General features: G+C 46.4%; 2 protein-coding genes, 1 long non-coding RNA gene and 1 pseudogene across 6 annotated transcripts; 1 reads left to right on the forward strand and 3 right to left on the reverse strand.

The window, feature by feature from the left end:
• Positions 1–1,757: 1,757 nt before the first annotated feature.
• On the reverse strand, positions 1,758–47,379 carry LOC142566725 (uncharacterized). The gene is made up of 3 exons (XR_012825117.1): positions 47,255–47,379; positions 9,872–9,936; positions 1,758–1,865 (listed from the first exon to the last, which is right to left on the reverse strand). It is a non-coding gene; the product is annotated as an uncharacterized LOC142566725 (long non-coding RNA).
• LOC142566724 (serine/threonine-protein phosphatase 2A activator-like) lies at positions 46,836–196,321 on the forward strand. Of its 4 annotated transcripts, XM_075677581.1 has the most exons (12): positions 47,319–47,380; positions 59,332–59,399; positions 60,272–60,350; positions 87,926–87,992; positions 89,063–89,149; positions 93,972–94,097; positions 121,731–121,848; positions 124,400–124,499; positions 143,715–143,839; positions 156,280–156,380; positions 190,876–190,983; positions 195,848–196,321. In XM_075677581.1, exons 1-12 carry the CDS (start codon positions 47,319–47,321, stop codon positions 195,935–195,937), a joined length of 1,131 nt encoding a protein of 376 aa, XP_075533696.1. In that variant the 3' UTR covers positions 195,938–196,321. The 4 variants fall into 4 exon arrangements, with proteins under 4 accessions (XP_075533698.1, XP_075533699.1, XP_075533696.1 ...); XM_075677584.1 differs by lacking the exon at positions 59,332–59,399 and having other exon boundaries at positions 47,304–47,380; XM_075677582.1 differs by lacking the exon at positions 190,876–190,983.
• On the reverse strand, positions 130,195–132,116 carry LOC142566769 (uncharacterized; annotated as a pseudogene).
• A 31,673-nt stretch (positions 196,322–227,994) lies between the features above and the next one.
• LOC142566673 (uncharacterized) lies at positions 227,995–229,148 on the reverse strand. The gene has a single exon (XM_075677504.1). It carries the CDS (start codon positions 229,103–229,105, stop codon positions 228,026–228,028), a length of 1,080 nt encoding a protein of 359 aa, XP_075533619.1. The 5' UTR covers positions 229,106–229,148; the 3' UTR covers positions 227,995–228,025.
• Between the last annotated feature and the right edge of the window lie 59,210 nt (positions 229,149–288,358).

A 288,358-nucleotide genomic window follows, 5' to 3' on the forward strand; every position in this document is an offset into this window, starting at 1 on the left:
CGAGCCCTGTTTAGTTTAGGATGCGGCAAACCGTAAACCCTACGATGAAGAAGGTAATACTCCGTGATCTCATTGTATCTGGAAGGAGAGTCTCTGTTCTCAGGCAGTACAGCCACGCCGTGGCGCGGGGCAGAGCGGAGGGTGAGATCTCGCGCTGCCTCATGAGCGGACTCATTGAGATTCGGAGGGGCTCCCTCGATCACCCCGAGGTGAGCAGGGAACCAACATAAGTAGTGTTGGGAGATCTCACGGGTCTGCATAATTTTAGAAGCAACCTTAGCCACCGAGCCCTTCTCAAAGGCCCTAACGGCCGACTTTGAATCGCTATATACAAAAGGCCTGCGCCTGTCAACCAGGGCGAGCGCAATAGCCGCTTTCTCCGCGACCTCTGGCCTATCAGTCCGAACGGTAGCAGCGTTAACGACACTGCCCTCATTGTCCACCACAACTACGATAAACACCTTCCTCTCCTCGTTAAAGAAAGCATCGACGAAGCCAACCTTCTGATTCCCATCACGAATGAATCTCAGCAGGCAAGCCCCCCTGGCCTTTCTTCTACCCACATTTCGCTCCGGATGCATGTTCCTGGGAACAGGCTTGACGTGATACCGCTTACGGACCTTCAAGGGAATACCGACGTGAAGCTGCGAAATATTATCCTGAGGAACACCTAACTCTCTCAGAATCTGCCGTCCCGTGCTAGTCGTAGAGAGACGCACCATCTGCGTCCTCTCCTGAGCCTCAGCTATCTCATCCAAGGTGTTATGAATTCCCAGCTGGAGAAGTCGGTCGTTGCTGGTGCACATTGGCACTCCCAACACTTTCTTGGTGATCTTCCTAATCTGCGTGTCAATCTTCTCCTTCTCTGATAGTTTCCACTTGTGCATGGCCGCCACATAACTAAAGTGACAAAATACAAATGCGTGCATAAGCCTAATCAGACTATCCTCTTTCAACCCCGTCTGCCTGTTGGCCACCCCCTTCACTAGGCGTACCGCACTTTCTGTCTTGGCAATGATCTTCTGGATCGTCAGCGTGTTGGCGCCGTTCGATTCAATCATCATCCCCAAAACCCTGACCTTATCTACCAAAGGTATGAGATCGCCATTTCTTGTGCGAAGCGGAATGCTCAGCTTGTCCACGGGGATCCATCCCCTTGGCTTGGGTCCCCTTCTAGTGGGACTGTACAGCAACAGCTCCGATTTGGAGGGGGAGCACCTTAGCCCCGTCGGGTCCAAATAAGTCTCGATTACATCTACTGCCTCCTGCAAAACACTCTCGATATAGCCCTCAATACCCCCTGGGACACCATATGGTCCCTTCATCTGCATACATGGTGTGCTTAATCCCCTCATTCTCCAAGAGCTTCTGGCCAATCCGACCATGTCCAGATTGAACAATGTGGGCGAGATGCCGGGAAGTCTTTACCAAAGTAATCTCCGGGGTTTGTCTGGCGATCTCCTTCAACGTGCCAGCAGGCGAAATGAAGTAGAAACATATAGTCTAACCGAATGGTATTCGCCATTCAGATTGTACTCGACTTCAGAATTCACCATTAAAAATTATTCAATAGCCATTTGCGTTCGAATGTAAGGAATAACAGCACTTTTGATGCCTCGAAGGTGAGGGGCCGATGTAAGTCAGGACTCATCCCTAATGATTGTGCTGCTGGATAGACAGATAGAATAAAATTTATTGTCCAACGGATAAGGTGATCTATACCCACCCCCCGACACGCAGTTCAGGGGGCGGGTGCCGCCGCATCAGATGCAGGGTCTGGGTCCCAGCAGCCTCTTCAGCCAGTTGGACGAGCTGGACTCCAGAGTCCGAGCTCTGCAGCAGGGTCTCCCAGGTGTCTCAGCTGCCTATATTCAATTCAATTCAATTCATTTCCAGAATTACAAGTGTTCTGGTGGATACCAAAGGCTAAAAGCTGTTGGAAAACAGCTTGACTAGGCCGATGGTCCATTACAAGGCATACATGGTGGTTGCATCAAAATTGTAACATTGTTAGACACTCAGAATAAATTAATTACATAAATGCACAATAACAAGACCGAAAATAATATAAAGACTAAGAGAAAGGACATAATTGATACATCAGAAAAATGGAAGTATGTGTGTAAGGGTTACTAACAAAAATAATACAAGTCGCTCTGATATAGAAAGTAGATAATACAGACTAAAAAATGAAAAAAAACATTCTATACACCAGAAGATAGAAATACATGTGTATGGGTTACAAAATTAGTAATACGTACAGTTGTCTCTGAAAGAACGATAAACAATCACTGATCACATGTTTACAAAATGCATTCGCAGTTCCTTCGATGAAGAGGTATATGTACCTTTATATTTATTTAAAATATGTGGTAGATTATGTTGTAATGACTGTAGGCTATATTTATTACGAAACCATGGGACATACCATGTATCACTATTTCTTGCATTGGAAGAATTGAATGTTGGTGCCAAAGATGCAGTAGACACTAGGAAATTTTTGAAGGCAGTATTTGAGAAATAAAATGAATTTAGAAGGTGAAACGTGTAGAAATATTCTATTTTTATAATTTTATGCTTTAAGAACGCTGGCCGCGTTGTCCTTCTCGTCCTTCCGTCCCATTGTCCGTTGTCCTTCCCATTGTGGTAAAGTCCCTCGATAATTTGAAAGTACCGCCACTTTTTGAACTCTGCCGCCGCCGCGCGACCTCCTCGCCCTTTGTGCTCACATAGACAAGCTCAATCGTCGCAATTAATAGCAATTGTACGCGTTCCCGGCGTCTTCTGCACTTCGAAGAATATAGATTGCGCTGAAATATACGACAATAAGATTTATATAGCGTAATATACAAAGCCACAAGAACGTCTGAATCCACAAGCACGAAGATCAGACAAATCCATGTACTTCCCATCATTCATAGAGTTTCTCACTACATTACCTAGAGGGAAATCTGGCGCTGCTGCGCTGTGGTATGCATGGGAATGCCGGTATATTGTGACTTCGGATTGGCATCGTTCTCGTAGAGACAGGACACCTTGAAGACGAGCTTGGCAAGTACCGTTCCGTCTGTCACAATGATTCACTTTCTACTAAAACAGCACGTGAAAAGCTGTTTTAGCTTTATTATTACTCGAAAACATGTTTTGTTTAACTATGAGAACTTGTTATTGTGTGTACGACTACATGTTACGTAAAAAGTATCAGCGGGCCGCTAAAGTTGGAGGACAGACGACAACGTTCGCGCTCGCTTTGAAACAGTTCGTCGTCTGTTCTTGCAGTTTCTTCGCTTGGTCATGCATCGTGGGTGAGTAAAGATGTAATATGCGTGAATGGAAACATTTTATGAAGATTTTACTTTGAGAACGCGTTATTTGCGTAGCCATATCCACGTTTTAGACGAAGCCTCTTACAACACCAGCCAACACGAGCCTCGCAGACACATATACCGTCATTCCCATGGCGGCACGGTGCCCCCTTAAGAAACTCCCATAGACGGTGGCGCCAGATTACCCTCTAGGTGTTATAGTGAGAAACTCTATGCCATCATTCCCATGGTAGGACAGTAGGACAACGACTGCAGCGCCAGAGTTCCCTCTGGTAATTCTTGTAGGAAACTCTATGCTTTTGCCCCTGTTTTCCTGCATGACGATTGGTCTCCCTGGCGTTGCCCTTGGAAACACGCGGAGCTTGCGTTTTGCTTGTGTTTTTCTTTTTCGTTCGCGTCATTTTTCTCCTCAGCTCGGCGTAGCGAACGTTGTACGCTGTTTCCTGCTCTATGTGCTAGCGCTATGCCGTGCTGTTGCGCGTATAACTGCAGCAAGAAGCCTGAAGATGGTTATGCCGTTTTTATGATACCACAAGGAAAGCCTGACGGCTTGCGCAGGAAGCAGTGGTTGCATAACATTGGCCGAAAGAACTTTGTTCCGACAAAGAACAGCGTTGTTAGCGAGGTGAGGCGTCTTTCTTAATGCTCGAAGCAAAGCATCGCGTCATGCTGCATTTTTTTTTCATTCTTCCGGCCTGCTCACCAGCGCTTCTGCTGCGGCAATTTGTACGTTGCATAAAAATGCGGTTGCGTAAAAATGCTCCATCACCTCGCACGTCGCCAACTGATGTTATTCAGTCGGAAACGCAACACTATAGATTCTGTTTTCCGCTGTGAACAATTATGTGCGAAGATACGGCCTCTCGATCGCACTTTTCTCGATTGTTAGGATCCGTTGCTTGTTTTACTGAAAATTGAAATAGCGGCTTGTAGAGGAGCTATTATTTCTAGCTTACGTCTATCTGTGCGTCAGTCAGATACAATCATAGAGTTTCCCACTACATTACCTAGAGGGAAATCTGGCGCTGCTGCGCTGTGGTATGCATGAGAATGCCGGTATGTTGTGACTTCGGATTGGCATCGTTCTCGTAGAGGCAGGACACCTTGAAGACGCGCTTGGCAAGTACCGTTCCGTCTGTCACAATGACTCATTTTCTACTAAAACAGCACGTAAAAAGCTGTTATAGCTTTATTATTACGCGAAAACATGTTTTGTTTAACTATGAGAACTTGTTATTGTGTGTACGACTACATGTTACGTAAAAAGTATCAGCGGGCCGCTAAAGTTGGAGGACAGACGACAAGGTTTGCGCTCGCTTTGAAACAGTTGGTCGTCTGTTCTTGCTTTTCTTCGCTTGGTCATGCATTGTGGGTGAGTAAAGATGTAATATGGGTGAATGGAAACATTTTATGAAGATTTTACTTTGAGAACGCGTTATTTGCGTAGCCATATCCACGTTTCAGACGAAGCCTCTTACAACACCAGCCAACACGAGCCTCGCAGACACATATACCGTCATTCCCATGACGGCACGGTGCCCCCTTAAGAAACTCCCATAGACGGTGGCGCCAGATTACCCTCTAGGTGTTATAGTGAGAAACTCTATGGATACAATGAATGCTAGCCCTGAAAAAAAAATAGTGGCAAGTATACCCGTGGTATTGCAGGTGACGAGCGCTAGCTATTCCTCATTGCATTTTTTTTTAGTTTTAAGGCGAAAGCCAAGGTCGCGTTGTGAAAATAATATATCACGTGACCCAAGCAAGGCCAGTGGCGACCCAAAGCATGTCCACACCTGTATAAGAGAATGATTAGCCAATTAATGAGTACCGGCGAAATGCGAAAACACCCGTGTACTTAGATTTAGGTGCGCGTTAAAGAACCCCAGGTGGTCGAAATTTCCGAACTCGCCCACTACCGCGTGCCTCATAATGAGAAAGTGGTTTTGGCACGTAAAACCCCATAATTTAAATTAATGAGTACCGCCACTCTTCTTCTACTTTAGCCAAGTAATGATTCATTAGTGATTGAATTAAGGTGGATTAGGGAGGATTAAGGCGGATTAGTGTGTATTGAGGAGGATTAAGGTGTATGGATGATTAAGGCGGATTGAGGGGATTAGAGTTGACGAAGGAGTGTTAAGACAGATCAGGTTGGAGTAAGGTGGATTAGAGTACATGAACACGGATTAGGGAGGATTAAGGTGGATGAAGCAGGATTGAGGTGAATAAGGTTGATAAAAGAGGATTAAGACGGATTAGGATAGATTAAGATAGATTACGGTTGATGAAGGTGGATTTGGATTATTAAGCAGGAGTAAGGCGGATTAAGGTGCGCGAATAAGGATTAAGGTTATGAAAAGGATTAATGTGGATTATGGTATATTAAGGTGAATTAGGATTGATGAAGGAGTATTAGGACCAATTAGGTTGGATTAAGATGCATGAACAAGAAATAAGGAGGAATATGGTGGGTTAAGGTGGATGAAGGAGGATTAAGGTTGTAAAGCCTTAGTAAGGAACCTTATTCCACACTAATCCTTCATCCACCTTAATTGGCCTTAATCATCCTTAATGTACATTAATCCATCTTAATTCACCATAATCTACCTTCATCGACCTTAATCCACCCTAATCCTTCATTCACTTTAATCCACCATAATCTTCCCTAATTCCCCTTAATCCACCACCATTCACCCTAATCCACATTCATTGACTTTAATCTACCTTAGTTCTCCTCAATACACCTTAATTCATCTTAATCAACCATTAACTTTGCTAATCAGCAATCTTCTCTTATATACGGCTGCACATGCTTTGGTTCGCTTCCAGCCTTCCTTCGGTCACCTGATATTTTCTGTAGCTCACAACGCGACCTTGAAACAGAGATCTAAGGCTTTCGCTTAATAAGCCACACAAAAAGGGATGTGCCACAAGCAATACTAGATCAGACGCACAAAGTAAATAATCTCGTCATGTGGCAGAAAAATTGTCTGAAGTATAGAACTCGCATCGACCCTCCTTTTACATTAGTATACCCCGTTCATACGGCTCTAAGGAAAAACTAACCTCCTCATAAGCGTTGCCTTCAGCATTATCGATGCTGTTATCAGCATTTCTCAAAATTTTCAACACCACTGGTGCGCGCAACTAGCCCAAAATAACACGCCGCCATAGAATGCTGCGGCCCGTCCGCGGCAGCCAAGGAGAAAAAGCATGCCGTGCGCAGCCTGCGGACGAGGAGAATCGAGCAGGGAAGCGCCGCGAGGAGGAGAGCGTCGCTACTTTCAAATTATCAAGGGGCTTTATATTGTGCGTCCCTCCGGGAGAGTAGGGGCATTCCCATATTATGCGGTCGAGGGTCCCTCTCGCCCCACAAAAATTACACCTATCGTTCCTGGTCTTGCAGAACATGTGGTTCGCCATAACAGGCTGCGGATACGTATTAGTTTGCAGTCGTCTCCACGCGAATGCTTGTCTGTTGTTTAATTTCGGGTCTGGCGGGAGCACCAGTTTACGATGCAGTGTATGATGCTGCGTGATCTCCCCACATTTTAACATGCGCTCTCCGCTCCGTCGGTCATCGAGGGATCCCGTAGTGGCTCGGCGGTATACATCTCGAGCCAGCTTGTCAATAACAATATTTGGGGTTTTACGTGCCAAAACCACTTTCTGATTATGAGGCACGCCGTAGTGGAGGACTCCGGAAATTTTGACCACCTTGGGGTTCTTTAACGTGCGCCTAAATCTAAGCACACGGGTGTTTTCGCATTTGCCCCCATCGAAATGCGGCCGCCGTGGCCGGGATTCGATCCCGCGACCTCGTGCTCAGCAGCCCAACACCATAGCCACTGAGCAACCACGGCGGGTGAGCCAGCTCGTGGGGCGTTTCGTTGCCGGGGATGGCTTCGTGCGCCGGAGTCCAAATTATTTGAATTTTTCTATTTAACGCCATTGGAATCTGAACCTGGCAACGTTTAACGCCAGAACGTTATCTAGTGAGGCGAGTCTAGCAGTGCTATTGAAGGAATTAGAGGGCAGTAAATGGGATATAATAGGGCTCAGTGAAGTTAGGAGGACAAAAGAAGCATATACAGTGCTAAAAAGCGGGCACGTCCTGTGCTAACGCGGCTTAGCGGAGAGACGAGAACTAGGAGTCGGATTCCTGATTAATAAGGATATAGCTGGTAACATAAAGGAATTCTATAGCATTAACGAGAGGGTGGCAGGTCTTGTGAAACTTATGAAAAGGTACAAATTGAAGGTCGTACAGATCTACGCCCATACATCCAGTCATGATGACCAGGAAGTCGAAAGCTTCAATGAAGACGTGGAATCGGCGATGGGTAAAGTCAAAACAAAATACACAATACTGATGAGCGACATCTATGCCAAGGTAGGCAAGAAGCAGGCTTGAGACAAGTCAGTGGGGGAATATGGCATATGCACTAGGAATAGCAGGGGAGATCTATTAGTAGACTTCGCAAAACAGAATAATATGCGGATAATGAATACCTTCTTCCGCAAGCGGGATAGCCGAAAGTGAACGTCGAGGAGCCCGAATGGCGAGACTAGAAATAGACTTTATACTCTGCGCTAACCCTGGCATTATACAAGATGTGGACGTGCTCGGCAAGGTGCGCCGCAGTGACCATAGGATGGTAAGAACTCGAATTAGCCTAGACCTGAGGGAACGGAAGGAACTGGTACATAACAATCCGATCAATGAGTTAGCGGTAAGAGGGAAAATAAAAGAATTCCGGATCAAGCTACAGAACAGGTATTCGGCTTTAACTCGGGAAGAGGACCTTAGTGTTGATGCAATGAACGACAATCTTATGGGAATCATAAAGGAGCAGTGGCGTAGCTAGGTCGTCTGGCACCCGGGGCCCATAGGTCTTCTGTGACCCCCCTCCCCGGGTGTAGCCCGCGGAAAGAGGGGTGTTTTCAGAAGTATATAACACCCCCCCCCCTCACTGGCCCCTTGCACCCGGGGCCGTCGGCCCCCCCCTGTTGCTACGCCACTGTTAAGGAGTGTGCAATAGAAGTCGGTGGTAACTCCGTTAGACAGGATACCATGGCTATCGCAGGAGACGAAAGATCTGATGAAGAAACGCCAATGTATGACAGCCTCTAACCCTACAGCTAGAATAGAACTAGCAGAACGTTCGAAGTTAATCAACAAGCACAAGACAGCTGACATAAGGAGGTATAATATGGATAGAATTGAACATGCTCTCAGGAACAGAGGAAGCCTAAAAGCAGCGAAAAAGAAACTAGGAATTGGTAAGAATCAGATGTATACGCTAAGAGACAAAGCCGGCAATATCATTACTAATATGGATGAGATAGTTCAAGTGGCTGAGGAGTTCTATAGAGATTTATACAGTACCAGTGGAACCCCCGACGATAATGGAAGAGAGAATAGTCTAGAGGAATTTGAAATCCCACAAGTAACGCCGGAAGAAGTAAAGAAAGCCTTGGGAGCTATGCAAAGGGGGGAGGCAGCTGGGGAGGATCAGGTAACAGCAGATTTGTTGAAGGATGGTGGGCAGATTGTTCTAGAAAAACTGGCCACCCTGTATACGCAATGCCTCCTGACTTCGAGCGTACCGGAATCTTGGAAGAACGCTAACATAATCCTAATCCATAAGAAAGGGGACGCCAGACTTGAAAAATTATAGGCCAATCAGCTTACTGTCCGTTGCCTACAAAGTATTTATTAAGGTAATTGCAAATAGAATCAGGAACACCTTAGACTTCTGTCAACCAAAGGACCAGGCAGGATTCCGTCAAGGCTACTCAACAATAGACCATATTCACACTATCAATGAGCTGATGGAGAAATGTGCGGAATATAACTAACCCTTATATATAGCTTTCAGTGATTACGAGAAAGCGTTTGATTCAGTCGAAACCTCAGCAGTCACGGAGGCATTACGAAATCAGGGTGTAGACGAGCCGTATGTAAAAATACTGAAAGATATCTATACCGGCTCCACAGCCACCGTAGTCCTCCATAATGAAAGCATCAAAATCCCAATAAAGAAAGGCGTCAGGCAGGGAGATACGATCTCTCCAATGCTATTCACAGCGTGTTTACAGGAGGTATTCAGAGATCTGGATTGGGAAGAATTGGGGATAAGAGTTAATGGATAATACCTTAGTAAATTGCGATTCGCTGATGATATTGCCTTGCTTAATAACTCAGGGGACCAATTGCAATGCATGCTCATTGACTTGGAGAGGCAAAGCAGAAGAGTGGGTCTAAAAATTAATCTGCAGAAAACTAAAGTAATGCTTAACAGTCTCGGAAGAGAACAGCAATTTACAATAGGCAGCGAGGCACTGGAAGTCGTAAGGGAATACATCTACTTAGGGCAGGTAGTGACGGCGGATCCGGATCATGAGACGGAAATAATCAGAAGAATAAGAATGGGCTGGGGTGCGTTTGGCAGGCATTATCAGATCATGAACAGCAGGTTGTCATTATCCCTCAAGAGAAAAGTGTATAATATATATAGCTGTGTCTTACCAGTACTCACCTTCGGGGCAGAAACCTGGAGGCTTACGAAAAGGGTTCTACTTAAACTGAGAACGACGCAACGAGCTGTGGAAAGAAAAATGATGGGTGTAACGTTAAGGGATAAGAAAAGAGCAGATTGGGTGAGGGAACAAACGCGAGTTAATGACATCTTAGTTGAAATCAAGAAAAAGAAATGGGGGGGGGGGGCAGGACATGTAATGAGGATGAAAGATAACCGATGGTCATTATAGGGCCCCTGAAACGGTTCGGACAAATTTTGTAGACGCGTAGGGTACAGCTTAAGTAGAACATTCGCACCACTATTTAAGTGAAGCGTTACGTATTAATGGAGCAACAAGCGATTAGAAGTTACCCTCCTGCCTAGCCACAGTGGCTAGAATAGGGAAGTGTGATGAACGCGCCGGCTCGCGCTTGGCGCTTTGGAAGGAAACTTCCAGGGGGTGCTGCAACACGCATACACGTTTTTAACCTAGGTAGGATATTAGGCAGTATAGTATAGCAAAAGCTTGGTGGCGCAACCCACCGCCCCGTTCCAAAGGGGACGCTCATAATATCCATCCATCCATCCACGTCGACAGCGACGGCGGCTAGCAGCCGCAGTGCAGGGGCCCTGCGCGGAATGCGATCATCCGCGCGGGAGTTCCAATCGGTCGGCCGAAGTGAACGGACGTGTTGTCGGCGCGCTCCGCAACCACCGAGACGACGCGACCTTCACCGACCGCCCTTGCCCGGGCCGCTTTCGCCGGGAGTCATATGGGAAGCGGCCTTCTCGCCGATCCCACCGTCCGCCTATAAAAACAAGTTTTAAGCTAAAATTATTGTGTTTTCTTGCAATATGTAACACATTGCTTAACATGGCCGTTAAGCGAAGGCTAGACTGCCTTGAACATGGCAAGCTAGCAACACTGCGCCACCGCGACGAGACGCGCGGCTACGCGCGGCAACTCATGCATCGTTTGGGTGCGCGCCCTCTTCCTCCGTCGGGCGCGACGCGACGTCGAGTCAGCGCGGCGTGTGCGGACGCATTGGAACGCGTGCGTCTGGTTGAGCCTTTTACTCCCGTGACTGGCCGCTGAGTCCTCTTCGCTTCGGGGAGACGCTTCACGAAACGGCCAGCGGCTCCGTACAACCAGCGCTTAGTGAATCTTCACCTAGTTTCATCAATCTTGCTGTACAGCTACCGAAAGGTGCGTGGAGGGCACTCTGCAAGTTTGGTGACCCTATCGCCGAGCAAACCCGACTTATCAGCCAGAGAAGACCGACACACCGTACAGGCCGCGTCAAGCCAGGCGCCGAGAGCCCAGAATGACGGAAGTACACGTCGAAGGAACTACCCTCCCGGAGGAGGACTACATCCCAGAAGACTGGACCACTATCATCGGAACCTATGAAGGCAAGTCCCAATCAAAATCCCCAAGGGAGGATATGAACGTGGTACGCGGAAAACAGAACGCATGTGAGGAACGCACCGAAACGCTCCCCGCGTCGACGTGGCGTCCGAGGTACCGCCCGGACCCGGCGCAGATGCGTGCAACGCAACAAGTCACGCGCAGAAGTCGCCAAATGGCTCCATTGCCGCAACATGCGATAAAGGTAGTTTTCCGCTCGCAGGGAGGCCTCTTCTTACCCAAGATTCAGCCGCAGCTGCTGCTCCGCTGCCTCTGCGAAGCGGCTAAGATACCTATAGGAGCAGAAGTGCAACTACGCGTGCATCCAACGAACAACACGTGCATAGTGGCCACCACTAACCAGAATATAGCCCTTAACCTGGTTCAAGTCAGAAACATTACCCTAAACGCAAAAGCGTATGGGGTTGCAGCGTACATAGTCCCTGCGGCGGACACAGTACGAGGCGTGATTGCTAATGCTTTTTGGGATGAAACGGAAGAAGAGCTTCTACAGAATCTACAAGCGAGAAATCCAGAAGCAAACATCCTACTAGCAAGACGCATGGGCAAGTCTAAGTCCATCCTTACAACCTTTGCCCAGGGACCGATCCCCCGTAGAATGACTTACTTTGGGGGAGTGCACCTGTGCACGCCATGCATATAGGGCGCGACCAGAGGCCTGCACGAACTGTCGCGCCCCAGGGCACAGACATGATGTGTGCCCACAAGAGAAAATACCGAGATGTCCAAGTTGTGGCGAAGATCGCGGCGAAGACAGAAGGCGTCAGTGCGTGCCCCGATGTATCCTGTGCGGCGGCGAGCACCTTACAGGAACAGGATGGTGCAAAGCAACACAGCGACAACAAACAACGAAGCCTTCAGTTAACAAGAGCACAACCGGAAGATGGCAGCTACATCCCGAAGATTTCCCAGAGTGGAATCCATCAGCCCCCCCCCCCCCCGCTCCCCCGAAGGCCCCCGAGGAGCTCACATGGGCAGAACGAATCGCCCGCAAATCAGCCCCCCCCCCCCGGTACGAGGAGTTGGCCCGCCTTCGAGAGGAGGTAAGAGGCTTACGACAGGCCATCACCCCCAACCTAACTCCTCACCCATTACCCAAACTATCACCCAGCCCTTGCGCCCACTTCCTGGTCACCCTTTATCCCTAGACACTCAGAGTTCATGTCCCGCAGAAACCTCAACCTCCACACCACCTACAAAAAAAGAAAAGCTCTTCCGTTGTCAGACGAAGCAGCTGAGATTGAACCATCAGACAAAACAGGTGAGATGGAGGCTCAGTTTGAAGCCAAACTTGAGGCAAAATTAACAGCGAAACTAGGAGACTTCAAACAGCAGATGCGCGATCAATTTCAGCAATTCCTAGAAAATCGTCTACAAACACTCGAGGCTCGATTTCCAACACTCGAAACTCGTATGGACTGCCTCATTGACGAACGCTTCAAAATTTTAGAGAGCAAACTAGATACCTTCTGTACCCAGCTCAGCACACAAATGAGCTTAATGGTGGTGGAGGCAACCAACCAAATGCAAGCGTCGTCCCTACCCCAAATCACCCACCCCCCTTCCACTTCCAAAACTTCTGGCCAGCAAAATGGCAGGTGATTCACCTAAATAGAAGACTACTCCTCCTTTTTTAAAACTCTGGCATTGGAATTGTCGTAGCATACGTCGTAAACGAGAAGCGCTAATCCAACTCATACTAAATGAGGAACACCCACCAGACCTAATTCTGCTACAGGACCCTAAAATTAGTGTTCCGCTCCCGAGATATACTGCTTATCACTCACCAAATGATACTGCTCCAGTTGTGTCCACCATTATCAAGCGATTCATAAGGCACACACAACTTACATTCCCACACGAAGTCCAAAACGTAGTCCTTGAAGTAATCCCAGTCGACATTCAACAGGATTCCTTGCTCATCGCCAATATCTATAATCCACCGAGCATGCCAGCAACGCGCTGCGCTAACCTAATGGCGCAAATAACCGCAGCGACAAATAAAAGACAAATCATAGTGGCCGGAGACTTTAACTGCGCACACATCGACTGGGGATACCAGAAAACTTCCGGCAGAGGGGAGGTTCTTATGACTCAAACTCAACAGTCTCAGCTCACGGTGTACAATGATTTCGATTGCCCCACCAGACAAGGTACAACAGGAATGATGGACACAAGTCCGGACCTCACGATGGGCAGACGCATCAAGAATTTGGGATGGAATAGAACAACGCATACTTTAGGCAGTGACCACTATATATTATCGAAGTTCAAGTCTCAGGTCCCCAAGCGTCTCGTACAAGAATAAAGCATAAGCTAATCAACTGGGATAAATTCAGAAAACAAAGGGAAACAAACCAAGAAACTGGGCCGGTGGACGCGCGAACCTGGACAGCACAGGTACTCGAGGACCAAAAAAAAAATTAAATTATGGGGTTTTACGTGCCAAAACCACTTTCTGATTATGAGGCACGCCGTAGTGGAGGACTCCGGGAATTTCGACCACCTGGGGTCCTTTAACGTGCACCTAAATCTAAGTACACGGGTGTTTTCGCATTTCGCCCCCATCGAAATGCAGCCGCCGTGGCCGGGATTCGATCCCGCGACCACGCGTGCTCAGCAGCCCAACACCATAGCCACTGAGCAACCACGGCGGGTGCTCGAGGACCAAACGGCGTGTACCAAAGAATATAGCCCAGAACAACAAGTCCCCGCTATGGACTCAAAATTGGCCCATATGATAGAAGCACCTGAAAGTCTCATGAAACGATACGTTCAGCAAAAATGCAATAAGAAGCTCCAAAACAAGATATCTGAACTTGCAAAACAAATTCAGGATTATAGCCAACAACTTTGTAGGCAGAATTGGCAGCAGGTATGCGAAGGCCTCAGAGGAAATCTCAATACCGCTCCAGCATGGCATCTTTTAAAACATCTAATTGACCCCATGAAAGGTCAACAACATACTAGAAATATCGTCGCCCGACTAACACACAACCATAAATACGACACGCAGGCGCTACTAGAGACAATCAGGAGCCTACACACTTCGCCGGGCCCTTCAAATCCCTTACCGGAGTTCGCCGGCCCACCAAATACTGAACTGGACAGGAACATAACTATACAAGAAGTCCGAGCAGCACTTCATAGACTCCGTAACACCACGCCAGGCGAAGATCGCATAACAAACGCCACTCTTAGGAACCTCGATGACAACTCCCTGCGAGAACTTACCAGTATCTTCAACAAGCATTGGCAGAGTGGCACACTGCCAGAGGAGTGGACGCATGGAAGGGTTATTCTAATACCCAAACCCCACAAACCTGTTACACCAGAAAATATGCGCCCATCTCGCTTACCTCTAGCTTAGGCAAACTCTTTGAGCAAGTCATCCTAGCTAGACTGCACAGCCACATGGAAGACACCGGTCAATACCCACACTCAATGATTGGATTCCGATCTGGCCTATCCACACAAGATGCCCTGCTTCAACTCACGACAGCTATACTGGACCCCCTCATACCTACGCACACCAAAGCGGTACTGGCGATTGACCTCAAGAAGGCCTTCGACAACGTCACCCACGAGGCTATCCTAAAAGCAATGTTATACCTAGGCGTTGGCCAACGAGCATACAACTACATAAGGGCTTTCCTGCAGAACCGAACGGCCAGCATGTGCGTAGATAACCTTCGTACACGCCGCTACACTCTAACGAATGTGGGCACACCACAAGGCTCCGTGCCGTCCCCTTTCCTCTTCAATGCAGTACTTATTCCGCTCGCACGGAAGCTGCAGCAAATTCCCCATCTTGACCATACTCTGTACGCGGATGATATCACCCTGTGGACTACATATGGATCAGACGCCCAAATCGAAGAAACACTGCAAACAGCCGCAATGCTAATACAGGACGAATTCACCAAGGTAGGCCTCACCTGCTCACCGGAAAAATCTGAGCTTTTCTTGATTCCGCCAAAGGGTAAAACGTATCATACTCCTACCAGAATCTACGTGCACAATAGAAAGGTCCCACAGGTCCACACTATTCGAATCCTGGGCCCCTATACCTCCAACAAGATGGCAGAAATACCGAAAAAATCAAACGTTTAAAGAGCACTCTAGTAGCCACCACGCAGCTAATACGCAGAGTAACAAATAAAGCTCACGGTCTGCGTGAATCAGATACTCTGCAAGTGGTACAAGCTTTTACCATGAGTAAAGTATTGTATTCTGCCCCCTATCTTAGCCTCAATGCAACCGAAACCCAAACGATAAATTCTATAATCAGGCAAGCTACCAAGGCAGCGCTCAGTCTGCCCAAAAACACCAGCAACGAACGCCTGGCGGAGTTAGTGTGCATAACACCATACAAGAACTAACCGAAGCACACCTACAGGCACAATATCTCCGATTAGCCAGCACCCCTACCGGAAGACATATACTTTCTAAACTTCCAATTAACATTCCTACTAATCATAACTCCCTAAAAGCCCTTCCCATGGCAATTCGCCAAACGCTACGCATTCGACCGCTCCCCCGTAACATGCGCCCCGACCAAAACCGCGAGCGACGAAAAGCCAGAGCAGCAGCCCTTCATAAACGGTACGGCGATGAACAGAATGCAATATGGGTAGATGCTGCATGTGATCAGCACGGAGCCGCAGCGGTTGCTTACACACCGAACACCCCTCCCTTAATACAGGAACTACCCCCGGGAACAGACTCGGAGGAAGCGGAAGAGATCGCTATAGCGCTAGCGCTCGGCAGCTCCAATGCTACCTACATCCTGAGTGATTCTAATACTGCACTGGTAAATTATGCTAGGGGCAGAGTTCACCCTGCCACCTTCCACATACTGACCCAGAACCCTCCCTTCTCCCGCAGCGCTGAGCTCATCAGGGTGCCCGCGCACTCGGGAAACCCTGGCAATGAGGCCGCCGATTCTTTAACCCGAGGGTCGAGAAACCGGGCACAGGTGGACTTCATGGGGGGTTTCTCGAGGGAGCGTGCGTGTACCTTCGCTGACTTCATCGCGAATGCTCGTGCCGAGAGGCAAACATACCCACTCCCCCACTCTTCACTCACTACCAGGGAGCAACACTTATGGCGCCGCCTGCAAACGCGCACGCTACCTACTCCATCCCTCCTATCCCACTACCGACCCATCCGCCCTTCTTGCCCTCTGTGCAATGCGCCGAAAGCAAACCTCACCCATATACTCCTGGCCTGCCCGGCTTCTCCTCCCCCCGGCGGGCCGGTACCATTCCAAACCTGGGAGGACTGGGAGACCTCACTACGCTCCACGGACCCGGCAAGGCAGAAGATCGCCGCCAACCGGGCTGCCAGCGTCATGGACATCTTAAACATGAACGTTTGAGTGCATTGGGGTCGTGCGGGGACCCAGGGGGCCTGGGAGGTCCCAAATTCCTTTGCAAAATAAAGTTTTTTCCTCCTCCTCCTCCTCCTCCATCCGCGCGCGGTCAGGAATGCAATAACAAATAAGAGAGCATCACACTACATATATGCTCGCTCGTTCATGGCTGCAAATTGCTATATAGTAGCATAGCTCCTTACGAATCACAGGGCGCCAAGGTAACAATCCGATTGAGCGCACATCGATGATAGAATGCAGCTTGTTTTATCTGGTTATCGAACGCAAAGTAAGAAAATTCGCAGTGGTAACTCGGAAGCAAACATTTTATTTTCAACACATTGCTTGCGCAAACAACTCATATTTTGAAGAATTGCTTAGAATCTGTTGAAAGCAAACCATTCTCAGTCATCGACGATACTTTGATACGTGACACGCCTGAGCTGGTGCTCTTTTTTTTTTCACGAGAACAAAAAAAATCATTTTGTTTAAATAGTTTACAAGCAGTTCAAACAGAACGTTGTCAGCCTCTGCTAAGTGACGCGCCTGAGCTTCAGGTGCTCCTTTTCACAGGAAAACGCGCTCTCTTTGTTGAGTGCCTTCGTGTAGAAATGCAAACGGGTGACCAAAATAAATTTTGCAACCTGGTTGGTGAATTTGGGGCCATGCTGTGCACAGCCTAGCATGGCGTCTTTTTTTTTGCAGGCAGAAGACAAGCTTTTCCAAGATGTCACTGTGCAGCTCGTTGTAACTGAACCACACCGAAAAAAGTTGTTTCAAGGGCGTCTACATATGAGAAGAGCTTCTCAGAAGGGTATATGAGGCCCCGCAGAACTTGATGAACATCGCCAGCTATTCTTATATTGGCTTTGTCGGCGAAAACAAGGAGCTCGTCAAAGCATTCCTTGCATGCAGTCTTCAGGATTGTTTTGTGTACAACATAACCTGTCATGTAGAAGACTAGCCGCGGATCGCTCATCTTTTCAGGGTACTCATGGTATGGGAGCATTGCGGACTTCTTTATCAGGTGAGAAGCTTCTTCTACCTTCCCGCTATGGCTTGCATCCTAACCACTGAGGAGAAAGGTCAGATCGCCCCCTTCACAGTTGCCACTCCTGGGCGCTTTGACCAATTCGTAAAAACTCAAACAGTTCACAACGAGCAAGAATTGGGCAGTAGAGGGATGGTCGTTGCCACCAGAAAATCGTCTAACCAAACAATTTCTCTAGGCAGTCTTGCCTCAGCCGGTACGTCAACTTAAAGCCAAGTTTCTCACGAAGGTACTTCATTAGATCAAGCGTGGCCTGAAGGGTGACCCTTAGTCCCTTGGCAGTGCTTGCTGAAAGAAATCCTGTTGGTGACGTTCCCGCGTGAGCCTCCCATTGGTTTAAGCAGTCTAATATATCCTTGACGTGCCTTTCATATTCAGAGTCGGGTTTCAAACCCTCAGGTGGAATCCGTGCGGTCATTGCTTTTACTAGCTTCCACATTAGCAGAACAAAGGCTTGACTTGGTGCGGGGTCACCCCAGTGCTCCTTTAATTGCTTCTTGTAGAAAAACAGGCCCCGAAGCACCTGGGGAATGAAAAGGTGCAATGCCAGGTTTACCTTCATCTTTTCACAGTTGTTAGGTCTCACGTGAGCAAGAGTGATCTTCGGCATCACTTTAAGGGTAAGTGGACACTTCTCCTCTATGTGTGCTGCTCTGATGTGCTCAGTATAAACAGACCCTTCAGGCCTTTTGCACCTTGCTTTAAGAAGGCCATTTCGAACACATTTTATCAGGTTCGGAAAATCCGAAATTAAGAGGCGTCTTCCAGTGTCAACAGGATATGGTGCAGATGGTTTTATGGACGTCGAGGAGCCAGAAATCACAAAAACCCGCCACATTGAACGGTTCCATGAAGCTCCGTCCGGCGTGATATAATCTACCTTCAGCCCAGCCTTTTCTGCGAGCTACACGGCTTCTGTTAAGATCTTGCACAAAAGCAGCCTTCACATCTCCCCTGGAAGCGAAAACGCCGAATATCTGGTGCCAGCTAGGAACCAGTGAAAGGTTGAAACATGATCACAAGACCATGATTGGAGAGAAGATGTTTGTCATTTTCCAATGTGAATTTTCCCCAAGTCCACCACTCCGTCTACTTTCCCTCTTGCGTCAACATTCAAGAACTCTGACACCTTCATTTCGTCCACAATCAGGCCACCGTGGCACTTGAATTCCTCCATAGATTTGGTTTTTCTTTCAATGCCTGTGATAATAGCAGGATTGAGGCCAAACCCATGCTTGTATTTCGGCATGTGCACCTTCAAACAGCTTTCGCTTGGGAGGATGAGTATGCCTTCCCACCCGACATGCTTGTCGAGCCTCGAGTTTTTCATTAGCATCATCACGCAATCCAGCAACCAGTCCGGATTGTACTACATACCTTTCGTTGATTTTTGGCGAGCAGCTTGAAAGCATTGCATAACAGCAAGTCTTTGCATCGGTGGAAGGGCGTGTAAACGGTCTGCGAGGACGCCATTTTCAAGTTCTGCATTTTTGTCTCTTCAGTGTCTCAATAGTTTGAGTGTAAAGTGACAGCTAGGCTTCGAGCCAGCAAGTGGCTTGTGCGTGCGCTTTGAAATTTGCTTGAAATACGTTTTGAAATTGCTGCAGCAGAAAAAGAAACGTGCACTACTTCCCAGAGGTCAGGGCGCGTGGCGTTGCTGAAGCAGCAGAGCCGGCGCAACTCGCACCAGGCGACGTGTAAACGTCAGCGCGCGCCCCCTCGCGGCTCCCCTGTGGGCGGCTTCACTGCGTCTCGTAGGCGCTCCGTGCTGGTCGCCACACTTTTCTATTCTAGCCACTGTACCCTAGCCATGCCTTTTCTCCTCAACTCGTTCGCCGAGCGAGCGAGGCTAAGCTCCGCCTTCACTGGTTTGCGTCACGATGCGACGTCACATCGTCCGCTTCTGGTTGGTTTGGAGCCCGCCTCCGCCCGCGCGAGACCTCTCCGCTAGTCGCTTGGCCGTCGACCTCAAGCGAGAGCTATCGATGCAGCGTGCGTTGCGAGCATTCTGTCGTAGCGCCGAACGTGTCTCGTATTCCGGTAACCACAGGCAAGCTGGTCATTTCGGCAAATGACTGGAGGCATAAACTCAAGCTGATGAAGGAACCTTAGCATAGACCACAGAGGAAGGAAACTCAGGAGAATCCCCGACGTCACTCTTTGTGAAGCTAAAGTGAAGCCGGAAGTTGGCGTTGCTCATGGCGTTGCTCCGCCTATCGGGCCAGCTCTCCTCTCTTGTTTACATTTTTCGCGAAACCACGCCGCGCTGCGTGCAACCGTGCTGCTCGGACCCACTCACTCCGCAGCAATACTAAACAATTCCTAGCACGTTAGCATGATTCCGCCAAATAGGGCATTTCCCGCGGATATTCATTTGTCCGTTGCCATTGCCATGGCGCGGTACATTGCGTACAGCGTTGCATGCGCGTTCATTTCACGAACTTTAGTTCCTCGTGTCCCACCTGGCCACAGCAACATCCGGGAGAGCACGGTCCACATAACGCAGCGCAACAAAACACGGAGACCAACGGAAACCTGCCCGCTCGGCGCATTTGCCACGGTACGAAAACTACAGAGCAACACGTGTGAGCGCACAGAACCAAAACAGAGCCGCCATTGTGACCCGAAAGGCGTGGCCACTACGGCAAAGAAATAAAAAATCAGCTAAAAAAAGGAGATTCTACTACGTCACTTCCTCCACACTTTTCTTCTAGCGCGCGGAGGGCGTAGGGATCAACGTTCTTAGACATGTCTAAGAACGTTGGTAGGGATGGCGTAGGGCCTCTCCTCAGTTTCCTTCCTCCATGGCATAGACGTACGTGAGCGACTTGATCGGTCTGCACGGTCCAGACACTTGTTGGCGCAGCGCTTAACCAACCAAACAAAGCCCTAATATTGCTCTAACCAAGTGAAAAAACATTTTAAACATTTATAAGTACAACGTGTTGATGATTACACTCCTGCGAAAAAAAATTGGAAGGCGCTTAAGATTCGCCTTCAAGAGTGGAACGCGACAGCGTTCCCGTCGACCCGCCGAGGGGTGTAAGACAATGGGCTACGGCGCAGCGACTACGCGCCCCGCATCGGACGCGGTGAGCGTCGAGCAACGCAGCGTTCGGCGCGACAACAAAATGTGCGCCTGAGCAAGCGACGCATGCCTGAGCCTTAGAAACAGCTCGTTTCTAAGGCAACACCGCGTTCACTAGAGGCGCTTTTGTACCGCTTTGAAGCATCGAACTCGTGGCTCAGTGGTAACGTCTCCGTCTCACACTCCCGAGAACCTGGTTCGATTCCCACCCAGCCCATCTTGGAAGTTGCTTTTTATTTATGAAGTGCCTGCCGTGATTTATCGCTCACGGCCAACGCCGCGGACGCCGACACCGGCTTTTCTGCGACACGAGCTCCTTAACGCTATCGCGTTAATACACACCAGCAGCAAAAAAGAATACACTTCGTTGCTGCTACTGTGTATGGTTGAGCTCTGTGCCATCAGGTCGCTGCACCGTGCAGACCATTCACATTTGCCCTTCTGCTCATCTCATGGCTCATCCTGCTACGGCACAGTCAAGCGGCCAGACCCTGTCCTCTTGCGCTTGCGTTTGCCCTAATACCGGACTCGCGAAACGCTATTGCGTTAGTAATCTTCCGGTGTAAAGTGACGGCTAGAAACGCGCAAATCCTGGCGCCGATCGGATAGCGGCAGTCCGATGCGCAGCAACCAGTTCGCTCGTATGCTGCCTTGCAGAGGGACACGATGTTGGAGCTTGAGATATTGCCAGTCGCTACGTTTGCAGTCCACAAGGCAACAAAGTCGAATCATAGTGCTCGCGAAAAGACTGAGACCGAATCTGACCGCGGAGCTCTCGTCAAAATGGAGTATACGTTGTAACACAAGCAGACGACACTTGCAGTGTGCCGGAAGTGCTTAAGTGTACTGAAAAATTGTTCTTGTGCATTCTCTTTATGTTACTTTCTTTTTAGAAAAACAAATAAACTAACATTCCAACTATTACGAAGATCATTTGTTTACCATAAAGTTGGAAAAATTATCGATCACGCGCCCTGGTCAGCCAATCCGATAGCTCGCCCCACTGACGTTATATGGGTGATTTTTGTCATATGAGACAATTTCCCTGTACGTGATCATGCCTCATATTACAAAAATCAAAATGCCTCATATTACAAAAATTCTTATCGTCCCCAAGTTTTCCGCCTATGGATCCTATCTCGCTTGACTGGATTGGCATCGGCAAACTTATCAGAAACCAAAAAATTTCTTCATCCTGTGGTCCCGACTTCATTAATTCAAAAATGCTAAAGTGTACTGAAGTTTTTTCAAGTGTTATTTTATCAAAGATTTTTGACCAGTCCCTACAGCTTTCTACCCTACCCAAAGACTGGAAGGTGGGAAATGTGGTTCCGGTCCATAAATCAGGTGACACTCATTCCTCCAATAATTATCGACCAATTTCATTGACATGCATTCCAGGTAAAATATTAGAGCACATAATTTATTCACACCTCATTAATTTCCTTGAGATGAATTCTTTCTTTAACAATGCACAACATGGATTTAGAAAATTCTTTTCCTGCGAAACCCAACTCTTGTCTTTTACCAATGACTTGTTTTTTAATGTAGATCAGCAACTTGATACTGACTGTGTATTTTTGGACTTCTCGCGAGCTTTTGATTCTGTTTCTCATGATTTACTTATTTTCAAACTTTCTCTTCTTAATATTGACCCAAACGTATTTGCATGGATTAAGGATTTTCTCTCTAACAGGACCCAGTATGTAACCGCTAATGATTGTACTTCTAGACCTTGTTCAGTTACCTCCGGTGTACCGCAAGGATCCGTACTGGGGCCCCTGCTTTTTCTCATCTATATTAATGACCTTCCTGACTGTATCTCTAACTCAATCATTAGGCTATTCGCGGACGACTGCGTCATCTACCACAAAATAACTAACCTTAATGATTCCAGTAAGCTTCAAGATGATCTGGTTAGTGTATCAAATTGGTGTAACAAATGGCAAATGCAGCTTAACACAAATAAATGCAAACATATGCGTGTCTCCTGCCGCTCTACCCCTTCTGATCCGCCCCCCTATTCTATTAATGGTACTGTCCTGTCGGTTGTTAACTCTTATAAGTATCTTGGCCTGCATATTACTAGCAATCTTTCCTGGAACATGCATGTTGAATATATCACTAACAATGCTAACCGAACATTAGGTTATCTAAGACGTAACTTTGCATCCGCTCCGACCTCACTAAAGCTTACCATGTTCAAAACGCTCGTCCGTCCAAAATTAGAATATGCGTGTGCCATATGGGACCCTGCTCATTCCAATCTCATTAATTCACTTGAAAGCATTCAGAACCGTGCAGTGCGCTTTATCCTCTCTAATTATTCACGTCATTCTAGCGTAACATCCATGAAAAAAACATTAGATCTACCTGACCTTTCACTACGTCGCAAGCATTCTCGCCTTTGTCTTTTTCATAAAATATACTACCTCAATCCTTTCCTGAAAGAAAATCTCTTCACCAGACCCAGTTACATTTCCTCTCGCATCGATCATCAACACAAAGTTGAAGTGCCAACTTGCCGCACTAATTTATACCATTCATCATTTTTACCAAGAACCGCCACTGCATGGAACCGCCTTCCCGCCTCCTTAGTCACCATTTGTGACAGTACCAATTTCAAGCTTGCTGTTCAAAGTGTCTTATAGTTCCTTCACGATTTTTTGTTAATTTTCTTTCGTTCTGCAAATAATAATGTACCCTACCACTCCTTTCTGTTGTGCCTGCCGGCCTTGAAAGTATGTACAATAAATAAATAAATAAATAAATCACCCATATGTGTAGGTTAAGAGGCGGGCACCCCAGCTCGGTGGAACAATGAAGTTTTCAATCAATCAATCAATCAAATTTTGTCATATGGGTAGGGGCGGCTTAAAATTCCGCCGAGCAGTGTGCTGCAATCGGCGGCGATGTGCATTTTTAAAACCTTATAATAAATTACACGCTTCACGCATAGCACTTAGATGTGTCAATTAATGATCACAAGGACCTACTCTAACGACTCAGCACGTTTGTAGAAAATCGTCAAAAGCGTTTCAGGGTCCCTTTAAGGGTTACAGACTGGATTCCAAGGGAAGGGAAGCGTAGCAGGGGGCGGCAGAAAGTTAGGTGGGCGGGTGAGATTAAGAAGTTTGCAGGGACCACATGGCCACAATTAGTACATGTCCGGGGTAGTTGGAGAAGTATTGGAGAGGCCTTTGCCCTGCAGTGGGCGTAACCAGGCTGCTGCTGCTGATGATGATGGTAATGATGATGATGATTTAACTTTCTCTGGCGTATGATTCTGGCCACTAAGGGCGAGATCCTTCCATTGCTAAAATTTTGTATGGCAGTTTTGCTGTCACTGATCATACATTTCGCGTCCGTTCCAACGCTGCTGCTGAAGAATCGTGGCTGTTGTGCAGAGGCGCGCCAGTTTCTGAGATAATTAACGCACAGGTGCTAATCGGTTCTGCTGAACAAGTTTTTAGCTGTCATTCAATATAAACGTCCCGTTTTGGGAAAGCCTGTAAATCTGCAAACTTGATTCAGGCAAGGAAAACATATTTTTTACGGTCTCGCCATGTTCCAAGACTGCAACCCATTAAAACTGGGTGTCCAATGTTGTACCACACTTATCTTCTTGAACGAACCCAGCAGATCTACAAATATCTCTACGTGTATGTCAGGCATGCAATTCCTTTAAATGCTTCATTATTGTCCTTATAACAGTGCACCGGATAACTGAAAGCAGCCGTCTATATAATACAGAAGCTGCTTGGGCGAACGTACAATCTCGAACGGGATTACATTAAGGTATGAAATGTAGGATAAGCGTAACATGTTTTTCTCAGAAATCAGACTCGAGAGCAATTTATTTCGCTTACACCCTTAGAAAAAATCCAGAGGACGCCGCTACCTTCTTGTTTTTTTTTTATTGAACATTTTCTAGCATTTTAGGTCTGGCGATATGCTTATGAGGCACCCTGTTCAGTTCTCACCAGCTGCGGTTCTTTATCGTGCACCTAACCAGAAATACACGAGTGTTTTTCCATTTCGTTCCCATCGAATTCCGCGACCTGGTTTGAACCCGTGAGCTAACTCGAGTTTAGCATGTGCAACGCCATATCCACTATGCAGCCACTAATTAAACTAACGCGCCGTGTGTTTTTTTTTTTTTTACAGCGAAGCTTGTAAGGGCTACTTTCCCCACTTATCGTGTCCGCGTGTAGAAAAAATCTCGAAGATAGTGCAATGCCGGGCCGATCCCGCGGTGGAGGTGCAGTTCGCCATTTAGGGGCCCGTGCACATACACAACTTCGCTGGTCATCCTTCTTCACAGTGTGCAAGGGAACTGAGTTTTCTTTTGTTGTTGTTGTGAAGCATGGACTGGACAAAAAATTTCACACGGTTTACGGGCCAAAGATTAGCATATATAATGGCTACCCAAAACTGATTTCGGCGCCCGAGTGCTGGCCGGAATAAAAGAACCCGTGCCAATTACTCCGCGTACTGTTACGCGAGGAGGACGGAAACATGAATTGAACGTTGCACTGCAGTTTTTGCTCTTTTTCTATAAAAATACTTCCTGTAAATCTGAGTACAGGACGCCGGAAGGGGTCGATATGTTTTATTTGTTTGAAGCGGCAAGCAGGAAGCTTGCATATATTTTTTCCCGTCTGCGTTACGCAACACCTACTGATGAAAAACTCTATGCGCAAAAATGCACACAAGTGATATGTACTGCTTGAAGAACAAGAAAAATATTTGTTCTCCATAGGGAACCGTACAATAACAGAATGAAGGCCGACCCCAGATAGCCACAAACATCCAATAGATGTACCGAATTGATCCAAACATCCAGCAAAAAAGAGGATGTTCTATGGACATCCATTGCATGCACATACATCTAAGGGACGTACAATGGCATCAAAGTATTGGATGTCCAATGAACATCCATTTAGTTTGTTCATCAGACGTACAACAGACAAAATTTTGGATGTCCATGGAACGTCCATAAAGTTTGTACTTTAGACGTGCATTGTAGGCCACCCATAGCTTTCGCATTGTCTACGCCCCAGGTAGCCACAAACATCCAATAGATGTGCTGGATTTATCCAAACATACAGCAAAAAATGGGGTGTCCTATGGACATCCTTTAAATGCACATAAATCTAAGGGACGTACAATGGCATCAAAGTTTTGGATGTCCATTGGAAATCCATTTAGTTCATCAGACATGCACTCTTAAAGGATCACTAAAGAGAAAAATGATTTCTTCTGCATCAGTAAATTACCTCTCTAGGACACCCAAAACACCACTCTTACCACGATAAGACGCTTCGTAAGCCAGAAAAAGCGCAAGAACGAAACACGGATGGCAACACCTCCATGGACTTCCCGCACCTGGTCGCTGTGACGTCATGGATTCTGATAGCATCTTCTAGGGCCTACATAATTATATAGGAGTACAGATTGACTACATTGTGTTCTAAAGGAACCAAATATAAAACATGGCAAGTTTGGGAAACCTTTACTGAGCCAACGCGGCCCAAATGCAAAAACATACTTTGGAATCCATGACGTCACACTGACGTACCGGCGTCGGGGTTTAGGCGCGAAGTTCAAATACTGATACTTCGGCCTTCATTTTCTCATCTAATAATCAAACTGTTATTTTGAAATGCCTGCCTGCAGTGTTCTCAATTAACAATGCTTTATTAGTCTACCCTGATTTGTTGTTTCGCTTTAGTGTCCCTTTAAGCAAAATTCTTTAAGCAAAATTACACCCTTTTGCCGCAACGATAATCGTCATCTTGTCCGCATTTCCTTTCTTTAACGCAATGAGCCTGGTACTTTCCAGTAACGAACGGCATGCGCGTTATCAGCATGACATAGCATAACCGACAGGAAAGTAGCGGGCGCGGCGTTTTCAAGAAAGGAAACACAAGCAAGGCAGATGACGATTATCGTTGTGTGGCAGATATACACCCGAAAGGGTGCAAAATTTTTTTAGAGTGTGGACGATGCTACACACTCTTAAAACGGTTGCACCCTTGGGGTGCATATTTGTCCCACAACAATAATCATCTGCCCAGCTTGCGTCTCCTTTCTTGAAAACTCGGCGCTCGCTACTTTCCTGTCGAAAATGCTGCGTCACACTGATAACGCGCATGCCGTTCGTGACTAGGAAGTACCGGGCTTGCAGCGTGAAGAAAGGAAACGCGGGCAAGACAGATGACGATTATCGTTGTGGGACAAGATAAGCCCCAAAGGGTGTAAATTTTTCGAAGAGTGTACTCTAAAAACAGTTGCACTCTTTCGGGTGTATATCTCCCACACAACGATAATCGTCATCTGTCTTGCTTGTGTTTCCTTTCTTGAAAACGCTGCGCTCGATACTTTCCTGTCGAGAATGCTCTGCCATGCTTATAACGCTCATGCCGTTCGTGACTTGGAAGTACCGGGCTCGCAGCGTTAAAGAAAGGAAATGCGGGCAAGACAGATGACGATTATCGTTGCGTGGCAAATATACACCCCAAAGGTTTTAACCTTCTTAGAGTGTACACTCTTACACTCTAAAAAAAGTTTGCACCCTTTGGGGTGTATATCTGCCACACAACGATAATCGTCATCTGCCGTTATGCGTTTCCTTTCTTTAACGCTGCGAGCCCGGTACTTTCCAGTAACGAACGGCATGCGTGTTATAAGCATGACATAGCATTGCAGACAGGGAAGTAGCGGGCACGGCGTTTTCAAGAAAGGAAACGCAAGCAAGGCAGATTACGATTATTCTTGTGTGGCAGATATACACACCCAAAGGTTGTAAACTTTTTTAGAGAGTATGTCAGTCGGTTCTTTATTCTATGGTAGATTTTCGGCAGGTTGCGGTGCTGGTGCTGAGCCGTGTTCTGGTGCTCCCTGAAGGGCTGCAGTAGATAGCAAGATAGACGATAGCGCCAGCCTTTCTGTTCTCACAACGAACCACTCTTAGGTTGAAGTGCCTGATGCTGTAACACTTCATTTATTCTCGCCATGTCTGCAGTGGTGTCTGGTCGTCAGTAGGCACATGTTTTTCAAGGTATGTCGGCAGTTTGGTTTTGCTTTCTTCTCTTTTATGCCGGTAATGAGTGCTTATGGGCCGAAGAGCTGATGCACAACGCAAATGCACAACAGTTTCGGCGGTACCCTTCAAAGGATGTCGGCGGTGTTTCTTGTCGCAATAGTATTAACCTGAACCAATTGGTGCATGGCTAGACGAGTTTGCAACAGCTTAACTGCAACCCGAAACAAACAACGATAGACAAGCGATGTTCTTGTGTGTCTCCCTTTGTCCCGTGTTTCAGTGCAACTTCTCATACTCGTCTTGGTCTTTCTTGTACTGTGCTTCTTGCGGTCTGCAGGTTTTGTACACAACGGCATAATGTTTCTGTGGTTCTGGCACATGTTTTCGATAGTGCATGGTGCTTGATGTTGTGAGGTAGTCACTGTTCATGCATTGCTTTTGTTCTGTTTGCCAGTGGAGGTGTTTTGTAACAAGGGCTGTCTGTAGAGCTAAGTGATCTTTTGCGCGCTTTGTTGCACCTCTGTATGTTTACATGCTTGTATTGCATGCTTGTATCATTTATAGGCACAAGGAATGAACTTTCACGTGTTCTTGAACAGTCAGTCTTTTCGCACATTATATAAACCTTCGCTGTGCTCTACCGCTTGTAAGGACAAATTTCATTCAATGGTACTATTTAACCAGATGCCTCAGATCTGCTTCCATGATAAAGGAGATGCTAGCCGTAGATTTCTACTCTGGGATTTTAACCTAATCACTGAATTTAGAGAAGCTGAAAACTGGTTACTTTAGGCGTCTTAAGCTACTTTGAATGTCTTACCCCCCCCCCCCCCCCAATTAAGAAATGTGCCTTAACTGGAGGCCCATGTTTGATATAGTCAAGACAAGATAAAGCCTGATGCGATTGTAAAGGATGTTGACAAACGGCATGGAGGCTGGGAGGTAATTTCGCCCGAGAATTGTGAGAGGTCGCCGTTATCGGGCTTCGCCGAGAGTAAAACCAGCCGGGCGCTTCGGTATAATGAGTCGGAAGGCGCTCTTTGGCGGCAGATAGCCCGCGCCGACACCTCGGGACACCTTAACCTGTCGCGCGTGCGGTCTTGAAACGTAGGAAAGGGTGCGACGTTGGGGGCCCTTTGGCACGGAAGCGCGGACGGAGGCGCCCTGCCTGGGACGGACCACGGGCAAAGCGTCGTTAGGGCGTCAATGGGCATGTCGGGGGTACAAAGGGGCAGCTTAAAGCCAGAGGGATCGGTGACCCGATGCGCGGTCTCTTGAAAGGCAGGCTGGCACCCGAGATAAATCCATCTGTGCACTTAGCTTTATGGGCCCGCCGGAGGAGACGAACCATGCACAAGACAGCATGGTGAATCGGTGGGTGCACTTCAGCAGGTGTGCCCTTTGCGGCATGCAGTGCGCGATGGTTTTAATTAAGGTGCGAGGACGGGACGACGCAGATGGTCGTTCCCCGTAAGTGTTCTTCAAAGTGTCGGGAGACTTTTCCATACATGTCGCGGGGACAAAACGGTCGGGATGTTGTTTGTTTGGGGGGTTCCTTTCTCTCCCTCTATCTCTCTGAATGTTCCGAGGAACGCAGGGAGAGGGTGAGAGACAGTGTGTCCAATGAGTGACAGCCCAGTTGACCCAATCAGGTCACTGGGGTGTAGTGATTTGCCGTGAGAGGATTCAGGAGGAGCAACTGAAGGGTTAAAACCTGGCTCCCGACCTCTCACGGTGGTTCCGGGCGCAGGAAAGGTGCTCTGCACTTTCGGCTCTGCCGAGTAAAGGCGCCGGTCCCAGTGTAACCCAAGGGGTCTTGACGTGCGAACGGTGTTATGCACTATCGGCTATGTCGAGTCGATACGTCAGACCCACTGTAAATAGCTGTCGATGTAAATATTGTGCACATAAAGTCTATTCTCCAAGTGCAACGTCTATGGCGTCCCATCTCTGATGGAAGAGGAGAAACGACGACAGCTGAAGAAACGTTTTCTACCAAGTAAGCTGGTTACGCCAGCTTGGAGGCACTCTGTGCCCACGTGTGTAGGAAGGAAGGTAGAAAATTTACTGCGATCAAACGCACCCAAGGAAAGGCAATGAGTGTCTTGGACACTTTCACGCATGTCGTTCTAGTGACAAAGTCAAGCATGGGCTTCAAGTAAGGGTGAATATCTGATTTCAGGGTAAGTAATAAGTGATGTGTTTGCATAGTTGTATAGATTGTGTCCTTTTTCATGTTCAGGATGCTCAAGCCAGCCGGCAATCTTCCAAGTACGATTCGCCCTCCAGCCCCACATAGTATCATACCGTGTGCCTTTCGGGGTGCTGACAAATTTTCTTCCTCTTTTGAAACTGATAGTGGTCTAACTTGTAGTCACGGTAATGACTACAAGGCTAAACCTCACTATCTTCAATGCCCGAAAATATTGTTCCCTTTGAAGTGGCAACAGTAAGATGAGCCCTCACTGCAACATGTTTCCTTGGTAGTACTGCTGCGAGGGTCGATGCAATTAACCACTGCTGCTATGTTCAGCCCAGTGTATGAACATCAGCCAGATAACGCTACAGAGATGTAGATGTAGCAGCTGGTCTCCACCATCAGCTGAATGAATGCTTTGGCCTTTCGTGGCACCTGATTGCATTTTAAGTAGTAATGTATGTTTTCAAAACTGTGACAAATATAGAATCCTGTTACGTGATGTCGAGCTGAGAGTATGGAAAGCAGTGAGACTATTTAAAAGGAATGGGCTGATTTGATACTGCTACTAGCGGCTCAGCACTCTCAGCAGCATGGTGTGGCCTGGTGCCACTGCATTTGGTTGACTAGTGCATGCCAAGTGTGCTGTGGTACCAGATAACAACTGCAACTACATTGACATTCCTTATGATCTATGAATCTACACACGAATTGGAAATATGGTATAGTTATTATACTCAGATAATTTATAGAGCATACCATTTTTGTACTTATACTGCATGCTTACTTATTCGAGGAAAATGGCTTCCTCGTCATAAGTCTTCATTTCTAAGAGTGAGAACAATATGTTAAAACTATTTTTTTTATGCAGCAGCTGTGTTCGGAATTCTTCTCCTTCATGGAGAAGCTAATTTGGCATGCTTTTGTTGCAAGGGGTTACCTGCTTCTCTTACAGAATTTATCACTGTGCTAACATACTGGTGGTTTTCAGATTGTTTTTCCTATAGGATATATTGCTCTTTTGGGCCTTCAGCTGTTGCTCTCCTTTATGTTTCACTACGTTGTTTCTATTCTTTTCTCTTTTGCTGAATACAAGGCTAGTCAAATAGTGCTTTGATGTTTCCATATGTGAATATTGTTTTTGTTCATGAGAATGAAGTCTCATAATGTGCCATTAGTGTTTTATTTTACTGGAGAGAATGCAACTAACAATGCGCTGTGAGAAGTGTTCCTTTGCAAGCGTTGCTTTTAATGTCTCATTTTATTTATCCTTTATATGTTTATGCTTAGCTGTTATGCATATGTGATATTCTTGTATTGGTTCAAGCGTTAAGTGCTCATTGTTCCTTTCAGACACCAAGAGATGGCATTACGTTGTATTTTTACTGTTCACTTTATTTTCATAAGACAGCCATATAGACTGCCATTAATTGTGTTTCACTGCTAATATTGTGTACATCATTACGTACTTGTCAAACGGTTGATACCAATAAGAAGTTTCACAATAAAAATGCTGGTGGTGACAACGGCGTTGTTCTTCGCTTAGTAACAGTGCACTTTGATTTGCTGTCCCAAACAGTCCAGGACTGTCCGAGAAGCTGCTTACGCCAATATTCACTGGCTGTAATAGCGTCTCAAGCAGTCTGAGACAACAAATTGAAGAGGCTGAGTGCATGCATGCATGACGAATAAAAGAAACAGCCAAAAATAGTACAAGGCACATCCAGTGGATATAATTATAAGTGTTGCAGAAACAGCCACACCTAGTACAATGGATGTCCTGTGGATGTAAGTGTGGTTAATGTAGATATCCATTAGATATTGTAAATATCCATTGCATATTGTGGATATCTGTTAGATGTGATAAATATATCTTCAGCATGCTGTGGACGTCTATTAGATGTTGCACATATCCAGCCCTGACACCCCACAACGCACCACTTACATGTTCTGGAAGGCATTTGCGGTGATTCATAGTACATCCATACAATGTTTTCTGGATAAAGCTGGATATCCATAGAGTTTCTCATTGTAACACCTAGAGGGTAATCTGGCGCCACCGTCTATGGGAGTTTCTTAAGGGGGCACCGTGCCGTCATGGGAATGACGGTATATGTGTCTGCGAGGCTCGTGTTGGCTGGTGGTGTAAGAGGCTTCGTCTAAAATGTGCATATGGCTACACAAATAATGCGCTCTCAAAGTAAAATCTTCATAAAATGTTTCCATTCACGCATATTACATCTTTACTCACCCACAATGCATGACCAAGCAAAGAAAAGCAAGAACAGACGACCAACTGTTTCAAAGCGAGCGCGAACCTTGTCGTCTGTCCTCCAATTTTAGCGACCCGCTGATACTTTTTACGTAAAATAAAGTCGTACACGCAATAACAAGTTCTGATATAGTTAAACAAAACATGTGTTCGCGTAATAATAAAGCTAAAGCAGTTTTTCACGTGCTGTTTTAGTAGAAAATAAATCATTGTGACAGACGGAACGGTACTTCCCAAGCGCGTCTTCAGGTGTCCTGTCTCTCCGAGAACGATGCCAATCCGAAGTCACACTATACCGGCATTCCCATGCATACCACAGCTAGGGTGGCTAGCCACCCTACCACAGCCTTCTAGCCACCCTACCACAGCCACGACCAACCGCGTGCGTCTATTTCTCGTACAAAAATCCCTCGTGTGACCTGATCCTAGGTGCCTAAGGACAGCATCGTTTAGGGATTTTTGAGAAGGCGCGATGCTGGCGCCGAGCGACGCCGTGGCGTGTTCGTCCTCGGCGTGATCGCTCGCTGCACCGCGCGTTGCTTGTGTGTTGGTTGTAGGTTCTGTGCTACTTGGCGGAAAGCCGTGAGTAGTGGCGGTGCGGCAGCGCGGCTTTGGCCTCGGTGAGCTCTGGCAGTACAGAATCTGCGTTGTGTGACCCGTGCTTTCTTGAGAACCCGGCGGTAGTGACAATTGAAATATCGAAGTGGCCTAGCGCCTCGGCAGTGAAGTTCTGTCCGACTTTGCTTAACGGACATCGAGGGATTTGCTGCTCGCTGCAAGTCATGTAAATGCGACTGCATCGACCGCCCACTGTTCAGCGCTGAATGTGCGTTTGGTGTGCTGTGCTTGAAACGAGTGGTGCAGCCGTGCAGCTGGGGTGACGGAGGAGCAAAGTGGCTTAAGGGCTCCGTTTGCGCGTTCACAGACATGTGCTCCTGTCTTGGTCTCATTAGAGGCTGTCGCGGGATTGTGGTGTGCTAGCTCCTTGCCTAGTATGAAGTTTACGACGCTAACACACAGCATGTTTACGTTTTTTCCGCGCTATATGTCATTTGCATGACGGCCGAGTTGAAAACGAGACATGTGTCTGTGTTCTTTGCGTTTGTGTGCTGTAAATTACTTTCTGTTGTGCAAGTTCAGGGAATCTTACTACGCAAGGAGTGCGAACGTAAACATAAACACGTGTGTCTGAAATTTTGAATTACCCATAATACCCTTTACGACTGATAAGTGGGCTACACGTCCTGCGTGAATCAGCTACCGTATGTTGCGACGCTCTTCCGTGTGGTGACTGATGCATGGTGCGCGTTTATTTCTGTACGGTTGTAAAAACCATTTGTTTATTCACTCAATACAAACGTACTACTTCTTCGCCGCAGTACATTTTAGTTACGCGGTGAAGCATACTAAAAGTGCGAGGGGGCCGCTATCAGCCAGCATAGTATGTCCACTTCGGCGACCTGAGAGGCGGCGGGTGCGCGAGTGTATAATTAAAGAACTCTTATTATGTCCACTGACAGTGGCCCCTTTTCACTTTTAGCATGCTTCACCGCAGTACATTGCTTAGGCTTCACCGCGAAATATTAGTGTATTGCGAGAAAGATAATCTTAAAAATCCCAATTATGCAGCGTTTCTTTTGTAGCTTGCTACAGCGCAATACAGGAATGTAAATAAGCATCGTGCAGTAAAGCGTACTAAGAGTGGAAAGGGCACATAGGTTTACACTATGCTCATTATTTTCAATTGTGACATAATTTGCAAGTGCATCTGTGCTCGTGGTAAGCTTCATTGACAATTCTTTGTAAACTATAAATTCATATTGCAGGGAAGCTTACTAAAGCACATTCGCTATTATGGTACGTGTTATTCACCTTCAATGCAGGAGCACAATGCGGATTCTTGCCCCTGCTTTTGGCTGGACTGCACACATTCTTTGAGAATTGATTCATTTCATTGATTTATTCTTTGATTAAGTGCGAGACCTAGCAATGGGTAGCCCAAATGTGGATTTGAGAAAACCAAAACGAATTCAGCAGTAATAAGCTAAAGGCTTGTTTTGGTGTAGACCAGTGGCCAAGTCCGGATATGAGAGAGGAGGAAGAAAAGCCGAGCCTTTCCACTTCAACACTGGGAGGCACAACTCCCACAAATAAATACGACTCTTACTTATTTGACTTTTTTAAGGAGATTACCGACTTGCATCGGCAAGTGTTCACTTCAACAAACACTGCATGAAGTAAGCTTCCTGCGCATATTTCACCAGCTACTGCATCATTGTTTCACATTATGAGTGAAACTGCAATTTCTTTCCTGCCACAACTTGCCCAATATTGTGTTTAGTATGTTAGCAGTGCTATTAAGGTACTTAAATACTCATGAATAGTAGAGAGAAATAAATAAAAGAAAGCAGTGGCTTTTTGTGCGTAGACTATGCATACACCTGGTGTTCTTGTGGTTATTTTTCCCTATCCGCTAAACCATTTTAAACAAGAAAAGTTCATACACACGCAAGTTTACCACGGGTATCGTTGGTAAGCAAAGTATACTTATTCGGTGACATTTTCTGCAGCCTTGCTATTGGGCTTTCCTTCCTTCCTTTTCAGCTGTGCAGGAGAAGTGATGAGACAGTTTGACAATTTTAATCGTTGAAAGACTTAGCGAAACCTTTTTCGGGTTGTTTTTTCTTTATGGGTAGGGCATGCCAACATTTTTTACACCATGTCAAGTATGTGGTGCCACAGACTGTTCTTAGATGGAGTCTTGCCCTTTCATTCTGTACAATATGATGTCGGTTGTTTGTGTCCATGGCCGTTATATAGCGTGATTGTAGCATTTTGCCAAGTTTTGCCTCTGCCACCCAAGCTTGAAAGATTGCTACCCACTACTGGTGGCATGACACATGTGACATTTCTTTTTCAATAAAAGGAAGTTTGTCACTTATCCTGTACACTGGTTGTCTTTTGTCTCTCTGAATTGCAATTTGTTGCCTATATTTGCTCTTTTGTTGCATTTCAGATTAGGAATGGCTATCACAATTGACATTTAACCATATTGCACACAATGTGGATGATATGCAATTACAATATATGGCCACTATAGATATAATAGAAGTTAATAATTCAAGAATAGTGCATTTGCATGGTGGTACAGCCATGAATTGTGGCTATAAGGTACCAGCGCTGCAGGTAGCACTGCTTGTGCGGAATATAGTTCAACTCTACTATATTCAAGCATCATTGTTTTTATATGCGTTTGTACAGCTCCAGTTTCTGTGAACAACACACATCTGGTGGAAGAGTGGCTTGCACCTGCAGAAAGGTCCAATGAATAGCCAAATTTCTGCCTGTTTTCATGTTATTAGCATATTAGTAAAGGCAGGCGTTTTTACAGTAGCCTGTTTGCCCAGTGTAGAAGCCGCTGCAGGGTGTCAGGATCTCATACACATCTTCAGCTTTGCAGGGGACACAGCATCTGGCACATAATTTGTCACAGGCCATGTATTTGGGGCAAGTTGAGTTTACTCACTAGCAAAGGGAGAAGCTTGTTGGATATGAAGTAAACCGCCTGTATACCCAGTGGCCTTCTTCATTTCGTGTGACATATGTGGTTACAGCGACCCTTGTTTTAAGCACTTCTTGTCCAGCAGCGGTCGTTTGCTTTTGAAACACTCAGGATAGCTTTCAGCAAGCTGGACAGGAATAACACTGAAAAACCAGCAGATGTTAATTGTCGCACTTATCATGCGAAGCTTCATACAGTATGATGAGGGCGTAAATAAACGAGGGTGTTCCTCAAGGCCTTGTAGCACATGTCACGAGTTTGCAGCAACATGTATAGTACTTTTTTGATCGCATGCTATAGGTTTAGCAGGTGACGTAGTTGTTCTGCAGAATCCCGCAAGGTGGAGAGAAGTAATGAATAAAGAGAAAATAAGACATCCACCTGTTCGTAGCAATTGCTACAAAGGAAACCCATATGGGTTCCTCGAAAGAAAGGCCTCATAGTTGAATAAAAATTTGTCCTGGTCCGGGACTCGAACCCGGGACCACCGCCTTTCCGGGGCAGCCGCTCTACCATCTGAGCTAACCAGGTGGCTAGCAGATGGCAGGGCGAAGTCGAATTTGTCGACAACACGAAGCAAAGTCAAGTCTTTGACGTAGTAGTTCTACGGAATCCCGCAAGGTGGAGGAACCCGTATGGGTCTCCTTTGTAACAATTGCTACGAACAGGTGGATGTCTGATTTTCTCTTTATTCAGGTTTAGCAGGTGTGGCCATGGTTGAAGTGCAATGCAAGGTCAAGAAAACATCTATGAGCAGAACCCTGGTAAAGGAGACCCTGGGAAAACTAGTGGGAAGCCTGTTGAACATCTGGTTGACCCACTTGCCGGCTCCATCTGGCGAAGTATGATAAAGAGAAGGAAGTCAACATATCATCTTGAAGGGGCAGCGCGAAAAAACGACGACATAAGGAAGGAACACACAGGACAGCGCTGAACTCACAACTAACTTTATTCGAAGGCATACATACACTTAAGTACACAACCCATAGCCACGTGCTCTCCCATCCATGGCGTCATATCAGTGCGCAGGCAAAAAAACAAAAAAAAACACGCGAAACCATTTAATCTAATACTACGTTATGGAGCTGCTTAAAAATTCAAATTCACTATCATGCAAATTTATCGATGGCATGCTTACACAGCGCGACCCTTTTTTTCTGATATAGAAGGCCTCAATAATCTCCCTCGTAGTCTGATTTTTGTGCGTGAAAAGTATTGTGGTGTTTTTATATATTGGAGTGCACCCATGCTCAGAGCAATGCCGCGCGACATGCGAGTAGGCATTACCCGTTAGTGAGCGCCTATGTTCAGACAATCTAATATTGAGGCAACGACCTGTTTGACCGATATATGCGTGACCGCAGGAAAATGGAAGTTCGTACACAACTCCCATTCTACAGCGCACAAACGGGGACAAATTTGTCCCCGTTTGTGAAACAATCCCTCTTAAGGAGGAAATCATCTTTGTGAATCCACAAAGAGGGCAGATGGGCAAAGCCCCTTCAGTAATCCCACCAGCTTCAAAAGCCCACTTTGCACATCCTGAATGCTTCCTTCTTACGACTTTGCTGGGTGCAAGCATTGTACTGTCCAAAAGCTGTCATTGAGAGCACTGTTGGTTTGGTGGCAATACAGTTCAGAAGTGATTGCAACAAACCTCCCTTCCTAGTTGGCCTGGATGCTCACGGTGCTTATGAAGCAGCACCATGAGGCAAGCAAGGTGAACGGATGCCTCCAAGCCCTTGTTCGTTTATCACACTGTTCTGTTAGTAACAACCATGAGACTTGAAACCAACAAGCTCAAGTTCAGCACTCGCGTGGTTACTGCGGAGGATCCATAAAAAGCACAAAAACAGAAAACTCAAGGGAAAGGCTAAAGCACCATTTAACACTTAGTATTGCTGCAGCCCACCCCCTTCTTTTATTTTGTCTGGTCGTGCTACATCTTTTTACTATAGATAGGCATCAACTTAGGCGATGTTCCCAATCAGAGCCCAATTTTTACATACACTATGTGCTGGTTCAAAGAGGCTCGAAAAACTGCAATGGAAGCTTCAAGTAGAAAAGGTGCCTGGAAAAAAAAAGTCTGACAACTTCCAAATCTGAAATATCCAGCCCTTTCAGCATGGCTGAACTAATAGCGGCGATTGAAACTTCGAAGCAACGAAAAACACCTGGTCCCGATGGTATTCCTTATGAGGTTTTCAAGAACATGGAAGGAGCAGCTCTCAACGCACTTCTTCAGGCTATTAATAAAGTATGGGAGATTGGAAACATTCCACCTGATTGGAAGCATTCAATTGTTGTTGTGATTCCGTTTTGGTATCGACCTCCATCGCCTTCTCTGAGGCGCTGGATGATCGAGAGCCAGGGGCCGAGACACGCACCTCGGGCCTTGGCGTTCTGTTTAGTCTTGGGACCTGCGGAACACCTGTCTGCAGGGCCGTCTTGGATGATGGTGGAGCAGCACTAGCTGCTGCCACCGAGGGGGCGGATGGAGTTGCTAGGGTGGCTAGAGTTGCTACAGGACCACTGACTGTGACCTCTGTAGACCCTGAGACCGATGTGGTGCTGCCCCCTGCCGCGCCACATTGGCATAACTTATTTGAGGTAAGAGCGAGAGTCTCTTCCTTGCTTCGAAAAATGAAATTTTCTCTTTTACTGTGAGAGCAATCACTTCTTTCTCCTTCTTCCAACAGGGACATGATCGTGAATACGCTGGATGATCCCCTTTGCAGTTCACACAGCGTGGGGGAGCGTTACAGTTTTCAGATGGGCGATCGTTGGTGCTGCATTTCGCGCATGCTTCTTTGCCTCTACATGATTGGGATGCGTGGCCGAACCTCTGGCACTTAAAACATCGCCTCGGGTTCGGTATGTATGGCCTGACATTTATCTTTAGGTATCCTGCGTCGAGAGAAGTGGGGAGAATGCTAGTGCCAAATGTGAGGATCACATGTTTGGTGGGCAGTTGTTCATTGTTCCTTCGGATTGTAATTCTTTGACCTTTAATGACATTTTGTTCTTGGAACCTTTCGAGGAGTTCCTCGTCACTCAAGCTGAGAAAGTCTTCCTCAGAGATAACGCCCCTGCAAGTGTTTAATGAACGATGGGGAGAAATTGACTACACACGGTTAACCCTTGCCGCCAGGAAATTCGGAAGTGAGAAGAAGTGATGAGAAGACAGGAAAGATGAAAAAAGCGAGAGAGAAAGACGAAGGTTGGAGAGGAGGACAGGAAAAGGCGACTGCCGATTTCCCCCGGGTGGGTCGTCCGGGGGTGCCGTCTATGTGAAGCAGAGGCCAAAGAGGTGTGTTGCCTCCGCCGGGGGACCTTAAAGGTCCAAACAGTCAGCATCAGCTCAACCTCCAGGATCCCCCTTTCCCCAGACACGGCTAAGCCGCGCACGGCTACACGCGGGAGGGTCCAACCCTCGTGTGCTCGGGTACGTGGTGTCGCAACACACCAAACGCCTGCTAACGCAGACGCCCCTGCGGGTGAAGCTGTTGAGTTTGTCTAGATATATCTTCATGCACGGACCACAAAGTGAGGGCATCCGCATAGATTAAGAACCTCACGTTTGGAATCCGATGTAGTTGCCAGGCTAGAGGTATTATAGCAACGTTGAAGAGAAGAGGAGCCAAAACGGAACCTTGTGGGACTCCTCTAGCTGTTCGATGTGAAGTATCTTTCTTGCCTTCCATCTACTCTAATCGCAAATGTGTGATTCTGAAGGAATGAGTAGATTAATCTTATCACCCGCAGTAGAAGTCCCAGGTCGATGAGGTTGGCTATAATGATTGCATGGTTTATATTGTCATAAGCTTTCGTTATGTCTGTTGCTACTACCGTACTGCGCACAGCGTGACTGTGTGGTGAAACCTGTAAAACATCGTCTGATAAGATAGAAAGTCCGTCTTCAGTTCCGAGTAAGAACGGAATCCAATTTGAGCAGGATGATATTTATCGTGGCGTTCAAGCCACCAGGAAGCACGTGTGGCCAGCATCTTTTCAGCGAGCTTGCAGACAGTTGAAGTTAGTGAAAAAAAAGCACGGGTCACACAACACAGATGCTGTACTGCCAGAGCTCACCGAGGCCAAAGCCGCGCTGCCGCACCGCCACTACTCACGGCTTTCCGCCAAGTAACACAGAACCTACAACCAACACACAAGCAACGCACGCACAATCACATGAGCAACGTTGAACAACGCGCGGTGCAGAGAGCGATCACGCCACGGCGTCGCTCGGCGCCAGCATCGCGCCTTCTCAAAAATCCCTAAACGATGCTGTCCCTAGTGGTCCCTAGGCACCTAGGATCAGGTCACGTGAGGGATTTTTGTACGACAAATAGACGCACGCCGACCTACTGAACTCCAGACCTGCACAGATCTCCCTCCTCCAGCACGCCTGGACTAGTTCGCCCCTTTATCCGCTAGGGAAAGAACGTACGAGCAAAGTGGCGCTAGTTATAACCTGTTCGCTGTCGTCTGCTTCTGCGTTCTGTTCAGCGCTTGTCTTGCCATTTCAGCAGGCACAAAGCGCTTCTATTGGCGGTAAATGAATAAATTCACAAATATACAAAAGAAGACATATTTACGAACGCTTTGCGTTTTCATAGTAAAACTAGAAGAGGAGGAGCGGTGCAAGAAATGTAAACAACGAGCATAGGTGGCCGCTGCAATCGACAGCATAAATTTCCCTTTCCTAGCCTCCTTAAGAGACTGGAAAAATTGTTTTAAAAAATTCATAGGATAATCTAGCCTTTTTTAGTTGATTACAGACAGCCTAATGTCGTAGATGACATTAGGATTTGCTGCTGTGTGCCGTAGTGAAAGGCAGATGATCTGGTAAAAGTATAGTAAAAGTATTCACGAGTAAGTCCTCCGCCCGATATGTGCAATAGGCTGATCGATTCTGTTTCAAGGGAAGGTAAGCACATCTTGTTTTTAATGTCGTTAGATGTCTAGCTCAGTAGAAAGCTTGCAAAAAATTAAGCGATCCCAGTGCTTTAATACGTGCTGCACTGCAGGCCTTAAAAATCGTGTCACGGAACTCTTTTCAAACTGTAAAGCTAGCTTTTCTGCGTGGTACGGCGGCAGCATAACGGTGGTGCTTAAGATACGTACGCAGTGAAGCTGTGTGCATAATTCACATTTTGAACTCGCGACGCATTCACGGACAACTTTTAAGAGTTAAAATGAGTGGTAATCGTTCTGTCGTCGAACATTACGGTGGCTTCAAGTTTCTAAAGAGCGCAGAAGCGAATTTTACAACGTGTACAATGAAACTGTTGTGTACGTTGCGAACTCTATACACAATGTGACTTATAATAATCTGCTTGAAAAAGGCAATAGGAGCGGCTATTTAACGATATTTTAGAGAGCAGCGGACTACACGCTCCGACATTCTTTAGGTTCGGGCAGTCAACTTTTGGAGCCAAGTAACCGATCAAAGCCTTGTGACATCACTGTCACTGTGTTAGCAAAAATCATCAACTAGAGAAGCAGGTCGTCACAACTCAACAGCTGCCGTACTAATTACAACGCCGCACAGCCGCCCACCGCGTAGCAGACGAACAGGTTATAAAAGCGCCACCTACGGCCGTCGGTTGAACGAAAGTGGGCGCAAGCTGCTCCCATAGAAGCCGGATATCTGTGCAGGTCTGGAGTTCCAGTAGGTCGTGCCACAGCGCAGCAGCGCCAGATTTCCCTCTAGGTAATCCATAGAGTTAGTAGAACAACTCTAGAGGAAAAGCTGGGCCGGAAAAGTGGGAACCTCTAGGGCGCCGCCCTGTTGCTACTGGTCAATGTGGCCAGCGCAATTACTATTGAAAGAGCTGAAAGCAAGTACAGGTCACCTTATGCTTTCTCATCTAAAAGCGCATACCTGATGTCTTTATGAAGGTGGTACGTTAATATTAAGTTTACAGAAAGAGCTCGCTAAGTCCGCGACTTATGTAAATCACGATGTACGCATTCTTGCAATAAAGGATGACACGAATTTCGGTTTCGAATCTGTTTTTTGGATGCGTAGTAGTTTCGTACAGTTTGGGTTTGACATGCGATCGCGCGTCGACATCGGACGCTATGGCACACACACTCGTGCCTTGTGTGCCACCGAAGTGCTCTGGCATAGGACCGTTGGCCCGAACCAAGTTCCCCCACCCAGTCAGCCCGGGTTGTGGGGGAGTACCGGGGTCAATGTATCGAATGATGCTGGGTTGATGAGTACATGAAAGCTCTGGGACGCGGCGCCTCTGGTTGCCAAGTCCTCTTCCCATCTGACAACGGTACCTTGACATGTAAGTAAACGAATGTATCTCCTTGTTGAGAATATCACGCGAGTAGGCAGCTCTTGTGGTGCATCGCAATCGTTTGAGAAGCGTCACAGTAGAGCATTTTTCTGCATGCGGAGCGGTGTTTTTGTTTGCAAGTTTCCCTTCAGTAGGAAATTGCTGGACAGGCGGACCAGCGCACCGGAATTGTACTGGCGAAGCCGCAAGCAACTCAAAGAATCTGTTTAATTGTTGCACTTTGTACAATCATGCTTCTACAAAGGCCACAGCAGACAAACAGTCTGATGCCGAGTATATCTCTGCCACGAAGTAATCAAGAGGCGAGTGCCTAATGCGGACGAAATCGAGTGCATCGAGACTTAGAACGGCAGAAAGCTCAGCTACTTGGTAAGGATTCATTATGCAAAACAGAGGTGAGGCGTGCAGACAGGACACAAGAGTAGAAAAGTGGGCGGCGCTCGTGTTGTTTGCTTGTAAATACTCTACTCTTTGTGTCCTGTCTGCACGCCTCACCTCCGTTTTGCATAACGAGTGCATCAACCCACATATTAATAGCGTAGGCGTTTTATTAACTGTGCAATATTTTCAACACTTCCTTGCATGCCATTTCATGTGGAATATCTTTTCTGGTCACAAATTTGTGCAGCGAATCTATTTGCATGATTGACTCCGGGCCTGCGGGAACGTTCACTTGCACTTGATGCTGAGTCTTTTAATTGCATCCATAAACTGCAGATATGCACATCAGATCCCTGCGAGCATTTTCAAAATTTAATTATTTTAGACAACAGGCACATATGCAATACTGACATAATCCCGAGCACCACTAAGCAGCTGGGACACATTTTTGTTGGCCATACTCGCAGGTAAAATAAGTAGATCATGTGGACAGCTCCAGCTCATTCTCCTTAAAACAGTGTGTACAAGGGGTATGCAAAGATAATTTTTTTCTCGCGCACCGATTATTTTGCTGTATAAGCAAGAGAACCCACCACGTTAGTGTAACGTATCTTGCACATCACACTAATATGTGCTTTAATTTACCAAGTGAGATGAGTTACTTTTATGGCTCATTCAGTCATATCACACTGCAAGCTGCATTCATCAATCTTCAATTGGATTTTGGAAATGTTTAATGAAACATGTTTCCCTTTTATGCAGATATGCAATGGCAAGCCCTTCCGTGTGTTCCAAAGGTAAAATTTAAGCTCTAAATTAAAAAAGACATTTTTAGTCAGAAACAAGCAAAAATGGTGAATTCAGAGTATCGAAGCCCAAGGTACAGAAATTATGAGAAGTGTCGAATGGTTTTAAGGAAAGAGTCGTATTTGCAAATGCAACTCTTTAGTGGAGGTCAAGCAAGTCAGTATAGGTAGAATACTCTGCAAGATTATGCGAGTGAGGGGATGTCAAACAATGGGTCAGGAAATGCGTTGTTTTTCTGCAAAACAAAAGCTATGATTGTCATTACATAAGTCATTTTAGCATCATGAGACTGGTGCTTGATAAATTCAGAAATAAACCAAAAAACAAGACAAGCAAAAATTAAAAAACAATTTAATGATGCTCTCTCCACACTGGGATAAATAAAAATAAACACATCACATCTAATGTGGACATATCAGACGCCTTGTGAAACACGAAAGGAAAAATTCAGTTTCGAGCTATGGAACTTGCCGCATAGATGTGGGGGGCCTTGCACTAATAGTGATAGTTACCACTGCATTTATAAATTGAAAGCATTTGTGCAGAGAAGGATGATTCTTTATATTTTTGGCTACCACTTCAAATGCCTCCACCAAGTGTTGCAATGCTGCACGCAGCCATACTAAGGATCTCGCAGCAACACCTGCAGGTAAAAAGCAGAAGCAGTCAAAGTCCTGGTGTGTACTGGACACCATATTTGAAAATTTTTGGGCAAGAAGAATGCAAGAAGCAGACATAACTGCATTGATTTCAATAATTTCCCATTTGAATGGCCTTTTCTTTTTGTTTAGACAATGCCTACGCCTAGCCACAGCAGCTCCCTCATACAGACTACGCAAGCCAAGAGGCCGTGGAGGCAAATGCAGGTAAGAGGCAAGAAGCAGTAGCACTGGTGTCGACATTCATCTAATTTCTTTCTTTTTCTTTCGTTTAGGCAGCCAGCACACCTCGAACAGCCAACTAGACTGTGGGTGTGTCATCCTAGTCGTAAAGGAAACATTTGAGGGAAAGCGGCAGGCAATGTGAACAGCCACTTCTCCATGTAAACGATACTCTTTCTCTCGGATGACTCCTACGCCTCGCCACGCCAGCACACTTGTGCACAAAGATGCCGCGGAGGCACGTGCAGGTCAGAGGCAAGAAGCAGTGGCACTGGTGTCGACATTCACCCAATTTCTTTTTCTTACACTGAGACAGCCAGCACACCTCAAACAGCCACCTTGACTGTGGGTGTGTCAGTAGATTCCTGTTGTACATATGCTCATAATAAACTTCAGTAAACTTGAACTTGATAATAAACTTGAAGGCAAATGGGACATGGATGCATTGTATTTTTGAACATTTATTGTACACATACAATATATGTTACACTTTGCAGTGCTACAGAGCGTATTTTGAAGCTTCCCCCTATATTTTGCACCTTTAATTACGTATGTGTTGTGTGGCCCTCAATGCAGTTCATGTTGTAGCAGCTGCTTTGTGTGTGTATCGCACATTGGCTTAAGCTCGTGATATCCACATACTTCTCTCACATATACAAAATAAAGTTCTATGTAGTCCTCAGTGTTACAACAAAAAATGAAAGTAAACAATCCGATCGTGGAATTGTGTTTAATACAGTGATTCCTATGACAGTTACTGAGAAGTTGACAACTTGAACTGGTCAATTGGTCCATAGCCTCCTCTATTTTTCAAAAATAAAGGAGGCAATGGATCCGTCATGGCAAGGAATTGTATGTATACATAAAAAGAGGGGGGTATGTGTGTGTGTGTTTGTAGTAGGGGGTATAGGATTAGGGCGGTACGAAAAAATGTACCAACACCGTCCTCTAGACCCATTGCGTTAAGGTACCGTAACAAAGCGTATTATGCATTTATGCATAAAGTTCACACAACCAACTCTGATATTACTGCACACGCCAGGCGACACGAGCTACATTTGTCATGACGCATTCGCGACTGCACCGGATGCCCTCCATATTATTCTCTTTAATCGTGCACACTGCACCGAGGCAAAAGAAAGATCATGGGCGCAGGTGCCTTTAAAGTATCTCGACCTTGCGAGGCTCTGCTGCGCGTGCCAGGGTAGCTGTCTGTGCGAACACTCCCTGGCACACACACCTTCCTCGGCGGCCCCAACCTACGTACCGTTCTGCTTCGAGCTTTGATCCGCCCACTGTCACTTCGATGCCCTGGAGTTCTTGCGCCGCCTGCTTTATTATAATCTCAGGTGCTCTCCTGATACTTCCGTTTGTCGGTTACATGTGCCCTACAGCTGGATCAGTACTCATAATAATAAAAAAAAAACGATCGCGAAAGCGGCTTTTGCAACGTACCGCGCCCGTGCGAAGAGAATTACGGAACGCCAACGAGGAATCTGACCACAGCTTCGAGCTCGTAATCTCGTCGAGTAACACTCCTGCAACAGGCGTGACCGCTGAAAACCGCATACCGCCGGAAACTTCAACAGGATCATCCCTCGGTTGCATAACTGCCACCTGTACGGCCAACATGGACCACACCCGCACCGTCCCGCAAGATAGAATAAAGAACCAACTTGTAAAGCCCAAACACACGGCTGCACGCACACATCACGAAAGTACAAGCGAGACGCCATGCTGCTACGCTGCTACTGTTGCCGGATTAAAACTGACTACTGTCACCAAGTCTAGCAAGCGTCTCAGGAGCTGGCAACCTCGGCGCGTAGCAACATGGCGGCGCTCTTGCGGTTCCCGATTTCAATGCATGGGCCCTATGGGTAGCTTGTCCTCTAGAGTCAGTATAGTAACTCTATGAGGTAATCTAGTGAGAAACTCTGTGTGGATATCTAATGGACGTTCTGAATGTGCAAGGTGTACCATATTATGCACATCTAATGGATGTATCTGGCGATCGGGACACTGCGGCCGCAATGCACGCGCAGTCACCGAGCGGAATTAAACATGGATTTAAAGAAGAGAAACAGAGTCATCTGTTCCTAAGACATAAATGCATGCCATATCCAATTATAAGCACCATTTGAGCTGTCTGATCGTAAACAGCAGCGCGCGAAGCAGTACGAACGATCCCGCCGAGCAGAATCGCCAGCAGTTTCCAACGGCGCGACCTTGACGCGGCCCAATCCACTTCGATGGCAGCGCCGTCACAGTATTTTTCGTCGTCGCGCGCCTCACTGTGAAGCATGCGCCGCGCCAGCCAACTCCTTCCACTCAACTGTATTCTAGTACCCTCTAGCTGTGCGTTTTGTTTCGCGTACATGATGCAAACAACCCTTGCCACAAAGTTTTGCTTGTTTTGTTCGAAAACTGCACCTGTAATACTCTATAGCCACCGTAGAGGTTTAGCGACCGTGTGTATTTATTATTTGTCTCACTAAATGTACGCCACCGTCGTAGCGTAAGCAGCCGGCAGTGGAGGAACTACATGTGAGTGCATAGATCTAAAAACGTTGATGTGAGTGGTTCTCTTTTGCGGACGGCAGCTGTCTCGGATGTCCCGACTTCACCGTTGAATGGTTGAACCGTAGTGTCGTTGACGTAGTACTTTGTTAGCCGATTTCCTGCCAGTCGGTAGTGAAATCGACAGATGAGGCTTTTTTAAAACCACGACCTACTACTCCTGCTTTGATTCATACCCAGAAACATCGCATCACTGTAGTCTATCGCTGGTTCTTTATTCTATGGTCTGCCACCAGGCCTTTAACAGCGTGGTAACAGCCACTGCCCGTTTCTGTGGTTGCGGTTGAAGACGGACGCCACCGGCAGCATGAGTGCCGTCCAGCAGCAGCGGTGGCAGTGACCGAGGTTGCGACGCGTCAACAGGCTGGAGGTCGTCATGTCAGGTAAAAGAAAATGCTCGGCTGTTTGCAGGCCACTCACATGGTGTGTTGCAGCCGCTTTTACCGCGACGCCTTCGGCGCAGGTAGCGGCGAAGTGTCCGAATATGTGGAGCCGAGGCGGCAGGTTCAGATGCCCGACGATATGGCACGCTGGACCAAGAGCGAGGTACGAGGCTTTCTCTTGTTGTCGTTGTTCCTCTGCACAGGTGGCTCGTTCCTTCGTCGTCGTTTATTAGTTAACATCTCGTATGGCAAAGGCCGTTGCGAGCGTTTGCGAGTACTTTGTCAGCCGTGTCTCTGATGGAACACTCCTCGTGGCAAATGCTTGTGCCTGTCGAAACAGTATTTAAAGCCTCCTGATGCGGCGTAATTATTGAAGGCGTTTGTGTGTGTATGTATGTTTATGCCCTCTGCGATCATGCTGTTTCTCATTTCTCGCGAGCTTTGTCAGATTTCGCAGCCCTTAACACTCTGCAATTGTGGTAGTATTGATCCTCCTTGTGGGGCAAAGAATTCGTGAGATGGCGTGTGTTAGCGCATGGCCTTCATGCGGCGTTTAGCAGCTTCCGTTTCACGCTTAAGTGCTTGAGTAGCATGAGGGCACTGTGCACACGCTTGTGTTGAAAAAACGAAATTGGCACAAAGTAGGATAAGAAAATGCCATATGCTACACCAACTGTTTGTCGGGTGCATACAGAAAAACCAGGCGTGTTAAACTATTCCAGGTTGTCATAATTAATTTACTACGGTGTCTCTCATAGCTCCTCATACTCTTGCTTTGTAACGCGAAACCCCATCAATCAGTCGTAGAGAAGTCATTGCTTTTTTGCAACAGGCCCAGCAGATTGGCTGCTTGTGTGGGGTAGTTGTACTCGAAACATTATAGAGCAGGCTAGAGATCAGTGTAGTTGCTTTATTGTATACTTATTAGGGGGTGTGGGGGCAGTTGCTTTATGTACAAGAAGAGGGAACAATTTCTCTGCCTATTTTTTATTTTTTTTTGCATGTTGGTAAGCATGAGCACCGGGGTCTGGTCAGATGGCATTGCGGCAGGTTCAGCTTCCTACAAGGTTTGCTGACACCAGCCGCTTGGGCTACAGTGAAAACGCGATGATTTTCTGAACAACTGCGCACACCTGTTTAATGCCTTGCTTCAACTCTGTGCTTGCTCGAACCTGATAAGCAAAGCATTGCCTGATCCACGGCAATCTTCAAATACATATGACCGTCGTTGGGTCTGGAGCATGTGTCTGCCCAGATGCCAGACGTGCACTCCAGACTGACATGCGCAGTTTACTATCTGGACGTGCTTGCATTCAAATAAATGCTGGCTAGAGGATATCAGGAATGTACGTTTCCTGAAAGATGCGATTCCCCTGCTCGCTAGGCTGTGTGATCTGGTGCTACTGTCGGTACGTGGAAAGCTTGTGTGTCTGGTGCCCATAGCACATGTGCCGTCGGTACGTGCTGGACTTCACCAGAAATGGACTTCGCACCTAACCATACATACACATTCGCTAAATTCCTGCACATGCAGGTGCTCTGCAATACAGTGTTCATTTTAAGATTTCAAATGGCACAAACAAAGGAGGACAAAGGACAGAACGCACTAGCACTGACTCTTCTATAGAAAAAGGACAGGCATAAAAAGGAAAAGTGAAACAAGATGAAGCGTCTGGTCTCGCTTACGAAAATCTGCACTAGTGTCTTCTGTCCTTACCTGCTCTAGCAGCTATGGCATTGCACTGCTAAGCACAAGGTTGTGGGTTCACTTATCTGTCACGGCGGCCAAATCTCGATGAGAGAAGAATGCAGAAACACCGCTGTACTTGAATTTAGGTGCACATTTAAGAAACCCCAGCTGGTCAAAATTAATCCAGAATCCCTCGCTACAGCATGCCTCATAATCATGTTGTAGTTCTGGCACGTGAAATCCCAGAATTTAATTAATTTTGATTTTTAATTGTATTCCATCCTTGAACCTCATTTCGAGTGTGCTGTTTTGAGTCCTTTAAAATGGACCTTAAACACTAAGGAGAAAAATAGTGAGCTATGTTAGTGAATTACCATGCTGTGATGCCCAAAAAGATGCAAAATATAAAACTGCTGGCAACGCTGCATTGAAGTTCCCAAACCAGATGATGCTTTCCGCTCGAATCTGTGCCACTCTTATAACACCACTCTGACCACTGGCGAAGCACGAGAAGGAATAGCATTGGAGAAGGCATTGTTACAAAATCGCGGCCTGGCTCACAATCTTGTAGATTTCGATGGGGTCTGCTTTGGCTGCGTAAATGGAGTAAATGTTGAATTCTAAAAGGCTGAACATAGTACATTTCTACTACTTTTGCTGAGCTACAACGGCCCAAATATACTAAATACTAAATCTGTGATGTCACAGTGACGTACCGGTGCTGAGGTTTCGGTCACAAGTTCACGAAATGGGACTTTGACCTTTATTTGCTCTTGTAATGATCAACTGAATATCTCAAAATTGACAAAAATAGTTTTGGAAGAATATGTTATCAATCTAAACTGATTTAACATTTCTCTTTAGTGTCCATTTAACCAACTCCACCACCTGGCCATCTCGCTGCAGTGCATTGCCTACTGAGTACTGTGAGGCTCGGAAGGGAGAGCTTTCCTACATATAAGCTCACCTGCAGTATGGCCAGGTAAACTCAATGACAAAAGACGTGCATTGTGAAACAGGCTTGTCGGTAGCACTGGAAAAGCTGTGTGGTCAGCGCTGTAGTTTAATTGGTGAGTCGCAAACACATCCGGGGTTTCACTTCTTTAGCAGTGACCTCAGTGGAGCAAATCAAGCTCAACAATGTTCAGAAAGTGTGCATTTACTCCTGCAGTGTTGTGGAAATTCAATGCTCTAAATTTCAGTTAGAACCAGTTTCATTTTTTGTCAAAGGCACCAGTTTGTGGCCCATTGCTAAACTGTCTCGAGTTGGGCATCACCCGCCGTGGTTGCTCAGTGGCTTTGGTGTTGGGCTGCTGAGCACGAGGTCGCGGGATCGAAGCCCGGCCATGGCTGCCGCATTTCAATGGGGGCGAAATGCGAAAACACCCGTGTGCTTAGATTTAGGTGCACGTTAAAGAACCCCAGGTGGTCAAAATTTCCGGAGTCCTCCATAACGACGTGCCTCATAATCAGAAAGGAGTTTTGGCATATAAACCCCATAATTTTTTTCTTTAGTTGAGCATCACCAGTGGCCCTCGTGGTTCGCCTCCATTGATTGAAGGTCAGGGCACAGCATTGTACCTGTGTTGGAGGGGATACCAAAACGAAACCACCTCTGCTTTTTGCACGAAGCAGTGTTTTGAAGAAGCCCCTGTGCGCATGGCGAATTCATGGCACTTTCGACTGGTTGCTCCAGTTTTGATTGTGATGAAGATTGGAACCAAGGAAAGTGTGCCCGATCTCACTGTTGAGCAGCTCTCCAGAAGCCGGAAGTGAAAACACGTCAGCTGTTGTGAACAAAGGTGGCAGGCACGTGTAACTACTGGTGCACAAGCTGTCATGCACCTGCCATGGTTGCTCAGTGGCTGTGGTGTTGAGCTGCTAAGCATGAGGTTGTGGGATCAAATCTCAGCCACGGTGGTCACATTTCAATGGGGACGAAATGCGAATACATCTGTGTTCCACCACAGGAACAATATGCCTCTACTCCAGCAATGCCCAATACACAGGTGCCGAGTTTGTGCCACGACTCATAGATACCCTTAATCAAGGGCGGTGAACAGAAGCGGTTGTTTTCCACTTGCTCAATATTTACAGAAATTTTTTCATCCCTATTCTGAATACAGCAAAACGTGTAGTTTGGTATTTTTGCGCAATTTCAACTGCATTTGTCTCAGTTGCAGTGGCTGCCGCTATTGCTGCTTTGCCCTGCATGCATTGCTATTTGCAGCAAACTGCTCATATGCACGTGGTGTTCCTGTCCATGCAGTTTCTGTGAACGTCATTTAAGGTGTATTATTCATAATGAAAATTTAGCAATAATTTCAAGTGCTATTGCAGCTGTCACTGCCATCGATTCCCAATTACAGTTCCATGTAACATGTATCTACCAAAGGGGCACTCTGTCAAGTGCACTTGCTCATTGTGACCAGTCTGGTATAAATTGGGTTAGTTTATGCCAGTCTCGGCAGTTCTCTAATGCAAAGGGATCAGTGTGGAAAGTTGTCTTCAGAGGCAAAACTTCCTTAATTTCACAGCACAGTACCAAAGGTGGCCTATGATCTGTGATTAGGTTCAAGTGTGATACAACATGTTGTCAGCTGCTGGCGGGCTGAAAAGAGCCCTAGTGTGAGCCACTGTGATGGGACCTCGTGTTGTATTACCTTGAATTGGGGAACAATCGAAAGACAAGGACACAGAAGAGGCACAAAACAACCACATGTAGCGCTGCCTCTTCGTTTTGCGCCTATTCTGTGTTCTTGGCTTTCACACTGCGCCCTAATTCAAAATGTTTAACCAACTAGCTGACATGTTCACTTTACATTACCTATGAACCCTTTCAGTACATTTCCGTGTTTTTGTCCCCCCATGTCACTGATGTACCCGTACGTTATTCACACTCTCCCCTTGGATCCCAAGAGTGCAAAAGCAAACCGCTGTGTTTATTTTATAATATCGGAGGAAAATAACCTGGCACTGGGGGTGCATCACCTCCGAAAGAACCTGGCACTGAGAGGTTTAAAACATAATTACAAAGAAATATCAACAAAGTGGCTGCATGCTGAATTATACAAGATTGTTATAACATTGACTAGTGTACAAAAGTTTAAGTATGGATTATAAGGCGTGCTAAGCATGCAGCAGCCTTGTACTCCATCGCCTTATAATCCATCGCACCAGTTCTTTGCAGCACTGCTGAAGGTACAAGGTATACACGGGTAATATCATTGCCAAGCAGAATGTAGTTCCTGCTGTAATTTTCTGATCATTGGCCGGATTAGAGAGTCCTACTTGGTACATGATATGTTAGTGATGTGTGACATGTTAGGACCTTTGCACATGCATATATTATACTGTGAATTACTGTGGTGGTTACCGGCAATTGCAGCAGCATTCACCCTAACTGGATTACGGGGTAGCGTCAATACACTGCAGAGCGCCCTCTTCGATTCGAATATACATCTCTTGCTGGCTGTTCACCCTGACAGCAAGAAATAAGTAGTAAAAGCCATCATCGCTTAGCCTCATCTCATGCTGAGGGCAAAGCGTTAGAGTTGTTCTTTTGCAATTATTGCGGTTGGCTGTTTATTATTGCGCTGCTAAGACTGCAAAGGCTTCGATTTGCCGTAAAAGTGGTTTGATTTCCAATTAGCCGATGGTGCCAGATCCTTAGCACTGGCGTTATGTTGACAATGCAGAGTGCTATGAAGGCCTAATTGTTCCCTGAGTCATTGATTTACTGCTATGCTCTGTTGTGGTAACTGATGATGGTGGTGAGTGAATACCAAATAGACGCCTAGCAGATGATCTGGCACAGGTGAACATTTATAAGGGTGTTTGTACTACTGGCTAAAGAGGTGGCAAGGAAGTGCTGAGAATGCGTATGGATGAGGGAAAGCCCCACTGGCGCATTCATGTAAACACAGTTTATGGTCGCAACGCTGGAACATTTGTTACGCCAATCCACCAACCAGGGAGCATGTCTTGGCAGGATGGCAAGCAGACAATATGGTGCGGATGAACACATCTTGAAGGCATTCGGCCTTTCTATTGGATAACAGGCCTACAGCTTCCACAGTGTTGCGAAGAACTTGTGAGTTTAAGTATAGTATGAAATGGTAAGTCACCAGCAATCACTTGTGCATTGGTTCAACAAAATGAAAACATTGTCCAGTGTACGAAATGCTCCGCTCCTGTGTCTGCAATGGTTGCCTGCCGTCTACTTTGTGCGTACCCTGAGACAAAGACAAGTGTACACCCGTGAGCAAAAGTATACAGACCACAGGGTCGCCGAAACAAACAATTTCTTTGTAATTAGCATGCATAAACTGAAATTGACGAGCACACTGGAAAGTACACAATGCCAAGTTTGGACTGCAGTCCTCAATTCGAAGTTGCATTCGCAGACAGGGAAAAAATCGGCTTTATCGCGCAATCTCTGGTCCAAATACTTTTGCTCACGGGTGTACTTAAAGGTGTGAAATTGAGCAGTGATCAAGCTGAAGACTATGAAAGATGGATTGTGGACAACACATTTTATAAGTCCCCATTGCAGTGTCTCTATGAAATGGGCCTGCATGCTTATATTTAGTTTCATACTGACATTATGCTGCGTGGCAACTCAAGCGAAAAAAGGTAATTCCACAATTTTCGCAAATTGACCTGGGGCAGTATTCTGTAAGTGTCCACCTAGTGGGCATGTCCATTTTGTCTGCTGGTGAAATTCTGATTGGCTGGGCTGGGGTTTGCCATCAGGAAGGAGACAGGTGCCCCGAGCCATCAGCACTTCAGCAGCAGACAAAATGGACATGTTCACTAGGTAGACACTTGCAGGATACACCCCCCTGTTACTGCTACAATAGTTTCTGCTACAGCTGTATCACTTATCAGTCTTCCTCTTAGCTACGTTGTTTAGTTGTTCCCCTTGCAACACCTGTGTTCTCCTGGAACAATTTAATTTCTTCTTGTTAGAAGTGCTAATTTTTTCCTTTTGTTTTGTATGCCACTTTTCTTCATACATTTTCCTTCTCAAGCCTTTGCATGCCCTATACTAGTCTGCAATGCAAAACGCACACAGCACTTAAAGTGTTCGTTCTTCCGTCTGTATTGTGCTGCAACCCAAGAATGTGCTGCCAATGCTTACACATGTGAATTGTCGCCCTCATCTGCAACATCCTTAGTTTGTATGGCCTGACACTTGCATTCTAATCTTCTAGTCACATTTTAGTCGCTGTTTCGGCCGAAAGGCAAAGCATCAATTGTTACAGCAAATTAGTAGAAAGCTATATGAAGTAAGGATACTAGTTTTATCGGCCATGTAAAGGTGCCGCACACTCACAAGCAAACATGAACACATCTCACTCGATGACCGCCGAATGCTCGCTGTCAAAATGCCGGAGTGAGGAAGCGCAGCAGCAGCAGCGAGTGAATTGACCTTCGTGCTTCCATCAGTGAAGGTACCACTGCCCCGAACTGCACTGACAGGCGAACCCTGCTACATCCTGTTACATTTCAGCAAAATATGAGTGCCGCACTGTTTGACACATTCTGTGAGGGATCTCTGGTGCTCATTTTCCTTACAATTCAAATAAGGTTCCGTGTAAACTTGACATTTTGCTGTGGGTGCAAAACAACTTTGGACAACAACAAAGCAATTACGGCCATCTTCTCTGAATATGGCTTCAAGCAGGAGGCTGTGTTAGCATAACAGCTTGCTCTGCGACATCATTTCAGCTCGAGTCCAGCAATTTATTTTGATATTTTAGAACAGCTTTGAAATAAATTGGAAATTGGAAGTCTGTTTGCATAACACAGACAAATATTATTAGAGAAGTCATATTGGCAAACTGAACAACCACATTTTTAAGAGATCCAGGGATATCCAGGGAAATATTTTAACAGAGTTAATGAAAACTGGCTTTGAAGGTTAAAGGCACTGTTTCTCCATTTTGTTCAGTTTGACCCGCCTGATAATTCAATTTTTTTTGGTCCCGTTGGGGTCGAGTTAACAGAAGTCGATTTTAGTGTGACCAGTCCCACTTCATATGACATGACTTAAGCTCGGTGTTTTTGCTGAGTTATTCTTAAATTTATTCAGTCACTTGTTGCAGGATTTGGAACTACATAAAGAAATTGTAGTTTTATTAAAGGTTCCTGCTTCACACGGCAAGTATAAGTTGGTTAAACTGAACCCATTTGTGATCTGTTGTTGGGGTTTTTATTGCGACAGAAATTATATGGATACTCCAGGCGCATTTCTGCCATCGTCGTCGTCGTGAAGTTCCATATAAAGTTCAAGGGCGATAACATTGTCGCTGCGCGCCATATGCTGTATGTGCGAAGGAAGGCATGCGAGGGTGAGCGAACGATGGCAGCTCGATTTCGCAAGCGCAAGGGATGAAAGTAAGGAGGCAGTGCACCGTCTTCTGTCACGTGCAAGGCACCATGGCGGGGGGGGGGGGGGGTCTACTCAGGCAGTTGCTGTGTATGGCACGGCTGCGTGGGTCCCATCCCCATCTGGAAAGTGATTTGCGGTGGGGACACAGTGTGCCGGCTGCTGATACCTTCATGTGCGCTGTGTTTTTGCCGTTTAGTTCGCGTTGAAGCGTGAGGTAGCCAGTGATGCCATTTTGGAGCAGCCAAAAATGCATTTCGGAGCAGTAAATAGGAATTTTTGGGCAGGAATTACGAAATTGATTGCACACTTTATATATCCTGGAGTCCTCTAAAGCTCAAATACCAGTATTATTGATAAGTCCAAGGGCGATAACGTTTTAGCCGCACACCAGATGCTGTATCTGCAAAGGAAGGCATAGTCAGTGGGCATGGTCGAGTAGCAGCAATGCAGTAAACCAGTTGCTTCTAGTCCACTTGCTGACAGTAATGGCTTCGCACACTTACCGCCAAGAAACTTGAGCTTTCCTACCTTCAATAGCTGTTCCCACCAGGAATGGTGCAACGACATCCTCCCCTTGGTTGCCCAGTCCACGGGAGCATGTTGTTCAAGGCCGACCGCCAACGTTTCTGCAGTCTTCTTCGGCTTCGGATACAGATCAAGCTTGGAAGTCTCTGTTGGGTAGCGAACCCAGCCTGCCTGCAGTAGCACCTCCAATCTTCGGATTCTCATCGACAACGTCATCATTTAGCCGCAACTTTATAAGCAGCTGTCGTCGCCCGGGCAATTTCAGTGGGCATGGTCGAGCAGCAGCAATGCAGTAAACTAAACACACATTTTTTTCTTCTAATCCAGCTTGGTAAATGTCATTCCTTTTACTCTAAAAAATCTAATAACCTGTGTCTGCTGCTTGTACCATGCCCACGTGTTCTTATGTATTTGTGAGTGTTTTCACATTGTCAAACTGTTGCTCATGAGTGGAGACATTGAATCTAATCCGGGTCCCAATGTTCTTCCTGAAGAGCTGGCTAAAGTTGTCAAAGCAATTGATGCGCATGTTGATGCACCCCATAACTAATTAAAACAAGTCCTTGATGAGGTGAAGTCAAGTCAAGCGAGGTTGGAAAAAACTGTCTCGGATATCAACCGAAGATTGGTTGCTGTAGAAGCTCGCGTTAATTCTTTAGATAAAACACCGCCCAGTGACCTGCAACAAACTATATGTGATGCTGTTCGAGGGGTGAATGCTGGACTGTCTTCACGCCTCAATGATTTTGAAGATAGATCACGACGAGAGAACCTTATATTTTTCTGAATAACTGACGCTGCAGCCGAAACTTGGTCACAGTCTGAACATAAGATCCGCTCAATTATCTCAACTCTAGGTGTCCAGCTACCGCCTGATGGCACTCCATGTGCACGCAGACTTGGTTCATACGTTCTGATGTTTGGAGTCTGGCATGAAATAGATGGTAGCTGGCCCATGTCATCGTCCAACTTATCCACGCTGAGGACGTTGTTGAAGGGAGAGGCTTGTTCTCATCGAGAACGAGGAATATGGGTTTATTTACAGTATTTACATGAGGACGTTACAGTTCATCAGTCTAACGTGACTGAAAGAGGAATGCACCCTGAGGAGCCGCCAACGGCTCCTTAAAGGGACACTAAAGGTTACCAGAAACTCAAGTTAAAGTGGTAGAGCAATGTTCTAGAACGTCTAAGGCGTCGATATAATCGCCAACAGAGCTTTAGTAACCGAGAAATTGAGGTAAATGCATGACACGATTTGAGACCCCCCAGCGACATTCTGGTACTAGCCCGATGACGAAAGCATAATTTGTGTTACTAATACTGAACTACTCGTATTAAAAATATCATTTCATTCGATTATAAGACGGAAAAAAATGCTACTTGTCTACGTCTATTCGATTCTAAGAAAAAATTACATTTTGACATTACCCTTCAGTAATATGGGTGGTCGAAAGGTTTCGTTTTCGCTCGACTCTGCGCCGCGCACACTTTGGAGTTTCAGTAGTTTCGTTATCGCGTCGTGCTGTGAGGGTTCTGCTGGTTCGCGAAACTTTCATTTGGAACAAGCAGCGAGAATGCCACGTCCATGTGATGTCGTGGGAAGCCCTCGTTGCTTTCCTGCTCCGGAGAGCCGGTGTCGAGGCCGCCGTCGTAGTACGCAACGACGCCAGCAGTGCGAGCCCTCAGCAGCAGGTCGCGCTCGTCAGTGCTCAAATCGCTGAAGTTGAGCCCACCATCGTGAGCCAATCTGTCGGTGTCACGGTCCATTGCAACGACCGTCGAAGTTTGCGTCATAGAATGAAGTGCCAGCTTATGGTCGCGCGTTTCTGCTTCCGCTAGCCACCATACTCCCGCTTTCGCTCTGCTGTCGGCTCTGTCTTGGCTCTGTTTCTGGCCGCACATTTGCGTTTTGCGCAGAAAAGCCGTAGCGCCGTCTGCGGACGCCGTTCTACTCACCGATGGCGCAACGTCACTATGAGACCATGATGTCAGTACTCCTCGATCGGAGGGCGGGCGATTTGAACTGCGCTAGAGGTACGCGGACACTTCAGAACACATTTTCTCTTCAAATAAGTCTCTCCTTGGCACGAAACAAGCGTTTCGAGGTTTCTGGGAAGGTATTTCAACAGTCCACTTTGACTTAATAGTAACCTTTAGTGTCCCTTTAAATACACTCTGTCCTCCCTAGATCCCTAGGTGAGGGAAAATGGCCGTTCGACCAAACGGAGCGTCCAAAGCCATCGTAGCCTACCCGTCTTTGAGGGGGAGGGTTTACGCACTCACTTCCGCTCAGGTTTCACTGACCACACCGAGGTGAGAGGGTTCTCGTAGACACGGGTCCTGCCCCGAGCAGGCACCTCTTCATCCCAGTGTTGACCCTGCAGACACTGGCCGCCGCGCCTGTCCATGACTTCTAAGCCCCACGAGACAACCGCAAGACATCTCCCAGGATTTCCACCGCTTCTAACAAGCCGTGACGGCGACGGCGAATCCACTAACAATACTTCGTCTGCCGACCGCGTTTAGTCATAGCAGCGCCGAGCGGGTGTTGACGCGGCACATCGTCGTCCCTACGAGTCGCTGCAGCAGATTGGGAAGGGTTCCACGGTCGCTTCTCGGAAGCTCGCCACCTGTGCAGCTGCAGCTGGCTGGGAAAATTTTGTAGGTTGGTACCCTTGCAGGCCGTTCGTAACAATGTGCATAGCAAGTGCCATCCCATAATTATAAAGCTTTCTACCTTTAAGATTAAGGAAAGAATAATGGTAGAGAAAGCCAAATTAAAAGGTACTGGGGTCAGTTTAAGTGAAGATTTTTGCAAAGAAACGAGGAACACACGCAAGAAACTGCACGAGTACGGAAAGTCGACTGGCCAACAATATGCAGTCTGTTACAACAAACTATTTGTTAACAAAAAATGCTTCGTCTACTGCAGTGAGACTGACGGAATATATGAACTTAACCATGATTTTGTGTCTTCACCCTCTCCCTCAGTTTCCGATAATTTGAACAGTGTTCCACCCACTTCCTAGCAATCCCAGCCTACTAAATGTGTCGCAAAATGAAACCCAGTTTCTGTATTTTTTACAAATATTAGAAGCATATCAAACGTGATGAGTTATCCTCCTTGATTGACGACTGTTCCGCCGACATCATAGTTACTAACTGAAACCGTGTTGTTGAGTAAAGTTCGCGATAGTGAAATTTTACACTGAGAACAACTACAAATTTTACTGGTCTGATCGAATAACAAGGACAGGTGGGAGTGTTCTCATAGCAATATCAGATAAATTTCACTCTAACATAATTCATACACCTTCGCCACTTGAACTGGTATGCGCATGCGTTCGCTTTGGATATCAAAGTGTTACTTTGTGTGATTGCTACCGTCCGCCTCACTGCTCCCCGAACTTCTGCGAGAACTTGCATGACTGTTCATATGCAGTATCTATCTGATACCCAAACTCGCAGATATTTTTAATGGGCGATTTTAACTCTCCAGACATTACTTGGAGCAAATCGGATGGATCAGTTGCCTGTCATACAGCGGAAAGCAAACTTTTTATAAATGTATGTAATGATTTTAATTTAAGCCAAGCAGTCTTTGAATCCATGCGCATCGCAACATCATCTTGTAATACACTGGACTTGGTTTTCACAAAAAATCCTGTCATTTCATCGATTTATTGCTTACCTGGCCTTAGTGACCATCGCATTGTACACTTGTGCTTTTCAGGCACAGCGTCCTCTGCATGCATCTGAAGTTATAAAAGATTATGCCAATGCTGATTTTGTTTCTATATGTTCGGAATTAGAAGTTTTTACTGAACAATACGTGGAATGTGCTTCAGGTGTGCAAGAGAATTGGGTATGGCTCAAAAATAAGATTAACTCACTAATAGATTGCTATGTTCTGCTGCGAACTGTTGGAGTGGCGTTCCGTTCTCCGTGGTTTACATCATCACTTCTTCACTTACGTAATAAAAAGAAGCGATTGTACCACAGCGCCATATCTTCTGATACCACAGAGAGATTGGTGGCTTATCACAGCGCAATGTTACATTACAAACAAGCATATGAAATTGCTAAACATGCTTTTTGGTGATACACTTCCTTCTCTTTTACAGTCTAACCCTCGTAAGTTCTGGAGCATTGTTAATGGTCCGAAAAATAAAAACATTTAACTTTGTAATGAACTTGATTCAGTGATTGCAAGTGACAGGTGCTGTGAAGCCTTGCAGGACATTTTTATAAACACATTTTCTACTGCCAACTCCTATGATTTACCAGTTCTAGCTGATCATGAACTTTCTTGTATGAAACCTATCATTATTGATCAATTAGGGCTTTTTAATCTCATACCTAAAGCACCTGGCATGGATGGAATCACTCCTCAATTCCTGAAGCAGACTGCCATTTATTGCTTCGTCATTTTTTCACAGCTTTTCTCACAGTCATTGCGACATGCTTCAACGCCCAGCGATTGGAAGGCGGGAAAGGTGATTCCTGTGCACAAACCAGGTGACACACCTAGTCCTTCTAATTACAGACCCATCACTTTGACTAGTATCCCATGTAAGCTTCTCGAACACGTTATCTATTCTAATCTTATTGCATTTATTGAACAAAATAACTTCTTTCACAACCGTCAGCATGGTTTTAGGAAACACTACTCATGCGAAACTCAACTACTTCTCTTTACTAACGATCTATTTTCGGCATCTGACAATGGTTCTATTATCGACTGTATTTTCCTTGATTTCCAAAAAGCCTTCGACACCGTTTCTCACCGTTTGCTTTTACTAAAACTAAGTATGCGAAATGTTGACTTGAATTTATTGCAGTGGATTAAATGCTTCTTACCTAACAGAACCCAGCACGTAACTGCTGACGGCCATAACTCTCGCTCTTGTTGTCACATCCAGTGTACCCCAGGGCTCCGTCCTCGGGCCCCTATTGTATTTAATTTACATTAACGACCTCCCCCACCTGCATTAAACCAACAATCAGGCTATTTGCCAATGATTGTGTCCTCTACCACGTAATATCTAACCCTTATGGTTCTTCTCGACTTCAATCTGATCTTGACAGCATTACTTCTTGGTGTTCACTCTGCTTCATAAAATTGAATGTCAACAAATGCAGAATAATGAGGATTTCCCAAAGAACTGCTGACTGTAATATCCCTTTTTATTTTATTACTAATTTTCAGTTGCAATCTGCTAATACTTATAAATACCTAGGTGTCCACATAGATAACAATTTATCAGGGAATACTCGTATTAACTGCGTCACTAACAATGCAAATCGCACTCTTTCTTTTTTTGTGATGTAACTTTGCTTTGGCTCCTGTTTCCTTAAAACTTCTTTATAAAACATTAATCAGATCGAAACTAGAGTTCACTTCTTCAATCTGAGACCCTCACTCCTCTACGCTTGTAAACACGCCAGAAGCCATCCAAAATTGTTCAGCTCGGTTCATTGTTGCTAATTATTCTCACACCACCAGTATTATTTCAATAAAGACTTCTCTGGACCTTCCTAACCTTAATATCAGAAGGAAGCAGGCCCGCCTATGTCTCTTTCTAAAAACTTCTTTACTTATCTGGAACTGAAGCGCACATTGTTCTCGCCACCTTGTTACCTTTCATCCCGTGTCGACCATAACTTCAAATTTCAAGTGCCGTTCTGCCAGACCAACATGTACTTACATTCCTATGTGCCAAAGAGATCATCCGAATGGAATCGCCTATGTCTCTTTCTAAAAACTTCTTTACTTATCCGGAACTGAAGCGCACATTGTTCTCGCCACCTTGTTACCTTTCATCCCGTGTCGACCATAACTTCAAATTTCAAGTGCCGTTCTGCCAGACCAACATGTACTTACATTCCTATGTGCCAAAAAGATCATCCGAATGGAATCGCCTATGTCTCTTTCTAAAAACTTCTTTACTTATCCGGAACTGAAGCGCACATTGTTCTCGCCACCTTGTTACCTTTCATCCCGTGTCGACCATAACTTCAAATTTCAAGTGCCGTTCTGCCAGACCAACATGTACTTACATTCCTATGTGCCAAAGAGATCATCCGAATGGAATCGCCTATGTCTCTTTCTAAAAACTTCTTTACTTATCTGGAACTGAAGCGCACATTGTTCTCGCCACCTTGTTACCTTTCATCCCGTGTCGACCATAACTTCAAATTTCAAGTGCCGTTCTGCCAGACCAACATGTACTTACATTCCTATGTGCCAAAGAGATCATCCGAATGGAATCGCCTATGTCTCTTTCTAAAAACTTCTTTACTTATCCGGAACTGAAGTGCACATTGTTCTCGCCACCTTGTTACCTTTCATCCCGTGTCGACCATAACTTCAAATTTCAAGTGCCGTTCTGCCAGACCAACATGTACTTACATTCCTATGTGCCAAAGAGATCATCCGAATGGAATCGCCTATGTCTCATTCTAAAAACTTCTTTACTTATCCGGAACTGAAGCGCACATTGTTCTCGCCACCTTGTTACCTTTCATCCCGTGTCGACCATAACTTCAAATTTCAAGTGCCGTTCTGCCAGACCAACATGTACTTACATTCCTATGTGCCAAAGAGATCATCCGAATGGAATCGCCTATGTCTCTTTCTAAAAACTTCTTTACTTATCTGGAACTGAAGCGCACATTGTTCTCGCCACCTTGTTACCTTTCATCCCGTGTCGACCATAACTTCAAATTTCAAGTGCCGTTCTGCCAGACCAACATGTACTTACATTCCTATGTGCCAAAGAGATCATCCGAATGGAATCGCCTATGTCTCTTTCTAAAAACTTCTTTACTTATCTGGAACTGAAGCGCACATTGTTCTCGCCACCTTGTTACCTTTCATCCCGTGTCGACCATAACTTCAAATTTCAAGTGCCGTTCTGCCAGACCAACATGTACTTACATTCCTATGTGCCAAAGAGATCATCCGAATGGAATCGCCTATGTCTCTTTCTAAAAACTTCTTTACTTATCCGGAACTGAAGCGCACATTGTTCTCGCCACCTTGTTACCTTTCATCCCGTGTCGACCATAACTTCAAATTTCAAGTGCCGTTCTGCCAGACCAACATGTACTTACATTCCTATGTGCCAAAGAGATCATCCGAATGGAATCGCCTATGTCTCTTTCTAAAAACTTCTTTACTTATCCGGAACTGAAGCGCACATTGTTCTCGCCACCTTGTTACCTTTCATCCCGTGTCGACCATAACTTCAAATTTCAAGTGCCGTTCTGCCAGACCAACATGTACTTACATTCCTATGTGCCAAAGAGATCATCCGAATGGAATCGCCTATGTCTCTTTCTAAAAACTTCTTTACTTATCCGGAACTGAAGCGCACATTGTTCTCGCCACCTTGTTACCTTTCATCCCGTGTCGACCATAACTTCAAATTTCAAGTGCCGTTCTGCCAGACCAACATGTACTTACATTCCTATGTGCCAAAGAGATCATCCGAATGGAATCGCCTATGTCTCTTTCTAAAAACTTCTTTACTTATCCGGAACTGAAGCGCACATTGTTCTCGCCACCTTGTTACCTTTCATCCCGTGTCGACCATAACTTCAAATTTCAAGTGCCGTTCTGCCAGACCAACATGTACTTACATTCCTATGTGCCAAAGAGATCATCCGAATGGAATCGCCTCCCTGCCTCCATCGCCAGCAACCCTGAGCATGCAACATTCAAGACTACCATTTTGAACATGTATAACCACTCCTCTCTAACGCTGCAATGGCATTGAGAGTGTTTAAATAAATAAATAAATAAATAAATAAATAAATAAACTCTAATGTCAGCTATGCAAATATTTGCTTGCATAGGTCGCTTATGTCCTTTGGCAGGCACAGTTTTTTTGTGAACAAATAGAGCTGGCAAACAATGTTCTTTTTCTTTGACGAATTAAAGTATGTGTTTTAATTCAAAGCTTGAGTCATTGATTCCAAGGCAACTTCAGTTCGTTTGATTCTTCAAGAATGCTTCCATTACGAAATATTAATCAAATTTGACACTCAGTAAGATAATTTCACATTCATAGGTTGGAGTCTATACACAGGCCCCCTTCCCGAAACCTATGTCACCCAGAGAGGGCCGTATAGTGCAGTTGCTACAGTTTTGCCAGGCTTCTAGGGTAGCGTGCTACATAATCGCCTACTTCACGTAGTGGCTTCATCTTTGTGCCAAGACTTTCATCTCTGAATGGGAAAATTAGTGTACTGAGTGTAAAACTTCATGGTAAAGACAATCGCGGATCAAATAAAAAAAATTTTTCGCAATAGAAATGTTCGAATAATTGGGCAGTCCAACCACATGAACTTTAGTAGCAAACTAATTTTGTTGCTTTTTCCAATGCCAGCAGTATGAAAGATTTGCTGAATGCCCTAGTGGCGTGCTTCACTGATATACCATCTATTTAAAATATCGTAATGGTTGTGCACGACCTTTTACTGTACAATGCTGTCAGATTAAGCTCTAACGCACGAGTTGAATTTGTAGCTTTCTGCCTGCATGCGAGATTTCGCCGTTCCGTCCATTAAGCATAGAGAACAAACAAAGCCTTTGCAGTAGTTTCCGGCTTGTCGGCCAGACCCAACCTCGGGTCCCAGCCGCCAGTCTAGCCTGTGATCTCGTGCCCTATCACCATGGTAGCTTACTGGTCTGAATGTATGGACAACCACCTTGCTGCAACAGCCTGCTGGCAGCGAATTTTTCTCACAGCCGTACAATGCAGCTAGGCCTAACCAGCACCGCTTCTTCAGTATCCCATGGTGCAAGTTGCTGTTTGGTGTCGAGCCGACCAAAATCTTAGTAGAGGCTGTATGGCATTCCTAAAGCCGTAAAGTCACCTTGTCAAGGAAAATGCAGGATAGGGGTCCAATTGAATGGCAGAACTTTGTTCATGGATGCCATTTCTGTGACATTGTGCACAATATGTTTAAACAAACGAGCAAAACACCATACAGTGTCTGAAGCTTCGGTCATCCAATTTACAGTGGCCATACAGGATAGAAGCACAGGTTCAGGCTCAGCACTATCGCACTCACTCGCTACCATATGAAAATCGATGCTGTACTGTTGCTTAAAGGGCCCCTCACCAGGTCTGGCCATTTTGAGCTGACAAGTGCAGAGCATACAATGCTCGTAAACGATTGTGTTTGCAAAGAATTACATCGCTACATGCCGTGGAAAGGTCTGAAATTTCAATCCGAACGTCATTTTCCCTTTCTCTCGCGGCGACCACACTCCAAGCCAGACGGTGACTTAGGCACGTCCCTACGCCTATGTAGTCGGGTCCGCAGTGTGACGTTGCTCGTGGTGACATGTGACTTCGTGTATTATTCAAGACAACATCTGTTATTTGTGTGATCTGTTGCTTGAATTGACGATTATAAGTTTAGAGCAATAATAAAACACATGAACGGAATGTCTGCATATTTTTTTGTTTTATTTGCACCGAAGCAAGAGAGACGTACTTCAGCTTTGTCTGCTTGTTCCCATGGTCATGCAGTCACGTGCGTAGGTACCAAAACTATACCATTTTCTACTGCGTTACAGCGCGTGATCATGCTCTGCGATCCGCTTGTTCCGCTTCGGTATTCGTGTAGCACCGAATTATACAGCTAGTCACGTGTCCTTGTGCGCTGCATAAAATTAGACATCACTACAGTGCACGCGCAGTGCCATCTGCGGAAATGCACAGCAAGGGGGGGGGGGGTAGAAAAAAAATGAAGGCGGGGCCCGTAATGTAGACGTCACGCGATCCTCAAGGTCCGGTATGGGAGAATGCAGGGAAGGAATTCAGCTTGCAAAGGCTAGAGGGGGCGAGTGGAGAGAGGGCCTTGCTATGTAGTGCAGCTCGCCTTGTGGAATCATGGGTTTGCGGCACTGAAATGTTTGTCTCGGCTATTAATGGAGCCGATTTGAAAAATTTTTGCGGCAGAACACTCCCTAGAGATCATGTAACAACTTCCAGCGTATAACCAAAATGTGCTATGGGGCCTGGTGACGGGCCCTTTAAGTAGCCCGCATGCAGTGGGGCAAAAAAATATTGAAAATAGACAACAGACCACTGAAAAAACAGAGGTGCTATCCAAGTTTAACTAGAGAGGCTTGGTTCGGTTTGCCTTGAAGTTAAACCCTTGAGGGTCGATTTCTTTCGCCCTATGCGACCACCCAGGGTCGATTTTTTATTGCAGATTCCAATTCTTCTCTGGGACTTATTTCGAAAAAAATTTACCGCAATTTTTCTAGAGTGACCGTAAAGTGAGAAAAAAATATTTTGCGTTGGTGTATATGTACTCTTCATTCATGAATAACAACAATAAAAAAGGATATAAACTTGCAAGAACTAAAAATTTGATACATATTTATACACATAGTTCAAGGCCTTGAAAATGCGCACGTGAGAATATTTCGCAAGACTCAAATGTTCCTGCTCTTACACTAATATCTAATATGTACATTCATAGCGTAATCGAACTGCGTAGGTGCGCACACTCAAGAAACTGTGGTGTGGTTGTGTGACCGTCAAAAAAGCACAACGTATGACAAACTTCCGCTAATCTTCATCTTATTGCCAACCAGAGGCAATTAGTTTTCGCGAGTGTCAAAAAAAAAAAAAAGCAACGGAAACGCATGTATGGCGGCATCCTTCCTATGCGCACCTCTGTGAGCACTAAACGAGCGAGAAAGAGGCGGTCGCCCTTTGAGTGATTAGTAACGAGATAGCCATCAGTTTTGCAAGCGCAAGAAGCCGGAACCGCCCGCGGAACAAAAGCCGAACCGCCACCCGGGCGCGCGCCAATGCACAAGCGGTAGTACATATACGTGCGGTAGCAAACTGGCTCTAAAACAAACCATGTAACGAAAACCGAGAGAGGGAGGTGCGCGAGAAAAATTTCCTGTATTCCCATATAGTGGCAGCACATGGCAGAAAAGAAAAAGTTAGGAAATTGGCGCGCTTTTTAAACGTACAGACGGTGCCATAAATATACGGCATCGTCCATGTCGGACTTGTTCGCGGTGCCATATATTTACGTCATTGACCCTCAAAGGGTTGATGCAGCTGCGGGTTCACGCCATGCCTCTTTCGATGGTGTGGAGAAACGGCTCTCAAGGACTTAGTTTTGTTGTTGAAAGCCCAAGCCAACCCTTAGGTGCAGGGCGGGTGCAGACATATTTTCCTGAAAATGTAGCAGGATGTAGCATGGTTCGCCTGTTAGCACAGTTTGACACAGTAGGCGCAGTGGTACTTTCAGTGATGGAAGCACGAAGGTCAATTCGCTCGCTGCTGCTGCCGCGCTTCCTCACTCCAGCATTTTGACAGCGAGTTTCCGCGGTCATCGAGTGAGATGTGTTTATATTTGCTTGTGAGTGTGTGCACGTTCACATGGCTGATAAAACTAGTATCCTTACTTCATATAGCTGTCTGCTAGTTTGCTGTCACAGTCGATGCTTCGCCTTTCGGCCGGAATAAAGCCCCTGCATCCACGCGCCACCACCGCTTTCTTAAGTAGCGGCAACCTTTGTTGTGCGCTGCCTTTTCTCCTCACACCAAATCCGGTTCCAGTATTTCCAGTTTAAAAATTTCCGGTTCCGGCATTTCCGCTTCCTGGAGTTGCGCTGCGGGAATTTCCGCTTTGACTGCTGTTAGACGATGGTGAGACGCCCGCGCGTGCTTAGTAGAGCTGTGGCAGTCACCATAAGAAGAACGCAAAGGGGACAAGCTGTTGTATTCCGCTGAAGTAGTAGTTCGCGGTCACTGTTTTCCAAATGCACGAAAAACGGCAGTGGTCTCCAAGCGCCCAGGCACTACATTCCACTGTATGTTGTCGCTCTTGCCACAACCGGTCGCAGGTTGATGCGAAGCAGCGAACACGAGCAGATCGCTGGTTTCAATAGGCGGTGGTTCTTGAATGGAATCGCATTCACAGTTTCAACCGCAGCTGGTGCAATTAAAGCCTCTCCAGCGGCGCGAAAGTAAGCAACGCTAAAAAACATAGTGTCACTTCCACTCGGGACAGGAAGCTGCAGCTACGTAAGTTCTGCTTGGCGCCGGAAGCTAAGGGGGTGAGTGGGAGAGGGCGTGGACGAGGAGGGCAAGTTGGCAGTACTTAACCTGGTCAGCGGAAACGTGTATGGAGGGGCTTTAGGCCGGAACAGCGACTAGAATGTGACTAGAAGATTAGAATGCAAGTGTCAGGCCATAAAAACTAAGGATGTTGCTGATGAGGGTGATAATTCACATGTGTATGCATTGGCAGCACATTCTTGGGTTACAGCACAATACAGACGGAAGAACGAACACTTTAAGTGCTGTGTGCATTTTGCATTGCAGACTAGTATAGGGCATGCGAAAGCTTGAGTAGGAAAACGTATGAAGAAAAGTGGCATACAAGACAAAAGGTAAAAATTAGCGCAGAAATTAAATTGTTCCTGGAGAACACATGTGTTGCAAGGGGAACAATAAACAACGTAGCTAAGAGGAAAACTGATAAGTGATACAACTGTAGCAGAAACTATTGTAGCAGCAACAGGGGGATGTATCCTGCGTCTACCTAGTGGACATGTCCATTTCGTCTGCTGCTGAAGTGCTGATTGGCTCGGGGCACCTGTCTCTTCCTGATGCATACTCCAGCCCAGTGAGAGGGAGAAAAAAAAAAAGCAATGTGACGCCCGCCCTTCCCACAATCTCTCCCTCAGCGAGCGTAAAAATGCAATAGCGCCTCTTCCTCTTGATAATCACTCTTTCGCTTGGAAGTGCGCTGAGGAAGCAGCCTTGAAGCAGTGGACACTCCAGTTAGTGGAAGATAGCGCTGACAAAGCGCAGAGCTGTGTCGCTTGAGACGAAGCTGCAAATTTTGCAAGACTCAAAGTAGTATGAGCTCATGCTGTTGATGATATGGGCTATTCTGAAAACCGGGAGTGCTGTGATCATGAAGGTTGGAACAGGTGCCTAGGCCGATAAATGAAAAAGGCAGGCTTCGCACGCCAGGGCGAAACCCCTCATGGGTGAAACCAACATGGTGGAAGCCGCTGACATTACTAAGCTCTGGGAGCACGTCACTACTGATGATGAAACAGGTGGTGCTTTGATAAAGGAGTTTGACTGCAGATAGTGCTGCCTCATTTTGTGAAGAGATCTATGACGGGCACAATCGTTGTGACAGGTGGCGGCGTTGTGCAGCGGAGGTGACGGGAGCAGCAGCAGTGATGACGAGATTGACAATGGCCTATCTGACACAGATATTCACGCAAAGTGCACTATCGTCGATTGAGTTGCTCATTAATTTCATGCGCACTAACTTATTGCCACCAGTGTTCGCGCTGCAGTTGGACATGATGCGCACCTGCCGGAAGGCACCACCCGAGATTGAAACACGCAGAGGATCTTGTATTAATAAAGTGTCCACATGCATACACACCGTTGTAGTGAACCTGAAACTCCCACGAAAGCAAGTGCAGATTTCTGACTATTACAGCACGCCTAAAGCCTGTTTGACATGATGCAATCGTACACTGCGTTTTTCGCAGCTATGATTTTCACAAATGTGAACTTTGCATTGCCATTTCTCATACACTGAGCACGGCAGCTGCAATTTTCACATTTGAGAGCACCTAGAGGAGAACTGAATGGTTCATGGTGTCGGTATGCTTCTGTGAAAGCAAAGTAAAACAGCTTAAGAAACTGTTTTCATGAAAGTTTCTTGTGTTTGAGTGCATCATTTTATCAAAAAGAAAATCAAGTAAGCAGGGCACAGTGACATGTCTACGATCCATGTTCCGATTGCTTCCCCATCCTTACCACATCGCACGCACGAGTCCAACGGCTCATTTGCTGCAACTGCAAATTTGCAAGTGCGAAAATGCAGTGAAATCTGTGCCATGTGAAATGGGCTTCACGCTTGAAAGATTGTTAGAGGTATAAACATTTTATTTCTCACAGCCTAATTTCTACGGCTCTTTTTAGCACAAGTGGCAAATTTGGTATGGGAGCTACAAAGGTAGGTGTAGCTGCATTTTTTTTTTTTTGGTGGCAATCCAGATATAGCGATGGTTGGTTATAATGATCTGATTTTTCGTTCTTGATATCGTGTGGGGATCGAGATGCCTTCCCTCGCCTTGTCTCCCAGCTTGCGCTTAGTGCTTCGCTGAATCACTGGGAACTGCCGCCATAACGGCAACATGGTGGACACAGCTAGTGCGCTGCAGCTAATTTCTAGTGCGAGCAATTGTCACCAGGATGCACCCTGATTGGCCTCCCGAGTGGCGGCCCCTAGGCACCCTCTCCACCCAAGCTTCCTTCTCCTGAGCAAGGTAAATTTACATGGTCGCGAAGGCGAGGCTGAAGTGCGCTTCCAAGCCAGTGAGCAGCGACATCAATTATGGTAGTGCATTTGATACGCGACTACATCTCGCGGAGCAAAACACTAGTTGTTGAAAACTATGCATCCAATACATCACCAATGGAAACATTTGAAAGGGTACAGACAATGTAATTCAAATAAAAAAGTGTGAAGTCACAGGCTGTTTTCTTCCATCCAGGAATAATTATGAGTATTAAACCGTGCAGGCTTGCTTAAGTTCGCTTGTGGCGATGCGTGCCGAGATATGCCGAGATTCTATTACTGTATTTAGCACTGGAACGAGAAGAAAGAGGGTTAAACTGAGGGGCCCGATTTTTTTAATCGTATCATAAGGTGCCAACAAACAGACACCAAGGACGACACAGGGGAAATTACTTGTACTTACTAAATGAAATAAAGAAATGATAAATGAATGGAATTGAAAGTGTATGAAAAAACAACTTGCCACAGGTGGGGAAGATCGCACGTCTTCACATTACGCGTGTGATGCAAAGGGTAAACCTCCCTTGTGCGACATTGGATCGACACAGGCAGTGCGCTGCCATGCAAGTGCAATCCTCGGTCTGTTAGTGGCCAAGAGGAAGACAATCGACCAGGCATTGGATGACCTTATGGAGACTGGTATTGTCCAGTGCTCAAACAGTCGCTGGGGTTCGCCGGTGGTAATGGTCCCCAAAAGAGACTGCTCTTTTCGACTCTGTGTGGACTACCGCCGGCTGAACGAGGTCACGAGGAAGGATGCTTATTCTATGCCTAATGTGGCTATGCATGCTACTTCACTACCCTGGATGCTAGCCATGGCTACCTGCAGGTTCAGATGTAGCCGGCTGATGCGGAGAAAACTGCGTTCACCTCTCACCGAGGCCTTTACCAGTTTAGCCGTATGTCATTTGGCTGCTCTGGAGCAACAGCTACGTTCCAGAGATTGACTGCATTCTCAGGGATGCCGAGTGGCGATATGCACTGGCTTATGCCAAAGACATTGTTATTTTCTCTCGAATGTTTGAGGAGCAACTCCATCACCTGGAGGACATCCTCGAAAGGTTGCATGCCATCAGGTTGACTCTATACCCGAAGAAAGCTCAAATAGCTGATTTCCCTAATGGGCTGCTACTTCGTAGTTTGACTGCTACGTCGGCGGAGTGCGGTTTGTAGGGGAGACAGACCACATGACACTCGCCCGGCTTAAGCGCTTACGCGAGCCCTCGTGCCGCCTTGCGTGCTGGTCGTTGACACTGCAGTGGTACAACATTGTTGTGCGCTACCGGAAAGGGGGCTTGAACGTGGTGGCTGACGCCCTGTTGCGTGCCCCCATTTCGACGTCTGATCCTTTGGCCCGTCACTCTCATGAGCATTCGTACCAAGTAGAGACCGGAGCCTCAGTCTCCAGTGACCCGAGAGGCGCCAATTCGCACTCTGTAGAGACTAGCTTGTCTCCAATGGCTCAAACGGCGTGATCCCCGACAACACAGCCATCCCAGGATTGCCAGCCTGTGGAGAGGACGTTTACCTCCACAGGTATCGTCTTCAGCAGGCAAGAACTACTAAAGGCACAGCAGAGCCATCCATTTTGTCGACAAATCATTGACGGGGCTCAAAGAGCCGAGCTTCCAAGAGGAGCGGGGCCAGCTGGTATTGCTGTTGGTGTCGAGTGCGATGCAGCTGGTACTGTTGCGGGCACATTGGATATGTATCTGCTTGACGCCAATGAAGTTCTGCACTATGAGGAGGCTCCCCAGGAGTCTTTCAAGGTGGTGATGCCCCACAGTCTAAGGAAAGCTACCTTGAGCTATTTTCACAACTCGCAGTTGGCTGGACATGTCACTTGCTACAACTTTCCAAAAGTTGTTCCGCTACGCTACATGGCCAGACATGAAGTGTGATGCTTTTCACTACTCCCGCTAGTGACGCATGTGCCAATGTGTGAAGCCTCACACTGGCAAACCCCCCTGGGCTCATGCAGCCAATTGACAGCCAGTTCCCCTGGCAAGTTACGGTCTGTGACATTATGGGACCCTTTCCCAGAAGCTGGCAAGGCTACATTTTTCTCCTGGCTATCGCAGTTCACTTCACGAAATGGGTTGAACTTTTTCCTTTAGGAAGTTAATGGCACACGCAATCTGGGACAAGTTGACCGAGCTCTTTAACTGCTTCAGCTTTCCAGCAGAGCTGATATCAGACAATATGTCCTGCTTCACGGCCAAGGTGTTTGTGAATGTGTGTGCCACCTTTGGCATTAAGCACTGCAAGACAACCACGTATCGCCCACAGGCCAATCCGACAGAGCGGATTTACCAGAACCTCAAGCCCTTGCTCGTGGCCCTTGCCCGGCAACACAAGGATAGAGATGTCTGTCTTAACGAGATGGGCTTCTCCTTGCAGTCCATGATGACCCGTTCGACTGAGTACACGGCCACTTTCCTCAACTTCGGGAGAGAGCTGCCAAATCCCATGGACCGCGTTCTGCAGACCGGCAGCAGGGCATGTGCCACGAAAGCTGGCCTTTTCGGCTACACGGTGGAACTGTGCTCACAGATGGGCACGGCCCTTGACCTGGCCAGTTCCAACCTTGCAAAAGCGCGAGCTGGACAGAAGGCCCAATATGGACTGGTCACATAGGGACGTGCACTATGGTGTTGCCAATCTCGACCTCAGACGCGGCCATGTCTTGAGTGACGCTGCCAAAGGCGTCTCTGCCTCCATGTTGGCCAAATGGTTGGGCCCGTACCGAATGGAGACCGAAATGTCCTCTGTGGTATCCAAGCATCCAACGTGGGGCCCAGGCCCTTCGGACACTAGTTTTGTGGAGTTGGGCTTGCACAAAGCTCACCCTACAAGCGGCGGCCATGAAAGGGCACGATGCTCTTCCACTCCGCAACGCATAAAGGTGCTACAGCAGTGTTCATCGACTCTCCGACACGACGCTGAGACGGCTCTAGAGTCAGATCGCCAACAAACACAGGTTTATTCACCCAAGATACAGCACAGTGCGACAGTCGCAGCGCTTATAGGCAAAGGCTCACCGCAAGAACAATAGAGCATGTGCGCCCATTGCGCTACTGCTAACCGAGTAGCTGTCCACCAAGCACGAGGACGAGAAGTCGCAGGAGCAAAGGTCCCATGTAACCAACTTGTTGTGGGCCAGTGAGCACCTGCTGCGGCTATTAAGGACTCAGTGGAAGAGAGCTCGAGTGTAGAGAGCGTGTCCTGGTGACACTAGCTCGCGCGGTGATTCGACCTCAGAAGAGAGAAGTGCAGTTTGTACTGAAAATTAGCTCTGGCATGCTAGTCATGTCCGCCATGTTGCCGTTACGGCGGCGATTCCCGGAGATCAAGCTAAGCACGACGTGCGACCTGGGGGACGAGGTGTGACAAAGCACCTCCATCCCCACAAGTACAGGCATTGCATGGATGAAAATCTCCAGAAAGGGTGGCCAACCTGCACCAAAAACCATAATTTTTTTCTTTAGGTTTCTCTCCGTAATGAAAAAGTATCGTTCCAGTTCAGTTTTGGTGTGAGCAAAAATAATGTTATTTTGCAGTATTATTGGTTCAGTTCGTTTGATGCCCGGATTAGTAACTTGATAACTAGTACTAGGGCTAATTTCAATGAAAAAGTTGTTAAAAAGGTTAGCTAGTTCAGCCTCACTAAGTTTTTGTCATATGTTACGAGCTTGTCAGTCATGGTGTCCTTAAAGCTCTTGTTTAGTTAATTTTACTGCACATGGTGCCACTATTATGTAAGCAAGTGTTGTCAAATACAAGCTTGTAATGATTTTTAAAAATCTTTTTATTTCTTCACCCTATTTTGAAACATATTGAATTATTTTTCTTTCCGAGCTGTGTAACTTAGGAAAGTTGTCAAAAAGCTTCTTCTTATGCTTAATAAGCTTAATATGTCCACGTGTGGTCCATGGCGGGCGCAGATTTTGTTTACGATAGGTATGCAATGGGTAGGACTCAAAATAATGTTTCTTAAAGATATTCAGAAATGAGTTGTAGCATTTGTTGCTTTATTCAAGAGTACGCATTTCCTTCTAGTCTGTTTGAGTGACCTTATCCCTAAATGTTTCTAATGTGTAAGATATTTCACCGATATGTGAGTTCAGGCCACTTGTTTTGTTTCAAAGCACTGCTACGCTTAATAGGTAAGTGATGACGGATGTCACTATTTATAATGCCACAGAAGATGTTATTAGCATTTGAGTTAGTGATGAATAAGTCTGGCACAGAGGTAGTTGAAAGAGTAAGGTGTGTTGATGCTGCCATAACGTTCTGACTCTGTAGCTCAACCATAAGTAATTTGCTGGGCTCGAGCCCTTGTGAACATCAATATTCATATCGCCACCTATTGCCAGAGCCATCTATTTTCATTGGCACAAGAAAGTGAAGAATCAAGAAACTTCAAAAATGTCAAGATATTGCCGCTCGGTGGTGTGTACCAGACAGTGAATACCTTCTTGTTTTTTCAATATCACTGGTAATGGCGCTGAATTTGCGCAATGTTTCAAAACCTGGTACAGCAACCTGTATAGGAACTCTCTCACCCCTAGAGCTTTTCAGATTTAAACAGAAATGATTGTAATGTTGTAAAATCAAATTATCTGAATTTTCAGTATTCCAAGTCTCGGTGAACATGAGTGTATCAAATGTAATATTGCACGATTCTAAAAGGGTGATTATTTCATCAAATTTTCACAGAATGGATGTGACGTCGAGACGAAAAAAAAAAAAAAAAAAAAACTTGTCCGAGTTCTTTGATACAGATGTCACTCATACGATGCTATCACGTACGTCCTCAGATAGCAAGCAATTGGTAGCCATCTTTTTGCATGCTGGCAAATTGTAGGGATCGCTCCAAACATGCACACCCTTATCCTGTTGCGTTGGTCTTGTCCAAATCACTCCTGCTTTATTGCTGCAACAGCTGATGCTTCATTGTGATGGTCTAAAATGCCACCTTTTTTACCCAGACAAATTTGCTGCTATGTTTGCATGCTGCCATATTAAGCAATGGCTTCAAGAACTTGCACATGTGCTCATTTACATGGACAGGAATATCTGCCTCTGTTTTGGGCACTTCTAGTGACTAACCTAAAACTTTGTGTCGCTTTTCGCGTTTCATCAACTGTACAACAACATCCTTCATTTTGTCTTGTGTTGTCCCCCTGTGAATTACGTCTATATTGCTGGCGGAGATGGGTTAACTGATGGCCACAACAACTTTAGCAAAGATATCTGTGAAACACTTATTTGGATATTCCAAAACACTCTTGATCTCGAGGCTTCTGTTATACGAGTGCTACTCTGATTAAACAACTGGTTTGATATTCAGTCACAGTGTTTGCGACTGAATATCAGTGAAAACGCAGTGAAATGCAGTGTTTGCGCTCTACACAGTGAATGCTCGCCACGCCCGCCTTCTCCTGTGGTCAACTGTTGTGAACGAGGAATGGGCTGAACATGCATGTCTGTCCTCTGTTGAGCAGATCCCCTGGGCTGTGCAAAACAGTGTGAAGTAGCGAGGAGAGGGCTTCAATGCAAGTTTGATGTAATAGATGAATCTAAATCAAAGCATTGTGCCAGTTCTTGCTATCAATGTAGTATTGCACCATGAAAAAAGATGACGATCAAGGATGGAGAAGTACAGCTGGAGCCTTCACATTGCTGCACTTTCCAGCAATTGATTTCATGGTCATTTGAAGCTAGAGCAGTCCAGTGCCCTAATCTGCACTCGCAGACAAGGGCGCTGCAGCAAGAATTATGCATTTCCTTTTTAGTTTTTACTTTACAGACTGCTCTACTCTGAAAACTCTGCCTTGAGTAAAATGGATGAAAAACAATCCTTCTAACGCGGGTATTCTCTCGTGTTTGGTTTCTTCAGCACTCTGTGGCTGGTTCTTCAGTACAGCATTCATGGGTGCTCTCGATGGCAAGCATGCGCTGCTGTTGCGAGAAGAGAATCCGTGTTTTTCTTTAGTACAGTGCAGATTGCAAGCAAACTTGGGGATGAGCTTCTTTACATGTATAGGAATCCAAAATGAACAAAATTGGAAAATGAGATTTTCTGGCAAAAATTGTGATTTTAGTCCTGCATCCCCCCTTAATGTTGGGGGGGGGGGTCTGGTATCTCACACGTGTACCGCACACCACGGGTTCGGGTTTATCAAGCCAAAGGGCCAACATCACCCACTGGTCTCGTAACCTAGCTTGTGTGTTCAGGCCGCAAAAGGGGGCACAGGGCGCTGCGCACGCATGAGAACACAGTAGGGCCCTAAGTTAGCAAAAGCAACTTGTCTCCCGCGACACTCGGCACTGCACAAACGCTTGGTCCCAAGTCGGTACAGGAATCAGGGGGGCTGCTGCACAAAAAGCGAGAAATACAGAAAGGGGCGTCGCTGTGGGGGATGGCTTCCCGAGGCACAATGCTAGGAAAAGGTGTCATGCTGCTTGCTCTTGGGATAATCAATGGACCCACTCACAAGAGCTCAGGCACTCTTCATCAGCATGGACCTTCGATAAGTGCGGCTCAGCGTAGTGTGATGCATGAGCACTAGGCACCGCTCTTTGCCTTAGTGTTCGAAAAAGGAACATCGCAAGGTATGTGCTCGCCGTAGGTGTAAGGCACCACAGACGAGATCAAGTGCAATGCCCAAACAAAGGGGCTGACAGACGAGATGGAAAACATGTAAATACCGAGTGCTGTCCGGCTGAGGTCTTCCTCGCGCTCGCTTTGTCAATAGCGCCAGTCGTGCCATTGCTAGCACCATGGTAGGCACTGCAAAGCGCCACTGCCACAAACCAGTCCGTGAAAAAGGCCACCCCTGACAGCCATCGCAGGTGGAAAGGGAGACGCTTAGGGATGAGAGAACAGGTGAATGACTGCACAAAGGCGCTAGGGCGCGCCTCCCTACCCGCGCCATCTTTCACACCAATGTTATAGCGAGCTGCTCCATGAATCCACTGGATATGTGCAGCTCTTCATTGAACCTCTTCCCAACGTGGGTCATTGTGTATATGCCACTGGGTGTGTGGCAAGTGAGGGAACAATTCTTGTCGTTTGCACACACTGGCGCACCACGCTTCTCATCTCAGATTCCATACGTGGACTTCTTAGCAGCGGTGCTAGATGGCAGAGCATGCTTAAAAAGAAGCATGAGAGAGGGGCCCCAGCTGCCCAGGACGAAAAACCACAGCGTTCGCAGGCACCAGTGTGCCATGCATTTTGGAGGCCATGCACAGGCTTCATGGCGGCACTTCTAGATGGCACCGATTGTTCTTAGGGAAGGGTGAAAGAGGAGTCCTGCTGCAGTACACACCTCACACATAACTCATTTTGATGGTCGCAATACATTGTGTCACTATATTGATTGAATGCTAAACGCATCACTGTCGACAGTCATTGTGAGATGGGTTCTGCCAAATTTCTTTTTTTCACACAGGCTGCATTACACAATACGTTGCAAGAGCGTGTGGCATGAAATGGTAACAACAGGATGACGACTGGTACTGTCGTCCTTTTGCTGCCACTTAGCGTTATACAACCTTGCAACCTGATCAAATACCAGCCAGCCCAATCTGCCACCCTTTCAACATATACACGTGGGCCACCAGACAGATGTACAACCTAACCTAATTAATAAACTGGCATTGCTATATCACGTTCATAGGTTAAACAGGTGGTGCAATCGCCAGCAGCATTTGTAAGGCTAGGTCCACATGTTGCTAGCAACACTCCTCCCCCTTATAGGAAAGCAAAAGAAATTCATTGTGATTGACCTACATTAGTAAAAAAAAATTGTCACGGGCTTCCATATCATAGCTGAGCTGTAATCATTACTGATGGCTAATTTGGTATTTCTCTTAAAGGAGTACTGGCGCAAAGTTTTTGCTTTGCTTTCTTTTTTAGAATAGTCAATGCCTGAGGCCATTACAGGGATGAATGTTCTAAAGAAATAGAACTTATGCACAATAAGCATGGTATATGACAGTTTAAAGTTAAAATCTGGTATGGTGAATGATAAAGTTGGGGAAGCGATTGCAGTCAACGCATGCCCTGGGAAAATCTGGTATGTGAATGATGAAGTTGGGGAAAGCGATTCCAGTCAACGCATGCCCTGGGAATACAAGAGCGGTTGAACAGGTTTGTGGCAGTAGGCCTGCACTTTTACTTTGAATATACGACTTGACCTAGGTGAAATATATTGTGTGAAAACAAAGTGTTCTCTTAATATAGCCAATTCAAAATGTGCACTATATTTAGTGCAGCTTTCTAGTGTTGGATGCGTTTACAAGGGTGCTTCTACACATAAAACTAAAGGAGGAAGAAGGGTCAGTGATGTGTTGGTTGGTCCAGTGGCCAATGCTGCATATTGATAATCTTGCCAAAGCAACAGGATGATAGGGGAGGAAGGGCACTCTCGTAGAAGGCACTCTGTGGAAGGGCAACTGATGCAATGCACATTTGGAAAGGGGCAGAAGGAGCAGTGTACACTTTGTCTAGGAACAGCTGACTGGAGTGTATTTTAAGAGGATGAACTTATCAAGTTTCGACAACTTTGAGCCACAACAGTGAAAATATGAAAAAATACTTTGAAATCTGCACTGGTCAGTACTGGCACTGGGGGTTCTGGCATAGGATTTTAAAGATTTACCTTTGCCTTCAATTTTTTCTTCCAATACTCAACCAATTGCTGCAAAAGTAAATAAAATTGAGTTTTCAGAGACTACTTATCAGTCTGAACTTGTTTTGTGTTTCTCTTTAGTGCCTCTTTAAGCACTATCTAACTTCAGTTCTGAGTGCTCTGCATGGCATCTGGGATTGTGCTGTTTGCAACAGTGCAGCCCTTGTAATTTCAAAGGCTGGGCTTGCGGTGCAGTGCAGTGTCATAGCTTATCTTCTGACTAATGGAATGTGCGGGCATGAGTAGACATTCATGGTAAAAGCTGAGCTCATTCTACCAAATTTAGAGCATCAAAAAGGCATGGGTAGTCGAGAGCCAATTACAAACCGTCCTTTGATATCGGCTCACCAGGGCATGGATGCTGGGCAGCAGGCGGCAGAAGAAATGGGTGACAAAATGTCACATCTGTGTTGTGGATAGCAATGTCGAGCCCAGAAGCCTACATATGTTCTATGCTTGACACACAGGTCCCAAAGTGTGGTAGCTGTGCATCTTCGAGCAGAGGTCGGGACAAGCAGAAGGCATTGGTGCATGTGCGTTGCATTGAGACCGAATGAAATTGCACCAGACGCAAACCAAATTGAATATCAAATAGTTTGCAAATACTGTACAACCTTCTCACCATTAATATATATAAATAAATAAATCCTAGCATTCACTTTACAAGTTTTCTGTCATTACACTGCAAATTATAAAACATGCTTTATTAAAACCGCAAACGGAGCATTCGTAACAACTAAGCAGTTTGTTTGCAAACTGTAGGCTCTTCGAAGCATACATGGTCAAGCATTCTCGTATAAAGTTGAGAAAGGCAGCCATGGTGGCCAATTAACATCTGTGTATACATTCACAACGAAATTGAAAATGTATGCCGTCTGCAATGATAGTAGAGTGGAAAAAAGCACTTTTTCTCTAGTTTGAATAGTCGTGTCAGATGGTGCCACAGTTGAGTAAAATATGTTGCAATGAAAAGCTTTCAGATTTAATCTGATGTTAGGGCATGTGTCATCATCATCAACCTATTTTTATATGTACTGCAGGACAAAGACCTCTCCCAGTGATCTCTAATTACATACCCCTGTCTTGCGCTAGTTTATTCCAAGTCGCACCTGCAGATTTCCTCCATTTCATAAATCCACATAATTTTCTGCCATCCTCGACTGCACTTCCCTTCCCTTGGCACCTATTCTGTAACTCTAATAGGCCACCGGTTATCTGCCCTATGCATTGCATGGTCTTGCCAGCTCCATTTTTTTCTCTTAATGTCAATTATAATTTCAGCTACCCTTGTTTGCTTTCTGATCCACAATGCTCTCTTCTTGTCTCTCAATGTTATGCCGAACACTTCTTGTTCCATGGCTCTTTGCATAGTCCTTAAAGGGCCCCTCACCAGGCCCCATAGGAAATTTTGGATATACGCTGGAAGTTGTTACGTGTCCTCTAGGGAGCATTCTGCTGCAAAAATTTTTCAAATCGGCTCATCAGTAGCCGAGATAGAAATATTTCAGTGCCGCAAACCCATTATTTCAGCAGGCGGGCTCCACTGCCTAGCAAGACGCCCTCTCCACTCGCCCCTTCTAGCCTTCGCAAGCGAAATTCCTTCCCTGCGTTCTCCCATACCAGACCTCGAGGATCGCTTGACGCATAGGTCACAGGCCCCACTATCATTTTTTTTCTCCTCCGATATGTTATGGACCCAGGTAAGTGTAAATCTGAGCAGAGGAAAGACCTCAATGAGATCACTCACCAATATCAGGGCACGAACGACGAGCTCCTGACAGAACTCGGAACCCGGTACATAGGCACAAATGCACAAATCCCCCAGAAGCCATACGCTGGTCCGGAGAATCTTAACCTAGATGCACCTATTCTAGAGGCTGAAGTACGAGCCGTCTTGCTGAAACTCCGAACTAAATCTGCATCAGGCCCCAATGGCATAACAAATAAGGCCCTCCGAAATCTAGACGACGCATCTATCACTGCCCTAACAGAGTACTTCAACTGCTGTTGGGAAACAGGATCTGTCCCCTCGCAGTGGAAGCATGCACAAATAATATTATTACGATACCATCGAGCGATGCTCAAGAGACGAGCCGCCGCGAGAACGACGAAGTTGGTCGGTGCCCTTGGCACGAGCAAGTGTCAGCCTGGCTGCCTGGCTCCAGTGTAAATAGCATCTTTCGTCTGTGTCTTTCCACACGTAACATTTCTGGTGGAGGTCAGTGATCCCCGTCCTTGCCACGGAACTCCGAAGTGGTCGGCACACCGAGCTTGTCACCATGCCTCCCGGTGACGAGCCCACCTCTGCAACGGCTTCGGCTTGTCCGACTGCTCCAATCGTCACGGTTGCCCCACACCGTGACCCAAGTGTGTTCTCTGGCCTGGAGGGACAGGATGTTGACGACTGGATCAAGCTGTATGAACACGCCAGTGCTAATAACAGGTGGGACCCAATGATTATGCTCGCCAATAACAATATTCATACCTAAACATGGTAAGCGACTACAGCTCAAGGACTTACGCCCAATATCTCTGACCTCGTGCGTAGGAAAACTCATGGAGCACGTCATAATTAACCGCCTCCACAATTTTGCGGAGGACAATAATCTATTCCTGAACTCCATAATTGGCTTTAGTCCTAAACTTTCCACGCAAGACATCATGCTTCAGCTTAAACATCAAGTTCTGGATCACATATCCAAGAACGGTACCCGGGTTGTCCTGGGCCTTGATCTTACAAAGGCCTTTGACAATGTAGCGCATAATGCTATACTGGAGAATCTGCAGTACATAGGTGTACGCCAGAGGACCTACAACTACATCAAAGATTTCCTCAACCACCGCACAGCGGAACTAAGAATAAGGGAACTACACTCGGACAAGATCCCTCTCGGAAGTTGTGGCACACTGCAGAGATCAGTCTTGTCCCCCTTCCTCTTTAATTTAGCAATGATCAGATTACTGGAACAGCTTAATCAGATTCCAGATCTACACCACAGTCTGTATGCCGTCGACATCACCCTGTGGGTGGTTAAAGGTAGCGATGGAGATATAGAAACCATGCTACAACAAGCTGTTGACATGGTTGAAAAGTATGTGACCGACAAAGGCCTCGCCCGCTCCCCACAAAAATCAGAACTCTTCCTACTCAGAGCCCCTACAAACTGCAAATCTGACAATGCACCACCCCCAGAAATCACTGTGCGAGCCAGAGGAGGCGTGATCCCGGTGGTGACCACCATCCGTGCACTCGGCCTCTTCATGCAAGCTCACGGGCGCAACAGCAACACAATTCATAAACTAGAAGCATGCGTTCAACAGACGATGCGACTCATCTCAAGAATTGCCAACTGACACTCTGGCATGAAAGAAGCCAACCTGACAAGATTGGTACAAGCCTTCGTACTCAGCTGCATCACCTACATCACCCCATACCTCTGCCTCAAAACGGCTGAGAGAGAGAAAATAGAGGGAATTATCCGGAGGGCCTAAAAACAGGCTCTTGGGCTACCTATAAGAACGGCCAATGCTAAATTGCTAGCCCTAGGTGTCCACAACACTCGAGGAACTTGTGGAAGCACACCTTAAATCTCAATACAAAAGGCTAGCTCAGAGCGCCGCTGGGCAAAACATCCTCCAGAATCTCGGCGTCAACTACGAGTCGATGCAAAGCACTAAAATAGACATTCCTCACGATCAGAGGCGCTATCTCAAAATTAATTCACTCCCTAAAAACATGCACCCCAAATTCCACAAGGAAAGGAGGGTCGAGCAGTCCAAAGCCCTAAATCAGAAATTCCATGCCTTCAAAGACGTAGTCTATGTCGACGCAGCAGAATACATAGAACACAACTCTTTGTCCCTCGCAGTGGTGGACTCCTCAGGTCAATTACGCGCTGGTGGTTCAATCCGCACCAGAAGCTCTGAAACAGCAGAAGAGTTGGCTATCGCTCTGGCAATAGCCTCCACACATTGTCATTACATTATTAGCGATGCCAGAGCAGCAGTACGTAATTTTGCGAAAAGTCGGGTCTCGGCTCCCGTAAAACACATACTAGACACTAACCAACACCCACGACCAATCCAGATCATTTAGGCACCAGCACACTCCTCCCTACCCGGCAATGATGCCGCCCACACTGCTGCTTGAGGACTCGCCAACCGAGCACCCGGACGGCTCAAGCTAGGATCAGAGAAGGATCGCATGGTTAGTTACCAGGAAATAGCTCAGCTCTACAGGTTAGCCAGGGCAGTGTACCTACCAGCACACAAATTGCTTAGCAAGCGACAAGAAGTAGCTTGGAGACGACTTGAGACGAACACCTATCCCAACCCCGTAGCCTATCACTATTATACTACCCGGACCAATACCCGAATACATGTAATCATTGTAAGAAAAAAAGCAGATCTGTTCCATATTATGTGGTCGGGCCCAGCGGAAAATCACACAAATCACGACGTGAGTAATACTGAGCAGTGGGAGGCCGTGTTGCTCAGCTCCGACCCTGACCTGCAGGCCAAGGTCATCAAGAGAGCTGAAGAAGCTGCCCGGGCCCAGCGGCTCGTGGCTGCCTAACAACAAGGTCATCCGTCAATACCTTGTTTTCAAATAAAGTCTTTACGCATTCACTCCTCGCTTTTTTTATTTCCTGCGCTACTTATTTCCGCTGACCGCGCCGTGCGCGAGTTGTCTCATTCGCGCAGCACAGGATTTTGCGCGCTGTGCACAAGGAAACATGACCAGCAGTATAATTCACTGCTACATGAATACTGAGGCAGAACAAGCGTATCGCAGAGCTTGATCATGCGCTGGAACACAGTAGAAAATAGCAGTTTCAGTACCTGCGCACGCGACCGCATGACCGTGGGAACAAGCAGACGAAGCGGAAGTACATCTCTTGCTTCTGTGCGAAGTAAAACAACAAAGACGCAGACATTCCGTTTGTATGTTTTATTATTTCTCTAAACTTCTATTCGTCATTTCAAGCAACAGATCGCACAGATAACAGATGTCTTGAATAATTCTCGAAGTCGCGTGTCACCACGAGCGACGTCGCACTGCGGACATGATTACATAGGCGCAGGGGCACGATTACATTGCCGTCTGGCTTGGAGCACGGCGGCCGTGAGTGAAGAGGGCAACGGCATTCGGATTAAAATTTCAGATCTTACCGCGGCGCATAGCGACGTAATTTTTTGCAGGCATGATTGTTATCGTGCAATGTATACTCTGCGCTTGTCAGCTCAAAATGGCCAGACCTGGAGAGGGGCCCTTTAAAGGGACACTGAACAAAAATGTAAAAAAATGGAAGCATCGAAATTCAACTAGAAAAATGCGACTGGTCCTATACACAGTGTTTATTTCGCATATTTTTAAATGGATGGCTGTATTTTGGGAGGATTGTGAACATACACTGGCTGCACGCCGGCACGTGTGGGGCTGTGCGCTGACTGCCATGATGTCATGTGTGCCAGCTTGCAGCAGCAACCATAGAGTTGCCTAAAATAATTACTAGAGGGAACTGTGGCACTGCAGTCATTGACCCACCATGGGAATTAGGGGAAGCACACAGATTTGTCTGATGTTCATGCTTATGGATTCAGACATTCTTGTGGCCTTGTTTATTATGCTTTATATGCCTTCATTGTCGTAATTTTCAGAGCAGTCAATACTTTTCGAAGTGCAGAAGATGCTGTGAACACGCACAATTGCTGCTAATTGCAACAGTGGCCAAATCTAAACGCGCCAAGCATCTTGAGGCATTGGCTTGCTCGTGATAAAGTCATAAGGACGTTTTATGTGCTTATCAATCCATGCATCTGTGACATAATTGTTTCAATATGGGGCCTCTGTGCTACAGGTCCCCTGTTTAAATCCTGCCATTGGACAGTTTTAATAATGTTTATTTGATTAATTATTACTCGGTTCTTTGTTGAAAAATTGCAAGTTTATGAGGTCATGAAGCTGTTAGAAGTCGGAAGGACAAAGTGAGGCAAATCCATGTACTTCCCACAATTCCCATGCTGTCTCAACCGCTCCCATTGCAGCACCCATAGACACTAGTGCCAGAGTTCCCTCTAGTAATTACTGTACTAAACGCTATAGCAGCAGCAGAGGGGGGCAGCCAGTGCTTGCCTGACTTCATTGTGCTTTGCTCTTTGCACCTGTGTTGGCTGCGATGGGAGCACAGCGCGAATTCATATCCTTCGAAGCTTCAGTTCTACCAGGAAGGTACGATATGGCCTGTCTCGCCCGACAGTAGTTTTCTCACACCCTTGCACGCAGCAGCGTAGAGGCATTCTCCTGCATTGTGCTAGGTTTTTGTGCTGATCCCATTATGAAGCAACACAAACGCAAGTGATGATTTTGAAGACTTGTGCAGAAGCTTTGCTTGCGGAAACGAGTATGCGGCCCCGAGCAACTGCGCAGTTCAGATGTTGTTTGCTGCCGTCCGGCACCGTCCATGCGGGGGTGGACAGATGCAGGCGATGGCTAGCCTTCAGGCATCCGGCACAGACGTCACAGACACATCACTTCCTCTAATTCACGGCACGGCAGATAGATGCGGTATTTTGCGAAAAAATGCAATAACTTCATTATTTTCTGCTAGTTCCTGCCTGGAAAGAAGGTTGTGTCAACCAATTTCCTCACCCAAGCTTTCGTTTGGGCTAAAAATCTCGGTGACAAAAGTTTTGTTTAGTATCCCTTTAACTTGTTCTCAAGCTTCTTTGTTAGCTTCCAAGTTTCTGCCCCATAGAGTAGTACCGGTAGAATGCAATGATTTCATACTTTGCTTTTCAGCAACAGTTGGTACGCTCCCTGTCATGATTTGGTAATGTCTGCCGTATGTGCTCCAACTCTTCTTTATTCTTCTGAAAGTTTTCTTCTCATGATTGGGATCTCCTGTGAGTAGTTGACCTAGATTGACCTGGTGCATAGGTTCTGCATCTATAAAATGTACCAAACAATACCCACTGCCGACGACACTGCCAACCCATCCAAGAACATTTTATTGTGAGTGATTATGATTAGCTCAAAAAGTCTTGTGGTCTTCGTGATGCAGAGCGCTCTATTATGTATACTGTAAACGGGCTGAAAGTTATTCCATATTTTTTCTTCAATTTCGTGTTTGATCCAGTACAGTCAACAACGTGAAGTATTTGAAAGAATTTTGAAAAATATTCGGATTTTCAAATCATCATCATCATCATCAGCCTAGTTACGCCCACTGCAGGGCAAAGGCCTCTCCCATACTTCTCCAACTACCCCGGTCATGTACTAATTGTGGCCATGTTGTCCCTGCAAACATCTTAATTTCATCCGCCCACCTAACTTTCTGCCGCCCCCTGCTACGCTTCCCTTCCCTTGGAATCCAGTCCGTAACCCTTAATGACCATCGGTTATCTTCCCTCCTCATTACATGTCCTGCCCATGCCCATTTCTTTTTCTTGATTTCAACTAAGATGTCGTTTACCCGCGTTTGTTGCCTCACCCAATCTGCTCTTTTCTTATCCCTTAACGTTACACCCATCATTCTTCTTTCCATAGCTCGTTGCGTCGTCCTCAATTTCAGCAGAACCCTGTTCGTAAGCCTCCAGGTTTCTGCCCCATATGTGAGTACTGGTAACACACAGCTGTTATACACTTTCCTTTTGAGGGATAGTGGCAACCTGCTGTTCATGATTTGAGAATGCCTGCCAAACGCACCCCAGCCCATTCTTATTCTTCTGGTTATTTCAGTCTCATGATCCGGATCCGTGGTCACTACCTGCCCTAAGTAGATGTATTCCCTTACCACTTCCAGTGCTTCGCTACCTATCGTAAACTGCTGTTCTCTTCCGAGACTGTTAAACAATACTTTAGTTTTCTGCAAATTAATTTTCAGACCCACCCTTCTGCTTTGCCTCTCCAGGTCAGTGAGCATGCATTGCAATTGGTCTCCTGAGTTACTAAGCAAGGCAATATCATCAGCGAATCGCAAGTTGCTAAGGTATTCTCCATCAACTTTTATGCCCAATTCTTCCCACTCCAGGCCTCTGAATACCTCCTGTAAACATGCTGTGAATAGCATTGGAGATATCGTATCTCCCTGTCTGACGCCTTTCTTTATAGGGATTTTGTTACTTTCTTTGTGGAGGACTATGGTGGCTGTGGAGCCGCTATAGATATCTTCCAGTATGTTTACATATGGCTCATCTACACCCTGATTCCGTAATGCCTCCATGACTGCTGAGGTTTCGACTGAATCAAACGCTTTCTCGTAATCAATGAAAGCTATATATAAGGGTTGGTTATATTCTGCACATTTCTCTATCACTTGATTGACAGTGTGAATATGGTCTATTGTTGAGTAGCCTTTACGGAATCCTGCCTGGTCCTTTGGTTGACAGAAGTCTAAGGTGTTCCTGATTCTATTTGCGATTACCTTAGTAAATACTTTGTAGGCAACGGACAGTAAGCTGATCGGTCTATAATTTTTCAAGTCTTTGGCGTCCGCTTTCTTATGGATTAGGATTATGTTAGCGTTTTCGGATTTTCAAATAGTAGGTCTTTAATTCGAGGACTGAATCAAATAGCATATTTCTCCTGCTACATGCTCAAGGGCATTTTTTTTTTTTTTTGAACTGGCTGCATCAAACTTCGTCTACCAGCTGGAAAATAAACTGCCAGATAAAGCTTTACTTTTGCCTCTACTACAACTACTGGGCACTGATGTCCTTATTTGTGGACATGCTTCCAGACCTTACACGAAACGAAGCACTAACAATTTTTTCATGTATTTGGGCTTGTTATGCGATAAAGAAGCTAAAAGTTATGTCTAAAAATATATAGGTACGAATGAAATATTCCTGGCCCGAACGGGTTAATCTAATAGTGACTATTCAATTCGAGAACTGAATCAAATAGGACACTATGCGATTAATTATTTGAAAGTTTCGAATATTTTCGCATCCCTACTCATATGTATTGATACACAGTTACTCTCTGTATGTTGGCCATGGAAGTTTGTCCTGCTGCATGTCTCCCTCTGCTCCTCCAGGGCAGGCAATGCCAGCAACAAGTGGTACTCTGGTAAACTTGATTCAGTGCTTGAGTCATTGACTGTTTAGTGTTTTAACTGTGCAAAGTATTAACACTTGTTGCTGTGAGAGATGCTGTCATGGAGGGTTTTGGAATAATTCTGACCTCATTGGGCTCTTTTGTGTGCACCAAAAGTGTGGTGCACAAGTGTCTTTGCATACTGTCGATGTGACCACGAGTCGAAGCCGCAAGACTTTGTGCTTAGCAGAATACCATAGCTACTGAGCCACTCTTGCATCTACAGCCTTGGTTCACGCCTTCAGTGCCTTTTCATTTCTGCTGCTAGTGGTGCTTGAAATTTCTGGTGCAGGAACTTTAAGAGGTGATACCTTAATACGTCTTCCATCCAAAGCCTTCAGTGTTTGCTCCTTACGGCCTGTGCATGCTAAAATTCAGTTGTAGAGGCGTCTTAATTGTTTGGGTTATGTCTGATGGTGGCTATACTTTCACTTAGAGGTGGGTGCCAAGGTACATTGCTATGTGTGAACATTTTATGAAATTGGGACGTCAGTGCAAGATTCATGCACTGGATCAAAACAAAGTAGTGCGTGGTTCCTCCACTGTAGCATTCTTACGGAAATTAAGAATTTCATTTATGTAATTTAGCTGAATTGAGGTTTGTTAAATTTAGGCCTTGCAGTAAAAGAATTCAAATTGTGGTCTCATTTTGGCACTTGGCAGAGGTAAGATGTGCGAAATGCACTACCTCGTGAGTGACCTTTTTTTTTTCTTTTTTGGTAGCAAAATATAGTTACTGAATTATATGCTGCTTTAGCCTGTTACTTCCATTAAAGTTGGCTCTTTTTTTCTATATTTATTATTCCCGAGACAGTTTGACAGCTGGAAGCTATAGCATACTTTTGCTGTATTATGTTCAAGTGCTGTGTGTGCATGAAGTGTTTTAAATAAATATCTAACGTGAGAAGCTCCATTGTTATTAATAGCGTTTAGGCTGCATGTATTTTGATAAATTGTGACTTGCAGATATGTTGACATGACAGCTTTGTGTTGAAATGATTCTGTATGGAAAACATGCCATTCTTTTTTCTTTACTGCCCCAGGCATATAGCGAGTATGTCGGCTTCATTTTGGCCCTCAATGAGAAGATCAAAGGGAAGAAGATAACTGATGACCTTCTCCTGTCCGAGGTGAGTTGTTAGGGGGTGGTTGCTTGACTGGGAGGCCAACCTCATTGGCATGGGTCCAGCAATTTCACATGTGGTGAAACAACCTTGTAGCCCTTGTAGACATTTTTGATCTGTTATTTCAGAGTTCCATGAATTGATGGCAGCATATCCTTCTGTATCTTGGTATATCTTGGATGAGAGTAGCTCAAGCTGACACTTCCTACAAAAAAAAAAATGTTAACCCTTTGCAGATTAAAGAAGTAAATATAAGGCGCCGCGAACAAGTCCCAAATGGTCGATGGCGTATATTTACAATACTATTTGTATGTTTGAAAAACATGCCAATTTTTCAACCAATTGTTGGCCAGAAGTGCTGCCACCCTGTGTGGATACAAGAAATTTTGATCACTCTGTAGTTTCTTGGTTTTCATTCCAGGGCTTCCTTGCACTGGCGTTTCATTGACCGCTTGCGTGTGTGAGGGCATGCGATGGTTAGTTTTGGTTTCATCTCATGGGCCCTTTCCATTTTTTGCACTCGTATAAACTGATGTCTATCTGGTTTCTAATCTCTCAAAGCGTCATTACCAGATGCTCGCTCGTTTATTGCTCACAAGGTTGCAATTACATCTGTTCACAGGTGGGTGCTGTTATGTACAAATGATGATGCCAAATACAAACAATGCTGCCAGGCCTGCATTTCTTTTCTTGAGACTCGAAAAATTATTGCCCCTTGTTGGCAGTGGGATGAAGGATCACTGCAAGTTTCTGACTCGTTTTTCTGGCGAGCACACAACCATCGAGCTTTCTTGCACGTGCTCACATACACGGTTCGATTACGCTATGTAGAGGCGTGGCCACTGCTAGTGGGCACATGAGAGCCCGTGGCAGCGCCAGCATTGGCGCCTCGTGAAGTTTTGGCAGGCGACTTACCATAGCAGGCGACTCCCCAGGCTTTTCGCCAATCACTTTGATTGTGCCTTTGTCGCAATACTTCATGAGGCATCGGGGTGGGCCACTCTGTAAAGCGATGTTTCTGTGTTCTCCACTAGCAGTGGCCACACCACTACGTACGTGCCAGTTACTCTTTTGCAAGCGAGTCGAGCATGATTCCTCTGATCCAGACTACTGCCCAAGTGCTGAAACGGAATATGTATATTTCATTGTATCTATCGTATCTTGTAGTGTATAAGTGTTTTTTTTTTTTCCTAATTCAGCGGTGCGCCTCGTAGAACGGTGATGTATATACTGTAACAATTGGATTGGATGCTATTGCCACACCCTTCGTATCAAGCGAGCATCAAATGATGCTCCATCGCACGTCACTCTCTGCCATGCACAGCAACTGCACTTCATTGCACTTATTGCCGTTGTTGCTGTGCACTTTGCATGTCGTTGCAGCCTTGCTAACCATGATGCCGCATGCAAAGCAAAGTCGGCGAAGCTACAACTTTGGAGAAGTGGCCAAATGGGTTAGTGAGGCATGAAACTCAATTTCTGAGGAAACTATTGTGGCACGGTTTCACAGGGCTGGATTAATCCCGTTCGCGACTAATGGTGATGTTGGTGAGTTGCATACCAGCAAGTTGGAAGACGACAGTGATGTCCCAGTGGAAGTCCAACCTGAAATAGCAGCATTATTTGTAAGCGACTCGGAGAAGGACGACAACTTCAATGGTTTTGACTAAACGCTGTCGTGTAATCTATCAATAGCATTGTTCATGTAATCGGAATAAAATACTTCTGAGAAGTATTGTCTAGACGTTGGAAGGCGCTTGCACGTGTGTCAGCGCTACCTACCGCGGGATGCATGCAAAGGCGACGGCAGCTGCAAGCATGTGTTTTTGTCACACTTCCTCTCAACCTGCTCCTTGGCAAGTTATTAAATCACTTACCGAATGAACAGGTGCGTCTTATACACCGGTGCAACATACATATGTCTTTTTTTAGAAAAACTGCCATTTTGAGGAGGGGGTGCGACTTGTACAAATGTGCAACTTATAGACCGGAAAATACAGTATATTTTTATTCTTAATAAGTATTTATGCAAGCTCATCTGTATTATGAATAAACAATACATGTGTAGTGTGTTCAATGGGGCTGGTTGGTTCATCTTTAGAATAAAAGCAGGAACAACGCAACACAGGACGAGCAAGTAAAGAGCACAGGACAGAGCACTGACTAGCAACCGAATGCTTTATTTGCAGAAGCAGCATATAAAGACATCATTGAATGTGACTTGAACAGAAAAAGAAGGATGAGCGTCTTCTTTATATTTTTTTATTATATTTATTATTTTATAGACAATGCAGGTTGTCTATAAAATCCCGCTTGATTGTAAACGCTGCTGTATCGGGCGAAGAAGGTGCATTAATGATCGCCTGCGCGAACATGTTGCTTCACCAAAAAGGAAACCTGTACAGTCATCTGGCTGCCCACTGTAACACGTCTGGTTGTGCCCCGATCTTTAAGAAGTACGAAATAATCGGCAGATATAGTGAAAAGCGTGCACGGGAAACCTTTGAGGCATTTTGCATATTCAAAAGTGGTTATGTGCATGTCAGTTCTGCGTCGCTCAAGCTCTCAACAAAAGAACTGGATTATCTCCATAGCTGACGCTTATCCTTCTGACCCTTCTTTTTCTGTTCTTTAGGTCACATTCAATGATGTCTTTATATGCTGCTTCTGCAAATAAAGCATTTGGTTGCTGGTCAGCGCTCTGTCCTGTGCTCTTTACTCGCTCGTCCTGTGTTGCACTGTTCCTGTTTTTATCCTAAATGCATGTGTATCTACAAAACACATTTCTTTGTCTCTTTATGCTCACCAAATTTTGATCGCACTTCCCGATTGCGATCATAGATGTCAATCGTCTGCACTGTCAATGCTCAGTCAGCTCAACTAAATGGCCGTGCATGTCCCTTCATATGGCAAGGCCATACGCCTTAAGTGAGCAGTATGATTTCATAGCTTCCGTAGTTTATGGTCTAGGTGTGTTCATGAGCTGGACATATATGTAGCTGAATTCCATGTTCAGACAGCACTTAAGATTGTTTTTGCAGCTGTCTATGATTAGAGGATCAGGGTACTCCTTGCCATAGGCAAAGATCTTCGCGATGCATCGTTGACTGGCAACTGCTGGTAGTGAACTCACACACTTGGACAAATCCCTTGCAGCATATTGCCATGACAGCCATGGTGCGAGGGAAAAGTTTTGCTCCCCAGCTCTTTGTACACAACTCGCTTTTCGCTTTGCGCATGTCCTGTGACGTCACGCTGTTTTCAAAAGGGAGAAGTCCCAACTATCTATGCACGTTTGTATCTAACCATTTTCCCGCCTACCTGGGTCAGTAGGTAGTCTGGTCGAATGTTTAGCTCATCATGCTGCTGTGCTGACGTAACAGAGTTAGAAATCATTCGTCAGAACAACTTGGGTCACTGAGTATGTGGCAATGTGTACATACGTGCCGCTCTTAAACGAACCTCTTTCACGCCAACATGGGTACCACTGTTCGAAGGATCGTTTTGATGCCGACTTGGAGCACTGGGTATGTGCCTGTAGGTGTTTGTCTCTATTCAATGAACATCTTTGATGTCAACTTGAGTAAATAGTTATGATCCACTGGGAATGTGCTGCTCTGTGATGATGAAAAAGATCCCTTAAAGTTTTCCGATGCTGAGCGGAATCAAATCCACATCACGACGGTTCCTTAAAGGGACATTAAAGCGAAACAATAAATCAGTTGAGACTAATAAAGCATTGTTTGAGAACCCTGCAGGCAGTTATTTCAAAATAATAGTTCGATAATTAGATGAGAAAATGAAGGTCAAAGCATCAGTATTTGAATTTCGCACCAAAACCCCGACGCCGGTACGTCAGTGTTACGTCAGGGATTCGAAAGTATGTTTTCGCATGTGGGTCGCCTTGGCTGAGTAAAGGTTCTCGAAACTTGCCATGTTTATTATTTGGTTCCTTCAGAACACAATGTAGTCAATCTGTACTGCTATATATTTAAGTTGGCCCTAGAAGATGCCATGAAAATCCATGACGTCACAGCGACCAGGTGCGGGAACTTCAAGGAGGCGTCACAACCCGTCTTTCATTCTTGCACTTTTTTCTGGTTTACCAAGCGTCTTATCGTGGTAAGAGTAGTGTTTTTGGGTGTCCTAGAGAGGTAATTCACTGATGCAGAAGCAATTGCCTTTCTCCTCAGTATCCCCTTAAGGACAGCAACCAGATGCATTAGCAGGCTGTGCCACACACGCACTGGGTGTGTACCATGCAGACTTCTCGGCAGTGGCACCAGATGGTGCAGCATGTCCAGAAAGAAGCATGAGAGAGGAGCCTGGTTGCCGCAAGATGCACTTCTAAGCGTTTGCACGCACGTACATGCATTTTGGAGGCCATGCGCAGGCTTCACAGAGGTGGTGCCAAGTGTTAGGGAAGTGCAAAAGAGGAATCCCGCTGCTGTAAATGCCTCATACATAACTCATTTCGGCTCTGGCAATATGTTGTGTTGCTATATTGATTCTATGCTATATGCATTACCATCCACAGTCATCACAAGATAGGTTCTGCCGAATTTTGAAGCCTACGTTTCAGTAACGCACAAAGTTTTATACTCTAATGGAATACGAAAGAGCTTCTATACCACTTACCACATTGCCTTGAGGCATGCCTAGAACCAACAAACTTGAATCTGCATCTAAGCCATTGGTTCAGTCAAGGTCACAGGGCATCACCTGTGTTGATGGGGTTGTAACATTGATCGGCCTGTTTCCTTGGATTAAATTTTAAGAGGAAGCTGTGGTGAAGTGACAACTCCCATTTTCTCTGGTTTGAGTGCAGGTGACGACAAAACTACTGTCGGTGTTGGAGGCTTTGGACACCTGGGTTCATGAGACGCCACCCATTGATCAACCCCAACGGTTTGGCAACACTGCTTTCCGCACTTGGCTCAAAAAAGTACAAAATGTGAGTGATACACCCAGATACTTTCTCCAAAGCAAAAGTAGGTTTTGCCTCTCACTTGATTTAATGTTAGTCTGACTGGGTTGCTGAAAAATGGGGGAGGAGAGGGTCACCCGCTGTGGTTAAAGCCCCTGAAGCTTCATAAAGTAGCGACACTCTCCTCCTCCACCTTCACTCCTCGTTTATCCTCTCTTTCGCACTCTCTCCTCGACCATGGCACCGCCTACCGTGCTTGAGCATAGCAGACAACCTTTCGCAGAGTGAATGTACGCATAGTAAGGTGGTGTGCTTTAAGCATTCGCATTGGCTTTCTAGCTCCGAGTAACTTCGTGTACAGCATAGAATTTCCATGCGGAGGGTTATACAAATTCAGTGATGGCAGCATTGTTCCCCTGTTTTGATGACTGTTCTTTAAAAACATACCTAAACGAGCATTAACGCCATACCATGACAACTCCGAATGTATTGCGTGTGCTACAATTAAGTATGCAACATTTGTCAAGCGCACGTTGCAAGATCTTGTTGCGAATGGTTGTAAATAACATGTTTACGATTGAGTGCCAACCTCCTAGCTTCTAGCGCGCTCTCGGTAACCTAAATAATCAGCGCCGTCCTCAACATGTGAATTTGCGGTGCATATTAGCTATGACGCACAAAGGCTGACAGAAGGCATGAACGATTGCTGTCCTGAAGGTTCGATTAGAGCCTAACACACTATAGTGCCGCCAACGTGCGTGCTTGGCAATTTTCTAAGCATGCGCAAAGGCCCAGATGTGGGCGCTGGTGCTATTATGTTTCTCATGCCTCAAAGTCGATCAGAAATACGCATAGCCGATCATCGAGTCAGGACTCTGCGTACATAGAAAATGAAATTGGTTTTTTAGCATTCGTTTGTGAAGTGGGAACGCGCTATCAGCGCTTCACTAAGTTTCAAACTGAAGCATAGTGAGCTTACGCTGAGTAAAATATTTTTTCATGTTAGTGATTTATCATGAACAACATTTAATTGTGCGTTAGCTCGTCTGTTCACGAAGTGACGTACTTGTCGCGAACCGAGTTGCACTAAAGTGCACATATTAAGGACAGTTGTGCTCGCTCCAAAATAACATTTGCAAGATATGACTATAGTTGGATACAACTTTAGAAAAAAGGGGGTGTTTACTCGTGTGAGGCGGATGCACACGAGCATCCACCAATGGGCGCGCACTCTGGACGGATGTCATGAGCCAGACGGCTGGTGACCCCGCTGTTGGAGAAGATGGCCGCCCGGGCTTCGAACTGGGCCAAGTCGCGTCAGGTGTGCGCGTCAACCTCTCATCACAGTGAATTCCCAAACTGCTTGTGATTGTCTATCATGCCGGAAATATTACTGCGAGCTTATAATGCGGCATTTGTGCCACATGCGTTTATTCCAAGCCGTGATCTGGCGAAAAAACACTGCAGCGAGCATCGCTGACGCTGCGCTATGCTTTGCCTGAAAACAGGATCCCACAGTGACCGCTGCAAACACACATCCTGCGTGTTTGTTCCATGTTTTTTTTTTTTTTAATTTCACTTTGAGTGAAGTTATGATGAGAAAAGTTTGCCAAAGTCTGGTGCCTACTGTCAGCGGTGGGTGTGCACATCAACTCCTCGTCACAGTGAATTCTCAAACTATTTGTGATGGTCTGCCATGCTGGAAATATTACTGCGAGCTTACGATGCAGCATTTGTGCCGTGTGCGTTAATTCTAAGCTGTGATCAGGCAAAGAAGCATTGCAGCGAGCATCGCTGACCCTGCTCTACGCTTTGCCTGAAAACAGGATCCCACGGCGAGTGCTGCAAACACACATCCTGCAAGTCTGTTCCATGTTTTTTTTTTGTTTCACTCCCGACTGAAGTTATGACGAGAAAAGTTTGCCGAAGTCTGGTGCCTACTGTCAGCAATGGGTGTGTCGTGTAGTACTGTGTCGCTGCGTTTCTTGTCGGACGAGGTGAAATGATGGAGCAAAACCATTCTCAGGAGAAATGAGTAAAGCGTGTGCACATGAAACAAACTTACGAGCTTCTCAACAGAAAATATTTGCTAAAGAAGCCTCCAACGCAAAGATTTGTCGCGGTCAACTTAGCGTGAACGATCGTTGTCGGCAGTGAGATAGCAGAGTGGCGGTGTTCGTGCGTTGTGTAGCACCGTCAATTGATTGCTTTCCACCAGTGCTCACCGCGCGCGCAAGCTGTAGAATGCGTGCTGTGGCACAGTCACGCATAAGTTGTGTTGCCAGCGCTCGATATGGTTTCCCGCAACATAGCTTCACTCTGCTTTTGGATTCTCATGATATGTTGCAATTAAAAATTCCCAAGACAGTGTTAAGGAAACGGTTAAGAAAAAAAAAAAAAACATACGAGAAGGTAGGCACAGCAGCTTGTGAACCCACTCCTATAATACCTCTACCCACGTCTGTTTGTAAATGTGTGTATGTTTTCTTGCGCTCGCAAATTTTTCTTCATTTCTTTATATTTGAGATTTTCTTAGTTTTCACATTTGTGTGTGAATATGTGCCTGCTTCCATGCGTGTTTGTGCTTACTCTTATTTCTGTCCTTATATTTTATATTAGCATTTGTTTTTGCTAGTTTTCTTTCAGCAAAGTCTTTTTACACATTTTCATTAACCAATCTCATTCAAAGCACTAACTCCTGTACACTGCAGGGCTGGCCTCTTCCATCTCCTTAAAACCTGTCTCACTGGTCTACCTCGTCTTCTCAATCTGCCTACTCGCTGTCTTTTCTGTCCTTGCTTGTGTAGTTGCTGCAATGTGATTAACCAACTTGCTCAAAACAAATTTTGATCGCCTATGAAAACAAAGGTTTAGAGACACATTTTCTTAAAAGCGTCATGTGGGTTGCACAGTAACTTTGCCTCATACCTCTTTTCATGTTTATGCATCAGTGCATGCGGCAGCTTGCCAGAAGTGCACATGAAAAGGTGCCATATTGTGAAACAGCACCTTGCTGTGCTGTTGCATTTTTCATGCTTGCAGTTTTTGTAAACAGACTGTTTCACTGTCCATCACATATGCTGGTACAAATTTTCAGCCCAAATAACATTGCGCAGTGGGGTGTCATTTCCTGCCTGGCAATTCGATCGTTAAACATTTTTCAGTGAATGGAGCCCAGCAAAGCAGTCCACTGAGAGCTTTTGCAACTTTCACCATTTATTACCAATGTCATCGTCTGAACCTGGCCGTCGATCGCTATTCCGATGGCTTGTGAATTAAATAATTGCCTCAGTAAAACACTCTCAACTTTACTCAGCATTTTTTAGTGCAAACAATGCTAATTCAGGGTGAATAATTGTGCTTACATTGGTGCTACAGTTGAACCTTGCAATAACGAAATCGGCGGGAAGCGCGAAAAAATTCGCTGTCGCGATAATTTCGTTGTTGCGAAAAGAGAAGCACAGATAGGTAATGCATCGCAGAACAAAACTTTACTGTCCAAATTCCGTTAGCCTACTTTGCAAGCTTTGCTCGAGGATATAGAACTGCACTGTTGACAGTACAAAGTGTGCCGCATGTGTCGCCCAGCAGTGGCAGTACTGCCGTAGCGCAGAATTCTCAATCAACTGCTTTCGGAGATGCGATCACTTACCGAGATTTTGTGTAACTCGGCACCGGACGCAGAGCAACAGCGCATGCAGCAGCATTTCTCCAGCGCATGCTGTTGCCTGTAGGCGCCGACGCGGCCGGTGCCGATGGCAAAAGTTATCGTATCTCGTGTACGCGAAGGCAAACGATCGAGATAACGTCCCTTTCGCACAAATCTATGTCCGGCGTAGAATCCGCACACGATGCCTGTCGGGTGACACCAAAACCAGCGTTCTTGAAGCAAGGGATGCGTATTCCTGGACGATTGGTCAATCGTGGCCCCATGCGTGACGCTCCATATGCCGCGACCGCCATCTCAAGCGCCATAAGCAATTCCATGTAGATGGGACGTGGATTTCTTTGTTTTTGCTGCATTTTTCTCACCGAGGCGCACATTACGCAGTGCACTGTCGCGATCGGGGATTCTTGTTCGAAACGCGCGTCCAGTTTGCGTTCAGTCTCGCCTCACGCGATTGGCCTAGGACTCGCCGAGTCGTCAGTCGCGAGGAACGCAAAATGAACACGTGTTTCGAACAACGATCTCGCCTGGTAGGCGTGCAAACACCATCGTCACATGTCGGTAGCAACGTGCATGCCGCTCACGGTGCCGCTTCAAACGAGCGGGTGATCAACAAACAAGGTGGCGGCCATGACGTGTTTCCAGCGCACTGATCGCTTCTGGCACTTGGTTGTTCTTGTGAACAAAAATGGCGACGCCCACACAAGGGTAATGTGGTGGTATTTTACGCAATTTTAATGCAAAACAATCGCATTTGATCACATTTTGGAGCCTGTGCTAGCCTTACGCAATATGCGGAGTTTCGTTCCGGCAAACCTCATTGATGCGGGATTGCAGTACAGCTGCATTTCGTTGCCGAGAGGTATGAAAGGCATTGAAACCTATGGGCGTTCGCCGGGGACACGAAAATGTTCCGTTGTCGCGAGGATTTCGTGGTTGCGGTATTTCGTTATCGTGGGTTCCGACTGTACTTGTCCGGTCAGATAAACAAATACAACGATGGCTGAAGCATGACTGTGATTTGATGTGCAGACTGCAAACGGTGCCTTTCAAGCGTGGCCTCAACTACTGCTATTAATAGCTATCCTAATGAGTTTTCTGGGCCTCATTAAGCTAATGATGTTTGATAATTGTTCTCTTATTCGCATTATTTGCCTGGGCCAGATAACCAAAATAAGCAATGCCACCACATGAATGTGTTTTTGCGTGCAAGCTGCCAACAGTGGCTGTCATTTTCGCGTTGATTGCTGCCGTTTCACCAGTGGACGGCTTGACTGCGCTTTGACGTGCAGACTGCTAATGGTGCCTTTCAAGCTTGCCCTTGACTACTGCTATTAATAGCTGCCCGAATGAGTATTGTGGGCCTAACTAAGCTAATGGTGTTTGATAATTGTTCTCTTATCCGCATTACTTGCCTGAGCCATATAACCAAAATAAAGAATGCGACCACATGAATGTGCTTTTGCATGCAAACTGCTAAAAGTGGCGGTCAATTTCGCGTTGACTACTGCTGTTTCACCTACAATGGCTACGACATGGCTGTGCTTTGAAGTGCAGATGCTAAAGGTGCCTTTCAAGCGTGCCCCAACGACTTGTTATTTCATCACAGGGCCCGTCATGCTCGTAGGTGGCTGCCCAATAGAGTATTTTGGGCCTTCTGACATTGGAATTTATTCATCTCAACAGGCTGGAAAAAAACAGTAGGGGCGGCACAACTGCACGCAAAGCACAATGTGCTTTGGTGTGCAGGCTGCTAAGAGTGGCTGTTAATTTCACGTTGACTACTGCTTTTTCGTGTGAAGCTGGACAGTGGCTGCCCGAATGAGCATTTTGGGCCCCCCATCGTTATTCAGAGTTAATAACTGTATTTGCATTCAGATTTTCCAGCATTTCAGCACGTTTTTATGCCAATACTTACATTGAGCACGATCTGTGCAGGACGTTGCTTTTTCAGAATTGAGCTTCCATTAAAAGGAATATGTCACCAAATGAACTGCTTATTTATTTGAGAGGTCATGGGACAATGCTTGGCTGCTGCGAACCCTCCGGCAAAATTTTGGTAGACTTAATAAGGGCTGTTCTTTCGTTAATAAGAAGCTGTTATGCTTCATTGAGTGGCTCAATGCCGGACACCTCGCAGTTGGAGTTGCTTTCTTCACTGTCATCTTCACCCAGTTGGATGATGATGGGCTGGATGTGGTCACTTCCAGACGTACCAAGCCTGAACTTTGTCTCCATGTCCATCACGGGGTGAATGCTCTTCCTCCAGGCTTCCGCTGTTACGTGCTTGATTTTTTCCCTCAAGACGTCTTCGACTGTGAACAGCTTGAAGTCTCTGTTGTCCGCAGTGATACCATTTTTCACCTTTGCCCACACAAGCTCGATAGGATTAAATTCACAGTGGTACGGTGGGAGCCTGAGTACAATGCAACTGGCCCTTTCAGCTGCATTGTCTACGATGTAGCTCAGAAAGTGTGGCTTTACAGACGCTACCAACTCAAGCGGCTGCTTTTTAACCATCATTTCGCTGTTAGTGATGTTTTTGCTTTTGAGACACTCCTAAATTTTGTCCTTCTGCCAAGCTGTCGTCGGCAATTTCTCTTCTCACCGAGAATGGTAAGGTGCATTGTCCAAAACAATGACGCTGCCATCAGGCAACTTCTGCAGAACGTCATTAAACCATCCCTCGAAGCAATTGCCGTCCATTTCTTCGTGGTAGTCACCTGTTTTTTGGCCTCAGAATATATCTAAGCAGCCATCCTCGAAGCCTTCCTCGCTGCCGATGTGCGTCACAATCAGGCGCTGGCCTTTTCCAGAAGGTTTTTTCAGACCCGTCGACAGGCCATTTGCTCGAGCGTATAGGTGTCCGCGCTTCTGCACCACGGTATCTGTCCACACGATTGACCGAGTGTGTCCCGCTGTCACCCATGTCTCGTCCAAGAAAAAGATATTTCGGCCTCCCGCCCGGTAGCGCTCCACGTCACGAAGGTAGCGATTCCGCCATTCAGCGATGTCATCCCGGTCGATAAGCAGCGAATTGCGGCTCCTCTTCTCGTGCTTGAATCCGATCTCGACAAGCAGGCGATGCACAGTACACCGCTTCAGTGATGGGAGATCCATATGCTTTGAGAACTCGTTAGTTATGTTCTTGACCGTCGGTATCTCGTTGCAGCGAAAGAAATCGTGCACACATCACCTCAGCGCGCACAACGTGAAGCTGTCATGCTTCGTGCTGCGTCTTCTTTTTTCCGCATTTTGTGGGTGCTTTTGTGAGAGCGTCGACAGTTTGCCACCTGAAATATGCGATGCTTTGACCTCCCTCCTCACCTTGAACACTGTGCTTTCACTGACACCGAGCATCACGGTGGCAAACTTGGTTGTGGCCTCCACGCTGTGTTCAGGCTCCCTGTTACGCCAATACGTGTAGCAGTGAAGGATCATGTTGTGGGAATCGCTGTTTAGGATGTTGCCACTCTTGTTCTTGTTGAGGTTCCTTGGTGGTGTGAATATCAAGGCAGCACAAGGCTCGTTCGGCAACAAAGGATCGCATTCCAATGTCACCTCGCTGGGCTCCATGTCGGAAAACTCGCACGGAATGCCTTGCGCGAACTGGCAATATTGTAGGCTTGCAAAAAAAAAAAAAGTGAGAAGGAAAACATTTGTGAGAACACAAAAAAAAATATATATATAAATTTTATGCTATTTAACAAGAGTATTTATTTAAAACAATGAATTAAGCATTTTTATACCTTTCCTGCCTCGAGTATTTATGCCCCAGGTTTGTAATGGTTGCGATAAATGCATTGTTTTATATAAATACTTGTTCAATAGCAACAGATCCATTTTAAGCTCGGAAAAGGAGTAGTAAATGTGCCGTGTACATGTGAACAAGCGCAGAAGTCATGCAGAGCTCCTCTTTCTACTTTTGTCAGTTGCGTAATGAAGCTAAAGAGCAGACGACGAGCAGCGTTGTGGAAGGCACAGGGTTATATTTCTGCCGGGATCCGGCATGTGCTGTGGCACATGAGAGCTCTACTAAACCAGTCATCAAAATACAAAAGTCTTCATTTATACCAAGAAGTGCACGTTTCAGAAGCACGATTTTGTGAGTGGGATTATTTTAGTCGCATAGGCAATCGGCTGTCATGCTTCGGCCATTTGGGCGGGGCCTCCCCTTTTTTCTAAAGTTGTATCCGACTATAGTGAAGTGATGACCCTGCAATGAATCGCCGCACTATGACTCAGCTGAAACTGTGGTAAGTGAAATGATGCAGTCGATTATATTTAGGCACCATTTGTTGTCTCATTACATAATGCAAATGCATTACATTACATTACAGCAAATGCATCTCCGAGACATAGTGGCTGTACGAACTAATAGTTGAATGAATGAGCGGACGACTAAACGAACGAGCAAACCACTAAACCAGCCAGTAAATGAGAGGCCAACCACACATTTTCTTTGCGACTGCTTCATCGCTGCATCTTAGCCTTCACACATTTAAAGCTCATGCGAATTAGCATGTATGTCTCAAAGACCTATGATGCTGTCATTTGGCTGTTTTGGGAGAGCACGCACTCCTTTCATCGGTGCCTTGTATCGCAAATCCACCGGGTGACTGCCAACGACAAACACGAACAAATGAGGCAAACAAAGCTATTTGCTCTAAAGAAGGCTAGTAAGTAACCATAGATTATTGATGATGTGATGTGACGTGGGATCATTAAAATTTTTACGCAACATAATTGACGTGTCCTATCATACTTTGAACACAGCTGGTATATCTTTCACCAAGCCTTCTTGGATGCGTAACTTCCACAAGCTTAATCTTAACCCTTTCTATGCCTGTACAAATACTTTCAAGTGCAGCTTCTTTCCCCGCACGACAGAAGTATGGAATTGCTTACCCGGGTGCCTTCGTTTACTCCCGATAAGTGAATTAGAAAGTGCTCTCTATGAAAACCAGTATGGGTAACTGCTTAAATTAGCTTTAGTTTATGCTTTATGTGTATGCGTTTCACTGTTTCGCTGCTTTTAGAATAGAAGAAAACGATTTTCCAGTTTTTTGGCTATCGTACAAATACAGTTGCAAGTGCTGTAAGATTCAATGTTGATTTCACTTTATTTTTTGTTCACCACTGTATTAACCCATTCCTGCAATAGCCCTCCTATGGGACTGCAGTATGTACAAATAAAATAATAAAAGGCAGTGAGTTGCTTTGCTCAGATGAGTTTTCACGCTCGAGCCTCAAATTTTCTCAAAAGGACTGTGCTGAATCTTAAAAGTTTCGTAATCACATTGTCTTGCATAGCCTCGCATGCCTGTGAATTCAAGCCTGTTGGCGTACAAAATGATTAAGTGCACCAAATAAGACCACATAGTGCTCTTATAAACTGAGTACATGTTGCGTACGAATCGTGTGAAAGCGTGCAGACAAATGGCAACATGCTCAGTGAACTGTGCAATATCTACTACATTATGGCATGCAATAAGTTACGCAAGCCTGACTTATACCATACTTTGAGAGACTTGCAACTTAATTGCCTCGCATAGTTGCGTTGAATGTTGGTCTGAACTTCTCCCTCCCAATTCGATGAAACCATGTTTTTCTTCTTAACCTGTTGCACTTACCGGATGGTACCGAGAAGAGCTTCTTGCCTTAGCTGAAACTATTTTAGCATCCAAAAGCACAGCAGGTCATGGTGATGGAAAATGCCATGAAGCAACATCGCACTTGCCACAAGAGTTAGTTCAAGGCGTTCGCAACCCAAAACAGCACGGAAGAACAACTGCACCAACATGTGCTCCTTGCCAGTCAGTTGATGCTTCTCAAGTGAAAATGAGGTGGAGCATGACTGTAAACTAATGAAGCCGGTGCGAGGGTTCACGTGATGCTATTAGGCCAATAGCGATGCAGCCTTGGCACGGAGGCAGCATTCTTCAAAGTGTGTCACTACTTTGCAAAGTTTGAGGGGCTTTAGCCGTGGTTGCTTAGTGGCTATGGTGTTGGGCTGCTGCGCACGAGCTGGTGGGATCAAATCCCGGCCACGGCGGCTGCATTTTGATAGGGCAAAATGCGAAAACACCAGTGTACTTGGACTTAAGTGCATGTTAAAGAGCCTCAGGTGGTCAAAATTAATTTGGAGTCTCCCATACAGCAAGCCTCATAATCAGGTCGTGGTTTTAGCACATAAAAACCCATCATTTTTTTTAACATGGGGCTTTGCCTTGCTTTTAAACTGTTTGTACTGTGCTTGATGCCATATTAGGCCATGATGTGGGCAGAATTGTAAGACTGGAACAGTGGCCCATTGTTGTAATGCAGTGTTGTTGTGAGTCTGTGCCATTCTTGAGGCCTTGGAATGATGCTCTGTGCAGCTGTAGAATTGCTGACCACATAGGGATAACCTTCCCGAAAATGTACTTGCCCATTCAGATAAACAAGTGAGCACTCGGGGCTTCCCAAGGCGGGCTCTTGGCCATGAAGAGGGTGGGCAGCAGAGTTTTCCCAGTACTATGATGTGCACTGTTCACACTGTGCTGCAAGTGATGCTATGTTTTCTCTGCTTCCTGGCCACCATATCGATCAGTGGCACATTGTGTGGCTGAGACAGTCATCTGAGTGCCTTTCAGAAGGAGACCGTGGCAAACTCGGAGCTCATCCAAGGCTCTGTTATGATTGGCATTTAGCATTGTTATACTTGGCATCCCTTCTCGATGATTACAGCATCATCTGCATCGTCACACTGCATCGTCATTTTCTCAGGACCAGGGAGCTGGCGACTAAATCAGTGTCATCAGAGCTGATGGGTGAGACAGGCCTAGACTAGACTGGACCTGACATAGACTGTGACACGCAAACAAAAGAACTCACTTCGAGGCGACGACAGCAGCCACCCTTCGTGGAAGCAATTACTACCGTGAAGAGTACTCTTCCTGAACCTGACCTTGACAAGCAGACCATCACGAATGGCCCACTAATTAACAGAAGGGGTCAACGTCGAGGACCTCCATGGGAATGGTGTGACATGTTCCCAGTTTGCCACGTCGTTGCCTCGTATGCGGGGGCGATCGCATAACATTGGAGATGGAGTCCTGTGGAATGGTGCGACCACATGGGCGGGATTTTTAAAACAGTTTAACAATTGTGGTTGGCCGAGAAGAACAGTGAATTTCCCCAGCAAGATAAATGGGAAAAAGTGCTTAAAAAGTGGATCTTTAGTTTTGTGGAGGTGTGCTCATGCTCGTACTGGTGTTCATACTGGTGCTCATACATGTCATCATGTAAATTTGTAGATAAACCCTTTTTCTCGTTTCTTGCACATCGCTCCAGACCTCTCGATCGCCCGCCACCTGGCACATCAGCCACGGAACTGTAATAGCCACTCGGACACCGAGTTGCAACAGCTTGTAGATGCTCACTTAGGTGCAGTTCTTTGGAAATGTGTTGTGGGGAACATACTGTATTTACTCACATAATGATCACACTTTTCTGGTAAAAAAAAATTGGCAGCATTTGTCTTCGCTACAATCCTAATATGGCACGTTTCCACTGAGGGTGGGCAAACATCTTAGCTATGTTACAACCGTCAGCGTATGAATAGGGTACACTTGTAACGTATCAATGTAAATGTGGCTACTATCGTTGCCGCTTGTGATTTGTTGGTTGCCCACGAGTGCAAACGAGAGGAATCGAACGGCGCCTTTTTTGTGGTTCTTTGCCACAACCATTATAAAGCCTACAAATAATAAAGGCCAAGGCAAGTTTGGTTGTAGATTTTTTTTTTCGTGGAAGTGCGGAAAGTAATGAAAGGAATGAAATGGGGAATCTGCTTGAGAATCTGTTTGGTGCGTGCAGACTGTTTGGTATGTCTTGAAGAGTCGCTCACGTAGCATTCAACAGAATTCGACGGATGGTAAGCGTGATCATCATTAGCTAGACTTTGCACACGACATATCTCTGCGACAAGTTCGTGGTGCGATCATTACATGGGAAAAAAAAACTAATTTTGACGATGAAATTCAGGGGTGCGATCATTACGCGAGTGCGATCATTATGCAAATAAATATGGTAGCTACTGGTGCACGGCACTCTCCGTCTTCTTGTGACGTTCCAACTGAAGAGCTGCTGCTTCTGAGAAGCTCTGCCATGTTTAGGCTGCAACTTTGTTTCTGTGCAGTGTGATGCACTAGCAGGTTCTGCGGGGAGACAAGGTAGTGTGACAAAGTTTTCCAGGAACATGTGTCATCTGCAAGTGGTACCACACTAGCTTTAGTTTCTGCAATCAATATGGGGAGGCAATAAATGCAGGTCTATTTTACTGAACAGTGATAAACTGGCAGGGTGGTCTGTATCCACAACCAGCCTTCGCAGGCATTCGCTGAATCTTTGAATGGCAGGGCTCCTTATTACTTCTGTCTGCAGCGTGCTTCGGTAGCTGTTTAAGATGGAGGAGCAAAGGCAACAGGTGTTTTTTCAAAGTGTGAGGGCAAAGTTTGGAGAAAAAACACTTCCGAGCCAAAGGACCTTACACCTGCTGACACACTTGTAGGTTATTGCAGATGACATTTGGCTGGTCTAAGGCGAGCATCTTTTTTAAGTTCATAATAGCAGTGTCTTGCTTGTGGAACCGTGAAGCATGCTTGCTGAGGAATGCTTTCATGGCACCCATTAGTTCTGATGAGTGCTGGAGAAAAAGCATCCAAGGTGGTCAATTATCGCCAAAAGGTGCTCAACCCCAGCTTAGCAGGTTCATTTGCTTGATGGCTTAGAGTTAGCTTAGATAAGGATGGATGCCTCTTGGAGACACCATCACATGCAAAGAGAAAACTTCATTTTGATAAAACTGGTACTTTTTGTTGAGGGTGAAAGTTGGGCTCTTCCAAAGTGTGGTCAGATGTCTTCCATCTTGCATGCAGCATCTTCCAAACCCTCCAAAATCTATGCCATCTGCTTCTGGAAGAATTCATGTGCCAAGATGATGCCATAGCACATCTGATGGGAACAGTAGTGCTCAAATGGAGTGATGAATGTTGTAGGTTCTTGCCATTCTTTTGAGAGCCTGGTTAGGAAGAAACCATGTGTAGTGTTAGCTTGGAGAATACTGTGACATCTCCAGAAGGCCAGTGACTTCGTTGACTGTGGGAATGGTTGAGCGCTCTCTCCTGATTGCGAGGTTTAGCTTTATGAGATCCATGCACAATATATGATCATCAGAGGCTTTTGGGACCACCACTAGACTAGCGCATCGTGAAGTTGATGCGTTACCTCGGCAAATCATTCGGCGAATCACATTTCCTTGCTCCAGCTTCTGCAGCTTCTGGTTCCATCTGGCTTCCGCTGTATTCTTTCAGAAGAGAGCCATCAAATAGGCTGTCGGCTTCAGAAAAAGTCCGTCCTCAAAGAGCAACCTCATTGTTGAAGGGAGCTTTTCCCTCAAGAGAGCCCTTTGTTTCTTATTCTTTTTTCCAGAGGATGCCTTTTCTTGAGGCATCTTTGTGTTAAGGCACATTGTCAACAAACCTGACCACTTTGAATGCCTGGATCACTAGAAAACCTAGAAATGGCACAGACAGGGACTTTACCATGTATGCACGTTTCTGCATTGACTTCTTTTCCATAGTGGCGTTGCTATGAAAAAGCTGGAAATGCCTAGTGCCTGCTGTCCTAGTGCTGAAAAGACAATGATGTTATTGGTAGATGGCAGCAAGATAGCAAAGTACCCACGATAGCTGGAACTTCAACTTGAGAATTGACTTTAACACTTCTGTGTTGTCATTGACTATTGCATTTACGCATTTCCTGTGCTCTACGCTATGGACAGCATGTAGCTCAAGCATTGTCACCTTCGATGTCTGGCCCTTCCGGATACAACAGATGCCTTTGAATGGTTTCTTTTTCTTACAATTGCACACCGCGTTGTGTGACACCATGTGGAATGAATATGATGTGCATGGCTGCAGGAAGCTTGGCCGTGTTTGTCTTCTTGTCATGAGTTGACATGACAAGAATTGCAATTGTTGCAATTACGTTGGTGGCATCGAAGCTGACCACATGCGACACCATTTTGATACAAGAGATCCCACTGTTTCTTGGCAATTTCAACTTGTCTTCCTTGTATACGCACCTCCTTGAAAATTGGCTTCAGGTTGTGGCATGGCTGATCGACAAGCTGAGGGTCCCACATGCCCACGAGGAAGTGTATGCAAATTCTTCTGCTGCTGCTGATCAGTAGCTGCATGTTTTGCATAGTAACTGCCCACTGTCTTGCCCAGTTGCTGGATGCGTCTGTGAAACTTCACTGTTTCATAGCCTTTGAGACCCCTCGTACATTAAGTTGCATATTGTCTTCCATACGTTTAAAAATTTGCTAGAGAATGATTATGTATCACATTCACCTCATATAGGAAGTCTGATGCCTGCAGAACTGTATGGAAGTAGTTTAGTCACTCTTGTCATCAGCGTTTTAGAAATTGGACAGTAATTTGACCTAGACGTTTCTTCTGTCATAGATGATGAACAGCACCCATGAAGTGCATTGAGAATACCGCAACATGACATCCATGATGCAACATCAACACGGAAACCCACCACACGATGCTACATCTTCGTCTTGGGTGTTTAAACAAAAACGAAATGTTTTTTACCCAAACATGAAGAGACAGTTACTTTGTCCATGTACATTGAGGTGCTGTTTTCAGCATCCAGCCATGCTATCGTTTTTTGGATTATTCACAATCCTAACGGGCCAGTCGGTAATAGTAGCAGTGTTACAATGTGATAATAGCTGAAGTGCAGCACCCCCACGCAAGTACTAATAGTTTTTGTGTTTTGCTGCGCCACGCCTGGCAGTAGCGGCAAGAGGCTGGTGAGAAAATAGTTGGTTTGTTCTGGGTTGGCGGCTCAGTGTGTTCCTTTGTGATTCGTGGGCCTGGTGGCATACTTCTTTTCCCAGTAGTCACCAACTACCCCCAGCCATCCGTACTTGTATCGAACAGACTTAAAAAGTAATTATGTCCCTGAGCTCCCATCATGACTTGGGATGATAAACAGTAGACTTCCATTCATTCAACTCCAGTTAATTTGATTTCTGGGTTAATTGGATTGCGACCAAAAGTCCTTACCTATGTTCATACATTTCTGTGGAGCGAAACCTTTTTTTTTTAAATACGGCAATTGGCCCTCATTAAATGATTTGAACTTAACTGGTCAGCACACATATGCCTGACCCCAGTTGTGACCCCAATGGCTGCTGTGTAAGTTTTGGTGAGGCCTGGTGGCAGTGAATCTGTTGAAGGTGCACAATCTACAACTGAAAATGCCAATTTTCGGCCGGCCTTCAGCATGTTTCAAAGCTAGAACTACAGCTCGCAACGAATTGTTGGTATTCACATGCTTTTATCTCAAAGAAAAATTAATGTGAAAATTGCAGACGTATTGCAGTCACGTACAAAACTGAAACTGTGTTCATGGCATTAGCAACTGCCTACTATGAGAGCCATTTGCCAGTGTCGTCACAAGTGTGGGGTTCTCACACCCATGCTCTTGGGACAAAGGAACAACAACACAGTAGTGCAAACCATCGCAAGGGCATTTATTGCACCTTTCATAGATCAATGCCTGCTAGCTGAGTTGCTATCCACAAAACATGCCGATGGACGCGCGACAAATCTAGGAAGTCCGACTCACCGTGACCGGATAGCGAGCGAATATGTTTGCCCCATGCTGGATCCCAACGCCTGGTCGTTCGCGTGTACGGTCACGCGAACGGTGGCGCGTTCGAAGGCGGCCACGCGAGACGGTCTCGCAGAAGCATGGATCGGCGCACGCGCGGCACGGCACGTCCTCACTGCTTGCTGTCCCGAACCAAAGAGGAAGCGCCTTGCCTTTCGACGCCCAAGTAACCCCACCTGTCGGCGGCGTTAGCAGCGCAACACTCGCGCCCTCTCTCGTACTGCGCCTCAACCACTACGACCGCCGCGTGGCCTGGCGCCCGCGGCGAAGCCGGATTACAGGAGACGCATGAGAGTCACGCATCCCCACACAAGATAGTGGCAAAACAAGTTATAGAGTAGGATGGTGATGATATCCGGGTTCAGTGTTTGAATAGAAAGCTCATACGAAAGCTCAGTTTCTTTACGTGCTAAGCTAGCAGCAACGAAGTTGGGTCATGTGTTTCCAGCACTTTATGCATCGCAGTAGGAACTGGGGAAGTGTTTAGTCTAGGCAAGGATCTCATTTGTCAGTATAGTGTTGTTCAAGAAATGCAGGATATAAGATGTGCTGGACCGCTGTGAGGGTGACATGTTCTTGTCCATAGACAGCAATGAAAAGCTGTCTGAGATAATGCTGGACATTATCTGTAAATAAATTTACATTCTCTAAAGGTAAGCTGCAGGTTTCATCTTATTTATGACTGCCACAATCAGTATAGTGCTGGTTGTTGGGCTAGCTGGTTCATACTCAACAATTGCAGACCATAAAACCTATGGCCACTTAGTGCAAAAAAAAGGAAATAAAAAAGAATGGGGACAAGGGGAGTGCTTCTCTTGTCCTCTCCCCTTTTTATGTCCTCCTCACATTCTCACTCCAACTTTTTATTCTAACTCCTCACATCGTCAAGGCCATGATGTGTGTAAGAGACAATGAACCAACCTTTATTTTAAACGAAGCACTTACATACACAGGGCTGGCACAGAGTTGCCAGCTGCCTGCAACACTGTAGGTGGCTGCACCCTCGGCACCAGGCAGACAAACAACAAACTTGCAAGAGATGAGTGAACTTCCCGCAAAACAACTCGGTAGTAGTAGCTGCAGTGCTGGTCGTGCAGTCGGCTATTCTTGGATCTGATGACCAGATGCCAGTCTGTCGACTAGAGTCTACTCTCGTTACAACGGACCCTGATAATCCAACAAAAAACATCCGCTTTATCTGAAGTCCGTATTATCCGAAACGCCTCACTTCCAAAACTTTCATTGTGATGTCTAACAACATTATTGCAAAGAGTGAGTGACGAACGTACAAAGTAAAAAAAAAAAACAAAAGTTGCAATTTCACCTGAAAGGTGAAACATCAATTGCTATAGCAAATTAAGCAAGATAAGTGTGGCAGCAGCAGCCAACAAATTGACCTTCGTGCTGTCTCTCACTTCAGCACAAACTAAATGTTGAAAGCACTGCACGTACGAAGCTACCGGCACTGGGTGCACTTTGTCCACATCGCAGATCGCTTTAAAGATACAGCACCCACGGTGGGTGAGAACTTTGTCGACATCGCCGATCAGTTTGAAGATATGGCAGCCACGCCGTAAGCAGCCGCTGCCGGAGTAGACTCCCCTCACCCTTCCTGTGCTGCACGTTTTTGCCATGCCTTCCTCCCTTCCTCGCGCACACGATATTGAGCTGCGATCATTGGCTGACCCTCGCAAGTCAGTTGTCAGTCCGTGTCGACACTGTAAATGTATGTTTTATACGGCCATTTTTGAAAAATATTGCCGCTCATTTCATCCGCTGTAGCCGATAGTCTGTTGTAGCGTGGCCTGTTAAAAGTGAACTTCATTGCATTAATGAAATAGGTAGAATAAACTAAGGCTGAAATATGGTTCCTTATATCCGAAAGTCTGTTGTACGTGGGTCTGTTGTAACGAGCATAGACTGTATTTGTACGAGCATGATCATAAGTTCCTGAGCCATTGATGGCGCCCATATCAATTTGAGCATGTACACTGTAGCATTTGCAGCGCGCATACAGTATGGGTAGACGAACCCTTGGCGCATGTATAGTCCGACATGGCATGAGTGCACGCACGTCACATTGGTGAGAACAGCGTCTATAGTTCGATGCACTACGTAACTGGCAGCTGCCAATGTGTGCCAACTGCACCAACTGCACCGACCCACAATGCACTGCACACAGGAAAATGGTGGGTGCCTGTGTGAGCGGTGCGAGTAGCATGGACAGAGCAAATATGAGTGGTGTGTTGGATAATGTTGTTCAGCGGCTGCTTGAAGCGATTAGACAGCATGCCTGTGTTTATGACACAAAGCGTCTTGATTTCTGAGACCAGCAGCGAAAGGCGAATGCATGGGAGCACATCAGCAGTGGCTTAGCCAGAAATTTTGTTCGCGGGAGGCTCACATTGTAGCTCGGCCTCCTCCTTAAGGGGAAGCTTTAGCTTGGGTGCTCCTATCTAAATACTTGTAGAAGGAGAATTCGTTTTTCTCGGCAACCACTGCTTCAAATATGATGAAGTTGGTTGCATTAAAAGAAAAAAGAACTTAAATTCTAGTGACTGTTTGTTTTGAATTTTCCTTTAGGTTGTCAATTCTTTATTAAAAATTGGCAAAAATCTCCAATTTTCAGTAAACGAAACTATCAAGTTTTAAACTCTAACTCAACAATGAAAAATGGTATCACAATTCTGTGAATTGCATATAATAGTACATCTGCAACGGAAAAAATTTATATGTTGCACATGAATCTAAAAAAATTTAGTATTACGGAAATACGGCTTTTGCAGAACCCTTGCACACAACGTAACCGATTCACGTAAGGTACAAATTCACACACCAAATTTGTCCTATTTGACTGTTATAGTAGATGGCGTTTACAGAAGCGCAATATGTATTCTTCATGCAGAGCTATTAGTTTGTAAATGTCATGTTTCCATTATTTTCGAACTTTCGAAATTTTCAAAACATTTTAAACAAAATTCAGGCCCTAAATCGAAATTCCGCTTTCAACACACACTAGAATTCAACTTTCTCTCTCAAATGCAACAAATTTTATTAGAAGCAATCCAGAGGTTATCTCAGAAAAGCGTTTCTGTGTTTTACATGCATTTGAAAGGCCGTGTCGGAGCTGGGCCCGAGCTAAAGCTTCCTCTTAAACAATTTGTCGAGGGATCAAATACATAAATAATAACTGCATTGCAATTGCCAAAGATGCTGCAAACAAACTGTTGAACGCTACGCACTGTCAAAACAAGTAAAATATGTATTTTTTTTCATAAAGGAATATACCCATATGTGCAAAAAATTGTGCCCAAGATAACTGATATGAATGCTTCCATGTTTTTGTCTATTTAATAAGTAAAGAAAATATCACACGAACTTTAGAACTATATCAGTTCGAAACCAGCTAAACAGTGCATGCCGTTGATAGGAAAAATGTAAAGGCCATGAAATGAACAAGTTGAGAACAAATATGGTAATGAAACTTTGTCATTGAAGAACCTTGTTTACATTCCTGTACACATGCAATGGCCAGTGAAAAAGCTCAGTGACGCTGTCATTTGTTCCAATGTATTATGCAAGAGCAGCTGTCACCAGTCGTGTATCGTGAGTAATTGCATCGAAATTATAGCCGCAACAGAGAGCATGTATAGAAAGCAGAAGTTCTGCATAATATATGAGGGCGAGTCAAACGAAAGTGAGGCAATGCGAATGTATGACAAACAGGGTATTTTATTTAAAAGTAGTCTCCATGAGCATTTGGATATTTGTCCCGTTGACTAACAAGTCATGTGATTCCCCTCTCATAAAGCTCCTTGGGTTGCTGCTTCAAAAAGTCTGCAACATGAAGTCATCGTCTGACATGAATCTGATTCCCTTGAGCTGTTTCTTCAGGTGCCCCAAAATGTAGAAGTCGCAAGGCGACAGCTCTGAGGTGTATGGTGGATGTTGCAACGTTTCCAACTTAAGCTTTGCCAGTTTTGTATTAACCACATCAGCGACACGGGGACGGGCATTGTCGTGGAACAAGATGACCCTGTTCGTCAATTTTCCACGTCGTTTGTTATGATTGCGACACGCAGCCGATCCGACGTTCCACAATATTGGAAACCGTTGATAGTGTCTCAAGATTTAGCAAATTCTGTCAGTAATGGTCCCTGATGATCGAAAAAAAAGTCAGCGACACCTTTCCGGCGGAAATGACGGCCATTGCTTTATTGGGGGGGGAGGGGGGGGTTGAATACGAATGTTTCCACTGTAAGCTTTGCCGTCCTGTTTCAGGCTCGCAGAAGTGGCACCATGGTTCGCCTCCCATCACAATTGCAGACAAGAAATCGTCATCCTCATTCTCATACCGGATCAGATGAGTCAAGGCATACAAACTGGGATACATAGCGCAAGAATGACACAGGGATGTGTCTTGCGCTATGTATCCAGTTTGTATGTATCCCACCAACACTCCCAAACTTCTTCCCTGCTAGAGTCAAGGTAGCGCCGAACTTCTCCGTCTTCTAAGGCGGTGATTCAAAATCTTGGACATCCATTGCGCACACGAGAGTCAATAACCGAGATGTTCATAAATTATGGCGTGAACCGAACCACGGCTGATGTTCACACGCTCTGCCAGTTCATCGATGCTTATCCTCTGTTCTTGTCTCATCAGCTCATCAGCCTTTGCAATTTTGTTAGGGGTGATTGCACGGTGGCTTTGGCCCGGTCTTGGATTGTCTTTGCAACTTTCACGTCCTTCTCTGAACCATTTGCTCCAACGCTTCACAGTGGCCAATGAAATTAAATGTTCAATTTACGGTGACTTATTATGTTCAAATACGGTGACTAATTTCTTTTCTGGCAGACACCTTCAGCTGTCAAAAACCTCACGACACCACGCTGCTCAACTTCTGGAGCGTGCATTACGTCACGCAATAATGTTCAACCCAGTGTATGAGTGCATTAAAGAACATTTATCCTTACACCTGCGTGTTACTTTTGTAAATGAGCGATGCCTGTGTGCTACCCTCATGCCTCGCAGATAGTGAACCAAACCTGTATTGCGCGGGGTGGGTAGGCTCACCTTCATTTGACTCGCCCTCGTACATTAGAAATGCAAAGATACAGCTTGATAAAGGGCAAAAATGCGTCACTGGAAACAAAGTTCACTGCATGTATACACAAAAACTCGCAACAAGATATTTAAATATACGTATAAGTCTCCAATAAATCTACGTAACTAAGAAAAAGTCACTGTATATAATGCGTCGAACAAGGCAAATAAACATGTTGCGCAATCACAGATTCGCGGAATCCTGGATCCCGCCCCCATTCCATCCGTTCCCCCTGTTGAATCGCGTGTGACGGAAGGCGGCGGGCTGCTTCCCCGCTTTTCTCCTTTGTGCACGCAAGACTGAGCCACCATCGTCGACTCAACCGTGCCCCCCCCCCCCCCCCGCACACACACACGCTTTCACTCGCATATACAGCGTACGGCGCGCGGACACGATGTTATCGCCCTTGGACTTTATACAGAAGATGAGGGCGACAACAGGAATGTGCCTGGAGTGTCCATCTAATTTCTATCACACTAATATAATAAGAGTGTCCAGTAACTGAAGTGTCCCATGGCCCATTACTTTCCGCAAAAGAAGTAACAAAATCGAACTTTCACCATGTGACAATTCGCTGCGCCGCAACAATGTCTTTTTTTTTTTTTCCTTTTGTGGGGTGGGGGCACCGAAATAAATAAAACGCAAGGGAAAGTATCTTGGCCACAATCGAGTGTCTACTTTGGGCACGTAATGTGACTAGCGAAGGAGGAATGAGGAGGAATGAACGTTTATTGTGAGAAACAGCGAGAAAGTGTTCTTTCTTCACCCTAAGTGGGCGGCTCTCTTACTCCAGGAAACCACTGGCTAATGCCGCAACCTAGGCTCGGTCCACCAGACTTCACTGATCTTCCAGGTTCTGTGCCTTTAGCATTGCCGCCCACGTTCCTTCGGTCGCTTGTAGCGGTTCTGAGGCATCATCTTGACTGTGGGCACACGAACACCATGTGTTGGAGGGTGTCTGATACATCACAATATCGGCATAGGCATGAGAATTTGGTTGGGTGCATCCAGTGCATGATAATTCCATGGACATATCGAAGAAAACATGAGACGCTTGGTCCACCGAAAACCTTACGCATACTGCTCGATATCCTGCACCGGCGATACAAGACTTTCCGGAGAGGTTGCGCTCCAGCGAACGCGGCGCAATTCGTTGAGTCCCCACAGTGATGGCGGCGAGCAGCCATTGTTTCTTTTTCTCATCTGCTAGCCACAAAGCGTCCAAAACTGCCAGACGAAAATCCTCTCGGCCAGAGAAAACCAAACGCGTAGCGGTTGGGGCAACACGAGAAAAACGCATGCGCTCTGGTTGGTTCTGGCAGCCCGCGGGTAGAGTAGCGAGAACAATAAAATTGAAGAGGCTCAATGTGCCCTCGCGAATAAAAGTCAAAGTAGAAAAAATAAATAAGAATGTAGTTACCTTTGCTGGCTTTAGTCTCTTGACATGGATGCTTTGGCGTAGGTAAAAAAAAATGTTGATATTTTTTTCTGTGACATGACTGCAGAAATGAACCACAAAAGCACTTCGTTTCATCGGACCTCGCTGCGTGCTTTGGCAGCTTGTCTGATAGTGTTTTGATTTGGCTTGTCTTGTGTATGTTCCGATGTACGACTTTAGAAAAATCAATGCATCTTTGCCGTCAAATGTTTATAGCAACATTAAACCCCCAAAGTTCCACAATTGAAAATCTAAAGCACAACTTTGGAAATGTCAATGCACCTTTCACATCAAAAGTTTAGGACAACTTTATACCTATAAAGTTTCGGAATTGACATCCGTGCGCTCCGTAGGTTCCGCGGACTCTCCGAGTTGCCGCGGCGACCCCGTTCGCCATCAAAACGTCCTTGAAACTTTGTGCTTGGATGGGGCTGCTTGTGTTATGTGACTCCCGGTGCATGGGTGTTGCTGCAAAATCCAGCCTAAGTTCGCAATGTTCACGGTGAAATGTTTTTTCGAGTGCGAAAAAGACATATTAGACAAAATCCAGAATTATTTCTGGCGCTGGGGGTTGCTTTGGTCAGCGGTGCATGGACAGCACGAAAAAATTTCGGGCGGGGGGAGCGAAGCCCATAAGCACCCCCCCCTTCCTGGCTACGCCCCTGCACATCAGGCAGCACAGCAGTCTCACCACAGGTGAGCTACGGCTGTGGCTGTGTTCACCTTCTTTGCACATTTGGTGCACAGTGAGAGTTTCTCTCTTGCAGCATACACCGTCATGTTTTTTTCCCCCTTCATTTCTTTTTGTAACTGAAGAATGCCCAAAGCTCTGGAAGAGGCTCAGAGACTGTTTCACCCGTGAGCTCAGTGATCAAGCTAAATGCATCATACCACGAAAATTTCCTGAATATACATCGAGCGCTTGTGCTTGCACTGCAGACAGTGCACTAATAAAACGAGAGCAAATGCCTGTTGTGCAGAATACTGCCAAGCCACGTTGATTCAAAATGCACGAATCTGATGGGACTGCAACGAAAAAAGGCACTCGCACCACTTTGCAGATGGTCGTAGACGGCCGTTCAAAGTGGTGTGCTGGTTGGGAATTGTTCTGCGAATGCTCCGAAGAGAGCAGACGATGGCACACACATCGTAGTATACATGTACACCGTTTTTTCATGGGTGCCACCATATTGCTACGCAGTAGCGCCATCTATGGGCAGTCGGCATGCTGGCTTGGGTGAGTGATCCGTCTTGCATGGCAGGTTTATGCTCGTCGGTAGTTTCTGGCATTTCTTCTTGCGCTTGTGTGGTCCATTTAGTATGGCATGCGTCTTCTACATGGTAAACGGTTCTGTGAGACGTGCTCAAGTGGTTTAAGTTGGTATGGCCGAAGTTTCTGCTGGCGTTGAGGCGGACGGAGCACGCAGTGCGATGTGTGTGTGAATGTTTGAGCCTACAATCAGCCTCGGAGATCAATTCTGCATTCCTGAATTTTCCGTTCACTAATGTGACCTTATTGCAGTGTTATCCTTTAGTTCTAAGCTGCGGTTTAGGAGCAATGAAACATACACGACAATCGTAAAAGCGTGGGTACCGTTCTGCTACGATAGGCGCTGTGCTGTTATACTTTGACAAGCGTTCAAACTGTTAGCTGCAGATTACATTGCGTTACTACTTGATTCGGTGGATGAGGTTTCCCTCCATGAATAAAATAGTTTTGGCTAGTAAAAACGGCATACCCTACAGTGTGAACTATACTTGTCTTGTCCAGCAAAGCGACTGTTTACGAACTGCGCGAGCGTCCTTAGCAGTGGTAGGGTCTGGATTACAGATATCTTTGTTCTATATAGCGCATGGTTCAAGCATGTGGCATCAATGTTTATAGATCTATAAACGTTGTGCGGCGTGACTATGCGAGCTCGTATTGCGGTGTTAGCCCGTTTTCTCCTTCTTTTTCGAGAAAGAGGATGACATCCGAATTTTTTTTTCAGTTGTGTTTGTTCCATTCTCTACTAAGCACTCACACGTATTATGGAAATTTTGTACTCAAAAATAGCCAGCGCATTCTTTTTATGCGATCCCTCTTATATATTATGGCTTTACAGGACAAAGAGGCAATGCCGAATCACATAGTTCATATATGTATCATGCTGGTTCACCAACCGCAGTGATCGCTGTGTTGAGCAGCGCCATCGGCCTCATGCAGGTAGGCTAGCGTAGACATATAGTGATTTCAGGCCTACTAGATTAGAAATGCGTGAGAACGATGCCGGTGTATAACAAATATTTGATAGCGCCTGCCACTTAGATGTTTTGTAGTTGCCTTAGGTTGGCTGTACACGAGCATGCGCTCTTATGTTTCATGTTTTTAGTCCCTACGCCAAGTGATCAGATAGTGAGCAAATTTATCATTTCATACTGGTAATACAGAGACACCGGTTTCCTTTGTTCAATTAAAATCGATATAGACAAAAAGGTTCACAACACATACACACACCCCGGCTGATGATGCGCGTCACATGTTTGTGCCCTCAAGAGATATTTCCGCGTACTATGCATCAGTAAAATGCATAGAAAGGCTCCTCTGACGATCTTATATGAACGAACATTGTGTAAATTTCACAGAGTACGATCTGAAACATCTAGAAATCGTTCCGCAGCAAGCGACAGCAATACTTTCAAGCAGTGCCGCGCCGGATCGCCCAAGCCAGAAAGGAGGAAAGGCTCGCTGCCCGCCCTTTCCTCCTCGCCCGATGAAGAGGTCTATAGAGGGGACGGCTTTTCGGTGGATGCAGCAGAAGCAGCATAGTGTTACTGGCTGCAAGCAATGCTCACCCGTGCACCGAGAACGTCGCACTATGTTGTAACATAGGCACCATGATCTTATACGGTTTTGTGGATGTCAGGCTGGAGTGCAGTGATAATAGTAGTAACTTGATGAAAGCATCACCGGAAAAAGGTGAAACAGCAGTTTTGGTTTAACATACACTGAATGGGTTACAGATAATCTACAAACAAGGGTGCCAAAGTCAGTCTATAGCCCTTGGTATTGATAAAATGTAGAGACATGTGAGAACAGCAGTGAGCTAGGAAAAACATAAGTAAAAATAAATTTAAAAAAAGAAAGCAGACACAGTGGCGTGATATACATCATGAGGAAAACTCAAATTAAATACGATGACAACATACAATGCTAGAGTTACGTAATAAAATACTAACAATACGTTTAAATGACACAACATAGTATGGCACAGTTATATATAAATGTCAGTTGCCTATCTTATCCATGCTAACCTCTTCCTATCTGCTACACCTACAATTACCATTCTATAGCTTGTTGCACAGTTGTAGTTTCTTCTCAAGTTTCTTTGTTATCCTCCAAGTATTGGTCCCCTATTACTATGTGTTTCATGAATAGCAGACAACTCTCGCATTAGGGTTATAAAACAGTCTTCTCTCACTTCCTTGCATTCACGACCCATCATATATGAAAAAAAGATAGAGGTTTACATGGTGTACCATAAGTCATAATTATTACCTGGAAGGCACCATAATTTTAACTTATTTACTGCCAAACAAGCGGAGTGACACGTTTGTGCAACCAGCAGCCACAGCCAATTACTTGCACTCAAAACAGGAACATAGTATCTGCATGTCACACACTGGCAACACAGATGTGCGCAGATCATATGTGATCTGGCATAACCTTGTATGCAAGAGTTGTAATGCATGAAGTAGCTATTCCGTACAAGCAACTGCACTGCAAAATGCTTGGAGTGAGACCACCGCACTACTTGTGTAGCTTATTAAGCAAGAAGGCTCCTCTGATTCCTTTTCAAGAGACAGATCCATGCATGCTATCCATCCCAGTTTTATTTTTCTCTGAAGATTTCTTTGTTGAGGGACCAGCTTCCCTGTTTTGCCTGGACACATGTATTGTCCCACTGTTGTGCTGGTGAGAAAAGTGTGAACAGAGTATCACTCTTGTTTTTTTTTGGGGGGGGGGGGGAAAGGGGGTACGCACAGGAAAGTCATACGCGCCCGATTGCTCAATGCGTACTTGTATCTGGTCTCAGCCGGACAGCTCATTTTGTACTATCATCTGCTCGCGTCAGCTCTCGCTCGCACTTGTTTGGTTTGCTTGGTTTGGTCTCGTTCGCACTTGTTTCAATGTCATGGTTTGTGATTGCTTTGTAATTCAATTGCATGCGCGACGCGAATTGTGTAGTTGTGTAGTACTTTCTGAAAGCCAAGCGGCACCAGTGATTACACTGGAACTTTCGCCGAGTCGTGTATAAAAGCCGAGTTGCTTGACCCGCATGTCAGATTTTCGATTAATTGACAACTCTGCTACATGTCTCTCTCAAATTCTTTGCCTCAATATATCGTGAAATGAAGATACGTACAAAGCTGCACTGAAATTTTGCATTAAGCAGTATCTTAATCGTCGGTTAATTGTTTTACTCTTAGTACTCACAATAGTAAATTATTACTTCCATTCGTGTACCTTGAAGTTTCACATAAGAGTGTCTGGTGGAGTGCGAAGCGGGATATTGGACAGAAAAACAAGGACAAGTGCTTTTTCTGTGTCACCTGTCCCGCTTCGCACTCCACCATGCAGCCTAATGGAAAATCAACTAGCCCTAACCATCACCCTTTTAATTCAGATAAGAATTCTAAAAAACTGTATGAACAATTATTACTTGCTTTACAACCATTCAAAACACAAGTGATCATGGATAATTTTATGTATCGAAGTATACATTGTGGCTATTATGTCTTGAAATAACATGTTAGAACATAAAATCACCGAAAATGAGCACATTTCTAGCGGTAACGAAAGAGTTAATTTAGTGGTGTTCAAGTTCATTTCGAAATATCTGAATTTAACTGAATACAAACATTCGAGTAAAATGACCTGTGAACATCAAGCCCAATATTTCATGATTGCTCAACTAAGTGAAATGTAAAGTTTGTGGGGAGTCAGTTTATTAAAATGAAAAGATAATTTACATTATTTGAAACATGCATGTAACAATGTTCACAACTTGACATTCGGACAACTGCGGAGTTATTAAAGGAGAAGTAACTGGTTTCAGTTACGTGGTCCACCATGACAATGGCAGTAATAAAACATAGAAATGGCACATCACCAGGTGCACCTGAAGTGTTGTGCTTATTGAAGGAAATACTCGTGGTGCTACAACATCACACATTGTTTTAACCCTTTATGGGCTCTTGGTGACCTCAGCTGATAAGGAGCGACTACCACTTTTTGGCTCATGATGAGCTGATCTTATCATGAGTACTTTGCCACTTTCTGAGTAGTTGGTAATGAAAAGAAACTGTGAAAGGGTGTTTTTTCTATCAGAACATAGATGGCAGTAGCTGTTCTATTGTCTGTGCTTTTATATCAAGATATTTCACACTAGATGGCAGCTAGGGATCCCGACACGAGTGCAGATAGCCATCACTTACATTGGTTTTTCTTCCTCAAGACTGCATTATTCCTTGTAGTATTTGAACAGCAAAGAAGGCTTTACATTTCAAAAATAGTGAATTCAGGTTTTATTTATACTTGTCACCATACAATGAAGAACAGTTGCTACTGCTCTAACAGATTCCACCTCCATGAAAACGGGCTGTTGCTGGGCTCTGGCAAACATTGTGTGTTCTGTCACTGGGTGGGTGATTCCGAACCTTGTGGTGTGCAGGAGAGTGTGCGGCTTCTGGGCGAGGCGCTTCCAAGCAAGTTCCACCTCTCCCTCATCGAGCTGGTGCCCTACTTCAATGACAGCTTTGGCAACATAACTCGAATCGACTATGGCACAGGTAGGAGTGGCTTCACTGTGGCATGAAGAAATTCAAACAAGTGGCGCATAAGTCACAAATGGCATCACTTTGAACTGACACTGTATATCAGTGGCTGTGGCGTTGAGCATGAGGTTGCAGGTTTGACTCCCGGCCACGGCAGCCACAATTCGCTGTAGCAAAATGCAAAGACACTTCTGTACCGTGCTTCGTGGGCACATGTTAAAAAGCCCCAGTTGGTCAAAATTAACCCACAGGGTGGTGTGCCTCATAACCCTGTGTGAAATTTCAGGATGTTAAACCCCCTCAATTTAATTCTGTTTGCTGTATCTCTTTGGCTGCTGTATGTCTTTAATGATACTAAGGATGCAGTAAATGTGTTAAAACTCCTATCTTCAAAGGATTTCTTGCTTGGCTTGTTGGCGCGTGATATTTAGCCAGAAAAGTGGTGTGAAGACTGGCAATGTGGAAGAGACCCAAGACTTTGTTGATTTCTTTCTTTAAACCACGTCATATTTAAAACGTTTTTCTATTCTATAATGCTTGACTTTCGACAGAATTAACTGGTGTCTGAAGGGGATTTACAGTTCAGTTGATGCTCATTACAACAGGCTAATTATCCAATGAGAAATGTTAATTATATCTCAGGTCTATTCTATCCAGAATTAGAGCTGCAGTAAGTTGTGAAATAGTGAAGCTTCATATATACCACAGTCTAGTGTTTGATTATAAAAACCTGGAGGCAATCATAAAAGCAAATAAAAATTGAGAATAAAAAATAGAGAAAGGGAAAAAAATTCATATACAGTACAATTCTGTTAATTCAACTTTAGTTAATTCGATTCCGACTGAAGGTCCCGGCCAGTGCCCATACATTGATATGGGCCCAAGCTTTTGTTTTTTTTTTCTATAGTAATATTGACCTTCGTTGGATAATTCATACATGACCAGTCAGCATGCATGTGCCTGACTCCTGTGATGACCTTAATAGCGACCCCTTTAGTGGCAACATCCGTCTCGGCGGGGCTGTGTTGAACATGTACCGCTTTTGGCCTGCCCAAGGAAGGTCTTCATGTCGCTCACAATGTCCGATTATGGTATTTACCCGATGCACACCTTTTCTCTTTTCTTCAGGAAAATTAGGCCGAAAATGGCCTCCGAGGTGCAATTGGACACAAAACCAAAATCATCTTTGCGGTGTTTGTATGCGCCTGACACGAATGTATTGCGGCGAAGCTGATGTTAAATACCATTCTGTGAAGCTGACTTTTGGAAACGGGCTGCCATTGTGCAACACATATTGGGCCCTTGCCGATTTTCCTTGTTAAAAAATCGGGTCTGCATTAGATTTTTGTTTTGTTTGGGAGCTTTAATGTCATTTCTACATTAGTTTTCTGCTTTGGACGCGACATGTTCTGATCGGGCCAATACTGTCAAATGAATAAGCATTGTTTTGGCTCTTCTGCTGCATCTTATTTAATTTGACCTGCTGGATAATTAAGTCAATTTTGTCAGTCCCATCGGGGTCGAATTAACACAAGTCTACTGTAGAGTAATGGTGCAAGCACACTAGCAGCATAGCACATTGCTGTCTATATTGATTTTCATATGCTGGCTGCTGACAAATGGCAGTTTTGCATGATTTCCCTGTAGACGGGCAAGATTTTCCTGTTCGCAAAGAAATGGGCTTAAGTGATAATTCTGCCCTTGCAGCCAGCTCCCTGCCATGCCAGCTGGCCAAAGCATGACACCACTACCGCCGACACTGACATATTGGCTACAATTCTTTTTTTCATGGAAAACAATGGCCGATAGAATAAATTGATGTTAGTTAAGTTACTGTCTGAGCCCGCATGTGAGATGGCTGGACCTCATCACGTGCTTTGCAGCCTGGACGCTGCAAATAGAAGCCAGTCTTTTTTGCGTGAATTGTTGTGATTTGAGGATAGAGATCTCAAACTAATACATTTTGTGATCATCAGCCATTGTTTCTGAAGCGCTATCGGCTATGGCTTGGAAGGAAAGTAGGCTACACCTAGTCACACACTTGGCACCGAGCCTACTATGGCGAGCGATGATAATTCATGTACATGGTTGCCCAGAAAAGTTGCCGTTAGTTGGCAAGGTGCAGTGCAGCAAGTCGTTGTGGGAAGCTTGCCATTGGTGCATTTATTTCTTAAGAGAAAGTGCATTTTCATACTTTCTACTAGTGTTGGAAAAAGTTGCATACAACAAACCGCAGCACACACGCATAACCACAGCACAGTATGTTTTATGTGCATTGTCTAGACAAAAATTGCCTAAAATTTCGTATGTTCTAGCTCATAGTTTGTTGTAGCAGTTGTTTTAGTAGTATTTATTGCAAAAATAACATAGCCAGCCAAAACTAAGAAAGGCCTGTTATATCTGAAAATATGTTGTATGCAGATCCTTTGTAATGGGCATAGGCTGTATCCCTCTTTGCTAGAACCCTGAGTTGCCTGCACTCCTTTTGCTTCTTGCTGCAAGATGAATGCATCTCAAACCCCATTTAGATCACAGTTGTGTGCAGCACTGTAATGCTTGCATGCAGGTCATGAGATGAGCTTTGCCATGTTCCTGTGCTGCCTGTTCAAAGTGGGAGCCTTGACTGAGGCCGACTCTCCCGCAGTTGTTTTGCGTGTCTTTCAGAGGTAAGTGTGTGGCTGGTGTCTATCTGCCTACACTCCCGTGACCCCAAAAAATCCCATTGGTGCACCTTTTATGGTTGGTTCTTATTGCCATGTGGCCCGCATTTACCATGCTCGGCATTTCACGGCAAGCACTTTATGAGACAAAGGAGTGCTGGTCACGTGGTACCACTCTGGAAAAACAATCGTGGTGTGTTCGACTCGGCTCACACAACAAGGAGGACCGCTAGCAATGGCAAACCCTCTTGCTAGCATGGTTCATTGCTGTGTAAACCTTGCTATGGTGCTGGAGTCAAGTGGCTCTTCTGAAGACATCCCAGTGTGTTTATCAGCGCTGGTCTTGGACCCCTAGAGGGTGGGAACAAACCCCATATGGTCAGGCTGTACATGTACACCGGCCACCACGTGTTTGGAAAGACGCGCCTCTTTAAAATGAAGATACCTCCGGAGGGACGCTGCCTAATGCCCCTCTTTTAGATGCTCTTACCTTCCCTGACTTGAAGCAAAAATTCTGTTTGTGCTTCCATCCCTTGGCTTCTGCCAAAACTTGATTTTTCATTTCGCTCTGTGGTGGTGGCAGTAATTCTGCTTCACCAAGTTTACTGCTGCCTGCTCACACCTGCGCAATTGGCATTCGTGTATGTTTGCTTCGGATTGTCGGAAAAATTTATTTGTATCTCGTTTCTTATCACTCTAAGCATTTCTGCAAGATGCTCACCTGCGCAGATGGTGTGTGTGTGCAATGACCTTTTACAGCGAAGCTGTTTACCTGATGGACCTGTATGAATGAGCCGTATGCGTGGTCTTGTAGGAGGGGTGTCTGGGCTGGCTAACATCCGTAAAATGAACAAAAAAGATGGCGGTGCTGCATGCTCTCGTAGGGGGGTTATCTGGGCTGGCTAATGTCCATAAAGTGAACAAAAAAGATGGCGGCGCTGCATGCTCTCCTAGGGGGGTTATCTGGGCTGGTTAATGTCCATAAAGTGAACAAGAAAGATGGCGGCGCTGCGTGCTCTCGTAAGGGGGTTATCTGGGCTGGCTAATGTCTGTAAAGTGAACAAAAAGGATCCTTTCCCTTAACCAAGGGGTCGTCGTCGACGCTGCTGGGCCGAAACTGGATTCATGCACTATGCGTTCGTCTGCCAGAGTACCAGGAAGCCAGCCTGCTTGCGGTGAAAGACGTCTCCAGCCTCCTAACCAAGTTCAAGTCCCTGTTCCAGCCAGGGGTGGGCACATTCGTCGGCACGACGGCTGGCATTTATGTGCCTAAGGAAGCCCGGCCTCATTTTTTCAAGCCTTGCCCACTGCCGTTTGCCCTGAAGGACAGGGTCACCCAGGAGCTACAACGGTTGCAGCGAGAGCACATCCTGGTGCCCGTCAAGACGTCTGAATGGGCTGTTCCCATCGTACCAGTCCTCAAGCGAGATGGCTGTGTCAGGATCTGCGGTGATGCCAAAATTACCATCAACCCCGTCACTACCGTCGAGAAGTACTCGCTGCCCCGAAATGAAGATATCTGGTCAGCATTGTCCGGGGGACAGAAGTTCATGCAGCTCGACCTCCAAGACTCTTACCAGCAGCTGGCTCTTCAGGATGCCTCCCAGAAGTACTGTAGTTACTCGCACAATGATCGCACTTTTTCGTAAAAAAAAAAAATTGACGCAAATTCAGGAGTGCGATCATTACGCGGGTTAAATTTCCCGAAAAAAATAATAGTTTTTTTTCATTCCGTATTTGATGCGGGATGACAGCAGGTCAACAAATAGGCGGCTGCCACTGTATGTAGTGCGGGACACCAAAACAAAAATGGCGGTCGGCAGAGCAAGCCGAACGTGCTGAACGTGATTTTTCTTCTTCTCGTGAGTACATGACGTGTATTGAAACAGTTTCTTCCGTATCAGTAATGAATAATATAGTTAATATTGGCAAGTTTGCGGCAATAACGTAGCCATGTCCACTTTGAGGGGACAGAAACAGATGGGCGCGCTTAGCTGCCAGTGACATAGGAACACATGGCGGGCATGCTGCGGAAACTGTGGCATTTGTCTTCACTACTATCCTAATACGGCACGTTTCCACTAAGGTTGGGCAAATATCTTAGCTGTGTTACAAGCGTCGGCGTATGAATAGGGTACACTTCTAATGCATCAGTGTAAACGTGGCTGCTATCATTGCCGCTCACGATTTGTTGCGTGCCCACGAGTGCAGCCGAGAAGAGTTGAAAGGCGCCTTGTTTGTTGTTGTTGTTGACCACAACCATTATAAAGGCAAGCTTGGTTGTAGCATTTTTTTTTTGTCATGGAAGTGCGGAAAGTGATGAAAGGAATGCTTAAGAATGTTCGGTGCGTGCAGACCGCTTGGTTTGTCTTGAAGAGTCGTTCGCGTAGCATTCGACAGGTAGCGGGATCATTATTAGCTAGACTTGGCACATGACATATCGCTGCGGCAAGTTCGGGGTGCGATCATTACACGGGAAATTAAAAAAATGCGAATTTTGACGACAAAATTCGGGGTGTTATCATTACGCGAGTGCAATCATTATGCGAGTAAATACTGTATGTCACAATATTGTCACTTGTATAAAACTATTTACACGGTGTATTTACAAACTGTATATAAACAGCTGCCGAGAATCCCGAGAGGCTCTTGCCACTTCGTCCTCTTCACCATCGATGACCTTGTTCTCTTTTCCCACTGTAACACGACCCCCGGCAGAAAAAGCACCATCCTGGTGCTTCAGACGGGGCCGTCGATAAGGGCATAGTAAGGCTTAAGCCGAGAGACGTGTAGAACGTCAGGTGACGTGGAACCGGGTGGCATGGCGGAGGTCTCGGGGATTATCTCGTAATTGACATTGGTGACTTGAGGAAAAACACACTAAGGGCCTTTTTAGCACGGAAGAAGTTTCTCAGAGAGCCCCACTCGGCGGCAAGGGGACCAAAGTAGCACGAGAGAGCCTGGTGAAAAATATGTGTCACAATGGCGGCGATTGTAAGCGTGCCAGTGAGATTTCTGCGATGCCAACAGGCGAGTACGGGCAAGCTGGCGTGCGTGGTCAGCATGGGCGATGGCGTCGCGGGCATACTCGGTCCTCGAATCCTGTATCAAGGGGAGTGATGTGTCCCAAGGGTAATACGGGGTCATGACCGAAGAGCAAGTAAAAGGGGAAATACCCAGCAGTATCGTGGCGGGATGAATTTACTATATGACTGTAAGCAATAAACTTTTAGTCGCGAGTCAGTGCTCCTGTTACGTCTCTCTTCTTTGTCCATGTTTGATGTGTGTGCTGTAAGTAGTCATGTAGATGTATTGACTCGCCCAGCTAGCTACTATATTTCATTGGTAAGCCTTAAGAGTTTTGCATCAATTCAGACCAGTAGGTTCAAGATTTTGAACTAAGTACCACATGCATGTGTCCTTAGGACCAACACACATCTGTTATATTGTTGTCGAGATAAAATCAAAGGTACATTGAAATAATTCACAAAAGCTGCGCTTTCATCTTCACTAACACAGCACGCATGCCAGTGCAGTTTTTCTCTGGTACTGGATACATAACCAAAACATAATATTTAGTGAAAAGGCAGTTGAAATATAAAGTTGCTGATCAAATTTTATTAGGTTGTAGTGACAAATATGGGCGCCAGCAGAAGACGAATGCTGTGGTTGTTGGGGTGTTTTTTGGTCGGCCGTTGCCTGTTTCTGTGCATTCATATTGTTAATAATATAAAATGCCGAGCACATCTAACCCTAAACCAGTACTATCAATTGGTGGAGCATGCTGGTTCCATTTTTCATCCTGGAACTAAGTACCCGGACTCTATACCCAGCCTTGGCAATCCCTGCCGACGTGCCGCAGCAGGGTGCTAGCGCACCACCGGTGGTGGCCTGCTCCAGAGTACTAAGACAGCAAGACCTTGTCTTTTTCAACACCAACGACGACCACGATGTTGAGGACTGGCTCACTTCGTATGAGCGCATAACCGCCCACAATAAGTGGGGTGGTGGCGACAAACTCAGCAATGTCAACTTTTGCCTGGCAGGTGTTTCTCAGCTGTTTCTCAGCTGTGGTTCCACAACCACGAAAGTGATATTGCCAACTGGTCATCCTTTAAGGGCCCCTCACCAGGATCCATAGCAAATTTTGTTTATACGCTAGAAGTTGTTACGTGTCCTCTAGGGAGCGTTCTGCCGCAAATTTTTTTCAAATCGGCTCATTAATAGCCAAGATAGAAATATTTCAGTGCCGCGAACCCATGATTCCACAAGGTAAGCTCCACTACATAGCGAGACCCTCTCTCCACTTGCCCCGTCTAGCCTCCGCAAGCAAAATTCCTTCCCTACGTTCTCCCATACCAGACCTCGAGGATCTCGTGACGTCTACGTCACGAACCCCTCCTCCATTTTCTCTCTCTTTTTTTCGGAGGGCGCTGCACACTTCTGTGACGGTGTCGCGCGTGAGCTGTTGTCTCGTTCATGCAGCGCACGAATTTTACATGCTGTGCACAAGGAAACATGACTAGCCATATAATTCAGTGCTACACAAATACTGAGGCAGAACAAGGCGATCACAGAGCATGATTTTCGGTACCTGCACATGTGACCGCACGACCGTGAGAACAAGCAGACGAAGCGGAAGTACATCTCTTTTGCTTTGGTGCAAAGTAAAATAAATACATGCAGACCTTCTGTTTGTGTGTTTTATTATTTCTGTAAACTTCAATTGGTCAATTCAAGCAACAGACAGCACAGATAACAGATGTTGCCTTGAATAATTCTCGAAGTCTCATATCACTATGAGCGTTGTCATACTGCGGACACCAGTACGTCGGCACAGGCACACAAGTACATCATCCTCCTGCGTGGAGCGAGGCGGCCATGAGGAGAAGGAAAAACGGCGTTCGGTCTGAAATTTCAGATCTTTCCGTGGTGTGTAGCGATGTAATACTTTGCAGACACGATCGTTTTCGCGCAATGTATTCTCTGCGCTTGTCAGCTCAAAATGGCCAGACCTGGAGAGGGGCTCTTTAAGATATCCTAACGAAATTTTCAGGATAGACTCGTAGCAAAATCATTAGTAGAACTACAATATTTCATGCAGTTATGTTCACTGGTTCTCAAGTTACAGCAATATGTCAGAATGGTAAGGTTCATTACAGCGCAACAGAAGACAAGGACAAAAGAAGGTATAAAATAACGACACGGCGCTGTGTCGTTTTATACCTTCTTTTGTCCTTGCCTTGTGTTGCACTGCAACAAACCTGACTATGAATCCCAACCAACTGGCCCAACTTACCGTTTTGATGTCAGAATGATGCAGACCCGGAGAATTTTCAAAAGGTGCTGCAACTGTGAAATTCACTATGATGATTCCCAGGTGGATACCTCAGGGCAAGACAGAGCCATTTTTTAAAATTTCCTTGCTGAAAAATTTTAGCAGACCACCAAATTTACTGTTAGTGATTAAGATTTGATCAATCAAATTTTGATGAAATGTCACAAATCACAGACGCAATATATATATAAAAAATGGGCTTGTCTTGCCCTCAGAAATTTATTCAGATACACAATAAAAACAAAAACTTCTGGAAATCTGATGATCAGTTACAGAGAGATATGGCTGGAACAAACAGCCTCACCAGCCAAAAAAGTCATCTTGAGAAAATGAGCTTTGAATGTTCTGAGCGCATATATTAATCTAAAATGACCCTGCAGCGTAACTGGAGATGTCCTTAGGCACTCTCTTCTTTTGCCGCCTTTCCACCTTCTCTTGCGATCGCTTCTTGTTGCTTTTTCAAGTGCAGAGAATCTTTCTCGGCTGCTCGTTGAATGGCCAGGTGTTAACCCTACTGATGAACATAGCGCTTGGGTGGCCCTGTGGCAGCCAGCATTATAGTATCTTAAAACTGCCTCATGCAGTGCTGTCTCCACAGCAATCAGCGACGCATGCTGCTCTTTGGGCATGAGGGACCATAGCACGGAGTGAAATGATTGATGCATCCTGCATCTCTGCTCCCAGGCAGCGTTTCAGAAGAGAAGCCTGTGAGAGCCGCTCATAAACAGGTAGCATTGCTTCTGCAACATAGCCTGGAAGATTTTACAGATGCTTCGGAGGTGGCATACCGTCACTCTTGCTGGCGTTGTGACGACACCACGAGTCTGCACCCTCAGGGCACAAGTCGTGGTGAGGATCCTCATCCGTCGATGTCACGTGGTAGTACGATGCCATCACTGCACGCTGCATTGCAGCCACATCGTTGGAATTGTTCCGTAAGGCCAAGCCATAATAGTTGGTCAACTTGTCGATGAGGGCCTTTGTCAGCCTGCCCTTACCTCCTAAAGCCTTGTCACTTTTCTGCACAAGGTTGTGCAGTGCTGTTCCCATCCTCTTCTGGGCGTGGTTCAGGCATTCCTCTTTCGGAATGGGGACCGGTCCATAAACATTTTCTTTCACAAGGGCAGAGAAGGTGGCACTATTTCCGTCAGACACGAGCGTTGTGTAATGAAGGTTGTGCTTTGGCACTGAACGTGAGAAAAGGATGACAGCTGCCTCAACCTCCATCCTCCCAGACTTAGAGTCAGTGTTTTTCTGGCACACATGATCCTCCTTCCAGCTTGCGTAGCCTGGGTCTCGAGGCTTCGGTCCTACTTGGCAACCAAGGCACTGGCTCGATAAAACAATAGCGTCCAAGATGAGGCCCGTATGATATTCAATTATTGCACCAACTCCAATATGGGACATTTGGCCGCGCTTGTGCCATGTTCCATCAAAGTTTACTGGGATATCCCTGCTGAAATATGGAACCATTTCCTTGTAGGTGGTTTTCACAGCAGAAGCAAATTCTGCATAGAACTCGTCTATGCACTGTGTCTGCATTACCTGAATTTCTTCAAGTGCTTCTGAAAAGTCTTCTGATGCAGGCCATGATGGGACACGTTCATTGCTGCCTAAAAGTCATTGAGGGCTGTTTGTCCCTTCCCTATCTGTTTTGTTGCCACAATTGCTCTTATACTCACGTCAGAAGCCCTTGAGTCATCCTGACGAGCAGAACTCCACAAGCTTGCAACTACTCCACAATGTAAACATAGCAGCTCAAGCTTTGTTGCAAGTCCAAGTTGGGTGCCTCCTTGAACCTTGATCCCAGTCGCGAAGCACCGCTGGCATGGGGGCCCGGATAGCAGGTCACCTAGGGCATCCATTTGCACAAGGAGAAATTTTTTGCCTTCACTTGTAGCGGGGGCAGCTTCAGGATCGCACTCCATTGCTTTAAATTTTCGCTCCGTCACTGACATTGCGCCAAGTCATCGTTGCACAGCAGTGCGTTTTTTATCTGCCGCCTCTTTCTCCTCACATGTCAGGAAACTGGTTTTCAAGTGCACAGTGGACGATGCGATCGCACTGTCCAAGGCAGATGAAAGAGAGGATGTGGAAGCCGCTGTCGATGAACATAAGACACCAGGGGCACTTGTCACGACAAAGTCTTGTGCCGGTGGAGCAGGAGTCGCATTGCTAGAAGCGTCGCCGCAACCACGCTCTTGCGTAGATGAAACAGAAGCTGCCCTACAGGAACCATCAGCGGGATCATCGTCAGTGCGCGAGCGAGTGGCGAGGTTCGCCATGTGGGCGTGCTTCATAGAACGCTTCCTTGCACCGAATGCGTGTAGCGTCTTGAGTTTCTTTGGGCGCATCGTAGCTGACCTCACAACAATCGGCAGGCTAAACGTAACAACAGTCTCGTAAAGAGGGTAGAAACTTGGAGAATATGCGAACGGCTGCAAAGATAGACGATGGCAAGTGGAACACACAAAGGGCGCCGGCGATGGAGGAGCCGAAGCAGACGACTGCCGGGCACATTATACAGGAGACCACTACATCATTGCATGCAGCAGCCAATGGGAGTAGCGGGCTCCCCTGCGTCCTTGAGGAGCGCCGCGGGATACTTGAAACCTCTCACGAGCCCTCCAATCATGAGCAGTTTATGCCTCTGCCATGCTGCCGCCGTCATGGGCGGCGGAGAAAAAAAAAGCACAAGAATGCATGAACGAAACAAAACAAAATGGCGGCGCTTGGGGGAGCGGTGGAGAAATGGCGTCAAGTAGGGGTGGGGTATTTTGAGCGCTCACTTGCCGCTTGACAGCTGCTGCAGCTCGTTATAAACTTTATGTGAAATAGTTTTGCGATGAATTAGACGTTGATATTTACAGAAATGGTAGTTTATAAGGCATCCTGCCCGAATATGTAGTTTTCCAAAAATCGACTTTTTTGCGATTTTTCGGTTTTCAAATGCCACGTCCCCTCTTAAGACGAGCTTTGTGGAAATGTTTGTCCGACCCGCTGTTCGAAAGCTCCGCTCAGAATAGCACTTAAGCGGTCGCGCCCAGCACTCCGGTGAAAACTTCATGTCCTACATTGAAAATATTGTTGACCTTTGTTGTCGCCTCAACCCTGCTATGTCCGACGCTGATAAAATCAGACACATCTTGAAGGGGATCGAGGACGACACCTTTCAAATGCTCATTGCCAAAAATCCCCATACTGTCATAGATGTCATTCACTACTGCCAGAGCTACAAGTTGCAGAACCAGCGCATTTCTACGCGCCTCTCGAGCTCTGACACAGCCAACATGTCAGCATTAACTGTAAGCGCCATTTCTACTGAAATCACGATGTTAATGCAGCAAATACAGCAGTTTATCCAAGAAGAAGTGGCACGACAATTGTCCCTTGTTCCCTGTGTCCTGGACTCCATGCCATGCAAGCTATAGAGGAGCAAATTTCTGAGGCTCTGCCAACCTCCTACCAGCATCTGCCTGTTTCCGCACCTCTGACCTATGCTGAAGTCGCAGGCAGGCAGTCACCAGCAATGCTACTTGGCACGGATCCTGGTTGACTAGCATGTGCCTGTCTGCCTGAACCCGCCACCTTTTCACTGTCCCACATCGCCGTCCCATAATCCTTGGCGCACCCCGGACAACAGGCCTGTCTGCTACTTCGGTTGTCTACCTGGCCATGTTGCACATTTCTGTCGTCATGACTTCCATACTAGTGCGGGCAAAGAAAGTCGAGGCTACTTTACTCAATTTCCTGATGACACGTTAAGTGTTCTCGTCGACAGCATTACTCCTGTTACCATCGCCGATTTTTCCTCCTTAGTAGCCTTCCTTCCGTCAATTGATTCCAAACTCCCGCCTGCCCAGCGTACCCAACTCTTGGGGCTCCTCAACTGCTTTTGAATGTTGTTCGATCATAAGCAGTATTCCTTGGGCCGCACATCTGCCATCTTTCACCACATTGACACTGACACCCATGCACTCCTATGCCAGCGTCCATACCAAGTTTCTCATGCTGAACACCGTGTCATTGACGAACAAGTCAACAATGTACTTCATTGGGGCATTATTCAGCCTTAACACAGCCCTTGGGCCTCCCCAGTTGTGCTGGTGAAGAAAAAGGACAGTGGCATCAGGTTTTGTGTTGATTATAGGTGCCTAAACAAGATCACATGAAAAGATGTTTATCTGCTGCCCAGAATCGACGCTCTCGACTGCTTGCAAGGAGCAGAGTTATTTTCCTCTTTGGACCTTCGATCTGGGTACTGGCAGGTCTCTATGAATGAAACTGACCATCCCAAGACTGTGTTTGTAACCCCAGATGGTCTATATGAGTTTAATGTGATACCATTCAGCCTTTGTGATGTGCCTGCCACCTTCGAACGCCTCATGGACAATATTCTTGGAGGCCTCAAATGGCACATATGTCTTTGCTACCTGGACGATGTAGTAGTCTTTTCGAAGGAATTTGGCTCCCATCTGACCCACCTCGCAAGCATCCTGACTTGCTTTTCAGACACTGGACTGCAGCTTAATTTGAAAAAGTGCCACTTTGCCGCCCACCGGCTTACCATCTTAGGCGATGTTGTCAGAAGGACGGTGTCCTTCCCGACCCTGCAAAGCTTCATGCCGTCGCCGAGTTCCCCAGGCCGTCTACGCTGAAAGAACTCCATAGCTTTATAGGCCTGTGTTCGCGCTTTCGCCGATTCGTGCGTAATTTTGCGTCTGTAATCACCCCCTTAACGCAGCTGCTTGTCAACAGCCAAGTCATTTCGGCATGGTCTACCGCTTGCGAAGACATGTTCACCACATTATGCCATCTTCCGATATCCCCACCTATTCTATGTCACTTTGACCCAGACACTCCTACAGAAATCCACACGAACACTAGTGGAGTAGGCCATGGCGCTATTCTTGCCCAGTGTAAGTCTGGCTTCGAAGAGTATGTTGTCCTTACGCCAGGCACACTCTCACCAAAGCCGAAACAAACTATTTGGTCACTGAAAAAGAATGTCTTGCAATCATTTGGGCAATCACGCAAATTTTGACCTTATGTATAATTGGCACGCGCTAGTTACGCTAGAAGCTGAGGAGGAAAACGTGTGCGTGGTAACTGCTGCAGAAACGAACAGTAAACGGCTGTTCGCTTGGAACTGACTGCTTGCCTTTTCCTCTCGCGACAAACTGGTGGAGGTGCTGGGTACGCATCCACCATATGCCTACGAGACCTGAACCAGTACCTCGGGGACGGCAGAAAGCCATCGAAGCAGCCATCGCCTCCAAGCTCTTCCCCCGCATTACAGTCCCCTGGCAAGCTCCGTGAGGAAGATGTCAACAACAACCGCAAGCCAAACCAAGGGGATCCCAAATGCTGCTGTACCATGCATTGTCAACACGCCTTGCGTGCCTTACTCATTCCACGGCGACGCCTTTGAGGATGTTAAAGACTGGTTGGACCATTTAGACTGGGTCGCCGCTTTTAACGCCTGGGATGATCGGCGTAAGTTGAAGAACATCTACTTTTCCCTTTTAGACATGGCAAGAGTATGGTACGAGAATTACGAAGCCTCACTTACCAGCTGGCAGGAGTTTTACCGACTGCTTTGCGACGCCTCCAGCACCCCCGAAAGGAAAAAAGAGCCGAACAGGCACTGTCTTCGAGGTTCCAAATGCCAAACGAAAACATCGCCATGTTCATCGAAGACACGACGCGATTGTTCCATCGGGCCGACCCACTAATGCCAGAAGAAAAGAAGGTGCGTCTGTTGATGCAAGGCGTAAAAGAACAGCTTCTCGCCGGTCTCGTGCGCAATCCTCCTACAACAGTGTCTCAGTTCGTTCGTGAGGCAACAGTCATGGAACGCATGCTTCGGCAGCTGCTCTCGCAGTATGAACGCCAGACCACCATGACTGCTGCATGCTCTCTCATACCTGCAAACGATGACAGGGAGTCCCTTACCAAACTAATATGGCAAATTGTTCAAGAAGAACTGCAGAAGTCTTATGCATTGGCTCCGGCACCTCCGAGTGCCGTGGCTCTTACGGACGTCATTTGGGAGGAAATCGGCAAAGTGGTTCATCCCTCGCCACCAACACATACCGAACCCCCCACGTTCTCATATGCGGATGCTCTTCGGGTTTGCGCGCCTTTGAGGGTCCGTTTCTCGCAGCCGCCTGCTGGGATTCCTCGACGTTTCTCAAGTCCAATCTACCACACGAATCTGCAAGCAGCCTTTCATCTGGGGTCCACGTAAGTCTACAGTATGGCGCACTCCCAACAACAGTCCATTGTGCTACTACTGTGGGGAGGCTGGTCGCATGTATCGCGACTGCCAGTACCGACAGATTGGTCTGCGGGGATACCATCTGAACGCCCGTTGCCTGCGCTATGGCGAACGCCCGCACGAAATCGAGGAATACTTAGAAAGTAACCGGCTTCCTCCTGCCCCGCAGCGAAGGCAGTCACAGTCGCCATCACCTCGTTGGTACGCGTCACCAAACCGCGCTCGACCCGCCTTGGATTCTGTTGGAGTAGACAGTGGAAGCCCGCGCCGGGGAACTGAAAATGGCGACTTCCGGGGGTGAGGCCGCTGTCATGCGAACCATCAAATATTCTCCGCCGGCGTACCACTGATGCCTTCATTCGAAACTGCCAAAAAAACTTCTGCTGCTATTACTGCTTCCATCAACGGTTATTTGGTAACTGCACTTGTCGATACGGGAGCTGATTACTTGGTTATGAGTGCCTCACTGGCCACTTGGTTACGCAAGGTGATAACAGCATGGGACGGCCCACATCTGATTACGGCAGGAGGACACCTTGTGTCACCCATTGGACGATGCACTGCCAGACTTGCAATTTCTGCTTCGACTTTCATAGCGTCTTTCCTTGTGCTGCCCAAGTGTTCTCAGCTGGTTATACTGGGCATGGATTTTCTCCAGGAATATGGGGTGATCATTAACCTGCGTGACTTGTTCGTGACTTTCTCTAACTATGTTTCTTTGAATTCGAATGTGGAGGATGAACATCACTGCGTGGCTTTACACGTGGTCGATGACTGCGTGACCTACCGCCTCGAAGTAGCATCTTCGTCCTCGTTGAATGCCCCCAAGACAAACTAGGAATAGGCATCGCCGAAGGTAACCTCACCATCTTGCTGGATCGAGAAGTCGGCGTCACACGAGGTCTCGTAGAGCTCCAAAATAGGCAAACCACGATCCTAGTTACCGATTTCAGTGGCGAATACAAGCACTTTGCGAGGCATACCACCATGGCGTACTTTGAAACGGTGGCCGAGTCCAACGCCTGTGCTTTGGTAACGACAATCTCGATTCCGGATCCCAGTGATGTGGACTTGACCAGTCGCATCAACGTCAACCCACAGCTAGACCAACCCGAAAAGGAGAGGCTCCTCACTCTGCTATTGTTATTTAGCGACTGTTTCACCACCACGACGAAGGTCAAACAGACTCCTTTAACCAAACACAGAATCATCACTGAACTAACCGTCCAACCTGTTTGCCAACACGCTTATCACGTATCACAGAGAGAACAGGATGCTATTCGCATCAAGTTAAACAAATGCTAGACAATGATGTCATTCAACCATCAACAAGTCCTTGGGCTTCACCTGTTTTATTAGTTAAGAAGAAAGACGGTTCACTACGATTCTGTGTCGATTATCACAAACTGAACAAGATCACGAAAAAAGACGTTTACCCACTTCCTCGGATTGACGACTCTTTGGATTGCCTGCGACATGACCGTTACTTTTCTTCAATGGATCAGCGTAGTGGGTACTGGCAGATTGAAGTTGACGAACGGGACCGGGAAAAAATGGTGTTTATAACACCTGACAGTCTCTATGAGTTTAAGTTCCTCCCTTTTGGATTATGTTCTGCTCCGGCCACATTTTAATGCATGATGGACACAGTTTTATCAGACCTCAAGTGGCACTCGTGTTTAGTCTACTTAGACGATGTAGTTGTTTTTCCCACCACGTTTGAACAACATGTCCAGTGGCTTGAGGCAGTTCTTCAAGCCACCCGCACCGCCGACCTGTCTCTGAAGCCCTAAAAATGTCACTTTGGCTACGAGGAGCTTAAATTTCTAGGTCATATTGTCAGCAGCACCGGTGTGCGCCCTGACCCTGACAAAGCCCTGGCAGTTGCTCTGTTCCTGATACCGAAGACAAAGCACAATGTCTGCCGATTTTTATGGCTTTGTGCGTATTACCGCCGTTTTGTGCCCAATTTTTGTGAAATTGCCGAACCTTTGCAACGACTCGCCAAGAACGTTGCCACATTTGTTTGGGGCCCGGCACAATCCGACGCCTTCCACGACCTTTAGCGACGTCTACAGACACCACCGATCCTTGGTCACTTTGACACCGAGGCCGACACAGAAGTGCCATCCATTCAACGTCAAGACTGATCACCACGCCCTGTGCTGGTTGTCGTCATTAAAAGACCCATCTGGTCGCCGAGCTCGTTGGATGCTTCGTCTACAGGACTATGACATCCTTGTTGTCTATCGGTCAGGCCGTAAGCGTTCGGATGGCGACGCTATTTCGCACTTGCCACTACCCGATGAGTACCGTATTTACACGATTGTAAGTCGACTCGAATGTAAGTCGACCCCCCCATATCGCTTGACCGGAAAAAAAAAAAAAAAAAAACGAGGGCGCATTCGATAACGAAAATTTAATAGTAGCTGACATAGTCATTGGACTACTCGTCTTCACTAGTGCTGCCATCGTCATCGTTGCTGCAGTCCCACAGCGCGTCGTGGTCCAGCGAAATTTCAAATTTGGCAAACGACCGCACCGGACATCTTGCAGAACAGCAGCCCACGCCAAATGCACCCAACCACACGCAGCCGTCAGGGAGGCTCTTTTGACAGGTCCGGTTGGCGTAATTTCGCAGTCTTCTGCCGCCAGCCACTCGTTGTACTCATGGCGGAGCAGAACCTTAAAATTAAGGCGGAGGTCCGGGCTTATTTCATGATCACGTCGCACTTCACTGGCAGGGACTGATCACGCATTTCAGCGACGTACGCCGCAAGCTTAGCCTACAGCTCCGGAAAGCGTCCATACTTCGGCACGTGGGAAATTTCTCACTTGCCGTCACACAGGTGAAAATTTCGCTTCGCTGCAGTCGCCACTCTCGCACCACCCGTTTAGAAACATCGAAATTGCGGCCCGCTGCGCAGTGATTTGTTTCTTCGGCGTAAAGGGTGGCAGCCCTCTTGAACGCTGCTTTGAACGAGTGCCGAAAGATTAGTGGGCCTGCAGCACTCATGACGACTGGGGAAGCGTAGAAGTAGCACGTAGCCGAAGTGGAGCGCGTCAAGAAGTTAGTCAAACCAATACCAATGCCTTTAAACAGAGAAAGAGAAACCCGCGAGCGGTGTCTGCTCTTCCATGAACTACCGATACTCCCCGCAAGCGCCGCCGTTCTGAGGGTGCCGCCGCAAATGGGAACAGCGGCGCTTTTATCAACTATCGACACCCCCCCATGAGTGTTGCATGCACTGTAAGACTCTCAAAAATGTTGAAAAACCCTTCCGAAAAGCGAACAAACACGCGGGATAGCGAAAAGATACGGATAGGGCCATAGAGCAAACATAAAATTGTAACTACGTTGTAGCTCTCGTTGGTATGGCTTTTTTTGGCGGGGCCATGTTTTGGTTTCGATTGTAAGTCGACCCCCCAACTTCAGACTTTCAAATTTTAAAAAAGGGGTCGACTTACAATCGTGTAAATACGGTATGGTGCTCCGTCTCTGTCCAGCTACGATTCTTTCTCTTACATTCGCTGACATGGCAGCAGAGCAACACCGGGATCCTTGGATAGCCTCTCTTCTAGAGTATTTATCTCAACCGCCACCACGCACCACCAACGGCTCACTTCGGTGTACTGCTCGCCACTTTGCCATTCGTGAAGGGCTCCTGTAGTGCCGTAACTACCTATGATGGCCATAAATGGTTGCTAGTGATTCCTTGCCATCTACGTTCAGACATCTGTGCCTCTTTTGATGGGGATCCGCAATGCGCCCATGCCAGTGTACTAAAGACGTATGCACGCCTACGGCTTCAACACTACTGACAAGGAATGTACGTCGACTCATGCTCCAAGTGCCAATGCCGCAAGAGTCCACCTCACAAGGTAACAGGGCTGCTCCAACCACTGCCTTGTCCCTCCTAGCCTTCCAACCGTATCGGCATTAATTTGTACAGTCCTCTACCGCACACCCCAGATGCCAACCACTGGGTTATTGTTGCCGTGAACCACCTCACGTGCTATGCCGAAACTTCAGCGCTTCTGGCGGCCACAGCACGTGAAGTCGGCTTGGTCATCCTTCGCAACCTTTTTCTTCGACACGGTGCGCCTTAAGCTACTGAGTGACTGTGGTTGTTCATTCCTCTTCCCCCAGTTGAAGCCCTCCTTCGCGAATGCAACATTGTCCATAGAACTACAAGCGCAAACCAATGGTATGACTGAATGCTTTAATCGTACTCTTGGCGACATGCTCGCCATGTACATTTCCGCTGACCGCAGCAACTGGGACCGCATCCTTCCCGTTGTTACGTATGCTTACAATAGCCCCACTCAGTCTACCACGGGATTCTCTCCCGTGGTAGACATTAGAACACTAGGAATTACAATGCAAACTAACCCTGAAGCACAGAAAGCCATTGCGACATATGGCAGACAAAGTGGCCTGTTTCGAGCAGTGTAGAGGGGGTCGATCAGCCCATGTGAGAGCGGCGGAACTGAACATGCACCTGAGCCTGCATAAAGCGGAAGATCCCAGACTGAGATGAAGTGTTTCAGCCAACAGTCTGGGTACCCACATTCCCTTCCCTCCTAATCCCCATCAGCGGCCTAGAGCCGTCCCCTTCCTTAAAATAAAGGCTTTATTCATTACCCATGACTGTTTTGCATTGGATTATCACTGTTATCAAATCATCTGTGCAAGCTGCACCTAGTGTATCTGAAATGCTTTTAATGATGTCGCCGATGCTATAGCAAAGAAGTGCTGTGTAATCAGATTGCACACATAACGCTAACAGTGTTGCACATTTTTTAATGTATGCGAGCACCAGGGCTCGGCAAAGATACTTTGCAATTGTATCATGATACGATACAAGATACTCTGGCAACAAGTATTTGAGATACAGATACAAGATACTACCCCAATTATTGTATCCTATATGATACTTTCCATTTGTATCTTAAGATACTTAGATACATTCACAAATTTTTTATTCTAGATCTATGTAATGTAGCAGCAAACGCATATGCACAAAAATGTTTGCTTTGACATTTCTTAACTTGACAAACCTTGTTTCATTTGAATGAAATGTCTGTTAGTATATAAAAATTTTTGTCTTTCTTGCTCCAAATAGCCACCTTATGCACAAGTCTCCCAGAAGCAGTGTCTTTCACACTTTGGTTCACAACATGCAAACTTCCATCCATGAGATCCTTCAAATCGCTGATGTGTGAAAGCCACTGGATGTAAGGCAACCCCATTATTGCATTCTTCAGACTTCGTAAAAAAGCACTACATAAGAGAAACTTTGTTAATGACACTATAGCAGCTTCAGAATCTACTTGAAAGACGCGGCATGAATTGTCGTACGCAGCACAGTACGGTGGTTACGAGCAAGTGTCATGGCACTGACGCAACTAAAAACAAAAAATATCAAGAAAACAAAAGGTCGGCTGCACACAGACATTCATGCGCTTGTTTTTGTCGAGACGGGGCGAGCGCCACCACGTGATTCTGCTCCACCAATAGCAACGCGCGGACCTCATCGCCTGCCCTCGCTGGAAGGCTCTGGCGGAAAGATAAAAGGATGTCGCTGCCTTTAGTTTTATTCAGGTGGCTTAGTGGCAGCAGTATCAGCTGGAGAAGCAGAGTTCATCCAACGTTTTCACCAGTAATGTTGCATTAGCAGTATTTTGTATCTTAAGATACACTATACATTTTTTCATGTAGCAGATATACAGATACTGATGCATGCCTTGCCAGACATATCATGATACAGATACAAGATACCCAAAGAGTATCTGAGGATAGTATCTAAGATACATGTACCTTCGATGCTGCCCAGCACTGGCGAGCACCAGCCATTACTCTGGAATGTGTACTGTGGTATGTGTATACATAAAGAGAGAAGGATAAAAAATCGCAATGCAAGATACGATCAGTCGAACCCGGCTATATCGAACTCGCAAAAAAACGCCTATCAGTTCGATATAGAGCATAATTCGATATAAGCCTGCTAAATAATTTGACGTCATAAAAGCACATACCATTTATAAAATCACTTTATTGATTAAACTAGCTTAGTTTCGCACGAAATAGTCCTGCATTTTCTTCTGCTTTGGCAATTTCGCCCTGCGACGCACGCACTTTTCCACATTAAGGAGTCGGAGCAGCTGAGGCCGCAACTTTCCGCATTCTCGCAGAAGCACCGGACTAGTGCGAGCGCACCAATCACTTTCGGAGGATGTGGGCCAAGGACCGTCGTTGCTTTCCTCATTGTGCCCACTTTCACTTGTGCTCGGTACGATGTTGGCAATGTAGTCTTCGTTTTCGGGCTCTCCCGTGGTCGCGACACATCATTTGCGCTCACAAACTCATCCACCGTTGATTCGTCAACAGCTTCCGGAAATTCTGACAGTTCGCTCCAAACTTCGGCAACACTGGCAACGGCTTCGTCGCATTCATCAGAATTTACGGTCATCACCGAGCACGCGGACGTCAGCACGGCTGAAGCAATTTCAGATTAACCACTCGTACACGGCCGTGCGTACGGGTCGGGCGCCACGGGCACCGGGTCGCGAGTTTGGACGCTTTAGCCCTAATCTCCCCCGTATTCTTCAAGATCGTGCCGAGAGTGCTCCTCGGAATCTTGTGCTCTGCGGGGACATCCGACTTCTCACCGCGTTGGACACGATTTATGATTGCGAGCTTCACGACGAAAGGCAAATTCTGCCGCTTCATCACGGCAACACTGTGGGAGAAGGCCTACAAGGCGCACACAAAAACAGCGAGAGAAGTCGCACTTTCGCCATCTTGCACGACGAGGGCACAAGAGCATCTGATTGGCTGTCTGAGCAAGCGCTGTGGGCGGGCCAGGATCATTTTTTGCAGGGGGGGGGGTGCCAACGGCTCGTCCGAGGCAGCGCGGTCGGGCGCGGTCACGATAGGGAGAGCGGTTGGATGGAGCCGCGCAGCCGGGTTTTCTCCGCCACCGCGAGGGCAAGCCAACTTCCGGGGGCACTTTCCGCCGCTTGACGTTCGATATATCAGGTGTCGCTGCTATTTTTGTTCGATGTAAGCGTAATTTTTGCGATATATACTCATTGTAACCATATCGTGTCCAGAAATTGTTCGATATATAGAATAATTCGATGTAAACGGGTTCGATATAGTCGGGTTCAACTGTATACGACCCTACGGTGTCCGGTCACCAGATGTTGACACCTGAACACTGTAGGTCTTAAAATTGTATCTTGCACCGTTTTGTACATTTTTTCTCTCTCTCTTTGAACAACTTGGCTTATGTTAGCTGGGACATATGTAGCAGATGCACTTGACCCGTGAGAACTGGTTTGATGACTGACGGCTGTGCTCGCCGCTGTTACTGTGAGTTGAGTGTTCCTTGTGTTTCTGGGTACAAGTTCACCCAGTAAAGAATGACATCCTTAACTCAGTTTTCGCCGTGTTTGGTTCTTCACCATCACTACCGCAATGTGACAATATACCATTCTCAGCTCAAAACTGGTAAGTTACAAAATTATGAGGACCAACTAGAAGAAGTTAATGAAGAATTGTCCTTGCACAAGTGGAGTGCTCTCTCCTTTGATGCAGATACCTGGAGCTGGTGCGCCACCTGCAACTGCAGTACCGCATGGAGCCTGCTGGAAGCCATGGTGTCTGGAGTCTTGACGACTACCAGTTCTTGCCCTTCATCTGGGGCAGTGGCCAGCTCGTCAGTAGGTACTTTTTCCACTGACACCAACCATGTCGGATAGTGTGACTTTCAAAATGCATGTTTTATGCAGCACATGCAGGATTCTCTGCGAAAATTTTTGAGGGGTGGACACCTTTCATTTGGGAGGAGAGAGGTTACACGCACAAATAAGCCCCCCCCCCCTCCCTCTTTTTTTATATGACCATTCCACCATTTTGATTCAAGAAGGATCGACATTTGGGCGAGTTGGCACTGGTTGAACATCTTGAAGGGGCAGCGCAAAAAAAAACGACGACAGAAGGCAGGAACACAAAGGACAGCGCAGGACAGGACAGCACAGGACAGCGCTGTCCTGTGTGTTCCTGCCTTCTGTCGTCGTTTTTTTTGCGCTGCCCCTTCAAGATGTTCATTTTGATTCAACAATTCTGCACTTTGGATGCATTTACAAAAGAAATGCGAGCCAGCGATGCAGCCTAACGCAATTGCCAAACCTTTCCTGGACAAAGAAATGCACATCTTGCCATTGTCAAAATTCGTGCCAGTGGTCCAAATCTGCGTCGGCCAATAGGACCGCTTCCTGTACGCATGTGGCAGCAGTAACGAATCATACCACTAGTTCTTCCTCTTTTTGCTTGCTTATGTTACGTTTACTTTTGTACGGCAAAATATGCAGGGTTGTCTGGAGCTACGATATCCCCTTTATGACGGTACCAAAATGACGGCATTGCATCAGCGGAAGGCTGCACTATCTGCGGTGCAATGGCTTCTCCAAAAGCCCGATTTTCTACCCCATTTTTGTCGACAGCACACTAGAAAAGTGTGATTTTCTCTGCTTCTACTTAACTTTGCCTTCTGATATTTCCCTACATGATAAAGAAACACTTTGGGATTGCAGAAAACATAGAAAGAAGTAAACAGTTTTACGGGATTAGTCATTCTATTTGCTGTGTCACCACTCAGAGGCAGTGAACCAAAGCCATGAGCGACATTTTCCCTACCGCCCACCTTTGGGAGAACCCTGAACACATGCAAGCAATAGCTTGAATGAGATACAGCTTACATAATGTGCAATGCATGCCAGCTAATGCTTAATACTTGCATGCCCTTGAAGCATACTACGGGCTAGCCCACTTGAAACAAATCAGTCATGCAGGCAGGATTCACTTTTAATAGCCAAGCGTTTGTAATAAGTCAACAAGTAAGAATGAGCCAGTGAAATGCCACGAACATTTATTGTTTCTCAAAGTAATTGGTAAGCTTGCTTTGCTTATTCAGTGCCCACCCAATCATCATGGCTTCCAGATTGTTCAAAGCAGACAAGTGCTTATCGCCCAAGATCTTTGCTGCTTATGAGCTGTTTCAAAGGTGCGATGCACTCAATTGTGGGTGACGTGCTTGCTGGTGGCAGTATTGGTTCCAAGCTCTGCTCACTTTCCTCAGCCAATTCATTGCTGGCGAAGCCTTGCTCTTCACTAATGCTGCCTCATCCGTGTACGACTCTGCGACGTTGGCTTCATCAGCCGCATTACCGAAGTCATCTCGACCGACGTCAGCAGCACTTGACTGCATTTCAATTATGCGCTACCATAAATCTGCAGGCCAGTCGCCATTGCTTCCGAGCATCACAGTTTCAGACCCTTGTGCCCCGCACAGTAATCCAGCCTTGAGAAAACAATGTTTGGTGCAATGCGCGGTAACCTTCGTCCAAGCTGCCTCAGTTGTTGTCACATCTGCAGTACTACTGCATTTGCCCTGAAGTAGTTAGGAGCTATGACATGTTTGTTTTATTTGAGATGCATTACAATTGACTGCATGAAAATTATGACCACCATGCTATCATTGTGCATAATAATGAGGCATTCATTATAACTGGGATAGTTATAAGTGAGCTTGACTGTATTGATTAACAGTGGTAGACTGACCCGGTTGCTGCAGCCAACTTTTTACAAGGGGACTTGTCTTCTTCAGGGGAGCAACTGCTTTCCTTTTGTCAGCCCTGCTTTTGCACAAACTAAACACCGCCCCTCTCTCTTTTCTCCCTTATCTTTTTTGAGCAATTTGACTTGCCGAATGTATTGGCTTATTCTCCTCCTGCTTCCCCCTTGAGAGGGGGAGAGTGAGCTATGCGTACATAAATTCACAGCTAAGGAAAGCACTGGTCGCTGCCCTGACGAAGACAAATCCCTTTGGCAAAATATTAGTTTATTGTGACATTCCTTGTTCTACTACGGTTAATCACTTCAAGCCTCTATCTTCCCGTGAATGTCTCTGTTTTGGATCTCGACTGTATTGGCTGTCCTGTCAGGGAAAGAGCTGGTGTGTGACCCTGGAAAGTGTCCGCTAGCCTATTTCACAGCGAAGCTGTATACCTCTATTGTCCAAGAAAATTTTCGTGTCGTAAGCAAAAAACTCCCCATACGTGGGCCGATCCTGATGGTAGTGCAATGCTGGGCCAACCCGCGGTGGAGGCGAAGCAGGCGTTAAGCACTCCCCAAACGTGGGCCGATCCCAGAGATAGTGCAATGCCCACGGCAGAGGTGAAGCAGGCGTTAAGCACTCCCCATACGTGGGCCAATCCTGAAGATAGTGCAATACCGGGCCAACCCGCGGTGGAGGTGAAGCAGGCGTTAAGCACTACCCATATGTGGGCTGATCCCGAAGATAGTGCAATACTGGGCCAACCCATGGCGGAAGTGAAGCAGGCGTTAAGTACTCCCCATACGTGGGCCGATTCCGAAGATAGTGCTATACCGGCCCGACCCGCGGCGGAGGTGAAGCAGGCGTTAAGCACTCCCCATATGCGTGCCGATCCCTGAGATAGTGCAATGCTGGGCCGACCCGCGGCGGAGGTGAAGCAGTCGTTAAGCACCCCCCATACATGGGCCGATATCAAAGATAGTGCAATGCCGGGCTGACCCGCGACGGAGGTGCAGTTTGCCATTAAGGGGCCTACATACACAGCTTCGCTGGTCATCCTTCTTCACAAAGTGAAAGGGCACTGAGTTTTTTTCTTTTGCACTTGCTGTGAGAATGTGTAGGCTAGTACAGAAATAATTTCATGCATGCATTGCTTTAATTTTGATTGGGTATTGCTGTCACCAAAGTATCACTGTTATGCTATCATTCTCGCATAGGTTGAGCTGTACTGGAATATTTGCAGACACCATCTCTTTCATAGCGAGATGTGTGTGTTATAATCAGAGTGTATGCATGTTGAAAGCACCATCTAGTAAAACCGTGTTAATTCAACCCTCATCAATTCAGAAAATTGGATAATTCGTTATCATCCTTTGGTCCCAGCTGGCGTTTGCATTATTTAATATCATCAAATAATCTTTAATTTGGACGTACAGAGGAACCCCGATTATACGACTTTCTCGCGACCGCGAAAAAGCATTGCAAAATGTGGGCGTCGTAAAATCTGAGCATAAATTGTGCCTATAAAAATACTGCTTATTTCACGCGACGGATTTACGAAAAGTTCAATGCAAACTACTAACATACTCTGCAGGGCTTGGAAACCCAAATTACCAAAAAAGTAAATGCGATAAGAATTAATGCTGCAGTACAGGTACCAACCATGCTTTATTCAAACGAACCTCTGTGGCATTCCACTGCCGAATACCGCAATTTCTGCCAGCCGGCGCAAACTTTAAAAAAAGTCGGTAAGTTTCTTTTGGACCTTGTTTGATCCGTGAACCAAGAGCTTTCCGTCAAGTTGGGCAATGTCCAAAAGGAGGTCCTCTGCAGCGTCGCGTGAACAGATGAAATTCCGGATGCCGTCTATGTGCCGTAGACAAACGTGGTAGCCACAGGCACGGCATCTGTGGCGTCGCCGTTGTCCTCGTCCGATATCGCAGCGACGTCGGCACTAGGCAAAGCCTCCTCAATGGCGTCATCCAGCAACACCTTGCCGCAGATCGCAATGTTGTCGTTGGCCTCCATGCACTCGAGGAAGGTTGTGGTGAGGTTTAAACCATCAAAATCGTTGTCAGCGAAGCCTGCACCAGCCTCAAGCGGCATCGAAGTTGTTGCGTCCCCAGCAGAGGAGCCAGTCTCTCACTTAAAGCCACAGTGCTTTAACGAGTTAGTGATTGTGCTTCGCGACACTGCGTTCCACAAACTGGCAGTACAATGCATGGTGTCGAGCACAGCAATATTTTTTTCCGACTCGCTGTGCTCCATAGCCGCCAGCCGACACTGCACTGACCGCTTCCGGTACCCTTGCTTGACGCACTTAATAATGCTGAAGATTCGGGTATCTTAAGGTCCCGGGCAATGCTGGCTTTCGTGGCTCTATGCCGCTTTTCCGTTTACTCGATAATATTCAGCTTATCGCCGAGCGACAGAACTGTCCGCTTTAGGGACATTGTGCGTCGCGTTGCTCCACACAACTCAAAACCTCCGCTGAACACTGGTCGTTAGGATTACGACGAAGAACACGTGCAATAAACATAGGCCTCTTCGCGCTACTTTGTCGGTGATCTGCTGCTGGGAAACTGGAAGGAGAGAAATGCTTCCCCAGCGCGACAAGAGGCGATGCCACTGCGAAGAGATGGAGTAAGTGATTGTGGAGAAGAAAAGGAGCTATTTCAGCACAGCAAGCGTTGCGGGCGGCTGCTGGTGGGGGGGAGAGGAACGAACACGCTTCGCGAGGGTTGCACGAGGGTCCCGCGCTTTGTGAGGGTCATAGTATAATGCAGGTCGTCGTATAACGTGGGCCAGGCATAAAATTCAGGGTCCTGCGCTTCGCGAGAGTCATCGTATAATGCAGGTCGTCGTATAACATGGGTCAGGCATAAAATTGCGTCGGATAACTGGGGTTTTTAATCCATTGCTTCTATGAGGACTTCACTGGGACTGCGCTGATTTGTCGTAAAACCCGGGTCGTCGCAAAACCAGGGAATATATAACCAGGGTTCCACTGTATTTGGCTGCACAACGGTTAACTTGGACAACCCTCAAATCGCTGCAAATGTGCGACACAAAAGAGCAAAAGCAGCACTTGCGGCCAACTGAAACAAAGCAGCAGAGTCCGCGTTGTCATATTCATCACCGGAAACCGTACAGGGAAAAAAAAAGCCGTACGTTTTGTATATATTTGTGCATTGTTAAGAACGGCTCGCTGAGGCTCAAGTTTTGCCAGCCAGGTGCGACAGCGGTGTCGACTTTTCCTGGAAAGCCAAACGGCGTCACTAAGTCTACTGTGTACCAAGGACAATACGTCGTGTCCGCCACTCTGCGTTGTGGGATTGCCGAGATGAGTTCGATGAACCAGGCTTTGTGACGGAACATGCCACCGCCGACCCGGTCTGCTGTGAACAAGGGAGTCCCAGAGGGAACGTAGTTCGAGGCCCCTCCCCACGCACCGTTCCTGACGTCAGCCCCGAGTTCTGCGAATACCGTCTGACCTCGGTTGGGGACTGTGAACCGCTGCAGAAGTGTGTGTAAGCCCTCGCGCAAAGAGGCGGCTCATTTTCCCTCACCTTGGGATCGAGGGAGGACCGAGTGTTTATAAACCGCTGTTGTGCGGCTGCTCAGGGTACTTTCTCTCGCAGTCGTGCTAGACTGATGAACTGCAACGTCCTTATGTAGATACTGTAAGTAAACCCATATTCCTCGTTCTCGATGAGAAGCAGTCCTTCCCTTCAACAACGTCCTCAGCGTGGATAAGTTGGACGACGGCATGGGCCAGCCACCATCTAATTCATGCCCGACTCCAATCTTGACAACTGGTTAAGAACGGTGGGATTGACCTCCCAATTCTTACAGCATTCATGTGCTTACTGTTGCAAATGACACCGCATTGGCCACGTGTGCCTTCAGAACTGCATGGCCACCTGCCTTTCACGATCACGTTCATAATGACCATTGTTTCATCTGCAGCAGTTGCGGTGAGCACTAGTTTCATTCTGACACATTGCATGCGTTGCCCGCATGCCTTCAAAACTGTGCAGTCACCATGTTTGATTCCATGAATATAGCAACTGCAATTTCATCCGCAGCAGTTGCAGCAAGTAGTAGTTTTGTTTTGACTCAACACATTGCACACACAATGTCAGAAACACGGCGGAAACTGTCAAGGATGAAGACAGATTCTACCGTGTCCTGCACAATGGGCATCAAACCTGCAGCTGCATCGCGATAGATGGACAATCTGTTGCCGACCATCTCACTGGCGAAAAAATACTCGGAATGTGCACGCAGTATTGAAAAGCGTGTCTAATCTAATGAAGATGCAGGTAGTGTGCCAAGGCCAAACGGGCCGCACTGCTAAAGAAATCGCAAGGCCCTCGCCGCTGTGAGCACTAATCAGTCTCGAGATGGCGACAGTTATTGCTTCTTCATTGATATTGTGCGAAAAAAGGTGGATTTGTGTAGCAAGCATTTATCTATTGTTTTCTTGATACCCACAATAATTTGACATTCATTTAATTCGGCAGTTATTTTTTAGTTCTGTGAAATCTGAATTCACAAGGTTTTGCTGTTGCACATTCACAAGCCGATTGAAGCATCACCATCTGCTCTAGAGTATACAGTGCTGCATGTATCAATAGCAAATGGACTTGAGCAGGGGATTCTGTGTGACGATTGCCAGCCATACTTGCCATTGTTCTTGTCAACCAAGTTGCATTTTCTTCCTGGGCCTAATAAATTGAAATAAATTCTGGGGTCTTGTGTGCCAAAAACGGAATGTGGTTAGAAGGTCCCCAGTGGGGGTTCATAACACCTGGTCTTCATTAACCCTTTGAGGGTCGAATTATTTTGAAAAAAACTTTCCCAGGTGGTCAAATTACTTTATTGCGGATTTTGAATGTACAAGATGTATAAAGTCGGGTATAAATAGTAAAAAAAAATTAGGAACAGTATTTTGGTGTCGGCATCACTCAGAACTGCACAATGTTCCAATAGTATATCAGAGTGTGGTACTCCTTGAAACACTGGTCTCCGCACAGTGCCTTATCGCAGTCGGCAAACCTAAAATGCGTGTATATTCTTCTCTTGGAGTGACGAATTGTGTTGGCGCGCAGATGACATCTTCTCTGCGTGCGGCTGCCTTGGGCAGAGGTCTGAGGCACCCTCTCGCGTAAGCGCGTTGCTGCAGAGAGTGAGAATACCTCGTGAGTGGCAGTGATAAACAAGCTAAGGGCAGCGCCAATCAAGATAGAAATCAACTTCCGCCACCCCTGCAATTGTGTGCCAACAAAGCGAAAAATCATGTTTCGCGCGCCTCCGTTGAGATCACATGGAGGAACCGAAACCGCGAAAGCGCGTTGCCGCTGAAAGCGAGAATACCTCATGAGCGGCGGTTATAAACAAGCTAAGAGCAGCACCAATCAAGATAGAAATTAACTTCCACTGCCTCTGCAAGAGAGTGCCGACAAAGAGGAAAATGACGTTTGGCACGCCTCCATTGCGATCGCACAGCGAAACCGAAACCGCAAAAGGGGTGTTGCCGTAGTCTGCGCGACGCGCTGAATCTAGAAATCAGTTCTGTTTATCTCCCCAAGAAGGTAGCGCAAATTTCAAACACTTCTTGTAAGTCCTAACAGGTGGCAGCACCTCCCAGTGAGCACGCATCGTCATTATGGCGCGAAATTTCAAACAGAGGGTTGAAACCGTACCCGTATGGCAAACACCTTGCGGGACAGAAAACCGCCGCCATACATGTACGGCAAAAACCTTCAAAGGGTTAACATGCACCCAATTCCAAGCGTTTTTTGCATTGTGCCCGCATTGGGATACGGCTGCTGCACCAGTGATTCCCTTTGTGAAAACTTCAATTTTGCGTGACTGTATTGCAAGACACATTGCCGCTCGCGAGCGAGGGCATTCTTGGCACAGTGCCAAGCACGCCATCTTTTGCGTGGCTTGTGCAAGGTGCATGAGCGTCTGTGAGCGAGGGCATTCTTGACGCAGTGCCAAGCACACGTGTTTTGTGCGACTAGTGCAAGATGCATCGGCGTCTGCGAGCGACGGCAGTCTTGGCACAGTGCCAAACATGCAGTCTTTCGTGTGATTTGTGCAAGATGCATCGGCGTTTGCGAGCAGTGGCATTCTTGGCGCAGTGCCAAGCATGCCATCTTTTGCGTGGCTTGTGCAAGGTGCATGAGCGTCTGTGAGCGTCTGTGAGCGAGAGCATTATTGACGCAGTGCCAAGCGCACTGTTTCGCGCAACTAGTGCAAGATGCATCGCCATCTGCGAGCGACCGCAGTCTTGGCACAGTGCCAAACATGCAGTCTTTCGTGTGACTTGCGCAAGATGCATCGGCGTTTGCGAGCAATGGCATTCTTGGCGCAGTGCCAAACATGCCATCTTTTGCGTGACTTGCACAAGATGCATTGGCGTCTGTGAGCTACGGCATTCTTGACGCAGTGCCAAGCGCACTGTTTTGCGCGACTAGTGCAAGATGCATCGGCATCTGCGAGCGACGGCAGTCTTGGCACAGTGCCAAACACGCCGTCTTTCGCGTGGCTTGTGCAAGGTGCATGAGCATCTGTGAGCGAGGGCATTCTTGACGCAGTGCCAAGCGCACATGTTTCGTGCGACTAGTGCAAGATGCAGCGGCGTCTGCGAGCCACGGCAGTCTTGGCACAGTGCCAAACATGCAGTCTTTCGTGCGACTTGCGCAAGATGCATCGGTGTTTGCGAGCAATGGCATTCTTGGCGCAGTGCCAAGCACGCCATCTTTTGTGTGACTTGCACAAGATGCATTGGCGTCTGTGAGCGAGGGCATTCTTGACGCAGTGCCAAGCGCACTGTTTTGCCCGACTAGTGCAAGATGCATCGGCGTCTGCAAGCGACGGCAGTCTTGGCACAGTGCCAAACATGCAGTCTTTCGTGTGAATTACGCAAGATGCATCGGCATTTGCGAGCAATGGCATTCTTGGCGCAGTGCCACGCACACTATCTTTTGCGTGACTTGCACAATATGCATTGGCGCCTGTGAGCTACGGCATTCTTGACGCAGTGCCAAGCGCACTGTTTCGCGCGACTAGTGCAAGATGCATCGGCATCTGCGAGCGACGGCAGTCTTGGCACAGTGCCAAACACGCCGTTTTTCGCGTGGCTTGTGCAAGGTGCATGAGCATCTGTGAGTGAGGGCATTCTTGGTACAGTGCCAAGCACACTATCTAATTAGTTTACTAAAACACTGCTGCTAGTCATGTGAAATAGTGTGAAAATTGAAGTATCTTTCGAAAGTGACTGGTCATGAATACAGCCCAAGTTTGTCAACGCGTGTTGCTGCTCGCACATACACTGTCCCTTGACTTAGACATTCCATGGCCGTGATTTTCTAGGAATGCCATTCATGCTATTCCTTTTCACACATTTTGTGCATCGTCAGGAGTCGGAGCGTGAGTAGCATTGCTCTGACTACTGACGAAGCGCGAAATTATCCGAAGCATGGTCAGCCGGCCTGGAATAGTGGATGGTAAGAGTGGCACAGAATCGAGCAGAAGGCATCGCTATAAAGTCGCGGCGTGTATCTTGTCCGCCATGTTGTTGCTACAGAAAGACGAAAGTGCAGTCAATGCACGCACCGAATTCTCATTGGCGACTACTAAATCGACTTGGCTTCAGTAGCTTGTTTCGTGGAGCACTCGCGGCATGGCCAGTGACTATGCTGGCCACGTCTAAAAACGAAAATGTGTCTATTTTTGCTTGACTCGGTGGCCATCCATATTAGCACACGTTCGTGCAGACGAAGTTTGAATTATTGCACGATGTATTGAAAGTGTCCAAAATTTTGGTCGTCCTTATGATTAAGTCTATCAGTTGGTGCCACAGGGCTGCCAGAATAATCAAGAATGTCTGAATAATCGGGGTCAGAATAATCAGTAGTTGACTGTATACAACACCAAATATAGTAAAGCTAGATCCACATAAATAAGCAAGATTCACTTGTTAGGGCACATAAAAAAATCAGTTCACATAATTGCTGGTGTTTTCACTCGAACATCCAAGTTTTTTGCAGTATACAACCAAAAAGACCGATAAGGCAGCAAGAAGTGTGTGCCCGACACAGGCAAATGAAAAAAAAAAAATCACTTATATCCTCTTCAGGCACAAATTAAGTCAAACACAAAGAAAAATTGTCATTCCTTCAAATATTTCCTCTAAAGAGCGACCCAAGCCGAGTGATATAAATAAAAACATGTTTCTTGAAGTTACAAGGATGGCTTGGTGGGCTAGTTGGTAAAGCATCTTAAAGGGTTAACAGCGCACAAAGACAGGGACAGAGTGAGGAACAATGGGACACAGCGCCAATTAGCACTGTGTGCCATTGTTCCTTACTCTGTCCCAGTCTGTGTGCGCTGTTAACCATAAAAATGTTTTGTGATGTGTACATTTGTATGCATAGCATCTCTAGGCCATAAAGTATGTTGATGACCACTTACACAAGGAACAACTATTTTCGGGTACTGTTATCTTGTCAGAAGTACTTAAGCGTGCATTTCCAATGCTTCTCAGCTTGCCTGATCCGATGGCTCCTACTTTTTGATGGGAAATTCATAGTAGCAATCATTTGTGGCACTTAGACAGAGGAAAATTCCGCATTTGTGACAGCAAGCTCAAGACTTTGAAACACAGCCTGCATTTCGGCACCTTTGTGAGAAGTAGGCATTGATGTGAATGGGCCAGTGGTTATTGCCGTGAAACCTTGTAGAATTTGTCGGCATGGGCACGCCGACACGTGATTTTCGGACAGTCTTTGGAGAGCTAGTGCTTGGTCTTCCCCTCCTGTTTGGCACAGTCTTGTTGCTTGCAATCAAGCTCCGTGCAATGTCTGACTGAAACGCCATAACATCTTTCACTTCCTGTTTGGGGAGTCCCTCTGCATTAGCGTCGTAATGTATTCAAGCCAGCCGTTGCACACTGCGAACCAAATAAAGTGGGAGATTACTCTTACTGGCCATTTCTTCGTCTTTGCTTGAAGGGGATACAGTGACATCAAAAAGTCGAGCTTGTCGACGCCACCCATAAATTGATTGTACTCGGTGATTGCCTGCGAACAATTGATGTCAACATGTTCCATGGCTACTTTGCTCCATCTCGTCAACTTAGTAATGTTCCCTAATCCTACAACTGTAGAGACCATGTTGACTTGACCATTGTCGTGCCAGCGAACAATGACCACGTTTTCCTCTTAGCAATCTTAAAGTCGTAGCTTCTATACTTTTCACTTTTCAGTTCTTTTTTGCTCTTGAGCTCACAGCCTAGAGTTCTGTTGGCCCTAATCGTACCAGAAGCCAAAATACCAAGCAATTTCAGCTCTCTGAAGATCAGCACTGAAGAAAAATAATTTTCCATGTAGCATCCCATGTTCATTCCGCATGGGATTGCTTCCACAAGCTGGATCACGACCGATCCACCAAGACCCAAATGTGAATGGTCCTTGCTCACCCCATTGCCTTTCCTCTGATAGAACTCAAGATCATGCGCCATGCCGTCTGAACTGCAGGAGACGAATACTTTTAATTCTTTCAGGGTTTGGTTTGTTCTTCACAAGCTGCTTAGTGGGGACCCTTCCCATAAAGGGCACCATCTGTTCGTTAATGCTGCTTTCAGCGAGAGGTTGCAAAGCAAGACATTGACTTCTGACAGCATCAATGATTGATGCCGCTTTCCAAAACTTGTCCTTCACGGGGTCCAGCGGAGCATTGGCATCAGTACTGTATTTACTCGCATAATGGTTGCACTTCTTTGTCAAAAAAATTGACGCAAATTCAGGGGTGTGATCATTACGCGGGTTAAATTTTCCGTGAAAAGAAAAACAAATTTTTTTCATCCCGGATTTGCTGCGAGATGACAACAGGTCAACAAACAGGTGGCTGCCACTGTAAAGCCCCAACCAGAAGTACACGTTGGAACGCGTCCGCACGCGCCGCGCTCACTCGACATCACATCGCGCCCGACGGAGGAAGAGGGCGCACACCCTGCATGGCTTGCCGTGCATCGAGCCGGCAAGCCGTGCAATTTTCGGCTAGTATGACACTCAAGCCCCCTTCCTGCCTCATAATGAATGCGTGGCACCATGGTGTATATCTGCTCTTCTGAGCTGTGCTGTTGTACAGGAATTTAGAAGAATCTTCGGCATGCACTCTACATCACGAAGGAAGCAAACTGCTGTGCTGAACATGTGTGCAGCATGCCAGAAGTCGTAGGTTTAGTGTCGCCACTTGGAGTACAGCTCCAGTCACACGATGTCAAGGTGCAGTAAACTGTTAGAATGCATCTTGATTCGCTTCACTGCAGCAACTGACAACTGTCGACTCCCAGCAATGATTCGATTTACAATTCAAGCTAATAAAAGACTTGATCAGTTGTCCTTTTATCTTATGCCTCTATCCTGCTTTTCTTTAAATCGTGAATCTTTATGAACTTGCTTAGCCTTGCATTGACCTCTGATAAAGGTGCAAAAATTAATAACTGCTTGTTTTCTTTATTTTCTGCAGATCATCCAACCATTGAGCCCAAGTCATTCGTAGTGGCCGGCTTTTCTGAGGCACACTCGAGGGACTACATGTTCATGGGCTGCATAGAGTTCATTAGCAAGGTGAGTGATGAATGTAGGGCCTATGTCATCACCATACTTCCTTTGTCTTGCATGCTCTTAAAGTAGGCCACTTTGTGCTCACTTCATTTATATGCTGTGTTCCCTAATAGGTCTACTTTGGGGTTACAATGGTTCGTGACACACTTTAGTAACACATAACACAGTCGATTTAGATATGTCAAATTGGGATATGTGCGAGTATTATATTGAACAGTTCTAAAATCCCTTTGAAAGTCCCATGCAAAAGTATAGCAATGTAATATTGAACTCCCACTCATTGTCACATTTGGTATATCAAATGTTGCCGCGCCCCTGCAAGTGCACTTCTCCAAGTGGAGACATGATTACTTCTTGCGGCATCGGAAATATTTAATGTCGACAAATTTGAAACGGCACTGTTTTGGCAGATGCTGCCAAACAAGAGAGTCAATCTGAAAGGCATTACTTGCCATATGGAGGAAAGATGAACAAAGTGCACTTAGTTTTGCTCGCATGTGCATATGGATGGCTCGTAAAAACTGTGGTCCTTTGTTATCAACAAGAGCAGATCGCTGCTCTGCTTCAAGAACGCTAAAGGCCTCCTCCCAGTTCAACATGCGCTCCACAAGAAAGCGTTGATGGCACTCGATCATTTCGCTGAGTGATGCCGGGAATGGGATGCCGAACTGGAGATGGCTGTGCCACCAGGTTTCTCTTCTTGTAAACCAGAGTTTTTTGCAGGTGGCATTCTAGGATTCCATAGTTGACCAAAACAAATTCTACCCCTACGTTCACTCGGATCTTTACATTACAGTTTGAATTTAACAAAACCATCGCACACCACACACATACACACTTCATGGAAAGACTGTTACGGCAGCAACGTGCAATATTCATCACTGTGCAATTCATGGGTCTGTGCTGAATGCATTTCATTCGAGCTTGCTCGGTTACACATGAGTGGGAATGGACTCGCGTGTTCTGCAAGCTGACGACTACTTTCGAAGCCAACAGCGTGTGTGGTGTTGGAGTCACCGATGCGAGGGTTGGAGGGGTAGGGCTGAGAACCAAGAGACGTAATGGCCACGAGGCGTCGGAGCGCTGAGCATCACTCAGTAAGGGACGCACGGACTTTTCAGGGTGGTCGAGAAGCGAGGACGACAGGTTCCAACAGGAAGTGAGTTCCGAAACCTGACACAACAGTCAGCCTGGCTATTCGTCTACGTATGGTGGCCTGCGGGCCACACACACTTGCCTTTGATCCGTGGGCCCTCACAGCGCACCTTTGTAACAGTCACACCGTCTCATGCTTCTCTCCTCCCTTCCACCCCTATTCTGTCAGACTCCTGCTTCAGAGGAGTGGAAGGGAGACGGGAAGAAAAGCACATGAGGCTTGTGATGCGGCAAAGTCCTGCTGCATCAGATGTGGGGCACAAAAGCGGGTGCACTGGCTTGCTTTGTTTTTCTTCACACCGCCCTTACGCCTTGGAGGTAATCTGCGGCGGGTGCAAAGAGGGTGAGCCAAGATGGATTATAGCGTCATCTCACTGCAGGCAATGCTATCAGCCACGGCGGTGGAGTGGAGGCGAAAGCTTCGCAGTGTTTGTTTCGTATCGTCAATGTAAAGACATCATCAAAGGCCATGACACCTTATCTTTGGTCGTGGACTCATGAATTCAACAAAATGATTTTTTTCCTTGGTGAAATTCATTTTTTTTTCCATATTGAAAGATAATGCGAAAAGTTATATGGTCTCTTTGGTGCTAGAAAAGTGTGTCAGCGACTGTGATTATTTGCATAAAAGGTCCAGCTTCAATACATATAAGGAAATTTCAAAATGATGAACTAAAGTGCCGACTTTACTTACTTTATTTAGCTATTGTGTCTTGGAAACATTCTTATAGTAAGAAATTGCTCCATAGGATGCTGCTCTGCACCCTTGAAAAAGCTTTGATCGGGAAAGTCCTTCAATTTCTATCTCTGAGACCTGTACGATCCCTGCATTTTATGCCTGTATGCGTTTGTCATGTTTGAACAATAATCAAGTAAACTGTTGCGATGAAAAGCTTTATTTGCAGAAAACAGATCATGGGGGTAATTGTGCAGCCATAGCTCCTTTTCTTCATCAATCCTATCCTAGTTTTTCTGTTACATTCCTTCGGTAGCAGACGAAGTCCATCAGATAAATCGGGATGGATAGGAAGGGTAGGAACATGTCAGGCGAACAACGCGAGTCACCCGAGTTCTGCTGGATCACCAACCATTGCACAGGAAGTGAGCTATTACATAAGTGAGCTCACTTAAACAGTCGAGAATGACTAGATGGGCCTGCATGCTGAGACGGGAAGTTTTGGCATAATGCATGCTTGCATTGCAGGGTCTGTAGAAGCACCAAGTCGCCCTTGGAGAATGAGACTGGTTCATGACGGTCATCGTATAGCTCTTTCGAACAGCATTGCAGGGCCAGAGTACCAAGACAGGCCATCCGCAGTAGTTAGCTGTAATGAACTGAGCTGCATTATTGCGTATACACGCTCAAGCTGATTAATCGACATGATTTTTTCTCGGTCCCAGGCACAGCAGCTATACTCTACGATTGGGTGTATGTTTGTAAAATAAGGTGTTTCTTTCACCTTAAGTGGGGCTCGCTGGAAGTTACGTTTAAAAAAATTTAGCATACGACTAGCCTTAGCCACCACACACTCTGCATGATCGTTCCAAGAGAGATTATTTTTGAAAACAGCACCTAAATACTTGTAACTGCTTATCTCATTCATCTGTTCATTGCCTAGAAAGCAATTTGTGAAAAGTGGAGCAATCTTGTTAGTAAAACAAATGGCATTAGACTTTGCAAAACTTAACTTGATGCTACAGCTTTCGCACCATGTTGCTGCTGTCTGAAGGCCATCAGTGAATGTAATGGTACGGTATATGCAACAGTCTTCAGCATAAAGTCTTATATGGCTAGAAAGATGCTTCCCTAAAGTTGATGTTCACCTCAATGTCGGTGAAAGAAACTTGAAGGTGTTGTGGATGTCGCGAAGTCCCATTACAGTATGCAAGGCTTTGACGTTGATTGCAAGGGGTTAACTGTTTATTAAGATAGAATGGGCAAGTGACAGAATGGAAAGTATTTACATGGACATCAGACTACTAGTCAAAAGTTATAATCATGTTACAATTTTGGTCTTCCTTCTCTTACCTGAATCTCCACTGACTCCCCCTCCAACGGCCCTGCACGTACCTAAAAGCATCCCAACATCCCCCTCGCCCCATCGTTCGTCCAATCACACTGCCGTGTGCGCAGTGTACACACAACAGGACTCCAGGGTGACAGTATCTTGAGTTCCAATACTTCAAGGCCGTTAGCACAGATCCTTTGCAGTGCAACAGGTCTCTTATCTCACAGCCTCGCAAGACACACTTCCCCAAAGAAAACACTTCCACACCCCGTTGGGGCATCTGGTCTGTTTGCGGAATGTCTCAGCTTGGTGCGGTTCAGCGGTGAGGGGTTGACTTCAGAGCCATGGCACTGCTTCTGCGAACTGACTGGCAGAAGCCCCAACTCACAGTCAACTCTCTTACACGCTCTCCGTAAACCGCAGCTCCCCCACCCCCGATGGCTATAACTCTCCGCGCCGCCATCTTGGTGTCGAACCACACGTCTCTTCTGACCACCTCGCGTGACCCTTACATGCAGCCGCCCGCACAAACAACACTGAACTCCACTCCTTCTCACCAAGAATGTCATGGGGATACTTGTTGCCAGCGTGACATTTCACACACACCACCTGCAAACACCACACAACACACCATGAAAGGCTCTTGCAATTCATGAAGAACGAGCACAAATTTTCTATCAGGTCCACCATGCATCTGCGGTAAAAACGACAAAATAGCTTTCCTGTCTACCGCAGCACCCGCGAACACTGGAAATGGGCATGTGCATACTAACTCGCACGCACACATACACAGGCCTATACACACAAGCGCTTAGCAAGGCCACATTGGCTGCGCACTTCCTGTATCAGGCTTTTACTCACCCTCCCCGTCATCTAACCGCGACAGCACATCTGCACATCAGTTTGCAGTGCCTTTATGTGAACTATCTCTAATTGATATTCCCCGCAGGGCATCTGCGTAAGCAGGCGTTTGGTGAGTTGCGACACCACGTACCCGAGTACACGAGGCTTGGACCCTCCCGCGTGTAGCCATGCGCAGCTTAGCCGTGTCTGGGGAAAGGGGGATCCTGGGGGTTGAGCCGATGCCGGGTGGTCGGACCGTTAGGGCCCCCGGTGGAGGCAACACACCTCTTCGGCCTCTGTTTCACGTAGACGGCACCTCCAGGCTGACCCACCTGGGGGAAATCGGCAGTCGCCTTTTCCTGTTCTCCCCTCCATCTTTCACTTACCTATCTCCTTTCTCACAACTCTCCTGTCTCCTCCTCTCTTGCGTTTTTCCCTGTTTTCCTGGGTGGCTAGGGTTAACCTTGTATGGCGAGCTGTCCTGAGTTCAGCCATATTTGGTTATAGTTGCGCTGTACAGCTGGCGTGGGCAGGACTTGCTTACAAGTTCCTTTCCCGCCCCCCTTGTAGGGCTTCATGGTGAGTGGCTGGCATCGTGGCCGAATAATACATTTTCCCATGGCACCTCCTCTCTCCAAACCAGATCGCCCTCAGAAAAGAGGGTGGACTGATGTCACTGCTGATATTTTTCCAAACAACCAAAGAAGTCTTCCCTAAGTATTACATGATACACAGTGAAAAGCCAGAAAAACCGGCTAGAAAATTATCTCCGTTCTCAGTAGCAAGATGTCTGAAAGAAGCCATAGGCACCAGCTATAAAGTAACAAAGCTTGCTAGCGGTGACCTACTGTTAGAAATCCAAATTAAAGCTCAATTGTGCAAACTTCCTAATATTGGGTCGTTTGAAGACATCCCCGTCTCAATTTCAACGTACAGATCGCTGAACACATTGCGCGGGGTGATTTCTGAAATTGACTTTTTGGATCTCTCCGAAGAAGAAATGCTAAATGGGCTTTCCAAACAAAGCGTGAGCAATGTTCAGAGAATTAAGAAAAGCCAACAAAGAGTTCACCACCCAGCACCTAATTTTGACTTTCACCTGCTGCACACTTCCAGAGACAGTTGAAGTTGGGTATACGAAAGTTGCAGTTTGCCCATTCATACCGAATCCTCGACGTTGCTTCAACTGTCAGAGATTTGGCCATGGCTCCCAGAGTTGCCATGGTCGCAAAACCTGCGCGAAATGCGCATCCAAAGACCATACTTCTGAAATATGCAAAGCAGCACCTCTCTGTGGGAACTGTGAAGGAGAGCATGATGCATACTCCAGATCTTGTCCCTCATGGAAGAGAGAAAAAGAAATCATTACATTGAAAACAATTGAGAACATTTCATTCAAAGAGGCCAGAAACCGCATCCTAGTCCAACACAAGTTTTCACTCAAATCATACATGAACTTCGCCGATGTGGTGCGACAGGGCGATCCACCACACCGGCTTCCGGCACCTGCCCAGACCACACATAATGAGGCTGGGACGGAGCCATCCTCACCCCCGGTGGTAGCAGCTCACGCTGCTACACCAGCCACAAAGCAGGCTATGCCGTCCCTCGGGTTGGCAAGCCTCAAGGCCTCTGCCCACGAGGCGAGGTCTGAAAAAAGTGCCGACGTGCAGTCTGCACGACTCTCCAGTGCCTCTGATGAGGTAATGGAAACGAGCCAGGGTAGTTCCGTGCCGTCAGCGTCACAGGGACAGCGGAACTCCTTCGATAGTACTAATAATGAAAACCCCCGAATCATGGGGCGAAAACCAATTAAACGTTTTCCTACCCCACACACATAAATCAACATGGCATTCCTAATACACTGGAATTGCAGAGGACTCCTAAATAATTTTAGTGATATAAAAGAGATTATAAATTCTTTCTCTCCTGTAGCAATGTGCCTACAGAAAACGAACTTAGGTCCTCAGCATACAAGTGTACTCAAAAAATATAAAGTCTTTCGCCGTGACTGAGAGCAGGCAAACAGGCTCTCAGGAGGGGTAGCCATCATTGTACAAAGTGGCATCGCAGCTCGTGAAGTCAAAATAAGAACTAAATTTGAAGCTGTGGCAGCCACTTTGCTCTCTTACAAAATGGTTACCGTGTGCTCTGTGTATTTAGAACTACACCTAAAAATAACCCTTCATGAGTTAGAGGACCTGTTCCAACAATTACCAGAGCCCTATCTGCTAGTTGGGGATTTTAATGCGCACTCCTGTTTTTGGGGAAGCGAGAAAACAGACACGAGAGGACAAATTATAGATTTTATTTTGAGCAATAATGTTTGCTGAATTCTGGCAATTCAACATACTGCTCCCCAAGCTGTATTGATTTATCTTTTAGTTCACCTTCTATTTTTAACGATTTTAAATGGGACATCATAGACAACCTATATGGAAGCGATCATCTACCAGTCATAATCACTCTTCCATCCTCACCTGAAATCATCCCAAACAAACCACGACGATGGAAGCTCCAAGCAGCTGACTGGACACTGTTTAGAGAAAAAGCCAATCTGTATGAAGTCTTTTCTGAGGACCTTAGTGTCGATAATCTTAATGAACTATTCACAACTTATATTTTAGCTGCTGCCCGTTTAGCTATCCCCCAGACTTCAGGAGTGGTGAGACAAAATCACAAGGTGTGGTGGACTCTGGAATGCAAAGAAGCAAAGTGAAAATGAAATAAATCCTGGGGTGTCTTTCACAGATATCCCACTCGGGAAAACCTCCTAATCTTTAAAAAGGCACGAGCTAACGCACGATACGTCCGCTGTAATGCCGAAAAGATGTCATGGTAAGCATACGTTTTATCAATAAATAGCACAGTCACAACTAAAAAAATGAGGGAGGAGGTACGAAAGCTCCATGGTAGCTACTCCCCATTTACAATTCCTCTCCTGACGACCCCTGGCATCCAAACAAGTATAGAGGAACAGGCCAACATATTAGGAGAACATTTCGCTGCAGTCTCTAGTTCTTCACACTACACTGAGTCATCTTTAAAATATAAAAACATGGCTGAAAAGCAAAGGCTTCCGATTAGTGGCAGCATAAATGAGCCGTATAATAGTTTAATCACTCATCAAGAAATCACTAGAGTACTGTCTGCTGGGAAACAAACTGCATCAGGGCCTGACGAAATTCACTATGAAATGCAGAAGTGCATTAAATGCACTTCTGAATTTTTTTAACAAGATACTGTTACAAGGAAAAATACCGGAGGCCTGAAAAAAAGCTATTATTGTACCCTTTTTGAAAACCGGAAAGCCACCGACATCTCCCAGTAGTTATAGGCCAATAACCCTTACCAGCTGTCTGGCGAAATCTTTCGAAAGCATTCTGAATATTAGATTGATGTTGTTCTAGACTCCCGTGAACTACTTGACATCTATCAGTGTTGTTTTATAAAAACTTGCTCTACAACTGATCACCTCATTCGACTTGAAAACACAATCCGAAAGGCATTATGCAAAATAGAAGTGAGGCGTGCAGACAGGACACAGGAGTAGAGAAGTGGACAACACGAACGCCGACTATCAACTGAAGGGGGCACTGAGGCGAAAAAAGAAAGAAGGCACAAAACTCATCTGCGCATGCACAGGAATGGTAACACCACGTGTCAATCGGGTAAACGTGCCGGCCTACGTGAGAGATAACTGTTAAGGTACTTAATCTGTTCCTTATGTAAAGTAATCGAAGGCTGACTCACGCACGCACTTCCACCATTATAGATATGCCATGCCTCTACCATAAGACACGTATCTTCATTCTTATGCCTGTACAATATCGCGCATTCATCTAACTCTGGCGTGCAGTTACAATGTCGGCAACGTAGCGAAAGATTAGAAGGCGATCCACCGATTAACGACCTTTTATGTTCCATTAGCCTCTGATTGATACACCTTCCCGTTTGCCCTACGTAGAACTGGCCGCAGCTAAGGGGAATTTTATAAACCACACCCATACGACAGTCAGTAAAACTGTTGTTCTTATTGTGCTTCACTGGACAAATATCAGTTCGTTTTTTGCCTTTTTCCCGCTCCCTTTTATTCTGTACGGCAGCGCATATCTTACCTAGCTTATTGGGAGCAGTGAAAGCAACATTAACATCATATGTACTAGCAACTTTTTTAAGCCTACATGTGCGACACTTAATGAATATATGGAATAGCCACAACTCTTTTTTTTTTTTTGCTATTACTGCTTTCTGTAATCACGTCCGTCCCTCTGGAAACCGACTTCTTTAGGCGCTCAGCCACAGTGGCCTACGCTATACTAGGATACCCTGCTTCTAATAGGCGCCGGAACTGTGCATTAAAACTGGCGCTCATTTTTGTGCAGACAGGATCCGGTGAGGGAAGACTTAAGGCACGACATGGCAATTTCGTTTTTTACTAATTTAGAATGCTTGGATTGAAAGTTTAGCAACGGCTTCGAAGATCTTGGGGAGTACTGCCAACAAACATGATTTTGTTCAAAGATCAAGGAAGTGTGAAGAAACTGAATTACGCGTCGCTGAGGAAATTCCTGGGTAAACTTTAATCCTCCCCCATAAAGTTTAAACTGCTCATTTACTGAGGTAGCAGCGGAATCGAATTCTTCCCTATTACAGAAAATCAGGTAATCATCAACGTAACTAAATATCTTCATAACACTATCACCTAAGGCTTTCTCTAAGCAGTTGTCAACCTTACTCAGGTAAATGTTGCTAAGAATAGGGGCAACCTTTGAGCCAATACAAATGCCTGATTTCTGCAGAAAAACGCCATCTCTCCACCCAATCAGCGTCGACTTCAAGTACATTGAAAGAATTTCTAGAAAAGCTCCCGTGGAAACACCGCATCTGTCAATAAAAGCAGACTCTTGCACTTGTTCTTTAATGCACTCATTTACGGAATTTAGCAACCCGTCATGCGGCAAGGAATAATACAGGTCTTCGATATCCATACTAAAAGCAGTACAATCACCAGGATTTTCCTCTCTCAAATACTGAACTAGTGCCTGAGAATTATGCAGGCAAAAGGGGTCTGAAAAAACTAGAGAAGCTAGGCATTTCTGAAGGTACCGAAAGGCATTCATCCATAGACAACACTGCCTTGCCGTTCTTTTTTTTTTTTTTTTTACCTAGACAAGGCTTATGATACTACCTGGAGGTATGGCATTCTCCGCAACCTAGTAGATCTGGGCATTCGCGGCAGGATGTTAATCTGCTTGCGTGACTTTTTGTCCAACCGTTCCTTCCATATACGCCTCGGTTCAACTCTCTCAAAGAAGTTCAATCAGGAAAATGGGGCACCACAAGGGTGTATCTTAAGTACTGCCCTCTTTATTGTAAAAATGAACTCCCTAGCACAAATAATTCCGAAATTCATTATGTATTCAGTTTATGTTGATGACCTGCAGATAGCTTCCACATCATCAAGCGTATCAACATGCGAGAGGCAAGTACAGTTAACAATAAACAAACTAACAACATGGGCAGATAAAAATGGATTCCAGTTTTCTCTGCAGAAAACAGTGGCTGTTATGTTCTCGCTGAAACGAGGTTTACAGGCTGATCCCACCCTACACCTTAGTGAATCCGAACTCCCAGTAAAAAATGAGCACAAATTCCTAGGCATTACTTTTGACAAAAAGCTCACTTTCCTACCTCACATAAACACTGTGAAAAACAAGGCCTCTAGGGCACTCAACATACTTAAAGTCCTTTCACGGAAACGCTGGGGCTCTGATAGGGCATGCCTTCTACAAATATACTGCTCCGTCATACGCCCCTCCTTGGACTATGGGTGTATAGTGTATGGCTCTGCCAGATCATCATATTTGAAACGATTGGACCCAGTACACAATTTAGGTTTACGCTTGTCAGCTGGTGCCTACAGGACATCGCCCATAACCAGTTTGTATGTAGAAACTAACGAACCCCCACTTGCTGACAGAAGAAGCATGCTGACATGCTCATATGTTCTAAAAATCCGTTCCTTGCCAAAGCATATATGGTACCCAATAGTTAACAAATGCCCATCTAGAATACTATTCGCAAACAAACCCCAGGCTATCAGACCACTCCTTCTCCCTTTTGAAGAGAAATTACAAGAGTTACATGTAACGGACACACTGCCTAATATTGCCCAGAAACCCGATCCACTGCCACCATGGTACTGCTTGCCTTCTGTTTGTGACTTCTCATTAATACAATTTCAGAAAAAACTAACGCCGCAGTAACATATATTACAAGAATATTTAGCACTAAAAGAAAAATGTATGGAATATACAGCATTTTATACTGATGGTTCCAAATCTGCACACTGCGTGGGATGTGCTGTGATAGAGAATAGCTGGGAAAAAATAGTATGGCTGCCGCAATGTGCATCAATTCTCACTGCAGAGAGCCATGCAATTTCCATGGCTGTGGAAAGAATAATACATGAAAAAATTGAAGACAGCATCATTTATACAGACTCACTAAGCATACTTACAGCACTTCAGCCTAGGAATGCAGTTCTGCCAGTAATCGGTGGCATCCTACACAACATAACAGGAGCCACGAGGCGGGGACAAAATATCAAATTTTGTTGGGTACCGAGCCACGTAGGAATCTGTGGAAATGAAAAAGCAGACGAGAGTGCAGCGAAAGCTCGAAATAAGGAAATAAAAAAAATAAGAATTCCTTACAGAGATTGCATGAAATTAGTGTGCCATAAACAAAGAAAAATGGCAGTCCGCAAGGAACAATCAAACGAACAATAAGCTACGCCTTGTAAAACCCATCATAGAAGAGTGGAAGTCATGTTCACACCAAGAACGTTTTATTGAAGTTGTCTTATGTCACCTCTGCATTGGACACACACACCTTACCCATAATTACTTGCTGACAAAAAAAGACAAGCCTGTTTGTGACAAATGCGGAGACAAACTTACCCACATTTTACTCTCCTGCAGACAATTGAGACATTGAGAAAAAGATATTTTATGCCATTTTACAGCAAACGCATTCCTTTTCATTCTTCATTGATTTTAAGTGAAGATGCGCTGGTTGGGACAATTCATGTATTTAGCTTTTCAAAAGAAACCGGTTTCCTTGAAAAATTGTAAAGCCTGACCTTGTTCTCTTTTACATCCAGTGACACACCTCATCCACCTTCTCATGTCAGAGAAGAAGGCTGAGGTTTTTTATTTAATTTGTTGGAATTTTCAGGGTCCTCTATCACAAAAGGATCTTTTGAGGTTACCCAGCTTTTTCCTACATTATACCTTGCGATTGGCGCATGATGGCCTTAGTTGCTTATGCGCCATTAAACTCAACATCAACATCTAATTGATATTTCTGGCGCAAGTGACCAGCGCATCAGCCTTGCGCTGGTGGACGCAGAGCCAGCCAGAAATGTTAGCGGATTATGGTTTGTGGCCACCTTTATTTTTGCTCCAAATAGCCAGGTGTCAAGCTTCCTCAGTGCCCACACAACTGCAAACGCCTCTCTCTCTATGGCTGACCACTTTGCCTGTGCAGCTGTCAGCTTTTACTCAAGAATGCAACCGGCTTTTGGTCTCCCTCCACAAGCCCCTACCGCTATGTCGGAGGCATCGGTTGTCAACAGAAACTCATGATCGTGATCAGGTGCCGCTAACTGCGACAGTGATGCTAATACGATTTTTGAAGGGAATCACGGTCACTGACTAAGTCTGATGAATAATCTGACGTTTTCGGAACCGCGTATGGGTTCCTTCTTCACTGAGTTGGACAGGAAATCGTCAGTTATATAGCCAGCACGTGACGTAATAAACGTGTGTAAACAGATGCCCATCTGTTTACGCACGTAAACACCGAACCGGACACCAGTCCCTGGTGTCCGGTTCATAGTAGCTGGCGTCGATTGAATGATTAGAGATTCTAGCAGCTGTCGGGATGACACATTCTTTTCTTTGGCAACAACAGTGGCATTGTCCCAGTCAATCTTGTGATTATGTTCCTGCACGTGCTCGGCAATGGCATTCGTTGTGTGACTATTATTTCTTACGTCACATTTCTGATCCTTGAGGCGTCTAGAGAACTTCCCTATTTCACCAATATATACTTTGTGGCAATCAGCACATGGTATCTTATACACAACTCCTGGGAATGATTCAACAGGCAACTTGTCTTTCACATTCATGAGCTGGTTCTGGAGCTTGCTGGTTGGGATGTGGGCAATGCGCAAGTCGTATTTTGAAAATACGTGCGACAGTGCCTCGCTGATTCCTTGGACGTAAGGGATGGCTGCACGTGCAAAGATTGTCGTGTTTTTCTCCGAGCTTGGCTCTAATATCCGCTTCTTGGTCCTGCATATGAAACAACTAGGATAGCCGTTGCAGGTTAGTTCATGGTGGATTGTCCGTAATTCCTTTTTCAGTGCATCATCGCCTGAGCAGACGCGTACGGCGCGTGTTATCAGGGACGACACTACGGATGTCTTGTGGCCGACAGGATGACAAGAATTGAACTTAAGGTAACGACCTGTGTGTAGGCTTCCTATATACCGAGAAGGCGAGAGCGCCCCCATCCCGACGAACCAGTACATCCAAGAAAGGCAACGAGTTGTCCCTCTCGTGTTCCACGGTGAACTGTATGTGCGCATTTTGGGCGTTCAGGCAGTCCAGGAAGCGTTGGATGTCTTGTTTCTTCAAAATACAGAAGCAGTCATCCACGTAGCAATAAAAAACTTTAGGTGCCGGGTTGAATGTGGCCAGCACTTTCCCTTCCAAGGCTTCCATTACTACCGTATTTACTCGCATAATGATCGCACTCGCGTAATGATCGCACCCCTGAATTTTGTCGTCAAAATTCGGCTTTTTTTATTTCCCGTGTAATGATTGCACCCCGAACTTGCCGCAGCAATATGTCGTGTGCCAAGTCTAGCTAATAATGATTGCGCTTACCATCTGTCGAATGCTACGCGAACAACTCAAGACAGACCAAGTGGTCTGCACGCACCAAACATTCTTAAGTAGATGCCTCATTTCATTACTTTCTTCACTTTCCGCACTTCCATGACAAAAAGAGGTACAACCAAACTTGCCTTTATTATGTGTAGGCTTTGTAATGGTTGTGGTCAACAACAAAAAAAGGCGCCTTTCGATTCTTCTCATCTGCACTCGTGGACTCGCAACAAATCGCAAGCGGCAATGATAGTAGCAACGTTTACACTGATATGTTAAATGTGTACCTTATTCATAGGCCAACGCTGGTAACACAGCTAAGATATTCACCCACCCTTAGTGCAAACGTGCGGTATTAGGATAGTAGTGAAGACAGATGCCGCAGTTTCTGCAGCATGCCCGCCATGTGTTTCTATGTCACTGGCAGCTAAGCGCGCCCATCTGTTTCTGCCACCTCAAAGTGGACATGGCTACATTATTGCAGCAAACTTGCCGATATTAAAAATATTATTCATTACTGATATGGAAGAAACTGTTTCAATGCACGTAATGTACTCATGAGAAGGAAAAAAAAAATCGCGTTCGGCGCATTCGGCTTGCTCCGCCGGCCGCCATTTTTGTTTTCGTGTCTTGCACCCGCAGCAAACGCGGGATGAAAAAATTTTTTTCTTTTCGCGGGAAATTTAACCCGCGTAATGATCGCACCCCTGAATGTGCGTCAATTTTTTCTGACAAAAAAGTGCGATCATTATGCGAGTAAATACGGTAGATTGGCCTTGGTGACCGATATTGACGCTCCCATTGCCGTGCCATGCGTTTGCTGATAAAGGCTGCCACCATAAGAAAAATACGTGTTGCTTAGACAAAAGCGCAGCAGCTCGCTAACTTCAGGGACGTCGAAGGGCATGCGACCAGGAAGACCACTGTCTGCTTCTAGGGTTTCTTTGCACGTGGCTGCTGCCAAATTCACTGGGACACTAGTGAAAGTGATGTGACGTCGAATGAGACCAAAGCATCATCTTCACTCAACGTGATGTCCTTTATCTTTGCTACAAATGCGAATGAGTTTTCGACATGCATCGAGGTCTTACCGGCAAGAGGGTTCATTCACAAGATTGACTGGGACAATGCCATTGTTGTTGCCAAAGAAAAGAATGTGTCATCCCAACAGTTGCTGGAATCTCTAATCATTCAATCGATGCCAGCTACGATGAACCGGACACCGGGGACTATGCCTGCCGTTTACGCATGTTCATTACGTCACGTGCTGGCTATATAAGTGACGACGATTTCCTGTCCAACTCAGTGAACAAGGAACCCGTACGCGGTTCCGAAACGTCAGATTATTCATCAGACTTGGTCAGTGACCGTGATTCCCTTCATTTCCATGCCTGACCAGAAGAACTTTCGTCGAACCCATGATTATAATACGATCTTTACAGTGCAAAATGCGCTTTTTGCCTCCTCACTCTACGGGATCACCTTAAGTATCCTACGGCCTGTCAAGTCAGTTAGGGGGCACACCACCTTAGAATATTCGGGAACATATTTGCGGTAATAGTTAAAAAGGCCCAGTACAGGCCTCAGATCGCTCTTGGGTTTTGGGGCCTGCAGTTTAAAGATGACGCTCGTGCTATCTGGATCAGGGGAATGCTTCCCGGGTCCGACAACATGACCAAGGTATTTCGCCTTTGTCTGCGTGAACTTGCACTTAGGTGGATTCGCTGTGAGGCCCACCTGCCTGGGGGGGCCAACACATTTCCAAGATGCAACATCTGGTCTGCCCAGGTTGTCGAAAATATGGCCACATCGTTAATATATGCCATGGCATATTCTAAATGTTCACATAAGACCTTATTCATAATTCTCTGAAAAGTTACGGCCGAGTTTGTCAGCCCATACAGCATGACTCTCCAAGCATACAAACTGCGAGGTGTAGCAAAAGCGGCGAGTCGCTGCGACTCCTCCTCTAGCCCCATCTGCCAGTAACCCCTAGTCATATCTAGCACGGATATGTAGCTAGCATGCGCCACCTTGTACAACAACTCGGTCATATTTCGTAGTTCTGAAAGCCAGCCATCTAAGCAAGAATTCACAGGGTGCAGAAGACACCCCCCGCTCCATGTGCGCACACATACACACCTATACACACACATATGCACTCACATTTGTTCAATTGCAGAGCACACAGTCGACGGGTGCACAAAGCGCAGGAGTGCCAATTTAGTCCAGTCACAAGGAAGGGGAGTCCGAATGGCCGGGGGGGGGGGGGGGTGAAGAGAAAGCTCTGTATGCTAGATATAAGCATGGAGTCGTGGTGTCGGGCCGTACAGGCGTGAGGGGGCTCGGGCTGTGCTGACCACTTACTTGTTCAGATGGACTGAAGAAGAAAGATGAGTGCTGTACAGAGAGCCATCAAGCAACCTGCAGAATAGACAGACTATTGCAATGTTGCGCTGGTATTGCAGGGTGTGCCACTACTTGAGGGCTTTGAGGCAATCCTCGTAGGCTGGCATGAGCTTACGATGACCGAAAAGATGGGAGTAGAGGGTGCGTGTTGCCCACCGCTGAACACAATCAAGTTTGTCAGCGATGTGAGTTTGGTACAGGGACTATACTGATGAGCAGTGCTCAAGCCGTGGCAGAAGGATAGAAGTGTAGAGTGTTTGGAAAACCTCAGGTTCGCAGGGGAAGGGAGACACGGGACACAAAACCAAGAATGCGATACAGTGCTGGTGACATATGCAGAAAAGTCTAGAGAAGACCTGAATGTTATATCCAGAATGGGAAGGGCCCGAACAGTCTTTATAGGGGTGCCTCCAAGGAAGTACTAGTTTGACACACATCAGTTTTGTTGTGGCTGATACCCATGGCAGCACTTTTTTGCAGTGCTACTACAAAGTTTGTTATTGTAGGCCCAGTCATAATACAACTTTACGGAATGTATTTATTTTCAAGTGCATATGCTGTACACTGGCATAATGTTGCAGTGGAAGTATTAACTTGTTAATCGAACCCATTCTGTGAAAGTGCATTAGGAACATGGCTTTGAGTCAATCTTTTACCTTACAGTTTATAGTATCGCAGCGAGAAACATTTTTGGGGAAGCTGAAGAGATTTGGGCAGTTTAAGCATACCGACTGCACAAAGCACTGATGACACCTTTTCACCTTCCCCATAATACACTCGCACCATCTGCTCCCTCTCCATAAACAAAAAAAGATCAAAAGCCAATTACAGTTTCATAGACTCAGTAGGTGCTGCTTCTCAAGCAAGCATCATAGCAATCCTGGTATACGCTGCTACATGCATAGGTCTTGCATGATGCAGGCCCTGCTATGCACTGCGCACGGTGCACATATTGTAAACAGATCATTTCTTTTTGCAGTGCTGAAGTATAAGGACACACTGACTCAAACATGACTGCGCTTTGTTATGTTTCCTTCAGTGTGTCAGCATTCTTGAGTGCAGCACAAACGATTTATCCCCAACTAGCCCATGCATTTGAAAAAAGTGAATGACGGAGTACTGTGAAGTTGTACTGGACTCGATTCACATGCCAAACAGAATAGCGCACTGTCAGCTGAAACAGATGGCATGGCTGATGACGTACGTACTTCCCATTGTTGGGCTACTGGTGTCTTTCGTTTTCAAAAGTTATCTTTGCTACTGGAAACAGCACAGAGCTCGCCTGTTAAACTTGGGTCACCGGCATGGAGCTAGAAACATTTAGGAGTGGAAACTCCGCTGTTTGCGGCGACCAGAAAAGGTAACAAGCCCGCGGAGCCACTATCTTGCTGGCGGCGCCTGGCAGCCGTTTCGGTTGCCAGGGCAACCGGTCGAGCGTGTTGCTCCCGTTCGGCCACGCGCGCCTGACAGGGCACGTAAGAAGTGGCCGGAGAGCGCGCCAGAGCCGCCTGCCCGGGCGCTGCATTTTTAAAATTTTTTTCGCTGTGGCTTCTACGACGCGCCGCATGGCGTCACCATTGCATACGGCCCCGTCAGCGCATACAATTGTGACCTTATCTGGTCGCCCGTGCTTGCTCGCGCTGATGGGATTTTCACCTCCTAAATGTCTTCCTCTGTGGTCACCGGAGACCACACAAAACACGATGCGGTTGACCACCCGAAGTTCCACATGGTTCATTCACCACATCACATAACACACGAAGTCAGGAGTGCCATATTTTAAATCACTGCAGCGCCAAACAGAACTGAAAATTCGTTTCCTTCAACAAAGTTTTCCACCTGGGCTCATTCACTCGCCAGTTATAAACTCGATGGACGCGCTAGGCCTACGTGTAACAAACAATATCGGCAGTAGGTGAGTGCTGATTATCCAGACTGCGGAGTTCGAAAGAATGTTTTCATTCGTTTCGCACACGACAAAATACGCATATACCAAGCACAGACATTGCGGCAATCGTGATTCGGTTGGATGTTTTAGGAGACGATATCGCTGAGACTGGCGGAACCCAGTGGGGAGGTTGGATTTGTCGGCCTCGTTCGAAGTCGGTCATGTCGTTGTCAGCCTACTATCACAACACTGTCTTTTAGGAACACTGTTGCGCGCATCGTACGTCCAAAGAACTCGGATGATCTTTGGTGTTGGCATCTTGGCAGTGGCGGCCATCATAGGCATAGCAGCTGGAGGTCTCGCAGCCTCCGATTGATTGACGCCGGCGACGCATCACAGCCTCTGATCAGTACATGCTGGCGAAGCGCCACTACTCATCAGCGAACTTCTAGCATCGGCAGTTGAGGTGTGTGCCGTGTTGGTTTCGACCGGCGGCGGCGTGGTGGTTGTTTCTAGTTGGCAGCGGCAATGTCATTGGTGTGGCACCAGGTTATAGTGAACTAGAATATACTCTAGTGGCGCGACCGGAAGGCTGCACCGCCTCTCTTGATGGTTGGGAACACCACGAACTGCTGCTAGGGTTTCCAGTGGAGCTACTGTGCCTTTTCCTAGGGATGGCACGCATGGGCGCGGCTGCCCAACTCCCGAGTCCCGTGAACCGCTGAGTCGGCAGCCATGAAGTGACAACTGCACGTGTACCGATGTGTTCTCTAAAATTACTGGAGTGCCTTGGAGACATTTAGAATTGCGAGGGCATGTAGTTGGCGGCATGCCGAAGCGGAGGACGGACTTTCACAGTTTTAAAAAGCTGTTTTGCTACATCCTTTCTTCCTGAACTGGTTGAAATTTTGGCCTTTTAATACTAAGGGCTGAGAGACCGAGTACTGAGGTGTTGAAAGTGAGAGAAATACAAAACGTTTTGTAAGTTTTCTGCTCTTCAGCCAACATATTTTTTAAAAATTGGGCACATATCTCAAAGCGTCTATGTTGAGTGTGTTTTATAATCCTTTCTCCACGAATATGCAGAGCCTTGCCATTGCGTCATAGTCAAAATTGTTTTATTTTTTGCAATGCCTTGGTTCATATAAGGTATTTTTCCATTGAGCAAAGAGAGAATGAATTCGTCTAGAATTGCTAAGCCAGCACCAATGCCAGTGACACTCTCTAGATATGTTAACCTTGCTTCCACTTGTTCTGAATGAGATTGTGTTTATACAGTATGCTTTATGTAAAAAAAAAAAAAAAGACCTTCACGACCAACTTTTTCTGGGTTCAGCCCTTAAGCTGTCAAGCAATCAGCAGATGTTATAATGCACCTTCCCGATTCGACAAGTGAAATCATTTGTTTTGAATATTAATCATCCTTTGCTGATGTAACTTTTCTTATAATGTTCTTTTTCCCTGAAGAAAAAAGAATCAAAATACTTCTGTTTTGTGCAGCATTTTCTCAGCTGAGGCACGTTATGATGCTGTAGAAAACAAATTTGCTCAATTTGTTAACTCATCATCACCAGGTCGAATGAATGAAGTGTGGATGCACAATTATTTCCGAAAAAAAAAAACTTGTGTTTTAACCTGCACGTCGAAACTGTATTATATTTCATTGCAGGTATCAGTGTGAGTTGCATTCAATTTTTTACATGAATGCTACAAAGAAACAGCACCATGCATTAGACATGTAAAAACATTTTTTTACACATAGAAATGTAAAAAAACTCCTTCAAATGCAGCGGCCAGAATAATGCGAAAACTTCCAACCAGCATCTTAAAACGCATCGGGGCCAGAAATTTCTATCTTGCTACAAGCTTCATCTCTTGTATTGATGCCGCTATCATACATATCGCTGATTCTACCATCAACTACAGTGCCCATGACCCTCAAGCCATGATTCTGAAGTTCCGAGGCTGCTGTTTCTTGTCGTTGTGCATTACACTTTTGAAGAAGTTTCGGAATCCCACATTGCTCTGACTTGTGATGACACACATGCGCAGATGCGTGGAGAGCAGGGATACTCTTGTTTTTATTGTGTTATTCATTGCTCCCCTGCTTGACATGGTTCTGTGCTTGAGATAGGCAAAAGAATTAAACAAGACATCACAAAATAAATCTGAAACGAAATTGGATTGACTTAAAAAGAAATCTTTATTCCTATTTAAATGGCACGTCAATCTCGCCAACAAGAAACATCAGTGGTGGCGGCGTGCCGATCAGTTTGCGGTGGTGGCGCGCCGACATTTTGGCGCACACCTCTAATCGGCAGTCGACAAAATCTCTGCGCGTCGTCACGCTTCACCCTGTTCCAGACCGACGCTTTTGACGCATTGGCGCATGCCGAAGCTTGCTGGCGCGTGCCACTGGTTGGGCCTAAAGCCCCTCAATCTCCAAAAGTATTGCCAACCACTTCCCTCCTCCTCCGCTCCACTCCCGCGGTCGGCGCAGCCTCAACAGCCGGATTAGTTATGCTGGCTCGGACGCAGCTGACGACGGCTAACGCGCTACCGGAGGAAATCAGGAAATCCGTGGAAAAGCTCATTCGAGCCATGTGGAGCAGTTTTTGAGGCGAGATTTTGCTTCATCAGTCAGTAATTGGCCTCAATAATGTCGTGTTGGAAATGCAAAAAAAAAAATAGAGAAAAGGACCATTATTTAAGACTTAAAGCGCCCGCACATTGAGAGTGCGTGTTGCTGAAACACACACAATGCATGCAGATGGAGTGCTCAAACACGCGTCGTACAATTACCTCAGTTTCAGGTTTTCACTGCGTGAAAGTATGTGTACGTGGTTTCGTATGTTCCTTTACATACCTGCAGGATACTTTTGTGCGGGCGGCGCGTGAGAGGTTCCAACTGTCTTGGGCCAGCAATGCCTAGCAACAGGGCTGCTTCTTCTCCGCACCTTTTACAGGTGTGTGTAGCTCATGCACAGGTTGTGGCGGCCATGAGCAACGTTTTCACACGTAGACAGTATTGATAATTTAAACATACCAGCACATGAAATTGCTTTTTATTTATTTATTACAGTGCAAGTGGTTAGAATTTGATAGCAAGAACGAACTTGTTTGGACAACTGGACAGAGGTTCTGAAAATAATTATCCCCCCTCCCCCTAATTAGCACCAGTAACACTTTTGTTGAAGTGCTCATTTTATATCTGTATACTACGTGTGTCTGTATTCTTCTGCGTTGCAAGTTTTCGCAGAGAAATAGCGTTGCTTTAACTGGAACACTCAAGGCACACAAGACAGAGAAAAAAATGGATTCTTGGGTTTTAAATGCCAAAACCACAATCTGATTATACGCACACCGTAATGGGGGACTCTGAATTAATTTTGACTAGCTGAGCTTCTTTGACGTGCCCCCTATGGACGTGACACTGGCGTCTTTGTGTATCGCCCCCACCAAACTGTGGCCGCCACGGCCGTGACTTGATCCTGTGACCTCCTGTGATCAATCCGTCTGCGTGTACTTTCATCGCCTTGGCCCAGCAATGGTGTTCGGAGTGCGCTGGGAAGAAACACTATACAAAAGCGCAACGCGTGCTTCCACGTGACACAAATTTGCCAATGGGGGAGTGTAGGAGGCTAGGGCGACAGAAGGCGTGCAGGAGGAAACACTGAGTTGAGCAGAGTGACGGAAAGATCCAAGAGTGGCGCTGCTTTTGGAAAATTCAGAGGCTTTACAGATGCGAAGCAGCTGGCGGCATCTTGTGGCGCGCTGCGCCAACTTGCGATGCTCTCCGTGGCTTTTGCAATCAGCGTGCTGGCGGGATGCGCTGCGCGGTAATGGCAGCAGATACGAACTCGCCTAGGCGAGCTTTTCGCCCGTCTCTGTTACAAGGAACTTAGCAACACAAATTTCATGATTATTCTGCATGGAAAAAACAGCCTAAAATGCAGAATTTCGATCGTTATATCCGATATGCGGTGAAAAACCTATTGTTATATGCAGGTTTTTTTCTCGTAGCCCTAATGCATAAGTTGATACTCTGAAGTCGACTCATCATGATATATCATTATATGTGGTATTGTTATAAGTGGACTGCACTGTAACTGATAGTTGTTATAACCGGGTTGCATGAAAAAATCAAAATAGGGGGATGGCAGAGCTGTTGTGAGAAACTATAATGGCGGGCAAACCGGTGCCCCTCCCCAACACCTTCTGCCATCTGGCTGCTGATTGTGTTCACTCCTTTAACTGCTTCCTGGGCACTCCAATTGCGTGTAACAAGCCACAGCTGTCGGCGTTAAGGAATGGCACTGCTATAACAACTGCAAAGAGGGGTCACGGGTCGCAAGCGATATGCGAGCTCCGCCAAGGCATCACTTTAGTGGCCCTGAAAGAGGCCTTTTAAAAATGCGAGAAGGTTGCCGCGGCTGCCTGTCCGCTTGAGAAATCCAGAAGAAACGCTTAGGCGAGATAGCCTCAAGCATCTCGCCACATACTTCTCAATGGCTTGCACGAGAAATCCGCCAGCCTTGCATGCTTTACGCGAAGCTTGCCGACATCCTTCTCCAAGGCATCCAGGTGCTCCAAGTAGTGCAGTGGAAGGTTCCTTGCGGAAACGAAGCACCGGAGGGACTGAACCATCTGCCGGGCCTTCTGTCAGGACAACATTGAGGCAGCCTGCCCTACTGCATCATCGCTGCTGTCGTTGCCATCGCTATTTGATACAAGCATGTTTGCGACGACCACCTCATAGGTTAGAAACAGTTTCCAAATCTATAGCTGTGCGCTTCCTTTTCACCGGCAGCGTCATACATTGCTGATGATCAGCGGGCGGATTAGCCATCTTCCATTTTGGTGGCAAGAAACTGCGTGGCTAGGAAGGATTTCGACGCAACTAACCAACACGAACGCGAGCGATTAAGCTGTCTGCAGAACTGCGCTGAATCAGGAGCCAGCGAGCAATCTGGGAGCAATGCAGTTGGCACGTTTCATTTGTATTTCAGAGGGTGGCGCAGCGCAGAGCTATGGACACAGCGCATTCGTGTTGGGAGGATAGAAGGGTGACGGGAGAGAGGCGTGCGGAGAAAGCTGGAAAATGAGCCCGTGGCAGTTGCTGGGGCAGCGGGCCATCGTTCAGCGGCTCGAATTTGTTTTTTGTTTCTTTTCAAGGATATTGCATTTCACTATCTTTCGGCATGGACACCCAGCAGCCAGACTTCATCGTTATAACTGATAATGCGGCATCTGGGCATTGTAGTAAGTGGCCTATTACACCATAGAAAACATACAAAAGTTGACGGTGCAGCAGCTTCTCATTGTTATAAACGATATATTGTTAAAACCGGTATCATTATAAGTGGGTTCGACTGTATACGCATACCGCTTACAGTGCAGTCGCGCGATACAAAATACTGGTTATACTGCGACTTCCGCGGGAAAAGCGTGGTAGCGAGCACGCTTCTCAATGAGGTGCGCCCACCGATGGGCGAGGAGAGTAGCAAGGGCGATCTGGAGGAGGAGCATGAGACACGAAGCGAACAAACTAACGAAAAGAAAAAGTGGTGCCAGCACGATGTGGGCTCGCGCTGGTTGCCTAGACGACGGAGAAGCCTTTTGTGTAGCTGCTTATCAATGGTACACTGTGTACTGAACGTGGCTGCAGTTTCTGTGCACCCGTCACGATGCACATCGTAAAGTGCAGATAACGTGCATGCGGCGTTATCAGTTTAAGCAGGGTTGCGCAAATTTAGTTTGGAGCTATTAGGCTTTATGTGCACTTGTGAGCTTCCGCCATTTGTACCAGTGTGTGCACATACAAACTTGGTAGGCATTCGCAGTAGTTGCCATGGCTAATTGCTGGAGGAACCAAACTCCACTTCATACGCGTTGCAGCCAGTTCAGCCCATGCACTTGATCACATGTGTAATCTCTATGTAATCGTCTCCAGATGCGAACATATCAAGGGTGAGCTTCCCGCGACGGCATGCTGCCCGATACCCCCGCCATTGTGGTTTGGTGTCGAGTCAATGAAATGTGTTGCGATGGCTGTATGGCACATGGAAAGTGGAGAAACCACATTGATAACGAAAGTGAGAGCACGGGCAACACTTGAATAGCGGCAGCTTGGTCCACGATCGTTATGTTTTCGACACCGTGCATACGCCAATCAGTCGGACAAATCTGATGAGACACTGTACTGCGCCTTAAATTCGGGTTGCCATCATTTTTTTAAAATTATTACTACTTTGTCTGCTTCATGCAAAGACCGTGGGTACTTGAACATTAAGCTTTCAATGTTAGTAAATTTAAACTGATGCATAACTCCCAATCGCATGCCTCGATTCTCAGATAAGTGCGGCTGCTTGGTCTACATGTTTTGCATATGAGCAGGCCTTGAAAATTGTTGTTTTGGCTATAGTGCGGTACCGCTTATTGTGTGGATATTTGTGGCTACAGCAACTTATGTTATAAGCAGTCTACACTGTATTCTGTAGGTGATCTATTACGTTAGTATGTATATGATCTAATAGCTTCCATGACACGCTGGTTAGTGAAATAGGCCCGTATTTTTTTGTCTTTGTCCAGTCGCTAATTTTAAATACAGGGACTACATTTGCACTATCAAAATCAATGGGCAGGGTCCCATCTTCAATCGAGGCTTGAAAGAGGATTACAAGGAAGGGGGTCATGGATGCAGCGCAGTTTTTTAAGAGATAGTTCGGAAGGCAATGAGGGCCAGATGCAGAACCAAACTTAGAGGGCCCCTGAAATGGTTCGGACAAATTTTGTAGACGTGTAGGGTGCAGCTAAAGTTATTCATTCGCACCACAATTTGTTGTGAAACGTCTCATATTAAGAGAGCTACGGACGGTTACAAGTTACCCTCCTCCGTAGTCACTCATTTCCTCCTCAACTCATTCGCCAAGTGATCAGGGCTGAGCTCCACCTTCATTGGCTCTGCGTCATGATGGCACGTCACGTCGTCGACTTCCAGTTCTCTAGGAGCGCGCGCGCGAAGCCTCTCCAAACTCTCCACCAGCTGCTTGGCAGTCGACTCCAAGCGAGAGCTATTGAAGCAGCGTGCATTGAGAGCATTCTGTCGCAGCGCCGAACGTGTCTGGTATTCCGGTAACCACAGGCGTTTCGATGGAACGGTCGGGGCATAAACTCAAGTGATGAAGGAACTTTAGCGTAGACGTACATGAGCTGCCTGATCGGTCTCCATGCTCCACCCACCCGTAGGCGCAGGGCTTAACCAGCCAAAAAAAGAGCTAATACTGCTCTAACCAGGTGTAAAACATTTAAAGCATTATACTAGCGACTCCCTTAACTCATTCATAAATGAAAGTAGCTATTGTAAATCTTTTTCCTTGTATCATTTAAATGCACAAAGCCTCAGAAATAAGATTCATGAAATTGAGGCTGATCTCGAGCTCATAAAATGTCACTTTGACATAATTGGATTTACAGGAACATGGTATGCATCGAATAGCGATGTTACGCAGTCAACAGGTTATGACAACGTCTCTGTATTTAGGAAAGAAAAATGTGGTGGCGGCGTGTCTTTGTATATAAAACAAGACATTGATTATCGAGTTCTTCCGGGATTCACCGTAGTTTGTGATGATTTTGAAACAGTTGGTGTGACGAATCATAACATGATTATACTTCTCACATACCGACCCCCTCACGGATTAGTTAGCACCTTTCTTATTTACATTGAGTCCTTTCTTGAATATGCTACCTTCACTAAATGGCATGTTATTATATTTGGTGACATGAATATTGATTTATTAAGAAACAATGCTAGCCAGGTGCACCTGCTCGAGTTGATGTTATCATTGAGTGTGAAAATATTGTAGATAAGCCGACATGAATCAGTCAACACTCCGAAACGCTCATAGACTTGTGCTTTACTAATTTACCTTCAAATAATATAACGTCCGGTGTAATTTTGACGAGCTTAAGTGATTGCCTTCTTTTCCTTGGTGAAAAAAATGGAACTAAATTCCTCCTACGAAAGATCAATGAAAATAGCATTGCGCAGTTCCATTCACTGATGGCTGACGCAGTCTGGGATGATATATATATAGTGAAAGTAACCAGTTTAAGGCATATGACATTTTTTTACAGAAAGTGCTTCACCACTATAACAGTGATTTTCCACTCGTGCCTATAAAAAAGCACAGGAGGATAAGAAAAGTGTGGATTACTCCGGTATCATACAGATGTATAAACATAAAAAACTGGCTGTTTGCTCGTTTCATAAAAACGAAAGATCCGGTTCATTTCACGGAGTTTAAAAAATTCCGTAACAACTTAACTTTAGATCTTAAGAAAGCAAAATCAGCTTACTACGATAACAAATTTTCCACCGTCATGAACAGCCCTAAATTATTGTGGGAAACAGCTAACAGCATCATAAAAGGTGGCAAAGCACGCATTCCGCCGGATTTTTACATCGACGGTAAAATATTTTCAGGTGTACCACTTGCAAACAAGTTTAATGAACATTTTCTTAATGCAGGCTCGCCAAATTACTCATGAATGACCCAAGCGTTAAAGGGACACTAAAGGTTACCAGAAACTCAAGTTAAAGTGGTAGAGCAATGTTCTAGAACGTCTAAGGCGTCAATATAATCGCGAACAGAGCTTTAGTAACCAAGAAATTGAGGTAAATGCATGACACGATTTGAGACCCCCCAGCGACATTCCGGTACTGGCCCGATGACGAAAGGACTCCTCATAATTTGTGTTACTAATACTCAACTACTCGTATTAAAAATATCATTTCATTCGATTATAAGACGGAAAAAACTGCTCCTTGTCTACGTCTATTCAATTCTAAGAAAAAATAACATATTGACGTTACCCTTCAGTAATATGGGTGTTCGAAAGGTTTCGTTTTCGCTCGACTCTGCGCGCTCGACTCTGCACCGCGCACACTTTGGAGTTTCAGTAGTTTCGTTATCGCATCGTGCTGTGAGGGTTCTGCTGGCTCGCGAAACTTTCATTTGGAACAAGCAGCAAGAATGCCACGTCCATGTGATGTCATGGGAAGCCCTCATTGCTTTCCCGCTCCGGAGAGCCAGTGTCGAGGCCGCCATCGTAGTACGCAACGACGCCGGCAGTGCGAGCCCTCAGCAGCAGGTCGCGCTCGTCGGTGCTCAAATTGCTGAAGTTGAGCCCACCATCGCGAGCCAATCTGTCGGTGTCAGGGTCCATTGTGACGAGCGTCGAAGTTTGCGTCATAGAATGAAGTACCAGCTTATGGGCGTCTTGCGCTGGAGTTTGAGGTATAGTAGTGGCGCCTGGTGGCGGTGCGGGAAACAACATCTGGGTCGTGCCAGCTTGGGTCGTATTGAGCCCTGGCTGTGGCGAAGCACGTTTCTAGGCCGAGTTTTGCGTCGATTCGCACTTTTTTATGCCCTGTTGCGAGTGCGAAAAGGCTCGTCACTTCTCACAGACCACGCTGCGAGCTCGCCGCAGCCTATAGTTTAACGAAAACGGACTCTCCGTGTGCCGTGGGACGTAATGCTGGGAGCAGAAGGAATCTGTGATGCCGATCCGGAGAGACCTAGCCCAGCCTCGAAAAGGCGTCACCGTCATTACTTCTGTGTCGTGGGCTGCCATGAACAAGAAGGCCTGAATCCCAACATCAGATTCTACCGTTTTTTTCAAGGCCTCACGAAGTGGAGCGTCGGGCGTGCTGCATAGCTGCAGTTCGTCGCGCTGAGTAAGCGAAACTTCGTGCCATGCTGACTGCTTCACCTGTCTTGAAGCTTGCTTGATTATCTGCGTTCGAAATTTCGGTCTTTTGCACCTACAGTACCGACAGCAGACTGACATAGCAGCAGGCATGGCTGGTAATTCACGATTCGAGACCCGGCCACAGCGAAAATTAACAATTCGACCAATGCGAAGTGGTGAAGTGTGTGCAAATGAGCACAAATGGTCGGGCTCATTCGATGACAATTCACTACTACTCTACGAGCAGCACAGGTTAAGAGAGTTAAATGCGCTCATCCTTGATCTCAAGCCAGCACATTGAGGCAGCGCAGCAAGGCAATATTGATTGCAGCACATCGATGTTCGAGCGCTGTCATTAAAAGCTACATCAAGCGAGCAGCGCACGAGCTCGCGCTGCAGCGCGATTCGCACGTACGTGCGAGCTCACATGCATTGCATCAGTTTAGCGGCATGCAGTCAACAAAGATTGCAGGAGGCCTGCCGTTTGGCGGCATGTCGAAAGACCGCTGCCGTCTCAGTGCGTACGATCGTGCGCTCGAGCAGTTCGTACATCGCGGCGCGTACCGTCGTGTGCTCGAGCAGTTCCATACACATGATGTCTGCTTATCGCTGCTGTGGATTCATTTATAGCACGCATTTGCTCACGTTTGCGCGCCTGAATCTAGCAGCTAGCGTGCAAACCTTACCTGTAGTTCCACTTCGTGCGCGACTCGCTTCACTTGCGATTGACACCGTGCTAAAACTTCGCCGCCTAATTCTTGAACGGCGTACACGTATTCGGCACTGCATAATTTCTTGCCTTTACGCAGCGTGCCACCCCTGAAAAAATCTTCGGTGCCCGATATACGCAGCAGGCCGTGCTACAACACAACCGAAAGTGGCGGGTCCATATTGTAAACGTGCTTTCCGAAGCAGACGACCGAGCTTGGTACGACCCATTTTAGGACAGAGGGCGCTTTTTAGCACCTTTCTCGCAGTGCCCCCTGGGCAATGCAAGAGTCCCATGGTCGCGCGTTTCTCCTTCCACTAGCCACCATACTCCCGCTTTCGCTCTGCTGTCGGCTCTGTCTTGGCTCTGTTCCTGGCCGCGCTTTTGCGTTTTGTGCAGAAAAGCTCTAGCGCCGTCTGCGGACGCCGTTCTACTCACCGATGGCGCAACGTCACTATGAGACCATGATGTCAGTACTCCTCGATCGGAGGGCGGGTGGTTTGAACTGCGCTAGAGGTACGCGGACGCTTCAGAACGCATTTTCTCTTAAATTAAGTCTCTCCTTGGCACGAAACAAGCGTTTCGAGGTTTCTGTGATGGTATTTCAACAGTCCACGTTGACTTAATAGTAACCTTTAGTGTCCCTTTAACCCCTATCGATTCATGTGTTCCTTCCACTAACAGTCATTCGCTGTTTCCTATACCTACATCGGAGGAAGAAGTTGTAAGTGTTGTAAAGGCAATGAAGGATGGGTGCTCGCCAGGAAATGTCTATATTAGTGCACGCCCCATCAAGGCCGTACTTCCATTTCTTGTGGGTCCTCTAGTATATATTTGTAATCTCATATTAGAGACCGGTATATTCCCTGCTAAAGTTAAAGTTGCACACGTAACCTTAATATTCAAAGGAGGAGGAAAAAATGATCTGAATAATTACAGACCTATTTCTGTTTTGCCGCTCTTTTCTAAAATCCCCAAACGCATAATATACACGAGGTTAAACAAATTTTTAAATGCTCATGATATAATATGTAAACAACAATATGGATTTCAGGCTGGGAAATCAACGGAGACAACACTGCTATTCATAAAGGACCGTATTTTGGAAAACTTTGAACAGAAACTATACACTGGGCATTTTTCTTGACTTTTGAAAAGCCTTCGATTCTATTAAACATGAAATTCTGATGGAAAAACTGGGAAAGTATGGTATCCGAGGAATAGCACATGAGCTGATAGACAGTTATCTCAAAGGAAGACAACAATACACTAGTATGAATCAATTTCTTTCAGATATACGAATAATTAGGTACAGTGTGCCACAAGGATCTATTCTTGGGCCTTTGTTATTTGTTTTATACATCAGTGATCTCGTTAACATCCCCCAGACACCTGATATTATCCTTTACGCGGATGACACTGTCTTATTTTCTGGTCCAAATCTAGCCTCACTTGAACAACATGCAAATCAGGGGTTCAGTCAGCTACAGACTGGTTAAATAACAACGAACTTGACTTAAATATAAAGAAAACACAATATATTATTTTCTGCCCCAGAAACAAGCCCTTGAATCATCACGTCCAACTACAGATCTATAATACCAATCTATTGCCAACAAATTCTTGCCGCTTCCTGGGCATCTGTTTCAAATATGACTTAACATGGACGGATCACGTGGATCAGGTTCATCTGAAAGCATCCAGGTCTATTGGTTTGTTGCAATGAGTAAAATATCTTTTACCTCTGCATTTGAGAAAGCAGATTTATTTTTCTGTAGTTCACTCCTATTTTATGTACTGTCAGCTAGTTTGGGGCTCATGTAACAAATCAGATTCAGACCGCATTTTCTCGCTTCAGTTCAGGGTGTTGAAGACAGTATTTTGTTCCGCACCTATTACCAAAGAATTCCTGTACGACGCAGTTCAGGTACTGCCATAATATCAACTTTACAGTTTCTCATTGGCTGTACCTATTTTTCATAACATTACGCATGATTTTACATCCTTCTCCACAGAGTACTTAAACAAGAACCTTACCCATAACTTGCGCGCTGTGTCTATGGTTTGGTCGAAGTCATGCACAAATTATGGTACTCAGATCGTAGGCAACCAAATAGTTACACTCTGTAACACATATCCTTTAATGATCAACTGCATAAATGATTGCAAAACCCTTTCTCAATTAAAAAAAAAATGAAAATGATGCTTTCTTCTCCTGCCTCTTTTGCTTAGAATTGTACCTTTTTGTGTTGAGCAAGTGCAATTTGAATGATTTTCTACATCATTGTTTCCATGAGTTAGAATGATGTAATCAATGTAAATGTCAAGTCATAGGATAAATTGTCATATGTAAAACAGCATGTATTGCTGAATTTTCACTTATTGCTTTGATCTCTCAATGTAGGTAGTGCAGTATTTTGTCATGCCGACCTGCTTTCATGATGTTTGATTCCGAGGTGAAGGCCCTGTCAGGAGGCATTGTTGCCTCCTTTGTCCACGCCTTGTGGACATCCTGTACCATGTATGTATGTCTGAATAAACTGAATTGAATACTGATGTCAATTGGGTGATTTATGTCATATGTGTAGGGGCGGTTGAAAATTCAGCCGAGCAGTGTGCTGCGATCGGCAGCAATGTACATTTTTAAAGCCTTATAATAAATTACACGCTTTATGCAGAGCACTTAGATGCATTAATTAATGATAAAAACGATCTACTCTAACGACTGAGTACGTTTGTACAAAATCGTCAAAATCCTTTCAGGGTCCCTTCAACCTTTTTGAGCAGTGCAACACCCCCATGTTCTGATAACTCGATAGTGCTAAGAGCCCCGTGTCGCAAAAGATCTGATGTCGGCGTCGCTTGGTGAAATATCATTTCGAACCACAACCACGCAGGCCATCCGAGTGGTGCAAAGGCGTTACTGAATTAATTGAATTCCTCAAGGTAACATGTGTCAGGAAAATTGTTAAGTACAATCTAAAACCATCTACAGACAGGATAGCATCAAATTGTAATTTAAATATATGAGAAAACATAATTTTGTTACATGAAACTCAAAATGCAAACTCCTTTTGCAGCATTTCTACCATTCATAGGGCGGCCATGGCCTCTAAGATTTGTGCTAGCCAGCCGGCACGTGCATGTACGCCAATCTCGGAGGCCATGGAGCGGCGCGCCCATTACCTTGCAACACCTCTAGATGGCGCTCACCTCCTCCGCATCGCATGCTGTTTCTACCAGAAAGCTTGCCTTAGTGCATAGCATTTGGCACCAGTATTTCCCAGTAAACATTACGGTTACAGAAGCTGCAGTTGCCGGGAAGCATGAGAAGCAGTCAGGGATCTTTGAATGCTATCACATTCCACTCTTAAAGGCGAAGTTTAAGCGTCCTCCCAATTTTTTTCCATGTCATTCATTTCGAGCTCGGTAACAACTTGTAAATCATCTATCTATAACGTCAGCAGTGTCAGAAAATACTGATTGTAAATAGTGAATAAAGTGCTCGGCTTACGCAGTCTATATCGGACAGCTGTCTTGTTGTTGTTCTTGCTTTTAACATACTTCTGAAGATCTTTCGGATTAGATTTAACTTTATCAGCCAGAGTGCACAGATATGTGGCTTCCGCTTTCTGCATTTCCTTGCTTATTTGTTTTGTTTAGGTTTTTCATCCTAACATAGGTGTCGGTTTCTGAACATGCACAATATCTGCGATGTAACTGGTGTCTTGCGTTAATAATCAGTCGGAAGGTTTCGATTCATCCACAACTTGTCAGTATGTTATTGGGACAGTATAATGCGTGGTGGGACTTGAATTTGAACTAATGATAACAGCCTGGCTTTAAACAGACACCAAGCAGAATTGACATCAATGTTTGATGTGTGGCATCTAAATTCTGTAGAAAGCTGTTGAGTTCGTGACATAGGGATAGATTATCAGCTTTGTCATAAAAGAACACCTTCCTTGGTGGTACACTTTGGCCGTGCATGGTGCTATATGATAATGTTGCAATAATGACTTCACGGGCACTTATTACAGGAATCGTGTTAACGCTCGACACAAGTTCTCGATTGTTACAAAAGGACAGGTCCAGCACGCTTTCACTGTCTGTTCCAAGCATCGTTGGACATTCAGCAAACTGGAACAGGGAATGGGCTTTTATCATTTTGCAATATGCTTTGGCAATAAGCAACAACAAATTATTTTTTAGTTATAAGCCTTCCCATTCTATATAAGGAAAATTGACATTACCAACAAGAATAGTATATGTTGTGTCTAATGAGAGTAGGATGTCCATCACTTGTGCATGCAATCCGCTCGTGTGGGTTCAGCAAAGACCGAATTTAGCACACAATCCCCCTTGCGGGCATCCACCCTGGTGCACGCGCGGGTGTATTGAGCACATTTGGGTCGGCGGAGCTTGGAGGGACAGAGAATGTGTTGAACGCACGTCATCTGCCGTCGAAAATGCTTACTTTCGGCCTGCTCTAGGAAGATGTTATACCGTCGCTCACAATGTCCGATTATGATATTTACTCAGTTCTAATGCGCACATTTTTTCCGAGGAAAATTGTGCCGAAAATTGCCTGCACAGTGCAATAGGATACGAAAACCACCTTTGCTGCCTTTGTATGCTTTACCACATAAGAATGATGTACTGCCACAAAGCTGACTAAAAACCATGCGGCAGACCTGACTTTAGGAAACCGGCCGCCATTGTGCAATGCATTTATTTTTCTTGCTAAAAAACCAGGTGCACGTTAGATTTCTACTTTGTTTAGGAGCCTTACTTAATTTCTACGCTAATGTTATATTTTGGACACATAGAAAGAGGGCACCTGTTTGATTCAGGGGCATGTTGGACAGTGGCAGATACTGCCAAATGAATCAACAGTACGTTTTGTCATTTTTTATGCATCTTGTTCAATTCAATCTGCTGGATAATTCAATCAATTCGTTGGTCCCGTCAGGGTGGAATTAACGAAGTCGACTGTATCATGTTTCATTGTAATGAGATTAAAGTGTAGAAGCCTTTTATATATCTATGTACTTGATCCGGACAAGTGTGTGAGCACGCCACCAATGTTCCTGGCTAGTAAAGAGCTTTGTTTTCTGTATACAGTGTCTAGTGTCTAGTAAGCATTACCGCCTTGAAGTCATTTGCAGTGGTTTCACACATACTCTATTTAGTCTTGGGGGATATAAGTCGCTTTTACCAAAAGGTCTATTGTTAGTCCAACACACTTCCGGTCCCTTTGTCTGCTTCTTCATAGTGATCTTTTCTGGTTTCTTTCCTGTTTGCTGGCATTGTGCTACGTAATTAAAAAAACGGGAACTAAAGTGGCAGCAATCGCACGGCTCATCCAAAGCTCGAATGATGGCACAGAAGGCACCATTGCAACAGACCTAATAGCTGAGCGGTCTACATTAGGTGTCCCGAACACTAAATGTACGTAGAAGCGCACGGCATCTTCTACAGTGTGGCAGCAGACGCCGCATGCATCTTTTTCAGACAGCCATCTTCTGCTTGCTGCTTGAACTGGCCAAAGGAAAAAAAATCTGCTGACAGCTTTAAGAGTCCGCAGACAGTCCGGAACATCTGATCTGTGAAAAACGAATGATTCTTGCAGCTCTCAGACTGGTGGGCAGGGCTTCCAAAGCTGCTAGAGAAAATCAAATGCAGGCCAACATTCCCCAAGCAGTCCGAGACTGTTGGGGATGGATAATCGGAGAGAGCCACTGGCGCAGGTTGGGCACAGGTAGGCACAGCTAGGCACAGCTAGGCATGACCTCCGAGATTGGGCCAGTGTGATCTTGGAGGCCCAGCCTTTGTGGTGCACCGCAGTGAGAGAGCAAATTGGACAGTACAAATCTATTGCACCGCCACACTGGCTCACCATCGCGCTTCTGACTCTACTGCTGCATGTCGCACAACTGTTGGTCCCTGACAGTCCCGGACTGCCCAAGGCAGTGCTTTCAGACAGTGGGTGTTGCATATGCAGCGTCTTGGGCAGGCCCGGATAGTCGTACTAATTTTTCATACTACTTTCATACTAGAAGAAAGGAAACAAAGGGCCAAAGCTTCATTAGTCATATCATAAGCCAACGAACAAATACACTAAGGACAGCTTACGGGAAATTACATGTACTTATTGAGTTTATTCATCCACTTTAATTTTCATTAATTTATCATATCTTTAAATCAATTGATAAGCACATGTAATTTCCCCTATGCTGTCCTTGGTGCCTTTGTTGGCTTCTTACGATATGACTAACAAAAATCAAGCCCTTGGTTTCCTTTCTTCTCGTTTGTTACATAGCAAGGCCTCAGATCCGGTAGCATTGATGCCTTCAGGTAGCAGGTGTGGCTTTATTAACCAGTTGCCTTCACCCAAAAAGCTGACATACACATGATGCGATAGATAAGGATTTTCTACATCTGCCGTCAAGGCCGTGAGGTGTGGCACTGACTAACACTCTCAGGTTTACTTCTAGTAGATAAACATAAGTACCCCAGAAAGTGGATGGGCAAATGGTGCCGCCGTAGCTTAATTGGTAAAAGCATCGCATGCGTAATGCGAAGACGTGGGTTCGTGCCCCACCTGCGGCCAGTTGCTGTTTCATCCACTTTCATTTTCATTAATTTATCATTTCTTTAATTCAATTAATAAGTACATGTAAATTTCCCTATCTTGTTTTTGGTGTCTTCATTTGTTGGCTTCTTATGGTACTTTCATACTGGATTTTTTTATTCCTGTCTACTTCAGGTGAAGACTGGCCCATTCCATGAGCACTCTAATCAATTGTGGAACATCAGTGGAGTTCCTAGCTGGTCCAAGGTCAACACAGGGCTCATGAAGATGTACAAGGCTGAGGTAACCAGAGACGGGGCTCTGTTGCTCTCGGAAATTGTTGCATGTTTCTGGATTTCTCTCGGTAATCCTTTGGTGTATTTCTTCTGTGGTAGTGAATTATTCTCTCTCCAATTTAGGAAAGCAAAGAATCCCAGTTCACCTAAAAGAAGGAACCAATAGTTTGAAGAGCCATGCCACACATGAGCATGACAAATTTTATGTGCCATTGCCTCCTCTGTAGTTTGTACAGTAGTATGTTTCCACCACTGAAAGCATCAAGTGTGTTGACATCACGGTATCTACCAACCAGGAAAACCAGGAATTCTCAGGGATTTGGAGTAGTCTGGAAAAACTCAGGGAAAACTCAGGGAATTTGTGCCTCTATCAGGGAAAATTAGCTGTAATTTTATTGAAAGGGTCAAAAGTCGCGGTAATGCTGGCTCGAGTAACAGACAGGAATCATAATGAAGCGTCTTTGACACTCTGTCTTCGGCCGGAGGAGTCGCCAGTGTACAGTCAAGGACCGACTTTCCGCATGCCCGATAATTTGGATGGCTTTGTGGCACCACCACGTACTCCATAGAGTCAATGTATCAGAATGTCTGAAACTTCGGACGCAAGAACCCTTCGCTGTCCAATTTTCTGCACTTTTGGCCGCGACCGCAGTCCGAAATGGCATTAATAAAGGCCACCACCGCTGCCGTTTTGATTATTTCGCCTCCTCGAACCGGCACTCTCGCACGCAGATCCGCTGGCAGCCATAGCCACCACTGCAGCAACGCTAGACCTAGCTGCTTCGACGTTCGCTATTGAGCTTCTTGCCGTTGGGTGCCATATTTTTCTTTGAAAGAATTCACTGCTGTCAGCAATCGCACCGACTTTGTGGTCCTAGCGATTGGCTTAGAAGCTTGGAAAGCACGGTGCGTTGCATAATGCCGGTTCCTGAAAGTCAGCTTCCCCTCGCTACAGAAATGTTGCTTGGTTAAGTATACGCAAAAATATTGCAGTGAAGCATAACCAGCGTGGGAAGGGGCTATTGCCACGGGACACAGTATGTATTCATTAATTATACACGCGTGCACCCAGTATCTCCTGTCATAGTGCAAGAACTGATATGCCTAATATGTGTATCGACAGGCCTTCAGAGCTTTTTCGAATGTGCCTCTTGGCGGTTTGAGCCCTTAAGGACAGTAAGTGACATGCATTTATTTTTTCCAACTGGCCGATTTTTCGAACGTTTTCGCGGCCCCTAGGGAGTTCAAAAAATTGGACATGGACTGTGCAGTTGACCAAGAAGATGCTTCAAATGGTCCGTGGTATGAACGAGTGGCGGAAGGAGGACAAGAACAGGAAGGACCTACGCATTGAGGAAAGAACGGGAAAGGGAGCGTGCTGCCGCTGTTTCGGAGGAGCTTGAGCTCAAAAAGTGGAGTGTTGCCTGAAGCCGAGATGCAGTTGTCCCCCTTGATCCAAACCAAAATAAAGTACTTAAAGCAGTGAAACACAACACTGAGGCATCGTGCGTGGGCTGAGAGAGTATGTCAGGACAGTTGAGGTTGACTTATGAGCTGTTGAGAAAGAATCTCAGTTGTGACAAAGTTTGGGCCTCATGCCACTGAGCTTGCTATCAGTTGATAGAAATAACTCATGTTCGAAAATATTTGCTTGTGTATGCATCTCCTTTTTATTCGTATTTGAGAATGTCCGACTCGATTTGCAATTTTTTTTCGAAAACATTTTATTTGCTTTACATTTTACAAACCCATCCCTTCTATCCTCTTCTTGAATAACATGAACATTACTACTTAGTATTCAAATTGGGCTAAGTCGTTTTTTTTTATGTTTTTTATATGCTGACTAGAGAGTGACAGCATCGGGCGATATGGTTTCAACCCGTCTTGATGTAAAACATAGTTCTGCATCACTCAGGGAATTTTGCAAAGGCACTCGGGGAAAACCTGGAAAACTCGGGGAATTTGGAGATGTCAACTTGGTAGACACCCTGGAAATTTGCTATGAATGATGATGTGACAGTCGGTAGCACTTGTGTTACTCACTCATCAGGGTCTGATGATGTTTTTGGTTTACAGTGCACACTGGGAAGAAAAAGGCTCCACAACAATGCATGCAAGTGGCTAGTAACTGCAACTAGCTTACAGGGGCCCTGAAGGGCCTTTGCTGAAGCCTGGAAAACGCCCTGAAATGAAGGCATTACCATTGAAAAATATAGTAACGAAGAAATTTTTGAAAAGCATAGAATATAATATTAGTGCAGCGGAATATAATGAATGCAATGTATAATTTCTTCCATTCCCCCCACAACAGTGGGCACATGTATGGGCACCGGTCAGCCAGACATACTTGGGAATCATCCAAGATGGAGAGGAATGAATTTACACATGTGGCAGTAGACATGGGAATAGGCACATAAGGATAAATACTAGCTGTACACTGGACAGGTCTGCTGCGCTAATGTCGCTAACCTCAGTTCAGGTCCTGCAGCACTCACAGTTCCAACTGTAGCAGTTCATTATAAGCCATAGTGGTGTGGTAGTGGCAAATGGTGCGCAGCTCAGCCACAGGTAGCTGCGGCAGTGACGGTATCTGGGGCGCAGCCCAGCCTCGGCATGTGAGGAACGGCGATGAATGCCACTGCGCAACCTGCCTTGGGAGCAACAGAAACCGGGGCAAAGCCCAGCCATGGCAGGATCTGATAGGTAGCACAACCTCCAAGGACAGTGCTGTAAGCCGAGGCGAGGCCCGGTCCAGCACAGTAGCGACAGGTGATGTCGGGACGTGGCCCACCGCTCGAACCGCAGTGCCCAGCGAGAGCTCCCCATGCTGTCCCGCTCTGATCAGCTCATCGGCCCGATAGCTTCAGGCCGATATTGTGTGACCAGTGCAGCTATAGCACGCACACTTGCACTTTTCTGCCCCGCACACTGGTCCAAGGACCGATTCCGAAGCCCAGACACTTCAAATACTGTCCTCCTGCTACACCAACTCTCCTCCCTCTGAGCATGTGTGGTGCCAATATCAATGCTCTGACTATCGCATCTTTTTTTTTTCTGTCCTGATTGTGCTTATGGTAACCTTTCAGGAAGGTCTTCTGACGAGGCTGCTTAAGAGCAAAACAATTCGAGAAAAACATGTTTTCAACTGTCACTTTGCCTGTTTCCTGTTATCCGTGACAAATCAGGAAGGGTGTGCACGCATGCGAGCTTGTGCGTGCGAGTAATTTTTGGTCTAAAACTATCGCCCAATGGTCTATGGGCTGTTGCCATCTGATATCAGCTAGCAGTTAGCCAACAGTTTCCAAAGAGGGAGAGCTGTTTCTATGTCCCATTTGCTAGCTCCACATGCCACGCATAACTACAAGACTCGGTTGAGGCATTCAGAGCTCTGTGCCCTACGTGCAGATTGAGTGTACTTGGCTTCTCGAGTCCAGGTTGTGTTCTCGAGTCCAGCCAGTCCAGGTTCCTCCTGGACTTGCTGCCACAATGATGCCCGGATTCTTCCAACACTCTGCCAGCCATAGTCGCTGCTGCATGCCAAAGGAGGGCTGTACTTTACATATTTACATGGCAAGTGCTAGCAGACGAGAAACGGACACGGAAATGTTCAGAACGATCGGAGTCATAATGCCCCACAACACACCTTGTGCTGCTCTTTTTAAACATTTGTATCCTCCGTTTGGGTTAGGGAAGCATTTGCGAATAGCACCAGCCACTTGACACACCTCCCCGTCCACTGTAGGCTGCACCCTTTGCACCAAACATAGAAAAGGGCTCCTCCCTTTTGTGTTGTTGTCTTCCTGTATTGTCGCCTCTTTTGTAAGTAATGTCAACTTCGCTATCACGTTGCCACCTAGCTAAGTACCTGTCCGGGGCCTTCCTTCATGATTTTCTTCTCCCAATAAAGACGACTTGCCACCTCAGGGATGGCACAGCAGAATCTACTGGGAACAGAAAAGGTCAGGTTCACACACTACATTTTTTAGCTTAGTGGAACCCTTTTTGTGCCTAACAGGCGTACCTTGCACATGCACTTTAAGTGATGTGACAACTAATACTTGCATACATTACATGGACCTGTGCACGGGTTCCGAGATTGTCCATTGTGCACAGCACCATCGGTCATCGTGCCAGCATTGACTTCTGTTTTGTACAAAAGCCTCGGTATTTGGCTTTGACTCTACTCAGTGCCAGTGAATGTATTATTTGATGATGCACGGGGCAGCAGGCACGTTGTCGGCCAAATGCAACACTTGCCAAGTTCAAGGGGCGCTTCAGGGCTCCCTAAGATTGTGTGTTTTCAGTGTGCAAATTTTATTTAGCTTTTATATTGAGTTAAATGTTATTTCAAACTTACCACTGCCTTTTTTTTCAGGTTGGGTAGAAATGGGTTGGACTGTAAGGAGCCATATCAAAGCTTGTCTTCTCTCATCCTTGAATTCCCACAGTGGTGCGGCCCATTTGATACTTTAGTGCTGAATTGCCCACAGCAGTAAATGAGGGCTGCATCTATTTGCATAATAAACCTTCTACATCGCCATTTTACTGATTTCGTTGAGCTATTTGATGGCCATAAAGTAAGGAGGACCCCTGTATGTTGGTAATGTGACCACTAGTACTTGCATACATTACATAAACTTGTGCACAGTGCGTCGGTCATCGGACCAGCATTGACTTCTGTTTTGCCCAAAAGCCCCAACCCCAGCTATGCAATAAATGTGGAGTCCGCTGCTTTGTCTAAGAGGGTTTCACTGCAATCAGCTGCACCTCCCCCGAAGCATCCTTGCAGTTCACTGATTTGCTTTTGAAGGGCATCCAATTTGTGAGATGTAGTTTTTGGCTGGAAGCAGTGACACTCAATTTATGTCCAGGTCCTGGGGAAGTTTCCGGTGGTCCAGCACGTGGTCTTCGGCAACCTGCTGCCATTCCGGCCACACCAGAAGCTTGGTCCACCGAAATAGACTTGTGCTGCATCCATGATTGTGCGAGTTATGACGTTAAAACTGTGCTTTCCTTGCTAGCTTTTTTTTTTGTCTTATGCTGCAATAGCTTATAAAGTTCCTTTTCCCTTCAATCTTTTCTGGTGCTGTACTTTGATAGACAGACCTCACCAGGACTATACCACTGCTGCAGATGCAAAGGATGCCAGGATTCAAGGGCAGCAATAACAAATAGTGCAGGAGGTGAGAGTAGATGGCCGTTGTCAGCGTCTGCAAGAAGAAGAAGAGGTGAAGCGACGCTCGAGATAGAAGAAGGCATTCTTGATCTCCTTTTCAGAACGCGGCAGTCCTTTTTTATTTACCCCCAGGGCACAAGTTAGCCCACAATAAATAGTTGTGTCTGGACTCCCTTAATTATTCGTTACAATATTCAACAATAATAGCAGCGCGGGGTTGAGGGCACACTCACAATCCTCTAAAATTTGTTGTAAAAATGCCACGGTGTCCTCCTCTATTGCCCTGTGCCTTAACCAAGTACAGAAGAAAAGTGACGAAGCATCATGTTCTCTGTCTCAAGATTGGTCTATGATGCACAGCATTTTACATTCACACAAAAATCCACTCCTACACTGCATGGTGCATCAAGTTTTACTCGTCTTCTGAAATGTAAGACATTTGTTTACACGTACAAGAGGGCATGCAAGCTTTCAGTCGGCGACTGGATGATGTAACGATTAGGGGGTTCAGTATTTCCAAATCAAACATGAATACTCCAATAAAGTGGCATTCGAATATTGAATATTTTCTCATTTGTAAACAGTGCAAAGTTTCTGTAAAGGTAGTACAATAAAAAAAATCGTTATTTGATACACACATGTAAAGCTGTTCACAAACTTCCACGGAAGACTGATCAACTGAGGAGCTAGGAAATGACCACTTTCAGTTATGTGCCACACCGTGAACAGTAAAGAAGGAAAAAGCATGTCACCAGGTGCAACTACTAGCATTGCGTTTGTTGAAGGAGATAAGTGTTATACACTAAAATCTCATTAATACAAAGTTCACCGGGAACTTGGGTCAGGTGTGCACTAAGTGATGTACTAATTAACCAACAATGGCAGATGAACGGCGGCCAAGAAAACTTGTTAATTCTCACTCAAACACACACAAACAAGTTGTATTTGGGAGCAGGCAGCGAACAATCTGCAAGTTTCACTTGCCGCCGTGGAGGCATTGCAGCGATGACAGCATCCTCAAACTCAGCGAGGCCGTGAGCCAGTTTCTCCATCAGGCCCCATTTCTCTGCAAACGTCCTCATGACGGTCAACGCACTAGCTGTGTTGGATATGGCAGGGTCATCATCCATGACAAGAACATGGAAGCACTAGAAGCTATGGGAGTAGAAAACACATCCTGGCTACCATGTTTTGACTTCACTGTCAGTGGTGACTGCAGCCTGGGAAACATCCGTGCGCCACAATTTTGCTGTCTATTCTCTGCGTGCACGACATTTTGCCGATTACACACTTGTAGACTCTGAAAAATTAAGTAAATACTACGCACTAACCATCTGGCATGCATTAAGTGACTACGGCTTAAGCGGTCAGCCAATTAAGTTAGGTTCAATGGTGACAGGGCGGCAGATTCATTGCAACAATATTTAAACCCGAATTACTTATTACGCGGGTACATAATAGTGAGGTTTTACTGTACTACAGTCCCGCACATTGTTTTAAAGAGATGCAAATATGGGTAGCCTGGTCAAATAATAAATTGCTCTGCCTAAATCGAGACAATGTGCTAATTCGTGTACTATATACTGCCTGAAAGTGAGGCATTTTTAGTGAATGACTGGAAATTATCGAGCAGAAGTTATATTCAGAATTGGTGCCCCTGCACAGCCACCACAGCTATGCTTCAGCAGAATCGTTCAGTAGTCATTACTGGCATCGATAACTCTCCGTCAACACGTGTAGGTCTTATCCCTTATGTTAGAACAGACCCAAATGTTCAACATCTTAGAAGAGTCAATTCTTAATGGTCAATTTTCAAAGAGAATATGAATAAAATGGTGAGTATTATTCAGAATTGCGAATATTTGCGTACCTCTAGTTTATCTTATTACAATTCCTTTGCTTTTCGCACTCAGCATATTTTACAACCTGGATCAGGTTGTCAGGAGCAATGGATGATTAGAAAGCACTAGAATTGAGCCGAAAGAATTGCTACAATATAGTGGCCCAGGTACACCAGTTCTTGTCGGCTACAAGCCAAGTTTTTAACATGTTGCTTCATTGGCAGTGTGTAGAGAGGCCTCTAGCATTTATTTTTTTGCTGTACTATTCAAATGTTGCGTTCCTGTATGCTGTGTCAAAAAAGCTCTGTATCTCACTGATTGCCCTAGGAACTTTCTCAGTAGACCACACCCCTTGTGGTGCCTGTTACGGCATAGCTGACATTTACATTTTTGCAATACTGCCACTGAGTTGGGTTTTGGCTCTCCAGAGGTGCAAGAGCCTGTCGGAGGTTCAGACATTATCTACTTTGTAGTGACTGCAGCAATCCCTTGGCTTGTTGTTGATTGTTTCAATTGCATGTGCTGTTTCTGGAACAATTCATAGCATGGTACACATTTTTCTGCACAAAGCATAGATGAAAAACCTGCAGCCATTAGCAGTTAGAGGGCCCCCTCACCAGGCCCCATAGCAAAGCAAGGTTTGGGTATGGGCTAGTTGGTATTCCATTATTTGAAACATCACTTACAGCACATACATAAACAGGGACCAAAAGAACGACAAAGTAAGCGCACTGTAAGTGATGTTTGAAACCCATAGCAAATTTTGGTAATGTGCTGCAAGTTATTACATGCCCTCTAGAGAGCACTCTACAGCAAGAATTTTGCAAATTGGTTCATTAATAGCAGAGATAGAAATATTTCAGTGCTGCAAACCCATGATTTCCGGAGGCAAAGGTCACCACTAAAGCCCCTTAAACTTTGTAAAGTAGCGCCACGCTTTGAAGAAAGCCACCCCCTCCTCGTGCGCCCTGGTCGAGGCCGACGTCATGTTGCCATTGGCTTAATGGCATCACGTGGGCCCTCGCACCGGCTTCGTTTGTTCACATTCGCGCTTCAACACCATTTTCGCTTAAGTGTGTCTTTGGAAGTGGTAAGGGAATACATCTACTTAGGACAGGTAGTGACTACAGATCCGGATCATGAGACTGAAATAATCAGAAGAATAAGAATGGGCTGGGGTGCGTTTGGCAGGCACCCCAGCCAGGTGCGTTGGCAGGTGCGTTTCTCAGATCATGAACAGCAGGTTACAGTTATCCCTCAAGAGAAAAGTGTATAAACAGCTGTGTCGTACCAGTACTCGCGTACGTGGCAGAAACCTGGAGGCTTACGAAAAGGGTTCTACTTAAATTGAGGACGACACAACGAGCTATGGAAAGAAGAATCATAGATGTAACGTTAAGGGATAAGAGCAGATTGGGTGAGGGAACAAACGCGAGTTAATGACATCTTAGTTGAAATCAAGAAAAAGAAATGGGGGGGGGGGGCATGGGCAGGACATGTAATGAGGAGGGAAGATAACCGATGGTCATTAAGGGTTACGGACTGGATTCCAAGGGAAGGGAAGCGTAGCAGGGGGCGGCAGAAACTTAGGTAGGCGGATGAGATTAAGAAGTTTGCAGGGACGACATGGCCACAATTAGTACATGACCGGGGTAGTTAGAGAAGTATGGGAGGCCTTTGCCCTGCAGTGGGCGTAACCAGGCTGATGATGATGTGTCTATGGAGTAGTGAGGAGCACATGTTGGTGCCGTTGCTCTCCTGTGTTGTTTTGGTTTGCGAATGCCTTGAACTTTTGTGCCAAGTGCAACGTCGCTTCACGGCATTTTCTATCACCATAACCTGCAAAATAGTTTCAGCAAAGACAAGATGCTCTTCTCGATACCGTTCGGTAAGTGCTACGGGTTAGGAAGAAAGACATGGATTCATGGAATTGGGAGAGAGAACTTCAACATTCTCCACACGACTATATGAGATAGTTGCAAGTCTCTCAAAGTATAGTCTTACGCAACGTGTACTTTGTTTATATAAGCAGTACGGTCATATTTGGTGCGCTTACTAATATTGTACACCAACAGGCTTTAATTCGCGGACACACGAGGCTGCACGCGAAAACGTGATTACGAAACCTTTAGAGTTCAGTGCATTCCCTTTGACAAAATTTGAGGCTCGAGCATGAAAAGTCATCTTAGGAAAGCAACTCTGCATTTTGTGGTTACTAACTAGCCTTCTTTAGAGCGAATAGCTTTCTATGCCTCTTTTGTTAGTGTCGCTCATCATTGGGGGTTGCCAGGTGGATTTGCGATACAGAAGAAAAGTGTGCATGCTCTCCTGAAGCCACGTTCGTCACCGAATGACAGCATCATAAGTGTTTGAGAAGTACACGCTAATTCGTGTCAGCTTTAAAGTGTGTAGATTAAGGTGTGCATTTTTAAAACCTTATAATAAGTTGCACACATTACGCGGGGCACTTAGATGCGTCAATTAAAGGGACCCTGAAATGCTTTTGCAAATTTTGTGCAAACGTACCGAATCGTTAGAGTAGGTGCTTCTGATCATTAATTGACTTATCTATGTGCTCCACGTAAAGCGCATGTTTTTTTTAAGGTTTTAAAAATGTACATCGCAGCACATCGCTCGGCTGAATTTTAAACCGCCCCTACCCATTTGATGTCATTTACCCTAATGATGTTAGTAGGGCGAGCTATCCGATTGGCTGCCCAGGGCGCGTCATCAATAACTTTCCCAACCTTATGGTGAACAAATGTTGTTCGTAATAGTTGGAATATTAATTTTTTTCTATAAATAAGTAACAGAAAGAGAATGCACAATAACAATTTTTCACTACACTTAAGCACTCCCAGCACACGGCAAGCGTCGTCTGCTTGAGTTATAACATGCTCCATTTTGACGAGAGCTCCGCGGTCAGAGTCGGTCTCAATCTTTTCGCGAGTGCCACGGTTTGACTTTGTTGTGTTGTGGGCTGCAAACATAGCGACTCGCAATATGTCAAGCTACGACATCGTGTCCTTCTGCAAGGCAGCAGACGAGCGTAGTGGCTGCAGCGCATCGGACTGACACTATCCGATCGGCGCCAGAATTTGCATGTTTGCGGCCATCACTTTTACACCAGAAGATTACTACTACAACAGCGTTTCATGAGTCCAGTATTCGGGTAAACGCAAGTGCAAGGGGCCAGGGCCTGGCCGTTTGATTGTGCTGTTTCATGGGATGAGAAGTGAAAACATGAATGGTCTGCATGGTGCAGCCACCTGGTGGAACAGAGCTCAACCAAACACAGTTGCAGCAACGAAGTGTATTCTTTTTTGCTGTGGTGTAAATTTTTCGCAGGAGCCTAATGTTTAACACGTTTTTGTAAATGTTTAAAATGTTTTACACTTGGTTAGAGCAATATTAGCTCTTTATTTGGCTGGTTAAGCTCTGCGCCTACGGGTGGCTGAACCGTGCAGACCGATCAGGCAGCTCACGTCCGTCTAAGCTAAAGTTCCTTCATCAGCTTAAGTTTATGCCTCCACCCATCCGTTGAAATGCCCAGCTCTCCTCTGGTTACCGGAATACCAGACACGTTTGGCGCTGCGACAAAATGCTCTCAACATGCGGTGCTTCGATAACTGTTGCTTGGGGTTGTCTGCCAAGCAGCTGGCGGAGAGGTTGGAGAGGCTTTGCGCGTTCGCTTCTAGAGAACCGAAAGTAGACGACACAACGTGCCATCATGACGCAGAGGCAGTGAAGGCGGAGCTTAGTCCCGATCATTCGGCGATCGAGTTGAGAAAATGCATGGCTATATAGAGGAGGGTAACTTGTAAGCATCCGTAGCTCTCTTAATATGAGACGTTTCACATAAATAGTGGTGCGTATGATTAAACTTAGCTGTATCCTATGCGTCTACAAAACTATTCCGAACCGTTTGAGGGGCCCTTTAATGATCAGAAGGACCTACTCTAATGACTCTGCACGTTTGTACAAAATTGTCAAAATCGTTCAAGTGTCCCTTTAAATATGTGTCTTTTTGGGACAGAAAAACGCAGCTTATCGAGTTCAAAATTGTTTTTCATAGAACAAACTTTTAACGGCCTTATGCTACAGCGATAAAGAAGTGAAAAGTCGCAGTATTCTATAGCACGCATTTAAAGCAACAGCCTTAAGTGGTGCGATGGCCCCAAAAAAATTTCGATACAAGAAAAACCATGTGACCTGCTCAGAGTGAGCGGTGGAGAGGAGAACCAGCAGCGCTGGCAGACAGAAAACCATAGGTGTTGCATTGCTGATGTCTTGTGGCTGTGGCGGTTGTGGCGACAGTCGACTGCGAAGTGAGAGGACGCTCCCACGGGGCCTAGCGGATTGCGCCGTTGGCCTGGGAAGTACGCTACGGCCTTGGATGCTCATCAAGCAAGAAACGAGGTGCGCCATGAGAAGTGGCGGGAGCAAGGCGTTCGACCGCGAGTGCTGCATTGCCCTGCTGAGAGGATGCAACGCACTTGTGTTCGGCTTGTGTTACACATTTGCAACACTTTCTGGCATCAAGTATGCTGCACCTTTAGGTAGTTCATTAAGTGCTCGCATGTGTTGATGAGGTCAACCTAAAGCGCCACACGTGTCTGGCCCCTCCGATCGTATAACTTAATGCGTTACCAAGTGTGCAGTAGGCTTTTGCCTTCGCGTGCTGCAGGCTGTAACATGCTGCTGAACTTTTTTCCATTTGGAACAACTGCAGTATCAGTCGCTATTTGGCTACATTCTTCATCAACATTGTATTTGCAGTTGCATGTTTTTTTTTATGTCAATCACACACTGAACTTGATCTTTCAAAGAAATATCAGATAGGCTTCTGTGAGTGACAGGATGAAGAAGGAAACTTACCATCGCTCGCAACGGAATATTTAAGAACTTCACGCTCGTTGGTCACATTTCATTCAAATTTGTCATTCCGTTATCAAGTGTTCAAAAAGACATTCGACTGAAAAATAGCCACCGGCCTTATGTTGATTGGCTCCAGCTATTTGGGCCTGTAATTCCAAATATTGCCTAGCATAGGCTATATTCATTAGGGCTCCTGGGTCTGGCAGCCATGTATGAAATATCGTCAAATGCCCTATGCCAACAGGCATGTAGAAATAGGATATTTTTTTCTAATTTTTTATAAGCGAGTTGGTTTGCATGAAGAATATAATAGTGTCTTTTTTATGCTTAGGCACATTTTCTTCGAGAATAACATTTTTCATTGATCAGACGATCCTATTAGCAAATAATACGTAAACTACGCCCTGACTAACCAAACCCATTGTAAGCACTCTGAAAGCTAACCCCTGTATTCATAAATGCAGATGTGTGTGTGTGTGTGTGTGTGTGTGTGTGTGTGTGTGTGTGTGTGTGTGTGTGTGTGTGTGTGTGTGTGTGTGTGTGTGTGTGTGTGTGTGTGTGTGTGTGTGTGTGTGTGTGTGTGTGTGTGTGTTACGCCCGCGAAAGGTGTTTCTTGACAAGTCGGGTAGAGTTAGTCGCGATGGCCTTGATCAGCTGCGTGCCTGTCGAGATAGCCAGCCACACATTGTCTCCCTCGTTCACCTCTCTTGGATGCCCTCATACTGCTGAGGCATAAACCCACTGCGCACGTAAGAATGTCATTATATATATATATATATATATATATATATATATATATATTGTGACATACAACTGGCGCTTATGAGACATGGCGCTAAGGAAGACGAAAACGGACATCTGGGCTTGGCACGAGCTGATTACCATCTTGATCTCTGGCTGTGCTGCTCTTCTAAATACGTCATACTTAGTTCTTCTGTTTGTGTCTCTCCACACAGAGCTCCGCTGCGGTTGCTACATTGAGCTCGCTACCATATGCCTCCTGGAGATGAGGCCCCATCAGCGTTGGCTACGAGTCGTCAGACTGCTCCTGTCGTGACGCTTTCCTACGTTCGCGACCCTTGTCTGTTCTCTGGCTTGGATGCCACTGACGTGGAACAGTGGATCAACCTTTATGAACGCGTCACCACCAATAACTGCTGGGATCCAACAATCATCCTTGCTAATGTTGTATTTTACCTGAGCTGCAGCACGCGTGTGGCACCGCACCCACAAAGAGAAATTGACAAGCTGAGGCGTTTTCAAAAAAAGACTCCGCGAACTGTATGCGACCCGTTTGGGCGTACGGTCGCAGCAAAAAATTGCCTTACAATGCGTGCTCAGAGCCCCAAAGAGCCCTGCGTCTCATGCAAACAAGACGTCTTCGCTCTTTCCAGCGAAGCTGATAACATGTCTGAATAAGATAAGGTGGTTCACATATCAAAGGACATCACAGAGGATGCCTTCAGCTTGCAGGTTCACGGCAACGTTTCTGCTATTGACGCCGCCATCAATGAATGTAGCCGCTTCGAACAAGCTAAGAGCCATTGTGTCACGCCCCACATCGTGCACCTGCCAAATATTGCTGCGACGTCGACTTGCGAGGACCATCCCCGCCCGCCAATCCCACGTGACAACGTAACTCGCATCGTTCGCCGCGAGTTCGAAGCCGGATTTTCGTCATCCTCCTCCGCGACTCCCTCCGATCCATCATTAGCCAGGATTGCTATTATCGAGCCTGTTGTCCAACAAGAATTTAAGAACATGGGTCTGAACTCCGTGTGTTCATCAACCCACGTACCTAGCATGCAGCACTTCTTTTGCGGCTCTCGTCGTCCCCAACTATTGTTTCCCACCAAATCCCGCAAGTCGTATGAATGGCGCACCGCTGATGACAAGCCTAATAGCTTCCAGTGCTGCCACATTGGTTACATCACTTGTCACTGCCGCAACCGATGGCCACTGACGCCTCTCCTCTGATTCTTCGTTGCGACCGATTGCTGTTACCCCGACTTCGTTAGTCTCCTTTGCCCCAGCCCCATCGCTTCTCTTCGCCGTCCGTTTCCCTCAACACCCAGCCGGAAAACTAGGAACTGCAGCTTCTAGAGATAATAATGTCTGAATGACGTGTGTGAATGACATTACCTGCTTTGTTGCACCATGCTGTAAGGCCTTCTATTGCGCAGTCCTGTGCCATAATGGATTTGCTCCAGCATTATACGAACTACCAAAAATTCCGAAGTCCGAACTACAAATGCATCCAATCCCTAATTACACGCATTCTTTCGAGGTTCCTGCAATGAGTGCTGTCTCCAATGCTCGGGAAAACCTCCACACATCATCAAAAAAATCTCAGTGCCCTTCCACTCTGTGAAGAAGGATGACCAGCGAAGCTGTGTATGAGGGCCCCTAAATGACGAACTGCGCCTCCGCCGCAGGTCGGCCCGGCATTGCACTTTCTTCGGGATCAGCCCATGTATAGGGAGTGCTTAACGCCTTCTTCACCTCCGCCGTGGGTCGGGCCGGTATTTCACTATCTTCGGGATCGGCCCACGTATGGGGGAGTGCTTAACTTCCGCCGCGGGTCGGGCCTGTATTGCACTATGTTCGGGATTGGCTCACGTATGGGGAGTGCTTTACGCCTGCTTCACCTTTGCCATGGGTCGGCCCGGCATTGCACTGGCTTCGGGATCAGCCCATGTAAGGGGGCTGCTTAACGCCTGCTTCAGCTCTGCCGCGGGTTGGCCTGGCATTGCACTATCTTCGGGATAGGCCCATGTATGGCAAGTGCTTAAGAGGAAGCTTTAGCTCGGGAGCTCCTATCTATATACATGTAAAAGGAGAATTCATTTTTCTCTGCAACCACAGCACCAAATTTGACGGGGTTTGTTGCATTTAAAAGAAAAACTAAAATCTAGTGACTGTTGGTCTCGAATCTTTCATTTAGGTCGGCAATTTTTTTTAAAGACTACCGAAAAGTCATGTTTTTGCCACCGTCGAATTTACAACTGAATATGCCATCAACACGACACTCAGTATATAGATACTTAGTAGAGTACAACCTCCTACCTAACACTCAATTTGGCTTTCGCCCTCACCTATCGACGCAGGACGCCCTCTTGTACCTTGTACAAAGACCTCCTTGAGACACCTCCCAATTAAGTCACAGGCAAGGGCCATCCTGGCACTTGATTTGACAAGAGCGTTTGATAATGTACGTTCTGCATAAAATATTCTGCAAAGCCTCGCCGACACCAACTGTGGCGCCAGAACCTACAATTATATCAAAAACTTCTTATCAGCAAGGCGAGCCACTATAAGCTTCGGTGGAATAAAATCAGATTCCATCACTCTAGGCCCTAGAGGAACTCCGCAAGGGGCGGTACTGTCACCCCTTTTGTTCAATTTGGCTACGAAAGATCTCCCAGGCCTTCTCTCCGTAATCCCGGGTATCAAACGCACATTGTATGAGGATGATACCACTGTCTGGTGCTACTCGGAGAGTGACGCCGAGATCGAGGAGCGTCTTCAAGCAGCAGCGGACACGGTGGACCGATACGCCAGGGAGAGAGGCCTACAGTGTGCGCCGGAAAAGTCCGAGTTGCTCATCCTGAAGAACCCGAGGACACTTCTGGCGCAGAACCTCACGGTAAGGGGCGTAGCCAGGGGGGGGCGTTGTTATTTCACCCCCCCCCCCGGAAATTTTTTCAGCAATCCCCGGCGCCGGAAATCATTGTGGATTTTGTCTAGAACGTCTTTTTCACGCTCGAAAAGCCATTTCACGGCGAAAATTGCGAACTCGGGCTGGATTTCGCGGCAACGTCCATGCACCGGGAGTCGCATAATGCAAGCAGCCCCATCGGAGCACAAAGTTTCAAGGACGTTTTGATGGTGAACGGGCTCGCCGCGGCATCTCGCGGAGGCCGCGGAATCTGCACTCTATCCTGGAATCTACGGAGCGCGTGGATGTCAATTCCGAAACTTTATGAGTATAATTAAGTTCTCAGAAACTTTTGATGTGAAAGGTGCATTGACATTTCCAAACGTGTGCTTTAGATTTTCAATTGTGGAACTTTGTAAGTTTAATGTTCCCATAAATATTTTACGCCAAAGGTGCATCAACTTTTCCAAAGTCGTACATCGGGCCATACAACGACACAAGCCAAATCAACACACTGTCAGACAAGATGACAAAGCCCGCAGGAAGACCCGATGAGACGAAGCGTTGTGGAGGTTCATATCGTGCCGTCAGTCACATAAAAAAATATTTTTTTTTTTCACCTGCGCCAATGCATCCAGTGCAGGCACGAAAGCCAGCCAAGGTAACTACGTTCTTATTTTTCCTACTTTGACTTTTAATCGCGAGGACACATTGAGCCTCTTCATTTTTTTTTTTTTTTTTCGCTCCCCTACCCGCGGGCTGCCAGAGCCAGCCAGAGCGCATTCGTTTTTCTCGTGTTGCCCCGACCACCGCGCGGCACACTTCGGTGCTCGTTCGGTTTTCTCTGGCTGAGTGCATTTTTGCCTGGCAGTTTTGGACACTTTCTAGCTAGCAGACGAGAAAAAGAAACAATGGTCGCTGGCCGCCATCACTGTGGGGACTCGACGGATTGCACTGCGTTCGCTTGAGCGCAACCTCTCCAGAAAGTCTCGCCGGTGTAGGATACCGAGTTGTATGCGCATGGTTCTTGGTGGACCAAGCGTCTCGTGTTTTCTTCGATATTCCTTTAATAGCCACATTACATGCCCAAAGTAGGCATTCGATTGTGACCAACATACTTTCCTTTGCGTTTTTTTTTTCATTACGGTGCCTCTGCCCCACAAAAGGAAAAAAAAAACAACGTTGCGGCGCAGCGAATTGTCGCATGGTGAAAGTTCTTTTTTGTTACTTCTTTTGCGGAAAGTAATGGGCCATGGGACGCTTCAGCTGCCGGATACTCTTATATTATTGCGATGGCCACTATATGGACACTACCATATGGTACTGACCTTATGGACACTCTAGGCGCATTCCTGCCGTCGCATGTTCCGCATAAAGTCCAAGGGCGATAACATTGTTACCGCGCGCCGCATGCTGTATGTGCGAGTGAAAGCGTGTGGGGGGTGGGGAGCCGACGATGGTGTCTCAGTTGTGTGTACGCAAGGGAGAAAAGTACGGAGCAAAGGCGCCGCCTTCCGTCGCGCGCGATACATCGGGGGAAGTGGATTCTGTGAATCTGTGATTGCGCAACATGTTTATTTGCCTTGTTTTACCCATTATATACCTTGGCCTTTCCTTAGATACGTACATTTATTGTAGACTTATACGTATGTTTATATATTTGTGAGGTATTGTGTATACGTGCAGTGAACTTTGTTTCCAGTGGCACTTTTTTGTCCTTTATCAAGCTGTATCTTCGCATTTGTATATTCCATCGTATCTTCGCATTTCTAATGTACGAGGGCGAGTCAAATGAAAGTGAGCCCACCCACCCCGCGCAATTATGGTTCTGTTCATTATCTGCAAGGCCTGCGCGTAGCACACAGGCATCTCTCATTTACAAAGGTGACACGCAGGTGTGAGGATAAATGTTCTTTAATGCACTCATACACTGGGTTGAACATGTTTGCGTGACGTAATGGACGCTCCAGAAGTTGAGCAGCGTGGTGCCGTGAGGTTTTTGACAGCTGAAGGTGTTTCCCAAAAAAGAAATTAGTCACCGTATGGCTGCCGTGTACACTTAACATTGCATTTCATTGGCCAGTGTGAAGCGTTAGACCAAACGGTTCAAAGAAGGGCGTGAAAGTTGCAAAGACGATCCCAGACCGGGCCAAAGCCATCGTGCAATCACCCCTAACAAAATCGCAAAGGTTGATGAGCTGATGACACGAGAATGGAGGATAAGCATCGATGAACTGGCAGAGCGTGTGAACATCAGTCACGGCTCGGTTCACCGTCAATGCTCTTAGATACGGGACAGTTTCCTGAGCCTACTTCGATTTCACCAGACCACATCGAATCGCGCCACAGCTAATTAAGGAGCGCAGAAGCACGGATACCGCATTCCCGAGGCGCGGCACGTGCAAGCAATATTGGCGGACCCCACCTCGTACGCCGCATCTGGAGCTATTCACAGCTTGACTCCTCCCGAAAGTGTAGCGAGAGCCTGGCACGGTTCCAGGTAACGTGGGTCCCGAAGCAAGACGGCTGTAATGCACCGTGAAGGCCTGGCAGCAATCCTCCCATCCGCCTTTGTGAGGGCATTTGTAAGCCAGCGAGGCAAGACCGCAGAGAGAAGTAAGCACTCGGACAATTGGGGACCAAGCAGGCGACTCTCCCCGCCGGGTGTGACACAATCGCACGGGCGCCTACCATTGGCCGAAAATGTCGTCACCTGAGCGGGCTCGCCCATTGGCCGAACGTGACGTGTCTTCGAGACACCGAAGGCCTTAAAAGACAGACCGGGAGCATTCCTAGACCATTCCTTGATTCATCTCTTTCGAGCTTCTTGCCACGGGCCGCAGCGTCCGAGTTGCTGCCGACCCGTAATGACTCTATGACTGTTAATTTCTTGGACGTCTCACTGTAAATAATGTAAATAAACCTTCCAAGTTTTCATCCCGACGTCCTCCTCAACTCTTACAACGCATCCACGGCATAATTCATAAACACCTAGGTTATCGGCTCTTGTGTGCGCAATGGTTGCCCAAGATTTTGAACCACCGCCAGAATACAGAGAAGTTCAGCGCTGCCTTTACTCATCTGATCCGGTATCACAATGAGGGTGACGATTTCTTGTCTGCAATCGTGATCGGAGACGAACCATCATGCCGCCACTAAGAGCCTGAAACACGACGGCAACGCTTACAATGGAAACATTCGAATTCACCACCTCCAAAGAAAGCAAAGGCCGTCATTTCCGCTGCAAACACCGTCATTTCCGGTGTTGTTGACTTTTATTTTTGGATCGTCAGGGGCCATTACTGATAGAATTTGTTAAATCTTGAGAGACTATCAATTGTTTCCGATATTGTGAAACGCCGGATCGGCTGCGTGTCGCAATCAAGAACAAACTACGTGAAAAATTGACTAATGGGGTCATCTTGTTCCACGACAATGTCCGTCCCCACGTCGCTGATGTGGTTAATACAAAACTGGCAAAGTTCAAGCGGGAAACGCTGCAACATCCGCCATACAGCTCAGACCTGTCGCCGACTTCCACATTTTGGCGCAACCGAAAAAACAGCTCAAGGGAACCAGATTTATCTCGGACGATGACGTGAAAGTCAGTTGCAGACGTTTTGAAGCAGCAACCCAAAGAGCTTTATGAGACGGGAATTACGCGACTCGTTAGTCAATGGGACAAATGTCTAAATGCTCATGGAGGCTACGTTTAAATAAAGTACCCCGTTTGTCGTATATCCGCATTGGCTCACTTTCATTTCACTCGCCCTGGTATATTCTGCAGAACTCCTGCTTTTTATACGTGCTCTCTGTTGCGACTATAATTTCGGTGCAATTACTCACGATACACGACCGGTGACAGCTGCTCCTGCGTAATACATTGGAACAAATGACAGCGGCATTGAAATTTTTCACTGGCGGTTGCATATTGACACGTGTACACGTTGATCTTTCCCGGGTGACCACGTTTCACCGCTTAACAAATGCTATCGCACAGCGCAGGACGCGCCTGCATGTATAGGAAGTTTCTGGAATGTTATCGATGCTTCTATCCGCTGTCTGTTGTCGCCGAACCTTGCGGTATCTGATTTCATCGCGTGACGCGAATGGTGTAGAACTTTGTGGAAGACACGCGGGTCCCAGCGATTAGTCTGGAACATTCGACGACTGCTGTATAAAAGCTGAAGCGCTTGACCCGCTGATCAGATTTTCGACGATCGCCGACCGTATGTACAGGTGAGAATATGAAGCGTATGAATAATGCTCACAATATATATATATATATATATATATATATATATATATATATATATATATATATATATATATATATATATATATATATATTTAGTAGGCAAAGAGGGATTCTTCAGGCTACCTTTCAAACGTAAAGAACTTGAGTGGTGCTACAAGGTAAACATAACAAGTATTTAATTTCGACAGTTTCGATCGGTGGACCGATCTTCATCAGGGTTTACAAAAAAATGGCAGTTCGGCCCTGGTAGTGAAGACACCAGACCGGGTGCCCAGTCGTTCTTACATACATCAAACCGAGAGGAACAGTTGTGACAGTGATTGATTTTCAGCGCCTTGGCAGATTTACAGCGGCCTTTGGCAGCTATGCAGGGCAAGAGGAAGGCGGAGTCACATGTATGTAGAGCAAGGAGGTCAGTGAGGGAAAAAAAGAGGAAAAAGAAAGAAAACGGAAAGAAACAGGAAAAAAAAAACAAAAAAAAAACACAGGAGGAGGGAGACGTAAGACGGAGAGGGAGGGGGGCGGGAAGTAGCGGCAGCTAGGTTCCCGTGCACCCGAGGCAAGGAGGGAGAAAGCGGTCGTTCCGCAGCACCAGTGCGTGGGCTGCCGTTGTAGCGGGAGAGAGGGCAAGTTCAATCGGGTGACTCGGGGCACAATAGAGAAGGGGCCCAGAATGAAGACAGAGGAGCGGCAACTTTTAGAAAGACACACAGTGTCACAGTACACATATACAAGGCACGGCCCGTTCTGGCAACTTTGTGGTCCAGCTACGGTGCGAAAAAAATAAAAAAATATATAGTTCCAAAAAAGAATATATGCATGGGATTCGCAAAGCAGGTGCGCCCATGGGCTTAGATTTAGGGAGTCGAGTTAAATAGCCTCCTTGTGGTCCAGTTTTTGAACGTTTAACAGACAACTGACATCAAGTCAGCACGTGCGTATTTGAAGAAGGGCAATAGGTCACTCAGAATGACCACTTCAGTGGCCAGTGGCAGGGTCCAGGAAACTGAATTTATTGTTTTCCGCTCGCCCCCTTGAGGCGCATGCGGAGGGGTGGGCAAGCAGTGAATAAGCGTCTCAATTTTAGAGTACAGAGCATGTATTCGCGTTTACCACGCACTTTCACGGCATATATATATATATATATATATATATATATATATATATATATATATATATATATATATATATATAATGTGTGTGTGTGTGTTTGTTTAGCCAAGCGAGCGACCTCGAAGGCCGCTTGCTTGGCGCGCCTGCACATCACGCCGAACACCTTGCACAAGAGTGCGACGCCGTAACCACATTGATAAGAGCGTCTTAAATCAGGAGAATAAAGACGGCGCGAAATGCATAGTGGCAACTCCCAGCTCGTACCCTGTTGCGCATGGTGAAGTGCCGGCGCTAGGTAGTGTAACACGGCTAGGTCAGCTGGTATGCCCCCCAGGTAAACGGGAATTGTGTCACGAGCGCCAGTTTCTCCCCTGGTGCTTGGTAGGCCAAACTCCGGGAGAAAAAAAAAGACAAAAGCTCAAGCACCCTGCCATGGCAACGGTTTGCGCAAGGGGGAAACGCTATTCCGCTTGTCTGCTATGCGCTGGACGAGCACACGTCTTGCTCTGCAGGCCCCATCAGAAATCAACACCGCTTGCATGATTTTTCTCAGATTAGTTTCCTCTTTTAAACTTTCTCTTCGGCACCCTTCGGCTTCTAATTTTCTTTTCTTACAACATTTGTGCAACGCATCTTTGTGAAAGCCTACATTTTTCTGTTCAACATGCGCGAGCCAGCATGCCATGCCACGCGGCTATTTTGTTTCGGCTAAACATAGGCAGGCGAAAAAATTTGGTTTATTCACTGTTTTTACTAGCAACCTATCGCAGAGCAAGGCATTCAACACACAACACAATAATGTAGAGCTGCGTATAGTACAAATAGGAGTATTCTGTAATACAATCATACATACGTAAGACAGCTTCCTACAATTTCTCATAGACAGAAAATTACTACAGAGGTCATGTTTGTTTGCTGTGCACAACACAACTCCACCAAAGCAATTTTTGCCGCAACAGTTGTTTGTGAATAGTAGAAAGATTATCAAGAGCAGCGGATCCACATTTTTCGCATACCAGCAACATAAACTTCCTTTTTTATTCCATACAACGGGTATACTTACTAGTCCAAATAACATGCTATACCTAGCCAATTTTCTGCATAGCTCTCTTTGTGCTAATGTGCCAACAAATTATCCAGCAAATCATATTGAAAATGTTTATAGTCCTTTTTCATATGTCGTTTCGTGTCGCAATACAACACGTAAGACCACTATAGTTTCATTCAGATCTGTAACTTTGCGAGCAAGCTATCAATATGAAATTCCTCGTGAGCATATTGCAGATATTTCTTAAAATTTGTAATGCACTTCGCTTGTTCTATCGTCATCAGTAGGCATGAATGGCACAGTTCCAAGGCAATAACAACAATATAGTTGTTACTAGTGAAGGGTAAAACGGACGCCGACCAAAAAACATTAAAAGAAACCAAGGCGTTTCGGCTCCCATACGGGGGCCTTGTTCACAATGAAAGTAAAGAGAGGAGATGATTACGTACGTGTGAATAGATGGCGCAAACAGCGGGCATAAACGGAAGGAAGGCTGTCGTCATTGCGGTTCAGCGTAGTATCAGTAGTTTGGATTAGTAATGACTCGAGATGCAAACGCGAGGTTAGATTACTTTCAGTGGCTAGCATATGCGCCCTGCCCCAGTCAATATCATGTCCTTCGGTTACAGAATGCTCGGCAAGAGCGTTAGAAGAAACGCTTTTTTCACATCATGACAGTGTTCCTTGATGCGCCTTTGAAAATTGCCCGCCTCGCCGATGTAGACGTAACTACAGTCTGCACAAGGAATGTTATACACAACACCTGGGTACCTTTCTTTCGGAAGCTTGTCTTTCACTGTTACAAGCACGTTTTTCAGCTTTTTCGCTGGAACATACTTCGTTTTCCAAGGCTGCTTCTACAAGTAACTTCAAGGAACGCCGGTGGGTGCCTCCCGGTCGGTCACCGCTGCAAACCTATAGCGATGGAAGCAGTAGAACGCCTGGCTCTAGCGACATTCGTGCCACAACTAAGAATATATTTAGATATGTGGACGACTGCTTTTGTGTGATAAAGAAGGGTGCTTTTTCGTCGCAATTAAATTCGATAGAACATGCCATAAATATTACCGTTGAATTGGAGGAGTATCACCACTTGCCTTTTCTGGATGTGATGGTGCAACGCGAAGGAACAGGACTTCGTTTTAATGTGTCCCGAAAACCTACGCACACGGGACGCTACTTGAACTTCATGTCAATTCATCCTGCTTGCCACAAACTTTCCGTCGCCGCATCGCTTATACAACGTTCGCAACAAACCTGCAGTTCTCCTAAAGACCTAGAAAAAGATTTGGAAACCATTCATCTTGAACATTCACGGAACAGCTACGCTACTTCATTTGTGGCTTCAGTTCAGCGCCACCTATCCCGCCCACCTAGTGTTTCCTCGGCCACGTTTGCTCCTCGCAAACGTGCTGCGATACCTTACGCTCCTGGTACTTGCGAGGCCTTAGCCCGTACACTTCGTTCTTTTCATGTGCACATTGCACATTTGCCAGCAAAAAAAGCTGAAAAACGTGCTTGTAAATGTGAAAGACAAGCCTCCAAAAGAAAAGTACCCAGGTGTTGCGTATAACATTCCTTGTACAGACTGCAGTTACGTCTACATCGGCGAGACGGGCAATCTTCAAAGGCGCATCAAGGAACATTGTCATGATGTGAAAAGACAAAACGTTTCTTCTAACGCTCTTGCCGAGCATTCTGTAACCGAAGGACACGATATTGACTGGTGCAGGGCGCATATGCTAGCCACTGAAAGTAATCTAACCTCGCGTTTGCATCTCGAGTCATTACTAATCCAAACTACTGATACTACGCTGAACCGCAATGACGACAGCCTTCCTTCCGTTTATGCCCGCTGTTTGCGCCATCTATTCACATGTACGTAATCATCTCCCCTCTTTACTTTCATTGTGAGCAAGGCCCCCGTATGGGAGCCGAAACGTCTTGGTTTCTTTTCTTTTAATGTTTTTGGTCGGCGTCCGTTTTACCCTTGACTATGAGCAATCCCGACCAGAGGAGTTTTCGTCGAACTCTTGATTTCATAGTATTTACTATATAGAGTTGACGAGTTGACTATATAGAGTTGACGGAAGTGGGCTACATTCAATGCATCAGGGCTACCTGCTCAGAACAATTCTCTTTTGAATGGTTTTTCAAGACGTTCCTCTAATACCCGAATGTACATTACGCACTTTCTTTAACAGAGCCTATAGGCTAAGTTTTGTGCGACTTGTTAGAAGCATAGGACAGGTGACAGCTATGTTACGAGTTTCGTCATTGGCTGGAGGTCATCCCTCATGAGAATTTCGGTGTCGACAGAATAGGCAGGCTAAAGCATTTGAACTTTTCTAGAACACCCGTTTCTGGCACAGCATGCTTTCTTTGCTTAAGATTATTCATGACATTGTCAAAGAGTGCTGAGCAACATTAGCACTTGCACGACATTATTGAAGTAAGCTCAAGAAGATTCTAGCATCCCAAAATCCGTGCATGGCAGCTATGTAATAATCTTTGTAGAGGAGGGTGCAAGTGTGGGAGCAATGACTGTCTGCAGAAAGAATACGTTGCACAATGTTTATGCAAATATTGAAATATGTGGGAATATTTTATAAAGATATGCTAATCACGGAGACCGCCTCAGAGCTATCGGAATTGCAAAAAGAATAAAATATCAGTAAGAAATTTTTTCTTAATTTATCAAGCTTTTGGAGCTTTCTTTTTGCAGCGGGTTTTCTCTCGCGCTGTGTTTTCAGATCCAGATTGATGTCATTTATATGCAGCATAAGTCACGCATAGCAGAACTACTGCAGCAGGTCGGTACGACACTTATTAGAGCAAAATATTTCTTATAGTACACTGCTGGTTAGCTTGTCTTACAGTACACTGGACACACTGCACAACTCAGCGACCACAGCAACGTGCTCCGGAGAACATTTATCCATGTCCTTCCCTTCCTCTTGCGATAATGGAGCGTCACCTGGCACTGCAAGAGTTGGTAGAACTCTGGGCTCACATGATAAATCAACTGCTCTAGTGCTTCCCCCGTGGTCATCTTTCGGCAGCTCTTTAACTTCGCTGACTTGCGATACTTTAGTGTACCGTCTCTCAGTCGGTTGATGACGCCTGCAGTCGCTGGTGAGTATATTTTCCGCTTTTGGCCTCACTGTGGCAATGTAGAACCTGTAGCGAGAGATACATCATGAGAACATCTTGTCAGGCTAGCTGACAAATTCTCGCCAACGTTGCACGATGTGTCAAGGAACAGTACACAAGGGCACAAAGGCACGCAGGACAAGCACAGCGCCCTGTCTATGCTTGAGTGTCAAGTTCCACTGTAAACAGAATTGCATAGGCAACACATGCGTGCCATATGACATCACGTTTGTGGAAACACCACATGAGAATCCCGTTCTTTATCAAATTTCCAGTGCACGTGACTGTTTTCATAAAGTATTACTTTTATTCCATGCAGGTTAATTAATTCTAATTATATTTGCTTGCAGGATTTCAAGCAGAAATACGCCCCCAAAATTTCACAAGCAAGGTTCCAAATTTAAGTGCTGCTATGAATTCATGCGACACGTTAAGCATCGCTGCTTTCTCAAAAGCTAGTGGATAATACTAGGCATCACTTATTTAAGCCAGTTTTCTTGATCGACGAAAGCTGTTTTAGTCATCTTTTTAAGGATTAGGCAATTGAGCGTTTTATTTGCTTTGGCTTCATTCTTCTACAAAACACCCGTAAGATCAAAACTACCAATAGTTTAAAGCTACTGGGCAACTCAGCATTGAAATGTTTGCTCCGGAAGAATTTCTGCAACCAAGGGGGCAAACCCAGCTTAGAACTGGCTTCGCCGTGTCGGACGCTGTAGCGCCAAGCGCGGTGCGACTTTTGACGAACGCGAATGCGCTCATTGTAAACGAGAGCTTTTTAGTTTAGCCTATAATCGGGAACATCGCGCACCGCAGACGAGCAAGCAGTAACGTGAAACTGACAAGTAGGCGGTTTCTTGCGCACACGGAGCGAATTTCGCTGCACAACGTGGCAGGGCACCCGACGCCGTAAACGACGAGGAAGAAAGAGCGCGGGCCGTGCTCACGACGCTTGCGCCGTCCCCTTTCAAGCGGTTTCTGTACAAAATAATGGACTACAGAAGGACAGATTGGCAACCACTAATGACTTGTTTTCTTCACTTTCATCGATGAGGGACTGCTCTTCAACAGCCTGCACAGCCTTCCACCATGACAGGGTCGGCGTAGTCTCTTCCTCTGAAGTGGTCCGAGCAGAGGCCGTCGCCGTTACGCATCTGCCCCCATGTCAGCCACGCCAGGACTCCCCATTTAGCGTAATTTCGCCATATGTCACATCGGAAAAAGGGGCAAAATACCGCGTGGTCATGATTAAAGAACACTTAAACGCGAAACCACAGTTGAGAGTACGAAGAAGCGACTAAAACATTCTGCCCTTCTAGGCGAAGGTTGAAAAGTGAATCGAACCTACGTCATTACGTAGGTAACTCGAGCTTCTTCTAATTCAAAACGGTAACGGTGACTGCTATGTAATTTAATTTCTTTTTATTCTGGCGTGTTGATGACCATTCAAAGGTGGCAATGTAATAAAAAAATAATCTGATCACCAGAATGCTTTCCAGCGCAACCAGTTCGTGCCGCAAGCATTCAAATACCTTCGGCAGATAGAAATTGCAAGTTTTCTACTCGCGGAAGAAATGAAGAGCAACCGCTAACGCATACCGAAGTGGAATTTCAGTGAGCACGTCTGCTAGCTTCAATCAGCCAAGTACCTTCAGTTCCTTACAACACAGAAAAAAAAAAGGCGCCGCGCTAAACCAAACACGATATTCACTTAAAAACGAGCGCAGAAAATATTTCGTTTCGTCCTACAACTGTTTTGATAAGCACAGCGCTTGTTTATTCATAACGACTGAAGAAAAAGTGAGCTTACCTCTCTTCCGTTGGGTAACGGAGAAATTTCGTCGTTATATTCCTCCCCGATTTGCCACATCAATAGCGCCGGGTTAAGAAAATTGTGGGCCCTGGGCTAATGCGCATGCAGGTCCCCTTTCTCTATACTGACCCCCCCGCCCCCCTGTCGCCTGCTACGCTACTGGAAATATGCCATGTTTCATTTCAATTCCACCAAATTAAAAAGAACGATGTGCGATCAACGGGATTATTATTATTGTTATTACTATAAAGAAAACAACAAAACTTGCTTGAAACGCGTGCTGTTGTAAACACCAACACATATGTTCACTTTGTGATTAATCTGCATTCTGTTTTCAGCAAAAGCTAGGTTTTAAGGAAAAGTTTAGTGCACTCAAGACGAACAAGAACGTAGAAAAGACAACACAGCTCAGTTGTCGACCCTTCTGAAGCTAGGCTTTGTTTGCATCACTAAGTTTAATCCAGTGAGGAGACGCATTGTTGTATCCAAATCATTCTTTATTAAAATTCAAGCACCAGACTGCAGTAATCGTTAGACACGTTACTCTATAAATATGCAATAGATATATACAATACTTAAGGCGATACAAACACCATAAAAATGCACTATAATACAGATGAAAATTACAAACTCTAATTACAAAAGATTATTTGAAAATATTTTCGTTAAAGGTAAGACAAGCAAGGACGACACCAAATAAACGTGGCACTATCAAAAACAACAAAAGTTCAGTTCTTTATAAGCACCCTAAATATCACAAGAAAAACAAACAAGAGACGAACAACGAATATTTGCATATATTGAATTGCACTGCCCAAGCGTTTCATTGGCAACGTGGAAGATGGGAGGCGACACAACGAACTGATTGGAACTATTCATACAGAGCGCAAACAGTCCCGTTTTAAAATGGCATCTTTCGCGCCTTCGCTTTGGCGAAATCATATATAGTCTGTTCGAAGGATAGATCGCGGAGGAGGTCACTTTCAATAGACATGATAGCAAGCGAGTTCACCTTGTCGTCAAGGAAGCTCGAACGAAGGCGATTTTTTATCAGCGACAACTTGGAAAACGATCGTTCGGTCTCACAGTTTGCCACGGGTATGCTTAAGTACATTCGCAAAACAATAGAAAGGTTCGGAAACACATCAATAAGCTTTCTTTCGTGCAGCAACTTCATTATTCCCAGGGGACACGTGTCCTGGCATACAGAGTTGTGCAGAAAGTTCGCAAACTGGACGATTTCAGCGGAAAATGCTGGCTCGAAATTATTTTTGTAGGTTTTCACCAACTTCTCAGCCTGCTGTGCCAGAGAGGCCTCGCTCCCAACTTCTGTCAGCAATTTTCAGAATCCGAACCTTTCGCAGAGTTCAGTGTAGGCAGCTTTTCGCACTCGCAAAGCAGAGCCTAGACTGTCAAGTACAACATTGTAGGTCTCTGCGATAAGCTTTTTTCTACCTTGTAGCGCACTATCGCTTTTTCCGTCCGGGTGCTTACTCAAAACGATGCGTTTGCCCTCATCCTGATAACATTGATTGGTACTTAGCGTGTATACTCTCTCTTCGAAGCTATCAAAAAGAGGTCGCAAAGAATTAACAAAGCCTTCTAGAGAGCTCAGCAGGTCTACAGCAGTTGAAATGTCTAGGCCTGGTTTCTGAAGTGCTACGCGTTTTGTCAAAGCGCTCCAAGAATTCACTCCAGAAAATCGCCATGAATGCAGTCTCTAGTTTTGTCATTTTCTTGAAGAGAGAGTGGGCTTCTTTCCTAGTGTCACCGTTTTCTTCCTCGTTCTTTGATATAGCTTCAAGGCATCACAAGACTGCATTGAAATTTTTCAGAATGGGCTTACATGATTCAGCGTGTCTTTTCAAAAGACTTTTCAAAAGAATTTTCAAAACAAGCACTGGCCAGTTCCGCCCATGCTGTCCAAAACATACCTCCATCGCTTAGGTGAGGCAGCAAAGAACACGTACAGTGTCTGAATCACAGTGAAAATTTTGACTGCCTCAAGGCAACTGTTAACGCTACACGCGCCAACTAAGTTCAGTGAATGACCAGCACACGGGACGTAGACTGCCAATTCGTTCAGGTGTTTCATTTGAGCTTGCAGTCCTCTGTATTTTCCTGACATATTACTCGCATTATCATAAGCTTGGCCCCTACAATCATCAATTGAGATGCCATTGGTCGTCAAGAGAGACATCACGGTGTCGAAAAGATACAAGCCGGTATGCGATTCAATTGGAACAAATCCAAGAAAGCGTTCGTACACTTTTCCATTTAAATAGTATCGTAAAACAACTGACAGCTGATCAACGTGAGTGAGGTCTGGAGTCGAATCAACAATTAAAGAGAAGTATTTTGCGCGTTTCACTTCGTCAACGAGACGTTTCTTGACAGCCTTTGCCATATGCTCGATAAGTTTATCACAATTGGTTTTTGACAGATACGATGGGTGACCTTTTCCTTTGTTCCCGTAGCGTTTCATGTACTCCTCTAGAAAGGGATCAAACTTGGCAATGGCCTCAAGCACTCCCATATAATTGCCATTTCTCGGTGAACCAAAAATCTCCTCACTACCCCTAAACGCTAGGTTGCGCTACGCTAGAAGCTTAACTACAACGACTACGTGCTTCAACACCTATGTCCAGTAAGCGGTCTCAGTGACAAGATGCTTAACCAGCTCCTTGTCAAATGGAGTGAGCGGGCGAGCCATGCTGCTACGTAGTTGCGGTGCTCGACGCTATTTTCATGTGTGCAAACCTTTTCTTCTGCTCTTTTCCAATCAAAAAAGCCGCGTGTAGTGAAAGCACTGGGGTTGCTTGCAATCAAAAATAGTTTGCACATGAAACAGTAAACGGAACCGTTGGACTCCGAGTACATTAACCAGTGTCGCTCGTACGCCTTCCCATTTACAGCCTTCCGCACGAAAAGATGAGGTGACATATAGCGTTTCTGAGTTTTTTATTGCCTTTCAGAAGACTGAAAATTTTCTGCCCGATTTTAAAAATACAATGGCCCTTTCTCAAGGCATACACTCCGAAGCCTGTCAGTAATAACGTCCGGCCACTTAGCAGGGTCACTTCGGAGAATCTCGCGACGTACCTCTTGCTGCGGGGGTGTCTGTACTTCTCTGTTGCCGCAACGAGAAGCCGTCTCATTCGGCCTTTCGAGGCGCACTTTGTGGATGGGAACATGATTATTTGAAGCCAAACTAACAGGAAACAAGGGAGTCGGTTCTTGGAGTGTTGTTTCCTGGCACTCGTCAGTAGAAGGAGGCTCATCGGGGAGGTTTGACACCTGTTGATCAGCAGTAGTAGAAATCGGGCGTGGCGGACCGGACACCTGGAGCTCTGTGGCAGGGGCCCGGCCGAGTAGCATAGACGGTGCTGACTCAGGAACAGGACAGGGCTCGGTTAGCGTCGGTTGCTCAGAAATATGGACGACCGGGGTTGGCATCGTTTTCACAGGATGCAGACCACCAAGATGAGTCAAACCTTGCTTCTTGCCAGGAAACCGTGGTGATGGAGTTGGCAAGTCCTCCACAGAAGCACAGTTGATACTATTGGGAGTTTGATACGGACTCTGGGTAGAGCGATCATACTACTCCGCGGAAGCTGCATTCAGTAGGTACTTTGTCATCTTTGGTAGCTTCTTTTCACTCTCTTCTCTTTCTAACTTCGCCTTTCGTTTAGACGCACCACTTTGATGCTTCCGACCTAGCATTTTCGCATGAATGAGCGCTAATTGTTCACCGGGCACTTCGTCAGTCCGACGCGACCGCAGATGTCCAACGCTGCCTGGATGGTCCGTGGCTGGCCGAGAGTGGTGCGTCCCCCGGGAGCTCCTCAGCGGGCGGGCTTATGCAAGCCTAACCGGCTGTTCGGGGCTGAATCGCAGCCCGCGATGAATTTCCTTTTATAGACGCGCGCCGCGTATGTCTGTTACTAGCGCCAAAGCAGGCGTTCACATACGCATAGAGTTCCTTGTACAAATTCCCTCCTTCTCCGTACAAACTCACCCCTTCTCTCGTTCCGATCTCGTCTTCCTATTGGCTAGGAGCATTCCTCTGTTCTGGGAGGCTCTCAATTTTTCTTTTGCGTCGTCGACCCGAGCGCGAGAACGAAGGCGAGAGGGCGACTCTTAGAGTGCGAAGTTACGAGTGATCCGTTGCCTCTGAGTCATCTTTTTCTACTTCTTTCTAGAAAGTTCGGTGGCAAGTCTGACCTACTTTTTCCGTCGAGCGCGCGCGAGGGTGCGCAGCCACTATGCAGGAATGGGCCTTGGAGACAGGCCTTTGTGTCCAGCTCTCCAACTTCCCCCTTCACTCTTCCACAACACCAGCCCGAACAGTGAACATTCCATGCCCCACGGTACGCGGACAAAAGCACGTGTGACCTCTTCTTTCCTTTCCTGCCTAGACTCTGTCATCAGACTCATCATCATCTGATATCGGACTCATCCTCCCCCGCCCAAATTACCATCACGGTAAAGAAAAGTTGATAGGGAGGCACTGGTGGGTACTGCAGCGCATACTTTCTATGAGGACAGTGGCGGAACTATTTGAGAGGTGGAGGGTGGAGTGACGGTGACGAGGGGTAACGGGGATTTAGGTCCTCATCCTACATTACATGTTTGAGGTGTTTCCCCATGCCCCTCCTCTCCAGACAGCACTGGACAGACGGACTGACAGGAAACCACGAAAACTCTTCCAAGCAAACGCACCTCGTTTCGTAAGAAAGAGGGCCCCGCTCGGGTAGCGGGGATTCCTGTTTTTGCAGCTCGACAAGCTCTCCCCAAATGATCAAGCTAAACGCATGCTGTTACGTTAGGCGGGGGGCCCGTCTATTTATTCTGGTTTTCTCGCTTCATACATGTCGCTCAAAGTTCCGTTGCCCATGGTAGCATATACTAAGCAGGTTAGAATAAAAGGGCCCCTTCTCCTACTGTCCGAGGTGAGGCCCTGGGCTACAGCCCCCTTAGCCTCCCCCCCCCCCCTTAATCCAGCGCTGCACATCACACATCCGTGCAGCAAGCTTTGTATCCTTTCCTCAATTTTTCCGACATTGCCGGAACATTCGCAGGCTGAGCAAGAAAGTTCTAAACTGCAGAACATTTGAAAAAACGTGCACGTGCATAGAGAGCAGCAGGAGCAGACGAAGAGAATGGCAGCCGAAGCGATCGGAGTGAGAGCGCCGTCTGTTGGCGCAGCAAATGAAGCGACATAGAGTTTCCTACGTAGGAAACCCTATGGTTCACAATACCCATAGAGTTTAATATTAGTATACCTAGAGGGATATCTGGCGCTGCGATCGTTCAACCATCATGGGAATGATGGGAAGTACGTACAGGCTTCGGATTGGCATTTTGTTGACGGGCGAACAAGTCTACGAGTATTTTTTTGGCAGTTTTGGTTTCGCTCCAAGTGCAATTGCTATAACCTGCAGTGAGGCAGTGCAACGCAAAGCTCTCTGCCTTTGTTATGTTGCTCGAAGTGGCGATAGCGCGCTGGGCCAGCGACTGGGACGATGTTTGTGTCGCGGTGTTGTGTCGAAGCCCTGATGCGAAAGCGACGGCATCGTAAACGTTGAAAGAACATGTTTTGAGCGTTTGGACCTTGGTTTGTTAATTGTGTTAGGTTGGTGCTGTAGCATTACGTGCTTTATGAAACTTCAGAATAGGAAAAAGATGCCACTACTGATACATGACATATACAGTTGTACTTCTAGTGGCTTTACAGTCAAATTTTATTGTGGGCTTCATTATGCATTGCTCGTTTATGTGCTCATTGAAATGCGCGTTTTGGGACTTTGAGAACACAAACTTACTTGTGGTAGGAAAGGTTGCTGCTTCCTGGCTGTAGTCTAGTGTCGCAAAATGGGTAAGTGCAAAACCACGCCGTAACGCTTCGGAAGCAGTACGTGAATATAAATTATGATGAAGTATACTCGTAGGAGGCCACTAGCGTCCTAGCTAGCACTACAGCAGATGTGCTTAAAAGTACTTGAAGACGTTCAGCAATCGTGACAGCCGACGCAGCCTTTCGAAAGAGCGAGAGAGTTCGCAAGTGCCTGTCGTCTGCGAGAAAAATCTCGTGTTTGCAGCGAGCAGGCGTCGTAGCAGACGACACTTGTAGCATTCTGCTCAAGGGCGCAACACTTTCTCACAATACAATATTTTTATTTCCATAAATACTTTATGAGTATTTTGTATAAGTACATGCACGGTTGTCATTGCTGTTGCAAAAATAAATAAATAAATATTCTCTGGCGTTAAATCGGGAACAGAATCGCACAAAAATGCATACCTTGGTGTGTCCTAGTGATAAACCATAGTAAACCATGCTTCCATCTCAAAGTCATACAAAGTTTATGTATCGTGTTGTACATTGTATAACATGCTGCAGAAATAAAATTAGGTTCTACGCGATAATATTTGAGTATAGCTTCGTTTACTGCGCCGTAAGCAAATGCCACTAGTCTAAAGATTGAAGTCAATCCAACGCCTGTACTTCCCACCATTCCCATGTAGGTTGAGGCAACGCTCGTGAGAGCCCCCGTAGACACTTTTCCGTCACATTTTTCTCTAGGGTATTTATTTAGAAACTCTATGCCAATACCGAAACTAGCCCCACTGTCCACCCACTGATAAAGTTGCGGCGTCGGGCACGGCGCCCTCTGGGCAAAACGCGCGCGGTGCGCTATCCGAAAAGGCTTCAAGGTCGTTTGGTAGTGATTCACCACTAGCGCTTTAGACACGAATGGATGTGTTTCGTGCACCTCTTCGCCGGCTCCAAATGCCTTGAAATATTAATGCAAGAAATGCGTCACTTACAGAGCAATTACCTGCGTGATGTACTTTTTTAGAACGTTAAATCTGTAATGCATGTTTTTTCCCCCCCTTTTTTTTAACGCGAGATGGAAAGCGATGGCAAACGTTGGAGGTGACAGGACACGCCGTCTCCTTTTTCTCGCCCAAGCAATGTGTATGTTCGTTCCTTTAAAAACCAAAGCATGCTTTGGCATGCTTTGCGCACTTCACGACAGATCCAGTTAGCTTTCTATTCTTGCGAACAGATGACAAGTAGCTGGCACAGGGCGCCAGTATTGAGGGCACGGCGTCTGGTAACAGGACAGACCGTTCAGGTTCGTCTAGAAGTGTATACTTTGCCACGAAGCTCTCCGTAATACCGCCGCCTCTCTACGTCGCTCTCCGAGAATTCTCGCAAACATAGTCGCGAGACGCGCGCTCTCGATCCTTCCTTAGAATTGCCTGAGCCCACAATTCTAACCGTACCGGGTGAATCGGAACTTTCAATGTAATTACCGTTTCCTTGGAGGATGCGTAGCCATGGCTGCAGTTCGGCACGACACATTTACACCTTGTCCTAGAAAAAGCACGGATTGAAAGCGCTTGCCTTTGTTGCAACGTGGAAAGCGCGCCCCAAGTCTGCGAAGAGAGCGCAGCCGGCGCACCGCGGAAGCCCGCGAGAGCTCAGACGAAAAGCCTGTAGATTGCAACTGCGGCAACTTGCATGCCCAAATTGGGAGCTTGTCCTCGCAAGGTCACCTACGCATGCACACACACCACATGCGAGCGAGTCAACTGTGGCGGCGTTGACAGACGTCGTCTGCTCCGGGATTACTAGTAGCTTGTTTGAAACGCAGTGCGGCATGTAATTAGGACAGTGTTTATTAATAGCTGGTGCTAAAATGTCCGCCACTTCTATTTATTGACGTCACAGAATGAAATCTGTGAAAACTAATAATATATGAGACGACACCGCGATTTCTGTGCGTCGCGTCCATAGAAGAACATCTTAATGATGGCAACGCGCCCGTCGCGTCATCTGTCGTGCTGCGGAGAAAACTACATTTCCTCCTCGCCCAACCATGATTTTTCTCGGGCTGGCAGCGCGCGCTGTTGCGGCCTAGCAGATTCCTGTCCTCAAATGCTTTTCTCCGTCGCCCGGGCTACGCCATCGGCACGGCGTTGACGAGCTCGTTCGCTGTTCTGCTCGCGGCGTTGCTGATCGAAAGTTCCTGCTCCTAAGGAGTACGTATGACGCGTGACCTACCCATTTCGGAGCCGGAGAGAAAGTGCTACGCGCGCGCTCGGCTGCGACGGAGAGCAACGACGTCCCTACTGGCGCAGCTAATCCAACACCACCAAGATAGCACAGTGCCTTTTACTCCGATCCATGACGTCATGTTACCTGGACCGACTGCCATAGAATCTAATGGGGATGCTCCCTTGACGTTACCGCTTTTATCACGCCAGCCTTGTCTATTGAAATTTCTGGCCAGGTAGCATGACGTCATGGATTGGAGTAAACAGGGATTGTGCTGTCTGGGTGGTGCTGGCTGACCGAGCGCCTCTCTTTCTCTTTGTTTTCGCGCATGCGCATGGGGTAGGGCCGGCAGAGTTTTCGGCGTACAGGTGACCGACAGACGGACGGACGGACGAATCGGCTAGCCATATACATATTCGCTGTAATAAACAATTGCCTCGCACAGTTACCAACGGTGTCAGCGATGACATCCGCGTTTTCGCAAGAGAACTGCATAGCCTATGAATGAGTGCTTATGCACAGTTTCTCTATTAATACTTTATGGAACACGCAAAAATTTAAGTATGATGAAGTTAAACAAATAAAGGCGTGAAACAGCAATAACAGCCCGTGATATGTGCATCTGAATGACAGTTGCCGGTGTTTCAGTGGCTAGGTCGTTCATACTGACTCGCCTCAGGGTGGAAAAACGTGGCTAATATACGAGCAGATACGTATGTTTTGCTACGTTTTGGCATTATTTCATATCGGAAATTGGATATGCAACGAATATGGAAAATGTCTAACGAATGTGTAGAAGGAATACAAAAAGCGAGATGCCAAGAGCAGACATCAACGACAACAAACTCCAAAATAGCCGCGTCGGCAGAGGGAACTCAGCGTGCCTTTATAAGCCGCACTGTTAGCACAACAGCGCATTCAGGCCTGCTCATCCAGTAGGCGGTGAGTGCTACATGGCTTCCAGGAACAACATGCTGCCCCAGAGAAGCCATTAATAATTAATTGAGATCCACGAAACGCACAACCGACGAAGACTCTACATGGCACAGGTACACAAATCAACCTGGAGAAAGCCCCGACACCCATCCAAAATGTTTCCAGCTGTGTGCGGTAGAGGGCAGCAAAGGAGCACGATAAAGGCGGATTCCCATCTATCTGGAAGGGGGGGGGGGGGGGTGTACCGCTGTATAGCCGTGCTGCTATTTCGCGTTGAAGCAAGAGGTAGCACCAAAGGGAATTCGGTCGTCGTTGCTGCTGCTCTTTATCACGCCAGCGTTCTGCCAGCGAGTTTCTGCAGTCATCGACTTAGATGTGTTCACGCATGCCACGAATGACACCGTGCTTCATAATTTAGTTAGTAAGCGAATTCTAATAGTAGTTGATACGGTCAATCAAAATAATACCCTTACCTCGTATAACAGTCTAATATTTTGCAATTGCAATCAGTGATTCGCCTTTCAGTGGAACTGCGAATTTTTTTATTCATCATTACTAATTTAAATGACGCGCCGCTATGCCTCAACGTCGGTGTCAGGCTCCCTGGCCGTGGGGTCACTCGCGGTATTGGACGAAGGTAAAATCAGTATCACTGTCGCGGGCCCCATTTGGCCATAGTGTCGAACACCAGCCTGTAATTACTTTATGTAAAAAATCCGCTTTACGCAAATAAGAGCTTACACTGCGTGGATCTCGTGCAACTTGTGTTGGCATAAGTGATGACGTAAGTAAGCCACCATGTGAAAAACAGTGCGCAAACAGATTTGCTGCCCTTTAGCTCCGGTAGTTGTCTGCACCGGTGTAAAGCAGCTGTCAGATTTGATCTCAACCACCAGGAGACATCTATAGCGGCTGCCAGGGGTCTGTAAGGAAGATGGATTAAGCAAGCATTCCAGGTTCCCAACCCCCTCCGCAGGATAAGCGAAAAAGTATAACGGTATAAGTATGGTCGGTATGGGTGGCAACACGGTCGTCACCTCTCCCATTAATAAAACAGGAGGCCAATGATTGGAGAAGCAGTCGTTGTTCGACTCTCTTGACATCACACTAGCGGGGAAGAAACAGGCGGCCCAGGTAGTCGAGCCCTGCCCGTTGACTGCCATTTCTGACCGTGAGCCCTTGCGCACTCGCAACCAGTTTCTTGTGGCCCATCCGGACGCTTAAGAACTTTGTCGGGTCGGGGCTAACGATGGTCTTGAAGCAGGGCCCGGTCACTGACACAGTTCCCGCAGAGGGCGACGTCCAGATCATCCCGCTGTCCGTCTCGCGAGTCACCTGGACGTCACCCGACGGCGTCTGCCTTATCCTCACGTCGTCGACGAACCAGATACGGTCGCCGTTTGGCGCCGCTATCTCGACCGCCTTGCTGGCCATCTCGAAGCACTGCTCCATAGCCTCCATGTCTGGCTCCGACTCAGGATAGAAAACATCCAAGGCCACGTCGTAACAAAGGTTGTGAAACCTCTCTGTAGTCGACTTGGTGCCCGCTGCGTCCACCAGGTACACGAGGCCATGGTTGAAAGCAGAGAAAGTGACACCGCGGTACGAGATCTTGCCCAACCTGCTTCCGATGGCCAAGTCGACGTTGCTGCCTCGCTGGAGCACTCGACCGCAGGGATGGCAGACGCAGCGGCGGGCGCCCGACCAGCTCATGGCGGCTGTATAGTTGCCGTTCATGTTGACAAGTCTGATGGCACGGTCTGCCGAGATGTCGACGCAGACGGAGTGCCTCAGCAACACGGTCATCGTGCCGTAGCTCGTTACCATCACTCCAAGGAGGCCGGCCTGGAGCCCGTAGTGCGCGTCTTGGTCGATGGGCGCCGGGTCGCCACGCCTCCCACTCTGGCTGCGTTCTTCCAAGCTGCGCTCTACCCTCCAGTGGCCAAGATCTTGGAGCGCGTCGCTCACCACTGAGCCCTGCTGCAGGTGAGCGGTGGCCCAGCAGGGGATGTCGCCCGGATCGTCGATGCCGTTCGCGGCGCCCGCAGGCTGGAGCAGGCCCGTGTTTGGTGGGTTGCGCGGCTCCATGGCTGGGCGAGCTACGACGCCGTCCGGATGCGCTTGTTCCTCGGGGCGTCCAGGACTGCGCTGTGTTCCCAGTCGGCGACGGCGGCAGCGTTTGGCCATCGCAGTCTCCACCGGTACGACGGCTCCAGAAGCGCGAGCAGCCAGGAACGCAGCACTAACGCGCTATGGCACGTGCTACTGAATAACGTGCGCGAACAAGACTCGCTCATAAGGAAGAAGAAAAGCGACCGAGCAGAGACGCCAATAAGCGAAACAGCACAGCTGGCTTATCCGCCATGAATAGGGCGCTACGATCAAGAAAATAATAATGCTGGGGAAAATATAAAACTGAATCGAAATAAGTAATTAAACTTTGTGAAACTAAAAGTTAACTGATATATATGAAACCCGGGGTAACCAAATATTACAGTAACTAAATATGCGAGTGTAAAAAAATGAGAAAGGAAAATTTTCAGCATGCTAATCTTTTTCTCTTGCACAGATCGCATAGGGCATCACAAACGTTCCAGCTCACAATTAACTAGCGCCAAAAGACAGTATACCACCGGAAGAGTCAAGTTGTCGTCAAGCTTTCGGAATTGTTCTTCTAAAACATTTTCCTTTGGCTGGTAAAGTGGTGGCAGGCTGAAAAAAAGTATTCAAGAGATTCACTGTCATTGTAGAAATGATATAAAGGCGCCATGCGTATGGCCAGTCCAACCTGTGAACGTAATGTTTGAGTGGGGGACTCGGCAACATGGTATCGTAAGCGATGCTTTTTACTTTCTAGTGTAGCGCCATCTATTGTTCAGATAAGGTAGATGCGGAAATTCAGAGGCGAACAATAGAGATCTAGCAAAATTATTTGCAGTAGCAATTTTTTTCAACACGCCGCAGTGATGAACGCGGGCCTTCGTAAAATACTAATTACAGGGCCATCATAGGATGCTACTGCGAACGCATCAGTACATTCATTTAGGACTGAACCTTTGAGACCTGGCACTCGCACTAAACGAACGAGACGTATATTTTCTGCTACGAAACAACTCAACGCTTCTAAGGCATATTACAAAACTAGACGCGGGTAAAAGGGAACAGACAGATAAAGAATCGGTTAAAATTACGACTGATGATGCCAGCAAGCCCGTGAGACGGCGTTGAGGCAGGGCCTTGACGTTCCCTAGTGGGAGACCTGAGCCCGGGTCGCGTTAAACCTTGCCGGACGTACAAGAAAGTTGTATCCATCCATTCATCCATCCATCCATCCATCCATCCATCCATCCATCCATCCATCCATCCATCCATCCATCCATGACAACGATGAAAGTAATTTACATGAAGCTAAAACAAAGCCACAAAGGTACGCGTCAAGTCAGGTAGCCCCACCTGCCTTCTCTTCACAGAGGGAAGCTCAGTCACAATCACGGTTTTTTAAGGCGTCAGAAGTAGGAGTATCAAACAAACAGACAGACAGACAAAGAACTTCATTTACAAGGTCCTCAGGAGCTTTGCCCTTGGGCAGAGCTGCGGGCCGCTCCCACGTGTGGAGTGGTAGGCCGACCCTAACCGCCGCATCGTAGGCTCTCTGCACAGCCCAAGTTTGCCATGAAAGTTCTGAGCAAAAATTGCGGTAGAATTCATCTCAAGATGGGCTGTCGACGGTAACACAAATAGCAATCGATAAATGCAGCGACAGACCATATTCCTGAAGTAACGTTTATTTCGCGCGTGCAGTGGTAATTCTGAGACTCTCGTTGCTTCATCTATATGCCACATACTCGGATATCGTCCCTCTTTGCTGTGACACTCGCTTGGCCAGGTCGCCCGTGAGCATGGAGGCAGGACAACGACTGTATCACGCCGACGCAGTGACGATGAAATGACGAAGAGGAATGATATCAATGCAACGACAAAGGCGTATAATGACGACGACAAACTATGACGACGGCATAGCGACGACAATATGATGACGACCTCAGTGGCTATGGTGTTGGGCTGCTGAGCACGAGGTCGCGGGATCGAATCCCGGCCACGGCGGCCGCATTTCGATGGGGGCGAAATGCGAAAACACCCGCGTGCTTAGATTTAGGTGCACGTTAAAGAACCCCAGGTGGTCAAAATTTCCGGAGTCCTCCACTACGGCGTGCCTCATAATCAGAAAGCGGTTTTGGCACGTAAAACCCCAGATATTATTATTAATGTGATGACGACACGAGGACAATGAAATGACGACGACTGTGTGATGATGTCGATTTGACGATAACCACGTGAAGAAGCGGGAATGGCGATGACGGCATGCCAGCGATGGTATGACAACGGATGCATGACAGTTTCTGTGTGACCACTACAATATGACGGCGATAGCACGACAACGGTGACATTTATAGTCACGATTGAATGGCGACAGCATGGTTACGATAAAATGATGAGCAAGGAATGACGTCTATCGATCGACGAAGGTGTCACGACGACATGGGATGAGAATAGTGAAGCGATAACAACGGTAAAACGACGATGGCATGACGAGCGTGACAACGATGGCATGACAACAACGAAAATCGGATGTAGAAGTTACAATGATCAACGCCACAGCATTCCGATGACGGTATGACGACGAATGCATCACGACGATGCAGTGACAAGGATGGCATGACGATGAATGAATGACGATGATGGCGTGACGACGACGCCACGACGAGTGTAGGATGACAAAGTTGGAGTCTGACAATGGAGGCATGACAGCGACTCGGACGACATGACTAAGCTGGTATAATCACGACTGAATAACAGTATGATTACAATGCAATGACGAATAAATATTGACGTCGATGGAACGACCAATGCGGTATGACGACGACGGCACGACGACAATGGGATGGCGTTACTGAAGCGGTGACAATTACAGAACTACCGCATGACGCCGATGGCGCAACGACGACTGTGTGACGACGATGGCGTGACGAGAGTCGGACGACAAAGCTGGAATGAAGACAACGCAAAACCCACGACGGCATCACAACCTCGAATACGTACCTAATGGCCCACGCTACTAGACAACTTGCACCACTGGGTCGGAGTAGAAGGCGTGACGAAGACAGCATGACAAGAGTCAGATCACGAAGTTGGCATGACGACTATTGAACGACCAGGACAACGTCAATATGTCAGTGCGACAACGAACGCGTGACGACGGCAGCATGGTGAGTGTCGTATGAAGAAGCTGGAAAGACAATGCAAAGACCACGACGACATCACGACCACGAGCCCGTACCTAGTGGCCCAAGCAGTTAGGTAACTTGGGCAATTGGGTCTGCGTAAGAGCATAGATAGATCATGATTGTATTGTGCTTACTGTATCAGCGGTTCGCGTCAACCACAGGCGCAACATCGTGGCCGCCGACACCACCACCCAGGAATGCCTGGAGGGGTTGCTCAAGTTCGGCAGCCAAGACACGACTGTGGCGAGCATATATATACGACCAGGAAAGCCATGGGACTGCTCCATTTTTGACCAGCTGGCTCTACGCCTCGGGAGGCAGGCAGTCCTGTGTGGCGATTGCAGTGCCCACCACACAGACTGGGGAAGTCGCCGCTGCTCCAGCCGAGGCTGAAGCCTCCGCGACACCATCAGCAGAGCCAGACTGGTGATCTTCAACAGCGGAGGACCCACCTATGTCCGCCGAGGGGTGAACTCAGCCATCGATCTTTCCCTCGCCACAGAACAGTGCTCCTACTCCTGGGACACAACTCCGGACACTTGGGATTCAGACCACTTCCCCACTGTGATCAGCTCTGCACACGGAAGGAGGCCAAAGACCAGAACTTTCCACGTCATAGACTGGTCTCTGTTTAGGAAGCACTGCAGGGAGGCGGCCGATCGCTGTGACTTTCTAGATGTCATCGCGGAGTGCGCCCAGGCGGCTGCCGTTCAGTGTTCTGCGCCACCGGACAGTCCTGCCCCGGATCTCCACCTACTCAATCTGCGTTGCACCGGCCCTACAAAAAAGCAAGCTGTGCCGACTCCCGGGACATGCAAGCTTACCGCAGCATAGCTAGCAGGACTCCACCTTGCTGTAGACCTACTTGCAGAGGAGCTACCAGCGACCCCGGCAGCCATCTTCTGCGACTCCAAGGCGGCGCTGCTCTGCCTGCAGAACCCTGACAGGGCTAGCCTTGGGGTTGCGCTGCTCTCTTCAAGACTCACGGCCCTTCAAGACGCAGGATGCTCACTATCCCTGCATTGGCTACCGGCACACGTGGGGATCCCGGGCAATGAAGAGGCGGACACTCTTGCAAAAAGTGCCCACCACTCAAGCGTCGCCTTCAGCCCTGCTGTAACGGCCGCAGACTTCTCGAGACACAGGCTGCGCCGGCACATCATCGCCTGCCACCCGGACAAATGGGTATCCCTGGGCCGGCCTCCACGGCCTCTTCCGCAGCACGGCCACCTAGAAGGGATGCCTCGTTGCTGCTCCGACTGCGAATTGGCTACTACTGGACGGCAGCTTGCCGGCACCGCCTTGGGAAAGCCACCTCGCCAGCCTGTGCCTCTTGTGGTGAACCAGAGACTCTGGAGCACCTCCTGCGGGCCTGCCATGCTCACCTGCAGCACCGCGGCCGACTTCTGCAAGAGTTCCACCGCCTGGGGCTCCCATGTTCACGACAGGAAGATATCCTCTTCCCCTGTCGTAATCAGCTACCAGCCTTCCTAAGTGTCGTCGAGTACCTCAACTCATCGGGGCTCTCGGCGAGACTATAGGAAATTTCTACAAAGACGGATGGCCTAAAGGCCATTCCATCACCTCGGGCTTCCTGATCCGCCACTACTTCACTTCTACTGGGCCACCTCCTATATGGTCTACCTCCAGCCTACTCCTCCGGTCGAACCCACTGGGCCCTCCCGGGTTGCTCTGATGCTGCTGGGACGACCCTCTACCTTCCTCCCTCCTACCATCTCTTTCTTTTAATCCCATCTCCGCCACCCTGCTGGTCACTCACTCTACTGTTCACTGGTCCTGGGACACTTAGTTGACAAGGATGGCATCAGACCCGATCCTCGTAAGATTGAAGCGGTGAGCTCCTTCAAGCCACCACAATCAGCACGAGAACTACGCTCATTCATTGGCCTATGTTCGTATTTTCGTCGTTTTGTTCCCCGGTTTGCCGACATCGTTTACCCGTTGACAAGTATTTTGCGACAAAATGCATCCTTCAGTTGGACACCAGTGTCTGACGCATCATTCCCTCAGCTGAAGTTTATACTAACGTTAGCACCCCTCTTGCGTCACTTCGATCCATCTTGCCAGACTGAAGTTCACACTGATGCTAGTGGAATTGGGATAGGAGCGGTGCTTGTACAACGTCGCAGTGGCGCAGAACATGTTGTCGCATACGCCAGCCGTTGCCTGAGCAAATCTGAACGCAATCATACGGTTACGGAACAGGAATGCCTGGTAGCTGTTTTCGCCATACAGAAGTTTGGGTGTTATCTTTACGGTAGACCATTTAAGATTATCACCGACCATCATTCTTTATGCTGGCTGGTCGGTTTGCGTGATCCCTCTGGTCGCCTCGCACGTTGGGCGCTGCGCCTCCAGGAATACGACTTTGTGGTGTCGTACAAGAGTGGCCGTCCTCACGCTGACGCAGACTGCCTCTCTCGGATTCCTCTTGCGACTACCGACTGCGATGCTGAGAATTTTGACGACTGTCTCGCTGCTGTTACTCCTACGTTCCCTGACGCGGCAGACTTTGAGCGAGAACAACGGAGTGATGTTACCCTCGATCTGCTTTTCGTCGCCGCCCGTACTTCTAAAGGCAGCGGTCGCTTTACTGTCCGTGATAAATTGCTGTACAAAACTAATTACTCCGGGCATGGAGCGCGTTTTCTGCTTGTGGTCCCCGAGAGCCTTCGCTCCGACGTTCTATGCGCCATGCATGACGATGTGACATCCGACCATTTCGGCTTCGTACGAACGCTACACCGCACGCAGGAGCGCTTTTACTGGCCCAAGATGTACGAAACAACGAAGCGCTATGTCGCTAGTTGTGAAACGTGCCAACGTCACAAGCGACCGACCACCGCAGCCCCGAGTCCCCTTCGGCCATTGACACCTCCCAGTACGCCGTTCGAGCAAGTAGGCATTGACCTTTTGGGTCCATTCCCATTATCTAACAACAAGAACCGTTGAATAATTGTCCGCGTGGACCATCTTACACGGTACGCAGAAACTGCAGCCATACCGTCTTCCACAGCCGCTTGCGTGGCGGTCTTCCTACTGCGTTCCGTGGTCATTCTTCATGGCCCACCTCATCATCAGCGACCGTGGTCGCCTGTTCACGGCTGATACCATTGAAGAGTTACTTCGTTTGTGCACTACTGTGTTCCGTCATTCCACGCCGTATCATCCACAGCCCATTCCTATGGCCTCTTTGAAAGGACAAACAGAACGCTGACCAACATGCTTACCATGTACGTCTCCTCCTATCATAAGAAGTGGGATGACGTGCTGCACTTCATCACTTACGCATACAACACGGAGAAACACGAAACCACGAACTATCGCCCATTTCATCTCCTCTATGCAAGGTTACCGCAAAGCCCTCTGGACACTTTCTTACCCTTCGTTCTGCACAGTGACGATTCTGCATAGAAGACTTTGTGTCTCGCCGAAGAAGCCCGTCGAATAGCTCGTCTTCGTACTCTGGCCTCCCAAAATCGTTCGAAAGAGCGATACGATGGCCATCACGTACAAGTATCGTTGGAAAAAGGTGACTTGGTCCTTCTTTGGACACCACAACGCAAGCGTGGATTGTGCCAAAAGTTTTTGTCACGATATTCAGGCCCAATTGTAGTTGTGCACCGCCTGACCGAACTCACTTACGTCATAGCTCGCCTACTGTGCAATGGTCGGCGATCAAGCAGAATTCAGCTGACTCATATTGCTCGCCTGAAGCCTTTCTACCCTGCTTGTCCATCCTGACTCACCCCACGGGCTTCGTCTGCTTGCGGGGAAATGTAACAGATATGAAACGCACGGACAGGAAGAAAGAAAGAAGAGAACACGAAGATAACGAGGAGTTTGAGAGGCCAAGCTGCGCTACGATCACGCTACGATCATCGTCCATCTCCTGTAAATAAAACCATTTCTTCGCAACTCTTCGTAACAATATTGTGTGTGTGCATGCTGTTTAAAGTGGAAACGTTAAACTATGTTGAAGTGAGAAAATGTGGATGAGGCAGCCGCCGCTAGTGCTTCTAATGTGCGTGTCCTCCTATTGTCAGGATTTGCAGAAATAAAGGGAAACAATTAATAAAAAGCCGTGCACGTCCGTGCCAACAATAATGCAGAAAGCTATTAGCCCAGTAAAATTTGTAGTGAAAAGGGCGAGGAAAGTCAAAAGAAACCTGAAATGATGTGGGTGACAAAGCACTGGTAACGGGACTTTAGGTTTGTGTTTGGGGGGGGGGGGGATAGTCTACGGTATCTCCCGGGGGAAGGGGGGGGGGCTCAGGAATACGCTGGAGGTGACTCGGGCAGGCCCCACGTAGTGGGCGCCTATGAACAAACGGCTGCTAGTGCGCGAGGAGACAAACGATCTGACACGCTCGCCGCTTAGCGTCAATACGTACACCCTTTGCATTGCAGTCGCAGATTATTACACCAGGGGTACGCCGTGTAGAAGTTGCATCAGCGTAGCAGCGTAGCGTGTGCGGCGATGTTCGTGGCGGACGGACGAGTTTTTCCGGGGTTCCGTGGCAGCGACGAAAGCAGAAGTTTTTTCTGCATGCTTTGAGCTTGCTTTTGTTTTTTTACTTGCTGATTTTTTAGGCTTTAAATAGTAATTGGATAGTTTTCTTTTTTTTTCTTTTTCGTTGTGCGGTGGTATCAAATATACACCGCGCGTTGCGCGGAGTATATTGCATTTTGCACGATATTCACAGCGTCATATCGCGAGACCTGTTTGAGCAGGTGCAACCGTGTGAGACCTGAAGTATTTGTAGCTTTCAAATAGTAGTTTGGAAGTCGCAGGACTATTAGCTATTAGTGGTTGTAGTGTGGGTGCATTGGTATCGGTAATACTGCTTTGGTGGCACATTGAGAGGTTGGCCGCGTGTTTGAACACGTGTGAACGCGTGTTATTCCTTAACTTTATGTTACATATTATTGCTTCTAAATCGTTGGTGATAATCACTTTGCAGCATTTTAAGGATTTAGATTCTGTGCGTATTGGCCTTTGCTAGAGCAGGAACGTGCTCTGAAAGCTTCGGTGTTTGTATTAGAAAAAGCCTAGTGCAACAAATGGCAAGAAAGACGGTAAAGCTTGCAGTGTGCAGGGGGTCTCTCAAGGTACACGAGGGGCCGAATGACAATGGAGAGGAAATCTAGTCGATCGCCAGACATGTGATGCCGATGCTAAGCTGAAGAAAAGGGAGGCTTTCCAGGATGAGCATCTGAAACAGGTCTATGAGCTATGAATAGGGAGCGTGATGCACGGAAGGCGGTGGAAGAAAGACTTCAAGCAGCCGAGGAAAAGCTGAACAGTGCAGCCACCGTGAACGAGAATGGTCGTGACAATGCAACGCAGTCTGCTGACGTGACAGGAGAGGGAGTGTCAACAAAGTACGTCGAAGGCGTGCAACGTGGGGTGGCGGTAGCTGGAAAAAGCTGCACCTACCTTGAGGCCACCACAAAAGAAAAGCAGGATCGCAGGGACACTGACCGCTGCGTTCCTCGGCAGTAGGAGAGAGGGAAAGGGGATTATCGCCAGTGACTCAAACCTGGCTAGGTGCTCAGAGGCAGTTGTGGAGAGGGTGAAAGGTGACAAAAGAGTGGCGACAGATACATACCCAGGACGTACGTTGGGCGCTCTCATGGAGCGAGCAAAAGCAAAGCTCGCGGAAAATGCCCTTGGACGCAACCTTGTCGTGGTAGCAGGTGGGCTAAATGATGTTATAACCAAAGAAGGGACAGGACTAGCCCAGCGCTTGGCGAAAGCGGTAAACAACTTGCGCGAGCTGTCCCCTAAGCTGCCGATCGTGGTGTGAACGGTGCCGGAGGTGCCTGTACGTGACAGTACCGTACAAAGAGCCGTAGTGGCTACTAATGAGGCTATGTCGACAATAAGCTGAGAGAAAGGTTTCGAGGTTGTAGAAGTAAACAGGGAAGTGAGCAGGTATGGTGGCTTCCAATGAGACAGGATCCACTTCAGCCACAGGCTGGCGACCTGCTTCGCATGGTTGCTTTTTTCGGGGGCCCACGGGTGATCAGTAGGCCAGTGTAGCTAGTAACGAAGAAGGTCCCCTAGGGGAACATCGAAATAGCATCGCCGTCAATAAGAGAAAAGTGAGGAAAACAGGAAAGAGAGCTCGCCATGCAATAGGCTACATAAACATGCAAAGCGGCAGAAGAAAGAAAAAGTGGGTAGAGATTGAGGAGCAGTTCAACAGAGAAGAAATAGCGGTGTATGCGGTTATGCGGAAATAGCTGTGTCTGCGCGCCTTAGAGACTCAGAAGAGCCGCTAGCGATTGATAACAATGTTTGGGAAGAGTGCAACAGAACTGAGTAGTAAATATAGGGAGGTGGAGTCGGAATGCGCATCCATCAGGGAGTCAAATGTATAAGAGTAAATTAAAAATGACAAGAACATCTTTGGTTATGACCTACAATAATCGGAAAAAAACTTGGCTGGGCGTAAGGTATTTGTGGACCGCTAATAATTGCACAGAGAAGATAGATAGATAGAATAAATTTTATTGTCCAACGGATAAGGCGATCTACCTATCCCCCGACACGCAGGTCAGGGGGCTTGTGTCGCCGCCTCAGATGCCGGCTGGGAGGTCTTGGGTCCCAGCAGCCTCTTCAGCCAGTTGGACGAGCCGGAGCTGCAGCTGAGACTCCGAGCTGCGCAGCAAGGTCTGCCAGGAGTCTCTGCTGCCTATATTGTACATCCGCCCGGGAGAGTACGGGCATTCCCATGTTATGTGGTAGAGGGTCCCTCTCGCCCCACAATGATTACACCTATCGCTCCTGGCCTCGGGGAACATGTGGTTCGCCATAACTGGGTGCGGATGCGTATAAGTTTGCAGTCGTCTCCGCGCGGCTGTTTTTCTGTTCTTTAATTTTTGGTCTTCCGGGGATACCAGTTTACGAGCCAGTCTATAATGCTGCGTGATCTCCCCCTATTTTAGCATGCGCTCTCCGCTCCCTCGGTCATCGAGGGGCCCCGTAGCGGCTCGGCGGTAGAGATCTCGAGCCAGATCGAGGGCTGCCTGGTTGCCGGGGACGGCTTCGTGCCCCACAGTCCAAATTATTTGAATTTTTCTATTTAACTTTCTCTGGGCCTATGATTCTGGCAGCTAAGGGCGAGATCCTTTCCTTGCTAAAATTTTGTATGGCAGTTTTGCTGTCACTGATCACAAATTTTGCGTCCATTCCAGCGCGAGCTAACGCGATCGCAATTTCCTCGGCAACATCTACGCTCCGCCCGCGCGGAGTGGCAGCTGTCACGGGATTACCCCGGCCACTGACGGCCGTTGCCACCGTAAAACCGCCGCGTCTACATAGGCCCCCTCATGTTCCGAAATTTCGCCGAATGTGATTTGTAATGCTTTGGCTCGTTTTTGCCTCCTGTCTTTGTTATGTTCCAGGTGCATGTTTTTGGCAGGGGGGGGAGATAATCAGATTTTTTCTGACTTCCCTATCTACCTCCATGATAGAGTGTATAAGCGCGACAGAACGGGGACGTAGAAAGAAACAGATGCATAGAGACAGCACTTCACTTTCAATTATATATTTTATTTTCGCATGCATCGATGTATATGTACCGTACGAGTGGAAACAAACGTGACAGGGAAAGAAAACATTCAGTGGTGCATATCGATGTATGCAAGGCATGGTGAAAACATATACTGCATTGGTTACAAAGATAGACCGAGAAATCGTATCTCCTTTTCAGATAGCGACACTGAAGGCTTGCTCGCACACCTTTTCCGTATTTGTGCAATTTCGTAGGCTTCCATTATCTACCATGTCATCCTGCTTTGAGCCCTGTACAGAATGGAGGTACTTTCAAACATGGCTTTTCAGGAACAATCTCGCCAATGAATACCCTAATGACCCGAGATTAGCCTAGTGATATTATATCGATGCTCTTTTGATCTCTGATTGATGTATCTGCCAGTCGTTCAGTCGCGGTTTTACACTCTATCGTGTATTCTAGCCAACTAGCCCGCCAACGTGCTTTAACCTATCTACCTCCTCCTTTCGTGTGGGCCTCTATCCGGATTTATTCCAAGTTTGGTCGATATGGCTCTTCCTGTCCTCGTGGTGCTAAGTCTCTCAATTTGAGAGGTTCGCACCGCTTCCGCCAATTCTGCCCATGTGTTGTGCACCCCTAGAGCCATCATTCTCTCTGTTGATGTGCACATGGGCAGTCCCAGCGTTCTTTTTAGGCATTTTCTCATTAGAGAATCAATTTTTTCTCTTTCCATTACTTTCATATCGAGATATGGCGTTGCGTAGCTCACCCGGCTGAAGATGTACCCCTGTATTAGTTTAATCAAATATTTCTCCTTTAAACCTCAGCCTTTGCTGACCACCCGCCTAATTAGGCTCAGGGTCTGCATCGCGTGATTCTGCAGTTAGATGAATTCATAAGTGCTGATCTTAAGGCTTTCGGGAATCATTCCGAAATTATCCTATTAGGTGACATAAATGCCCACCTACAGGATATGATGGCTATAACGACGACAACGGGAAGTCAATGCTAGATGTTTGTGACCAACATAATCTCGTTATCGTGAATACAGGGCCTAAGTGTGAGGGGCAAACCCCGTGGGAAGTGGGAAATCGGCAAATGACCATTGATTACTGCGTGATGACAGAAGGAATTCATGATAAGTTGAGAGAACTGGTCATTGACAGGGAAGGGTATAGCAGTATAGGGAGTGACCATAAAGGCATCATTTTGAATATGGGCTATGTAGTTGTGAAAGAATGCAAGGAGCACAAAATGTCAGTGCAAATTTTAACGCTGAGCAAATAACAAACATATTCGCAAGTGTCGAGGAAGAACTTGGGAAATGGCCCAGCAGAGAGTGGGAATGTGGTCAGCAGCTAAGTGTTATAATGACAGAAACAGTGAATGAGAAGCAGCATGCTCGTTGGAAGGGAAAAAAAAGAAACCGTAAGCTGGTGGAACAGGGAGATACGAGGAGCGATCCCCGAACGACAGAAAGCATCTCGAGAGCACAGGCATGCAAAAAAAAGCGCGGTTGCCGCAGGATGAAGTAGCCAAGAAATGGGAAATATACCGGGAGAAAAAGTCTATGGTACAAATACTGGTTCAAGCAAAGAAAAAAAGGTGAAAGTGAACTTTGGTTGTCAGAAATACGTGAGAAAAAGAAGGCTCCACCTAGAATATTTTGGAACCACAAAAAATTACTAGGCAGGAAGTCTGGAACAATGCAGGAACATATCCAAGACGAAAATAGAAACAAAATGGAAGGGGACGCGGCATTAAATTACATTCGATAAATAACAGCCAAATGTGTTCAAGACAATGACGAGGTCTTACTTGAAGAAAAAAAGAGCATGAAACACAACCAGATGGAAAAAGAGCTATGCTGACAAATTTCAACTGGAAGACTGGCGCAATCCACCACCCCGTTCCAAAGGGGACGCTCATAGCATCCATCCATCAAGCATAGGTAGCGGTACAATGAAGGTAGAGAAGGTTTGAGGAAGAAAAAGAAGATTAAGGAGATGCATGCAAAAATGCTAGAATGAAAAGCATGCATAGGATGCCTGATTAAGTCAAGTAGGCTAGCTGAGTGTTTGTCACTGTCCTGCTTCGAAGGAAGTGTCAATAAATTATCATCATAAACATCGCACCGTGACATTTGTCATGGATGGATGGATGTTATGAGCGTCCCCTTTGGAACGAGGCAGTGGGTTCCGCCACCAAGCTCTTGCTATTATACTACCTAATGTCCTACCTTAGTTAAAAAATAAGAAAAACCCGTGAACTCCCACAACGAAATTTTGTGATCGCCTATTACGAACTTTGCTTTTGGACGTCTCCGTTTTTTGTCCTTTCCCTACTTTTCTTCCACAAATCTTCCAGTCGGCTCTTGCTAATCTCTATTGCGGACATGTTTATTTTTCCAGTGCTCTCGCTGAACCCAAGGGCTTCAAGGAATGCAGTGGTGCGTAAATCGACCACTGGGCAGACGTCTTCACATTCTAATATTCACATTCATGCGATCTGACATTCGCGCCGTGTAGCGTCAGTACGTGCAAACTTTTCATTGCAGTAGCATCGTATTCCACCAGGTAGCCCGACACGTTACATTCAGCAGCTGCATGCTGCATGTAGCTGGACCTCGTTAACTCAAGCAGGCTAGGTGGTGCCAATAAAGCATCGTCGTCATCATCAACAGTATGGTAATGTGCCACGGGTCAAAGGATGTGACATGTGCGCCGCGTAGTCTCCGTACCTGTGTTTACTTTTCCGCAGACGTTACGGCGCCTCCTCGTAAGATACGAGCCACTGATGAACAAGCAAATCATAGAGCTACGCACGCTGTGGCGAACAGGCAACGTCGGGCTCAGCAGACCGCTGTGCAGAGAGCACGACAAGCCGCCGCTCGCCGTCGACGCTGGGCGGACAGTTCATACCGTTCTCGTGAAAACGACGTGAACAGACATCGCCGCCAAGACCCTGTAGTGGGTTGTGACGAAAATGAAGCTCCTGTGTAGCTTCTCCTCCAGCTTGCGCTGTGCGTAGGCCTCTGACTTTTTTGACGTACGGGTATTTAAACTTTCGAAAAAGAATTAAAGAGCCTCTGCTGTTTTGGATTTGCTGTGCAGAGGCCTCAGGTTACGCAGAGCGCAGATAACTTGTGTTTCGTGATTTCCACAAATTAAAATAATTGTTTCCACTTAGGCATAAGATGTCCAGCTTTATTCTCTGGATTTATTATATGACCAGTCTCGCCCTGATTGCATTCATTTAAAACAATATGCGCTAGTGCAGCATCGCAGTTCCGTCCTTCAATGAGCACAGTATGCCGGGTAGGACTTCTAAAAAGACTAAATAATACTTAAAGGGACACAAAAGAATATATTTTAGGTCGAGCTAGATAAGTCGTCTTCCTCAACGATCGAGGCTATGATCGTTACCTTTACGAAAACTTGCAATGACAGAAAATTCGCTACGTCAGCTATCTCAGCTAAAACGCCGAGAAAAGGGGGTGCATTCGACGCCGCACCCGACGTTACCAGTAAGACGAGCGTCCAAGATCACGCAATTGCCGCCGAAGCATTACGTAGCACGCCTTTTCAGCTGATCCTTTGCAAACGCGTACGACGTGACGCCGCCGTAGTCGCCGGCATTCAACATATTCCCTGTGCTGACCCAATTCTTTTCGACTCCTCCTCCCAGATAAAGAACAGATTCCGTTACGCACGAAGGTGGCAGCAACACCCGCTCAACAAAACTTGCTACCACAGAACTTTTATTGTGTCAGGCAAACATCGCTTTTACGGCAACTTGTGGCGTTGTCCACGCTGCTCCCAAAGAATGCTGCGTTCGGGTGGCACACGCGCTGACTCGGCCACCGGCGCAATCAGTCGATGGGGACGAGGGACGCTTCACCAAGCAGTTCATTTGGTGAATCGGCGGCGTCCGCGACCGACCGCAAGACGCGGCTTGCCGCCGCCACGGGTGCTCGACTTGGTTCCAGGTGGCCTCTCGGCAGCAGTTTCCCCTGGTTGGCAGTCGAAGCCCTCACTGTCCCGCGGCCACGCGTGCTCACCGCAGAGCTCCGAGCGCGCACCATCTGCAGGAGTCGCGGCACGCTCGGGGCAGTTGGCGTTGAGGCTTCTGAGCATCTCGGCGCTGTAGACCAGCCGAGGCGTCTGTGGCGAGCGCCTAGCGGCCTCCTGCGCGTCGTTGGCCGGCGGAGCTGAGCTGAGCCCGAGGTTTGCGGCCGCCTCCAGCAATCGCGAGAGCACGAGCTCGATGGGGTCCGGCTCCTCGGGCTGGTGATCTCGCGGCGTCTCCGATGTCGGAGGCGCGCTCCCACGCGACCGCGTCCACACCCTGGGCGCATGGCTTCGCACGACTTGAGCGCCTTGCCCGGCCTGTGGACGCACGTTCGCTCCGCGGGGCCCTGGCTGCAGCGTGCCATCTCGCGTCGCTGGCGGTGGAGTGCTCGGCAAGAGACCGCGCCTCGCGACGTTCGTCTCCCGGTTCGCCGCCGATCGCCCGGGTGTTGGCTTGTGTTGGTTCTGAGGCACCTCGTAAGAAAATTCCGGTACCGCCCACGGTGCAAACACTGGCAATGTGGGACAGGGCCACCGGACGTAGTAGTACGGCACGGGCTCGGTCGGCAGAGTGGGTCCGGGTGTCCAAGGGAAGGTAGACGGAAGACCGAACAACTCCTGCAGGTAGGCCGCGCTCATAGGATCGTCGAACCCGCCCGGCGGCTGCTGCTGGCCTCCGTGGTGAAACACGCGTCCCCGCTGAGACGGTCGGCGACCGCCGCCATTCGAGCGCCCCGGCATGGGCTGAGGTCTTCGCGAGCGCTCACCCGTCGCGGTCCCGCTGTGGTCCGAAATCTGGAACGACGCTCCACCGAGTTCGATCGCCTTGAGCGTGCGCCGCATGCTCGGGTGCCAGCAGGGCGGTGCGCGTGAGCGCTGAGCTGGGCCCACGCGCACTGGCCGAAACGATTAGAGGAAAACGAAGACTGTAGAGGACGATTCCCTCGCGAAATTCTTAAGCTTCATCTGTCTTGATTCCTTCAGCTATTCAAAATTTTGAATAGTGCTTCTTTTTAGATTCGTTTAATCCTTTTTTATTAAGTCGCCCGATTCTTGGTCAATCCTCCAAAGTGGGTATGAGCCACTTGTAGAGGCAAACAAACAAACCTCACCCGATTGTTGACAAATCCGCCGTGTGGGTATAAGCCACTGGCACAGGGGGGGGGGGGGGGGGGGAGGCTCTTTATTAGAAAAACGGAGATTTTTGCCGGCGCGTATATACAACCAATGCATGCTACTCGGTATGTAGGGATGGAGAATGGGATTAAAAGATTCCAGAGGAAAACTAACCCTGCCACGCTTTGTCGAGCGCTTGTAAACAAAGTTCCAAGGACATGATTAACCTGCAGGAAAAAATTTTCGGCTTACCGCAGTATGAATGGTGCGATAAAATAGTAATAGAAACAAGTTATGGCCCTTACACAAACAGAATGTCCTAATAAGCGCACATAATTCCTCCGCCGCATTACTAATAAACAGGGAACCCGGAATTGAAAGTATTGTAGAGTTTCAGACAGTATAGACAGCCGTGATAGGCACTGTAGTTTTCGTATTGGATGACAACTCTCAAGCGTAAAACGCGCGCCTTAAATAAAAAAAAAGAATAAATGCATATTTTCTATTTATGGTGACGAGGTGAGGAGGAACCCACAAATGAAACCATTCAATAAGCCGTGCCTATCACCATGGCTAAATATAATGAAAGACTACGATGCGGAGTACAAACATCATATGTTGATTTTTCATTTCTTGCGTTACACAGTAAAAGGTTACTCTGGTTTACGGAATAACGTATAGGTAATTCGTGACTGGACACTTTTGCATTATTCAACAATAGCAACAGCCTGTAAAAAAGAAGAAAGAAAAAAAATACAACAGCTTTCCTATTTAGAAAACATACCACTCAGTACACTGTATACTTCTTGCCGTCTAACGAGGAATCTAAATGCGAATTTCTCGGTATTATGAAAACGAAAGACTCTGAAGTTGAAAACAAACTTACCAGTTCAGTCAGCAAGACGGGCTCTCGTGCAAAGCTGTTCCCGACTTCTTGTAGACACAGCGCGATGTTGAATTGCATATGTGCTTCTTTTCCGTACTTTTCCGTTTTCCGCTTTAGATGCATGCGCCCAACCGCGTGTTTGCAGGGCTGCTCGGGTGGCTGCGCTGTGCTGAAAGTCGGAGCACCTGTGAACAGCGGAGTCCTCAACACTCACGAACGCCAGCCTCACAAACCAGTTTACGAAGTGCACTGAGCGCGATTGACAGAAAACTGCGCGATCGTCAGTTAACTTGCAGATCGCGTTTGTCCTCCGTTTTCATGGAACGTGCATGTGCGAACTGACTCACAGAATTTCAGTTCACACGCTCGAAGCCAAAAATCCAACGCGAACGGAGCAAACCACAGTGAGTGCTCACTATACTCGCGTCCGTGTAGCTTTATGAACATCGACCAACAGCGCTAGTACTGGCGGTGTGATTTTTCGCATGAGATCAGTGGCGAAGCCACGGGGTAGTACACAGGGCATGCCCAACCCCATCCTTGAAATTCCTGCGTTATTATGCGGCCTGCCCAGCGCCCCGCCCATTCCACCCTCCTCCCAATTGGCGTAGCCAGGAGGGGGGTTGAGGAGCTCGAAACGCCCACAAAATTATCTGACGAACCCCCCTTTCTTCCCCCTTTCCCGAGGAACAGTAAGTTTCAGCAGGTGGGCTCCGAAAGAGTGACATGGATGGAGGAAGGCTTGAATGTTGAAGCAAGGCGAGAGCTATTGGCGATCCGAAGGTGGGGGGAGGGAGGCTGTTGCCATGGGGGCGATCCCCTCTGCCGTGCACAGAACATTGCGAGTCCACTAGTGGCACGCCTCTACCTCATGCCGGATCGTGTTAACCAAAAATCTTGAAGGGGGATCAGGGCTAAGCATTCCACAAACAGATAAAGATGGGACGAGCGCGTGAATAAAATGTGAAGGCATTCTTGCTCCCCACCAGGCCGTCGTGTCGTCGAAGAGCTTCTTAATTCTGGTACTCGAGCGAATCGTCGACCACGCTGTGCGGAAGAAAATTATTGCGAAACTACTGCTGCTTGCTTGTCTAGGAAATGCATAATAAGGAACCTTTTATTTGTCTTTTATTTTCATTCCCTTGTCTCTGACTCCCATTATGGTTATAAACTTGAGAAGAGCTTGCTGTTAGGCTAGTTTGTGCACGCGGTTAAGAATCAAAACAGGGAAAAAACGGGACAAGAAAAAAAAAAAGACCTACAGAACGCTGATTTGCGCACGGCAAAATACATTGAGGACGGAGTGCCGGGCCAGGGAAGCTAAGAAACCGCCACAACAAACAAGCGGGAGGGCAGGTAGGTGAATGGCCTCCAAGGGCGCGATCTTGTACGCGTTCCAAAATAGAACGGAGGCGGTCCGTTCCATCAAGCCGCACACAATTGGTCAATTTGAACCGCGACGAATGCCATGACGTCAATTGTCACGTGAGCCGTGACGTCTTGCTGCGCATAATCATTCCGTGTCGTCTGCTAACGGACGAATGCCACGGAACGGACGGAGAGTCCGTCCGGAGCGATAGAACGGATTAGAACGGCTACCAGACGGCTTGGATTGGATTAGAACGTAAGTACTTGGGACAGTTAGCATCTTTCGTATCCGGTTCAATCCGATTCCGCGCTCCCAACAGTTGGAGAACATGGCGTTTTTCTCTGCCGTGCCTTTTCGTGTCGCCTGTGCGGCTGGTGCAGTCGCGCAGAGACGACGACCCGAGGTAGATGATGCATTTGAAGAGTTGACGGAAGAAGAGTTCCGGCAGTATTTTCGTCTGTCCAAACGAACAGTGCGTAGCTTGTGCGACGAGCTTGACCCTATCATTGGATGCCAGCGAGCCAGTGGCCTTTCCACAGAAAGGAAAGTGTTGTGCGCGCTGCGATTCTTCGGCACCGGAAGCTTCCAGAGGAGCGTTGGTCGCGAGGAACACGTAGGCATGGCACAGTCGGCCGTGAGCAGCACCATTCATGAGGTGACGGAGGCCATCATTTCCGTGTCTGCCCGGCGAAAGTTGGTGGACTTTCCATTGACACCGGCTGCCAAGGATGAGGCAAAGGCGGCGTTTGCGCGACGCGGCGCCATTCCAGGCGTGCTAGCGTGCGTCGATGGCACATTGATGGCAATTATGAAGCCAGAGGGACTCAGCCCGGCTGACACGGCGAGCTTCATGTCGAGGAAGGGTTATTACGCCCTAAACGTCATGGTCGTAAGTACCGTTGGAATGTTTTACTTCAAACTGTGGTTGCCATTTTTACTCGCCCATAGTTGCAATTGTTCGGTTTAATGCCCAAGCTGGCATAACAAGTAATGTAACGATTAAAAGAGGACATGCGGGGAACTGTTTACGAGCTCGTTGAAATGTGACATGTCGGGAGTAATGATGAGTGCCATGTGTTGTGGATAATCAGTCTGCCGTTCTAAAATTGTGTTTTAAATGGGCAGCAGTCGTAGCAGAAATGGATACACTGTAGGGAAGACACGATGGAAGCATTTTGAACACGGAAGTACTTACAACCATTGCATGGGCTGGCTTCGTCTCGTATGGAGGTTCTTGCGCAATATCGGGCCTCGAGTTTTCATTTAGCTATCAATTAGTGCGAACCATAGCCGTCCACATAAGGGGGGGTGGCGCATTGCCACCCCCCCCCCCAATTGCAAGACCCTGTGCACGCCTATGGCTGAAACAGTCTGCTACTTGTACCAGCGTACGTGTATTCTTTTGTGCATATGAATGGCAAAACGGATTTCGAGCATATCTGCAGCGCTATTTTGTATTGCTCCCCATTGCAGGTTTGCAACGCGGAACTTCGCATTCTTGTTGTGGACCCCCGGTTCCCTGGTTCGTGCCACGACTCCTGGGTGTGGCAGCGTAACCCACTGCGTGCACGCCTAGCCGCACAACTGCAGCCTGGCGAGTATCTGCTTGGTTAGTATTCGTAATGCGTACCCCTAACTAGGGCAGAGCACTCAACTGTCACTTTCTGCAATAGGAGACTCAGGATATCCTCTCGAGCCATGGCTGCTTGTTCCAGTACCTGGCAGCCATGCCGGCACCAGCTCTGAAGGCCACTACAACCAGGAGTACGCATCCATGCGCAATGTTGTGGAGAGATGTATCGGGGTGTTGAAAAGCAAGTTCCGCTGCTTGCAGCGCTTTCGGACACTGCTATACAGCCCCGATAGAGCAGCGCGAATCATTTATGCATGCGTTGCTCTCCATAACATTGCCTTGGACGCGGGCGACTGGACATTGGACGATTATGGTGGGGAAGTGCCACCAGCTGAGGAGCCAGAGGAGCCAGGAGACATCCAGGTGCTGGCACCACAAGACGTGTTCCTCAGAGGAAGGCAGCAGCGCAGCGCAGTTGTCAACCTTTTCTGAAGGACACAGGAATGGTGAGTTTTCATAATACATAATTTATTTATACAAAGTGCAGTGCCCTTAGGCTATCACAGGGGTGTGTTTGTACAGCGGAAAATACATTTAAAAATTTGTATACACGACAAGTGCACCTCCATACGAATGGTCAGTGTTCCCAATCCACACATCCGACAGATGATAATTTAAACACAAACGAAGTACACTTCGTTTCGCCAAAGACTTGAAAAATTATAGACCGATCAGCTTACTGTCCGTTGCCTACAAAGTATTTACTAAGGTAATTGCAAATAAAATCAGGAACACCTTAGACTTCCGTCAACCAAAGGACCAGGCAGGATTCTGTAAAGGCTACTCAACAATAGACCATATTCACACTATCAATCAGGTGATAGAAAAATGTGCGGAATATAACCAACCTTTATATATAGCTTTCATTGATTACGAGAAAGCGTTTGATTCAGTCGAAACCTCAGCAGTCATGGAGGCATTGCGGAATCAGGGTGTAGACGAGCCGTATGTCAAAATACTGAAAGATATCTATAGCGGCTCCACAGCCACCGTAGTCCTCCATAAAGAAAGCAACAAAATCCCAACAAAGAAGGGCGTCAGGCAGGGAGATATGATCTCTCCAATGCTATTCACAGCATGTTTACAGGAGGTATTCAGAGACCTGGATTGGGAAGAATTGGGGATAAGAGTTAATGGAGAATACCTTAGTAACTTGCGATTCGATGATGATATTGCCTTGCTTAGTAACTCAGGGGAGCAGCTGCAACGCATGCTCACTGACCTGGAGAGGCAAAGCAGAAAGGTGGATCTAAAAATTAATCTGCAGAAAACTAAAGTAATGTTTAACAGTGTCGGAAGAGAACAGCAGTTGACGATAGGTAGTGAGGCACTGGAAGTGGTAAGGGACTACAGGTAGTGACTGCAGATCCAGATCACGAGACTGAAATAATCAGAAGAATTTGGGGCGCGTTTGGCAGGCATTCTCAGATCATGAACAGCAGGTTGCCATTATCCCTCAAGCAAAAAGTGTAAAAGAGCTGTGTCTTACCAGTACTCACGTACGGGGCAGAAACCTGGAGGCTTACGGAAAGGGTTCTACTTAAATTGAGGACGACGCAACGAGCTATGGAAAGAAGAATGATAGGTGTAATGTTAAGGGATAATAAAAGAGCTGATTGGGTGAGGGAACAACCACGAGTTAATGATATCTTAGTTTAAATCAAGAAAAAGAAATGGGCATGGGCAGGACACGTAATAAGGAGGGAAGATAACCGATGGTCATTAAGAGTTACGGAATGGATTCCAAGGGAAGGGAAGCGTAGCAGGGGGTGGTAGAAAGTTAGGTGGGCGGATGAGATTAAGAAGTTTGCAGGGTAGTTGGAGAAGTATGGGAGAGGCTTTGCCCTGCAGTGGGCGTAACCAGGATGATGATGATGAAGTACACTTATACAAAGAATCCTTTAAATAGAATGCCACAGCCGTGGAAACAATTGTACCGTCGTCACTATGCAAGAGTCTCCAAGGCTGCCACTTATTGACAGTAGTACTCGCGAAGCAGTCGTAAGGCAATGCTTCATGCCCATTCATCTGTGAAGAACTGCATTCGCTGCTGCTCCCAAGCTAGCATTGTCTTATGCAATATGCACATCACAAAGTACTTCTTTCCTAGTGGAACATGAAACGCGGTAGCAACGTGAAAGTGCAGCCTTTTCTTTAAATATCACATGAAATATGAAATAAAAACATCCCTTGACCCATCATAGTCATGACAGACTTGATGGAAGCAATGCATATGATTGGCACTCTGTACTCATGGTCACCATCAGCAAATGGTGCGAAAAATGTTCATAAAGCACATCAGAATGAACGCAACCGCCGCATCCTGTGCATTTTGACGCTCAGTGTACGTTGGTAGGAGTGAGGCAATATGCTTGCTAGCCATCTCTTGTGCTAGGTGTATCAAAACTTGTGTGCAAGCATGAATACGCAGGTGAGGCAAGCAAGTAACGCGTAATGAATGCGGATTCAAACACAAACAAAATGTAACGCCGAGTGTAGTGACAGCATTATACTCGTCACATCATGTCCAAATGGGTAGATGTAAATTAACGTAAAAGCGCAAAAAATAGTTAGGTCAACTTTATCACACTATGATGACAAGTACATCACAAACCTTGTAGTACAACATGCTTCAGGTAGCAAAGCATGTGACAACATCAGCATCACACAATTCGTTTTCACCACGGCATGTAAAACTTGCAATTACATTTACGTGACCTTGCAAGAAGGTATGTCCATTCCCTTGTCAGTGTTATGAGTCACTGACTAGAAGCATTCATTTCTCGGCAGCAATTGTAGTGCAATGCTAAACAGGTGAATCATAATTGTAAAAAGGTGAGTGCACTTGCCAGCTGTGATGAAACATGTTACATAAAACATGGATAATTGGCTCTACAATCTCACAGCACCCAGAAAGTGTCATGCGTGAAAGTTATTCTTGCAATGACTCCCTTGGAACGAAGACCAGAGGAAACCAATCACTGGTGTGGTGCAATGATGATGGTCATTTTCATTTGTGAAACTATGCAACTTAAAGAGTGACTAGTTTGGTGCTCTGAAAAAAAGACATTGTAGTCGTTGCACCTTAGCCTCACTGTGCCGAAATGAAAATATCACAGTGCAAACACTATGCGGTAACGCTTCATAATGAGTGCAGTAAGCTACAACACAGTGAAGCAATATAAATATCGCAGTACAAAACCCATACACAGAAATCGACAACTATTTGTAACGATTCCAGTGTGAATGACTAGGCGCCTTCGAAATGTGTAAATAAAGAAAGCACGCTGGCATTGCAGCTGGATAAGCATAAATAGAAAGAGGCAAATACAACAGAACAAAAATGGGTGCGCGCATTGCACCTCTCAACCAAAAAATCCTCTATTACTCAAAGGAAACTCAAACAACAGAACAAAAATGGGTGCGCGCATTGCACCTCTCAACCAAAAAATCCTCTATTACTCAAAGGAAACTCAAACAACAGAACAAAAATGGGTGCGCGCATTGCACCTCTCAACCAAAAAATCCTCCTCTATTACTCAAAGGAAACTCAAACAACAGAACAAAAATGGGTGCGCGCATTGCACCTCTCAACCAAAAAATCCTCTATTACTCAAAGGAAACTCAAACAACAGAACAAAAATGGGTGCGCGCATTGCACCTCTCAACCAAAAAATCCTCTATTACTCAAAGGAAACTCAAACAACAGAACAAAAATGGGTGCGCGCATTGCACCTCTCAACCAAAAAATCCTCTATTACTCAAAGGAAACTCAAACAACAGAACAAAAATGGGTGCGCGCATTGCACCTCTCAACCAAAAAATCCTCCTCTATTACTCAAAGGAAACTCAAACAACAGAACAAAAATGGGTGCGCGCATTGCACCTCTCAACCAAAAACAATAAATAAACAAAACAAACGGAACTGGTGAAACAAATGAATAAAATTATAAGTTAATTTCTTGCTTGCTGCAGGTGCTCAGCTATGTCCTGCGCTATGGCGCGCACCTGCTCCAGGATCCCCTCCTGGGCTGCTGCCGTCCGCTCTGCCGCGACAGCGAGGCGGGTTGTGGAGGCCTCGAGGCGGGTTGTGGAGGCCTCGATCCTGCGCAGCACCTGGAATGAATAATCATGGTGGAACTGTTCGCATCAGTTGCTGATTACTCGCAACCAGCTCACGGCTGCAAGCTGCTGTTGTGAAGAATTGCAACGTGCACAACGATTCCCTCTCTGCTGAAGAGCCACTGGCCTGATGGCATCCTTTGGCAGTGTCAAGCGTCGCGTACAAGCTATGCCCTCTTCGTTTGGACAGACAAAGACCTGCTGGAACTACTCTTCCGTCATCTACTCTAATGCATCTCTCACCACCAAACAGCCCTTTTCAGGGCTAACCAACTTTTCGTCCGGCGGCTGATCGTTGGCAAGACACGTTACCGAGCCCTCTATACAACGCATATTTCTTGTTTACATCCCAAGCTGATTTGTTTTTCAGATTCATGATTTACTTATAACAAAGCATAAAGAATATTTATGTCCTTCATGTAAAATGACACCAAAGGGCCTACGAACCTGCAGCACCTCATCGCCCTGTTCCAGGCTGCGGGCGCACTGCGACGACATCGTCGTCAAGGTATCCACCCGTCGCGGTCGCTGTCGACGTGGTGGCCGAACAGGGTGCTGCAACACTGAAAGCATACAGCATTTTCTACAGTTGCACTGCATTTTATGGTACGAATAAAAGTGGCTATGGCCATGTTATGGCTTATTGGGCTAGTTCAGTAAAATACAAGAGCTCATTTTATTTAACAGCTTGAGGATCAATAACTTACCAGGTGCAGGGGCCACCCTTTCGGCAGGCGCCGCGCCGCGCGGTGGATCCTCTGCCGCTGTAGAGTAAACACATTAATGTTTACGAACTGCACACACACTTGGCGATAATTAAAACACTCATTCTCTGATGCTTACGTGTGCTCACGCCCGCAGCCTCGTCTTGGACGACGACTTCCATCGCGTAGGTGGGGACGTCAGCCTGCTGGAAAATGTCATAAGCGTGGCTATTCGTTACAATGCCTATGTTACAAGTTTTCGTACTAATTTGCGAAAATATTGTGCAATTATTCAGTGCTTAATGATCCCATGTGTTACCGTCCTCGTGCACTTCCGCGAAGGCATTTTAATTCTGTGTTAATCACTTAACCCCCCCATTTCCCGAAAACGCAGCCAACTGAGATTCTAGTTGATTAACCTACCTGCTTTTCCATTCTCTCCTACGCTATTTTCCTGTTCACCAACGGTCTCGCGTTCTGCTAAAGGTAGCACTTACAGATAATGGCAAACTCTAAACCGGCACCATTCAGGAACCCATGATATTACGGCGGCAGTGTGCTTACCTCTTGGTAGGGGAGGTCGGTCACGCCGTGGAGGCGGACCGTCCCGGTGAGCTCCAGGACTCGGCCATGAAAACCATGTAGCCGCCCCCCTCCTGTGCTTCTGAAAATACACGCCAATGTCGAAGGACAAATCGCCCAGGCCATTGGACGGTCACTCACCTTTGTTCTTGGGCAAGTGCGGCAGCGTTGCGGCGGGCCTCGAACACCTGCTTCCGCCACCACTCTTGCCACTGCTCCGTGGTTTTCACGACGGGGCCTTGTGTGTTGAGCTGGTCGGCCAGCTGCTGCCACAGCCGTCGGCGGTCGCCAGCAGTGAAGCGCGGCCCCAGCTCGCTGGATCTTATAGCCAGCTGGGGATGCGCTTCCATGAAGGCGACCGCCGTCTCCTTCTGAGCCTCCGACACGCGCGGCCCCTTCGCCGGTGCTTGTAGGTTAAGCGCCATGGCTTCAACTGAACGACTGAACCAACCGCTTCAAAATTCGCGCCGTGTGCGTGAAACGGGGTGGTAGCTAGCGCCATCACTAAACGTTTCGCAAAACTGCGACACCACCTAGCGCCATTTGAAGACATTAACCACAATATTTTGTTTCAGTCGTTTTCCATTCCAAATTGAATCTTTGAAAAGCAACACCAACACATTTTGCTACTCACTCATAATATCAAAATATTTCTTAACATGTTGCAAACGCTTCTCAATATATTATACGGTCCCCAAGCAGACGTCAAAAGCATGACGCAGGCTTCCACTTCACTCATTGGCTGTTTGCTTCCTCTCGTTCTCGCGAACACTGCGAACCGCCTATTTCGTGACGTTTAGAACGGAGGCGGTCCGTTCTATTTTGGAACGCGTACAAGATCGCGCCCCAAGTCTACGCAGAAAGAGAAATATTTACAAAGGAAAGATGAGACATCCGCCCAAACGTAGCTAATTGCTACAAAGGAAACTCACACGGGTTCGTCGAAAAAAAAAAAAAAGAAAAGCCTCGCAGTTGAAGAAAAATTCGTCCTGGTTCGGGACCCTGAACCACCGCCTATCCGGGTCAGCCGCTGTACCATGTTAGCTAAACGGGCGGCTGGCGGATGGTGGTGCGAACTCGAACTTATCAATCGCTCGAAGCAAAGGCAAGACTTTGACGTAATTATTCTACGGAAACTCGCAACGTGCAGAGAAGTAATTAATAACGGGAAAATGAGACATCCATTTGATCGTAGCAATTGCTACAATGGAAACCGAAACGGTTTGCTTGAGAGAACAGCCTCGCAGTTTAAGAAAAATCGATCTTAGTCCGGAACTCGAACGCGAGACAACCGCATCAAGAACAGCGTCTCGTCACTGCCCAATCGCTCAATACCAGTCGGCCGTGGCCAGTCGCCTACCTGAGGCTCATTTATCCCGTCGTAACACGTGCTGCTTGCTGCGGAGAGCCCACCCTAACTAAACGTCACGGCAATTTTCAGAACACATGGGTATCAGGAAACACGACTTTCAAATCTCCCGGAGCCTATTTTACTGCGAGCTACGGATGTAGCAATTTTAATAAAGGCTTAGGAAGCAGCCCCACCTCGGACTGTCTGCTTCGTGAATTCCCAAGCGTGATCAAATAAAAGCATGCTTCGCTTGATGACTACAGTACCATAATTGCAAGCTACTTCCAAACATCTCTTCAAGCAAGTCGGACAGCAGGTCACCTAAAGTGAGTGGAACTTGCATCATATGATACCATCGAACTTCTAGCGCAAAACTTCGTTACTTTATTTTTAAATCTGGAATAGTACAGCATGCCCACAGCGCCGAAAGCGCGACTGAGTGATAGGCAGCTTGAAAAATAGTGCCCACCCTCTTCTGTACGTAGCCATGGCCATGTGGCCCCATTTTTAGCCCTTTTCCTTTTCCAAGTCATGTACCAGCTAGGTCATTGAGATAGGTTGAGTGCATTGATTCGTATACGAAATTCTTGTTTTTTTAATATCATCATTTTTTAAGTTAGCGTAAGGACGATAGCATTATTTATGCGATGTGGCTGCACGCCTTAGCAATAAAAAACTTTTGTCAGAAGTTAAGCAAAGTTTTGTTTCGGCGACGCAAATAGGTGCAGCCTCGTTGTTGAATCATTCTCGTCCGGGGTGTAGGTCACCGAAAGTGAGTGAAACTTGCATCATATAATACTACCGAACACACACACACACACACACACACACACACGCACACACACGCACACACACACACGTGCGCGCAAGTCCTCAGAAATCCACTCCATGCTGAGCGGCGTCTTGTTCCCATCATCTGAACAGGTTAAAAAATTTTCGAAGACGCCCGCACTCTTAGGCTTCGCTCGAAGCCCTTTGTATGATATTCTACAGGTATTTCCGCTGCGTTTAATCCAGGCGCCCTGAAAATTAATCCCAAGGCAACGTGAATTATTCCGCCTGCCGGCTGACTAAATCCTTGCCCCAGCCACTTTCATCATAGTCCCAGTCATTCTAGTCCTAGTATCAGTCAATTGAATGTTCTTCTAAAGTGATTGTGGAAGTAATAAATATTGCAACAAGTCGTAAGAGGCGTCCTAAAGGCCGTCTATTGACGTCATCAATGCCTTGGGGTCAGCCCTGTAGGAGCACAGCTTCCCCACTGACAGTGTCGTCATTCCCGCTTCACAAACAATTGCGTGGAGTACATCACTCATTTGCTTGTTGTCGAGCCGCGTGTCCGAGTGACATGATTGACTCACATAAGTGTGTCACAATCGTGACGCACATTACGCGCTTTGGGTTGCATCATGAGATTCCACTTCCTTCCCTATCGCGATGCATTATATCGAAGCGGTTTGCAAGGGTTATAGGCTTGCACACCATTACTCAGCCACTTGACATAATCACTAAGTGACTAATGATAGGTCACTAAGCTTGTGCCTTTTCATGTACCCCTATGCTCACAACAATCACATCAAACGAAACGGTTCCAAGAGTGTAACTGCTTATTATTGAGTCACATGATTAAGTGACTAGTGGCTCGATCAACGTCATCACCGTCGTACCCAAGCTACGCTCTCGTAACCTATCGCCATGCATATAAACTGAAATGTCTTTCAAAGGGTGACAACGTGCTCACTATAACTTTGTGAAATGACGTGTTCACTAGTTATTCAAGTGACGTGACCATGGTTTTTAATGCGAAAGCATAACATGTTCCATGAAGCAGGAAAGCTAACGTTGTAAGCAATGAGTGGCACCAAAAATCACCATCAGCAGTGACGTCATCAGCTTCTTGTATGTCGTCAGTAGTAATACAAAATTAGGTCATAACAAGTTACCCCCGCATTCAGAAATACATCTTCACTTGAAGCCCATGGTTGACTGGATATAAATGACGCCTGGTGCGATGGCGTCAGAGACTCTGATTGCGTTTCCTTTGGTGCGTTCATGACATGGTCTCATTTAACCAAGAAAGCGTGGGCTTAAAGTAAAGATCCTCCTTCAAGTTAAGATGCATTCAAGTTAAGATGCAAGGTGCGCCTGTCCGCGTCTAGTCTCTTGTCCGTTTCTTGCGCCTGAGACCATTTCTAGCCATGAACCAACTAGCCCGACAGCAGACGTTACTAGAGTAAGGTGACTTAAGGTGGAATAAAGTGAATGAAGGTAAATAAAGTGGATTAAGGTTGCAATAAATTTGAGGAAGGTAGATCAAAGTGGCGTGAGGTGGATTAAGATGATTAAGGCGAAATAGATACTAAAGTTCGTGCAAAGTAAAACAAGGTGGGCTAAGGTAGAGTTGTGAAGGACACGTGACAATGAATGACGTCAAGTGTCACGCACGTAACCAATTAATTAGAAAAGTCTTAATGCTGGTGCATTCAAATTATGCAAGAATACTTACAACATTTGCACGATTCTAACGCCCACTTTCTTCATAGAAGGTGCGTTAAAATTTGCATGTGCATTACGTTCGTAACTAATTCTTCTGAGAATCAAAACTGAAACCAATTCTTACTAAAAGAAAAGCTCAATGCAAGGTAGCTAGCAACGCTGTTATCGTACGAGTAAAGCGACGCTCCGAGACACAAGGAATGCGTAGAATGCCTTCTCGCAGGCCATGATTGTGCGAGCATCCAGAAGTGCGGCACATTTATTGCATTCATTGTAACTGAAGATGACTTTCTGTGGCCGTTAAACAGCGAAAAGAAGATGTCGTCGGACTCCGATAGCCACTAGCCGCTTAGATTCAGCTGTACGTGTGCGTGCCTTTGTATGTTCCATAGCATCGTTTCAATACGCGCCGACTCAGGTTTTCTTACTTGATGTGCACAATAGAATCAGCACGAAGTCATCTTTTTATATGTTTGGGCGGAAATATAACTCCGGGTTATCATCGGTGGCGCGATAGGAACGTGCAAATACGTAGGTGACTGTCAATTTCTACCCATATATGCACTCTCCTAACCTGTCGACATGTACATCAAAGGAAATGTGTATGACGCCTTTGCATAAACAGTGCACCTCCTAGTGACTTGGCGTGAATCACCAGTGACTTAATAATGTTCCTAAATAATATCGAGCAACCAGTCACAATCTCGAAATCATTTCTTTTGATTGCATATATATTGGTAGGTTGGAAAACTGCATGATTGAGTACGACTAGGGTGACGTCGCATGAGTCACTTGTGATCACGTCATGTCACTGGGTGATAGCGAGCAGTTACTTGCCCTTTGAAAATCATTTGCTTTTACATGCGTGCCGGTATATTAGGAGAGTGCATGTTTGCGTATGACCGTGGGGACGCCGTGTGAGCCACTAGTGCCTTATGGGGTCCCTCATCAGGCCATATAGCAAATTTTGGTTATACGCTGGAAGTTGTTACGTGCCCTCTAGGGAGCGTTCTGCCGCCAAAAATTTTCAAATCGGCTCCATTAATAGCCGAGATAGAAATACATGAGTGTTGCGAACCCATGAATTTAGCAGGCGGGCTCCAGTGCCAAACAAGACGCCCTCTCCACTCGCCTCGTGTAGCCTTCGCAAGCGAAATTCCTTCTCTGCATTCTCCCATACCAGACCTCGAGGATCGCGTGACGCATTTGTCACAGGCCCCGCCTTTATTTTTTTTTCGCCTCGCTTTTTTTCCCGGAGCTACGAATTTCCTCTGATGGCGTCGCGCGCGAGCTGTTGTCTCATTCGCGCAGCGCACGATTTTGCGCGCTGTGCACAAGGAAACATGACTAGCGGTATAATTCCGTGCTACATGAATACTGAGGCAGAACAAGCGAATCGCAGAACATGATCACGCGTTGGAGCACGATAGAAAATGGCATAGTTTCGGTACCTACGCACGTGACCGCACGACCGGGGGAACAAGCGGACGAAGCAGAAGTACATGGGTGCTATGCAGGATGCGCCGAGTTTCTCGTTCACCCGAGTTTTATCCGAGTTTGCTCGACGGCAGTCAGTGAACGGAGATCGCGCGGAACGCGCCGAAGCTGCAGGCAAAAAAATATGTAGACAAAAAGCCGCGTATGACAACATGAGAGCACCCTGCGCGGCACGCTGCTTCCACGTTTCAAGCGCAGAAGGCTGCACAACGAAACGCGCCAGCGCCGCGTATTGTTATCAACGGATTATCGCAACTTAGCGATACCGTGACTGTCCCGCTGTCTGCACACTTGCCGTGAGCCGCTTGCCACGCCTTTGCCGGGCGCGTCAAGGGCGTGCCTCCTCTTTCGGGCACTATATCTGCCTTTACTCCATCGAATGCGAACAAGGTACATGCGGCGCATTCTTGCACTTACGCTTCCACTCAAACGAATACGTTAAAATACAACGAATAAAATAACGAACATCTTTATTTCTTTAAGTATCTGTTTTTCGTTTCCAACGCTAGAAATTTGTGATGACAAACGGAGATCGAGCAAATTATTAAATTTTGCACTTCTTGCCGCGAGTGGCGACAGCGAGGCGAAAGCTTAGAAGCGGTACATTGAAGCAGCTCGCACGCACGAGGGTGTTCACACGGTGATAAGTCGCCTAGGGGCGCTGCAGTGCTATTCTCAATAAAGTCGGTCATGATCCATGGAGGGTCATGGCCACTCTTTCTCTATTAGGCGAATAGAAACGCAGCGCCGCGGTACGGCTGTTCATCGCAGGCGACTCACTAGGCCATTAAGGCCCCCGCTTAACCGACTAAAAACGACACAACGGCTGTCGCTGCAAAATGGCGGTATGTTATTTTAGAGTGCTTAGTGACGCAGTTAAGTGAAAATGTACCAGTTTATCTTTGTGCGCGAAGCCTGTGCGATACATTGCGAAAAGTGCGTGCTTCCCCAGCGACACAATTCATCGCTTGTCATCGCTTGCCTAGTGAAGGTGCCTCTGAGCGCATGTACGCCGTATATGAGTGTGTTGTGCAGTCGAAGGTGCTTGCGGATTACCTCTGCTGGAGCCAGCAGCGATCGCAGATGGATATCGTAAGGACACCGCAGCACTCGCATTTTGGCAGGTGAGGGCTCTTGTGTGCAGTTATGAAATCAGATTTCGAACGGAGAGAGGTGTTGGAACTGTTGAGTGCGCAGTGCTTATGATGAAGAAATGCCATTGCACTGGGTCTAGAAGAGCGAGCGATTCTCGGACGCTGATCGTGTTTACGACGCTGTGGCTCCGTTTCATCACCGATGACAGAGCAGCCATCTCAAACAACTGCTGCAATACGCACTCCTCAGCATCGTCGTCCCCATCGGCGCATCGACGCATCGCAAACAGCTACAGTGACGTGCCGATATTATTTACTGTGCGCTACGCGCCGCCACAATGCAGGCAATGAAACCGTGTTGTGCGGCCATCTCAGCCCGAGATGTATGCATAAGCCAGCGACAGTCAACGCTTTGTTTTTGATAGTGGTGCTCAGTACATCACCGATGACAGTGTGTTGTGCGTGTTTTATGTCGGCGGTCAAGATTGTTGATGCCTCTCAGCTCGACACCGCGTCGCTGTTGCCGGAAGATGAGCGTGGCTCAGCTGTAGTGGGTGCGCGCACAAGAGTTACATGCCTCGCGCGGGGCGTGACCTCTGGTTTTGATTGACAGGCGAACTCGTGCTAAACTCGTACATCGCGAAACCCCCTCCGAGTTCAACTCGGGAACATGGCGGCGGCAGCAGCAGCCTGTTTCATTGCATCCAGCGGCAGCAAGCGTCAGTATGACCGTCCGGACCCGTTCACCTACATGACCGACGGGGAGTTTCAGCGTCATTTTCGCCTTTCGAAGACATCAGTGCGCTGGCTGTGTGACGAGCTAGGCGAAGACTCTCGTCTGCGGAGACAGCGTGGCGGGCTTCATTCGCTCACCGTGGTAGAGCAAGTCATCTGTGCCCTCCGTTTCTACGGGACTGGGAGTTTTCAGGGAAGCGTCGGCGCCGAGCGTTACATTGGACGCCATCAAACTACTGTTAGCCACTGTGTCAGAGATGTGTCTGACGCGCTTATCGATGCGGCAGTGCGTAAGCGGTGGCTAGCTTTCCAGAATACTGCGGCTGAGCGGGCGTATATAAAATAATGCTTCCTACTTCGTGGGAACATTACGAACGTAGTCGGGTGTGTCGACGGAACGTACGTAGGAATTAAGGCGCCTTCAATGTCAGCGTTACTGTGATTAACATATTGCCAAATTTGTCACTTCTGTGTAGCCGACTTAAATTTTGTGTTAGCGACATCTCACATGCGGCTGCTTATGATGCTGATTTTTTCGCTGGTTGATGACTTTTTGCCGATTGTTCTACGTGTCTGTCAGGGTGCCTTCCAAATGGCTCACTTTCTTGGGAAAGAAGTTAAGTATAAATAGATAAATAGATATCACAAATTGTCTGAAGTAACCTATGAATCCTAATCCCATAAAATACTTAAGGTTCTTCATTGGTGAAGTTACTTAGTATGCACAATGCTGAATTTTGGTCATGCGTAATCTGTCAGCCGCACTATGAAACAGCGAGGCATTGCACAATTTGTTGCAGCGCGAGATGTGGATGTTGCGCCAAGCCGGTTGTGCCTATGCATTTGTGGTGAAATGAAAATGCATTGAGAATCTTAGTGTGCTGGATTGCATGAAGAAAATACTTCAGATTGTTTGCTCTGCTCACTGTCAATGCATGTGCCAGAGGTTCAGTGTATCTTCCTTTTTTGGGGGGGCGGCGTTATTCTGGATGGATAACTTGTATATTTTCGTCTCATAATGGGGCTCCAATTCTTAAGCAGTAGAACAATGCACATCCAATGCTCTGCAGAACTCTCTGTACGTGAAGATGTCATGAACCACCAAGGCAAAATTACATATCGGGAGAAATGTGGTGCAGATGCCAATGAAAAGTGGGTCTTTAACCCACCATGATAAAAATAAAAATTGCAGAGCAAATAGACCATTTGTACAGCTTTAGAGCAATGATTACACAAAATGTGATATGCTCAAACGAGTAAACACTTGCCGCAATGCCAAAGTAGGCTGAGCGACATGCAGCATATATTGGCATTGAACATGTCTCGTAACCGTTATTTTTATTGTAAGCCCTCGCTGTCACTCCTTTCCCTCCGGCACTCCCTTTACTGAAACGTGGCACTGTCTTTCCGTTGGTGTCATGATGATAATGGTAATGGCAGCAGCAAGGCTGGTTAATGCTTGCCCCTTTGATTCCTGTGAGTTTAGTGGTAAAGAATATGGCACATGCATACATACATCTGTGCTGCAAAATTTAACATTTGCGATTTTTTGGAGAGCTAATTTGTGTTGGGAAATTTCAAAGATGTGCACCATTGTGGCCTAATAACTAGAGCATTGGTGAGGTTGAAGACGGTGTATTGGCATAGAAGCTTGAAGTTTAATTGCACAACAATTTGACGGGACACAAAGAAGAGAAATACACACAGCAGAATGCTTTGCTGTGTGTGTTACTCTTCTTTGTGTGCCGTTGAATTGTTGTGCGATCCAACTTCAAATAGAGCATTGGGCTTCTTTGGTGCAGGACCGAGGAAGTGTGAGCTATTTGACAACATGCCAGTGCCCTGCCACACAATTATGGAAGTAGGAAGGTTTGCAAACAAAGCTTTGCTTTCAAATCCACCTGCTCATGTAATACAAGCACTGATTGAAAGAACCTTCATACAAAAATAATGGTGAAATCAATGTCCTGTGAAAAGTGTAATTTGTATATAGACACTGTTGACATAATAGGTGCCATACCGGCCTCAAAATTGTACTGGACAGAGCAGTTCGTTTCCTATGTGAAGCACAACCTCCCATTACATGCTGTGCAGATAACCAAGCTCAGTTTGTTTTGACGTGCTACACAACATTCACTGTAATCTGTTTTTGATTATAAAGAAGTGCCAAACACCACCTCTTTTTCAAGGACGTCATGGGAATATTTGGCAAGACCTTTTTACAGCTCCTCATAATGGAAGTGTGGCCAGCCAGCTTTGCTTGGATGCCTTTATAGATTTCTGCTCCTGATCATTGTGTGCTATGAAGTTGCAGAAGTCTATGCAACTGGTGCAAGGCATTATGTGTTTCTATAGTCGGATACAACTTTAGGAGGCTGTGGAATCTGCACTTTAAGGCAGGTGAACACAAGCCTGCACCAATGGGCACGCACTCTAGACTGACATCGTGCCGCCGGACAGACACCTGCTCGTTGGAGAGGGACTATTTCTTTAGACGTGGAGGCAATCGACTGCTGTGCTTTGGTCATCCGGGCGGGGCCTCTCCTGTCGTCTGAAGTTTAATCCGACTGTAAAGGATGCTGCTTTTCATACAACACAAAAGTACAAAGTGTACGATTATTTGGCCTATAAAATGGATACATCAGAAGTGTGCTGTGCAAGGGCTTAAGATGTGTGAAATATAGTACATGCAATTATAAGAAATTGTTAAAGAATATGTGGTATCGAACATGCATGTAATGGCACATTTGAATCGGGGAGTGTTGCAGTCATATGCACAGTCTATAGGTGATAGCATTATTAAGCTCCTGCTGTTTCCTGTCTTCATTGTGAATTACACACCGTTCATCTTGTGGCTAATCAACACGCACTGTATTCTTGCACTTAGAAAGTACAAACAGCATAATGACGTGTATGCTGCATTAGTGTATTTCTTATTTACATGGTCCAAGAGTGGCACAGGTTGTCTTACGTTTTTGCCTATTTTGAAGTGACACCAAGTGCATGTTACAAGTCTCCTAATAAGCACAACACAATGTTTACTGCAATAATTTTATTCATGTTCTTGAATAATAAACAAAATATTAAACTGAAAGCTCCTTTATAAGGTGCCTTCTGTGGGCTCGACAGGAGAGCAGTGAGGGCACCAATACTACTGTAGCAGAGCAGCCCTCTGGACCTCTACCACACTCTGAAGAGCACGTGCCTGGCGCTCGCCTACTGCCACCAGGTGGTTGAGTGCCTCCAGCAGCAGAATGTTTTGCTGCAAAAAAGTGTATTGGAATGAATCAGCCGCATACAAACCATTATTTACAAAGAAAAATGCTCGTTGCACTATTAGTACTAAGTGCCCTTAACTGTGGAGGCCTCTAGTGTAGTATGCATAATAAAACAATGCGTTGGGACAACGTTGCTTTATTTTTCATAACTGGGGTTTTCTTTTTCAGAGCCAATTGTCATGTTGATTAGTGTGCCAGCAGCTGAGGTGACCCCGCACCTTCACGAGTCTCTACTCCCAAATGCCTCACCCTACAATCCTGCCTTATACGAGCTGATTGCATCCTACGCCTACAAACATATTTTTGTCCCATTATGCAATTTTCTACCATCCTCGGCTGTAGTTCTCTCTCCTTGACATCCATTCTGTCACGCTTATGTAATCACCTGTTATGAATTGGCAACAAGTGATCGAATACGTGCATGGCCTGCCTGCCGATTCCTTTTTTTTCTTAATCACAACTAGCACATATCAGTTGCCACGGTTTACTACGCCACTGTTTTCCTGCCTTAATGCTATCTCCAACAATTTTTGTTACTTCGCTTTCTGCACAGTCCTTGACATCTCAAGTTTCTTTGTTAACCTCCAGGTTTATGTCCCATATTGCATAACCGGTAGAATGCAATGATTCTAGACTTTTTTCAAGGATATCGGTAACGTGGCGATCACAATTCGGGAATGCCTCCCATGTGCTGTTCAACCCACGAAATTTTTGTATAAGTTTCCTGCTTTATATCAGTACCTGCTATTGATATTTCACCTGGACAAAGATACTCTTCCATAAATTTTGCGGGCTTAATGTCACTCATGAATTTCTGTTATCTCACCAAGTTCGTGAAGGTTACCTTCATCTTTTCCATATTTTCGCGGGCCCACTTGCATGTAAAAGCACGAACACTCATTGGTTCTCACTGCCTTCTTTAAACTGCTGGGCATTCAGTTCGTTACTACGAAAGTGACTTAATCCGTGCACTCTTATTATGCTAAATATGAAACAGTAGAAACATACTTATCTGCAGCTTGTCGATGTCTCCTTCACTGTGTTGGTAGCGAGATCCATCGTTGGTACCACCTCCTTGTCGCATCGTAGCTATATAGGCTGTCTTCCACACACTATGTAATATTCGTGACGCTTGCAGTCACGCAGAGTGGAGGAACTCGGCGCACTCGCAGAAGCAGTGCCGGACAAGTTGTTTCTTCAGCACTGCGCCGTGAACAGTAGGTGCGCGTTGCGATCTGTAAAATCGCCGAAGCTATTGGCAGTCTTTTGGGGTGCACGGAAAGATTACTCACGGAAGAACATAACTATCCAAGAAATAGTGGCCAACGTCGAGCCTGATCACTACGTCGCGCACTGCAAGCTCGTTGTACGAGTTTGTTTACACTGGGCGCCACCGATGCTTAGCCGCCATGCTCGCCCGGTGAATGGATGTGATGACGCCACCGCAGCGTTCCCTCGTGGTATAATGCGAAGCGTGCTAAATTACTAATTAGGCTAATGCACATTCAGTGTAGATGTTGTAAGCTTTAAAATGCTTCTAAACCACGTTAAACTAATAATATTGTACTAAATGCGTATGTTTTATAACTCGCTTGTGCATGTAATGCACTCGGTGGAACGACAAACAAGTGAAAGAAGGCACGACCATGCACCGACGGTATGATCACGTGAGCCCCAGTTTGTCGACCGCCCAGAAGGCAACGCCCAAGGAATGATAGCCACCCAGAGTGAATCTAGATAAACCAATGAAACTGGAGGCTTGTCGAAAGATAAACTGTGTCTCGGTACCATTCGTGCTTTCATCTTGGGGTGTCGCCAGAGCTCGTGAAGATCCCGAGTTTCGCCAAACTCGGCGCATCCTGCATAGCAACCCATTTCTCTTGCTTCGGTGCGAAGTAAAGCAAAAAACACGCAGACATTCCGTTTGTGTGTTTTATTATTTCTCTGAACTTCAATTCGTCAATTCAAGCAACAGATCGCACGGATAACAGATTTTATCGACGTCACACTGCGGACACGACTACTTAGGTGCAGCCACACAAGTACGTCATCCTCCGGCTTGGATTGCGGCGGCCGCGTGGAGAAGGAAAAACGACGTTCGGTTGGAAATTTCAGATCTTTCCGCGTCGCGTAGCAATGAAATACTTTGAAGACACGATGGTTATCGCTCAATGTAGGCTCTGCGCTTGTCAACTCAAAATGGCCAGACCTGGTGATGGACCCTTTAATAATGTTACTAAATAACGTCGACCAGGCAGTTACAACCTGTAAACTATTTCGCTGGATACGCAATATGCATGTCACTAAGTTCGGAGAGTGGTTGCTGGGGTACGACCGTAGTGACGTCGCGTGAGTCACTAGTGATCACGTCATGTTATTGAGTGAGCAGCTTGTTATGCGTTGAAAGTAATTCCGTTTGATCTGCATGTCCAAAGGTTAGGAGAGGGCATGCTTGGGTAAAAACCGTAGTAGGGTCAAGTGAATCACTAGTGATCTCGTCATACGACTGACTGAGTGATCGTGAGCCCGTTGTTACCCTCTAAATCTCATTTCGTTTGATATGCATATCATCAGGTTAGGAGAGTGCATGCATGTTAAAAAAACACGGTGATGTCAGGTGATTCATTAGTGACCGCGTCATTTCACTAGTGATAGTGAGCAGATTGTTACCCTTTGAAAGACATTTCATTTGATATGCACGTAGGTAGAATATCAGAACGCAGTTTGGGTACGACGGTGTAGGCATTGATTGAGCCACTAGGGACAATGATGTGACTCAATATTAGGCAGTTACACCCGCCGCGGAGGCTAAGCAGATATGGTGTTGTGCTGCTAAGCAAGAGGTGACGAGATCGAATCCCGGGCGCAGCGGCCGCATTTCGGTGGGGACGAAATGCAAAAACGCCCACATCCCATGCATTGAGGGCACGTTAAAGATCCCATGGTGGTGAAAATTATTCCGGAGTACCCCACTACCGCGTGCCTCATAATCAGGTCGTGGATTCGGCACGTAAAACCTCAGCCTTCCAATAGGGTGATGGTGTGCAAGCCTTTACCCTTGAAAACCATTTCGATAGAGATGGATGACGATAGGGAAAGAAATGGAGTGTCATGATGCAACCCAAATCGCGTAATGTGCGTGACGATTGTGACTCACTTGTTTGAGTCATTCATGGCACTCGGTAACGCGACTCGAAAAGAAGCAAATGCGGGATGTACTCCACGCAAGTGTTCGTGAAGCGGACATGACGACACTGTTAGTGTGGAAACTTTGCTCCTGTAGGGGCTGACCCCAAGGCCTTGATGACGTCAATATACGGACTTCAGGACGCCTCTTACGACTTCTTGTTGCAATATTTATTTCTTCCTCAATCAATTTCCAAGAAGATTCAATTGACTGATACTAGGAATAAAATGAATGGGACTTGGGGCGTGTAAATGCCATCATAAAGATCAAACGTTCTATGAGCTTCCCAAACTGCTTCGGCTGTACAGAAAATTTTGCTCAACTTGTATTTGTAGAAAAAGTTCCCTTTCAAAACATCTTCACTGAAGAGCTGACAGGTTAAGAAGACAGGCATTTTGTCAAATGCATGTGGCTGCAAATGAGCTAAAGTTAAATGTGGCATAACTTTCAACGTAAGTCAGTCCTTGTTATCGAATTTCCAGGCTTCTTTGATGATACCAACGTGTGCATTACCACTTGAAGTGTGGGGCCCTATAACGTAAAACTACTCCATTATGTTTTTATTCCAATCTCCTGACGTGAAATTTGCGTACCCGCCGACGCAAGCATCGGGCGGCGATACGCAGGGTTGTTTAAAGAGAACGATCAAAGGAATTCTTCGTTACATTGCCGACTTACATTGCCTACACTGAGCGGCTTGTCTTATCTAATTGGCTGATAAGAGGTGAGGAGCACGGCACAAGTGGAGAGGGATTCGATGGGGCTGAGCCAGTGCACGGAAAATCGATAACCGGATGAAGAGGGTGGTGCTGCGTCCGCGATTGGTCCGCTTTCCGTTACTTAGCTTGGGGTAGCTCGTCGAAACTCGCAGCGGCATGCAAGGGAATGTTAAGAATGCCTCTAAAAATCATCAGCAACGAAAGGTTCACTGAGCGAGGTCGTAAACGTGCCGAAAGTGCTCGAAAACGTTACAGTCACACGAAAAGTATCCTTGTACGCAAATAAACCCATGCTCTCCGGCAGGTGCGAGTAGTCAGTGCCTGAGCGATCGGTGGCAGCCATCTTTTATTCCTTTCGGAAAGGGACAGCCTGCGGCTATTCAGAGAAAATTCAGTTTTCTTCGGTATATTAATGCATCTTTAACGCGTACACGTCACTTTGACGCGGCGAGTTTTCGCGGTTCAATGACGTCGCGTGACAAGAAGGTGAAGTGGGTGCAGCCCGAAAACTTTTGACCAATCATCATCATCATCATCATCATCATCATCATCATCATCCTAGTTAGGCCCACTGCAGGGCAAAAGCCTCTCCCATACTTCTCCAACTACCCCGGTCATGTACTAATTGTGGCCATGTTGTCCCTGCAAACGTCTTAATGTCATCCGCCTACCTAACTTTCTGCCGCCCCCTGCTACGCTTCCGTTCCCTTGGAATCCAGTCCCTAACCCTTAATGACCATCGGTTATCTTCCCTCATCATTACATGTCCGGGCCATGCCCATTTCTTTTTCTTGATTTCAACTAAGATGTCATTTACCCGCGTTTGTTGCCTCACCGAATCTGCTCTTTTCTTATCCCTTAACGTTACACCCATCATTCTTCTTTCCATAGCTCGTTGCCTCATCCTCAATTTCAGCAGAACCCTTTTCGTAAGCCTCCAGGTTTCTGCCCCATATGTGAGTACTGGTAACACACAGCTGTTATACACTTTCCTTTTGAGGGATAGTGGCAACCTGCTGTTCATGATTTGAGAATGCCTGCCAAACGCACTCCAGCCCATTCTTATTCTTCTGGTTATTTCAGTCTCATGATCCGGATCCGTGGTCACTACCTGCCCTAAGTAGATGTATTCCCTTACCACTTCCAGTGCCTCGCTACCTATCGTAAACTGCTGTTCTCTTCCGAGACTGTTAAACATTACTTTAGTTTTCTGCAGATTAGTTTTCAGACCCACCCTTCTGCTTTGCCTCTCCAGGTCAGTGAGCATGCATGGCAATTGGTCTCCTGAGTTACTAAGCAAGGCAATATCATCAGCGAATCGCAAGTTGCTAAGGTATTCTCCATCAACTTTTATCCCCAATTCTTCCCACTCCAGGTCTCTGAATACCTCCTGTAAACATGCTGTGAATAGCATTGGAGAGATCGTATCTCCCTGTCTGACGCCTTTCTTTATTGGGATTTTGTTGCTTTCTTTGTGGAGGACTACGGTGGCTATGGAGCCGCTATAGATATCTTCCAGTATTTTTACATATGGCTCATCTACACCCTGATTCCGTAATGCCTCCATGACTGCTGAGGTTTCGACTGAATCAAACGCTTTCTCGTAATCAATGAAAGCTATATATAAGGGTTGGTTATATTCTGCACATTTCTCTATCACTTGATTGATAGTGTGAATATGGTCTATTGTTGAGTAGCCTTTACGGAATCCTGCCTGGTCCTTTGGTTGACAGAAGTCTAAGGTGTTCCTGATTCTATTTGCGATTACCTTAGTAAATACTTTGTAGGCGACGGACAGTAAGCTGATCGGTGTATAATTTTTTAAGTCTTTGGCGTCCCCTTTCTTATGGATTAGGATTATGTTAGCGTTCTTCCAAGATTCCGGTACGCTCGAGGTTATGAGGCATTGCGTATACACGGTGGCCAGTTTCTCTAGAACAATCTGACCACCATCCTTCAACAAATCTGCTGTTACCTGATCCTCCCAGCTGCCTTCCCCCTTTTTTTCAGTTTCAGTTTCAGTTTATTATTCGTTCATAATAATTTGTTACAAAATATGGTATACAGACAAGGGTCCCAAAGTCAGAGACTGCACCGGGACCCTTGGTTTAGAAGTTATACAAAAAGAATAAAGCGTAATACAGAGCAGAGAAACAAATCATGAAATAAGCAAAATATAACCAAGAAACTCAGTGACGACACACATAAAAAACAAAAGGAAAGATGCACAATCAATGGTAATTCCACAGCTTCTAATTAGCAAAATAACATTGTAGGAAATTAATCAGACAGCAAATAATTCTTGAGCTCATATTTGAAAGAGTACAAGGTAGTTGACAACTTAATGGAATATGGAAGACTGTTCCAAAGTTTAAGCGCGCAAAAAGAGGAAGCCATCTTTCCGTAATTAGTATGACATAAAGGCAACAAGAAATTTCCTTGTGCTGCAAACCTTGTGTTATTGGGATTAAAAAGGAGATCAGAACTAACAAAGTTGTAAGAAACTTGTTGATTTAGTAATTTGAAAAATAATATCGCTAAATGATAGTTAAACAAATCAGTAACTTGAAGAATGCGGTTTGTACGCAGTTGTGAAGAGGCGTTAGAGAAAAAATGGCTTCGCGTTATAATGCGGATAGCCTGATTTTGAATGTGCTGAATAGAGGAAAGATGACAATGATAAGTATTACCCCAAGAAGCGATACCATAAATGATATGGCTATGAATGAAAGCGAAGTATAACGATAATAATGCTTCTTTGGAAAAAAATGCACGTGATTTGAGTAGTGCTCTAATGCCAAATGCTGTTTTTTGTTTGATGTGTGCAATGTGGTTAGTAAATTTAAGGTGGGGATCTAATTTGATGCCGAGGAAAGAAACACAAGTGGAGGCAGGAATGTCATGCCCATTCAGAGTTATGGTAGGAGAGCAAGGTAAATGTTTCTGTGATGACTTAAATACCATGAATTGCGTTTTCGTAGGGTTTATAACTAGAAAATTGGCGTTACACCATTCAGTAATTTTTGACAGATCACTGTTTAGTTTCAATGTTAGCGAAAGTAATGATTTATCCGAGAGGGCAACAGTCGTATCGTCGGCGTATAATATAGGTAGGGTATAATTAAGGCAGTCAGGTAAATCATTTATATAAATGGTAAATAATAGTGGACCTAAAATCGAGCCCTGAGGCACTCCTTGGTTAATAATTTTGCTTTCAGCGAAAGCCCCGCCTGCGTACACTGTTAATTCCCGATTAAACAGATAACTTTTTAATAAATTAAGAGCTGGACCAGAAATGCCAACAGACTCCAGTTTAGTAAATAAAACTTTGTGGTTTATTGTATCAAAGGCTTTAGTAAAGTCTAAAAAGGCCGAGCCAACAAAGTATCCGAGATCAAGTGAATGTCGAATATAATCAGTTAATGCTAGCAAGGCCAAGTTAGTCGAGCCTCCTGAACGAAAACCGAACTGACAGGGTTTCAGCAAGCTAAACAGCTCCTGAGGCTTTCTTTACTTCTTCTGGCGTTACCTGTGGGATTTCGAATTCCTCTAGGCTATTCTCTCTTCCACTATCGTCGTGGGTGCCACTGGTACTGTATAAATCTCTATAGAACTCCTCAGCCACTTGAACTATCTCATCCATATTAGTAACGAAATTGCCGGCTTTGTCTCTTAACGCACACATCTGATTCTTGCCTATTCCTAGTTTCTTCTTCACTGTTTTTAGGCTTCCTCCGTTCCTGAGAGCCTGTTCAATTCTATCCATATTATAGTTCCTGATGTCCGCAGTCTTACGCTTGTTGATTAGCTTAGAAAGTTCTGCCAGTTCTATTCTAGCTGTAGGGTTAGAGGCTTTCATACATTGGCGTTTCTTGATCAGATCTTTCGTCTCCTGCGATCGCTTACTGGTTTCCTGTCTAACGGCGTTACCACCGACTTCTATTGCGCACTCCTTAATGATGCCCATGAGATTGTCGTTCATTGCTTCAACACTAAGGTCCTCTTCCTGAGTTAAAGCTGAATACCTGTTCTGTAGCTTGATCCGGAATTCCTCTAGTTTCCCTCTTACCGCTAACTCATGGATTCGCTTCTTGTGTACCAGTTTCTTCCGTTCCCTCCTCAAGTCTAGGCTAATACGAGTTCTTACCATCCTATGGTCACTGCAGCGTACCTTGCCGAGCACGTCTACATCTTGTATGATGCCAGGGTTCGCGCAGAGTATGAAGTCGATTTCATTTCTAGTCTCACCATTCGGGCTCCTCCACGTCCACTTTCGGCTAACCCGCTTGCGGAAAAAGGTATACATTATCCGCATATTATTCTGCTCTGCAAATTCTACTAATAAGTCTCCTCTGCTATTCCTAGAGCCTATGCCATATTGCCCCACTGACTTGTCTCCAACCTGCTTCTTGCCTACCCTGGCATTGAAGTCGCCCATCAGTATAGTGTATTTTGTTTTGACTTTACCCATCGCCGATTCCACGTCTTCATAAAAGCTTTCGACTTCCTGGTCATCATGACTGTATGTAGGGGCATAGACTTGTACCATCTTCAATTTGTACCTCTTATTAAGTTTCACAACAAGACCTGCCACCCTCTCGTTAATGCTATAGAATTCCTGTATGTTACCAGCTATTTCCTTATTAATCAGGAATCCGACTCCTAGTTCTCGTCTCTCCGCTAAGCCCCGGTAGCACAGTACGTGCCCGCTTTTTAGCACTGTATAGGCATCTTTTGTCCTCCTAACCTCACTGAGCCCTATTATATCCCATTTACTACCCTCTAATTCCTCCAATAACACTGCTAGACTCGCCTCACTAGATAACGTTCTAACGTTAAACGTTGCCAGGTTCAGATTCCAATGGCGGCCTGTCCGGAGCCAGGTATTCTTAGCACCCTCTGCAGCGTCACATCTGACCGCCGCCGTGGTCAGTTGCTTCGCGGCTGCTGGGGACTGAGGGCCGGGGTTTGATTGTTGTATTCATATAGGAGGTTGTGGCCAAGTACTGCACCAGGGTGGCCAATCCTGCTCTGGTGAGAGAGTGCGTTACCGGTTCTGGTCACCGGGATCAGGCCGCACTCCAGGCCTGTTTGTGCAATTTTCTCAACACACGGTTTCTTTTTGTATTTTCCGGTGGAGAATTGCGCGGCACCGGGATTTGAACCGCGGTCCTCTTGCACGGGAGGCGGATACTCTACCGTCCCCACAGGAGTTAAATTAAAAATTAAATTATGGGGTTTTACGTGACAAAACCACTTTCTGATTAAGAGGCACGCCGTAGTCGAGGACTCCGGAAATTTCGACCACCTGGGGTTCTTTAACGTGCACTTAATTCTAAGAACACGGGTGTTTTCGCATTTCGCCCCCATCGAAATGCGGCCGCCGTGGCCGGGATTCGATCCCGAGACCTCGTGCTCAGCAGTCTAACACCATAGCCACTGAGCAACCACGGCGGGTCCCGCAGGAGTTGTGCGCCTCATTTCACCTACAGTGGTGCCCTATTTGATCAGTCAAGGTGGACCAATCTGAGCTCGGTTATACCGCACGGATGGCACTCGGCTAGAGAACCTGGTATTTATGACCTGCACATGTGTGGCCATATATAATTGACCATATATATCTTTTTTCTGAAGGAGGGTTCCTGTACAGTGATAAAATAAAGGAAAATACATTAAAAAGAAAAAAAAAGAAAAAAATTTGGCGAAAAAAAAAGGGACATAAGAGATGATTTGAACTCGTGACCCTTGGATGTTGCCCGGAAAGATAGCTCAGTCGGTTGGTTCGTCAGGCCCCTGGTTACTTTCCAGCGCCATAGCTCCTGCTCCGAGCCTCATACTTACGTGGAAAGGGACTGATGTTGTCCGCGATAGTCGCTCGGTTGGAAGGCATACTTTCTTGGAAAAATGGCCGCCCGAGGAGAAGAGCGAACTTGAGCGGCTTTAGAGACTAGGAAAACTGCCCTAAAATATTTAGACTTGAGGGAAAGCTTCGTTAACAAACTATAACACGGCAATCAGCACTCGAATACGACGAGAGAAATTATTGAGACGTGGAAAACTCCCTTGAAATCAATACGGTTTGCGAGACAAATGCTTGTAAGTATTGAACGTCTTAAAAGATGAGGGCGAATAAGCGCTCACCGAGAGGGCATCGTCCGCGCGAGACCACCATCAGGCACCTTACTGAGACGGGGAGGACTCTGCGGCCGGAACAAAGCCTCCCTTCTCCGCCGGCCAAGAGGGGAAAACGCGCTTTCCGATCGCTCAAGGTTGCGCGGACCTAGTATAACTCTAGTGTCTAGGAAAAGCTTAAACAGGTGCGAGGGCGGCACGCATAGCATGGGAAGCTAGCCGCCAGAATAACTATCTCAGGGACTGCTGCTGACGAGGGCGAAATACCTTCGTGTAGTTTTAATAACCCTAATAGGACTATTTTCGAAGAAAAAAAAAGGAAACGGCCCAGAGGGCTATACTACGAGAGCTATGACTGATAATTTTCTCTCTCTCTCTCTCTCTCTCTCTCTCTCTCTCTATATATATATATATATATATATATATATATTCATTTCATCTATGGGATCGCATGCGCGCGCTGTTGCTTTGTCTCTGCGTGTAGTAGTTAAGAGAGCCAGTTTAAGGGCGTAGAAGAAAGAAGGAAAGGAAAGTCTCTGAAGCAAAATTGCAGCGCCGTGGTTTTAAAGCGCACCCGGGGTAGAGAAACGGAAGGCGATATAAGCCTGCGTGGCCATGATACGCACACGACAAACTGCCTTAAAATATTTAGACATGAGGGAAAGCTTCGTTAACAAACGACAGCACAGCAATGAGCACTCGAATATAATTATAACCCTAATAATAATTGTAAATATTAATCTCATCTATGGGATCTAATGCGCGCGCTAATAGATAATAGATAGATAATGGATAATAGATCTAATAGCCGAGGTGTAATGGCGAAAAGGCGTCAAATCAGAAATAACTATTTTTCTTTTGTTCTTTGCAGTCATGCATAATCAGTGTGGTCACATCATATCTGATGGGGAGTTACTGTGGTTTTCGTGACGTCACATGAAACACAGGCGAAGTGGGGTGGTTAAGAAACGTTGTTGGCCAATCACGGAGGGATGAATGCAGAATTGGAATAGAAAAGTTTGGAATAGCTTTACGTTATAGCGCCCCTGGACTCCCTTATAAGCAAATGCACTACTTACTCATTTGATTATGTGCGGAAAATACGAAACAAAATAGAGGCTACTTGCTTTGTCCACAGGATGGGGAACCTTGCACTTGATTTCCTCCAACAAGGGTGGCAAGATGAAAATGAAGTTTGAATAACAGAATGAATGTGCGGTAACAATGCCAGAGGTTAGCGTCTTGTTAATAGCTAAAAAGGCTAGTAAATAAGGATGCTTTTACAAATGAACTACCTGCATTTGATACCGAATAGCTTCCAGAGGGAGTGTTTCCACTAAGCACCATCACTGGTCCAAAAGTTGTCAAATAGTACTGCCTTTTCAGATAGGATTGTGGCTTCCAGCAAAATTTTTCATAGCATAGGTGCCTTAACATTTACGCGGGTAGTAAATACACTAATTATTTTGTCCACTTTCCTGCAAATATGAAGGATTATATGGTGAGCAACACAGAACATAGTAAATTGGGAGCTAGGATTTTCTCTGAAGGCAGAACACTCGCAACGTAAATCACTCTTGCAGTAAATGGCATGGCAAAGTTCACTAATAAGCATTGTCTGGGGACACAACAATACGTGAAAAGAAAATACGCAAAACTTGAACGCTGCAACCTTTCAGTCTGACTCACCCACCTTGAAATGGCTGAAATATGACCATGACGCCATGGTTACTTGTTGCTGTGTTCGTACTATCCTACGTAAATGAACCAAGATCCACAAAGCTAGTGAGCTCACCAGATGGTTTCATCTTGATATTTTTTGAAAGCTTGATTTAACCGAACACAAGTCCGCGGTGAAGACTAAACTGATCCGTGTTCCAAGCGTTCTCCTTCAGAGGTACAAGAACACTGGTTGAACACAAGGAACGGGATCATTACCAGGGCTCAACCTGGTGATGATCGGACTCTCCGAACGCCTCTCGAAGATAGAAGGCCTCAGCCATATGGTATACGCAGACGAAATCAGCATCTGGCGCTCCGCGTGGTCGGACGGCTTTATCGAATCGGCTCTGCAGGAGGCAGTGGAAACCGCCGAGTCCTACCTCGACCACACGGGCCTCAAATGCTCCTCCGCCAAATCGGAACTGCTGCTGTACTGTGCAAACGACAAGGCAAAAGGCCCAAGGTTTGGAAACCCCCGACCAAGCGCCACGTCATCGTCCGCACTGGAGACGGTCGCCCCATCCCCAGGGTCGTCTCCATCCGAGTCCTAGGAATGATAATTCATTCGGGCGGATCAAACATTCAAACGGTCTACAAACTGACGCCAAAGACGGACAACGCGATACGACCCGTACGCAGAGTGGCCAACCGTCCCCACGGCCTCAAAGAAGACAATTTGCTGCGTCTCGTACCCGAGTTCGTCCTGTGCCACTTTACCTAGGTCGCAGCAATGCACAAGTGGAAACAATCGGCACGTGACAAGCACAATACACTCAACCGAAAGGTAGTGAAGCGGGCCCTCGGGCTCCCAATTACCACGCAGACGCATCGACTGCTCGAGCTCGGGGTGCCAATACGCTTGAAGAAACGCTGAGGCTCAAGCGAGAGCGCAGGTGATGCGACTGACGACCACCAAGACGGGCCACCACATATTTCGCGAGCTCGGCTACTTTCCACCAGCCACCCAGGATCCACCGGAGTTTACGCCGGTTCCCCGCGAGCTCCGCGACCTGATCATGATCGCACCCATTCCGCGAAACGTACATCGGGAATACAATCGAGGCAAGGCGCCTAGCCCGGGCGACCCATTCTGCAAGCGCATAGGCAAGAAAGCGGACGACGTCGGGTGCGTGGACGCCCCCGTCCACCGCGGCAACCGAGCCTTCACCGCAGTCGCGGTCTCGTCCTCGTCGTGGACCCTAAACGCCGCCACGGTACTCACACGCGTCCATGATGTGGCAGAGCAAGTGGTCATAGACGTGGAAATGCTCGACGACAAGCGAGAGGTAATGTTCGTGACTCGAGACCGGCCATCAAAGCGTTCGAGAGAGGAGTCGTCTCCGACCAGGCGTTACGCGTACTTGCGGTGCTGATCCGAGCACCTTCAAGCACCACACCTTCGTCTGGTTTCCCGCCCACCTGGGTCGGATCCCGGGCGCCCCACCCAACCTTAATGAGACAGCCCACGATGCTGCGCGCTCGCTTACCGACCGGGCAGTCACCCCAGGACAACCGCGTCTCGACAATTTGGAGGCAAACAGGGACGCTCCAGCAACGTACGACGAAGTCACTAAACACTGTTACCTGAGACGACGTCTCTTTCCGGCCCGCACCCCGGACTAAACAGGCCGCAGGCGCTAACGCTGCGCTTGTTACAGACACATACCGATCCCAACCCACCACGTTACCCATCATCTACACGGACGTCTATCCCTACGACGCGTAGCCCCTCGTGAGGCAAAAAGGCGACACTAGCACACGTGCTCTGGGAGTGTAGAAACGCTCCGCCCGCGTCTATCTCGGACAAGTGGCAGAAAACCCTACGAAGCCCGCTACTCCAATACCAGCGATGTGGGAGACCCCCGCTGCGCGCTAACACGCGTCCAGCAGGACCTTTAACAAAGTTTGTCTAATCCAGTCCTACACACTGTGGGAATCCATGTAGGTGGCGGTAACAACAGGCCCGAGAAAGCGAAGCTTTCTGTGCCGTTTGCTTTGACGATAATTAGCGGTGTTGTTGACGACGAACGTTTAATTTCTTCAATTCTGAGTCCAACATGAAAGCGGTGAGTAGATGTTAAATGTTAGCTTGCGTGCACTACTACTGTTTGTTTGCGTAGTAAACAGAACACATAGAGGTCGGTTTTTGCTTGAAGCGTTCTTGTCCGCCATACTTCATAACCTCCGAGTGCGTTGGGCAGATTCATTGCCTCACATGGCACAGCGCATCGTTGCAAAAGTATTAAACTTTAATTGAATTATGGGTGTACATTTGCCAAAACGACAATCAGATTATGAGGTACACCGTAGTGCCAGACTCGGTGGCGTTCTTTAACGTGTACCTAAATCTAAGTGCACGAGCGTTTCTTCATTTCGCCCCCGTCGAAATGCGGTTGCCGCTGTCGGTATCAAGCCTGCGACCTCGAGCAATGCCATAGCCGCAATGCTAGCGCGGCGGGCACAGAAGTATTGATTTGACGTATGACCACTTTCGTAGTGTCCCCTAAACCCTATGGTGCGCTTTAATGCGGATCTAGCTTCTGGACGCCTTGCTTAAGCTGTCCGCTTGACAAATTGTCATGGCGTTTATTTTTCCGAAATAGCAGTAACGTACCGTACCGTGCCTTGAACTTAAATTGATCCCGTTTGCCCGCAACCACTGTGCCACATCACCTTTTCCCAATTCCCCCCTCCCCTTGTATTAGTATGGGGACTGCGAGCGAAGAGTGGCAAGGCTGTTATTCGCTGGTTTAACGACTACGTCGTTTCTATCCAATTTCTGCCTCTTCTACATCCTTCTCTCCACCATTCTATCTAGCTTCGCTCTGGACTGGCCCGTTGGTAGAAAGGTAAGCACTTGCGGGGGGTCGTGGATAATGACAGCTCTCAAGATGCTAATTTGACGACGACCCGGGAGCTCTAGAGGGCACTGTGCACATTCGACGCCGTGCGGTTGAACCCTTTTCCTCTCTGACACGCTCCATCCATGTATATACACGCTCTGAACCACCGCCCGACGCGATGTGCCAGACAGCAGCAGCAGTGGGAAAGTCGAAGGAAGCGGCAAACAAAGATTTGCTTTAAAGAGATTATGGAGATGTATAACTGTCGATTTATTGAAAAACAAGTATGGCATACCTGATTAATTCAAGCAGGCTCGGTGACTGTTTGTCACCATTTCGTTTCAAAGGGAATGTCATTAAATCAAAAGGATTACTAGTATCGTGTCGTGCCATTTGACACGCGATGTGACATGCGCGCCGCGTAGCGTCGATACGTACAAACTCTACAGTGCAGTTCCGTTATATTGCACCAGGTGGCCCGATATGTAGCAGTTGCCTAGAGTTAGTGTATGTGCTACCGCAGGTAGCAGAGTTGCGCGTCTGTTTTATCACGCCGCTAGCGCCTCTATTGGCAGAACGTCATCACGTGGTAGCCAAGCAACCATGCATTGCGGAGAAGCAGATGTTAGGGCCAATTTTTGTAGTTCCCGACGCCACCGCTGCAGCGAACTGGATTGGCACAAGTTATCGCCAGTCAAATTCAAATCCAATCTGGCCGATCTTGCCGTTCGCTGTTCACGTGCGTGCTAGCTGCGTAGCAACAACGCAACGTGCGCAGCGCATCTCACGTTTGTTTCGTCGGCCTGCCTCGTTACACCTTACTGCAGTAATTGTTTTTCTTCCTTTGTAAAACTTGTGAAGGGTGTTCAGGTAAAGACACCTGAACAAACAAATTTTCAGTCTGCCTATTGCGTCAAGTGTGTATGAGATGAAATTGCTTGACTAACAGCTACGTGCTTTTTTGGGCTGTGCTAAAATATTCACAGCTGGAATACTAAAAGCTACTGCAAGTCTGGATTTTTAAAAAAAATAATGGAAGCACGTGGAGTTATACAGGAGATTTAGCTGGAATTACCAGTTTTCTGCATGTGATGCACCACACTGCTTTCACAGAAGTGTCGTAAAAAAGTCAGCTCACATTTTCATGATTATGCACTGCTTGGGTTGTTTCTGAATATGAAAGAGGTTACTACTAAGTAAATATATTTAATCTACTACAGCTTATGTGAAGCAGGATTCAAGAGGAATGAATGTCTTCATTTAACATACGGTAAGGGCCTAACTGTGTTCTGAATTATTCCCTATAATGTAGCTATGTCAATCCTGTGAGAAAAACTTCCGCTACACTCCCACAGAAGGCTACTTTTGGGATCCCTGCAGTGAAAAGGCACATAATGAAATCACACTTGCAAGTGTAGCTGATATCCATTGCTTGCTGGTAGATGGATATGTTCCTACACAAGATCTAATGGGGTACCAGAGTCGAAATATCAATGGTTGGTCATTGATTGACCAGTAATATTTTAGACTGGCTACATGTTGAGAGCTATGGCACATAAGCAAGTATGGGCCTCATTATATTTAGTACAGTTGCCTTTGTGAAAGAGCACCACTTGATAAAGCTCACTACATCAAAATATTTGCACGCACATACACTAGTGTTTTTGTTTTTTTCTCTGAAATTCGCATTGTGATTTTATTGCCAAAAAAAGAGGCAGTTGCGGCTCGGTGCTTTTTGTTACTGTTTACATGCTAAAAGAGCACTGCACTGCTCTTAGTAGCTTATTTATCTCTGTTGAAACAAAACCCGAGTGCCAAGCAGTATTCAAGCGAATGAAAGTTATTAACGTATCTGATTGTTCACCTCAATTACTAACGTTTGTCCAGTTTTTAATACGCTATGTTATTTCGAACCTTATACTAATTTGTGAAGTAGCTTTTTCGCACAAAACTTCTTGTAGCATTTCCGGAATCTATAAAATAACATCACCATATTCCCTAAGTTTATTCGGTGCGATCTAATCGTTACCGTCGCGGTTCACGAATGCTGCATCTGATCGGCGTATATAGAATACACAATCTATTCTAGATACGCGAGTGCCAATGCGTTATTAGGGCGGAGAAAGTGCACAGGGGAATGCAAGTCCAAAAAGCAACTAATATACGCGCTGCATCTTACGCCGCGCGCTAAAAAAGGGCAGCGCCTTTTTCTTCACAATCTAATCCAGTCAGCTGTTTCGATGCGCTTTCTTTGCGATTAGGCGGACAAGCGGTGCACAGCGATGCAAAAGCGCCCACGGTCGATCGACGATACGCTAGGCATGTCGCCTGCAAAAACGGAGTGCGGCTTCGCCGCATAGACTTGGTTGCTTCTCAGGCAAGATGGCGGACCTACGCGCAACTCTGCTACCTACGGTAGCATATACAGTAACTCTACAGTTGCCTATAGCGGTCGCATGCTACATGTAGCTGGACCTGGTTAACTCAAGCAGACTAGGTGACTCTTTGTCATCACCCCGTTTCGAAGCAGATGTCAATAAACCATTATCATCAACAGCAACGTACTTTGCCACGGGTCAAGGGATGTGACATGTACGCCACGTAGTCTGCATACCTGTGTTTACTGTTTGGTACACATGTGGCACCTCCTCTCAAGGTACGAACCGCTGCTGAAGAAGCGAAATATAGAGCTACGCGCGCGGCTGCAACCAGGCAACATCGAGCTTCGCAGAGCACTATACAGAGAGCAGGACGAGCGTCAGCTCGCCGTCGACGCCGGACGGACAGATCAGATGGTCCCCGTGAAAATGACGTGAAGAGTCTTCGCCGCCAAGACCCTGTAGTGCGTGGTGCTGAAAATAGAGCTCGTATAGAGTCGCTAAGCCAGCTTACGTTGTGACTGTGCTGCGTGTACCGGGTAGGCCTGTGAGTGTTTTGTAAAGTGAAATTTTCTTTGCCTTTTCCGTCGACTTTCCCACTGCTGCTGCTGCTGTTGTGGCTATTGTGGCTGCTGCTGTCCGGCACACCACGTCGTGGTAAGGGTGGGGGAGGGGTTCAGAGCGTGTATACAGACATCTGAATATTTGGCTGCGCGAGTTCAAAAAAAAAAAAAAAAGGTTTTGCCCTCACCGCCTCACTGTTCTTGCTCAAATTTTGAAGAACGATTGCATTTTGTCGTCGACTTCATTTAGTGTAACACTTGGCACGATTAGTCACTTGTTTCTTAAGACAAAAATGAGAAACTGTTATCGTTTATGGGAATAATGGCGTCTGAAAAGACGCATACATCTAAATGTCACACAAAAATACCTCACGTGACCTTATCCTAGGTACCTAGGGACAGGATCATTTAGGGACTTTTGAGAAGGCGTGATGGTGGCGCCAAGTGATGCCGTGGCGCCATGTGTCGCGTTTAATCTCTGGCCCACGCTGAACGCTGGTCGTATGATGTCTCCGCAGCGGGTAGTATTTGTTGGCGAAAAGTCGTGCAGTAGTAGTGGTGTCGCATGTCGGTTTTTGATATCGATGAACTATGGTGGTACGACATCCGTATTTCTGAAGAATTCAATGGTGCTGACGATCGAAATATACAAGTGGCGTAGCGCCTCGGCAATGCAATTTGCGAACCGGCGCTGTGCAGCAGCGTCACCGTGTTCATCCTTTTCGGCAGCGTCATCAAATCGCGCATGCACCTACTTGACGGGCGTCGTAGGCGGAGGTATTGTACATGTTCCTTGCCACGACTTACGTTACGCAATATAATGCTTAAGGTGGTGTTTGCTCACAACTATTCACGCGTCCTTGAAATGGGGCAGCGCATGATTTCAATCGTGTTGAGCGCTAGTGCGCTATCAGTGACTTCTTGTGATTTACTTTTATTGTGATCATTACGACAATTATCGCGTAGTGCTGTGAACTTAACAGAGCTTTAGTGACATTACATAGCTTGCCATAATTCCACGAACTAAAATGCAGAGTAGATGTTCCAGTTTATTGGTACTAAGGGCGCGATAAACATAGTGAGATGGAGCTTAGTACTTTGCCCTGTTATGTTCAGCTGCATCTCTGCCCGTTTTTGCCCTCTTAGTTTTAGCAATGGGACGCAGGCTTCTGTGCAAAGTTGGGACGAATGAATGTCTATTTGCGTTCGCAATAACTTCACCGCAACACACTTGTGTGATGCGATGAAGCAAGCAGGGTATTGGGGTGACGGGTAGTATGGCATCCCTAGTTTCAGCTTTGATATCCCCGTTACCCTGAAGGTACTGCGCCACCCGCTTTACTATATTCTCAGGTGCTCTCGAACTCGCTACTGGCCGGTATTTTTATTTTCACATGCTAAACGGTCTCACTGCAATACATATAAGTAGTGAGGTGAAGCTTATTAAAGTTGCCAAATACTTCGTCAGTGTCAGACCTAACAGTATTAGAATGACATGGCGAGTACCACTGCCCAGACCTTCCTTTTAACAATTTTATTAGGACTGTCAAACTAATGTTACAGCACAGAAAAACAACGTAAACACCTCAAGAGTTTATTAGCAAGCAATACAGGAAAGCACAAGTCAAGTGGCCAAGGGTGTAGTGAAGGGCTTTAAACACTCAACAGATACACCTTAAGTGCTTAAATATTGCTAGCATATTGAGGCAGGTTGCTCAGACTTACTGCGATATTGGTTGCTTTACAAAGAAAATAATGGTATTATATAAGAGGACGCAAGCAACTCGTGTGCTGCTTGGTTATGGACACCACGCGTGTCCGAGAAATACCCAAACGAGGTTCTCGTTTACGCATGCTGCTTGCATCCACTAATCTAGAGCTCTCCAATGTCCACAGCACAGAGAGAGGCTGTGAAAGTAAGGCTTTGAACTTCACAACTCCAACTTTGTTTCTTCTACACTTATACAACCTAAACACTACGCTGTCGTGACAGCATCTGCCTAGCTCATTGCCACATTTTCCAACAAAAGCTGTGATCATTCAGTTAGACTTGCCTGTCCTAATATTGGTTCAAGAATTCTTCAAACAGTTCGTTTTTAAGCCCGAAGCATGTCATGCCTCTCAAGCAAACTTCTTTGCACTACACCACGTCATACATAACAAGAAAATTAACCAAGCAATAAGTTACTAGAAGTAGCTAAAAAAACAGCAGTCTTCCGAAGTCAGCTTGACTTGCAGCTCCTAAAATTGGCTATTATTGAATTAGGACAATGACGGAACAACTTGAATAAACATGTCTACATTGTCTACGAACATATTTTTATTATTAAGGAAATGCATGTAAGTGTGTGCAGCCTCACGAAAACAAAAAGCAAGGAATTGTGTTAAAGATGTATAATCAGTTGCCTTCCTCCATGCACCCTCTTTTTAATGCACTGTAAGGGTTATCACGATCAAACTTGCAGATCCAACAGAGTGTTGAAACCTACATGCCACGAAGCTTGTCCGAGTTGGTGAGGTTGCAGCAGTAGCAAATCACACGAGCACAGCATTATTGCCTGTAGCTGTTAGCTCTCTGGGTCAAAGATGAAGGCAATGTGTGCTGTTTGTCAAAGGAAAAATTTTGCTGAGAGGATGAGAGAGGTTTTCTAGAAGACAGTAGCTTCGTGCAGTGCTGCTGCGAAGCCTTCAATGTGGGGCAATGGCTTGCGGTTGGGGACGGTGGCATCAAATGCTGGTAGGTCTCGTTCAAGCGCCAGTCACCTGGAGTCTTCTTGGGTACCATGTGCAATAGACATAATCATGGGCTGGCAAACAGATGCACGATTCCTAGTCCCAACATGTGCTTAAACTCATGCCGGGCAATCTTGAGCTGGGGTGCTATGCAGGATGCGCCGAGTTTGGCGAAACTCGGGATCTCCACGAGCTCTGGCGACACCCCAAGATGAAAGCACAAATCGTACCGAGACACACTTTCTTTCGACAAGCCTCCAGTTTCATTGGTTTATCTAGATTCACTCTGGGTGGCTATCATTCCTTGGGCGTTGCCTTCTGGGCGGTCGACAAACTGGGGCTCACGTGATCATACCGTCGGTGCATGGTCGCGCCTTCTTTCACTTGTTTGTCGTTCCACCGAGTGCATTACACGGACAAGCGAGTTATAAAACAAATGCATTTGGTACAATATTATTAGTTAGTTTAACGTGGTTTAAAAGCATTTTAAAGCTTACAAGATGTACACTGAATGTATATCCAACTAACTTGTAATTTAGTACGCTTCGCATTATACCACGAGGGAACGCTGTGGTGGCGTCATCACATACATTCATCGCGCGAGCATGGCGGCTAAGCATCGGAGAGGCCTAGTGTAAACAAACTCGTACAACGAGCTTGCAGTACGCGACGTAGTGATCAGGCTCGACGATGACCACTATTTCTTGTATAGTTCTGTTCCTCCGTGAGCAATCTTTCCGTGCACCCAGAAAGACTGCGAATAGCTTAGGCGATATTACAGATCGCAACGCGCACCTACTGTTCACTGCACAATCCTGAACAAACAACTTATCCGGTGCTGCTTCTGTGAGTGCGCCGAGTTCCTCCACTCTGCGTGACTGCGAGCGTCACGAATATTGCATAGCGTGTGCAAAAGGAAGACAGCCGATGTAGCTACGATGCGACAAGGAGGTGGTGCCGACGATGGATCTCGCAACCAACACAGTGAAGGAGGCATCGACAAACTGCAGATAAGTATATTTCTAGTGTTTCATATTTAGTATAATAATAGTGCACGGATTAAGTCACTTTCGTAGTAACGAACTGAATCTCCAGCAGTTTAAAAAAGGCATTGAGAGCCAATGAGTGTTCGTGCTTTTACATGTACGTGGGCCCGCGAAAATATGGAAAAGATAACGGTAACCTTCACTAACTTAGTGATATAACAGAAATTCATCAGTGACATTCAGCCCGCAGAATCTATGAGAGTATCTTTATCCAGGTGAAATATCAATAGCAGGTACTGATATAAAGCACGAAACTTGTACAAAAATTTCATGGGTTGAACTGCACATGGGAGGAATTTCCGAATCGTGATCGCCACGTTACCGATATCCTTGAAGAATGTTTAGAATCGTTGCATTCTACCGGTTATGCAATATGGGACATAAACCTGGAGGTTGACAAAGAAACTTGAGAAGTCGAGGACTGTGTAGAAAGCGAAGTAACAAAAATTGTTGGAGATAGCATTAAGGCAGGGAGACAGTGGCGTGGTAAACCGTGGCAACTGATATGCTAGTTGAGATTAAGAAAAAAAATGGAATTGGTGGGCAGGCTATGCACGTCTTCAATCACTTGTTGCCAATTTATAACAGGTGATTACATAAGTGTGACAGAATGGATGTCAAGGAGAGAGAACTGCAGCCGAGGATGGTAGAAAATTGCGTAATGGGACAAAAATATGATTTTTGTAGGCATAGGATGCAATCAGCTCGCATAAGACGGGATTGTATGGGGCGCCATTGATTTTGGAGTGAACAGAAATAGGTTTGTAGTGCTGACAGTAGAGACTCGTGAATGTGCGAGTACACCTCAGCTGTTAGCACACTAATAAACATTACGATTGGCTCTGAAAAAAAAAACCTGTTATGAAAAATAAAGCAATGTTGTCCTGACAAATTATTTTATTATGCATACACTAAAGGCTTCCACAGTTAAGGGCAGTTAGTACCAATAGTGCAATGAGCATTTTTATTTGTAAATAATGGTTTATATGCGATTGATTCATTCCAACAATCCACTTTTTTTGCAGCAAAACATTCTGTTGCTGGAGGCACTCAACCGCCTGGTGGCAGTAGGCAAGAGCCAGGCACATGCCCTTGAGAGTGTGGCAAGGTCCAGAGAGCTGCTCTGCAACAGGAGGATCAGTGCCCTGACTGCTTTCCAGTCGAACCCCGAGAACACACCTTATAAAGGAGCTTTCAGTTTCTTATTTTGTTTATTGTTCAAGAGCATCAATAAAATTATTGCAGTAAACAATGTGCTGTGCATATTGGGACGCTTGTAACATGCACTTGATGTCTCTTCAAAATGGGCAAAAACGTAAGACAACCTGTGCCACTATTGGACCGTGTAAATGAAAAAGACACTAATGCAGCATATACGTCATTGTGCTGCTTGTTCTTTCTGTGTGCAAGAATACAGTGGGTGTTGGTTAGCCACAAGATGAACGGTGTGTGTATTTCACAATGAAAAGACAGGTAACGGCATGACCTTAATAATGCTATCACCTATAGACTGTGCACATGAATGCAACACTCCCCAATTTAAACGTTCCATTACATGCATGTTCGATACTACATATTCTTTAACAGTGTCATATATTTGCGTGTACTAATTTTCACACAGCTTAAGCTCATGCATAGCTCGCTTGTGATGCATCCATTTCATAGGCCAAATAATTGTACACTTTGTCCTTTTCTGTTGTATGAAAAGCGGCATCCTCTAGTCGGATACAACTTCACAAGACAGGAGAGGCCCCGCCCAGATGACCAAAGCGCAGCAGCCGATTGCCTCCACGTCTAAAGAAATAGTCCCTCTCCAATGAGCGGCTATTAGTGCGTCCAGCGGCACGACGTCAGTGTAGAGTGTGTGCCCATTGGTGCAGGCTTGTGTTCACCTGCCGTTGAAGTGCAGGTTCTGCGGCCTCCTAAAGGTTTATCCAGCTATAGAATCACGTAATGCCTTGCACTGGTTGCATTGACCTTAGCAACTTGATAGCACACAATGATCAGGAACAGAAATCTATAAAGGCACCAAAGCAAAGCTGGCTGGCCACACTTCCTTTATGAGGGGCTGCAAACAGTTCTCGCCAAATATTCCCATGACATCCTTGAAAAAGAAGTGGTGTTTGGCACTTTAGAATCAAAAACAGATTACAGTGAATTTTGTGTACCACGTTAAAACAAACTGAGCTTGGTTATCTCTACAGCATGTAATGGAAGCTTGTGCTTCACATAGGGAAGAAAGTGTTCTGTCTGGTACAGTTGTCGAGTTCGCTGTGGCACCTATTATGTCATTAGTGTCAACCTACAAATTTTCAACGGCCATTCATTTCACCATTGTTTTTGTATGACGGTTCT

The sequence above is a fragment of the Dermacentor variabilis genome, unplaced genomic scaffold (assembly GCF_050947875.1).
Source record: "Dermacentor variabilis isolate Ectoservices unplaced genomic scaffold, ASM5094787v1 scaffold_13, whole genome shotgun sequence".
Classification (NCBI taxonomy): domain Eukaryota; kingdom Metazoa; phylum Arthropoda; class Arachnida; order Ixodida; family Ixodidae; genus Dermacentor; species Dermacentor variabilis.

Coding starts and splice junctions, on each gene's coding strand:
- LOC142566724 (XM_075677581.1), top strand. CDS start 47,319: ATGTGGAGCCGAGGCGGCAGGTTCAGATGCCCGACGATATGGCACGCT. Junction 89,150..93,971: donor ATGACCTTCTCCTGTCCGAG/GTGAGTTGTTAG, acceptor GTTTGAGTGCAG/GTGACGACAAAACTACTGTC. Junction 124,500..143,714: donor GTTTTGCGTGTCTTTCAGAG/GTAAGTGTGTGG, acceptor CCTTTGATGCAG/ATACCTGGAGCTGGTGCGCC.
- LOC142566673 (XM_075677504.1), bottom strand. CDS start 229,105: ATGGCCAAACGCTGCCGCCGTCGCCGACTGGGAACACAGCGCAGTCCT.